Source organism: Achroia grisella, unplaced genomic scaffold (assembly GCF_030625045.1).
Source record: "Achroia grisella isolate CSIRO2021 unplaced genomic scaffold, CSIRO_AGI_Agris_v1 utg402, whole genome shotgun sequence".
Taxonomy (NCBI): domain Eukaryota; kingdom Metazoa; phylum Arthropoda; class Insecta; order Lepidoptera; family Pyralidae; genus Achroia; species Achroia grisella.
In genome coordinates this window covers 5,501,045-5,757,127 of record NW_026712841.1, presented here as the reverse complement: position 1 = coordinate 5,757,127, position 256,083 = coordinate 5,501,045, and the positions used below count along the sequence as shown (strand labels likewise).

Below are 256,083 nucleotides of genomic sequence, written 5' to 3'. Positions count from 1 at the left end.
GCCATTTCAGAGGTTAGCCGGAACAAATAGACAGACAGACAGACAAAAATTGTAAAAAATGTTATATTGGTGTATGTACCGTATTCGTTATTCATATGTATGTAGTAAAAAACGGTTATTTCAGTATTACAAACAGACACTCCAATTTTATTTATATGTATAGATTATATTTTAAAATTGTTAACGCGGGTTATCCCTGGTTTAATATAACCCGCACCCGCAGTATAGGCACTTACTGCATCACTTACAACATAATTACTTCGTTTTTGTTTACCATCTCTTGTGACCTTTTCTTTCTATATATATATGATATTAACACGTATCAAGTAAATACTATGTATATATTAATAACCCATCAAGTCTACCCCTCAAGCGATACACAATAAGATATAAAAAGAATTTTTCAAATCCTACATTTCGTTTCAAAGATTAACACGTTCAAACTAAACAAACTCTTCAATTTTATATAATACTATATATAGATTAGTTAAATATATAATCTAATATTAAATAATATGTTACTTCACTACACTTATATAAATTCAATTGGTCGTCGGTTCGTCCCGCTTAATTAATTAGGTATACCAATTTCCTACGGACATAGTTTCAGCGAGTGGCTGTCACTGGTGAGGCAAGAACGGTCAAGGCAATCGGCAACTTGACAACTCGCGGATTATTGGCAACCCAGAAATAAGATCTAACTGTGAAGATGGAAAATGCTTTCGCAATCGTCCTGCCCGGGTTACTCCAGTAAAATTTTTATTTAAACCATGATGTGACCAGTTTTGGCGCAATATATAAAAGTAAGCCCGCAAATACGTGAATAATAATATTCAGAAAGAAATTTTGATTTAAGTTGAAGGGATAAATTAAAATAATAAAAAAATAGTACAAAAACACTTTTTTCAAAAAAACTCGATAACTGTAAGAAATATGAAAAAAATGTTTTATTTTAACGATGTAGAAAAAAAGTATACAAACAGATCCTCTTCATTTTTTCATTATCTGTTGTTGTTTAGCCACATAAATTATAACCTAATTGAGCTCATTGTCTTATATTTTTTAATAAAATTATAGTATATATCCGAATCTCGTGATGGCGCCCCCTTCAACGAGGCGCCCGCATGCTTTGCATGCCCGTTTCCGCCGGCCCTGGCAACAATACATAGTGCCTAAACTATGGTAGATTTACTTTGACAATATTAATAATTTTGGTTGCGTCTTTAGTTAAAGGGTTATTTAAAATACTATTATAGAGGCCAATACCGTTTCGAATACAAGGGATCAATTCACGTCTTAAATGACCCACTCCGATTGATTTCCAGTCCAATTCAAACGGGAATCGAGATTACGACGGCCTGAGCCGAGGTTCGAACCCCTAGCGGTGTCCTCAGACTATAGTCGTATCCGTCATGCGGGAGTTGGTCTTCAGCCACTCCATAAGTCCTTCCGCAGGTTTGGAGTACCATTTGTACTCGCCCCTTTTCTTTTTAATATACATATAATTTTGTTAAGTGAAAACATATATTACTTATTACTTTATTTAATAGCCATAATGGTTACGCCTTACTTCCAATAGTCGTGACTTCGATTTCTCGCACGATGTAAATATTTGAATTCTTCAGTATGATTCTTTGTATTGGTCTAAGAAGTTTCGGACTATGTATTTACATAAAAATTATATTTTAGTATTGCCATTAGTTGTCTAGTGCGCTTAAATGGCACTGTGTGAAATGTCCACGGTTATTATTATCATTATTATTTCCTAAATAAATATAAGAGTCATTTTGAACAGAAATATCAAATAATTCTGGTACAAATGGTTTATTTATTTATTTATCTTAGGACTCGATGGCGCTGTGTAAATTGACCCGAGTTACTATTATTATTCTCCTTGCATATGTTTTGCCCCTATTCTGAATTTCGATGATTTCCTTTTTAAACTAATTAGAGTCCAGATTTATTCAGTGCGAATAATTCAATTGCATCGATTGACTTAACTAATTCATTGACGAAAACTTGCCCAAAGGAAAAAAAAATCTCATAATAAACAAATTTATTAGAACTAGAAAAAAAACAAAGAAAACAAACAGACCTTATTATTTGATATTTTTATACAATTGTTTACGGAATATGCATTTATTTAATGTTTAATGAGCATTGGTAGAAATAAAATATACTTATTGACGTAAAACCAATACCAACCGCATAAATAATTAGAAAAAAATTCATAGATTATAAAAATATAACATTTCATACACGCAGTATACATATATTATCGTGTTATATGTAATATAACTAACTAATACAGTGGTACTTTTTTATATAAATATAGCTTGGCATAATGCAGTAGAACTTATTCTGCTTGCTGCAAAAATACATACATATGGCAGATACAGAACAATTTATTATTCATTTTTGAAAAATAAAAACTTAGAAGCAAGTTATGAAAAAATTAAAAAGTAGTGATAAGATCCCTTTTTCTGAATAAAATACAACTGCTTTTATTGTCAAATATGAAAATATGTATTAAATTATGTATTAAAAACTATTACTCAATAATTGTTTTTAATACATAAGTCCTCTTACTGCTTCCGTAAATACAAAGTACATACAATATTATATAATTATACATCTTAAAAGTTTTTGTGAAAAATCAATCAAATATTCAGTATTTCTGATGATTTTATGAAACTTAACAATAATCACAGCTAAGCTCTATAATACACATATTTATCACACACCGAAATGAGCGATTTAAATGAAAATGTATGGATATTACTCAATTGTCTTTTATCTAAACTGTAGATAAAATCAAATTAAATTATTATCAAAATAAATCGAAATATTTCTGTAAATAATTCTATAAATGTATTCAAAAGAAATATAATTTAATCAAACCACGAATTTATTTCTGAAACTTCGGATGGTTCAATAAAATAGACGACGTAATTCTATATTCTTAATTAATTCTAGATCCTAATTATTATGTACTCTTTGCTATTTTGTATAGAAAACATTTTAAACTAATAATATGTCATACATAAATTGTCTATGGTTTAGGAAACAGATCATCGTAAGCGATACCGTCTACTATTTTGTTCGACATTTCTAGCACTAACTCTGTAACAGTCTTTTCCATGGTAGGCTTGATCACCTTTAAGAATTCGCCTCGGTTCTGGTTGAGAATAGTGTTAGCAACGTCTCCTGAAAAATTCATAAATAATATTTAATATCTTCACGGTTATAATTCCAAATGGAGTAAGCAGAGACATTGTCAATATTTGGCATTTTCGTCAACGCAACTTGACCACAATTCGATGAAAATTTTAAAATATTCTCCAATGACGATCCATATAAATACCTTATAGACAAACCCACATATGAAATATTAATTTAAATATAAATTATTATCTCTGTGGTCACGGCACATGATTTATTCAGAATGATAAATTATTATAAAACGAGAGGAAATTCATGAAATGTTATGACAACCGAAATCATATCGGATACCAATATGTGTATACCTATGTCAACATACCTAGAGCTTGGTTTCCATTAAAAAGTCCATCTATCTTGATAGTATAATCCTTAATATTAATATTGTTGTCCATTTTAGTAAATCTCATGTACTCGACGCCATTTTGATCGTAAAATTCGGTGTGTAACATAACATCGGCGTCACATTTCACTGAAATATTAGGATTATAGATAAATAATTATAATTAGGTCTACAAACTATGTATATGTTTGGGAGGAGGAGAGGGAGTTAATGAACTCAGATTCGTGTATACTTGTTTTTTATAATTCCAGTCCAGGATTCAGGACTAAATTAAAATTTGTTTTAAAGAAATAAACAGTATTAAATGTAGCCTAATCTAATCTTTTCCTATTTCAAAAATAGTAGATGGGGTAAGATGAAAATTAAAAACCAGTCGGCGTCTCCGAACAGCCATTGGGTCTCGTTAGCCTTCTACCGCGACTCTAACATTCGCGCGAAAATTTATTGTCTAAACTATAGTACATAATACACGGCCTCTGTGGTCTGGCGATTAAACATACCGCCTTATTTCCAATGGTCATGAATTCGATTCCGCGTACGATACGACAAATATTTATATTCATAAGTATGATTGTTCATACTGGTGATTTCTATGTATATTGTTGCAAACTCTTTACACATTTTTATATATTTATTTATCTACCAATTTTAAATGTATTTTATTTAGAATTGTCATATATTTTTATTGTTATTTTTTGTCTTAGAACCGTTTGTAATCGTATCTTCATTATAAGTATTTACCTTTTTTTATCCATTGTTTGATTTACATCACGCATACAGTCCATTCATTCTATCGCCCACATTAAGATCCATCTTCGCTAAAAAACCAACCTAACATTTTCATGTCAAATATTATGTTGCAAACAAAGAATATGTTTAGAAATAAAATGCATTTATCTTTCCATTTGTCTATTAGGTACGCAAAACACGAGCATCTAGACTAACTAGATGGTGCTGTGTAAATTGACCTAGGTTATTATTACTGTAATAACAATCTTACCTGCGTCAATCTTAAGGTTTCCGTCCCCATGGATCGGTAAACCCATCAATATATTAGTGTCCAACTTATAAGCGCCATCTAAATGCATCTTTGGTATGCGCAGACGCAGTTTTATATTCAATGTATCCAAATCGACGCTGAAATATATAATATACAAATATAAAATACATAACATGTAATTTACAAATTCATTTATATGATAAAATAAGTAAGTATAAGTTGCTATAATAATAGACCAATTTCAATTAATACCAGCCGCGTGCTTAATTTTTTAAAAGTCTCACATAGCTAGAGTAACAACAACAAAGTGAATATCGTTTGTTTATTTATAAATTAACTCTTTATTGTACCAAATGTGTATAATAAGAATTATAATTTAACAAGAAATAAGTTATATACATACAGCGATCTTTTATTCTACTTTTTAGTACAGTAGAAAAGACAAAAGTAACAGATAGCGCTTAAAAAATAACAGGAGAATAATATTTTAAAAGAACCATAATATATATTTAATTAAATTAAAGATATTTTCACGTTTTATTTGGTATCCGATCCCCTGTCCTATTAAAGGGATCAAGATCACGACAGCCTAACCCTGAGGTGTCCAAGATTCGAACCACTAACACTACCCTCAATTTGAATTTTGAATAGAAACTACTATATACCACAGATAACATAATATTACATATATATACTAAATTTATTACGTGACCATGCAATATATACAAACGTTTTTATTAGTTAGTAGTTTTTTCCAGGTATTCACTTTCTTATTTGGGTAATTTGGTCACTGCCGTTGATACTGACACTAGCTTTCAACTTGGCTGTACTCTTTACTTCTAAGTAACCCTCTACAAAAGTTGTTGGTAGTTGCAATGTAATACTCTTAATAATGTGCTGCTACCTATTAGCAGTTCATAGAATTAATAAGCTATTTGTTGCTTTTGACCGATAAATTACAACCAAGTCGATTATGTTCCGAATGCAATGCCGCTTTTTCTGGGGTCTTCAACAGATGGCGCTATTCGAATATAATTTTTAATTGATGTGAAGATAGATTGCATAACTGAGAAAAGCAGATGAAATCGCAGATCTCAAAAAGCAGATGAAATCGCGAGTAACATCTATTACAAAAGGCATATTTTGCCGTATCCAAAATATTTTTTCTACTAGCTTCATTCCATTATAATAGCTAAAGCACTTAACAATATATTAAGTTATCATTAGAAAGAAATAATAAATATTTACCTTAAACTTTTAATAGTGAAATTGCCAACACCAGTGACCTTTACATTTTTGCCCACTATGTTCAGAGGACTTTCAATTGCGGTTACTTTAATCTGAAAAAAATATAACAATTGTTTTTATAATAAATTTTAATATTTTTATTGTATTTACCATTACCATTACCATCATAGAGTGAGAGCAAAGAACACTACTACGTAAGAGTTCACAGTACCCTTCTGCAAACGAAACCAAAAATAAATCTATGCAACCATGAATAATGGTAGCAAAAAGTATGGCATCCAATACCAATGATAGTAAATTTTTTCACAACGGCACATTTGCTTGCTTGCATATATTCATTTTGATGGATTTGTCCGCATGCGCAAATCCACAATCACAATTTTTGTACAAAACTTATCATTCATCTATGCAAAAATCTCTAATGCTTCCAAAAAACAGAAGCAATAGAGATTTTCGGACAGAATCAATTTTTATAAGCTTTAGAAATTTTTGCATAAAATCAATTTTTATTGAGGATACAAAGAAGTAAATAAATAATAGATACCTCATGTATGTAGAAAGGATCAATACCCGGGACATCAAGCTCCGGCAAACCAGCAGCCAACCTCGGCCTCAGCGCCTCGACGGAGTGACGCACGCAATCGTCTATTGTATTCTGATCCCGTTTGCATAATTGGATGTAGCTGGCTGGAATTATAACACGAACATTAATGTAAATGTACAATGCACACTGCGCGACTCGACACCGCAAACTCCGTCATAGAGGGCTGTTAGTTTTTACTACACTGTTAAACGGTGTATACTAGGGCTGTGAGACGTACGTGAAACAGACGTATGAGAGTACTATTATTAGTCAATTGTTCTATATAATATGATACAGAATTAATTATCCTCTACTTACATATTACTGTTATTTACATTAACTGTAACTTGGAACATACAATTAACGATGTTGGTGTATTCAATATTGTTAGAACGAGGTTAGCAATCGATGACTAGACTGGCTGGTATGGCAGACGAAGTATGTTTGTATATTTGAAAAGAGAATATGTGACGTCATATTGATGTAACTTATCTATATTATTGTGTATTATATTATATATTTTTTGTTAATCAATATTTCTATGTTGTTTACTTGGGCACCACTATACTTACTCTGTTAATGTGAGGTAAGTTTAGAGGTAACTTCACTCACAAATTTGTCACGCTTGTCACTTGTCATAACAAAAAATTAATAATAACCATGAGTATTTTTTTTGCTATTTCAACTAACAAATAAATGGAAACAAACAATAAAATAAATAATGTTAAAGAAATAGTAAAATTTTCTCTAAATTATTCAATGATGCCATTTTTCTATAAAGTATATTTTTTGTATTGAAAAGGTGGCAACTCTAAACTATACACGACCCTAGAATTAGGGGCAATATATAGCAGTGATGGAGACAGGACAGAATCACTTCTTAGATCGTCCCGTGTATAAGCTAATCGTTAGCGACAATTATCGTCTAGGAAGCTTTATAACTACATGTGTAGCGAAATAAGAGCAGATCTTACACCACTGCTCCGATATAGCCCTTAATCATGTGTAGTTAGATTCTTAACGTAAAATAAATATAATGAAACACCTCGTTTTCTATAGACGTGCTACAACATAGCGAAATCTCCGTAGCAAACAATGGTAGTTTCCCGCGCAGTGTGCAAGACACCTAACTCAAGATGGTAGTCGACCAAATCGTAAACACAATACTTAAATCACATTAATGAAAATAGTCCCAATTTCAAATTAGTAGACTTTGACGTCAGTTATAGGGATAACTCACATATGTGCTAACTGTGGAGGACCGTCCTTCACAGTTAGTAACATGTGTGGTATGGGAGAGAACAATCAGAGAAATTATCGGATTGTCTAATTTATGAATGTCCCTTACAGTTAAATAGATACGTTATTCAAATGAAATGAAAATATCTTTATTCTCATGTAAATCTAAAATATAATTGTAATATGGACTCTATTCTTCGCATTTAGCGTCTTATCTGGGTCATTGTGCGTGTAGAGCCGTAACTACTATAGTATACCTTATTTTTTTTTCGGACTACTCTAATGATGTTGGCCGCAGCTGGCCTTTACAGCTTCACTGGACGATAGGGGGCGAGTGCAGATCTAAACCCGCGGAAGGACTTATGGAGCGGCTGAAGGCTAACTCTCGCCTGACGGATACGACTTTAGTCTGAGGGTACCACTAGGGGTTCGAACCTCGGCTCAGACCGTTGTAATATCGATCCCCGTTTGAATTGAACGGGGGATCTAACAGAGGGATGACGGGGGATCGATCGGAGGGACAGGGAGTAACCAGCCAAGCTCCTCCCAGAAGCGCAAAAGCTGGTATCTTCACAGGCTTCACGGAGCGACCTCACCGTTCCGAGGATTTGTGTTCGTTATATGGCTATTACACTCTTATGATATGTCAAATCTCTCATTCTTATTATTTAAACCAGTATACACTAGTAATACATTGAATATTCTATTATATAACGTTGTTCCTATATACTATTAGTTAAAAACCTTACTAATATTACATCTGACAATATTGAACAATTGAAACAACGCCATCTAGTTCATACCAAGCAAAACTTGTGTTATGGGAAATAGACAACTGGTATAAAAACTTGTTTTTGAATGATATATTTAGAAAACACCCAGACCACTACCAACTAATATACTCAGGAATACAAATGTTTGTATCGTGCGAGGAACGAACTCGCGACTATGAAGCAGTATGATAAACCGCTAAACCACCGAGGCCGTCTGTTTTGTACCTACTGTTTTGTATCTCTTCCTAGCATCTTAAAACCAATAAACTTGGTCTGACTTTTTATAATTATGAGCTTACCTTGAGCATTCTTTATAAATCTACTGTAGGTCAGCAATAATGGCAATAAAGAAGTTAGATATTATATTATTCGTCATAAAATGGAGATATAACAGTATTTTTAAATATATTAATAACTAGCAGTACCCGCGACTTCGTCCGCATAAAATAGTGAGCTTCACCAAATAATGAAAAAATATTTAGTTATGTAACCCAATAAAAATCAAATATAAAATTGCCGATTCTTTAAAAATGACGATTAAAAAGTAACCTGAGTCCTTTCTCGGGATCTAGACTATCACAGGTAGTCTTATCCCGGAACTACCAAATTTCATTTAAATCGGTTCACGAGTTTTAGCGTGAAAGCGAGACAGACAAACAGACAGAGTTACTTTCCCATTTATAATATTAGTTATTATTAGGACTATTATAATGTCTTTAACATTATAATAATCATAAATATAATATATGTAAATAACGTAATAATAATGTCCAACAACAAAACTTCATTAATATTCATTAAACATATTTTCTTTACTAAAAGCCTTATATGTGGACGTTAGAGATTATTATGCAAATAAACATAAACTAAATAAATAATAATAATCTTTATTAAATACAGGACATACAAGTATCGATATCCTTGTATCGAGTTTTATTATAGCATAGTTACAAGAACATACCGCCACGACTATTATCTTAGATGAGGTGGTTAGAGGTATTGTCAACTGTCGATGTTGTGGTGAACTCGACACTTGACTTGTATCGCTCAGTATATTTGTATTTAACATGGCAGGGGAAACTTATTTAGGTTGGGTAAATCCCGGACCCACCGTTGTCTGTCGGATTATTTTTGTTTTCTATTTCTAGCATAGGGGACAAACTAGCTGATTATGATATATATATTTGATATCAGAGTGAGACCTGTGAGCCAATCAGAAATATAAATTGATGAATCATTTGTTTTTGTTTTCGGCCAGATTTAAAGTTAAGTTTAAATCATAATAGAAATCCATTCATAAGTTCACATAGTAACGAATGGGTATATGTATATAGGCTACCTTATACTGGATAGGCTAACTGATAGCCTATCCAGACGATATATGCTACCTAACTTCATGCTCATCCTATCATCTTTCACTGGTGATCCGTATACCGTTAGTGCAGGCTGATGCACCATTTGATTATTACGAATTGAAAAAAAAAAATATTACCTACTTGCCTGATCACAGTTATAAAAACATAACTAATACTCGTACGTATAGTTATGTACTTTTTTGTTTGATATATAATCAAATTCGCGACCAACGGAAGGCGTGGCAATGATTAAAACCACTACCCCATCGAGGTCATCAATTCGCTTCCGTCTATAAAGACAATCGTGTTAAGAGTACCTAAGTATGTGTAACAACAAATAAGTTTAATGTCTTCCTAGTTTTAATATAATCAAACGCAAATAAATGACTCAGGTTCCAGTAAATTACAAGAAAATAAAGTAGCACAGTTGAAAAAATATTTAAAACTTTTATTTAAAAGAGCATCACGCAAGTTTATTGCTCATTCTTCTTCTGATGACTCTAGATTCCGAATGAGTGGTAGAATAAAAAAATATGACAATTTAAAGTGATTATATTAAGATTATTTGATTATTATTTTTATTTCTATTAATGATTCCAAATTTGAAAAATATAAGGTCTTTTTCAATTTCGAAATTTTACGATAGCTATCAATTTGGTAGAATTTATAGCTATTACAGTAATTTATTTGCATAAATAAACAGTAGCAAGTATTTAAAATGCAAAAGACAGTACAGTATAAAATACATTAGACTTTTAGTAGTTGGCTGGGCTTTTTATTTACGCTTACCACTGGGCTGCTACTGAAAATCAGTGTTTTGCTCGCTGAGCAAATTGTTCACTCTCTTCGCTCAACCCTTTCGTATCCCTGTGGCACCTAATATGTATTTTAATGTTTATTTTATGTTTTTATTTTATGTGGAAGTTAAAGTATTATGTGTTGTTTTTTTTTATAATTATTTACTATTCTTAAGTGTTATTTGAATTTTGTTTGTACTCTCTTTGTTATCGGGATACGAATAAAGATTTTTATCTATCTATCTATCTATAGATAGATAGATAGATAGATAAAAATTTGTGTTAGTTGTAGTTCTTACCTACGATAAACCGGTCAATCATTGTAAATAGTGAAGAAAATATTCCGTAGAAAATTATACTCCACAGCTTTACTAAACCAAAATGGGAACTGGTGCAGGGCCACTTTTGGTCGTCCAAACCCGCAGGACATATGGAGTGGCTAAAGACCAACTCCAGTTTGACGGACACTTACAGCTTCTCTAAACCAAAATGGGGAAGGACTTCGATCCCCATAAGATAGGAGAGATCGATCGGAGGGGTGACCGAGAAAGGCAGCGTGGTATCACTAGTTGTCGATCGCTGCTAGGCTCTTTCTGCTAGACTGTATGTCGTCGATTTTGCCAGCGAGAGTAGCCTCAAGAATGAGTGATTCCCAGTGACAGTGGCGATGATGTACGTAAAAAGACTTAGAATTTCCACTATGTAATATTATGTTATCTGTAGTTCCATCATTTACAGCCGACCCGTAATTATGGTGCTTGAACAGCGTTGAAATATCGGCAGTTTATAAATAACGTAATCACAAATATTCCATTGGTTTAAATGTACAAATAAAATGGGCAGCCCTGAAACTTGATAGTGTTATGATACGAATAAATGTTACTGTCTCAAACCTTTTGCATAATGAGAATAATAAACGATTATGCAACAGTGACGGCCATCAACTTGGTGATTGAACACGACAACTCTTAATATCTAATAATAAGGCATGAAACATGAATTGTTAAGAATTACACATCTATTATCACATACCTACGTGGATGTTACGACTACGACATTGTATGTAATTTCAACCGATTGTTATGTTTGTTGTAATTAGCTTCATAGATTTGGATATATTTCCATTTGCCATGTTTTCGTAACGAATTATTTAATTACATTAATATACATTCACAACAGTTATCCCAGATAGGATAACAGAGACTCTTTCCACTCCCAACATAATGGTAGAAGCAACACAAGACATGCTCATATTTCGCTGAATATATTTCAATACAATGTTACCATATATCGAGAATTAATTTAGTTTATTATCAACATTTCTATCACCGGAAAATCAATCCGAAATATATGAACGCTATATTTAGAGTCATCGTCTTTGCCGGCGAGGACGGTGTCGTGTATTAGAGTGATAATGAGGTAAGAATGGAGCGGCAGGAACTGTAAGGAGGTTTATTACAATTATGGGGTCGTCTGGGTCAACAAGACCATATCTCGGATAATGTTGTCGCGTTAGGGCGTGGCTCCTCCTCTACGTAGTCGACCGTACCGACCACGAGGAAGTTCGGATGTGACTAGGCGGAATTGAAGTAGCGTCGAGACGCTTCCTTCAAGATATGATAAGTAGTAGTTACTCGTAATGGATAGTCGTGATATGAACAAACCATTGCGAGCCAGTTCGTATCATTTGTAATGCTGCAATAAAACAGTGGCCTGGTCAAATAGGTAGGTACATCAGAATGGAGCGGTCACAAGTTGTGTATAGTGTCAAATTATTGTTAAATTGTTAACTTCCTCCTATCGACCCTCGTCCAAGTCAAATGGGGATCGAAAGTTGCGACATCCAGAGCTGAGGTTCGAACCCCAAGCGGTGCCCTCAGACTAGAGTCAGACGGTATCCGTCAGGCGGGAGTTGCCCTTTAGCCGCTCCATAAATCCTTCTGCAGGTTTTGGCGTGCCATCCGCATTCGCCTCTTGGTGGAGCGGTAGGCCAGCTGCGACCAACAGCATTAGACTAGTCAAAAAAATGTTAAATGACATTTTACTATGGCTAATTAAGTAGCCTTCTGAGTACTATTGCGTATATGCTATATCTTATACTGTATTGTACTTTTGAATTAAAATAGTACATGAATATTAAAAATAATATGAGCAAATATGGGAGCAAATATTTACCTTATTTCTGCTTAGGTCAAAGATACCTGTGTAGAAACCCGTGAAATGAGAGAAATATCCAAATAGATATATTAAGATGATAACTAATTACATTACAATACATATTAATCACTTTTTAATTATTTCATATCACTTAGTAATTCCCGTCATTCTCGAAAATGACATTTAAAGAGTTGATGAAATTTATTATTAGGGATAAACCAGACATTTACTAAATGAGATTTGTATAAATTATTATATTCTTGTATATTACTATATATCTATAATCAAATACATATAATTCTAAATATGTCGTATAGAATACTACTCACACATAGAAAACCTTTTTAAAAACACATATAGGTAATAAATTTGGTATCAAATAATTAGCAAACATAATCTCTACCTATTGTCTATTTTATTTTATTGCGTGTAAGTAAAATCTATACATATATTAATACTTTAAACGTTATATTAAAAAGTGGGTACTTCTTTTTTACGAAAATGCGCGAACGGAATAATATGAATCTTCGCACATTTATAGTTTATATAGAAAAAGAGTGAGAGTGATATTTTTTTTTTTAATTATGCATGAAAATATATTATAACAATAAAAATACTATAATGTATTTGACACACGCACGTATATATACTGTATTGTTTGTTGTTAAAGTCTAAAATAACAAAATATAATGAAGTGTAGTCAAGTATATATTATTTAAAAATATATTTAATATACCTATTTAAATAGAGAACATATCATAATTCAAGTTTACCTTTTTAAATGGGTTTCTGAAAAAATACTTCAAGAGATATGTTTATTTGCATTCCGTAGTGTAACAATAGATGTTTGTCGACGTAATATCATCATAAGAGCACTGTGGACCCTATTGGATATATCATTATCATAATTATCATCCTTTCAGTCATTATCTCATAATTTGTTGTATTGTGACGTTATAATGGAACATTGTATAGATTAGTATAGAATCATCTTATTATGCACTCGAAGTAGACTTTGAAAAGTCGGAAGTTTTCCTAATTTTAGATGATTTGAATTGTGTATCACTTTCCTGTCACCTAAAACATATGAAAAAAACCAATAAATTAAATAATGAGCGCTTTGCCAGATTTCCGAGACAATGTAGGTAGTAAAATAAGGTCACTGCTGCTTAAAGTTCCGCCTAACAGCCAATCAGACAGACGACAAGAAGATCTCCTCGACCGCAGAAGCGTTTGGGTCAGTCAACTTCTCACTTGTGTGGTATGTATTTACATAAAAATGATTTGGACTTCTTAAATATTGTTTATTGTTTTAATCAAAACATTATAGTATTTTTATTGTTATAATGTATTTTCATGCATAATTAAAAAAAAATTATCACTCTCACTCTTTTTCTATATAAACTATGAATGTGCGAAGATTCATATTCATTCGTTCGCGCATATTCGTAAAAAGAAGTACCCACTTTTTAATATAACGTTTAAAATAAAATAGAATAGACAATAGGTAGAGTTTATGTTTGCTAATTATTTGTATATGTACCTAGTGTAAATATACCATAATGCATAAACATGTCATTCAAAGACGCCGTTTTTGTGTTTTTTATAAAAATACATCAAAATTATCACTTTTCTGTGTATCACTTGTCTGGATTCATTTATACAGGAATGTGATACCCTTACGGGAAAGTGATAAACAATCACTTATATTCCTAATTTCCTCTTAATATTATTATACACATATATATAATAACTCCTCTTTTTTCCACAGAAACTAGAAGATCTTGTATCGTTCACTTGTTCTGACTGTGTATCGGATAAAGACTATGCAATAACAACTTAAACCAACCTATTTAGTGATTTTTTAACTGATTATTATAAAAGTTTTATTGTAATATTTGGTGCCATACTAATAATTAAGTACCTACATAAGATTTCTTAAAGTTACTACCTCGATCTCTTTAAGATAAATTTAGACTTTAATAGTCTTAAGTGCTACAAAAGCTGGTTTAAAATAGACTGTTATTATTTCTAGTCTATATTTTAGCCAAAACTAATGTTATATATTAAAATAATATTACATACCAAAACTAAGCATATTTAAACAATTGTTTTTGCGATAGAACAAATTTACTCCCCTATTGTATTGTTGTGATTACCATCCCCTTGTAATTTAGAAAAAATCTCGTAATTTCGCTAGTGTTCCATTTTCTAGTCAATACAATAGGTAATATTATTCACTCTATTTTCTTAATAAAAATATTAATATATTGTGCACTGTAATGTATTTTTTCGGGTAAACTATCGCCTTTTTAATAAAACACAGGCTTGGAGCGATCCATCCCCATTCCCCATCCAATTCAAACAGGGATCGAAATTACGATGGCCTCAGACTAAAGTCGTATACTTCAAGTGGGAGTAAGCCTTCAACAGCTCCATAAGCCCTTCCGCGGGTTTCGAGTGCATAAACGCCAACTGCGGCCATCATTAGAATAGTTTGAAAAAAAAAACATCAATCCAATAGTGTTGGATTAAAACAATTTTCCAGAGTAGATCAACCGTTCTGGTCTAGTCAATGTTCTAGTCTCACAGCCGAAGATTTAGGTATTTTTATAAAATGTAATATAGTAATACAGCATATAATTAACCAGCAGGTCCCGTGATTTCGTCCGCGTGGAATTTAATATTATTTTTCTAAAATAAAAAAAATCTGAAATAAAAGTAGCCTAAGTTACTTCTTATTACATCAGCTACCTGTCAATAAAAGTCCCATCAAAATCGGTCCAGCCATTTCAGAGATTAGCCAAAACAAACAGACAGACAGACAGCCAAAAAAAAAATATATTTTGTTGTATGTACCGTATTTATATTCATATGCATGTAGTAAAAAACAGTTATTTCAACATTACAAACAGACACTCCAATTTTATTTATATGTATAGATGTATAGATAATAATGGTACCCTTTCACGACTCTTACAACAGTTGTGGTAGTCAGAGGCGTTATCAATTGCTGATATGGTATAATAATTTCACGTATCGGGAGGAAAGCCTATCACCCTTGTTTTTCCCATCATCATCGATTATTATAAATTACTTTAACTCACGACCTTTCGCATTTAAATTGGGCTAAGAAATAACTAATAAAAATTTCTGCCTTAAAGGGATCGAAAAGAGGATTTGGGAAGTTGTATTCCGTTAATTTGAAACTCTGAATGTATTTCAGAGTTTCCAAATTATAAATTACGTCCAACTACAAAAACATATACTTTAGCATACAAACAAAGCGTTTTTATGGACTATTTGGTGCAAATTTATCCCTCAGGGCGTGACATTGGAGGTAATTTGTTTAACCTAATAAGTTATATTCTGTAAGTTTTAAATTTAACATTTCATTATGTGACATAACTTAAAAATTAATTTTAGGAAGGAAGTTATAATAATATTTTATTTAATACTAATTAGTTCTATCAGTGACTAGGACTTCATTCGGGTGAGTCACTATTTTAATATTAGTTATAAAAAAGTAATTAAACCATTTTTATAATTTAAATATGTTATCCATAGACACAATTTGACCGCTATGTTTTTTTTAGATTAAAACCGATTAAAAAAGAGTGCCAGTTAAGTTTCTTGCCAGTTCTGAACCGAAACAACCGAAGTAGCTAGCCGGGCTGAACGTTAGGGATACCGATAAAAACATGCATAATCTGCCAGAAGGTCCTATATAAATTATCAATTTAGAGATTCAATTTGACTCTTTATATAGTTGAATGAGCTACATGAAAATGTAATGTCAAATAAAACTTTCACCTGAACAGCATTACTGAACAAAGCTATGCGGTATTGGATTACAACCTTATAATCCATATATTTATATACTACTAGCTGAGCCGTGCAACTTCATCTTAACCTATTTTTTTTTAATTATAGCCTATATGTTATTATGATGTATGTAAAGTTTCATCAAAATCAGTACTTTCTGCGTGATAGAGTATCAAACATCCATACACACTAACAAACTTTCGCGTGTATAATATTTAGTAAGATAAATAAAAAAGAATACTATGTCTAAACTAAAACTAAATTAACTTAATAAATTAATTAAAAATATAGACCAAATCATCCCCGGATTTGCTACCCTTACATGGCAGACTGGCCGCTATATATTATAAAAATATACTCACGTATCTGTTTGAGATGGACCCCACAAAAGCAATATATAACTAATATAAAAACTGTCGATCGATACATTTTTACAAAACACAATACACCGAGTTCCGACACCGGCTACGACAATATTCTGCACGCCACTACCAGTGTTTCTACTAATGAATAGTATTTTATAGCTGAGTTACCTTAGAATCGAGTTATCAACGAAACGAAGATCAAGGTTAATCTTATAATAATAGTAACGCTGATACATCATTGTGTATTACCTCACATAAATAATAAATATCACAATTTCTTTTTAATATATCTGACGTCCTCGATGGTCTAGCGATTTAGCAGACTTTACTTCCGATGGTCGCGGGTTCGATTCGTCACACGGTACAAACATTAACACAATTAATATAACAGAAGTTCCATAGGAAGATAAGTTGCTGGATTTGTTTTCACAATTTTCGTTTTGTTATTACAATTGTATTAAAAGTCTTTTTGAATAACTCCATGCTGTTTTAAAGCTAGAGTCGGTAAAACATTTCAGAACCTGTGAATTACAAAGTTTCGCTTCACTTATAATATTGTATATATTATAATTATTACTAATAAATACAAATAATATTACCCAGGGATATTATTATTATTATTTGTATATTACTATTGTACAATTCACACAACGTCATCTAAGTCCCAAGGTAAGCAAAACGTGTGTTATGGGTACTAGACAACTGATATAAATTCTTAAATAAATAAATAATTATCTTGTAAATACATACATAATACATATAGAAAGCACCCAGATCGGCACACACAATCATAGTTATGAATACAAATGTTTGCACCGAGCGAGAAATGAATCCGAGAGCTTCGGAAGCAAGGCGGTGCACTAAACCTCTAGTCTACACAGGCTGTCAAAAATAAAACATTGATAAAAAAAATATCATAAACAAGTACTTTGTAGTAATTAAGTGGAGAGATTAAATATGTATTAATGAATAAATAATAAACTCAAACGGTTGCATAGAGTAGAATCTTATATATAAAATTCAAATTACCAAACTCCTCTGAAACTTTACCGATTTTTATGAAATTTTATATACATATTCAGTAGGTCTGAGAATCGGCTACTATCTATTTTTCATACCTCTAAGTGATAAGGATTGTCCACCCCTAATTTTTCTATTATTTTTCTATTACATATATCATTTCATATTATATATGAGTTTCTATATATATGTCATTAAAAAATACATACAACTCTAAATTTTCACCCTTCTATCACCAACCTCTATTTTTTTATGGCGTTATTAATTTATATGGCAAAACAACGTTTGCCGGGACAGCCAGTAGTTTTATATAGTTACTTCAGTTATTGTTCTCATGTAAACATAAACACGGTAATATCCGTTAATAATGGGTACAACCATTCCTTAACAAAACTGTACTTTAAATTTAATGTCGTGTCATCTAATGAATACATATTTATTGCATTTTGATTCCAACGGATGCAGATACGGCGGCTACTGACGGCCTCGGTGGTCTGGTAGTTTCGCTTATTTCGATAACCGTGGGTTCGATTCCTCGCACGGTGCAAACATTATTTTGTATTCATGAGTATGATTATTTGTAATGGTGTGGGTGTTTTCTATATATATGATGTAAGTATTTACAAAAAAATCTATGTATTTATTATATCCGTTGTCTAGTACCCATAACACAAGCTCTACTTACCGTGGGAATAGATGGCGCTATGTTAATTGTCCAAGGTTATTGTTGGCTAAATTTAAATGAAAATATCGATTTATCTCACGGCACACACACTTGTTTTTATTAATATGCTTTGTATCAGTCTGGGTGTTTTCTATGTATATTATGTATGTCCTCATGTCAAACTAAAATCTAGGCAACTGATATAAATACATATATGAAATATATTTTAAAGGTTTATACCGAAAGGTTGGCGAATTATCGGATGCATTACTATATTTAGACAACTGAGAATATCACGTTGCCAGGAATTTTATCGAGTTAGATTTTTACAAAGTCGGCTGTATGGATACATCTTTCTCGCCTGAAATCAGTTGTCAGACTCGCTTTATAACATACAAATATCGGTTGAAGGGTAAAATATGGAAGTGAAATTACCGGATACGAAGGCAAAACATCTTAATCCTCTAGAATTGTACGCATGAGTGATACTACTGATGTCACATAATAACTTCTTTTTTTTATTATATAGTATTACATATATAAATATTACTGTAAATGTTTTACTTCGTCCGTGGATAAGTTTGTCAAGTTTGGCAATTCACGACGAGCAGAATCTATACTCATGGTGTTGGCCGCAACTAGTTTATAGCTGTAGCGGAAAAGAAGTACCAGAGTTTGTACAAAGTCTTAGTAATTAAGTAATCGGAAGATTTGCTTTTATTTTGTTTATTATTTATATTGTTAACCAGGAATTAGGACATTTTCTCTACGTACGTCCATGTAAAGCCGGGGCAAGGGCCTAGTACTACATAAAAATACATCAAGTATTTAAAAAACTACGTGATTAACATACGTCCATTGCGGTTTTTATAATAAAAATAATCACAATCTATTTTTGGCGTGTTTTTCTCTGCGGTCCGTATTCGTCCGCTCTAAGGTTTTGCTTGGCAATTGCGTCAGTAGCCATGGAATCTTTTGACAATGGTAATATTAATACATCTCTGTTGAATAAAAAAAATGCTTGACGGAACCTACTTAAGTATGTATAATAAACAATATAGATATTAATTAAAATTCTAATGTTTCTTTATAGCGATGTGAATTTTTTTTATTTGTTTCTATCTACGTAGGTAAAAATAGATAGAAACAAACAAAAAATCGCAGATAGTAAGTTTAATTGTTTTTATTTTTTTATTAACTAAAGTGAATCTCCCATTACTATGTTATATATATATAATTTCATTTCACAAAAAAATAACTTCAATTATTAACAAACACAGCTATGTTTAATTTTTTATTACGGTTTTATAATCATTATTCATCATACCAAGTACATTGTTAGATTATGCTACTAAAAACTACATTCTTATATACTACATATTATACGTTGGGACTATACTGAAGACTTGTATTTAAAAATCAAACTAAATACTGAATTGATAAAACGAATACCGAAGAAAACATACGTACATCGTAATTTTATTGCGTAGACACATTTCAGCCAGCCGCAAATCCGTTTTTTTTATTTAATTGGTAAAAAGGATGTGATATGGCAGATTATAGAGTAGAAGTAGAAGTCATAATATCTTTGTCCTTCGAAATTGCATTGTATCTCATTCATTTATTATTTTTACAGTTCCAAGGGCGACACCCTTATGATATCCAAATTGTTGTTCTTGTTTTATATATAATATCTGTTGCGCCTGACCCTCAGATAAACTGTTATAATATATGTCCTTCAATTTACACGAAAAATATTACATTAAAGGTCTTGTCGATTCTGTCAATATTTATTTACTTTTTATGCGATTTTTCAAATGCGTACGTCCATGCAAAATTTGTCCTCACAATTAAAACACGACAAAAAAGAATTAACTAATACTATACTCAGATAAGTGCAATCGTTGTGAAGTGATGCGTTTACATAGATTCGTCAATAGATTTTTATTTACCTACATAGATTATTTAATTTTATGACTTAAGAATCTACGTGAGACGTGAATTTGAATTTATACAACTTATAATAATTACTTAACAACTATAACTTTAGATTTACACTACATACAAGTTACTTAAATTCAAAACAAGGAAACTTTTACGTGTAAAGTCTGCGTGGGTATCTTTAGCTCACCTCATTATTTCCCCAGTAGCTTGCTAGCAGCTAGCAACTGCTGTGGGAAAAAATAGGAGTCACAATATACATATAGCGTAATATACCTAGATACGAGTACGTGTATAATCACATATTAAACATTGTAACAAAGGTTCACTTGACACCAATGATCATAATGCAGGAAAAATATTACATTCCTAAAAAAATAACTGCTGATTTGGATTTAGATCAGATTTAGCTAATTCCGACCAAACTATGTTCTTTTACGGACCGTGTTAATTCTGTGACACATTGTAGAGTAGACAACAAAACTTTGTGCCAATTTCAATATTTGACTAGCTCTCCAGTGACCGTAAACAGAATTAGCAAATAAATTTTTAAGTACTAGTATGACGACGTTGTATTTTGAGAGATGGCAGACTCGCCCCATATTTCATTATATTTTAAGCTGAAGTGAATACAAAAGCATACGTCGCGTCCGAATAATAAAATAAATTAGAATTAGATTAATTAGAAAAATATATATAGTTTACTCTTGCAATATTGGGTTTACCTACTTCAGTGGATTCTAATCCGAAACCTGAGTATGCTATTAGAAAAATCCTATACTATAGTACAGGCTATAGTCTCTAGAGAAAACTCGAGATATGTTCAGTTTATTAGAAAAGAAACGGGGCATCCCACATGTAAGTGATTTCCTTATAACAGCTAAACAAAGTTACCTAAATGAAGAAACATATATGTGTATCACATTTATTTATTCAGTTTGTCCTGACAAAATATTTTTATTTGCAAACAGCAACAATCCAGAGTATTATAGAGTCGTAATTAATAGAAATGTTACGTCCATTAGAATGTAATCGTATATCTATTAGCTACACTAACAGGCTTTGGCTGGGCAGGCAACAGACTTTGGCTGAGCAGGGAGAAGAATACGTGCGGTGAAGGTAAGTGTTGGCGTACGTTGGGAAAGGGGGTTTTACTTCGTTTGCCGACATACGTTAACTATCTACACCCGAGATAGTTAACGTACAAGTACAACGTTACAAGTCCCCGAAACTGCTCAGATTTTCCCTCTCTGATAAAAATAGTCTCGGGTACTGCTCGGAGTTTCCATCTCTGACACACGATAGTCCCGGCTCCCGTACGGTGAATCAATGAAATGCTAAAAAGTAGAACTATTTTATATATCACATTTGATCTATTTTTAAAATTCCTTATAACATTTTCCGCTCATTTGTTAGGTATAACGATATACTTAAAAAAACTATTACTTCAATTACAATATCAAATTTGAATAGAACAATATACAATATATTATTTTCTTTTTAACAGTTTCTGTAGATGTGCGTCAAAATTTTAAAATAAAATGACCGGCTTAATATTGTTTAAGGAAAAGTGAAACCTGTTCTTCTTGTTACAAGTAAATAAACAAGTAAGTACCTAATCCACATTAAACCAGAAAGCATATATATAATATTATTCTGCGGAAAATATTATTCGATGACAACCGTGAGAACAGGTTTATTAATACAATTTGCGCTTGACGACCAGCTTTGGCGATCATTTTTAAATTAGGAAAACTCTAGCTAGAGTCGTTGAAAATACTTAAAGAGACAAAGAGATTAAAGAGAGTACTAATGAGAACTTATAACACTTATTCAAAGAAACATTCATCAGTTGACATATTTAGTAATAGTTATTGCAAATTTCGCAGATGTCTCCATAGTATTATAAGTTCTAGTTGAATCAGTACAGGTTTTTTATAGGTAGAATTTTAAGTTGTTTTTTATGTTTTGTTAATTGTTAATTGTAAGCACAAATTTGTCACATAAATGTCATAGTTGCCTATAATTAAGGTTGCGCTTAGTATAATAAATAGATTGTAATGGATTATATATAATGTAACAGTGTTGGTGTAAACCTGGATGGTGACCTAATAAAAAAAAAAAGACAGACAAAGCTTTGTCTCTATTTAATGTATTTTCACCAACAAACAAGAATTTCCTGCTATTTTGTTTTAAAGAATCTAGTCTAGTTCTACGGTAGCGAAATTGCAATAGGTTCAAAGACATTACCGCAGTTCTCCAAAATGGCTACACAGTAGGAATTCCCAATCATAATGGGGTCATGAGATACTTAGTGCTATCATGTTGGTGCTGTATATGATTTGACACGCATACTTACACAAAAAACAATAAATATTTTTTAAAGTAATTTAAACAATAAAACAGTCCAATTTGTTGTTATTTCACTAGCTTTCTATCTACATATAATAACAAGAATAAGCTTCTAAAATAATATCACTAGGTTAAACCCAATGCGTAGAAAAACACAGATTAATTAATTTATAGAGACAAGTACCAGAACTCGTAACACAATAATAATTGTGTTTAGAGATTTCAACTTCAATAGTAATCATTATAGTTTTTCTGTATCTACCTAATGTGTTTAAATATATTATGACTAATTCTGCTTGGCGCCATCTATATGATTTATTAAATATGTACAATAGATATTAAGAGTCGGAATGTAATCGATCAAAAAATAGCAAAGTGTAAAATTACTGCACAGTCCAATGACTTATCAATAGATGGCGCTACCTACAATTTAGTCGTTAGAGCTCTAATTAGGAACTTGTAATGAATAGCCACTCTTATTATTGTACATTTTGAGTACTTCCATGCCAATTCTATAGGATCGCAATATTCTAAAATACTCAGAGTCTCGAACAAACGGCTTAAAGACGATCCCGATGATAAATATAACTATTATCATAATAAAAAAAACGTTTACCATTTTCTAGCAGGTGGATCGCCTTGTCGTCCTGGTTGTCTAAAGTAACCTAATTAAATTTTAACAATTCCTAAAACTAAACCCTTAATTGTCTGCATATAGTAATCTCTCTATACTTCTAAGGGCAACAAATTGTTAGTAAGGAGGACTAGATCGACCTTTTTTTGGATACAATATAGATTAACTCGCCGCAGTGTGTTAAGTGACCTGACTCATTCCTCCTTTCTTCATTCATCCTTCTACTTCTCGCCAGTGTATATATATATATACATATGTGCAAGCGAGAGCACAATCCCTATGTATTCATTCAAGAAATGTAAATATGAATAGATATATACAAGCATGTTTGTGCCTATGTAAATAATATCTTAAATTCAATACGATTACTAATCTTTTCCCCAAATAGGTCAGCGGCGTTGTGTTTTTATTACGCCTACCTGTACACAATGAAAATGTTATACACAGAGCAATATTGTATTGAATGGGTCATTAACTAATAATGAATACAACAAAATAAACGAGATAAGTAAATACTATTGTGACGCTGACGTACCGTACCCTCTCCACGATACCCTTTGCTCCTCTTATCGCGTCGCATATATCCAACCGTATTTGCTACATCAATACATCCTTTACTCAATTATTAGGTACATTGCCTCTGTTGCGACCGCAGGACACAATAATCTGTGATAGCTTCACAGGATGCAATTCAATACTGTAGTGTTATGTGCTCTCATATTTGCGATACCCGGACAAAGTCAAGGTTAGTTGTAATATTATAATTCGATATCACTTAAAGAATAGTCTGAATGATCATTTTAATCAATAAGTAGACAGTATTTTTGGATCTTCACAGTTTATTCTTTGTCCACGTGTTTGTATTTTCATTATTTTGCTAAAGTGCATGTGTGTTAAAATATGAGTAGGTAATATGACCTATCTACCGTTGAGTTCTAGATTCCTGCTGTTTTATGTAACATAAAAATTCACATAAATTTAATTTATGGATCTTTATCTATTCGTAGTAATTGTAATTGGAACTTTAATGTCTCTGAAATATGTACATGTAATTTCACATCATCTTATATACAGGCATTATATATTAGAGCTCTATTAGGTATTGTAGGCTATATTATGTTGATGCTTCTTTTAAGAAATAAACAAATCGAAATGTAAATAGGAATTGATATCATTGCTTTTGTGGGATACCTATTCACCACAGGATATTAAATTGTGATATGATAAAAAATGAAATAACCATCCGCGGTCCTTCTATTATAATTAAATTCATTTAATTAAATATTAATATGAGATAAATTTATCGCATATTTTTGTCATTTATAGCAACCAAACTTTTACGTTAAAAATGGATTTTAAAACATATATAAATCAGAATTTACTTTTGTTAGTGTTTCACATGAACTTTTTAATATTCCTATTGCCTATTCAGTACTGGTATAAAATTGTGATTACAATATTGCACATCAAACAAGATGTTTGGCGTCTGAAGCGTGGCAGAGGTACACACGCAGACTACTTCGTAGTTAGGTTAATGTCTGTTGGTCAGTCTGATGGTAAACATAATCATCATTATCTGCTTCTTCCATATCCCATTTATTTGGAATCGATGTACAATTATTATAGTTTTTACTTATTTTACAGATGATTCCGAACAGACTACAATTGACCCAAGGCTGGAAGAGGGAGAGAAGAAGATGAGCGAGAGTATTCTGGAGATCTTGGAACACTTCAAGCAACCTGATCCCGTGGGACTCCCGGGTGCTAAAGTTCCCGATCCATATTCTGTTCCTGACATGAAACAGTCACTGGCATTTGGCACTGTCCTGTATTTTAAAAATACCGCAGTTCACGGCATTAGTAAATTTCGGATTGAGTATATAAATGCAGAAATATCAGCTATGGAGGTAAATTGCATATTATTTAATTACTGACACTCATACGTACTTACGAGCACAGATAATATAATATTACATACTTACGAGTATTTTTAATGGTTGATAGTGGAATGGAGCATCTGTCTGTACTATCGGTTTGCGCTGGCGGGCTACCAGTAAAAGATGACAAGATGCTCTGATGAGGTCAGTTAGCCCATCGTGACAAATTCACCAGGAATTAATCACGATGATTTCCCAGGGGAACTGAGTGGAAGTCAACCTGGTACATTGCCAGCAAAGGGAATATTTATTGCTTACTCATCTGTTATACGATAATGGCAATGTTTATATGTCGGATGATATATAGGTTTATAATTCGCATATTGTTTCAAGAGCAAATCCTGAGTCCAAAGGATTTACTAATACTTTAATTCTGCTTTTTAGTGTCTTTGTTATTTATGAACATCAATGTTAAATCTAAAGAATTAAAAAAAAATAGAACTATGATTGAAAATCTATGTTACCTACATACCTACGTAGATATATATAATACGGATAATAAAAAATGTATCCACAATACTATTAATAAAAAGAAATAATGAAAATGGCTAATATTCAATAGTTTTATTAAAGTTTTATATTTTATCAATGACTAATTTCATTTATAAGTATATTGAGTAGGTACTTTAGTTCGCAAAATAACCACTAAAAATCTGTTTTGCATTTCAGGTCCAAGCAATAATGACAATAGACAAGTTGCAAGCACGTGGTAATTACACGTTGTCAACTTGGGTAAACAGAGCCCAAGGACCGTTTACAGTAGACGTCTCTGGACTCAAAGTACTTGCAAAGGCAAATCTCGGTGTTGAGAGAGACGGCAAGCTGAGAGCTCAAAACATGCATATAGACATTGGATTTACCAACATTGCTGTCAACTTCGAAAATCTCGGTGTACTAGGTAGTATATTCCAGGGATTTATTAACTCTGTGGGACCTTTTGTATTTGACTCAATTAAACCATACATTCTTAAGGAAGCCTACACGAAAATGAGAGTTGAGATTAATACTAAATTAGATGAAGTCGCTGGAGATATGCAATTCCCAAATTCCATTTCACCATTAGATATGATAATCGCAGACGCCAGAAAGAAAGTACAAGAAATGGAAATGGATCCTTACAAGGTTAAAGACTACAACACAACTATGGGTATCTTCTCCGTTTCATTATCACGTACATGGGTTTTAGGAATATCATCCTTTGAACGTGTTGGTAATATCACTTTAAAAATTGAAAACAATACCGTTATCGCCGACTTTGAAATCGGTACTCAGAAGCTTGAGGGTATGACTCAGTGGGAAATCACGGCTGTCAGCGGTGTTATGTCAAGAGCAGGAACAGCTTCATTTTCAGTTGAATACGTCAGTGGGAGAATGATTGTAGGACAACCGCTTGATACAAGAAAACGGCCACAAATGAGGGATTTAGATCTTGAAGTTGGTAACATACAGGTTCGCTGTGAAGGAGCAGGTACTTTAGATTATATTATAGAAGCTGTAGTTAATATTCTTCCAAATTTACTGAGATATCAAATAATGGACGCTCTCGAAGGACCACTTAAAGAAAAAATACAACAAGAATTGGATAAAATAAACGTAGAGGATACAATAAAACAAGAATTACATAAAGTAGATGAAATCCAACAACAAGGATTTACGCTTTCGTATCTAAAAACTAATGATGTACAGGAAGAGCCACATGATGAAGATGATTTCTTCAATTTTTGATTGAGATTAATAAATTAGATTTAAGATGCACTCCAAATGTTAATGCACCAAATAACGCAATAAGCAAAAAATATATTTTGTAATCAGATCGTATTACATAAATTTATCTGGCAACGAAAAAACTGATTTTAATCTCATTATTGACGATATCTACTGATCAGATCTTGATCAAATTAATATATGAGAACTACCAACTTACAAATAAAAATAAATCTAGATCAAAGAGATTGGAGAAAGTTCTAAGGTTACTTAAAAAAACAATTGAATTTAGACCCTCTTCCTTTTTTCAAGAATGCAAAGTCGTACTCGTAGTAAAACCAAGGATCACAGAAAAAATGATTTTTAAAAAATCCTCACATAGATAGTTTTAGTATGTTTACAAAATTTAATATTTGATGAAATGACAAAGAATTGGTTCTTTGTCATTTCATCATTCCTATTGTTTATTTATGTTAGATATTTGTAAATAAATGTAATTAGGGCAATATTAATTATCATAGTCATAATTACTTATGTAACACTGACATACAAGTTAGTCCTTAATTCTTCACGTCTAGCGACATTTGTACGATAATCAAATAAATAATTAAGATTAAGAAATAAATTAATTAGATAGATATTGGTAGTTTTATTCCCTACCATTATTACTGCTGTGCGATTTTTTTTGTAAAAATAAGCTAACATTGCCATTGCCACTATTAACAGCAATACAACACGTTATTATGTGACACCCGTGATATCACTTATTCCAAAATACGAGTATCCCATACTTCTTCTGTAATTCCATGCTTCTTCTTCTGCCATCTTATTCTGTAAATTTCTCTTTCAAAGGTGAGACAAAGCAGCTGTATTTTGTTTGAAACGAGAAAACACAGCTTACAAAGTTAGCTGTAACTGAAATAGAGGAGACTGAAGTACCAGCTAAGTCGGAGTTTTTGTTATTTTTTATTGTTACGAAATCTACCTAGGTATTCTATAACCGATGATATTGGACATGAGATAGCAATTGAAACTTCATGCATCTAGTTAAACACAATGATGAAAGTACCGTATATGCATTTAACAAAAACTTAATTTTAAATTATATAGTAGTATACATGTAGAATTTATTATCTATTATGAACTTAAGATGGTAACTCCAAAAAAAGCAATAAAAATAATTTGCATAAAAAATGGTAACAGTGTCAAAATCATATTACCTACTTATTTATGTAATATAACATTAACATGGCTATAATTCTTGTATAATTTAAGTTAGCAATAGCAAAATATATTATTTTTTTTCTGTTGCACTGCACTGGTGCACTGGTTTATTAAATAAGTACCTACGCAAAAACACTAATGCAAAAACAAGATCTGAACCTAGTCCACAAGTTAACTATATGCCTCTATAAATAAAAACCTGTCTATAAATAATCTACAAATAAAAAACCTCTAAAAGTTTACGACAAATAAATAAATCGCACAATTTATAATAACAATAATAAAATTAATAATAAAAGAGCGATTATTTTTTTCTAAAAATAACTGACCCAAAATTACCATTTCATCAATCTATTTTGTAGGCGATTGATTTTTATCGGTCGGCTCTCTCGATCAACATAAAAAGTCGCCTGCATTCAAACCGGTAACTAACGGTATTTATATGACGTAGCACTTAATAAGTATCCCTCTTACTTATAACCGCTAAATAAATGTATTTGGTAGCTAAATGTTTAGTCGTTTTTAAAATAATGAATCATTAGATGCCAACAGTTTCATTATTCGCCGAAGTGCGTGATTTTTTAACTAGCGAAGTCGGTGTCAAAATTGTTAGAGTTATTGATTATATAGAAATTATTACTGACATCAAATAATAACAACCCTATTAACAGTAATGAATGTTCTCGACAGTCAAACGATTTAACATATTGCCATAATCCCCATACAATAGAAATTAATAATATTTGTGTCCATATGTACATATATGATTTTTTATTGATTTGTTGTTACAAAAAATGTATTTAAATATCATTTGTCAGTTGTCTAGTAACGGTAGGACAAGCTCACACAACATAGGTTTCGGACTATATGGCGCTTTGTAAATTATCCAGGGCAATTTATCCTAACTTGCTAAAGATATCAGTTCTTGTCTATACACGTAATATTTTTTTTAAAATTCGACCTGACATGGTATATTACTAGCAACAGGGTCACTAGACTCTCTTACTTACGATTCCTTCCCCACCTCCCCCACACAAAATTCTAGCTGAACGGACTTTTTCTGCCTTGATTTTTATAACGATTCTTTGAAATAATTACCCTACAGAACCCTCTGGAAACTAGGTAATAACAAAAACTTCTGATATTTATCTATATATAATATTTACGGTCAACGCATCGCGTAGAAAGGAGTGGGCACGGCAAAGAGGCTGCATTGAAACATTACTTGAGCTGTAGCACAACGCGCTGCACGCTAGCCGGTTTAAAGAAAAAAATAATTGTCTATGGTGTATAGAATAAAAAAGGCGCGAATCTTGATTTAATTATTTTTATTCGTTAGTACTAAGTACTTTTGTAAATTAGTTTTAAGATAAGAGTAACAATGAAGAATTTACAAGTGATATTGTCAATTTTTGCGGCTATGATCGCACGAAGCACGTCGGACACAAGTAAGTGACAGACATTGAGAAGAAAGTATTCTACTTTCTTCGTGCGGTGTGTTCTTTCCTTACGTACGTTTTTGTGTCATTTATTTTATATACATTATTCTATTTACTTCTACAATGTCATAATTTTTCACTCAATATTAACACGACATAAATAACAATAAGAAACTCATTAATTCGAAATTCGAATCGACAATCGAAAATCGAAAATATTGTTTTTTCTTTTTCTTTCAACAAACAAAGTAGCAAACTTTTAAAAATAGAAGATTTTAGACATATTTTATATAAATTGCGTATATGTGCTTGCACCAATATGAACAAATATCATTATGCTTTTTTTAAACAACTGTGGTAAAATTTTGGTATAAAGAAATTATCTACTTTCCTCATTATACATTCAAAGATAATTAATAAATTAATTTTAATTGGCTTCCACTTAACGAAAACATCTCATTCAACTATTTGTACGCATGTATGTATTATTGTGCTAAAAAAAATACGGTAATTATTATAAACTTAGTATGTCACATAAAAAAATCCTATCGATTGAAGAAGTCATCAACAAAAACAGTGCAGAATTAAGAAACGAAATATATCAATTTGGGAGTTTTATCCTCTGTGAAATCCAGTAATCATAAAACCGTTCTAAAAATAAAATAATCCATTACAAAATGAATCATATAATTATATCAGATCATAAGCAACGCATAATATAATCATCAATCACATTTTTTTATTCAGGTGGATTGAGATATAATTTTTCTTCTTTCTCTCGTAGCCCGGTAGTGAAACAAAAATTAAAAAATAGCATAATATCAATATCACACAGCAAGAATATCTTAAAATCAGCCAAAAATATTATATATGGTAGAAATAGATAGAAATAATCTTTATTCAAATAAACTCATTACAAGCACTTTTGAATAGTCATATTTTGATTCTACCACTCATTCGGAATGCAGATTCATCATAAGAAGAATGAGCAAGAAACTTGTATGTTGCTCTTTTTAATAGATGTTTTTTTTATATAAATAATTACAGTGTAACAAGTAAGAGGCATGCGATAATCAACATAGAAATCGCTACGCACTCATTATTAGTGTAATCAGATAATATTGTCAGTGCTATGTATTTAAAATTTTTCTACAAAAACATTATTATCGTTAACGAATTCTTCAATTTTATAGTAAGCTTTTTTTTTTGGTATATTACTAGTGCTAAAAATCTCACTGTAGGTATACCAGTACATATTACAAAAACAAATAAACATTATTGCATATTATACACTGTTATATAAGTTATTGTTATAAATAGTTAAGATATACTTAATAATTAAAATAATGTTTGTAATTTTAACTAACTAGGCTAATTTACACATAAAATAAACGTTTTCGTAATTGGTAACGAATATTATTCTTCTTTCATAGCATTACGTATTACTATTTTATTAGATGTGTATTTATAATGCCAAAATACTTAATGTAATGCCTAATTATAGAATGTTTAACTGATATAAGATTATTTTCCACTCTTACTTAATGCAGGGTTTCATGACGAAATTACCAGAAATTTTTAAAATAAACTCTATAATCCCTGAATAGCAGCTACTGACAAAATTGTTTATTTTTAATATAAACAATTATAATTATAATAATTTTATTTATTTCTCCTCACAAACATTAAAGGCAACAAATATATGTAGTATTTTGCATAACAAATGTAATAAGCACATACAATTACTTTTAATTAATTTAATTTATAATAATACCGGAAACTGTATTATTGAATTTATGTATAATTTTATTTGTAAGAGTAGAGTTTCTTGTCTCTATTTTCCGAACTGACGACAAATTTTACTTTACCTTTGACCTTAGTACCTACATAAATGAATACATCTTTATAAATTGAGAGTCAATGCAGGCTGAATATGCATGAAAATGTGCGACTGGAAATAAATTCTGACGAGTAAGTGCAAACGTTACGGTCTGATTCAGTTGATCAACCTCATCTTCATATTGCAAGTTCAACATCCTATAACGTCCTATGGAAATAGTTCTTAGAAGAACGTACATACTTATGTACCAACGTGATCTACAACGCATTTTTACATTAGACAACAACTCTTCGTTAGAATAACGGAGTTATAGAATTGTTTTAAAATATATAAAACTTAAAGAGAAATAAATAAATTATTTTAGTAATATAGCATTATAGAATAATATAGAAAGTATTATAGAATATCCTTTTCATTCACAGAATATCGTAAAGCCGATTACAAAACCTATATTTTACAATAACAGTAATTACGAATGAAGACACAGAGTAATAAAGAACTAATTATTGTTATTAATTGATTGAGTTTTGGATTGTATACTCGTATGTTTCGAAGCAAGGGAACTGAGAGTTCTCCTGCTGTGTTTAATCTCAATATCGATGTCTCTCCTATCTAAACTGAATTGGCTTGAAATTTATATAGAGACAAAGTAACCTGCTCATAGATTGTCACCAAATTCTAGGCGTATAGAAAAAGTCATTGTCATATTTTGTTACCTATTACATCATACATGCAGTTATTATTTTTAATAACTCGAGGACTGTCATCGTGAAAGTTCACTTTCACTTGTATTGTCCGGTTTTCCTTTACTTTCTTCCGAGACAGTCCTTGAAACTTGAAATCATTCAATATATTTCTTTTTATTGAATATTGCACCAGCCTGCGCTAACCGTTTACTCTGGCGAGACACCAGTGGAGGATGATAAGATGATCATGAGGTCAAGTCAGTCAGCTCAAGGATTTATCATGATGGTTTCCAGGGTGAACCGCGTGGAGGTCAACCTGACCAGGTACATTGCTAGCAATAAGATCATCAGTCCACATTTCAAATAATTCCCTTTCCGCTCTGGGTTTAATACACGTGATTCCTATTACGCATCTTGGAACAAGGATGTAAATATAAGGTAGAATTGGAAAAGTAAATATGGAAACAGGGTCAATGTATATATCAATATAACTAATTTATTTGCTAAATATTTAACGTACAGGTGGCATGTGATGATTGATGTTTAATGCCAAAGTGAAAATGAAAATCTATTTGAAGTTCTTATCTAAAAATGTTTAGAGATTTGATAAAAATCTCATTACAATTAAATGGTATTTAAACACTTTTACCAAAATTGTTTTTATAATTTCAATATAGCTTAATTTTATATATTTTGGCACTGATCTTTATTTATGTATATCTGTTCTGTAGTTAAGTTTTTGTTCTCTTACATTGTTATTAATTCAAGTAACATCGAAAATAATTAGAAAACGAATTACGAAATGGAAACTTCTGAATTATATTTATTTATTTATTTATTTATTTATTTTCGGAAAACCAAGGCTATTTACAAACATAGTTATAAACATAATTAAATGATAACGGCCACTTATAGGTTTCCACGGATAGAAACGTAATAAAAAAAAAAAAAAATTACAGTGCTAACACGAGAGGCGTGTTTGTGTTATAAATACTCATAAAATCATATATCAAACAATAACAATCCACTAAATTAAAACATATGCTGAAATTAACAAACAAACATTTTTGAATAATGGAAATGCATATAAGTAACATTAAATTCAATACCTATAACTCAAAGAATTGCCTGCTCATCACGGCCCTCGCTAAAGATATTCCATCGGAAAACAAATCAATATCTAACACCCTACTTAACCTATTGAAGTTATTACTTGCTCGCCACATATAACAGTTTTGCCTATAGTTAGATGATACAGAAGGTATAGAAATAGAAGGAGTAAATCTGGTACGTTTAGCTGGTACATTAAAATTAAATTTTGAAAGTAACTCAGGACAGTCTATGTCACCAGAGGCTACTTTGATCAAGTAAATGATATCAGCAATTTCACGGCGTTTCTCAAGGGTAAGTAAGTGGTGTTTTTTACACATACTAATATAATGTTTAGAGTCATATTGCTGTTTGATACGGTAGGCAAGAAAACGGACAAATTTTTTCTGCACATTTTCGATACGTGCAATGTACGTATCATATCTGGGGTTCCAAATCTGAGATGCATACTCCAACTTACTGCGCACCAGTGTACAGTAAAGTATTTTTAAAGTTTTAGCTTGTACGAAGCAGCTGGAGTTACGCATAACAAATCCCAGGGCGCGCATTGCATTATTAACAATATTGTTAATATGTGTGTCGAATATTAATTTAGAATCGAGTGTTATTCCTAAATCATTTATCTGCGATACTTTTTTTAGCTGTTGACCCTTAAGCAAATAATTATTATGAATAGAGTTAAGTTTGCGTGTAAATGTAACCGAAAAACACTTCGAAGGGTTCAAATCTAACTTGTTAGTGACGCAGTAGTTGTCTAGTCTATGTAAGTCAGACTGAATAGCTGCATTATCAGATAGATTTGATATTTTAGAAAAAATTTTCATGTCATCAGCAAAACACAGGAGTTTAGAGAAATGAAAGCATTTACTGATGTCATTGACGAAAATAATAAATAATAAAGGACCCAATAATGAACCCTGAGGAATGCCGCTGGGGATAGAAACCCAGCTTGAAACATAATTATTGACTACAACAGCTTGAGAACGATTATCAATGTATGACGAGAACCATCTAAGAAGATCGCCCCTAATTCCTACATACTGAAGCTTAGATAAAAGCAAACAATGATCAATGCGATCGAATGCTTTACTATAATCTGTATAAATAACGTCTACTTGGTGTCCATCATCCATGGCTTCTGTCAAATAGTCATTAAATAGAACAAGATTAGACACTGTAGACCGTCCACTGATAAACCCGTGTTGAAAGTGATGTAGGGAATTTTTTACCGCTGGATAGAGTTGATTATATATTAATCTTTCAAATATTTTAGCTATGTGACATAATTTAGAAATAGGCCTATAATTTTCAACTCTATTCTTTGGGCCTTTTTTGTGAACAGGGGTTATAAAGGCAGATTTCCAAATTTTAGGGACTATTCCATCGGCTAGAGAACGTTGGAATAATAAACAAATGGGAATGGATAAATTTTTAGAACAAGCTTTTAAAAAATATGCTGACATATAATCTGGGCCAGCCGATTTATATATATCGAGACCAGAGAGCAGTTTATCAATCATCGAGGGGACCACTACAATATTAGCAATGTCGGAAACAGAATCTATATTGTCAGTATAAGAAATTGGAACATGATTACTGGAAGAACCATTTTGTAAAAAAGTAGATTGAAAGTATGACGAGAAAGCGTTACAAATATCATTACCTGTATTATGGACCGCATCATTATAATTCATACAACTAGGAATTAAATTGGTTGAAGTGCGCGATTTCATATAGCTCCAGAAGTACCGTGGATTATTCTGTATTGAGTTTTCAACAGAGTTTAAATATTTTTGATGACAGTCTTTTAATAATAATTTAACACGTGTGCACAGCAACCGAAATGTATGTAAGTCAGAGAGATTTCCGTAGTTTTTGAACTTCCTATAATATTTTTGTTTTTCTTTAATGACTTTAATAAGTGAGGGTGAATACCATATTGGATTGGATCCCTTAGAAATACGTTTAGAAGGTATATATTGGTCACGCAATTCAATGTAAGTTGAATAAAAGAAGTCAACCGCATCCTCTAGTGAGCGTGAAGAGAATTCACTAGACCAGCTTATACCGGCGATATGCGCATTTATTTTATCATAGTCACCCTTATTGAAAAAATATTTAATTCTACTGCCTGATTTCAAAGGTGTTAACGTAATCGTGGGAACAGTCAACACGAGAGCATTATGATAGGGATCAATTGGAACAAGCGGGTCCGTGCAATCGGACACTTGAATTGTCATACTTGATAATACCAAATCTAAGATTTTTCCTGTTTTATTTAATACTCCATTAAATTGGCTAAAGTTATGTGTGTATAATTCATCAACCAATAATATTTCATCAGGACTACGATAATTAATGGGAATATATGAGCCGTGCTGAAAATCCCAAGTAATACCACTCAAGTTAAAATCGCCTACAATTAAATATTGATCGTGTGGTTTTTCTTTAATATTATCATTAAGCTTAGACAAGAAATTGGATAATTGTTGAGAAAAAGATAGGCCTAGACTTTGGTTACATAAGTACAGAACGCATATGTTCACAGCTAATGGAGACCTGGAGTGACTTTGTTTAAAGGACAACGATAACCACAAATCTTCAGCAGTCGAATTAAATGACGGTTGTGGCATTACAATTAAGTCCCTTCGCGTGGCAATCAATACGCCGCCGCCGCGGGACTGGCCTGTCATACTATAATCTCGATCGCGGCGCCAAACAACATATCGGTCATCAAACAGCTCACCGTCAGCAATACTACCCAGTAGCCATGTTTCCGTAAGAACTATTAAATCATAACAGTGAAGACTAGTATTAATAAGAAAAGTGACAGTTTTAGATCTTAGCCCACGGACATTTTGGTAATATACAGACAGACTGTCCGAGTTATTAAAGAATTGATGATTAGTAGTCACTTTTGAAGAACATAAATTTAAAAAGCACAATAAAAAACAGATTTAAATTGTAATGATACCAACTATTGCTGTATCGATTAATAATAATACAACAAACTAATAAATAGTTACTTAATAATGGGCATAAATAATGTAAAATAACCAGAAATAAATGAATGAGTGGGTAGAACTTAAAAAAATGTGGTATTATATTTACGTCCGAGTCAGTAGTATAGTGATAAAGACAGCAGTAATATGACCAGTAAACAAGTAAAATAAAGACAGGTATAATTGAATAAAAAGGCGCGTTAAATAGACAATAAATATAAAATAGTTTATATGCACAAAGTGGCAAGCATTTAACTATTCTAAGTAATAAGGCAATTAGGTTCATATTTGTAAGTATTCCAGTAGTAAAACGGGTTGAATAGCTACGGTAACATTCACCGATAAGAGAACAATAGCGAGATCCGTACCTGAGCGGCATAGCAGTGATCGCAAACATTTCATCGCTTGGTGATAGAAAGATTATTATTAACAAATAATATTGCATGATTGTGAAAAAATTTACAGTGCTATACTTATAAACATTGTAATTTAAATTTAAATGCGATATTAATGAACTTGTTATATTATGTGTGAAAAACATTGGACAACAGGTTAATTCATCTTGTTTAAATCACTTTCATTGCTAATAATGAATACATGTGATTTGTCATTTTTACGGATGTGAATTTTTCCGAACCTGACCCATACATAACTGAAACTCTTCTCTTTCGCACGTGCTTTGGCTGCATTAAGAAGTCCCTTTGACTCCGCACTAAGATGGTCGTTCAAATAAATACGTTCCGACGTTCCACAGAATCCGATGTCCAATGATGTCAAAGATTTAAGCGCTCGCGCGGCTGCTATAAACTCCTCCTTTATATACCTATTTACGAAACTTACTATTATGGATTTATTTTTAGAACCATAGGTCGGAATTCTAGATATATAGTTTATTTGGGTTTTAGGAAAACTATAGTTAACTTTGGTACTAATAGCATCAATTATGTGAAATAGGTTCTCATCAGCCTTTTGCGGGACACCTTTAATCTCAATATTATTCAGGCGAGATCGTTGTTCACTGTTGCAAAGTTCCTGTTTAATTTTTAACATATCTCTATTTAACAGGCCTAGACTCTCGTTCCTCGTTTCGAGGTCAGCTATTCTGTTATCGAGATCATTTATTTTTAGACAACAATCGTCCAGTTTCGATGAATTGAAATCACAGGATTCCCGGAGATCTTTTAATTCTTCTCTAATGCTTTGAACGTCCTGAACCAAAGTCGGTAATGTGGTTAATTGACGTTTAATATCTTTAATCTCCCTTAAAATTTCATCAAGAGTAACTGAGCCACCTGCTGCTGCCGCCAGTGCTGGCGACTGAGTAGGGACCGGCGATGGGCACCGACAAGTGGGACATTTCCACGCAGATCTTCTTTCAACACCTAATTTTCTCCAACCTGATTCTGATATACCGGCACAAGTAAAATCCAGATGCTTCCTACAGGTTCCACATTGAGCTCCATCGTTAAACTGATGATTGCACATAACACACTTCATTCTAAGTTAAATAAGATGACGAAATATATATATAATTGTTAATAAATTATAAAAATAAAATGTTGAGGATATATGAAATTATTAAACAATTTATGCGTCTTGCTAATACTGTTGACTGCAACGAACTGATTTATATTCATTTCACTGATGCATAGAATCCAGTGAAAGAAACTCAGACAACCAATAAATCCGAGATTTTCGCGATATTGCCAATCCGAAGCACACAAATCTTGAACTGATGAGGTTCAGCCCCTGCTGCATCATATTTAAATATACCCAGCCCCTACGATCAATCACCCGTCCAACACTGAAGCTGTAGCAACTCTATGAAACTACTCTATGCTATCTATCTATTAAATGGTTAATCGCAGTTTATATTTATTTCATTTACATATTTAAGCTCTCCGCATGATACCAATTTATCAATGATTTATTTTTGTAAACCTCGGTAGACAAAACTCCTCCGATCGAACCCTATCCTATTCAAATAGGGATCGAAACTATGATGGCCTGAACTGAGGTTCGAACCCTAATGGTGACCTAGGTCTAAAGTTGTATCCGTCAAGCGGGAGTTGGCCTTCAGCCGCTCCATAAGTTCTTCCGCGGGTTTGGATAGCCATCTACACTCGCTATATCGGCCGATAAAGGTAAAGGCCAGCTGCGGCTAACAGCATTAAGGTACTCTGAAAAAGAATCGCATCAAAATGTAGGCATATCAAGTGTTATGTTCACCATGACATCAGCTATTGACAATGACTCTTACTAATATAATGACATCTGAGAGAACAGTCGTGACGGTACGTGTATGCTTTTTTGTTCACGATCTTCAGTCCTTCTCTTCCAGTTTTTACCTGCACTTTTTTTTTAATGAATAATAAATGCTCTAGCGGGACAGAAGTGGAGGACAATATGATATGTTTGAAGTGAATTCAGTTAACCCATAGTAGCGAATTTATCAGGAATTTTCCGAGACAATCATATGAAGAACAGCTAATATTGTTAGCCATGTCTACTAATAATCCCTTACCCCATACTTACATTGCAAGCCTTTAGATAAAGCATCTCTTATCATACATTAGACCTAAGACTATAAGAGCGAAAGCATAAAGTAATAGAATAGAAAATCTAGACGGTGTTTAACACAACAAAAATTACATAAACAGCCACGGAAAGAGGAAAGTAGAAACGTAGTTGTATGTACACGTTGGGTAACTTGGGATAACAGCCAGTAACAGTACAACTGTCTGCGACAGAACTAAGTATTACCGCATTCATTGATTAATTATCTACAAATTAACTTCCTTTCTACCGTGGGAACACTCATACTTAATTATGGTAATAAATACAATTATATGCGAATAATATATGTAGGCAAAATTTAATAACGAATAACTTATTAAATACTTGTAGAAAATTATCGTTTTACAAGTACATTAATACTAGAATATTACGGTATACTAATAAATACCTAAAGCAAACACTTTGTAGCCCCTTTTTACGAAAATTGAGCGGACGAAGAAGTAAGAAATTTCGCACATATATATTTTCCATAGAGAATGAGTGCAGAATGCTAATATTGTTATAAAATTAGGCATAAAAGTACATTTAATAAAAAACATTACACACTCTACCAAGTACATATTTAACACACACACACACCCATATACTTACTCTTTTATTTAATTATTATTGCTAGTATTTCGACATCTATTCTGTTAGTATTTTATTAATTTTATTAAAATGTTTTTAAAAATGTCTAATCGCAACTGCCAGATACCATCCACCAATCATAGAATGTACTTTTAATCACCTTGTGAAAGTTTATATGCAGTAATGAGTGCTTGCCGCGACCAGTTATGACAAACAATAACATAACTGATTGTGTCATTGATCACTCTACGACAATAGTACCACCGTTTTTATGTAACTGGATTAGCAAACAAGTCGATGACCCACCTGATGGAAAGTGGCTATCATCCCCTATTTACTTTAACAGCACCATGACATTACATAATTATGTGGTACTTATGTCTCATGAGGGGTAGACTTCAGAGGTGTTTGATGGAGGAATATTGCTATGTTTATATTATTATAATAATGAAATAAATAATGAATAGTATTTATTTTACAGAGAAGTGTATAGTGATGCCGCAAAATGTGCGAGAAGTAAAAAGAAAAACAAAATAGTACCAACATTTCATGCGCGACGTTCCATTTTAAAATTTTATAATTATGTTTTTAAATGCATTATTTCCTATTTCCTATCGAGATGTATATATCTGATAAGATTTAGATATGAAATATATTGTTATACACAAAATTTTAATAATAATTAATATTACTGCATTGTGTTTAAAAAAAAATGTTAGCATTATGTTATATATAAAATATCAGCGTTCGAAATTTCATACTTCTCCTGTATGAAAAATATTTTATAGTCGCGCCATTTTCGTAAAAAGGGGTAAAAAGTTTTTGCATCACGTTTTAATATAATGATATTCGACATTATATCTGCAATATTGACATCTAAGTACTTATTAGCCCTAAACCAAATGCATTCCAAACACGCGACTGTGTCATTAGAATTGAGGGCATGGTCAGTAGTTCCTCTAATTATATCGACCATTGACAAACCATTAGACTAGATCGACTCCAAACTGAGAAAATACCATGAACTTTAATCCTTGCTCAAATTGTCTGACCATTTGAAGAGATCTAAAGAATATACATATTGAGTTCTAAAGAATATACATATTTTTAATTATTACTGCTTTTTTAATTACTGCCCCGGCAAAACGTACATAGGTAGATCAGTAATATTCATAAATGTATGTTGCCTTGAATATTGCAATTATTGTAGGATTATATATTTTTTATTTTTGGGAATAAGCACAACAAACTCAATCCATTAAGTAATTGTCCTTATTTACCATTTACAAATATTGTTATTGTAAATATTTTTGTATATATATATATATATATATATATATATATATATATATATATATATAATAATAAACATAATATATTATATATTAATAAATGATATAAAAGTAGAAACACTTCTATTTAAGGTTAAAACGTTTTTGTTTATGCGATTAGGAAAACCGGCCTTTTTTGTTCGGGTTATAATTTTATATATCATAAAAACGTAATCAAAATATGGCTATTAATGCTAACTCTTCTTAAATAAACTCTTATTTATGTCGACAATTACCAATATACAACCTCATATAAACACATGCCGTGTATGACCGAACAGATAGTAGACCAATCAATCAAATGGTAACAAATTAACTGTAGTAAAAAAGACGAACAGCAAACGGTTTCGCGAGATAGATCGTGTTTCGCAGACAAGGTCCCACCGGCGGGTCATCGGCCCCTCCACCTGCTGCACATATTGGTGTTTTAAACCGGTTTTACCCGTGCTTACTTGTCGCATCTCATACGTATATAGATCAGGATCAATTTTATGACCTGCCCTAACTTACACTTAATAGTGCAGTTTCTATTGGTTTTGAATATTGTTGTCAACCGTTCCTTATGTTGCATTAATATGTACGTCAGCCGTTTATTTATTTATGACAACCCAATTGGGGCTAGATAAGCTAAGGATAAATAATATATAAGTCATATATAATCCCTACGGTGCAAAGAGTCGCCTACGACACTATCCTCACTCACCACTCCGCTGCAACAAAAACAGGACACCGTCCTCAGCAGCAAAGACGACCCCAACCATACTGACGAATATCTCTTCTAACAATGCCTTCAGACTAATGCTCAAGCAAGAGTAAATATTCAGCCACTCAATAAGATCTTCCGCGGGTTTGGAGTGCACTCTACGTTCGCTCCCATTTCGGTGAAACCGTAAAGTTCAACTATGACCAACATTAGAATAGTTCGATGAATACTTTGAATTTGGTTCGCTGTGGAAAGTTCCCATAAAAGTAACAGCACGAATAAATTTCAAAAATATAAAGAGCTTTTGAGCTAATAAGTGTTGGTAAATATTTGAATCAGTAAATATTATAGAATACTACTCCGGAAATAAAGGTGAGCATCAATCGTTGTAAAACACTTTCAACTTGGTTCTCAGGAGTAAAGAAAAGTTGTATCTCACGATCTAATAAAAACACAAGGATCTTAGACACCATTGTTTCTATAATATAAGTGCCTATTGTCTTCACTATCCGAGGTGTCAATGTCGCTGTGACAGTGATGTCTACCGTTATGTGTACATAACTTGCATTCTAATGTTAGTTCCGTAGGCGTGCCGATGAAAGCTGTTATACTGATACTAAAATCTAATGTTGTGACCGTATATACCAAATACAGTCAACTAATAATTTAGAACAAATTGTGAAAATTTTGCCGCACTTAAAATATGTTTATATTTAAAAGTAGTAGTAAAAATAAATAAATGCGCAACCACCTGCTATAAACCAGTAAACATTATAGGTATATGGTATGCTCATATTTTGATGTTCATACTCGTATTTGAATCCACTCACAAGTAGTAGATGGATTAGACCGTCCGGGACGATGGCGATCATCTTCCCGATTAATTTGTTATCGGTGATTTTATTTATATATAATTTAATTTTAAACTTATTTTTTAATGTTAATCAAAACTTAAATAAATAAGGTAACACATAAATAGGTTACAGTAAGATTTACATATATGTAGAGTGAATATAGTATGCTAGAATTTTCATTTTTTAGTATTAGATTACTTAGTCTTTCCTTCCCTGTAACAGTATAACTACCATACTAATAAACTACTTACCTTTAGCATTTGATATATGAAACATAAACAAAGATTTTATAAATACACGTACCATGTAAAACCCGAATCATGTAAAAAACATTTATTAAATAATTATTTTTTAACTTTGTATAATAAAACCTTTGTTACAAAAAAATTGTGAAATTTATAATTTCTCAAATTTGTCTATATATTCTACGCTGATTTCTATAATTATTTTTGCGATACATAATGTTTACTGTATGTATTTCAGTAAATCGTTTGATGACTCCAAATTAATTTCAGTCTCCCGTTTATGTTACGCAGATATGTTCGGCGGGCGGTGTTCTCGTAGAGACCCTAATGTGGATGCCTGCCTTCTACGCAGCTTCAATAATCTCATGGAGTATTTGAAAGGAGGAGCCCCGGAGCTCGGTATTGAAGAGGTAATATTTAATCTCTATTCATATTAAATCTCCAATAATAACTAATAATCTTATACATTCTTTTATTTCAAAAATTCACATCACTTATCGAAATAGAAAGTAGAAAATTGGTAGGTATTTATTTTTTAACTTTTGGAAATTTGATGGTAGACATAGGTAAGACAGAGAGACGCAGACAACTTTGTGTAAAGGCTTGTGTATTTTGGACATGTGTCAAATGCAAACAACACACGAATATAGACTTTTACATATAAAGTTTGTTTTTTGTCATTGATAATTTAAGACTTTTTTGTTTTGTTTTTACAGTCAGAACCCATTGTAATAGATGAGCTGTCGATTGCGCTGGGCAGCGGTCCAGATGGTTACCGAGCCACTTTCAAAGATATCCATGCAACTGGTGCCTCCAATATGACCATCACCAACGTTAGGTAAGATTCTTTAGATGACCAGTTCTTTTCTACCATTCATAAAACACCCTATATTTTCAATCTGTTTAAAAAGAAGTTAGCAATGTGACTGTATTTTTGGGCGTATGGTATATGCTAATTGTTAGCAGTGATTTATCAAAGGGTCATGATAAGGCAGTGAAAATCGTATAGTATGACATCGTAGTCCTCCGTAACTAACAGTTATATTACAAACGTCACATAATCAAGTGATGTCTATGGTGCTATTCATTTATATAGGTTTTATATTTATATGATTACCACTTATTGTGAAGTCCGCCATTGGCTCGTTTGCCTAAAAAAATTATGTAAATTGGCATAGTTAACATTACTTTCTAATATACAGTGAATGTATCAGAATTACCTGATAACACTGACGAAATAAATTATTATTTGTCTATCTGCAAATGTCCTTATTTTTATTATATGCCGTTATGTCTAAATTACGATAGAGTTCCTACTACCGTAACTTATATAAAAAATACACTACTACATACTATAATACAAAAGCATAAACTAAAAAACACCATCCCTTTTAACATGTCATGAAGGTAAATATGTAACTTCTGAGAACAGACTATGATTTACTGAACCTGTATCGCTAATTGTATTTGCCTTGACTTAAGTATAATACTTAATACCTATTGCCCTTACCTCAGTTTACAGGTAAATATAAATATAGAGTGATCTTCATTTTCCGTACTTTACCTTGCATTACGAGCGTTGTCCTATAAATATTTAGTTGTTTCGTTTAGTAGTAAAGTAAAAATAAGTAGATATAAGGTTGTCGGTATATATCTATCTCGCCTTATAATCTATATCCAAAGTATGTAATATTATCTTATCTGTGATCCAGAGTAAACTTCAAAAGTACTCAATGAAATAATGTTCAAAAATTTTGCTCACTGTACCTGTATCATTTTGTCAGACTTAAATAGTAACTTTTTATCTCCATAATTATTGTCGCTTGTCAATATATTTTAAATTTCGAATAATAAGGACTGAGGAATTGACACAATGCTGGAAAAACTAATAATACAAGTGGCTATATAGGTTTAACATCAAGGTTGCCAACCTTATAACACTTAGTCTCGTATCAAGAATAAAATTTTGGCCGATTTTGAAACTTGTACGAGTGTCAAAATGTCCTCGTAGCAAAGTCCGAAACTCTGTTTGTTTGATCCGCGCTCAGTTGGCATCCCTGATTAATATCAGTCTTTAACACCACCAACTTACATAGATAACTAGATCAGAATATTTATTTATATCTTAGTACACACATATAGGCATTATTATAAATAGTATACAATGCAGGTTATTTAAACCTGCATATGTATGTACAGCAATACAAAATGGCACGTAGCTCAGTGTGGAGAATTACTCAAAGAGTATAACACTAGTTTTCAGCTATGTCCACGTGAATACCTGATGACAAAGATATTCTTAATATTTACACAAACCTTATTGTTATTCAGTGAACTTCTAATGTCATTGTCCTCTTGGAGTCATCAAAACAACATGCCCACACCTGTTGCAAATTGGACGTTTTTATTTTTTTTATTGTGCCGTTAGATTTTCCTACCAAACGTGATAAGATAAGCAATTCCTCGTGGTTATACTCGTAATATATTCAATGCACGTCGATGTGAAGATGACACACTCTTTTGTGTACACCGACTAACTGCTTTGTAATTTTACTACCAGGGTCAAAAGTACAAAAGTCGCTACAACTCATAATTTCTTATGAATATATTGTCTCATGCAGCCTTCTATTAACAATAAGCATTTTTGTAAGGATAATAAAACATAAGGAAAAGCACTTTATGACTGTGACCCATCCTGGCTCTGCCTTGGTGCACATAACTTTGTTAGCTTTGGTAATATGCTATGTATTATCATAATATGTAATCTATATGAATCAGGTAAAGTAGCTTTTAAACTATGAAAGGATTTCTGAAGTTCAGAGTTCAGAGTTTGCTTTCCTTATAAATATCTCTCTCTCTTTATAATATTTATATATCTATATAGTTGAATGTTCGCAATATATCTAGCTACATATATGCATGAGTTTATCACATAAGTTACATAAAGGTTGCTCTATATATTTACATAATGGTGTAGTGTAGGAATAGAATACTACTGGGACCAATCGTGTTTTCAAATAAACCGGTGGATCTATTTTACTTACTAAACGATATATAAGACTAGATAAGATAACGATATTGTAAGAATCACAGAATTATTCTTACACAATTTATTTCAAACAATCAACCCATTGAAATATACATGCAAAATTTTATCCAAATCGGTCCAGCCATTTAGGCAGAAAAGTTGACAAACACACGTACACAAAAAATATATTTTATGAATTACGAGTTGCAGATTTATCTTAACGATGTCTCGTTCAGAGGTAAAACATGGCGCAATTTACACACATTATCAGTCAGAATTTGATCACCAATAGAGAAAGTTATAATACTTCGAGTACCGTGGTCACAGAGATTTTCACACTGAATATTTGTGGTCTCACACATGCCAATAGTAACGAAATTACACAAAATATTACAAATGTATTAAGGAATAAATAATATAAAATGTATTAAGATAATAAATATTACTTCCCCTTGCATATCAGATCTGATTTGGAGACGCATCAGTTCCAAATGACTCTCTTCGGGCCCCATATCAGCGCTCGCGCCCGTTACCGTTCTTCTGGTGTGCTGCTGTTAGTTAGAGCGTCTGGTGGAGGCGACTACTGGGGTGAATACGGTAAGTCTTTGATGATGGCCTCGATTATTTCTATATTTTATTATATTTCTATATTATATATTATTAGATTTTTATACCACTTTAGGTTCGATTCATGCATGATAAATACATATGTATTAATGATTATGATAGTTTTTGTTGGTCAGTTTTTTTATTTATATTATGTACCTGGTACAAAATAATGTGTTTCAATATTTCTATCAGTACCCATAGTTACCCATAGTTACCCATAGTTACCCATAGTTACACTTAATTACAAATTTTAATATTACCTCTGACTGTAATTAAACCATATCTATAGCCATATAACATACATTTCCTTTAGTTCTGTTTCAATGTATAATATATGTATGTATGTGTATAATATATATTAATGTCTAAGTTTATATATTTAGGCATACTTACACTGTCTAATGTGTGCCTCCTACCTTCTCTCTACGTAAATACTCTCTACCAGGTTGTCTATTATATATATAAGTCCGACTTGCAATCAAATTTTATAAAATACAGTATTATTCTTGCATTAATGTAGTGTATTGTCAGCTATGAGCACAATAATTGTTTATTTAAAAAAGTAGTGATTCAATCATTACTACCGTGGAAAGGCAGAATTTTTCGTCTCTAGTCCAATCACTGTGCTACTTAATAACTTACAATTTATCCCTTAATAAACATATTATTATTTTTATAGTACATATTATTTTATTGTTCACATTTAAAATTTTATTTACCCCGTGTACAACAGATAAGTAAATAATAATTTTTAAACTTAAAGATAACATTAAAAAAAAATTTTTTCTTCGTTGTCCGCCAAATTTTGATATCGTTAAAAGTTTGCTCCTACAAAAAAAGGTTGGGAATATTCACAACCTTTTTTTAGAGAAGCGGCTCCAGTCACTAAAATTGGGTCTTTCAAGTCAAGAGTGAATAGGCACTTAACATCAGATGACACAGCGGTCAAACGCGCTCAAATTTGGAAATAAAAATTTTAAAAATATCATTACTATGCTCAGATGGCGTGAAAGCAAAGGTTTACTTCCGCGGTACTCCGTACACGCGCGAAGGCCGCACTTACCTGAAATTGCGGCAGCTGAAACTGGACTTCGCCGTGAGAGACATCCAGATGGGCGTGGAGAACCTACAGAATAGTAACTCTGTGCTACGTGAGTATATTTTTAATCTATTTCAGAATAGGCCTCTCAATAAATTGTATTTACTGAAGGGATATATTGTGAAATCAACTACAGCAATGGTATTTCAAAACGATATTAAAAACCTCAAAAAAGAGCATATTCGTCCGGTAACTCACATGTCATGAATTACAAATATAATAAATAGTCGCTATGTTTTTCTCCATCCTGTAGGTATAATTAACTACGTCAAATTTCATTCATATTGATTGAGTCAATAAAGTTGTCAAGACTTAGCAAATAAACTTTTACTTTCATATTAATATTGTTATAGCTAACCCGCGTAACTTCGTGTGCATCACACTTACTTGATATTTATGATTACATTTCACCCATTTTAAAGAATACCCTGTTAAATTATAATCTATGTGTTATTGTTATGTATAAGCTATATTACTTTAAAGTTTCATCAAAATCTGTTCAGTAATTTTATCTTAGCCTTGTTTCATTTGGTGGCGGGTTCTATTCACGCATTATACAAAACATTTGTATTCATGAGTATGATTGTCTCTGTTGTTGTTTATTTATTTTGTATTTATACAAATAAAAAAACCTTTATTATGTTAAAAAGTGTTTTTATTAATATAATAATATAGATATCAATTTTTAAATTGTTCTAAGTAATTTCGAATATAAGTAACATCATTTAAAATTGCATTGAATATTCTGGTAATGCATTATTCCTATATCACAGAGGCAGCTTTGAACCTGTTCATCAACACCAACGCACAAGAACTTCTAAAGGAAATGAAGCCGGAACTGAAGAAAGATCTAGCCGACAAGATGTTGCGATTCTTAGAAAGGATTCTAGAGAAAGTACCGTACGACGACTGGATCGTAGATTAGCTTGAGGAGTTCAGGCAACGAGCTCTAAATGTATTGGTGCTAGTGATATTTAAATACACTTGTATCAAATGTATTAAAATATAAATTCAATGGGTAGATTAGAGTTAAATCTATTGTTCATAACACTAAATACTTTTCAATAGATTAAGAGCAAATGATTAACTTTTCGAGGTGTTTAACTTTCATTAGTTGGGAGCTGGGACGTTATATTTATAGTGAGAGATGACAGGCTAATCACTGAATTATATTCCGTAAATTACCACGGAAAGTAGTTACTATTATTTCCTTTAATTCTTAGTTGTCAGGAGTTTAACCCATTATAAGTTCATTGACTCGTATATTAAATCTTTTCACAATACAAATAAAATAGTCTACTCGTATTTACTAACGTTCGTTGTATCTGTTTTTAACTCCATAAATATCAATTTCAATTCAATACAATAATACAATTTTTTTGAATTTGTATATTTATTTAACACACACCGCTATATTAAATATTTAATAAATACGATTAGAAATTTCATTCTAAGTTACATAACAAAGTTTTTATTAGAATCTTAATTTTTAAAAGGCCTAAAACTCTTTTACTATTTAAATAGTCCATTTTACTTGTTTGATTTCATATAATATATTCTAATCGGTTATTAACGTTCGCATTTTATTTACATAAAGGAAATTATATTTTTAAGTAGCATTTAAGTATTTGAGTACAAGCAACCATTAATGGAAGAAACCTTAGTTAATGGGTATTTTAATGAAACAGTCCTAATTTTTAATAACTTATAAATAACATATTTTTCAATACACTTTCTCGTAAAGTGTATCTAATTTCACAGATTTTCGTTATATAAAGAAGTTCATAAAGCACACATGCTTTATGAATGCAAATAATGAAGTTTTATTCCATAACTTCACCATTTTCTGTTTCTTTATCAAATTTCGACCGACCGCCGGAGAGAGTTGGCCAGTAGGCAGCGTGCTGATTTAAAAAGTAAAACGGCGGAAAAACGGTTTTATGCTTGTGTTTATTTAAAATCAAGTGTGCTAAAAACGTCGTACGATATGCCTAAGTGCGTATTTAACACGCTCGGCTCTATTACGCCGTATGTTATAACACTCATAACGCACTCATATCGTTATATACTATAATCTAACAATACTTATTCAATATTTAACATTCCAGTGATAATAAATGTAATGGATTAATCGTGTTCTCAATCTAACATTTTCTTTTCTTTAATTTAAACTATTTATTTTGACATTATATTTTAGTATGAAATGTATTATGTGGCTAATGGCATTTAGATTTAAGTTTTAGTTTAAAAACAAATTGTAAAATAAAAATAGACAATAGAAAAATATAGATTGTATTTATTTGAAAAAAATAACTGCTTCGATATTAGCTGATTATTGTTTGTGGACGAATAGCTAATAGTAATAATAATAACCCTGGACAATTCACACAGCTATCTAGCACCAAGCTAAGCAGAGCTTGTGTTACGGGTACTAGACAACGGTAGATATTTTTATTGAAATATATACATATTATACACACCCAGACCAAGACAACAACTCGTACTCATGAATACAAATATTTGAACCGAACGAGGAATCGAACCCACCAAAATTGATGATTGTCACAAAGTCGACTTGGAAAAGCGACTGATAGAATAGTATTCTCAGTCTCAGTTTACATCCACATATTTATTTTACGGTATTGCGAAGCCTGAATCCAACTGCTCTTTCAATATATACCTAAATTAAGTTTACCCAATTTCGCTCTGTAATCTTATTAAGTAATTAAATGAATTTCCGCAAAATAAAACCTAATTTGATGAAATTTAGTTTCATATACATTTAAGAACGTCTGACACTTAACTAATCGTGATTTTTTATCACTACGTGGCATTTGAAAAGGTGAAACATAAATAATATATTATTAATTGATCTAAACATTGTAAACTATACTTTTAGCATATACTATACTTTTTAATTTGTCCAGGCTTATTTAATATATATTAACTAATAGCAGCTACGGATATGTATTTACTTCAGTATGCACTTATATACCAGTTAATTCTTACTTCGAAAATGATAAATATCAAAGTAATCTTCATTTCTTGAAATTTTAAAACTCAACCTTTGCACTGTATTAGTGACCTATTCGCACATAGAGACATTACTCAGTTGCTCAACATGGCATGCTGATGGATCTACGATGTCATTATGTTATGTAACATGTTTTTAAATGATGGTGTCGCTCCTTATGATTGTATTTCAACATATCTTCCATACATGTACACAGCATGAATAAAGGTAAAGTACCTATAAAGGTGAAAGCTAAAGATACACATAAAAATGAACAAAACTGGAGACAGGAAAAATTTTAGAATATATACTTTTTAATACCTATACCTATACATACTTTATTTATATAAGCTGAGATCAATTTAGTATGATGTTAAAAATATATTTTCAGTACAGGTACTTTGTTTCTGATCAATATTGTCATAATAAGAATAGTATAATATAGAAAGAATAGAAAATCGTTTATTCAAATAAACTTACATTGAAGCACTTTTGAATAGTCATTACATTTTTTTAATCAACCGCTCATTCGGAAACCTGTCTCATCACAAGAAGAACGAGCAAGAAACTTGCGTGTTGCTCTTTTAAATAATTTTATTATTACTTTACATTTTTAAGTTTAAGTGTGTGAATACAAACCACCAATTAGCACTAAGTCAATTAAGTACTCAAATAGAAAAAAATTGTTTAATATAAGATTTGAATTGCCTCTCTGTCAGATTTAGTGCAGATTCTGGCAGTTTATTATAAAATCTTACGCAATTACCGTAGAATGAATACTTTTGATGCAGACGGCATTTACTTAGGTAAAATTAGCTTATTTTTATTGCGTAAATTTCTACTTGTACAGTCTTTAAGTTTTTTAAAACTCTCTAAGTTCTTCCGTATATACATGATATTTTCATAAAAATATTCAAACAACTAAATTAAAAAATACGGAAGACCTTTGGGTCATGTCTGTAAAAGTAGTTAGTTCATTCATAGGTATTGTTGCTCCATATCTAGCCACTATTTTTAATAAATGTATTGGTAATGGCGTTTTTCCACGATTAATGAAATTTAGCAAATTAATCCCACTATTTAAATCAGGAGATAAATTGTTCATATTCTTCTGATAAAATATTGATTAGCTTGGTGTAAAGATAATCAGGATTATTACTAGATTGTAACAGCAAATCCAATTTATTTTTAATCGCGCTTTTGTATTTATTAATATTGTAAACATTTATTTGTCTTTTTGTATTTTTATTATTGTTGACTTTATTGATTTGACTGCTAAACTTAACAACTTGACCAAAGTGATCTGAAGGAAGTTTATTTATTAGGAATTTTTCTGTATACTCGCAGTTACATTGACAAAAAACATTGTCAAGACAAGTAGCAGACGTGGCAGTTACACGAGTGGGTTCATGAAAGACATGACTTAAATCAAATGACTGAAATAAACTAATAATTTTTGTACACGTGGGTGTGCTACAAAGAATATCAACGTTAATATCTCCACATACAATATTTTTTTTATTACTATTAAATACTTTTTTTAATACATCCTCCATAAGTAAATAAATATGATAAATATACATTCACGAAAAAAAAAACAATTATTGTAATCCAACGCCGCACATCCAGGCAGCGTAACCAAGATACTGGCAGGATTACTTCTCTGAATGACCAAACCTAACCTCAGGGCAAAGTAGCTATCACCTCTTGAGTATCCTCGATGAAATAAAATACTTATCAAAACTTGCTAAAATACTTGTCAAAAACAATATCGCTTCCGGGACGAATGTCTCCACTTTGTTTCTTGGCAAAAAGGATGTTATGAGTACTCTATTATACCCACTACCTTTTTGTCTTATATAAACAAAGCTATGTAAATTTATTAAAAATTTTCAAATTTTTATCATTTCTACGACTACTAGTTTTTATTATACTGAGTTGCACCAGACGTGTTCACAAGCCTAGTGGAGTACAGCGACGTTAATTAAAACTTACAGTTTACACTGAAATTATTCGTGACAAAACCCGTTTAACTATATTAATAATATATACGATCTTGCCCCTAAAGAGTAAATATATATATATGGATATATGGATTAGCTGTAAAGACATAAACTTATACATACTTCTATATCCACTATTCTGTTAAATTATTTTTGGATTATATTGACACAAAATAAATCTATCTGGAACATTCCAAGTTCACTTTACTGGCTTTGTTCTTCAAAAATTAACTAGACTCATTTTTATAAGTGAACAATGTTTAAACTTTAAAATATACTTGTTTAGCAACTACACTTTCATTACACTCATGAGAAAAGGCAGAAGATTTGATAATGGCCATCTATCAAGTGTATTTAGTCAGATGGCCAAAGGTATGTCGTAAGTGTCTTGGTAGGGGTATACGCTTTCGCAGACCTTTGTGAATTGCCAGTTCGCGGAGACTTCAACGGCCACAGACCTTAATCTACTTGTCGCCATTCAAACTTAATATTAATATACAAATTTAATATTATTTTTTCACCATAATTAACAAAAACCTCTAGTTAATTTATGATCAATAACAAAAGAATTGGTTTAAAGGTTGTGTATTTGTTGTGACTTTGTGTTTGTTTGTGGCTATAAGCAAAAAGCGAATAATGCAAGCTTTTGTCAAATTTATACAAATATGTGCTATAGTATTTTGTTGTTTACATTTATCGGAAACGGAGAACGAGGTTTCGGAAATACGTAAGTAATTTAACTTGCTTATTTAAATATTTTACATTGTCATATAAATCTTTACATACTATAGTACAAAATCAAGTCCCTTCTCTGTTCTGTCGCTTAGATCTCTACAGTTTTCAGCAGTAGATAGAGTGAATTGATTCAAGAGGAAGTTTATATGTATAATACATGTACACACGCGAAGCCGGGGCGAACAGTTTGTTTAGTACTAATCATTACATAGTATAAAAAAATAAAGTCGCTGTCGCTCTCTGTCCGTTTGTATGCGTAAATGTTTAAAACTACGCAACGAATTTTGAAGCAGTTTTTTTAGTAGATAGAGTGATTCTAGAGCATTGTTTTTATATATAATACATATACACCCGTGCGAAGCCGGGGCGAGTAGCTAATAACTACTAAAACATAACATAGAAAAAAAATCTCAAATACATTTGCTCGATTAAAATAAAGGTTAAGTGCAAAAGAATGCAAAGACTAATGCAACTGCAGAAGACACTTCAAACTTGCAGAAGTACTTATTTACACATATGCTATGTCTAACTCTAGCATGACAAACATCACGTATATCTGAAGACACTTCACTATAAGGAGTTCTAACCTTGAATCAGGCCTTTTTGTAATAACGATATGTTTTCTAATTGAATAGAAAATCAATCGGCTTGTGTTTAACCCAATGTATGATAAGTCACCCATAAATATTAAATTGTTCCTGTGCTCGCTGTCTCTAGAACTAAGGTCTACCTTAGGTCAGGTGTACGTTGTTATTTATTTATTCTTTTGCACACAATATTGCACACATGGCGGACTTAATGCCTGATAGCATTCTCTACCAGTCGACCGTCGCGCTAATCAAAGAGAGTAAGACGGTGCAATTTTATAAGTAATATTAAATATAAAACAATAATACACTAAAACCTGGTTAAGTGGGACCTGGATAAGCAAGAAACCTCTATTATTAAGAGCAGCAATGAAGTCTTCGGTACTTTTTCATTGAATTACCTTTGTTAATGGGACTTTTCGAACCTGGTTAAATAAGATTTGAATTCTAAGATTTTTTGGATGTTTAACCTCTATAATTGGGACTCTGTAACAATTTAATTAGATTGTCCCAATCTGAGCTTTTCACACGTTTGTTTTCAAACATTTGAATATCTTTCGCATATGCTTTATTTGTCAGTATTATTTCAGGATTTTCCACATTTAAAAATGGAATAACGGTACTCTATAAGCGGGGTCTCTGTAAATGGGACAATTATAATTTTAAACCGGCTTAATTGGAAAATTGATTTAATGGAAATCCTTAATAATTGGTAATTGATATCGGGACGCAATCCACAACCACAGACTTGTATTTAAAAATTGTTTCTCGAATACGCAAAGCGACGTGCCATTGAGGTCGTAAATATTAACATTATGCCATACTATAATAATTATAATTAACAGTAGGCTAAATACAGACAATGTAGCGTCGCTCACCGGTGGCCTGGTTCGATTACCGACTACTTGGATATAATTTGTTATATAATAAAGTTTATATTTAATATGACATTATGAAATGATTCGTGCATAGGTAGGTATATAATATCTGTTAATAACGATGTTGACGACGTGACTGTGATGTAATGAATAAAAAGAGAATATCATATTTTAATTTTGATCAATTACTTAAACCTATTCACCTGAAAATTTAAAGTAAAATAATAATTATGATTAGTAAAAATTAATAGTTGCTTATATTTCTCAAGAAATATCATATAATAATAATATAAAAAATAACGACACTATACGATAAATAAAACGATATTATACCATAATTAAATAGAACCCCTATTCTCCGACATCCCATTAAACGAAAATTCTTTTATCATTTTATTGTTTTTATTTTTAGAACAAGCATATATTGCCAAATACAGAATTTTTGACGTCAGAATAACACATGCGCTACTAATTCCATGCGGGTGAATCCGCGTGCATAGCTAGTCAATATGTTTGCAAAAGATTCTTAATTTAAATAAAGTATCATTCTTTTCTAAATTTCGTAATTACTAATTACTCTATACAACCAGTGACTATTATAAATGTCTTCAGAAAGTAGGTATATATCAACTATCAAAAGAATTTTATAATAATAGAACCTCTCGTGCTTTTCGCAACATTTGTGCATTGTGCAAGTCATACGAGATGTTTCTTATAAAGTACGTACATTCTTGTTTACACGGCAAGTTTCAGCTGTCGAAAACGAAATGTATTGACACATCTGTAATACAACTTGACTGATGGACGGTAGAGTTTTGCGTAATTAGCCATGATAGATACTTAGTACCATTTTATCTGGTAATGGACGAAACATGTAAGGTGTGTTATTCCTATCATCACACAGTTGGCTTTGTATACACAGTATTTAGATTTAACGGGTAAATATGGCAATGACATTACAGTAGGTATACGTAGGTACTCGTGTATTAGCCCTCAGCAATCGCAATACACGAAAGTAGAGTTTAGGTAATTTCTATAAACTATTTGCCATGCTAGTTATTCATACAAATAATGCTTTGGACTGAAAAATAAAAGTAAATCAAGTTAATTCAATAGTTCAAGCTCAAACTGAAATAGTGAAGCTAACACAAAAATTCTTGTTCTTAACTTTATACTATAGATTAAAATAGTTTTCATTATTTAGTGTTAGTAATTGATTATATTTTTCAGAAAGAATATTTTCAGCGTGCAAAAAGAAGTCACCGGATTTTGACATTTGCATAAAGCGAGCTTTCAACAAATTACGCCCTTATTTCAAAGTAGGTAAGTCATGTTATCCCTATATCACTGTTTATACATGTTCATGTACAATATGTATTACTATTATAATTGTTAAAGTTATTATAGTAACTAACTTATATTGAGAATATATTTATGACGTTTGAATCTAATTACACATTTAAAGTTACAACTCTATAATTATAGATACTATCCCGTTTCTTTTTTTAATAACCGTATAACCTAATATTATAAACGCGAAAGGTATTATAAGTGAGTATGGATGGATGGATGTTTGTTACTCTTTCAGACAAAATCTACTGAACGGAATTTGATGAAGCTTTATAGTTTATACATCAGAATATCACATAGGCTACAAATTTTACATAGGTGAAACCGCGGGCATAGCTAGTCCGAGCGTTATATACGATATATGCATAAATATATAGACGCTCGGACGTGACAATATCATCACTCATAGTTTTCAATATTTTGTGGTCTACATTGTAGTACCTGGTGATGTCGTCCTGTACATTAAAATGCTGTCAGAATTAACATCATTCAACAAAACCCGTTAAATATTTTTTATGCTATACTAGGATACTACCTGTAAAGATTCATTAAAATCCATTGTGTGCAAGAAAAGCATCCATCCATCTATCCATCCATACTCACAAACTTTCAGTTTATAATATTAGTATGATGTTACCCTCAAAATCCGTACATATCTCACACTCATCCAAAAACCATTACCCTCCTTTGTCCTGCAGTCGGGTAAAGTGTCCTATTGTACTGCAGCATACAGGGGGGAAGGGTATTGTCAGTAATGTGGACTAATGATTCCATTGCTAGCAATGTACCATGTCAGATCGACCTCCACGCGGTTCCCCCTGGAAACCATCGTGATACATTCCCGGTGAATTTGTCACGTTGGGCTAACTGATCTGACTTCATGTTCATCCTATCATCCTCCACTGGTGCCCCGCCAGCGTAAACCGTTAGCGCAGGGGGGTGCACCATTCCATTATCATCATTTAAAAAAGAACTGCAGCATACATTCACGTCTACCTACAGGCATACCGGAGCTGGGCGTTGCGCCATTCGACCCACACTTCGCTAAGGAAGTGAGGCGATCGCGGAACATAGCGGGTATTGGGTTCACGATCACTCTCAGAGACGTTTACGAAGGAGGTTGGACGCAATCTCTAGTCACAAAATACAAGTAAGTGGATTGTAAAAGCACAGGTGATCCAAATATTATGCATGCGAAAATAAGATTGTTTTATAGCTGTATTCATTCTGTTTTAATTCCCTGACTGTCACTGATGTCTCTCATAAACTAATGATTATTATGTGTTTAATACATAGCATTTTTAAAAGTAATTGGAATAAACCATAATTTTCCTATATTGAACATGAAGAGATAACGTTACCATGTGACCCTGTGACGCTACTCATGCATTTCCAATCCAGGACTATGTCATGACCTCTTATCCTGACCACACAACCGAAACACAGGTTACAGAACAAATTACTTGTCGGCTGCAATAAGTAAAATTAAGCATGCGCAGACGACTTTACCTCGGTCTACTTTTGGTCCTAAAATTATAATAATTGTATTATTATTATATTAATATTTGAAGCATAAATTTTGTACTCTTTTTTACGAGAATCGCACGGACGGCGTATGAAATTTCGAAAACTTATTGTTTATATAGAGATAAAATGCATAATACTAATATTTTTTTAAATTATGTATAGGTATAAAAACCATTAAATCAATAAAAACATTACAATACCACTATCTATGTATTTGATACACACACATAGAAGTCGATATAGTCTTTGATAATAGAGTCTTAATATAAAATAATTCTAGTCTATTTTTATGATTAGACAACCTTTGATTAGTGAATTCCATGTGGTACAGTCACATGGAATTCAATAATCCTGAATATTCATACATTTATCAAAGTAACGCGGTCGAGGACCGGTTATAGAAGACCGTAGATGCTTATAAATTTTTCCATAGATGCAAAATCAAAAAGCTATTCGTTACTTTGCAGAACCGACTGGAATAACGGACGTATTATATATTCTCAATATTTTCCTGTAAAGTGGCTATATGGTGACTATGATTTTGAGGTAAGTAGAGCTTACTCTATGTGATAAAAGAAAATTCAATTTCCTTCTAATAATATATGATCAAACGAACTTCCAAGTGAAGTTCGATGATCATTATATTAGTGGCTATATTCGATAATCTGGTGTGTAACTTTATTGCATTTAGAATTAAACCATATAGATAGGTAGTTTTAAGGTTGTTTTTCATGATTACATGATTAAAATGGCAAACAAGTTCAAATCCACAGCCTGTCACAGATGTCATCAAATATATTATAGCGCTCGGAGTTCCCCGTGCACCGCATTTTAACAATGTATTTTATTTAAGGGATGATAATGGAATGTTGCGCTCGCCTGTGCTAACGGTATACGTTGGCGGGGCACAACTTGTGGATGATAAGATGAGTATGAGGTCAGATTAGTTAGCTCATCGTGGAATATTCATTAGAAATTTAACATGATGGTTTCTAGGATGAACCACGTGGAGGACAACCTGTCATGGTACATTAATAGCAATGGGATTATAAATCCACATTACTAACTCTTTTTTTTTTCGTTTGTTGTTTATATTGTATTTTTTAGATTGCACTGAATAAAATATTTTTCTTTCTTTCTTTCTTTCTAACAATACCCTTCCCCTCTCCCCTTTGTGAAGAGTCAGTTCTACATAAGCTCGAAAATGTTTGCTCAGAAGGCACAAAACAGATATAAATCAGTTAAAGTAAAGCTATATTTACGTATTTAGATGCTTGAAAATTTCAGTACGTACAGTTGAGAATAATCGAAGTACTAATACAGTTCTAATACCGTGTCACCCACGACGAGGCAATATACAACAAAAACAAAAAAAAGGCCTCGGACTTCTTTAACCGGGTTAACAGTAATACTTTTATTTATATCAATTGCAGGGTAATGTTTTAGGATTAGGCATGTTCCGTTCAGGACACTGGAACCTTACTCTCAAGGACTATTCTCAGACCACACGCATCAAACGCAACTTTAGCAATGTGGACGTCCACGTGGAGGTCGACCACATCGGCGGAATGGAGATACACATCGGGAATATATTAAAAGGGAATGGTATACTAGGTATGTATTACCAAAAATAAGGTTAGATTAATAATACGAGTACTAATAGCTGACAGCGCAAACGTAGTTATAAGAAAATAAAATAAATTGAAATAATATAAAAAATGTTAGGGGTGGACCATCCTATCTTGTCTCTTATACCTTATAACTTAGGGGTATAAATAATAGATTGTAACCGATTTTCAGACCTACTGAATACGCACATAAAATTTCATAAAAATCGGTTAAGCCGTTTGGTAACTAACATTGTAACACGAAAATTTTATATAAAAGATTATAGAGCCCCAATTTGCAAAATCCAACCTGAACAGCATATCAAAAACTCTACAAAAATCTGCGTCGATTAGATAAGTAAATAAAGTCGACGATGGCCGATTGTAAACAGCTAGGGTCTATCTATAAATTACAACAAACGTCAAGGGCGGTTATACATATCTACGTCACAAGCTTGAATAACATGTGACATTGTATTGTGATTGACAAGCGATTCAAAGTGTCACAAAGTTTGTGAAATATTCATGAAATCTAGGATCTCTCTCTCATCCTCTATACTAGGATCTCTCTCATCCTCTCTCTTCAGAAAAGTTTAATCTTAATTTACCACAATGGTTTCCAGAAGGAACCGCATGAAGGGCGACCCAAAATGGTCATTGCAATGGGTTTACTAGTCTCTCAAATAGACATTATAAACACATTAAAGTGACTGTGTGGTTTATTTAAAGATGATATTACGAATTTTAACACTTTCACTATAATAATTCAACAGGAATATTTTTATATTCTATTCTACTCTATTAACAAAAAGTTGAATTGAAAATAAGGTACAAAATTATACTTAGGTATAGTAACATTGAAATGAAATATTATATATACATATTTTAATATTTTTGTATATGTATTACAAACTAAACTCAAAACTGGGTAATTGAAATGTCCAGTTTAAGAATGATTTTACAATTGTAAAATTAAATATTGCAAATTGTTTGTAGGCGTTTGTTTTTTACTTGATTATGTAAATGCGTAGATTTTTGTTTATACTAGAGTTAGCACATTGTAACTATCTAGCCTCGTGACTTACAGGCCGAAGTCTATATAATTAAAAAAAGTATAGGTACGAAATTGCGGAACCGAGGTTTTTTATGAAGGGAACTGGGCTTGCGTCACTAGTAATAATTTTTATGAATCTGGGGAACATTTAGCGCTCAGCACGTTAGGTATATTTGCAAGTATTTGTTTGCATACTTTCAGTTTCAAGGTTTTATGGTCATATAAGCCCGTTTTAATCATAACATAAGATTTTTTTTCTAAACTTCCTTTTTATCCGATTTAATCGCCTAAAAATGCAGTGTTTTGCTCAGTGGGTGGAAAAAAATTTTGCATAGTTTAAAAAAGGCTAGGTGAGCTATTTTTTATAGATGTTAAATTTACTAAGAATTTATCACGATCGTTTTCCCGGGAACTGCGTGCAGGTCAACCTGACATGGTACATTCCTGGCAATAACATCATCTCCCCCCCCCCTCATTTTGCATAGTATAATGAATAATTTTCTTTTTCTTCCAGAGAATGTACTCGATCGTATTATCAACGCTGCTTGGAAGCCTGGATTTGCGGTGATAAGACCTCTAATCAACGACTTCGTGAGCACCGCCTTCACAGATATTTGGAGCAAATCTTTCAAAAATTTCACATTAAGTGACTTCATTAAAGACTGATTTTTTGCAAAAAATACGAATGTTATCGTACAAAAATGTAGATACAGTATTGCCATTTAAGTATATAGGTACAGTTAGCTTCCTAAATAGACCATATATAGTTCTTCTACTAGTTAATACAATATTTGTATTTTAGCATCTAATGTTATCAAAGTAAACATATAGCATGGGGGGAAGGGGATAGCTTTTTCATCCATAAATTCATTGGATGGGGGGGTTCATTGTCATGCATAAAAAACCAGCATTTTACTTACAACATTCAACATTTTTAAATTGAATATAACTTGCGAAAATGTTATCGAAATCTTTGGATTGCTATAATAATATTCAATTTAATGGTTATTGCGATAGTGTAAAATATAAAAAATATTGAATTTGTATCACCTGACTTAACTCTGATCAATATTTACTACGGTCTGTATGTAGCTGGCTGTACATTTTAATAGGATCTCCAGATTAGGATGATTGTAAGACTTGCATTGTTTACCGAACAGGAAGCTGTAATAGTTAATTGAAAATATTTATGATACTACTAAATGTCGACAGATAGATATGTAGAGAATCCATCTCAGGATTGTTCAAGGAAATTATGTACCGTGCCATCCATAATAGTTCCTTACACATATACATAACCACAAAAAAATTTTTGAAATGATGTTAAAATGGTGGAAGTACTATAGTAGCATCTAATAATTCGACTTTTGACGACACGCCATAGTTTTTTTTGTTCATGTTCATAGTGATCATAATAAATAGCCCTCAATTCGAGTATCGTATCGTGTCAACTTCAATAAGGGATATCCGGATACCGGCAGCGGAACTACTTTATCTAGATGTGTGTACATATAAATATATTTTAGTGTTTTTTATTTTATATTCTATGTTATATGAGTTTAGATTGTTCTAGTCAATAAAAAATAAAGTTTCCGTTTAATAAGCGCTTTCATATCCATAATAGAGGCCAGTTCATATTTTTTTGTTAAATTGAGGAATGGGACACTTCTGGATATTTAGCACGTAAGTATGAACTGACGGTTTAACGCCTACAACTATAAAGTAAAGGAGTTGTTGCAAACCTGTGATGAATAGGGAAATTTGTTACATCTCATATAAGATCTTCGTCTGCGCAGCTTAGCCTATGTTGAGACGGTGCTCCAAATGTTAAAAGTATGTAATTATAATATGAGGAAAATAAATCAAAGACATTGTTATATTACATATCTCAATATTATATTTAAAAAATATAACCTAACTATATATATGACTTTATATTTAAATTCAATCAACAAATAACTCGCTCGTTCATCGAAACTGGAATTATCAACCTCAGTCTTCCAACACAAATGAATACTAACCAAACAGGCTTCACACCAACAACAAAATGGCGCGAATATATCGCCACTTCAAACTTTCGCACGCTCCTTAAATATATTATAACATTGCACCTTCAATTTCCATTTTAAACCAGAAAGTTACACAAAAACATACTGTCAAAAAGTTTCGATTTCATAGCACTACTTGCCTGTTTTACGATCATAACATATAAAATGTATGGATACAACCCGTTTATTGACATGTTTGTATTAAATACCTACACGCAAGGACCACTCGCGCTTTATATAACAAAATATAAGTACATAAATTAGAAGATACGTCATAATAGGACAAAATTAACGAATCTGTGAGATATACCGCATGCCGCATTTTGAAATAATACAATACAAACTAGAGTTTGTGACACTTCGTAATTACAATAACCACTTGGTATGAGGCGGTCAATATGATTAAGTAATCAGTCACATCTGCCTTGGTAATGCATCGCACTTACCAAAATTAAAGATTTTATTTTTAGCTCTATGTATGACAGATCTACATAGCATACTAGCTACCCGCCCCGGCTTCGAACGGGTGTATTATACGTATAAACCTCTTGAATCCCTATATATTGCTAAACACTGTATTAAAATCTGCTGCGTAGTTTTAAAAGATCTAAGCGAACAGTCGGCGGGAGCAACTTCTGCTATACTATGTAAAGACATGATATCACAATTTAAAAAATTAGATAATATCTACAGCGAATATAAATAGATATCATTCTTTATTCACATGTTTTATTCTTTGTAAAAATATATAAATTCGTTGTCAGTTTATAATATACTGTAATTTTTATAAGCTTCTCAGTATTGTCTGATACTGTTATCCTCTTCTAGGCGTGACATTGGTGATTACATTGTCCCAAATATTATTATGAATAAATTTGGGAGATAACATCATCAATTACATATAAAATACGATTCCTACACTATGTATAAAATGTTATAATTTCTATGCGTCTTTATATATATATATATTTTTGTAGTGTAACAAAATTGTATATAAGTCCACTTTATCTATTTTGTCACTTGCTTTGAAACGAGTGTACCTCGAAAGAAAAAGAGAAAAAAGTTCAATAGATAAAATAACTTATTCTTATAACTGATATTGTCTATTGAAATTATTTGAAACAAATACAAAGATTATCTTTCGTAATTACGAAGTGTCACAAATCGATCATGAATATGTATGTACATGATACCTGCTCTTGGAGAAACAACGATATTGTCAGCACTACATTAGGACCCTGTGCAGCGTCGGACCGACGCGACTACATATGATTGGACTAACTCGTTGTAATTTCTTAGACATTACTTGCAACTAGAACATCTTAAGCATCTATCGCATGGTTGTCAAATACCTGAATTCGACTGGCTCTTGAATCCCCCGATTATTTTTATGCAATTAGAATCAAACATATGACACTCGTAAAACAACTTATGCATTGCCATTCAAGGGTACTAAAATGTCATGCCTCTTGTCCTGTAACTTCGAAGTCATAACAATGCTCATACAAATTTTCATTTACATGTAACAGTGCAAAATGTACCTCTAAAACTAAAATAGAAATATTCCGTAACAACAAATATAAATTAATTCTACACTACAAACTTTCCTTCAATTATATTATTACACATGTCTTATGTTATTACAAAATCAATAATTTAAATAAGAATCGACGTTTCAAGAGCCTCGTTTACAATTATAATATCCGACTTATGCGAGCCTTTCCAAAATTATTATTTACTACAATTATGTCCATTATGTCCAGCAAAATATTTAAGGACACTCCACATGCAATTATAATTTACAAAAATTATTGGTTATTTATTAAATTTATTGTTATGTATTAATTTAGGCAATCCACTGAATTTTTTAAACACGAAACTTTAGTCTTTATAAAAAAGATGACAAAAAGGTGCAATGGAAGCCGATATACATAAGCATCTGAGTGTAATTGTAACACCTAAACTTATAATTCAGATTCCCTAATATTAGACTAATGACATTTCACAATTTTAACAAAGAACAAAAAATCGATACCCCTTATGTATGTCATTTTAGTCGATATATAAAATCTGAGAGACAATTTCTAGAAAGACTAAAGTTTGCACGACGATCGATTAAAACTAATCGATCGTTTGATTGATCCAATAGACTAATTAGTTTACGCATCGTCACCATTCTATCAAACAAAGTACCGATCGATGTCAACAATAGAAGTAGCGTAAAAAACCCTTAAACTAAATTACGAGAAAACTCTTGTTAAATTTGTACTTGCTTTTCTCGTATGTTTGGCCCCAGATTTTATGTTATAAACAATTTAATTACAGATTATAAATAAAAAATAATCGCCCTCACAAAATAGGTTTTAAGTAATTTTGAGGCGATCAGTAATCTATGTTTGATTATCACGCACAATGCGGTTGAGTAAACTTAATTCTGTCAATCGCAGTTGTGTAAAAAGCGAATTTTGTTCAAATTTTAATATTATGATATTTACAATAAGAGTGACCAGTCTAAACAATTTTTATTTGCAGTCAATTAACAAAAGTATATATTTACTATAGTGCTTGCTATACTCACAAAGAACATAACTTCAATTATAGTCTTTTTTTATAATTATAAACACAGAGGTGACAGGTGTGTAAACTTTTTTTAACAATTCTTATTATTATACAAAACAAAATATTTACTACGTTTTTATAAACAATAATGTGTAATTCAAATAATAGGAAACAAAAACAGAATAATTAGGTTGTTGTTTAAGCGTGTTTAAATAATTTTAGTCTGGGAAATGACATATATAATTTTTATGTAGGGTCGACGTGACGGATTTCTATATTTAGTACAATATATTTTAGTAAACATAGACAGAAAAAAACGGTGAATGGTCTCTCTTTATTGTATATTGCTCTGAACAAATAAAACTGAAACGAAATTCGCTTTTATTTTAATATATATTACAGAAGAAGGACCAATAATAATAAATCGTTATCAAAAACAATAATTTATGACAGACGTTCAAACAATAACTTATTTATAAATTATATTCATATACATATTTCATAGCATGCTTTCAACTTAATCCAAATAAGTGATGAATAATAAACAATTGTTTAATTAAAAGACATTGATCTCACAGGACAAATCAGCGCGATAGATTGGTAAACGAAAAAAATACCTAATAATTCTGGGACGGCGGGTCATAGTCGCGACTCAATCAAGTGCTACAGGAACTAAGCGAGGATCCCACAAAATGTTTCACTCGGTGACAATTCTCACATAATATACAACAACGTATATATATTTTATGTCTATTGCTCATATCTAATTAAAATTTACACTATAAGATTTATGTACAAGAATAGATATAAAATATAATTCGTATGTTGCAATGTGGAATAAATTTCTTAATATAACAGAGATCGTAAAGCCACAGATCATGGAATCCGATTAAAAACATAGGAAGCATCCCAATAACGTGGCGTTACTGTAAATATAGACTATTATTGCATCCATGTGCCGCCCGCTACCGACACGCCGCGCCAGCCACGCATCACCACCCACATCCAAATATGTCTAACACTAAAATTATTTGATATGCACTTATTAATAAGTTTATACATGGATTTGTGCTGTACATTATACGATACGGACGGAACGGAGTCTGCGAACGGGCGAAATGGACGTGAGGTATTTTTTTATACGTCATCACAGTCACTCTATACGACAATATGCGTATACTGCTTCTCAATTGACACATTAATCCTGGAGCGTAACATATGAGTACCATCCGATATGTTGCTATAAATTTTTGATAGCGTCAATAAAATAATATTGATAAGCCATCTCGCTATATAAAATATATATGATACAAATTGAGTATTTATATTTACAATACGTTTAATAATAAACAACTTACATGCGTAACGTTGCACATACAGAGTCACTATGATACACGCTCCTGTTTTTGTACTTAATTATTTAAATCATACAAATATACAATGCGTTCGCGACGAGTCCGTTCGGTCCGCGCTATTATTTACAAGACAACTAAACGAAACCATATCGAAGACTAAATGTCAAAATTCAGATAACAACTAAATATTTGGCAAATTACATTATAGTTCTTGCAATTAATATGCGCGTGTGGATTTTACTTTTGGATAGATACATACAGGTTTTGTTAGTAGAAATTGTTGACGGAGTCAGCCACTCACTAACGCAACAGTCACTAAAGTCCAGACGCGCTCGTGAATTGAAACAACCATACAAAGAACAGGGACTGTTAAAACCCCTTTTTACACCGTATCATAACATCATTAATTTCGTATAAACTCGCCGATGAATCTACTAGTCCTAACAAATTGGATGTTATGATGTGTTTAAAGCGGGTTCTTAACACCCCAGAACAATGCAAACAATAGGCCAACGGCACAAATGACAATAGAACACTAGAACTAGCTTTACAATAAAATCGAAGGCCGCTAAGATATCACCATTCATTATATAGTAATATGTACAGGGCGGCCGCGGCCGCCGCGGCATTTGAGCGGGGGTATGTACAGGGCGGCTCCACCGCCGCGACCGCCGGAACTACCACCTCACATCTTGTACACTACCACTCGGAATATTCCCTGCTTTATACATATAAAACAATAATCGACTATGAAAAAATCTATTATTATATACTTTTTTCATCCAATAGGCTAAAAAGACCACAAGTGGTTAACATTAAGAAAAAACAAAATACCCACAAGCAAAGAGCAAAAGGTCCCATTTCAAAATTAACTTCGTGGAGATATAATTGATTATTATTTAATCTACTTTTATGTATCGTTGTCGATTATTGTGTTATCAAAAATAAAAAACCCTGCGTTTCCATCAAACATAATACATGTTGTAAAACGCGTTTGCAACACGTACTAAAATATGAAGATTGGTGGAAATGCTGCATTGTGTGATGGAAACGCGATTTTAGCAAAATAATAATATAAAAAATAATTTCCAGAATTCACTTTATTCACGTGGATTTGTCGATTCATTAAGTAAATATTTTTTAAATCAAGGAATCTTCCGAGTACTAGTCACACTTGTGCTGATTCGCCTCCCGTTGACGTAAGAGGAACATTTTAAGCGTTTTGTAATTAGGTCAACGCGATTACATTACATATAATCATCATTAACATGACATTGTTGCGATGATAGTCCATTTCATGTCGTCATGTTTCCGTTAAAAGTTTCATTCTATGTTCAATATTAAAAATAAGCACCTATTCTCACTGTACACAGTCAAGTGCTCTGATATAATAAAACTATTCTCCCAAGTCAGTTTATAAAACGAATCACTCGAGTTTCATTTATAGTAGACGCTAATCAATTGAGGTTATTACTGCCGCACAGCAGCGATTCTTTCGTTTGAAAGTGCATTGTATTTAACAATCTCGTGTCAAGTTTGAGGATTAAATAAATATATAAACGCTTATAATTTACAACAAAGGTAACATTTCAGTCTACGCCATTTTTCTGCATGTCTTATAACAATAAAATGTGTTTTCTAACACTACTGTAATTTATAAATATAAAAAAATATTCACTTTACATCACTTTGCAGCGTTATTGACAAAATATAATTTATTGCCAGCAATTCCTATATTCTATGGAAAGAGACTATTTTATATATTATATATCAATCACTGTACGATATCACAAAGGAGTTCAACATTTTAGCGATACATCGTATTGTTGATATATGACCAATGATTAGTGTAATGACTTTTACATAGATAACTATGAGCTGATACTAGATAAAGAGATGGAATTCGCAATGGAAACGAAATAATTCCTGGGGGACGAAATCGGAAATGTTTAAGTCAGAAAATAAATAGTATACAATATCCATCCCCGATGGATGGATTAATTTGATATAACTCACGAGTAAGTCCCTGGACTTACTCGTGACTTATATCAAATTAATCAAATAAAATCTTTCGTTGTCATTTTATTAAGGAAAGCTTTTAATCTTATACATATTTTTCTTATTAATATTCCATAGCTTTATAGGAATCTCTGGCTATTCTAAATCCATTATATTATGAATCGATTATTTACTATTACTTTAAATATACTCGACAAAAACCTTAGTTCCGTCATGAGCAGAAGTCACAAAATGTAACGAAATAATAAATTGAAGAAAAACATACTAGATTTGAATAATAAGTATTTTTCACAGCGATACGTAAAAGAAATTGAACTAAACCGGTTATTGCAGTTATTTTGCTCTAGATCAAGTCGAAAAGGTCCGTTAGGCCCTCGGTGTGATCTAGACAGAAGCCGTAGTCGGTGGCCGACATCGGCGGCTCCAGCGCCAGGAACGGCTCCAGCTCCAGTGGCTCTGAAATTATACCGAATCATATCTGTAACAGCTGAATTACAGTTAACCCTTTCCATGCCATCTACTAGATAATTCGTAAAATTGTATACCTTGTTAATTTATAGACTCCTAAGAAATTGTGAACTACACTATACTGGTTATAATATAAGGTATCTAGTTTGTAATGAAACCCTGTTAATTCAACAAATCGATTACACATCACATTTTGCAAGCTGATTGGTTGCCTCTTGCCGGTATGTATATATTACTGTCATTATATATACAAACATGTATTCTTGTGGTTTTTAAATTTACTTGTCGAAAATAAGCCAAAGAAAACAAGAGCTACATTTAGCAGTATAACTAAAATACGATGTATTCCAAATTTATAGTTCGAGTATTTCAATGATAATTATTGTTAATCGACAAACATCAGATGTAGAGACTGTAAAATGTCATCTATTTCGGCCTATATTATTTATACACCTCAGTGTCATCTATTTCGGCCGCCAAAGCTTGTTTGTAAGATGTGATTCGATCATAGAATGCGATTAGGCAGTGAAATTACAGGATAAGAGGCATAACTCATGACTCCTCTACAATAGAAATGCACGAGTATCAAAGGTTTGACATGATAATGTAGGTAGTGTTGTTCATAAACGATAGTTCGGCGATAGTTACAGATTCCCATCAGATGGATCGTCACCTTGCCTTTCTAATTACATAAAAAGTATAGTTATACTTTATGTATATCAATAAGTATTTATATTTAAACTTGATCAACCATGACGATGAATCGTAAATTCACAATTTCACGGTTTATATGGATACATTATAAAATACGTTACGTTACATTGTATGCAGTACAGTATAGTTTTTAATTTATCGACAGCATATAATCTAACAGTTTACAATCTTCCGTAACATATATATACTATCATAACACTCGTAACCACTATAATAACCAGTTTCTATTCCTATTAAGTATTAAATAGTAGGTTATCAAAATTTATGGCGGCATTTTAAAAGATAAGAAAATAATACGGGCATGGAAATAGTTCAAAAAGAGACCGTTATTGTTGACATATATAAGTCCGTAAAAGGCTTGTATTTTAGTTCATATGTTTACTATATGTTGACTATTTAAAAGATAAGACAAATATAATAAAAATAATTCGTTGAATAATAATATTTATAAAAAATATTCGTTGAATAATAATATTTATTTATTTTATATATTAGAACAACATTCCAATGACCGTGAACTTAAGTAAATGTGTTACTACCATATAGTTGGTATTGCAGGCAAAAAGAGATCGCCTCCAACTTGTTGTCTCACTCTAACGTTTAATGGTAGCAACACATGTACTCTGGCAATATTTCTATAAAGATCAGCGTGATCACTGTATTACGGAGCATATATGTACTCACACACATATACAGTAGATCTACTTTTGAATCCAATCTCTATATCTAGATCTACGAATACAAAAAGCTGCGAAATATCACATTCTAATGTAGATCTATCGGAATTGACTTCAAGAGTAGAACGTCTGCTTCTTTACTTGTATAAATAAATAAACCTATCCATCTATTTTCACTGCAGGTAAATAACAACTGTAAAAAAGCTATTGTAAAAAATGTACGTAGTTATAATTAAAAAAACAAAATACACAAAATAAGTTCCTGTTATAGAAATACGTTGAAGATAAATCTTTCATAGTTATAATGACATTATATGTGTGACATGTAGAAAATAATATGCGGTACAGGCATATAGTTCACATATAAAAATATAATACACACAGAAATATATTGAGTTTTATTTACAAAAATAATTACAAATCCACCTCCAAATTTGTAAGAACGTCAGCCGTCAAAAAAATTCATTTATATTTTTTAAAATGCTTCATCGATTGATAATTAGATTAATATAATATAATTGTGAAACCAAGACAACCCTTCAATTAAAAAAGGAATTTATCACAGCCAGTTTATGTTTCACATAGCTTTACACAAATAAGATTTAGACTTTATTTCCATAGGCGTACAGTAACACAGACAGTTTCACGTGCTTACAAACAAGGGGTGTCAACTTCCAACCTCCCAATAGGTGTTAAACACAACGGTATTTCGCAGTAGGTGCCAGTTAGTGCGGACGTAGTTAGACATGGCGTTACGGACGATGGTGGCGTTACGTGGATTAGTAGATGAGTTAGTGCGCCGCCGTGAGCTGAATCCCATGGTGCTACACGGAGACACTGGAGCCGCACGGGATGCAGCTCGCGGACGACGCGCCCCTACCCACCCCACACACACACTCTCCCAATTACATTTCAATCGTGTACAATTGTTAAAACATTAGTATATTTATTCACAAACTGTCAAGCAGTTTGGCGATAACTGTATATATGTAAAACCTGTATAACTTTAGTTAAATAAATTTAAAATAAACTAATATTTACATAATCCAACACCTACGTTGTCGTCTCACAAAGTAGTACTAGATGCAAACCATTTAGGAACGTAACTTTTTAAAAACAGTCCTATTCATAAAAACCAAAATGTCTACAAACCTATTTAAAGTACATAGCGTGTTTTGTCACTTTCTTTTAATATTCATATTTTGGCTTTATAGAAAATTCAAAACATTACATGTAACTAAAATAGGTTTATTAGACATTTAAACAATGGGATAATTGAATAAACGAGACAGTGAACAAATGTACTTTTAAACTCGGTTCATGCCAGTAAATAAAAAAATATCATTACAAAATCGTTATCTTCTAGTCAAGAGAACCAATAGTAAATCGACCAAGTTCGCAATCTGGCAGTACCTTGGAATAATCCAAGGAGCCAATGCCTCTAGAGTCTAATTGTATAACGATGTTATTAACAGTTCTCAATTTTAACTGATTAAATATGATGTGTTTGCAATTTTCTATGAACATTTTGAGAGTTGCAGATGTAGCTAGCATCGCAAGTCGTTAACTCGTCGCAACTGTTAAATAGTCAGTTTAAATGTCAGTTGTTAAAGCATAATTGTAAATTTTAATCTGTCACAATTGAGTATGATTAATAACATCGTCATATAATTAAGCAAACTGTAATAATTCAAACGGAATTCATACTTGATGATGATACTTAGAGAACAGTTAAGAATTCTCAATCAAGATTATTTCTACGCCGTTTCAAATATTAATTTGTCATCTAGTACAACTTTCTAATAAATTACACACAAATTAAATAATACACATTAGAGAAGTGATTAAATGTAATAGAAAAGAACAATAACGAGTATGAAATTATAGGACAGCAATATTTATTTTTCTAATTGAAGTAATTATTAATAGATATATGTAACTATAAACTGATACTGTCGCAAACTTCTGAACTACTTTTTGGTGGTATATTGAAACTCCATCTAATTGCCAAATGAGAATTAAAATTTGCAGGGTATCTATCTACGACTGTATATTTAATGTATTATATGCAGCAATATTTCAAACTAAACTTAAACACGTTAAGACGTATGTATCATTGACAAATGTCTTACTGCATTTATCATATAACGCCAAAGTTTGGTTTTGAGGCAGAAAATAAATGAACATTTTGGAGATTATCATTCCATCTCGTCAACAGAAGGTTGGTAGTATGGTATACAAATTGGCAGATCTAATCGTCAATACATCAGCAGTAGTCGGGCTTCAAGTATCGGCATTTCATCTTTCTTTATGACATAACTATACATTTGTTATTCTGTTAATTCATATATGAATCTGTACAAGGAGTTCTGTGTTATATACTTATACATTTTACAACCAGTTCACCAAAATTGCAATGAACGTTGAAAGCAAGTTTTGTTTATAAATTAAAGCACACGAAAGAATGACAGAGTTAGTTGATAAGCCGAAGATGGGATGACAATGAAAGCATGCAGATGCGGCGGCAAAAGGTGCGTTAAGGCTGATAATACACAGTCGGTGCATCGCTACGTTTCCCGACCGCTATCGTTCAAGACGTTAGTCCCATCGGGCAACCTGACGACTAAGCGACTGAATATTATTATCCTAACACTAAAAACAAGAACGGTAGCATTTTATTAAAACTGTACAAGATTTATAAACATATTCACAAACAATATAATGAAAAATAATATTTGATATGAATAATTAGTAACATTATACAAACAATTACTAACAAAATTAAAAGTCTCTTACGATCAATACACACGTAAAAATAATGTTATATATACATTATTTTGTAAAAAAAAATACATTTTTCATATAAACTCCATTTCACATAAGACAGCATCGACGCATGACAAATAAAAAGAATGTTTGTCCTTAAGAATTAATAATTTGAAACATTTAATAGCATTTTTATATCAAACTTACACTAGTATAAAAATAAAGATGAATAAAAAAAGATAAATTTTAAAATTATAGATATTTACATGCAAATTAAATTACAAATGACTTCCTACTTATGTATAGTAATTTGAGATATCTTAGGAACACCTTTGTAAATTTTATATCATTTGATTACTAAGATATTATATGAGTTACCCTTCAAATTAAAATTAGTCCTAAGGTAACTATTATACAAAAAATATTAAAACAATCGTATTTAAAATGGAGTATAGTCAGAGATGCACTAACAACTACCAAGTAAATAATACCTGTCTACAACAATAAGTGGCAACATTATGTTTATCATTATTACGTAGCGTGTGGAGTCCGTCGGGTCGCGAGACACGCCTTATAGCTAGAACTCTGACTGTGATGTGACTTCAACACACATGTCACAATCTGAGTGCTAGCCACAAAACGCGAATATCTTCCACAGCAAACATATCCTGCTAATATATCATTTATCCTGCCAAGACCCAATAACGTACACGAAAAAAAAACAATTATAACTAATATACCGTTTAAGCAATAGGAACAACATTAGTCTTTAATTAATTTATTCTATTTTCAAAAGTAATCTTATCATCAATTTTATTCCCAGTATTTATAAAATGATTACTCCAATTGAGAACAGCTCTATGATATAATAGTTTCAGTCTTACCTCTCAATTCATAAAAAAGACAAACCAATTAATACACGTATTTTAGCGAATTATTTCTTCCCATTCCTTCAAACAAAATGCGTAATTTGAAAGAAAGTGACAAAACACACCAAATAAGCATATTTCAAGTTTTAAGTTTTTATGAATAAGACTATTAAAATTGACTAGACCATTTCCAACTAATCTATACCAATTAGTAGACAAAATTTAACATAATCTAAAGTCAGAAGAGTTAACTTACACATAGAATGCTGAATAAAGTCCCTCATATTGCTTATATCAACTTCATACCAAAACCAAAATATAATTATAAGATATAATGAAATTAACAAATGAGTACCTGACTCCTGGTCTTCGGTCTGGAACTGAAAACGACCACCACCCATAATTGGCGCGAAATCATCGCTCTCCGCTATCAAGGCGTTACGAAGCCTACCTCGCACAGAACCTAATATAGAAAAAAAATACTTTTAGATTATAAACGTATAAAAGATTATGAGGATAATGTAGAGAATAATATTCTCTAATAGCTTCTACATTATAGAGAGAGTTAGAGCGAGAGAGAGTAGCGTGGGAGGACACGGCAGATTATGAAATACAAACTTTTTGTCTTCATTAATTATACATTTTGTATAAATTACTATATAATATTGTAGTGCGAGAAGGGTGCAGAGTGTTAACAGAAATATTACAGTGTAGGCAGAATATATACAGATAATAATAAGTAGGGTAAGGAGGTAACAATGGATGGCCTTTTTGCTAAATTACATTATCTTCTAGCAACTTTAAATTCAAATAGCATTATTTTTTTCAATTAATAATAACTAATGCCACTTGTGGCTCTTACAAAATATAATATGTACATATTACAAAGCACCAACCAACAGTAAGTGGTCGAGGTAAGAACTATCGGTCATTGAGATAATGTATTATATCGCCAAGGTAATAGGCAATCAAGTAAAGGTAGTAGTAGGCAAGGTAGGCGGTCTAAAAAATAAATAAATAACTCTGGACAATTAACACACTGTCATCTAATCCCACTGTTACTAGACAACTGATATGAGAATACTTAAACATTTTTTATGTAAATGCATACATACTGTATATAAAAAACAAGACCGTTACAAACAAATATACTCATGAATACAAATGTTAGCACCATGCGAGGAATCGAACTCGCGACCATCGAAAGTAAAGTGGTGTACTAAACCCATAAACCACCGAGGTTATCAGTCTAAAAAATAAATTGTACCACCATTCACTTATTAATTCATACATAACTGCTTATAAAATAAAAACACGTATACTGACTGTCGGGGGTGGAGAGCATGGAGAGCGCCGAGAGCGAGGAGAGATCCGTCGGCGGCGATTGTTCTAGAACGCGTGCCAGCGTCGGGTCCGCGCTCCGCCACACGGCCCGCGCCGGGCTCGGGCCCGCCGCTGGACTCGGGCCCGCCGCCGGGCTCGGGCCCGCCGCCGCCGGGCTCGGGCCCGCCGGGGCCGGACTCGGATCGTCCCCGGAGTCCGGCTCGCGTTTTACGGGCGTGCTGCACACAAACGATAAGAGCATATTTACACTACACACCTTGACATTGTATCAATTTTGTTTTTACTAGTTTAATTTTAATTTTGATATAACTTTTAGAATTAATGAATGAAAGTCTTCTAATTATGACATCTTCAGATTAACCTAAAACTAGGGTTAGAAAATACGCTGCAGGAGTCGTGCTAGAATGCTAACGCTACTCTGGATACACTGTGATTTTTTAAAGGAATCTCATACTCCCCAACAAGTTAGTTTTTAATGTATAGAAAAATATCTAAGTTTATACTATATATTAAAACACACACATGCACATGTTTAACAATAAATCCTAATAACTATTAACATACAAAAACGATGCAAATATATTTTATTATATTGTACGTGATGGGCTCACGACAATCCTCCCAAAGGCTATCGGAGTAGAACCCAACGCTTAACTCAACGTGGCAAGGTAGCGGGCCTACAGCCTTTACTCGGATTATTTTATTAAAAAAAAAATATCTTCTCTGTAGTTAGTCAGAAAAATAAATTTATACATAAAGTATTTTTTTTATTGTGACGGCCATGTTTGTAGTACCATTGGACGTATAGGAGTAGTAAACCACACTAGTACACGACGCTGCCTACCAGAATAGAGAATATACTTACGTATAATCTGCAGCAATAGTACTAGAACTGCAAGGTTGCAGCTGAGCTATCAGCGGAGCGAGTAGCGCCTTATTATCTTCTAAGAGTGGATAGGAAGGTAGCAATTCCGTTGCTGTAACGCACAAACAAAAATAATATTCATATCGTGTCTCTGGATAATACACTGAATCTATTACTATCTATTATTTTTCTTTGTAATAATTGGAATTCAAGAACATAACTATGATTTCAAAATATTAGTTTGTTGAATATTTAATAATTTTTAACAATAATAGGCACACATTAATCACATCATGAAAGTTTACACGGAAAGTGAATCTTTTGTCTAAATTATTTTTAAAACTTTAATCCGTCATATTTCAAAGTGGATATACTTGTTCATATTTTTCTTTCGGTTTCACGGCTAAATGCCTAAACGGATTTTAAGGAAATTTGACAGGATGACAGATTAATCCAAAAGAGTAGACATCGATTATGTTTTATCTAACAAAAAGTACTAGTAAAATAAGAAAGTAGCATAAAGGTATACTAACAGGGAGGTGGTGATGGAGGCCGTTCCTTGGGACAGAGGAAGACTTCAATTTCACCGGACATTGATTTTAGGTAGAACATATAACCATTCTCGTCTGGATGAGGTACCTGAAATGTTATCAAAACATGAGTAAATTTCAATTATATTATAAAAATGGAAGCACCATTACATTATTATCCATTACAAAACCCATTTAACTCTACTGCAACTAAAAATATGACTGAAGTCTCTTTTTTACTAATTATCATAGAGAATACTGTAACAAAGTAGTACTGCGTTAAGTTACTTTTTTACTAGTATTTTTTTACATAAAAGACAGTAACAAATAAATACTACCTAATGCGCGAGAATACGAACCCTTGATTATGATGTCTTTTCACCGAGAAAACAGCAACTTAAACTAGTAATGCGCGAGGGTACGAACCCTGAGTATGGTGTCGGGCGGGGCCTTGATGGGTATGACGGTCTGCGCGCGGAAGTCCGCTATAGAGCGCAGGTCGGCGTAGGTGATGTAGGCGAGGCCGGCGTGCGCGGCCGACAGCGCCCGCAGCGCCCGGTCGGCCACCAGCACCGCCCGCGCCAGCCGCGCGTCGCGCCCGCACAGCGCGCGAACGTCCGTGCGCAGTCTCCGCGCGCGAGACTCGTCCGCGCGCACGCCGCCCTCAGCATCGCCGCCGCCCACACCTGCGCAACGCACTCCCTCACTACTTCTGCTATACGCTCTCTTCCTCTGATCTATCCCCCGTCGATTCCTAGCGGGAATCGAAATTACGACGGCGGACGACGTTTCGGTGCCCTCAGACTAAAGTAGTATCCGTCAGGCGAAAGTTGGAATTCAACCGCTCCATGAGTCCTTCGCGGGTTTGGAGCGCCATCTACACTCGTCCCTATAGTCCGGTGAAGCTGTAAAGGCCAGCTGCGGTCAACAGCATCAGAATAGCTCATCCGGTCCCAACCGTGTGCGATATTATAACTAGTTGTAGCACATTTAATTTAATATAATAAAATTAATAAATATTGTATTTATCTTTAAAAAGTCAAAAGTTTTGTCAAATTGCACGATAAAATATAAACTTTATTCCTATATGGTAATTAATGGTATAATGGTAGAAGAGACTATTAAATTCGATATGGCACTCAAACTTATTTATATATAAATATATAGTATATAACAGAGCGTCGATTCAAATACGCAAATGTCCATAAATAGGCAATCTATTATTTTTCAAAGATTGAGTGGTCTCTTTATTTAATCCTTTTACTTATAACAACATTTATTTAAAAGAGCAACTCATTCTTCTAATGATTCTGCGTTCCGAATGAATGGTAGAATAAAAAAATGACTATTCAAAGTGCGTATATTAAATTAATTTAAAGAAATATTCTTTCCAATTCTTTAATTTTTAAGCCAAGTTGTATTCCAATATATCAAGCAAAACGTAGAATTTAAATGTTCAGTTGCGTTTGCCATGACGTAGATAACTGACAAAGCCTTTGGCAACCCGATCCGGGATAACAGTAATGGCGATATACTCTGCACCAGGGACATCACCAATGAATGAAAAAAGGTGAGAGGCCGACTACCTCCAACAAAGTCTACCTCAGAAGTGTAATACTGATATTTAAAGCTTCGACTTTGAATAAACATGAAATTCAATGAAAACATTTTGGTGCTCAAACAAGATACTGTATATAAACTAATATGTAGATAAGATAAATACATATAATTACAAGAAGCAAGGCAAAGAGGTATCAGTTGGGGAGCCTTATCACGAACTAGCGATCAGTTCCAGGTAACCTTAAGATTGAGAACAGTAACTATTGGAATAGTATTTCCGAACCAATATGATATTGAAAGCATATTCCTTCTTAAAAACCAGGTAACGCACGGCAATGCGGCAATCCCCTGGAACACCAGGGGTTCTCGCGAACATTTGCAACAGCGAGTGCTCATGGGCGGTGGTAATCACTTACCATCAGGTGAGCCGCAAGCTCGTTTGTACCTTATACTATAGAAAAAAAATCCTAGTTTGAGATATCCCCGTGAATTTTATATACCCTCCAGCCCTTAAGATATCTCATCTGATCAAGAGATCAGGCAATACGCAAGATGTATCGACAACGTTTAAAACCGTTTTTAGAAGGAACTAGCTATGCCGTAGCCTATCCAAGATAGATAGGACTTATATTTTTTTTTTAATTAATGGAGGTAAAAACTGTATTGTCGATATTATGTTGGAGCAGTAGTTTAGTACGGTCATGACTGATATAACCATTTATACCGCTTTTAAGCTCTGTTCCGCTCCCTAGTCAGAACAAAATGTCTTACTTTTGCAAACTACTTTTTCTAAGAGTAATTTAAAAAAATAAAACAAAAATAGGATGTTTTAAAATAAAAAATCAGTGTCCCAATATGACAAAAGTCACATTAGGCTCACCATAATGTAACAACCAATAACTCACCATATTTCCACTGTATATTATTTTTCGATCTCTTTTCTAATATTCCTATACCCTCTAATACATTAGTTATATCGTATATCCGACGCTTTTGGACCGATAGTTGTTCCGCCGCTATGTTCAAGTCGAGGACGCCATTGGGTGATGATTTTAGCAGAGCGACGAACTTTTTCGTGAGTAAACCTAATGATGTGTCAAATCTGTAACAAAACATACTATCAATTAGATATATACAAGTATTAATAATGTTCCATTGATTTTTATTCATATCAAAGGTCAAATGTTAGATATCTTACTATCGTGTCATACAGACAATGTCAAAAGACGGAAATACAAAAAATATTATCACGAAACTGTGACTTTCCGCTATGTAGTAGTATTTGTTAAGATTTTACAGTGATAAACATATTAGTCGCCGATATTCCGTAAGCTGAAAATAGAAGGTACTTGTTGTAGATAATATGGCTTTACAACCATGACATCCATCAATTTACCATAGCGTCTTCAAGCCTGTAGGGACTATAGCAGATTTGGGATTTTATAATACCATGAAGAAAGTATGGCGGTCTGATTTTAATGATATTATGACTTAATTCATAAAATCCTATCCTCCTATGAGACAGTTTAAGGCAACATACTTAACTAAAAAGAACTATTAAAATGAATGATTAAAATCGATTCACAATGCGACAAAATACCTGAAAACCTGACTCCTGACTATGATGTCATGCCTCTGTACTCAGTAATATCACTGGCATATTTCATCCTGCAAACTGAAACAGCTTACAAAGCAATCTACTTGGCGGACTTTGTATAAAGTCTACGTTGGCTAAAAGTTGAATTGACTGAATTAAGAAATTTACCTGGGACAAATCAATGTACCTGGAACGTTCGGTGTATTTTTTCATAGAACTGGACGGTCGACTGTACGGCGTGAGCACTTTGACGCGCTTCTGTTTGGGCGTCTTGAAATCAGCCTTCATGGGCACCACATGCCCTTGGCTGCCTGAACTACTCTCGCTCAGATTCAGTCTTCTTTTCACCGCCTGTGTACAATTACGTTACATATTAGTTTGTTTTTCTGCACATAATCACATTGTTGACAGGATTTTAAGCATAGACAAATTACGTTATAATATATAGGATTATATATTTCACTGTTTTGTTTTATTGTTTCAGAAAATATTTTAATAAATATCTCAAAAACCCTTTAATTTATTAAAAAGTGTTTTAGGCAGATATAGTGCGTACCAAATTGAAAAAATAAAGCGTGAAAATGGAAACTTTTAGATATTTGTATAATTTCTATAAGAAAGTAAATATAAAACATTTTATGATGTCATTTATGTGTCAAGAGAAACGCCCGCCAAAATAGTTTGTTAATGATGTTACTAATTCGAAACTTGAAAAAGTTTTATGTAGTAGTTTAAGATAACAAGAATATAGCTTCGCTTAAATAAGGTTAACATTCAAGTATTTATATTACAAATATTTTTTTTATTATTTGGCGATTTTAAATCGCAAGCTTAATATATTTACTCGTACCATACAAACTTACGACTTATTCTCTATTTTCGTACGTGCAATACATAATTCAATATTTTAAGACGTCGACTAAACAGCAAAGGAATCCAATTGAGCATCTTTTCAGCTGACGACCATTTGTAGCATTAAAAAACACCTACCTGCTCTAGAGCGGCGCAACTGGTCAGTAAGTATGAGATTCCTGGTATATATCCAATTTAAATTATGCGGACCGTCGACCAAGTGTCCTTCTCACTCTCACATTGAGAAAGCAATACAATTATAATGGTCAAAACTAAGGCAAAATGCTTTAGTAAAAAAAAATCATCTAACAATGAACCTCATAAAGGCAAATTGATTATATTGACACCAATGTGAAAACTACAGTTAATAAAAATCGCCGATATGATATTCCCCTGTGTCTAAGACTCACAGATAGTCGTAGACACAGATAAATAACATTTCTTAGTGTGGTAATATAAATATTTTCACTGACAGATAACTTGGTGACGATACAGAACATAATGTTATATACATCGATCATGGAATTGATACGAGTTTAAAACAATTACTTATCGAGAATCCTGTTTATCCTGAATAAATTATACACTGAATAGAACCTACACCGACAACCGTAAATAATAACTACATTTGCTTCTGTTACCTTAATCGATAGATTATTTTGTATCATTCCTTTTGATATCAATCTTATGCATATTATTGAAGACATTTAAAAAATCGTTTGCTTTATCAATACCTTATTATAGGTCCAAGAATATATCGTCGTATGGCTTAGTGAGTACCGATATTAATACCTCATTAGTGATATTGAATTATATGCATTTTATTATGCAATAACATCCACTTTTACGTCATAAAGGGCATAGTATGTTTTAATAAGCGTAATCTTGTGTTATAAATATAAACAAAAAATAAACAATAGATGCAACTTTTAAATAAACTATATCTATTTCTTAGGCGACTACAGACTGTTACAGTCTACTAAGAAATGTATACATAAACAATGAAAATTAAAATTAAAAATTTATTTGCATAATGCAGATTAGATTCACGTAGTATTCAATATAAATGAATAGATATTGCACTACTCGACAAAGAAGTTTGTACAACTATCTGATACAATTAATGTTTAAACACGTTCTTGTTCAAATATTATTTCCACAAACCCATGTGACTCCATAAATTTACGAAGATATTATAATTGTATCGGAACTATAAACAATATTTTCAACTAAAAAACTGAAAAATATAGATAAAAATACAGACCCCCATAACTTACGTATAGAATAGACACAAAAAAACTATATAGCAATTTTTAAGTCGACACAAGTTCCAATGAAAATGCCGAGAAACAAACTGACGGCAATATAAAAATTATCCCAACATTACCCACTGTTCTTTGACAAAACTTGACACTCATTCTTGACACAAACTAAGTCATAGTTAATCTCCTCTATCAATTGAGATATCACAGTGTAACACATTTTTACTGAGCACAGCTAAATTAGTTTTAATCGTAGTTCTAATTATAACGATACATTGACCTCGAAATAATTATCAAATAAACAGCTTTCTATCAAAACTGCGTGATCGCATTATTTTTTAACAAAACAATATTTTATTTCGCACATTTAAAATTACAACGCGGAGAGAAAGATGCACGAAGCATTTTCAATAAGCCGATGCAACAAATTCAATTTCGACATCTAGCGCGGGGCCAAAGCCCCCAAAAGGAAGTGTGTGGGGAGGGTACGGCACCAACAATACATGACATACATTAGAATCAACACAAAAGCCGTCGAGCTCTCAGAAGGGACCTCTGGTGAAAGAATGGCAATTTCTTATCTCAAAGTTTGTGCTATTATTAATAGTGAACTCGGCACTATTGTTAATCTGGCATGCCGTTGGTCCCGCGCTTTTTGTGCGCATGTGTAAACCCGTACGGCATCTAAATCAGAGCAGATGTGCCTTAAAGTTTGACACCTAAGTAGATAAAACATACCGTGTCCCTTACGTTAACTACATGCATTATTAACATAATCAATTTAGCCCTCCATGGGAGCAGAGAAATAATTTGCAACCGAAGCTGACGGCGAACGCGTAGGGAACATTATTCATAACTTTTCTTTCTATCTCTTTGCTCAATATGGATGTAATTAACCACTATCGTTATATTATTCGCAAATGTTACAATTTTAACTTAATGGGGTACTTATTATTAAGTGTTAATTAGATTAGTAATAGAAAATGTAGTGTGTCGCAAAAGACGTCATTCTTCAAAAGGGGTATTAAACGGGGGATTTTCTATGGATTAGCACAGTCAGGCAGTCAGTCATAAATGAAATTGACACTGTCGTTTTATGAAAAAAAAATGTCTTGCCAATGAGAAATGTTAATAGGATTGTGACAATGTTTCAATTATGCAATAAATAAAAATGTAGAGGCAGGAAGTATATACCTGGCCACATGACCAATGGTGGTCGTGTCACATGGCGCTGGTAGAACACTTCTCGACGTTTGACAAACTGCTAACATATGTGAATTGGGTACATACACTTGTCTTGCCGCCAGTTATTTTAAGAACATACAGCAAAACAACAAACATAAGGTTTTGCCTCCAGCTGTCTGATAAGATATTCAAGCCTAAAACACATTTTCAACCGACTTCAAAGATGAAGTTTTCTATTAGATTGAAATTACACTATTTTGTCAATTCTGCACAAATCAGCACTGATTTTCATCTTGTTTCGCGGTAGATACAGTATTTCCCACAGAAATTGTAACTCGTATTATTAAATAAAGTTTTAATTTGTTTTGAAACAAAGTGGAGAAAAGAAGAGCAAAATAAATGGTATTAACTTTGTTAGTAAACTACGTAATTAAGGTAGTCCTGTTTTATATTCGTTAACGTAGTGGATGGTACAGTAGAAGGTATGATGATAGAAGTTACAAATAAACTGGTAGCAGTGAATAGTTTCAATTACCTTATATAAGTTAATATTCATGTACTATTTAAATATTAGAATTCTGTTGGACATTAAACTACTAAGTACTGTCGTACATTAGATAGACAAGATCAATCATATTTCTATAGTTAAATAGAGTCTAGAGCTATTTGAATTAATTTTAACAAAATAAGTTACGCTCGTTGCAAAATATGAGTAATTAGGTACGTCATTCCTTCTGATAACTTATTATTGTTATGATATTGTCAATTCTCTAGAGATTAAAGTTATTTTTGAGGTTTTGTTTAAAATGTAGAGTAACAATATCTGTACTATACGGCAACGATTGTCCCCATTCAACACAAAAATAACTGACACCTATTAAATTTTGAAAAGTTTTAGCGACGTTGGAAATTATATATGTATGAAAGTCCAACTGACCTACAAGGGCTAAAATTTATACCATTTAAAAATGTAATGAACTCACAAACAACTCTGAATGCTTTTATCATAGACAGTAAATCCCTTTTAAAAACCGAAACTGGCAAAGTCCCTCGTATAATAAAATAGAAAACAATGGGAATAGAAAAGAGTGCGCTATGTTACACGCATTCCCCCTCGTATTTCCAAACGCGCGTGCGATAGAATCATTCATGATTACTGCAAGAGCGACAGAGACGGCAAAAACAGGAGTAACTCCCGCTAAACCACGAGAATCCGAAACAAAACGACACGTATGGGCAAACGAGCTTGAAAACTCTATAATAACGAATACGTACGCCATTTTAAAAGCGAATTTCAGAACTGTACCGATGGAATTCAACTGTGCAGAGGCTAACACCGGTTACGTACCCTTCATTCTAAATGCAGATTTTACAATGGATCGATTAGCTTTGAATTTTGCATGATACGGTAGGGCCCCGTTACTCCACCCTAATTTTGGCTCGAACCTACGCAACATAAAGTGTCTATGACAAGATATTGTAATATGACGATGAAAACTGGATAATATTGTGAGAGAAAATAACAATAATCAAACAACTCTTTCGGCAATTCCAGTCAGTGACTAAACAACAAAGATACAATCCGAGAAACGTAGGTACTTACTTAAATTAAAGAGAATTAGAAGAATTTCCCACAGCTTATGCTGTATGACTTTCATCCTTTGCCATACCCATCATCGATTTACAATTACTACATGCGATCTCATGGCTTGTTATCGTTAAAAAAAAGGACAAGTTTAAAACTAAAACTCAACTTCATAAAAAAGTCTGGAGACTAGACTTCACCAGATTGGAGAATGTAAAAAGTCGTCTACGTCAAAGATACATTTCAGTCTCTTCTATTTCTACTTCGCTAAGCAGCTTGCTTCGTAATCTGTGTTTCGGTTGTAGAGTGTAAAGAATAGGCAGTGAAATTACTGGATAAGACGCATAACATTTTAGTCCTCTAGAATTGTAACGCATGAGTGGTACGAACATCAGGATATCAAAAGCGACACGTGTTATCGTAATGTCTGTAGTGCTGTTGCTGCTATGTTATATACATAGCAGCAACAGCTACCGCTACTACGGCTACCGCTTACCATCGGGTGGGCTGTAAGCTAATTCTATTCTAATTTCCATTCCAATTATATAAAAAAGACCCTTCAACCGTAACCTATATACGAAGATACGAGCCCCCAATGTGTAACTAAATATCCTGGCATAAACCGATGTCCAGCAACGCAATTGATCTCGCTCCCAATTGGACTATTGCAACAATACATTTTAACTGTTTCCGTTCGCCACTGAAGAACGGTCCCTCTTACTAGTAGGCCCTTTCCGTAAATAATATACAAATCCATGCACATTGACGCGAAGACATAAAGGAGATAGCGTAGGTAAAATACAAAGATAGGGGAAAGGGGATTGATAGTAATGTGGACTCATGACTCCATTACTAGCAATGAACCATATCAAATTGACCTCCACGCGGTTACCCCTCGAAACCATCGTGATAAATTCTTGGTAAATTTGTCACGATGGGCTAACTGACCTGACCTCATGATTATCATGACCTCATGAAGGTGATTGTTAGTAATGGGTCCCCATTGCTAGCAATGTACCATGTTAGTTCGACCTCCACGCGGTTCCCCCTGGAAACCATCGTTGTTAATTCCTGTTAATTTAGTCATGATGGGCAAACTGACCTGACCTCATACTCAGCTTATCATCCTCCACTGGTGCCCCGCCAGCGTAAACCGTTAGCGCAGGCGGTAGCACCATTCTATTATCATCCATAAAAAAAGGACCTCATGTTCATCTTATCACCCTCAACTGGTGCCCCTCCAGCGTAAACCGGTAGTGCAGGCGGTAGCACCATTCTATTATCATCCATAAAAAAAAGGACCTCATGTTCACCTTATCACCCTCAACTGGTGCCCCGCCAGCGTAAACTGTTAGCGCAAGCGGGAGCACCATTCATATCATTATATACAAAGATAAAGGAGAGAGACTAATATAGAATTACGTTTTAAATACCCCAAATGTACTTGACCTCATTTGCCTCTACCGGTTTTCTTATTCCAAGACATAATCGATCCCTATCCCACGTTGCATCCAATGTTCGATCGACAGTAGGACTAAATCAATAAGCCTTCATAAGGGGGCAGAAGATTGCTATTAATGTGGACTAAAAGATCCCATTGCTAGCAATGTCCCATGTCAGATTGCCCTCCACGTTTTGCGTGCGTTTCCCCCTGGAAACCATAGTGATAAATCCCAGGTGAATTTCCTACAATGAGCTAACTGACCATTTTATCATCCTCCACTGGAGACCCGGCAGCGTAAACGCTTAGCATAGGCGGCACTATTCCTTTATCAGACATTAAAAAAAATAAAGCTTCATATATGATAACTATGTATACGCCTATATAGCTAATTTTATAAAAATGAAATTGTACAAGAAAAAATATAATTTGATGATTTAAATCAAATTCAATTATGCCTGCACTTGAAACAGAGAAATGGTTAATTATATGAAATCAATGATTACTTAATGCAGTAGAAGAAAATTATAACACATATTGTTTTGGCATTTGTCCTAAATCCTAAATCCTGATATATCTTTCATATATTCCACTTTAATATAGGTATAAACCTAGATATAATATTCAATAGTTTAAATAAGTCATAAAATATTATGTTAATAAAATAAGTCAAATCACTGTCAAAATTTATTAAATTAATCTAGATCACATCATACAGACACTGAGTCTTATAAAATGAAATAATATATATTGTTGAACACAATAATATATACTTAAATAACCTAAAATTTCACCTAAAATACAATAGTACATAAAATTCGTAGTCAAATATAGCAAAGAGCAAAAAAATGAGGATACTTTTTAAATGTTAAAAATTCCTATATAACAGCATGACACATGAGGTAATCATATGAAATATTTACATTCTAGTTCAGCTATCATTGGTGGGAAATCCAGGGAACACCAAAGATATAGATTGTTTTAATTTAGACAAATCTTGCTCATTTCACTGTGTACCAGTACATGCAATGACCAGCCTTACCTGAGGACTGGCCATATGGAGCCATAAATCAGCTATGTCTTACAAAAACATAAAATATACAGCTATCTCTTTAGCTGACAATAGTCAGCTTTAGGAAAATATATATAATTGCAAGCACTGATGTAATATAATACTATTACATCAGTGCTTGCAATCATATTATTGCAATGTAACTAATGTACTAGTCCAGTATGTTTCAAATTAACAAACATATTAACATGTTATGTACATTAAAGTCAAATTAAATAAAAATAATGCCTGTCCCCGCTCTACTGTGAAATCAAAAAGTCCGCACTGAACATATGAGTGACAATTTCGACAGATTTCATGTTTACTATATTATTTGGGTCATGTCAAGACATATTTAAAAACTATGACAGTTTATGTGAAGTAACCACAACCATAATAAATTTGTAAAAACAATGTCCATGGAAATTAGGAACTGTAGAATCTGAAGCAAGAAGAATTCAATCGAAACATAAACAATATATATGAAGATATGTCCCAAGTTATTTAGGGGGTATATTCTCAGGCAAATATATGTATATTACATTACATCATGTGATATTGTAATAAACTACTGAATTCTGACATCAATTTGTGTATATAGTCACAAATTAAAACAGCTCGCTATAGAGTTCTGTTTATAACCAATTCTTTCATAAATTTTAATATGTTGTCTTATTTATTGGATGAAAATTAGTAGATAACTAATATTAATAATAACTAAACAGAGTTGTAAGCCTACATTATCACATTGTATGTTGTAGCTCCCAAATGGTTCTTTTTATTCCCTTGAATCTAAAAATGCACTGTAATGTATCACTTACCTCTGATGTTTTAGGCGGTGACGAGAGCTCCTCTCGTCTGATCAGGTGTTGAGGCGTGGCCCCATAGCCGTGATCCAATAGGTGGTAGCTGATGGGTTGACTTGGGCTATCGTCTAAAAGCGTGGTCTTCGATGGAGACACCCCAGCACGTACCACCACCTCGGCCTCGCCCTCCGCCGACCCTCGCTTCACCCCCCTCGGCATCGCTATTAATCAATACGAATATAATACAGAAATATGTTTAATATCGCACATTTCCATAACTAGAAGTCATAATTATCGCAATTCAATTAGTGAAGAGGTTAGGGGCGCCGCGCGCGCGGATATCACAGGTGAGAAGCCTCCGAACCGAAGCGGGTCGATAATAAATTTATTGAACTCTATTTAATTTAAAAGGTCTGTAAAGAAACCTCAACCTGTCTACTTTAGCTTACGTCACTTTTTCAACGACATTTCCCCAAAAATATCGACAATCTAGCGGTAATTCGTAGGCATAACCGCATCATAAACTACAGAGTCAATACAAGAATTGTGCACCAATTATTCAATATGAAATCATAATACTTACGAAAGGTGTAAGCGAACGATATAAGAATTTATAACCATAAAACCACATTAATGTTTTCAACGCAAACGCTACATTATCGAGTACTCAAAATAAAATGTCCGCCGCTTTGTTGGTCCCGACTTCCCGAGTGAACTCGTGGACATCAAGACGCTCAATAATTTTCAGTCACAAACCACTGTCTATATTCTAGACATTTTCAATTAATCACTGACTATTTCACTATTATAGAAAACAATTTATAAGTCCTAGTGTACATTTTATATTAAATTATTGATAAAAATGCGGAGCAATGGAACGGCGACAGGAAGCTTTTCAGAACATCTGGCTTGCAAGCGACGTAGCAGTGGCGCGAACTACGTGCGCAAGCGCGAAGCGACCCAGCAAGCAACCCCTAGCGGACGCCGCTATCCAAATCCGCCCCTCGCTCAAGAGGCCATAAAAAATATAACGAATTTTTGAAATTTCGTTGAACGACCGGTTTGGGCTAAGAAAGTTGGCGTCAACGCCTCTGCGCAAGTGCGTGTAATATTTTAATATGCATTTAAAAACTAACAACAATTTATAATATATTATTTTAACAAATAGGTACTTAATTTTATTCTGTTGGATGGATTTAACCTAATATTAAAAATCTGTAATAATTTATTATATTACTCATCAAAAACCGTAAGTGTGAATGTACATTTTCCGATTTGCTGCAATATGTTTTCGGAGTCGGATATGTTTGATATGTTTCGGTTTCAACAATTCTTAATGAAACTCCAATGTAGGAGAGAGAGATAACTGAAGTAGTAAACAAAGTACGGAATCACAGATTTGAAATGAATTAATCGTATCAAGGAAGCCAGCGAGCATTGTTATAATAGAGGTAAATATGGTTGTTAAACATATCTACCTAACTTCTTACAGGTTTAGACCCTAGGCTGATAATATACTTATATAGTATGATGATTCTTATTTTAAGAAATTTAAAAGTTCTGGGTTAACATATATTCATACGTTAATTTCATTTATTTATGTTAATTTCAAACAATATTTCTATTTCTAAAAATCCATTAAGAGTTTTATGATTCTACTTAGTCTATTTAAGAGTCGCTTAAACGCCGAACCATTTTGCAGCTACAGCTATCAACTAGCCTGTATTTTATTTTCAATAAGGTACTCCTATTTTAACAGGCCTTTCGCAAATCAGCATCGATAGGTTACAGATAGGCCTTCTGCTTTATCATTGCAGTTGGTGCACAATCTAGTCCAATAGAGACTATTTATTCGCTGTAGATTTTACATGAGTTTTTCATGTAACAAAATCATTGTAGGCACAAAGTTATCTTAGAAAAGTTTGTTTGTAGAAGTTATTAAATCAGAACAGGACTCGAAAAGCTTGGACTGCAAATATTCGATAGATCAATTATATCAGAGGCAGTCTCAATTGTTAATATAAGCACCGTTTGAACGTTTCTGTATGATCCATTTGTTTGTTTGTAAGTAGGTTGAAAATATCGATTATGTACCTATTATCTTTAATTTATATACATGTAGTAACTGATATATTATTTTGTACAGAAAAGCTAAAACAATAACGAAATCTTGTAGTCGAAGATTAACAGGTAGGTACGCAAAGTACCTATTAGTTCTTAAAAAGGGAATGTTACGAATAATTACCACGAAGTATTAATTAAGCGTTCTATAATGATAAATCATGTTAATAATTAAAATCACAGGAAGAAGGCGAGTTCTATCGTTAGCAAGTAATTTCCGAAACCACTGCATTATTTTAGAGAGATGAGTGATGAGAGATATTGATCGAGTACATATAATTAAGTCCGAGAGAGAACTAGTTTTCTAGCAATCCGTATCGTCTTACATATAAACGATTTTTTTAAATTCTTCCTTGTTGATGATTATAGTAATATGTGCAGTTTCGCTCTCATTTGTCCATTACAGCTACCAATCAAACTAGACATAAAAGTGTACCACTTTTATGTCTAGTTTGATTGCCACTTCCACTACGAATTCCCAAACAGTATGAAATAAATTATGCTTGTATTTTATATCACAAAATATTTTTGAAATAAGTAACCGACTAGGTATATTTAGTGATATAGGATATAGGATGGGATAGGATACTTACATTAAAACTAATGTACGAATGAGTAACCAGCATTACTTTACCTAGTATCAAAAATATTATAAAAGATTTAATATTATTATTTAATAAAGAATTATTATATTATATTAACAGGTCCGATTGAACTTGGAAATAGCTGTAACTTTCTCAATAACCACTTTTATCAGTTTTTGTTACCTACATTTGGAAACTGAAGCACCTATATTAAATAATATTAATTAAATGATAATATTATTTTATTCTTAATTCATAATTAAATTATCGTTCCATCACCATCATAGAGCGAGTAGCGAGGATACGGAAATCAACATCCGAATATACCGGAAGTGGTAAGAGTTAGATTTACCATAGAGTGAGATGACATCCAAAGATGAATCTATGAATTCTTTACTTGTGCAAATATGTATAAGTTCTCTTAAGTAGTCTGTGCTTTTTCCTCATTACCCTAGTTCAGTTAATTATGTATTTCTTGTATTTAAATTGGTTTATTATAGTAACAAAAGTAAGTACATATTTTAGTTTGACACAAGTTCCTTTTTTAGAATAAATAAAATAAGGACCATAGGATGTCGTTAGAAAGAATCTATTTGCAATGTAACTTTTTCGGTACAACTTTTGCAAATAAAAGTATATTGTCACCACTGCTAGATACTGCCCGTGGCGTTGGCATAGAAATGAATGCGAAACCAATCTTCGTCCCATTCTTCCATTTAGTGGAAACAAATTGTCAAATCCTTTTAAATCTGAACTAGTATAAAATTACAGTATAATTTTATACTAGTTCAGATGGCACAATTACACTTGTATGTTAAAATTGTATTGACTCTTATGTACAATTTAATTATGTAACACAACCTATAACTGCAATAAATATTATTATTATTATTATTATAATCATAAAGCCCAGTTTTCACTGCCGTTAGAAAATGCCTCCATATAATGACAATGTTATCAGATGTCAAATGACTGTCATTCAATAACTGTCATAAATCCCGGCTAATTTTATTCTAGCAATTCCGGTTCCGGAGATTTAAATTGCCATTAGCTATTTCTACTTTTTTTTATATAACGGCTCGGTACAGAGTGTATTTGCCAGATATGAGTTTGGAAAACATAGCTAGACAGAATTTTCAAAGCTCATGGAAGGTGGCGGCAAAAAAGAAGCGGGAGTTTGATTGTGCATCTACTCTAATCCACCGCAGATGAGTCAGGCATAGTGACAGGGGCAACTCGGTCTTTCTCATTTAGACTGGGGTACTTCCCTTAAGGGAGACAGCATTCCAGAAAATTTTGAAGGGTGAGAAATTAACGGTAGTCAAGTTGTAATGTACGTATTCAAGAAATGCAACGCATGGGAGGTACTATTCACTACATTTTGTAACGTCCGTTATGTTATTAAACCGCACTGACCTGAGCTGATATGATAATTAGATACATTATTAGTTAGATTATGTATAGGTAAATAGGAGAAAATAATATGATTTCTTGTAAATTCTATACTTTGTCCAAGTTGTCTGCGTGTGTATATGATAATGGAATAGTACAGTTGCCTGTGACAGTCTTTCAGGCGAAAACTACTAAACGTATTTTGATGAAACTTTACAGTAATATACACTAGCTTATATACACTAGCTTTTCGGCCCGGTGTACATGTATACATATAAACCTTTCTCTTGAATCAGTCTATTTAAAAAAAAACAATTCAAAATCCGTTGCGTAGTTTTAAAGATTTAAGCATACATATGGACGGACAAACAGCGACAGCGACTTTGTTTTATATTATGTAATTATGATACATCAGAATAATAATAATCTCAGGACAATTTACACAGCGTCATCTAGACCCAAGTTAAGCCAACTAAAGCTTGTGTTATGGGTACTAGATAACTGATACAATTACATAATTTTCCGTAAATACAGTACATATATTGTACGTAGAAAACACCCAAAACAATACAAACAATCATGCTCATGAATTCAAATGTTGGTGCCGTGCGAGGAATCGAACCCGCGAACCTTGGAAGTAAGTCGGTGTTGTAAACCGGTAGACCACCGAGGAGAATAACACAAAGGCTGTAAATGTCAAGCGGCTGAAACCGTGGGCGCTTCTGCCAATCGGATGCTGCAGTTAGATAGAAATCATCTACCGACTACCGGTCGAACGATCTCTGCTTTACTGTGCGCTCGTTCATATTGAAAATAGTTACCCTTCAGGCAAAGGAAGGTAGCGGATCCGAGAGGGAAATGTTAGTATTGAGAACTATGTAATCTGTCAAATTGTCATGGCTAACAAACTGCCTTTAACCTCATTCTATCATTATTTACTGCTGATCCGCCAGCGTCTCTGATATTAGCGCACGGCAGCGAACTCTTTAGACCACATCCACATGCATACAATCGTAATATATGTCGCTGCTGAAAAGGATATGACGATACTATTCTCTCAGGTAAATATGCTGTGAGTAAATTATTCAATTATCAAATTTAGTAAGAAAAATATCAATATTATGTATTTGTGTCATTCAATTCACACAGACATAATATCAAATAAATCACTATTAAATATATATACTTAGTAACAATCAGAATACATGAATCTGCATATTATAAAAACAAAGAAATAACAATATAAGCCATGTATATTCAAAGATGTAACAAAACATAGTCCATTCCAATAATAATACAAAATTATTACTTATATATCTATAATTACATACACTTCATATTTATTGTCCTTAGCATCATCTATAATTTGCATAGCTGAATATGTAATAGCTTTCACTTCAGTCCCTTGTGGATGTTTTCCAATTCGGAATTCCTCACCATAACACTTACAAACTATTTTAAACTCTTCTACATTAAAATCTGTGATAACAATTTTCCTACATATTAAGTTTGGTTCAACGCAAAATAAATATAGTAATTCATCAAGGAAGTGATATAGCAAGCCCATCATATCATCAGCATTTGCTTCTATGGTTGAAACTTCTTTAATTTCCACATATTCTAATTCCGTCATGTAACCAAACATTGCCATGCCGCACTGCTCAAATGCTTCTTTGAGAGTGTCACCCCATGCATGCAACCTGTAAATGAGAAATAATAACTTTTATTAATTTCATTAAAAAATGCAGGCTATGAAAATAAAACAAACAATCAATAATTTAGTGCCTCTGGTGGTCAAATTTTACTTGGCTCTCTTGGTATAACAACTTGGCCATGTCTACATTATGACCGTTGAGATAAAAATTATATTAACAACTCGAAATACTGTATTAAACATTCATATGTTTAAACATTCATATAATCATATATCTGCTGATTTTTATCATTAAAAATCAGCAGATATATGATATTATGATTAATTTTAATCATAATATAATAATTATACACAGCCATAGAAAATTCAAAGAAAAAAAGTTGATCCGGCTTGAAGGACCAATCCTTTGGGACTAAGGCATAAGCAGCGTCATTCTAGAAAGAGTTAACAAAACTTAATATGTCTATCAAAATGCATCAATAGCTTTATAAATTTACAAATTCATGTAGATTTGGTACAATATATTTGATAAAGAGGCATTAAATGTACATAATCCATATTTATATACTAATAAAAAGAGAGGATGTATATTGTAGAAGATGGTCTCTCAATTCACTCAATTCTGTGATTGAATAATAATTTTCCTATTCGAAAGATGTCTATATTGTTCCAGGTACAAGTACCTTAAAAAGATAAATTTAAATTGACCTATAGCTACACATGAATAATAACTTTTAGGTATCAAATTGGATACCTAAGTAAATTAAGTTACTTATGTTGGTACATAATACTTACTGAACATCAGCAGTATGATCCAAGTCTGAAAAATAAAATAACATCACTCATAACTATAATACAGAAATCAATTTGCTGGAACCTAATATTATAATAATAAATTTTGACATTTGATTTAAAATTAATAAAGTGGATTAAGGATAAGCATTTCTAATAAATCTGATTAAATTTATATAAGAGAAAGTTTAAGTATGGATGGATGTACTCTTCCATTCAAATACTACAGAATGGATCCAATGAAATTTGATACATTTATAGAGAATACGTTGGATTAAAACAGCATACCTTTTATCCGAATGCATGAATTCGGATAAAAAGTAGTCCCGCGGGATTCGGCAATTGTTTTATTTATTTGTGTATAATACTCTAATAGAGTTCCATAGAGATGTTACAGTACAAACAGTTTATTAAATGTAAACTTACACTCATATTTAACAGGTGGTATATAATAGTCGTCTTCAGTAAAATTTGCCGATTCTTCATCCATTGTGATACCTCTGCACGGATGAGTCAGAAAGACTGTGTCTATACAATTAATTATGTACTATGTTTAACTTATATACAATATTAATAGTCTATCCACATACAATATTTTTTTTTAAATAATAATATGCTGAATTATTTATACTAATTGCAAAAACATAAATAATTGTCAAATAATCCAAATAATTTAAAGTGTCATAATAAATCAACAGAAGTCAGAAACATGACAGAACGTGACAATCACTGACAGTAGTAGTATATTTTATCCACAAGTGGATAGGCAAAGGTACGAGACCATACAGCCTGATCTTCAGTGACAATCACTGACATTAAGAGGCCTATTACAAAATGATGCCGCTCAACTTTAGGTTTAATCGCATGGATTTACGCACACACACAGTAATACACGCACACAGACGCAAATAACCGTGTAGCTCAATCGGTGTGGATTTAGTATGAACCATTTTGATCCTTGTAATATTTTAATTAATAATGTGTTATGTTTCTACTTAACTAAGTAACATAAACTACTTATTGTATTTTTTTAAATAACGTGATTTATCTTAATTATCAAAGTGCTAATAATGACCATATTTTTTTATTATATTATTCCTAGAGGGTTGATGTCAGGATGCTGGCCGATTGTACAACTAAAAGCCAAAACCTTAAGTAATATGAGTTACAAATAATTGGGACAGGAAGACGAAATTACTATAACATAAATTTACTAATTAATTCTTCTTACGTATTAATTCAGTTTATTTATTAATAGATACAATATAATTTATTATAAGAGTCGGATACATTATTGCCATATTCACTTGTTCTAAATATTATACTTAGCAAATAATTATTTTATTTATATATAATAGTTGTGTTTTCAAGGCTTTGTTTTGATTTAAAGGTCCCATCCTTATATGTATATTAGGTGTGTCCGCGACTTCGTCAGCGTGGTATAATGAAATTGACCAAATAAAGGAAATATATTTAGATTATAACCTAAAAAAGTTTCTTTGTTTCACTTAAACAATGACGATGCTTTTATACAACCTTTCATCTCCGCTTTTAATCCCTTACAATACTTTTTTCGCACTATAAAGTAGTCTATGACCTTTCTCAGGGTATACTATCTGTGTATATGTATATCTATCTATATAGACTACCTGTGTATATATATGGTAGTGAATTTACAAGGTACAGGGGAATAACACCCGAGTTTTCAGGAATGGCAACGCATGAGGGAAACAATGTGCTGATATGAACATGTCAGGTACTGCTCATGTATATAGGCGACGGTTACCCCTTTCCATCAGGAGAGCCGTCAGCTTGTTTGTCATTCTAAGTTGTAAAAAAAAAGATGATAGCAGTTGAACTGCTATCATTGCTGTTCCTGCATCATTGACGTCGCCGCATGATATTGGCTGATATTGCAGCTTCTCGTTCTTGGTTGGCCGGTTCTTGATTCTTGATAAATAATTAATTGTTAATGTCAAACCTTTTTATAAATTATTATAAGACGCCTCATTGATTATATGTAATGAAATCACCATGAGCTATAGAGATTTTGGACAGAACCTTAAAAGACCTTAGAAACACCTCTGCTCTCATTGGCGGGATTACTTTTATACTTTTGCTGGAGATTTCTGAAAGACTCTCTGTGTCATTAACATCGTCTCCCTTATGGACTTTAATTGAAAGTTTAAAACTACTGACAAATTTGAGAGCTCATTTTTATGGAAGCACAGATAGTGATTTCCCACACTAAATGCTCAAACTTGAGGAAGGAATTTCTCAAAAGCATGATCCAGTCATGAAATTTAAGCCCGCCGAACATGTGCAATGGCGTCCCATTGGATATATTGCTTACTAAAGAATTGAAAGACAATTTAATTGTAGACCATTATAACCGGTACGTTAGCTGGGCAACCAGCTTATATACCAAGAATACCGATGATTCCAACTGATCTGCCAATACCATTTTAACGGCTTCAATTTCCGGTTAAAATATCATCTACACATGTAATAGATCTATGTATCTTTTGATCTTAAAAAACTACGCAGATTTTGATTCGTTGTTATTTAATAGACAGAATAGATAGACTCAAGAGGAAGGTTTATATATAACGTCCCAATACTGTACACGGATCTTTAAACGCGCGATAACCTATATATCCCATATTCACGCGGGCGAAGCCGCGAGCTAAAAGCTAGTCTCTAAATAAAAACATTTATAATGTTGTTGACTTTTCACCCAAACACGCATAATTATTTGACATAACTGTACAGTAATGAAAGTCCAACGAGTATAATAACAGAATAGCTGCAATTTAGAAATATCTGTATTGTGTAAAATAAAATAAAATTGGATAAAATATCTCTAAACATTAAGGAATATAAGTTATATATAATTTGGTAATTTATTTACAATCCACATTGCATACTAGATGATATACACTATATAACACAAGACAAATGTACGTAAAAATAATAATGGTATTTTTATAAACAATAACCCTATTTTAATTTAGAAAAAAAACTACAAAATAAACATAGAGTAAAATTGGTTTACATTTTCTTACATTTTTCTCTCAGATAAGCGTTATTTTAAAAAATACTAAAATGTTCTCTTTTTTAATTTTAACAATTAATTGCCATTAGTGTGACGAAATACCATGCTCTTGTCTCTTCATAGTCCAGCAGGGTAGGTAGGTTTTATTTGTAGCATAACTGTACTTTTGTCTTGGCATGCTAAAATAAATGTTATATATATATATATATTTAACAACAACTTTAAATTAATATTCGTAGAAATAAGTATATATTAGCAAAATTAATTAAATATTACTTAAATTATCAAAATTGTTTAGTCGCTCTATACTAATGTTCACTGACCAATGTCTATCTTAGCGGTGTTGTAAAAAATGGCATAGGTCCTACCTCGACGAGCGCTAGCGCAGCACTGAGAATTTACTTTTGGCGCAACGGAATTTATACAACTTTAAATTATTATTATTGTTTATTTTTTTCTTAGAAACTTATATTTTTTTTTCATATTTCTAATTTATAAGTATATTAACTTTATTATTATGTTTTTTTTATACAAAAATTTCGTTGTATTTATGAGAAAATTAGAAATGATTATGGCAAAGTTTTGTTGAAATTTCGGGTTTAATTATGATCAATTTTTTAGATATTTAAGTTGAAAATGAAAAAAAGGACGATGCTGTCTCAATTTATAAAGTAATTATCAAGTTTTAGTAAAGATATCATATCAATTTATGTTTGTTTATTAATGAACGACGACCCCAATCTTCTGTCATTTAGCGTTTTTGAATAAACTATTTTAGAAATTAGGAAGACTAACAAAGAGAAAATTAACATTTCAAAGATGTTGTTTTTAAGATTAGATATCTATCTATATAATTCAGGAATCAAAATGTATATCCGACTCTTAATTTCTTAGAACCAGAACCCCAAAGACACTGCTTTTAGGCCAAAAAATGTGAAAGGCCTCTTAATTCCGATATTAGAAATTTAATAAATTCTCTATGAGGCAAGGGATTTGTACCATAAAGCTACATAATCATCATTATTTCCGTTAACAATTGGAGCAATGTAAATATAATAATAAACTGCCAATTACACTTCATAATTTATAATATGTTTATGTTATGTTTTATTAAAATTAATTATCAGGAAACATGATACTATGACAGCGTAATTATAAAAAGTTTACGGATAAGCATGCTTTATTTAATATGTCTATCGATATGTCACCATACTCCAACGCTTTTGCGATTATATGTATTACCAACTGACATCAACGTGAAAATGTCAAGTGTCAAAAAATCTTAAATTTAATATTGTTCCATTTCTTGACGTTCATTTTTTTGACAAAAGCTTGATTTATAATTATCAGAGTTTTAATTATAATAATTTAATATTATACTGACAGTGATTAATTGAAAATGGATCCAATAGCAGTTTTACAAAACAGAATAGAACAGTTAGAAGCGAAGTTAGGTTTGGCTCCAAATATGCCTTTGGAGAGCCAACAAGGAGATTCGGCTACAATAAATTTATTAAATGCAGCTCAAGCTATTAACAATGCAACTGCTGGTCATGAGAAACTATCAGAAGCTATGCAAATAGCTACGGAATTAAATAATTACACTGATCCAAATTTGATTGAAAACGTAAGCATGTTGTAAGAGTATTTTGCAAAGAAACATTTAGGTGCATTAAGAACTAGTAAATCCACCTTCATGCCTACCTTATGTATATATAGGGCATTCATACAGAGTTTGTTTACTACACTAATTCATGTAAGCCCAAATTAGTATTGTAAACAGAATTTGTCAAAACCTATTCTATAACACAGTAAAATCAAAATAAATAGAATTCATTGTCTCTCAAATTGTTGAATATTGACATAGTTTATAATATATTGTATACTTCTTGATTACAGATTCAACAGCAAAACATACAAATGCAAGAAGTGTCTGCAGCAGAACCCATCTTGAGACACCACTGTCATTGTATGCATCGGTGCAAGCAAGTAGGTTATATACATTATGCTATCATCTCTGTTCGAACATTACAGAGATAAAATGCTTCCTGTACCAAGTTTTATAAAATATACTAGAATAAAGTGTGTTGACTAAATTAATTAGTAAATCATCATCTGCTTCTTCCTTATCCCATTTATTAGTGGTCGGCGTAATATGTTTTTCTCTTCCATTCATCTCTGTTTGCAGTCATCCCGTTTCTCACCATATCGTCTTTCACACAGTCCATCCATCTCTTTTTCGGTATTCCTCTACCCTTATAATGTACATTCATATGTAACACCGTTCTTAGGATATGATCTGATATATGATTGTGAAAGTGTGCATTTAAATAATTAAATAATCGTAATAACTGGATGGACTCTAAATTAAAAGTACTTTCCAACATTGTCAAAATATGGTTGTGAAATTATAGCAATAAACCATAAGGATTAATAAGATTTTTTTAACTAATATTAACATTGTTAAAATCTTATATAAATATATTATTATTTTTATACAGGCCGCACCAGTTTTGGAGTCAGAAGCTATCCAGAAAGTCCCTCAAATGCAAGAAGTGGTTGATAACATGCATGCTGCTGCAGCAGAGGTTAAGACTGAAGCTGATGTGGTAATTCTCCTTGTTTAAATGATTATTTTACAATTGCTGTAAGTCATTTAGTTGACAGCAAGAAAACATTGTATACTTGTTATTTCTGTAGTATTGGCTTTGTTTAAGAGTGAGTATTATTATTATTTATTTATGTATTGAGAGTAGTAACCAAATGCATTCGCCTTTAATGTAATAGATGAAAAATAAGTCGAGTGTCAATCTTTGTGCTGTTACCTTGTCCATAGAGTACTTTATTAATAAATGCTAAACTAAAGGTAGTTTCGCATTTATGAATCAAGCACACACAACCTATTTATTAATTTATTATAGTGATTATTTTTGTCACTATCTATAGAATTTAGATAAGATATAAAAAGATATAACTGCTAAACTAACTGGATTTAGTTTGAAGTTCTCATTAAGCATGCTCTTAATCATAAGAACTTAAACATAACTAAATCGATTTCATATTTATCTACTTAAAATTTCATGTTTAGGTTTTAGCATATTTTGTGAAGTGTATAAAAATGTAGAAATAACTGTTAGAGAAGATAATTTTTTCTGCATGATGCTATACTGTATATGTTTCAATCTTTATTTTGTTCTAGGTATCTTTGGGAGTGCAACAGTTAGCAGAAACGTGTGGCGCAGCTGCATCCAATGCTTCAGAGCAACTTACAAATATAGCACAGAAAGTTGAACAAGTTGAGCAAAAGATGTTCCCCAAAAGAAGAAATGGACTTGACTGAGAGTTGACAAGTATTATTCTTTTTGGTGCTTCTTCAAATTTTGTTGTAACCTAATTTTATTATGATTTTTTAATTTTATTCTACTTTAGAGCTTTACTAAATTATTTTGTATTCATGAAAAATTAAATGTCCTTATCCAATCTGTATTTTATTTAAAATATAACATACTAGCTGACCCACGCAACCTCGTCTGCATCACACTTATTATTATATATCGCCCAATTTACAAAAAATCTTTTGAAATTATAGCCCTTGTGTTATTCTGATATTTAAGCTATGTTACTGCAAAATTTCATCAAAATCGTTCAGTAGTTTTTATATGAAAGAGTAACAAACATCCATACATACAAACTTTCGCATTTATAATATTTGTAAAATGAACAAAACTCAAAATTATCTGTAGACTGTAAATTAGAATTAGAATTAAAGAATTAAATTACATATAAGATGTAAAAAGTACATAGAGGTAACTTATCAATTTAATTAGTCGGCTAGTAATAAATAATTTCTCCCTCCCCTCCTTGAAAATTTTTTGGTCCTTTATCGATCAAAAGTATATCTAACTCGGGGTCCTGCCGCAAGCTAAAAAGACCCATTGCGAACAGATTTAATATTATATCATGTAACATTGGTACCCCGCATGCAGTTAGAGGAGGAGAGCATTTCGTCCTCAAGATCACTGAATAAAACGCCCTTTTTTTAATTAGGCTGTATATTAGTATTCTATCTTCTGTGCGTAATGACTGTATAAGCTATATATAACCAGCACCACTTAGCTAGTCATTGACTAAAAATAGGTACACAAAAAGACTTGCATCTAGAACCGTAAAAACTATATTAGAAAAACGAAAACAGTTGGCAAATTAAATAATAAAAAAATTGGTAACACTGAACGCAAATAAAAATGGCAGATACTGTTGTAGAATCGGCGCCAGGTGATGAAAATGATGATAGTTGGTTGTATGGGGACTCAAATCCAGATCAAGCTGAACAGAATGAATCTAAAAATGTTAATGAAAAACCACCACAACAGACTGAAGCAACGGTAATTTTTTATGCCTCTGAATTAAAACATAACCTCTATTTAGTATGTTGTGTATTTTAAATAATATATTAAATTGTAGGAAGGTGAAGAGAAAGATCAAGAAGATAACGAATTAAACGACGACTCACATTTTAATGATGAACACTTTGCCGATGTGGGTCGCGAGGAACAGGACCAGGCAAATGGGGACACCGAAAGTCAGGACAATGGAGACTCCGATTCAGACGACAGCGACGACGTTAAAGTCACAATTGGAGAGATCAAGTCGGGTCCGCAGGCTTATGCCAGCTTGAACATAAAGGTTAAAGCTCACTTTAAATTAAATTTTAGGCATTATATTTTTACCATTATAATGTTTAAATAGTCTTTAGAAGTTTGTCATTGTATAAGAAATTGTAGTTGTACTGCAGGTTTACTGGGTCACTTTTAGTTTTTTCCTTATTAATAATGGTTTGTTATAATGTCTTTCAATACATATCTAAATGTGTTATTAAACCTAAGCTCATAATAATACACACAACATTGTAATTAGAGTCTTGTATCAAGGAGAACTAATATTGTAATCCTGATTACTGACTCCATAACAACTATCTTTGATATAACTATGTTAGTATTTCAAAACTGGAGGCATCCTAGACCCATTACAATTAAATTGCAGTCTTGGAATTATGTTTTTGTTAATTATACATCTATAAATGTTATAAAATATAAATAGTAGTTCTGTACTCACTCCATTCCAATAGAACTTACATAAAAGGTAAATAAAAATTTTATTGCCCAAACTATCATGAACAGATATATCGCACTCTTGAAAGTTTTAGCCATATATACTACCACTTTTAGTAAGTGGTAGTAAGTAACAGTTTCACTGTTTCACTTTTTGTTTTTCAAAGATATCATTAGAAAATTGAGAGAAAAATGAATGAATACAGCTTTTTAAAACTTGTGTAGGGATATAGGATAAAAATTATTCATGTGTTCAATACAAGTCATAATAATCGAATAGATAAACATAATGTATTCAATATGAATAACAAAACTAAGTAACAATATCAAAACACTTCAGATATTTTTTCAATTGATAAATAATATGCTATTTATGCATTGAAAAATATCATGTTATTAATCAATGAGTAAAAATTAGTGAAACAACATTCAGTAGAGTAATTAAAATACAACATAATTTCAATACAATGATTAAGTTTTCTTTAGTAATAATTTTGGTCATTACTAGACAGTCTATGGTTGTTAGTGACCTGTTTGTTTAGTTTTTGTAAGTTCTAGTGGAATATATAATAATATTTTCTAATTTACATATTGTTTATATATTAGTATAGTGTATTTGTTATCTTTTTAATTCATGGGCAGTCATTTGGATTAAAGGTAACAAATTTTCCTATATTTTCTTGAATCAATTTGAAGTGCAGTTTTTAAAGAACTTAACATTCAACTTTCTAATTGAGTAGTTACATATACAATATGTTATTACCCAGAAGTGTATAATTGTTAAACATCCTAATAAATTTACTTAATAATTTTTTTTTGTAAAACATGATTCAGATATCATGTAAATCTATAACATGGTAACAAATAGAAAACACCCAGACTAATACGAACAATTATACTCATGAATACAAATTTTTGCACCATTCTATGAATTGAACCCATGACCATCGGAAGTAAAGCGAAACTAGACCACAGAGGCTGTTAGTTTTGTATCTTCACTTGTGGTATTTACTGGTCCATTTAACAATACTGGCAATTTGGATTGCAAGTAAACTAATTTTAAAAGTCTTTAAAGTGTTTTTGATATCAGCGTGGTGTAGGTCTTGTGGCCACTGGTGCGGCCGATAAGCCTCGTCCAGGTACCACTGCAGGTGGTAAAGTTACACTCGAAGATCTAGAAGGGCCGGGCAGTATAAATGGAGTGCCCGCATTGGAGTTTAACATAGACACTATTGAGGATAAGCCGTGGAACAAACCAGGTGCAGATATATCTGGTGAGTTATTTCTATAACTAAATATTAATGAAAAAAATACTTTATTAAGTTATATGTTTTAAGTTTCATGTGGTCTTGTAAATAATATCACTAAAAATATAAGTAAAGTTTTCTAAATATTTATTATATAATTAAAATGGCAAACAAGCTGAGGGCTTTCCTAATGGTAAGTGGTAATAGTAGCACTATTATCACTTGCCATTACTAATATAAATGGCACTATTGACATCACATTGTCATGTGATGACTGTGATATACCACATCCTGCATTATTATGATATAATGCCCCCTGTTTCACTGTCCTATCTCACTCTTCAGTTTAAACACTCCTATTAAAGCTTGATTGTGGCTAATAGGCCATGTGGCTAGTACTTATGGTATACAACTTTCTACGAAGGCCTAACTCGGTTAAAGTTATAAAAAAAACAACAATTGAAAAATGTATAACAATAATAATCAGAATTAATTTTTAGATTATTTCAACTATGGCTTTAACGAGGTGACCTGGAGTGCATACTGTGAGCGGCAACGGCGAATGCGGTGTAACGAAGCTGGCGTAGGGCTCCACGCGACACCATCTGGACCACGAATGTCTGCACCGGACCTTAGGCGTCCTCCTGGTCAGTTTCTTTCGTCAAATTATACTATATGTGTATTTTGTTTGATTTTGTGATAAAATAATGCTAATTATAATTTTCAGGCCCCATTAGAAATGACGAGGGAATGATGGGCTCGTCTGTTTCTAATAATTACCAAGCTCGGGAAAACACAATTCAGGTAATCTACATCATATTTATGCATTTTGTGACGGTCAGAGAGTGTAATGAACTATACCCAAAAATAATTCAGTCCTTCAGCAGTGAGGTAACAAAGTGCTTTACTAAGCCTAATTTATATTGCATTCATTAAATAATCGCATCATACAAAAAATCTGTTCATATCATGGAATTAAGTAAGTTAAGGATATTTAGAATAACATGAGTGACAGTTTATTTTATACTTGTCTATGACGTTATTTAATACGAGATGTCACGCGGATGCAATATTTTTAAATGAAATCCAGCTCCTGTTACTCGGCAATAATATAGCACTTTTTGTGTGTGTAATAATTTTTAAATGTATTAAATATCTTGATTTTGTTATTGTTGATATTATAGAAACAAAACAAAAAGAGAAACGAAGAGGAATCTCTTGGTAAATATATTTATTTACGTTTCTCTACGATACGACTGTTGCACTTGCCGTGGTCACGAGCTCTGATTGAAACGTTGAGAGAAGTAAATAATACCTACTATATTTACCGTAAAATTATTCATTTTAAAACCCGTTTAGCTTTATTAAATGTACAGTGCTTAGTGCTTAGGACACAATATTTAGATTGTCTTACTAGGGAGAATTAATTATTAGTATTTCCTAGAAGTATCTAGGTAACGGTCGACCATATGTACTAAAAACGAAAGTTTAAAAATAAGGATTACATAATTTGTTATTAAATTTTAATGGTTACGGTGACGTGTTCAGGTAATGACGGCGGAGCGTCGCGAGTACGGGCGCGGCGGCCCGTCGAGAGACCTGCCTCCGCCCGAGTACTTCGGGGCGCCGCCGCAGGACCACTACTACCCGCCGCCACACGCGCCCCACGCGCCCTACGAGGAGCCCTGGGGTATGTTCTTACTGCCATAACTAGACCTCGATTTTAGTGTTCTTTATCATAAGAACGTCATAATGGAATTTAATATATGTAGCATCGCAGGCATTTCTTTGCGATGCTACAGAATTGACTACTGGCAAAGAGCCGTTTGTTTACTACTACTACTGTAATATAAAAAAATGGTTGTCATTCTTTTATTATCTATATTGATTTTGTGGTTTTTGTTACCAAACAGTACAGTTTACCATATAAATGTATGACACGAGTTCCGCTTAGCTTGGGTTTTTTTTCACCGATGATAATGGAATGGTGTTTACGCCTTCACTAACGGTTTACGCTGTCAGGACATCAGTGAAGGATGATGAGCATGAAGTCAGGTCAGTTAGCCCATCATGGCAAATTCATTAAGAATCTCACGATAGTTTCCACGATAAACCGCATGGAGGACCTGACATGTAACTTGGCTAGCAATGTGGTTATTAGTAAACATTACTATCAATCTTCCCTCACCTAGCTTGGGTATTAGATGGTTCTATGTGATTTCCCTTGATATATCATTATCATTATTATATTATAGGTCATCCTGAGCAAAGCGGTTGGGTACCGTCGGAGATCAAAGAGTTGACGCCAGGCCCCATGGGGCCGCCCGCGATGGGCCCGCCCATGGGCATGACGCCGCCGATGGGCGCGCCGCACATGCCGCCCTCCCCACACGTCATGGGCGCGCCTCCCTTCGCGCCGCCGTACCGCCTGCCGCCGCATTCGCACGAGCGTGAACGCGACCGCGAACGAGAACGGGAACGGGACCGGGACCGAGATCGAGAACGCGATCGCGACCGGGAACGAATGCGGGAGCGTGAAGATCGCGACAGGAGAGATAGGGATAGACGGGTGGATGATGTAAGTTCTCATCTTACTGTTAATAATCTAATATTAATGTTACAATTATAAACGCGGAAGTTTGTGAATGTGGATAGATGTTTCTTACTCTTTCACGCAAAAACTACTGAATGGATTTTAATGAAACTTTACAATAATATAGCTTATATATTATATATGGTATTTAATAACATAAATTATAAATATCACGCGGATGACACCACTAAAATAAAAAAAATTATACTAAGTCTAGAAATTATTGAAATGTCTTAATACACTAAATGTACACTAAGTATTATTACGTTTATTTACATATAGCTATATAATAGCTAGCATTTTATAATAAAAATGTGCATTTTGTGGTGATAGGAGGATAGAGACCGTGAGCGAGACAGAGAACGTGATCGCTCCAGGTCTATTAAACCGGAGAGGATACGAGAAAAGTAAGTACGAATGTTTTAATAAATATGACTAATAACCATCGTCTAACAGCATCGACATCTCACACTGCTCACCTTACGCGTTCCTGAAGACTTACAATTAGATGTTATATGCCTTTACATCCACAGACAATACAAACCAACGTTGTATTATGTTTCTTGGTAGCAACTGGTGGTACAGAATGAAAGCGATTTTGTACTAAGTGTATTCTATTAATATACAAGTATTATCTTTGTCATATAATGACAATAGCCTCGTCCCTATATAGTGTTGATTTAGGATGATATCTATGAACTATTCTAATTGAAAAAATTGTTTTGTTTGTCTATTTATTGAGGAAGGCTATAGGATATGTATCACCACGCCACAACAAATAGGAGTGTAACCTCAATGTAAATGCAAAAACAGGGAAAAAATATTGCTTTTGCGACAGACAAAGTAGTCATGTCATGAGATTATAGATAGCGAAATAACGAAAAGACAAAATATGTTGAAATTTTATTTCATACATTCAAATCCATATTATAATCTCTGTGTTATTCAATTATTAAATAAATTTTAGGTATAACAAATTGATTCAAATCTCACGAGTATTTAAGATTGAATGAACAAAAAACTAACATTCTTAATTATATCTATCAAACTCCTATGAAGGTTTTAGTAGGATAAAATTGTCACCTTTTTATTATATTGTATTCTAGTATTAAAATATTATTAATTTTATTATAGGAAACGCAAGTAAGTGCCATTTACGCATAACAGATGTTTTTAATTCTTCAATTATATATATTTATGCATTTCTACCGATGAATGATAGGAAATATCTAACTAAACATCTTCAACTACTTAAACATTAATTGAATTTAAGGCACTCACATGAGCATGACAGAAGTCAAGTATAGTGCGATATTTAATTCTAGTTTTTAAAATTAGAACTTGATGTTGTTAACTAAATTATGACGTTATTACGTCTTCCATCTTCCAGATCATACCGTCGAGAGAGGTCGCGATCGAGGTCACGGCGTCATAAGTCCCGTTCGCGGTCACCACGTCAGAGGGAACGCTCCCGAGAACGAGAGCGGTCACGCGAACGAGAACCCGACCGCCCTCGTGAACGCGAACGTAGTGTTAAGCCTAAATCTAAGGAGAACAAGGAGAAAGAAGAAGAAAAGTAGCGGTCGAGCAAACTCACATTATGTCTGCATATTTTGATTCCCTGATGTAATACGTTAATTAAATTTGTTATCATGGAATAACTTGAAAATTTAAATTAAGTAATACAGTTCTTTAAATTTATTGATTAAACGTAATTATTGATGAAAATATTCCTCACTTAATTCTGTTTGTTTTCTTTGTCTCTATCTCACGTAAAATGTCAGCTGGATGGTTGTAGTATATTTATATTAGTTAAATTAGGTTTAATAAGGGTTAAATTACCATCAGGACATTGTTGGAACCCCACGTTCTACCTAGTAGTCACGTTAATCGTTTTAACTGTATCGCATTGATGATTTTTTTGTGTAAAACTGACCCAGGAGCTCCTGGTGTAGAACTGACAAAAATCTTGAAATATATGTAGTTATTTCTACTTGTAACTGCAAATGCTCCTCTTTCACGCTCTACGTCTGTATTATCTCTCAATATGTCCAAGATATTTAAAATGGTCCACTATACTCAGTATGTTCCTATAGAATGACATTGGAGTAAAGCAATAAAACTACGTCCTCCGCTCCAGACCTGCCTCGCTATCACACAAACACAATACCATCCTCGCCGGTTACTTTGCGGAGCCTGGGCGTGGCACACCGACACCTCTGGTAGCCCCTCCAATCGATCTCATTTCCCATTCCAAAAGGAATCAAAATTGCGACGCCCTGAGTTCAGGTTCGGTACTCAAGTGGAGCTCTCAAATTAAATAAGTTCTTTCGCTGTGTTGGAATAGATACTTTCTTGCTGTCTACACTCGCCTACCTGTCCAGTGACTTTGTAAATACCAGTTGCAGCCAACAGGATAAGGTCGAAAAAAAAACATTGCTATGTTGACGCTATAAAAATAACAGTAAATTTGTAATGTCTGTCTTCAGCCATAAACAAATCTTAGTTATTCCTACAACTTCTATGATTTCATTGTATAATTCGTCACGTATCATGTACCTACGGAAAGCGAGGATTTACTAGCAGTAATGCATTTTATGTAGGTTCAGCTAAAATGTTTTGTATGACTCTACAAAACACTTTATTTGCATTTACTTAAAAACCTTACCTCGTGTCTGCAATAACCAATAAACTGAATTTCCAGATAATTTATAGTAATTGCTAAGCGTCGTCGTAGTAAACATGAACATCATAACGGCCACGTGAAATCAGTGATACCACTTATGCGTTGCCATTTCGGAAGACTATGTCCCTGTATCCCGTAATTACACTGCCTTCTCTCAACTTTCAACCGAAAGATACAAAGTATTTTCCTTGGCGGCTGACATAGTTTAGAGGTTGGGTACCTCTAGGACTGCAGAGGACTGTTACCGATTCTAACGTGGGTTAAAATAAATTTATTATTTAGTAGTATCGTACACAATTGGTTGTGTACTGTGAACATTATGAAATACACGAGGGCATCGGTCGCTCGTTGAATATCACGTTGATTTTATTAATAACTAGCTGCACCAGCGACTTCGTCCGTTTGGAATAACTTTATTTTTCTAAAATAAAAGTAACCTAAGTTACTGCTTATTAGCTACCTACCAATAAAAGTTGCGTCAAAATCGGTCCATCCATTTCAGAGATTAGCCAGAACAAACAGACAGACAGACAAAAATTGTAAAACGTTATTTTGTTGTATGTATTTATATTCATATGCATGTAGTAAAAAACACTGTGTACTAAACCGCTATACCACCGAGATCGTCGAACGTCTCACTTATATCGCAATGTGTTTAATTGCCGCATATAATAATAGAGATAACCGGCGAAAATAATGATAATAATAATCTCAGGACAATTCACAGTTTTTTCAATATTACAAACCGACACTCCAATATTATTTATATGTATAAATGTGAATAGTGCCTTTATTTGTACACCATTAATTAGTTTCTCCAAGCACTGCTACTAGTTACATAACTAGGCAAACCTTCAATTAGAATCACAGTACATGAATCCTTCGGACACCGTTCCTCCATGCCTCCGACTTCGACCGGAGGTGACGAGATTCTTCATTCAATATATTGTAATTATAAATTATAGAAATGTAATTTTTAACGAATTATTTAAAATTAAAATGACTATTTAGTTGCTTATTTAAATAATTAAGCAACTAAAAAGTAATTGTAAATATAAATAGAATAACTTAAAAAGGGCATAAACCTTTTATTTGGATTGTAAATAATAAATTTTAATAAAACATCACATCAAATATAGTTTTTTTTATTGTAAGGCAGGTAAGTGGGTGTTCAGGGACTATATTAAGGATGTAGTGGACATTTGTAAGTACAATAAAACCACGGATACTTTGTAATATTATTACAGAAATGCTTTATTATAATTAATGTCTAAATATATGGATCATCATATAAATGTTATCTAGTACAACCTACAAGGCGAGACGGCCGGCATGGCGATCAGTCAAACCTCGCCGCGCCTGGCGCCTCGCCTTATTATTCCATCACATACAGGTTTTACAAATCATTTTGTTAACATTTTTGTACAGCCATATACAATAATTTTATTTTTAATTACATCTAGACGTAAAAAATCTGAGGTGACGTAGGAAACTACGCTTCCTATAAAAATTTTACACGGGGAATGAGGAGTAGCTACGCTTGTGACGTGCAACCGGCAAGGTAGACCTCGGAACTACAACTATCAGTACAGGACTTTACAATCATCACTATAACCTAAGGCGAGAGCGGCGACCACTCGCTCGCGTTGCTACGCACTAACATAAGCATCGTTCATTCGATAAGCGCTCGCTCCACTTCTCGGAGACTCATTAACTAAATAACTTAATTACATAAAAATATACAAAAATATCATTTTCACAAAATTATAATTGACAAACTATACATTCCGGCACTAAACAATATTCGATAAAATATGTACGATTTTAAAGCCGGTTTTTTTTAACTTAAACGAGAGCTGACTTGAAGAATAGTACAAAATAACATAATCACGACTATAGTGTCGATTGTCTAGAACTGCCTGCGGCATTTCTTCATCACTTTAGAAGATTCAAGGTCCCCTAGCCCAGCTAATAGTAAATCTACAACGAGCTAAATTACGGAAACGCAGGGGTTCGTCGACCGTATGCTTTCCTTCGATTCATAAATTACACAAGAATGAGAGACGTTCAAATATTTATACATAGATTCATACGAACAACGAATAATACTAGAACACTTAAGAACTACAAACGCAATAAACGCTACGCCGCGCGGTGACGCGACGGCCGAGCACCGGAGTCGGCGTCGACGCTGTACAACTATTGTTACAGTATACAGTATATCGTATCGTTCTGTACATCAGTCTGCCGCTACGTATGTACAGGGCGCCGCAGCCCGCGCTGCTCCGCGACGCCGCGCTGTCCGCCGGTACATCGGTACGTCGGTACATCGGTACACCTGTCCGTCGGTACTTAGGTACTTCGGTACATCAGTACGCTCGTACACCGCTACAGTCCCGTCACACTCGTGCGCGGACAGCGCGCCGCCACCGGTCGGCTCCACGAGCTCTATAGTTACAAATGTACAATCGCAAATATTCACAAAATTTATAATAGGCGTGGTCACCCGCGCCGTCGCATCAGCCTAAATCCGCGGACGTCATAATACTTTACACAGACTACAGGACTGGATTGGGCTGCGGCGGACCGATAGGTCCAAGTTCCGGAGCTTTCATAAAGAACTTCTCCAGCTTGGCGATGATGTGTTTCCCATACGTGTATTTGCGCAGCGAGCCGATATGCGGTCGGATCTTGTGCATAAGAACCTTCCGCTGCGTTGGCTCCGCTACGTCGATCATCTTTTGTACAACGTAATTCGCGTACTGATCCTTCATCATCACGTGCAGAGCACTGAAAAAAGAACGACTGCGCTCAATTAAGACGAACCATGTCCACATCAAAAAGTTAGACACGAGAATTCGCAGGTCGATTTCGGAATAGTAGAATTCCATAAAAATCGCACTGCGTATTCGCATGTATAATACCGGGATACCTCAGTGATTACAAAATGTTAAATAAATAGAAGGTAATGGTCATACATATATAATAGATAGTTAATATTCCAGTACATAGTTTAAAACATTTGTAATCAACTAGAAGCGTGCCGGCATCGTAGCGACATAGAAAAGCAACTGACTTGTCATTGAATCCGCAGAGTTCGTCGATGAGCAGCGCGCGCTCGTTGCGCGTGGCGTGCGTGACGCACTTCTCGACGACGTTGGAGGCGAACTTGTGCTGCGAGAGCTGCAGCACCTTGCCGCGCACGGCCGCCACCAGCCGCGACCGGTCCTCCGCCGCGCCGTGCTCCAGCACGTGCTGCACTACGTAGTTGCCGTACTGGTCCTGACAAACAGATACACATCGCCTTTAACATATCCTCGATATAAATTGATCGCCCGCCATAGTTTTAAACGTTTAAACATATTTATTAAGCCCTTTAGTACACACGAGTCGTAAAGAAAATGTATTGAATGTGCTTTGCAAAAATGTGCGCGCAAAGTTGAGTGTCGAATTGTTAGTGTACTATGCGACGCACTCATTTGACTTTTGACACGATGTTGTGCGGCTGTTTGTATGAATTTAATGTTGACGGAATCCCTTCTCTGGAAGAAGAAAATATGGCTTGTCTGTCCATACAAAACACAACACAACCCACATACAAATAGTAATTCCATGGGAACTTATCAAGCCAAGCGAGCCATTTGAAACTGTGTTAAATTTGTCAACTACACAATAATGTTAGAAGTATGAATTCTAAAGACTGATAGATAAACTTGACATCTTTGTGTTTATTTTTTCTATGTACGAGTATAATACATTAATATAACGGCTGTTGCCCATTGCGATAGTCCGATCGCCTGAATTCTAAGAACGGAATTATGACTTAGTAATATACGGCTCTATCTATGTATAGTGTGTATTATGTTATACCTGTATGAGTTGATCGGTGTGCGCATGAAGCTCATTGAGTACGGGCGCGGTCTGGTCCGGGGTGCAGTGCTCCAGTATGCGCTGTATGACGCGGCAGCCGTACGGATGCGTCGACAGCGCGTACACTTGTCCCGCGAACGCATTTATTATGAATTGCAGCGCACCCGGCTCTACACATTCGATGCACTTTTGTACCTGCAGATTAGGAGTAGAAATATATATATATATATTTAAAAGTAAAATCAAAACATCATGGCAGGGCAAATACTTGAGATCATTAAAACAATAAGGACACTAGTATATTTTCAATTGAATACTAAAAGAAAACGTGTATTTTTTGTTGTTAACATGGTGTTGTGTATCACAATTATGGTTAAAAAGAATAACTTAAAACTGGCTACCAAAATAAATAGTCGAAGATGAATAATAAAGAATGAAGAATATACTTCTATCCCTAAAAATAGAATTAATATACAGACATTTTTTTATGATTAATTAATATTATGTAAAGAATATTTGCTGTTTACATACTACACATATAAAGTAGTAAGTATGGATGTCGTTACTCTTTCACGACAAACCTACTTAACGAATTTTAATAAAATTTTCAAATAATATAAATCTGAATAACACATAAACTACAGTTTCACAGTTAATCACAACACTTACAACATGGTTTCCATTCTGATCCTTGACACATTTGAGCACATGACCGTCAAGTTCGCGAACAACCTCCTGTTGCTGCTCCGCCGGGATGGACTCCAGCGCTTTCTGTATCACTCGACACCCGTACATTTGAAGCGCGAGCGCCAACACGTGTCCGCGTACCTACGGCAATAAAATGTTAATTTCAATCGATGCCATGCGAAATGAGCATGATAATATGATGAGGATAAGCACTAGTGACAAACTTATTAAGAATGTTGTTCTGCTCAAAGTTATGCATATAGTGAAATTAGATATCACAATCAATGCAACATTCCTTCTGTGACGATAACATAAACAAATACCGGACTAACATAAATAAATTCATGTCGTTATGGTTTTAGACAAGTATTAATATAATTTTACGAGTTATAAAAATTAAGATAATTTCAGTTTTTTTTCTGCCTTCATGCACCTAGAAACCGTAATACTTAAATTGCATGTATTAGAAAGTATATTAAACTCTTATCTGTTTCTAACAGTAAATAGATCTTTTATATCAACAGCTCTGCAATGCAACCCGTACTCAATATTGTTTTCCTTCTCTTTTATTTTGTCATTATGAAAAGAAAACCGTTAACAGTGCTCTCAATTTCCGACCTCCTTTTACGTCTCTAGCACTTTTTTCTGTTTATTGCTCAGCTTTCACTGTTTAAGTACAATTTATAATCCCATTTATTGCTTAATTAATGTACATTATTACTAATATACCTGTCTTACTGTACCATGGGAAACAAATATACCAAAGACTATACGATAAAAACAAATAAATATTCCGAACTAACAAACGGATGAACTAAAAATGGCTATGTGATTAATTTATATGCTGTTAAATTGGAGTGAGAGGTATAACAGCGAAATGTCTCTAAAAGATTTGGCATGAACTGTAGGTACTAGGTTTTATATTAGACCGTATATTAGAATCAATAGAATGCTAAGAAGTTCGTCTCTAGATTAATATGTCTTTACTTACTTTTTGTGCCAATGTCGTTTTTTGTTCAGGTGTACCAAACTCAAAGAATTTCTGTATAACATAATTTCCAAAGACGTCTGTCATTAAATTGTATGCTGCTCCAATTATTTCATTAAATACCATTTGTTTTTCTTGAACTGTGGCCCGTTCTAATTTTTGTTGAATAAACCTGTAATATAAATGATCGTGATTATTACACATAGTACGTAAGAGCGTGACTTAGTGGCAGGCAATATAAATCAGATTTCAACATGGATTCACATTCATAATATGGAAAACTACATAACTATAAAATATTATAGATATATTGACCAACAAGAGTCATTAACGAATAACTAATAATAAACATTGAGAGTTTTTATAATTCTCCTTACACTACATCCCAAGATGTTATCTTAGTTTAATTAAATTACATATGAAGAAATATATTATATATTGAAAAGAAAATAAACAATGTTTATCAGATATATATGAAGTATGATTAAGTTTAACTTAGATTAATTAAAAAAAATACAAATTTGTAGTAAGCTACCAGAAGATATTATTTTGAATAAATGATAACTAAAGTGAATTTTCTATTCTGTAGCAACAGACGAGAGAGAGCAATCTATACACTACCGTCTTGTCATCGAGTGGTACTTGTATACACTTGTACTCACCTAGAGCCGTGCTGGTCCTGTGAGAATTCAACGATGTGGTTGGCCAGGTCCCTGAGTTGTAAATTGGGGAAACGATTGTTGCGAAAGTCTTCCAGGAGCCGCGAGCGACCCGCGGGCGGCTTGTCGGCCACCAGCGCGCCCACCGACACGCCGCCCACGCCGCCTACGCCCGCACCCACTAGCTCTGCAAACAAAAGTGCCATGCTAACACCCTCGTAATGGGGAAGGGAATTTTTACTAATGTGGTCTAATGACTTGACGTCCTCTCTACGCGATTGCCCCGGGAAACCATCGTGATAAATTGCTCGTGAAATTGTAACGATGGGCAACAAACTAACCTAACCTCACGTTAATTTTATCATCTTCCACTGGTGTACCATTCGATTATCATCCATAAAGAACATCCTGTTAATGGCAACTTGGATATTGTTAGTAATGAGGATATTAACATTGCTAGCAATATACCATGTCAAGTCGACTTCCACAAGCTCTGGGGTAAATTTGCCACTACGGCAAACCGACATGTGTTCATACAATTCAATTAAAAAAAAAACACCCTCTTACTGGGAAAAAGAGGGATTATTAGTAATGTGGACTGATAACCTCATTGCTAGCAATGCACCATTTCAGGTTTACCTCCAAACGGTTCTCTCTGGAAACCATCGGGTAAATTACTATTTACCAAGATGGGGTAACTGACCTGACTTCCTGCTCGTTTTATCATCCTCTACCTACTCTACTGATGCCACGCCAACATAAACCGATAATGCAGGCCGGTTGCATCATTCATCATCATACATGAAAATAAAACAACCTAATACAAATTGTTAAATATGTAAACATATATTGTCTTTACTATCAACCAAAGGCTACTCGAAAATGTTATAGTGTGTAAAGAGTAGAAATTTCTAACGATTTCCACGTAGATATAGTATCTTTTATTGGTGTCCCTAAAGATATTTGGGGTACCCAAACACGAAACCATTTCAACAACTGAGCCGCAGCGCTAAACACTCCAAACAGAGTAAGAAAGACTGTCGATTACGTAGATGTAGTCTTATGGTCCTAAGTCCTATGGTCAACTAAGTCATGGCACCGTCTCAAAAGTGGTATTGTTTTGGTTTAATATCAATATATGAACTTTTATAACTGAACTAGGCAAAGGGCTCCACTGTGAGTATGTCAATGTCAGTGGTTGGTCAATGGTTAATTGGCACAATCATCACTCCTGCCAAATATAGATGATTAGCAACTGTAATAACAAACGGTCAGTTATATTTAGAAATGAAATAAAAAACTATTTGGTGGAGCCAAAAATCGAAATAAAGATATATAGAATTGAAATCCTAATTTAAGTAACTAACAAAACATTTTATATAGATGGGTCGTGAAGAATTCATTATATATACGAAACTACATATATTAATATCTTGTTTGCCATACTAAATCTCCTTGTGGTGGAGGTGTCGAGTAAATAAGAAACAGACAAACTAGAAAACCTAATAATAAATGTTTAAGTTAGATATGACTATGATTATACCTTGAAACTTTATTTAAAAAAATACATATATACATATAGACCATTCCTAATAAAAAAACATATATAACTTATATATTAGACACAATAACTGTATACATCAAACCAAATCACTTATTAATTAAATTATGCTATAACATAATTTATACATAATATATATACATAGTTAGGTTTGTTATGGAGCAAACTATTTACAAAATGTACAACAACTCTGAAATAGATAACATCAGTGTTAAATACTGTTTTCGTATAATGTACTAACCTGAGATAGTTCCCACTCCGCTGAGTTTGCTGAGTAACGAAGATGAAGATCCAAACATTCCATTGGACGTGAGACCTTGGGCTAAGCTGCTGACAGCTCTGCAATGTACACATACATTGGTTTAATAACGGGCACTTGCAGCGTAATAAAAATAATAAAAGATAATAATTAAAAAAAATCATGCTAATAAAATTATTTGCGTATCTGTACAAGACTATTATTAATTATATAATATACATATATATGTTATGAGTATTATTTACAATGTACATAAGTATCCGATAATCGTTTGCCCTGAATATCACTTACCACAGTATAAATTTTACGGTATCCTAAATTGCAGTATACAATAACACATACTTAATTTACGGAACACAAAGGTACAAATGGATGTCTTCAGTTTATAAAGACCAATTCATAATCGATTGGCAATGTCGTCAATGTATAGAGGAGATAAATAATAATGACAAAGAAAGTCTTATTTAGTATAGATATCTAACGAGTCATTTCATTGTAGGTTTAATCAACGTTTGGTATAATAAAATACAGTGCTATTCTGTATGTGTATATTATGAGATATGCTGAGTGGGACTTGGTACGTGATTGTAGCCGCTAGCTACCTTTAAAACACAATTAATTTATAATTAACAGAATTGAGAAATAATGGCATCGATTTCAGTTCGAATTTAAATTTGAAGCTTATTGACAGCAAACATGTACAGTATTAATATTATTTTTATTACAAAACTGTATCCTCTGTTAAACAAAATAATTTATATAAAAAATTATGACCGTGGTCCGAGCCGAGGTTCGAATTCCTAGTGGTGTCCTCAGATTAAAGTCATATCCGTCAGACAGGAGTTATCCTTCAGCAGCTCCATAAGTACGCGGGTTTGGAATGCCATCTGCACTGGCCTCCTATTCTTTTTATTATTTAGGGTTTGGGTTATAGCCAGGTGCTTAGACCTGTAGCACTGCGACATGTACAAATCTATTGTGTTCGGCCTTTTTCAAAGTTCGGTACGTAGGCTTGTTAGGGACAAGAATTGAGGGATATCTTAGGAGCTATGGTCTTTATCTCCATATTTAATACCTGAATTTAAAAATGAATCTATAATGAAAATGTACTAGCTCCTTTGAAGCGTAAGTTCTTCTCAGCTCGAAAACACTCCGCACCTACGGTAGATTTGACATATTATAAGAGTCTGTAATAGACACCTACATGAACAAAGACATTTTTATTTTCATATTTGTATGTGTGTATGTATGTGTTATGTATATGGTTTGTATGTATATTGCATGTGTCAAAAACTAAAGAGATTGATGGAACATCGTGGAAAATGGCAAGAGCTCTACCGACAAGAACGCGTCTCTTAAATTATGAACTTATGAAGGTGTGTGTGTGAAGCACCTGTACTTGGCGGTCTCAGCGCCGGGCGCTGCGGACACGGGCCGCAGCCCGACGGGACCGAGCGCGGGCGCGAGCGTGGGCGACAGCGGCGAAGGTCCCCACTTGCGCGCGTACTCCTGCAGCGCGGCCGCGGGCCCTCCGCCACCGAACTCCACAGAGTCCCGCCGCGCTGCGCCACCGCCTGCAACCAACGCATACCTCTCCGCTCCATACACCGCACTGTGCCACGGCCCGCCGCTAGCGTACTGACAACGTACTGTACACGACTCCGTGTTCGTTACTCTATGTCTCTATGTACAACATATTAGACGTACGTTTACAATGTACACTATATTCACTACTAGGAAGGGCTACAAATGTCGAGAGATGTCTATAAGTTTGTTATATACTGAGTGAATTTTATATTATTAGTAAGTTAATGATTATTCATGTAATTAATTGAGTGTTACTCGTTATAATAATTTCGGAACTCAAGTACCATATTTAAAACATATAGACACCCTGAAATGTAATAAATATGCGCCAACATCACACAAAAACGATATTCACAATGTGTAAATTCCAATTATATACAGCGATAATAATAAAGGTGGTACTGAGTACACCCAAGTACCAATAAGACATAAATCTGACAAAAAGCCTTACTACGTACATTAATTAAGAAACAAATATGAACGCCTTCTTACTTTAACAATGCAATGGAACTACATAGTTACTGCAAAAAGAATGCTCCTTAAGATTAGTACAAAACTAGTATATAGGTTACTAAAAATGGCTATATACGAAGATATTAAAATCGAATCTGTATAAGAACAATTATTTTTATGTAATTTAATAATATGAAAAACATGCGACTGTTGTTACATGTCAATAATATTACAAATGGGGATATTTTTTATGAAATACAACAATATGTACATTGTTAGCAATCTATAGGGAAAGCGAGATTACTGTTAATCACGTTGAAACGTTAAATAAAATTACATTTTTTAAAACTTTCTAATTGGGTCGGCTTGTGAATCTTATTCGTAACAATATTACACAAGGTGAGTGTAATTTTATTAACGCCAAACATTCGTGAATACATGTAAATAGACTCACCAGGTAGGGGTTGTTGTGGTTGTGGTTGCGCGGGCGCAGGCGGAGCTGCGGTCGCTGCTGGATGTGTTGGCGCCGGCTGGTATTGTCGCTGCGCGAGTACCCCGCCCGGGGACACTAGCCGCAGGGGGGTGCCGTTCCGACCGCTCATTACTAGCGAACCGGCATCGTAATACGGAATCACATATTGTCCCTGTCCGTTCACCTGCTGCTCCCCCTGTTGGGGAGTCAGCGGCCGCCGTGGCTGCTGCGCCTGTTGTTGTGCCGGCTGCGCCACCAGACTCGGATACATGCCCCATGGTGCGGCTACACCGTAGTAAGCCTGTGGTGGCACACCCGCGATCAACGCGCTAACGTACGGCGCACCCTCCTGACCGGCATTGATCACATACGGCGCTTGTGTGAACGCTTGTTGGGCGGCTAGCTGTTGCTGTAGTTGAAACTGTTGCTGCTGCTGCTGCTGCAGGAGTTGTAGTTGCGCCGCCGCCGCCTGTCCCCCGGCCGCCGCTTGTTGTGAACGGAATAATTGCTGTAACAAATAAAAACAAGTTTAATACACAGTATCAATACCAATATGCACCATTTATGAAGAAATAAATGGTTGTACGCTTAGTATACGAAACAGAGTAGGATGTGAATCGTATAACGTTTTAATTAATGGCGGAACGTATCGTTATTGTTTTTTAGCGGACAGTACGGCGCTCGAGGGTGGTTCCTGGTGGCGTCCGCTAATTAATGCAATCGTTTAAAAAGTTAATAACAAGCCGCGTATGCTGTCCGATGCACATGCCGACGGCTGGTTACTGTTTCAGCATCGCAAACAAGAAAAGAAATAACAGACCTATATGTTTATTTTCTACGGTTGAGGATGAGAAGATTAACTTGTACATTTTTGACATAGTTTAATATAAATAAATCTGATTTAAACTGAGAAAATAAAAATAAGAAGAGACATCACACACACTTATCAAAACAACAGTCCAATTATGTAATGTGTGCCAACTAAAATGTACCGCGTTCCTGACTAGTCCGGAGAGTATTTTGAATGAGGTGAATCACAAGTATTGAGAGTATGGTGTGTGATGTCATTAGGAGCGCGCGAACTCAATCTACCTGTTGAAATTAGTTGGCTGTAGTCCAGAGATGTGAGCGAGCGCAAGAGATCAGTAAACATCGTGATACATGGAATATAGGAGCACGGAGCGTGCCGTAGCTTCTATTACTAACACCTGCCATTGCCGACCCAATAGTGATTCATCATAAACACTTATCTTATAAACCAGCTCGCTCGCAGTGGGTTTACAATATTGTCCGAAATACGAAAATTATCAGTCAAGTAAACGCAACAATATGAGCTAATGTCAACATGGTTAGTAAAATAAGTGTGGGAGCTGTTAAGAATTATAAATAATTCGTTACGAATAGTAAAAAAAAAAAAAAAGATTAACAAAAGTAATACATAATTTTCATTGTGCACAAAAATCTAGTTTCTTAGCAGTCTATCAAAAACACTATTTTAACTCACATCCCTACATGTAATTTCAATTTATCGTTTCCATACAAAATTGATATAAGTACGAAAAACTATGAATATCGAAAAATTTAGATTTGTTTATTAAATTATGATTTTATGGTCTGCTTAATACGAACACTTCACTTATGTATTACTACATATTTTGTCATACTTAAAGCCATACGCCTTTTTAGTCGAGTAAATGAAAGTACTAACGTTTTGTTCAGCGCTTTAGTTTTTAATTCCTTCCCATTTTTGTATAACATGAAATGCTTCCTTGTCAACAGCATCAACTATCATTACAGAAGCTTTTAGAACAAAACATTCAGTTACACATTATATTCTTCAACAAAATGTATATGGTATGATACTCCACGAAGCTGACTACAATAATTTAATTTGATATATTCAATTAACGTTTCCATCAAATTAAAATTGTAATTTTGAGTGTAAAATACTCAATAGAAGCCTAAAACAGATGGCAGCAAGCCATCATCATAATTTTAATTACGTTGCCTCCATATTCCGGGGGCTTATTTTATTTTTCATTAGCTAATTGATACGGAATGATTATCTTGCGTAGTAACTTGGCGGATGGCGGGTAAATCTAAAGTATCATTCGTCGAGGCGTTTGCGTTTGATCTCCTGACAGGTTTCTGGTGGCAGGTTCCCGCTTTCACGGCAATTTAATTCATCCAAGCGGTATAATTGAACATTGTGCGAACGCGGTCCGTGCACGTGCACGAAACAGAGCAACTTGACCGCAACAAAATTAAGTCGCCTCTGTTGCCTAGAAAGGTGGCAGCGACGGCGACCAACCGTCTCGCATTCAATTAGACGTTCAGTAATCCAGCTGCGGCGAGCTTCGATACCAATTACGGGGTTATTAGTGATGGAGCTCGTGCGCTCAGACCGACCCGGTTACAGATGACGTTTGCGCTTCTTGTTTGTCCTTTAATTCTCCGCTTTAAAGATAAAACCGTTGAAAGGTAATAATGTTTATAGCAACAATTTGTACAGAGACATTTTGACATTAGGACTTACTAGTTCGATTTTTCATTTCTCAGTAGGCGCCGTGAATTCCGAATTGATTTCTCATCATACATAACTGAACGTCATTGCGTGTAAAAAATATAAATAGTGCGTTAAGTTAAAGAAAAGTTAAAATCAACAATCAAAATAAAAACACTTTAAAAATTTGGCATTAACAACGTATAGAACATAAATAGAAAATTCGTTGAAAGAAGGGGCACGACACAGGGTTGTAAAAATTGCATATAATGAAAGAAAGATTTCATTATTTTTCATCATCAAAGTCGAAAACTACGTAGAATAAAGTTTGAGTGTTCCATTTAAAATAAAATTGAAATGTACAATTGTACCTTTACCTTTCACATAATAGTCCCACTCAAAAAAATAACAATAAATCATTTTGGACAGAATAAAAATGGGTTATTTTTTATATTTTTAGAAACTTATGTCTTTTATAAAATAGTTATTTGATTATTACAAAACAAAAACCGTACCCTAGTAATAATGGTAACATATTTTCAGATTCATTACTTTAATTATATGTTATCACACTCGCATATTATTCAAACAATTCATCAAGACAAAGATGCCAAGTCACGGAACAAAAAGCAAGGTAGACAGGCAGGCAAGATGCGCGTCGAAAACGGCGGAGGGTGCTTATTTATTTACGGAGACGATGACGAGAAGATGAGTGTCGCGGTGCTCCCGTGAGGATCTCGCGCTCCACCCGTTGTCGACAAACAAATTACACGACAAAGCAATCAATTACAAGGACAGTACGCTGTGCCTCTTGAATTGAACGCTACGTCAACAAGAAGCTTTTAGTGGCGACGGCGAGGTGCTACGTGCTTCTTGTGAACGCGTCGCCTTCGCATTTATTGTCAAACAGGTTAAGAGTTCAATAAATTGTTGGAAAAACATTTTAGATGAAGACGAATTAGATTGTCTATTGAGTACAAAAGGTAATTTGGGGAGAATCGGAATCGACGGGTCGGGAGCCGCAACGAGATTACCGGGATATCCAGGGTTGTCGCGTGCTCATCCGCCTCCGCCGGTGGCTGTCGTATCTTGCTCTAACGAGTTTATCTGCCCTGCGGGCTGCGACCCCGGTGACGTTCATCTCATTCCCTATCAAGAGCTAAATGTAATTTTCAAAATGACAATCTCGACGCTAAATTTCAAGACAGTAGTAATATATAAAATATGCATATATATACACACGGTATAAATTTGATACATTTATAAAGTATTACACTCAGTTTCAATATAAACAATACGATAATCGTCCAGTTAAGATTCATATTGAAATAAGTAAGAAGCAGAAAATTTGCAAGTATTAAAATTAAATTTTCGCCACAATTAAATTGTTGACTGAATACCTACGAACGAAAGAGGGTTTCGAGATTTTCATTGAAAAGGTAGCAAAGAGCGAGGGCGGGTTCAAGATGGGCGGAGCAGAGACACGCCCACCTCGCTTATTACGCCCTACAAGTATTTCGACTTATTTTTCTAATAATATATGCACACAGTTATAATTATTTTCAGGACAACAGAGTACTTTACAGTTACCACAATATTGCAGTTCTAAGTTCAGCTTTGAACTTACTTAAGTAAGTCTATTAATTTTGTATTTAATTATTTTATAAACAGTTTTAAATGAGCATGGTATTTTAAAAAATTTAAATACTAACGCTCCAATAACTGTTTTAAGCCGCTGGAATTAAATTTATCTTTCCTCATATGAATGAAATCACTGGCAATATGAAAACAGTTTAATGCTGATTGTAATCTAATACAAAATAAAGTTATTCATGATAAAGTAAGTTATTCGATGTCATCAAAGGCCAATACACTATACACTAGTTATGCATGGCCTTGTGAACGAGTGATGAAGGAATCTACATTATTGAAATGGCGATGATGTTCAAAGTAAAGGCAAAATAACATTTACATTTAGTCAATAGGCACGACAAATGTAGACATTCAAACATATCAAGGAACTGTTATGAAAAATGTTAAAGCTAATTCATTCCTTGTGTGCGAGCCTCATAAACGAAGCATCACAATTATTACTTTGCCATTGGATACAATTTACTAATATGTACCACCTGATCGGAAATGAAATTCTATTTCATAATCTGAATGTAGTATCTATTATAACGGTGACCAGGCAAACTTAGAATAATTTGTATTTCGAGCGCTCCTTCTTTAAGAGAGGTGGTGGTACCCAGTATATTTACTACATAACAATCATCAGATATTCTGCAAAGTTTTTGCATTGGAATGCAAAATCATAAACGAGCATATATACGCAAACTCAAATCCAATTAATAAATTATATCAATTTATGCCCGTGACATCAGTCTATGTCTATCCCTAATATGTCAAATTAAATTATAATTGGTTATGACGTAAAAATAAAAAAAACAAGCAGCGTTACTAATATTTATCATATTAGTTAACGCTAACCAAATTCGAAGACATATACGTGTAAGTGTATATAGGGTTCATTATGGAAGTATGCGTCTGCGATAAGTATTTATTTCTTAAAATAAATAATTTCCTATATTTAAGAATGATTAAGTGACGGTGGGTAACCATAGCTGTCTATAAGGCAGTCAGCATAAAAAATATACACATGAAACCAAAATATACACAAAAACCACGATATAATTATGAGGTATGTCGTTATACATCATTTTTTCATTTACGCTTATTTGAACATTGTACCAAATGTATCAGAACAAACATAATAAAATAATAAATAGAGTACTTTCATACTTTATTTCTTAACTGTAGATTTTTGAAGATAAGCATTTTCCAGAAACTTAATTCTATAAAAGCGTTGCTGCCAATAAAACCATTTTTCCGGTATTAGTGTATATGGGTTATAATTAATTAAAAAGTTAATCCAGAATGTCGTATACACAAACGGTAACTTAAATTAGCACAGAATATTGAGTAACGCCACTCTTCAAATATTACCCGTAATATTACATAATTATTTTATACAATAAAAATATAACTGATCGCTATCGGTATATGGATGATATACGAGAAAACCTTTATTGGGGGCTTCAGAAAATGTATATTTGCACGTGCATTTGTGGGTGATAATCTCAGAAACAGCTTATTCCTAAGATTTTGGTACGGTTTTGAGTAATATATATGTAAGCTCCAATCGGTTGGTAAGTTATGAGTATCTCGTACCCATATTAGTTAAAAGTTAAACTATTGTTAAACATGCTTACTATTGCTTACTTATGTCTTATACTGAACTAGTTTCTAAGAAAATTATCCTTATAACCTTTGGAATAAATAAATACCAAATTCGGATGTTTTGCATGTTTGAATCTTGTCCAAGCAAATATCAGATTTTTTTTAACTTATGCTTAAAAGTGTTCAGTCAGTCAGTCAGTCAGTTCAGTTCAGTCGTCAGTCTACAACGTCTACTCGGATTGGAATGTTATTATTAGGTAATAATAACATTCCAATGTAGACTGTATAAATATGTCTAGTAATACTTTTCTGGAAATCTATCCACATACATAAGGGATATGGATGAGTATTTATTGGTCGCAGTGGTGCCGGTGGCGGGCGGGTGCGGCCGGACGATGCTTTTATCAAAATTAGCAGCCGCGCCCGCGCCGCGGCCGCCGCACCCCACTCGTAAAAACACCACATCACCGCACCGACGACGGCTCCGATACCACACCTAGCTGTCGCTCCCTAATAGCTCACCCTTCGATTTACTTTTCTCTGTATTACAATTTAGTTTTTTTCTGGGTCACTTTGTAAAGAAATAAAACGATGCAGAAAATAATGATATACAACGCAACAAGTAAATCCATTGCCTTTTGTTTAAATCCAAAACTGCCATAAAAAGGATAAGAATGGACATTTCTGTTCAGAGCGCAGACAACAACGACGGCTATAGCGGAATAGTAAGGAGGCAAAATTCGGGACATAGATCAAGCATAAGAGTTTAACGGGATCAGTGTAGTAACCACAACATCAACATATCCGATTCCGTTGTGTTTAATCGGACACGTACCGCAGCTCTCCTCAGTAAACCGCACGAGAGAAAGTGCTTCTTGTATAATTTATCTATATTTTATGATAGACCATATAATATTATATCAAATCTTTATTATCAAACACTAAGAAAATTTTCCTTTGTATTCACATATACATTTCTACTAACGTGTAATATAGGTACATCATAAGCGGACAAGTGTACACAGTTTTTAAAGAATGTCTGTTACCGTAATATCATCTTAATATGTATTTATCCACTAAAGCACACATAGAAACCTTGTTTGAGTGATTCCCGTAACGCTGGCGTAAGGTGAAGAGAAGGAACATGGTGTTTTAGCTGATAAGAGTCCGGCAGTACCCGATTACCATTCCTGTGACGGAGGAGTCTTAATGCGAAATTTCTTCAAGTAAAAAAGGCTTTGTATTGGCTACGACTATGTGCGATATTCACTTTTCCCTGCTATGCAATAGCTGCTTTGCCAGAAATATTTAAGATTACACAAGTCACACTGGATATGGTAATTTGTTGAAACTTGAAGGAACTTGAAACCATTGAGGATGATGACTGATTATAAGAAGACACGATAATACGGTGTCTCTATTTTTCAAATTGTTATATGAATAATTGATACAACAACTCTCTATTTAAAGAACTAAGTGACAGTATTGCAAAATCCATTACGAGGTCTGTTCCTTTTATTTAACTGTAACAATTGTTTTCTCTGAATGCAAATGGCCCTAAATCAATGAGAGAAAATAAGTATGACTCAATAAGTTGGTCAACCGACCGCGGTAAGACCAAATACACAGTAAGGATTCATTACAGTACCATCTGTATGCGTTGAGCAAACGTGAACAAATTTATATATTATTATAAGGTATTTAGTCTATGTAAAAGAGCTGAATGTTATACAGAAATTAATGTAAACCTGATGGTTATTTTATAAATTTAAATTCATAATACCTATCATATAAAATTAAAAAGTTCGTGTGTTAGTAGACACAAGGGGTGCCCGTACTTTGGTTGATTTGGTACTTGTAAAAAAATTGTGTACATCGTCAAAATTTATTTATTTAAAACAAAATGCCATTTATACTATTCTGAATAAAAATATTCTATAAATTACTAATTAGTACTTATATATAGATATTTGACATTAAATTCAGTGATAACCATGACCTAAACTGAAGTATTGTTATTAGTGTATTTGTTGGCAAATGTCGAAATAGATTTGTTAGTGAATGACAAAATACATATAATGCTATTTTGGCACAGTTGAGCTAGAACTTTCTGTAGTCTACGGACCAAGTAGAGACGTTCTGCTCGATTGCGGAAAGCGGAAGAGCTCTTTTTATCTGCTGCAGCAATTTCGTTCAAGTATTTCGCAGCTAAATTGAATTCTAAACATTGCGCGTATTACAATCTGCGATACTACCTAGATTTCATGATATTTTAAATTTTCAGTAATTGTAACGTTTAGCAATGTTGTCAAAGAAAAAAATAAACAAACAAAGAATATGGATATAGTAAGAAAAAGGAAACGAATCATTAAGGATGCGAAGGTGGTGAAAATGTGAATATATTACAGCGCACTGCGAGCGATGTAATAACACGCACGCAAGAAAACGGCGGTTTATAACTGTAAGGAAATAATTCTCCTAAAACCAATAATTCACGTTTATACACTTTAATTTCGAGCAATTTCGAACAAGGTAAAATATGACACAGTAATACATACATATTAATTCAGAAATGCCATTGTTATGAGTTATATTAAGTTTGTTGTACTATTAGGACAACAATGGTGGTAGTAGTTTATCTAATATGTACTTTAATACCAAATGAGATTGTTATCACTTAGAAACCATCACAGTTGTTTACATAGTTTTAGATAGTGGAAAGTATCAAACATATTGCCAGCAAGCTCCACGCACTATAAACTGGCTAGTACAGATTGGGAGGGACATTTGTATCCACGGGTAACGAGGGTGCGTAATGAAGTGGCACGTTAGGACCTGGGCTGCCACCTTCGCTCCAATTTCTCACTAACTGGACCCGTAAAGTCGCGACCCCGAGCGTTTACAGCTATTTATATTACCTAGCTAACTTACGTACATACATAATTCCAAAGTAATTTCGTATGTAATAGCATTAATGACGGTAGCGTTAAATGATACACTTTCCGTTGCAGGAAAATGGGGCGTTACTACAATAAAAATAATTTTACAACAATATTAAAATCTCAAGTTCATTTTCGGAAAATAAACGAAAGGACAACAAGCAAAGTCAATCTAATTATGCTGCTTGACGTGGTAGAGGGATAGCGAAATAGCTTCCTTTATTCTCTTTAGACTATTCTGTAACTTTTATTACAAAACAAAGTAACCGAATTTTATTTTGGATTATATTTCTACTTTTAATCACGACCATGGACAGATTTTTGTTTCAGCTGTTAAATAGCTCAACCTGTGAAAATATATTAAGCTCCGGTCTTATGTGTAGATATTTTAAAACCAAAGTGACTAATGTTCAAAGTGTACTTAGGGTCACTCAACTGTTGAGATGTAAATAGTGTTTCACATATTTACTTATAACTATACTGCTATCGTCATGGATTATTGAATGAAAGAATATATGAAAGCCTCATTTTAAAGATGTTTTCATATTTATTTTAATGATTTATTCACTTCTGTGAATTCTACCTGATCAAAGAAATCGTTTCCATGTCTCAAAAGAGAGTTGAAACTATTTTCTAAAAACTGTTAGCTTTTATTTAACAATCGTGAACAGTGCGTTGACTTCTAACGGTATTTTGATCCGAATTTAATAAGTACGGTTTCTTAAGTTTTTAAGAGACAACGTTCATTAGCATAACAAACACAATAATCAGAGGAACATTTAACAAAAAAAAACTCTAGTGAACACTAGTAAATTTATGCAAAAAAAAATTCGGGCCATTATATAATATTATCTATTCATTTTTATTCCTTTTTTTGTCCATTTAAAGTTTATATTACTATACACTTATGGACAAATATAGGATGCAAAAAATACATTAAGAAATTACTATATTGTTATTACCACTAACTAATCGTTAAAGCAGTTTTTATCTTTTTAGTTTTATGTGTATTTTTTGTATGTATAAATCAAGTACAGGAAGAAAAGTTGGTGATTTTGCACTTTTGTAAGTGTTGAATATATTTTATGCTACTAAATTATTACTTTTGTAACGCTTAAATCGTAAGATTTAAATGATATCACCGAATATCAGCATAGCTAGCTGTATCGCTTAAATATGGCTTTAGAATGAAGGCAAAAAAAAAATATGGAAGTTTCATACTTAGAGACTTTTAAATCTTGAAAGTATACGAAATTATAAATATAAGTTCGTAAGAGACTAATGACAGGGAGTTTTATTTTTCAGGGACGTTTTATTGTAAACAGCAAGTTAAGTAATCACAAGAATATTTTCTGAACTTGGACTTAAGCTCAATCAATAATAATAATGGAAATAATCAATTGGGGTACTAAGGTTACCAAGACTCTTTACTGTTCCAATGTAAAATTTTGCTATATCTCATAGTAACTAGAATTTTTGGAAAAGTACCCACCCTCACAAACAGTTCATAATGAGTGTCGGTTATATTAAATTTAAAACCGGGTTGGATGTGGTATCTAAGGGCATCATAGAGCAGGCAGTACACCTTCTGTTTTTCTTTTTCTGTAATGTGTAGCTCTTGTTAAATAGGTACATTACACCGTCCTTTTGTATAGACAGCAGAACATCGAAAAAGCATTTTTTTTATTCTTTTTTTGATAGTAGTTCATATTTGGGATTCTCTCCTGTATTCATATTAATTGTAAACCTCTTTTTCAAAATTGAATATAAAATAATTTGTAAGAAGTAATCAAGATCCACTTGGACAGCGTCACAAGCTACAACAAGTTCCGAGTAAACAGGCAAAGTCGGTATCCACTCGCGAACCAAGTGCGGAGACAGTAAGATGGTCGAGGTGAATGTACGCACAAAGTGTGCCACGCGCCAAAGAAACATTTCTGAGTGGATACCGTTAGTAGAACGCGGTCAGGCCGGCAGCAGCGGTACCGGTGACCATGCCTACGACAACGCCACCTCATCACCTTTCTTAACATATACCCAGTTGTGATAACTCTAAACACCAAACCAAAGGACAATATATCATAGATAACCTAGAGTAGTTACTAATATATATTCGTAACTACTAGTAACTACAAGTATCTGTGTTACAAGATAGGCAATGATGTTTTAATTGTTAAATTATATTATTTTTATCAGAATTCACATTAAAATCAGTACTAAATTCAATAATTTTCTGACAGCAAAAATACAGCATAATTGTTATGTACTATTGAGTACGGTTGATGTCTTTTTACTAAAATCAATAATTGATTCAAAATGTATTTAAATCTCCTTTTACATATGTGCATACGTATACTATAACACAAGAACAAAAAAAGGAAATATATTCAAAGATGACTCACAATATGTAAAATCACATCATCACAGCGCCGCAGTAATGAAACACAAAAGTTGAAGATTCGTTTATAACGAATAAATAAATGCAATTAAAAATTCCCACGTAATTATATAAGTAGTAGTATTATTATTTTAGTACTATCAGCAGTATATATGTAAAAGTAGAGGTACTTGTCATAATTTTAATCATTTAAATCCATCTGTTATAAAGAAAGCCACTCTCATCCAATCCCTCACAGTTCTCCATCACCTCGTAGACTTCCGAATTTTTGTTAAAGTTAAGTTGTTTTTTATTAAGCTCGATAAGATTCGGATCACGCATCTAAACTTCGAGTATACAGCTCTTTGTTGCCTGGTGAGTAAAGTGCGGGTTTCTTCATATATCAGCAGCGATCACCATATTTTAGTTCCATAACTGGTCATTTATTACATATAACAGGTAAACAGTAGGTCTCATAACGCTCTGTGGGTAGCGGTACCTTTTGGGTGTAAAGAAGTGTAGTGTACAGACTTGATTATTGATTGAAGTTAAACTAAGTATTAGGAATACTAAATACTACATATATATATTTCCTATTCATTTAAGATTAGACAATAATTATTTGATCTTGTCCATGTTCCTCGTAAGACCTACGTGGTGGGAAACACTAGCGGACTAGTATCTTTTTAACTTATGTTCAATTAGAACCTTTTATTGAATTTATAATCTATGATATTAATTCTAGTGATTAGTATGAAAGAGAAAAGATTCCGTTAAAGCGATAAATTTGCAAATCTGAAAGAAGTGGTGAACTAACAATATAAAATGACGCCCCGTGGAACTACAACGGGTTGCGAGGGGGGTTTCTCGTCTCAGCGTGGTAATCGGAGCGTTTCTAATACCCACGCTTTGACTCGGTTTCACCGCACGCTTCTTGCCTTCGTTCTTATTTATTCGTTTTGCGAAATCGTTTGAAATATGATAACGTTCAGTCTAGTGCTGTATAACTCTAGATTCTCACGAAACTTCACACGGAGTTCTTGCAACTAGTTCAGTTAGCTATTGAATTCCCTCGATTAAAGTAACGGCACGACACTCCTATCGTTTTACATGAGAAATCGTTCAATACTAGCCGTGCAAATAAAAAGGAATAAAAACAAAACGAATGTTTTAGTTTGAGTGTTGAACAGAAACAGCTGCATTATGGTAATGGAGAAGTAGACGAGGAGAAATGAATATTTTTCAAAATAATTACGGTAGTTGTGGCAGGTAAGGCGCGAAACACGGACGCGGCGGGGCACTATGCGGCGGGTGCAACAATTTGCATCACAAATGCGGGTGGCAGCCGCGATGCGCCGCTCGCCCTTCGCCCAGTGCGGCTCCACCCGCGCCAGACAATGTGACAATCAACACCGCGTGGACGCTTTTTGGTTACCATGTGATTGCCGATTGTGTCACAACATAATCGCTAAGAATGATTCAAAATGTTTTCTAACGTAGCATGTCATGAAACTATAAATACCTACTCATGTAATTAAGTTTAAGCATTGGTTATTTCTTGTGTTAGCAAACCTTCTTGATAACTCATGATAGTATAATATCGAATTGATAATCAAGGTTTTACAACAACGACAAGAAATTATTTTAAGAAAATTAAATGATATCACAGAAAATTTGCACTGGTAAAGTAAGTAGAAAAATAACACATTACATAAATGTTCTTTCTTAACAACAGGCGGCTTTATCGCTGAAAGTGATCTCCCAAGAATGGTGGTAGCAGATATGCGATTTTCCATTATAAAACAACTAGGTATATGGTAGTAAAAAAGGATATGAAATGTTATAACATATGTATATAACAATTCATTTTCATTTTATATTTAGACTATATTAAAAAAATATTTCAACATACAAAACTACGTATAATGGATATTAAGGAGCTGTTCGTAATTTCAAATGGGCATATGGACTAAAGTCGGGATGTGCTGCTTTATAACTTGATATGCTTACATCTAAAATTGCCTCTTTGAACAAGATAATAATAATAAATTCATATTTATTCAGTTTTAGATATCGTCATCCCAGATGAAAGAAATCCTCACATGAGTGTATTTTTTAAAATTTATCCTCCAGTAAATGGTTTTGTTCTCGAACAGCGATGGTTCTATGCTCGGAAAAACAGGTGAGTGGTAGTCGAAAGACGCTGAATTAATAACGAACTTCTCCCGCGACGCGTGATGACGGCCGACACGAGTACCGCATTAGACTCCACTGAACATTTACAAAAATTTTACGCTAATTATCGCCTGATATTCTTTTCGTAGAAATTACTAAAATAAAAAACAGCGTATTCAACTTATAACTTTGGCGGCAAAGATTTCATGATTATGCATTCATTTTGATTTATTAACTAAACTTGAGTCACAGAATAAAATCTTAGCCCATATTCTGTGGCGTAAAATTTTAGTACAAGTACTAATTAAGACTTACTTTAAGAATAGATAGTGCGTTATATATATATACAATATTGTATAGGTATAGCATTCTAGAACACCAGAAGCATATTTCTCAGGCATATTATTTAATTTAAATTATCTGAGAAATGCATCTTGTAAGGGCTATAAAGACAACCTATTACAGATCTGAAAAATAGGAGACCATTTGTTACATTTCAAGACGGAGGTTGTACGCTGAAATATGACGACTATCTCGACTAAACGATGCAATCACTAGCGGATTTAAAAGGTTCTACCTTGCCCGAGTTATTTTAATCCTTTTCTTTTTTTTTATGTTTTAAAAGAGAAATCCAGAAATAACGTTGTTAGGAAAACCTCTATAAAAATCCAAATAATTTGATACATATTGTGGTATGTATATATAATTTAATATGAAATTAAAAGAAAATTCTCGGGTATAATATGTAGAATATTAGAGCAAGAACGTCAATTTAAAATCAATATAGTTACGAGACATGGGTATAAAACGTCTTCTTAACACCGAATGTACACGAGAATGTATGAGACGGGTTCAATATTGAAATAAATCTCTGGTGAAATGACTCCGTTCGAAATTAACCGGGGTGTACCGTACGAAGAGTTACCTCGGAGGAACGGGCGGTAAAGCGGCTCTTAATTAAATCAAGTGACACGTCGCGTCGTTGGTTACCTCAATCACACGACCCCAATAAACCTGTGCGCGAACGGAACTGTTCTTGTATATTATAATGTGTTTAGAAATCTTGTATCTATAAGCTTATTACAGCATTATATACTCATATTCGATTAAGTCAAGGCAAGAGAAAATAAATTGAATTTATTAGTAATAATGCTTAAACATGTTTACGATCACGATTGGGCAATATAAAATGTATTCTTGCTTTGAAACAAAAAAAATTTGTTCAATTTAATTTAGTTTTAGATATTTAACGTAAAATACAAAATCTCAAGTTTCCAACCTGCAATGAGATCTCCTATAAAAGGTTTATGCCCAATTTCAACATATAGGGACGATTTTCCAACCAGGTTTACACATGTCTTTTTTAGTGTCGTACCAGAAGCTTTAAATCAAATAATTAACATTAATTAATATACCGACTTCTATATTTTTTACCTATACTTAGTAAATTTTCAAAAATCATCTTCCCATGTACTCATTTCCAGACACTATGCAAAACCTGTAATGATTAAGTTAGCCTTAATCATTGCAGATTTTGTTTAGTACACAAAAAAAACTATAGTTTATTTTAGCCATTCGTGTGACTCATTAAGTCATTAACAATAAATTTATTATATATTAATATAAAAGGGAAAAAATGTGAGTACATAATGAATCACAATACACACAGGAGAAAATATAGTATAGCTACACTGGGGTGACGCATAGGCTATGAGAACGTAGACAAAGCTTACGTTATTAAGCTCTTGTCTATGCGAACCCACGCCTTACCTTAGTGCAGATTTCACATTTAATTTTCTAGTTATATATATATATTTGCATTTAAAATAATTATGAGTTCAGTAAGAAGTCTACATACCAGGAATTAAAAAACTCCCAAATAAAGAGCTTTCTATACTACAAACATCACACGTATCAAGACTCTGCATACGATATATACACTCCCGTCAAAAACGAATGTGATGTTTTATAGAAATAAACAGCATATACTCCCGTCAAAAACTAATGTGATGTTTTATAGAAATAAACAGCATGTAATCCATTTGATTATAGTGGGTTCAAAAGGAGCCTAAATTCGTCGAAAGGGCTGAACACACTTGAGGGACACCAGGATACATGCAGAGTATTTTATTAACATACTAGGTTCTAAAAACATCTACATAATCATAGAGTCTTAAGAAATCAAGTAACATACAAAATTAACAATAATATACATTTATTATTATGAAGTTAATGGAAGAATAATGGAACGAAAATAGAACCGAATAATACTGGCTGCTCTAGGATGACGAGTATAATAGTTACAGTAACCGATATAATTGAAATACCAATAAAAAATCAAAGTAGGCACAGGTAAGAAAAACTTGTACAGTACAACTTATTATTTCCATAACGAGCTAGCGACTATCGCCGCAGCGCCGAACATTCGCTCTCGTTGCCCGCCCGGCTCCCGGTCACGGCAATTAATTAACTGGCTAAACGATATTGTGTTTTACATTCTGATGTTTACGCAACTCTCCAACGATAATGTCACCGTCTATCGGAATGATAGCGCCACCCGTGTCCATATTAATTAATAATTACGTGACCCACCCCACTAAAAAATTAAAAGAGTTTCATTATTGAGCTCGTTATGGTTAGTAAAGTCCTGTGCATATAAATTGCTTATTAACATACATAAAGTAAAATAAGAGAATATTTGTCAGCATGGAATTGAAAGAGAATTATTTACTTGTAGCAAAAGTGTAGTGATGTATTTATTCTGTATGGAATACAAGTAGCACTAGCGAATTATCGATTAATATATAGGGACGGACTGATAATTTCAATTTCGTGACAATTCTATTTCTTAGATTTGTAATTATCATTAGCAGCAAGTGGTTACGAGGTAACTTAGTATTAATTATAAAAAAAATCGTTCTGTGTTTAAGGTAAAGTTTCTCAGTTTCATTACTTTAGCCGCATTTCATGTTTTCTCAAATTAACTTTTACATGACACGTTGTACAATGTTATAGGATTTTACTGAATTTCAGTATATACGTTTGAACCGTGAATTAAAGTGTACTAATAAAAATGAGAATGTAATAACATCAGGTAGTGGACGTAAGTTCTAAGTGTTAGTTCAAATTGTATTTTTTCAAGTACATACAAAGAAACTGTAGCAAGCAAGATGGTAAATACAAACTTAGGGATTGTGAGAGCGCCATAAAAAGAAAGAGACTCGAATTTACTGTTTGTGGGGCTCATGAATCAATCCGCTCGTAAGCTCTCAAGGTTGCAATGTGGTCCGAGTCGTATAACTGTTTGGAATTCTTGAGCAAATGCGCGACGCTACGCATAATATCATCAAACGGTAAAGTCTTTACCAGCGTATCAGTGAAATAGCAAAAACTTTAAGCACAATCACCACTTAGGCACTTTTTGACCATCTGTATAACGCTAGTAGCTATAAGCCATTATAACTATAATTTTATTGAAATCTATGTTAAAAGATTCAATTTTTAAAGAAGCTATTTAAATTTATAATTAAGTATAAACAAAATAACCTAACAATTTTCATTTAAACGATTCCAAATTATTAACGACCGTTGTTAATGTCACGAAAATTGGGTATGATTTCACAGGAATAGGAAGTCATGTCTTCATATCATATATTTTCATTTCATTCCAAGACAAAATATAAGAGGAAGAAAACCAAAAGAGGCAGGTACCCAGTATATACATAATTGAAGCTACATAATATAAATAAACTTTTATTTTACTCTTTTCTACAAAATGCAGTTAGTGAATGGTGTATATAATACCAAATACAGCAATAACAAGTATCTACTAACCATTATTAACCACCATTTCCTTAGAAATGAAGCAAACAGCAATCTTACACGATATATGTTTTTCAATATTTATTTAAATCTAGACCATAATTCTGATTCTTGTATGACACATTAAAAATAATTTAATATTTCTATCACGTTCCTTGGTGAAAGTTGCGAAGATGCATTCAGTTACATTTTGTAACGGTATTTAGTACCTTAGTGATAATGTGTTATCATTAATAATTAGTTCAATATAATTTGTATAGCTTTTTAGGCACAACATTGTATTATTTTTAGTTTCGATGTTTGGCAGTAACGATACTCTTCATTTCACAGATAAGTTTCCAGTAGACTTGTAGGTCCTTCGATCTGTATCGAGATTAATGAGGTGTATAGGTGTTCGCTTGCGAACCGGTGTTACACACGGTTGTGTCGTAACATCTGGCAGAGGTTGTTACTTAAATTAGTTAACAATGACACATTTTGCTGGCAAACAAACGAAGAAGACTCCTAAATAGACCGCACGCTATTCTTGAACTGCCACCGTCGTCACACCGGTGAGCGTACCCGTCTACTGATTCACGCGCACCTCAAGGTGATGGGAGGAGAAGTGTACCTACTCATCGCGAGAAATAGGCAGATTAACTTGTGAATACAATACATTACTTTATTGCTTCTAGTTTGTCTTTCTTAGTCAAGTGTCCTTGCTACCAAGACATCATCTTACATCGAGTAGGTGTTATTAAAGTTTTAATTTGTTAATGTATTTTGAAAGGTATATATTAAACGTTATTTTTATTTGGAATGAAGTAGGAACATTAAAATATATCGATTCTTTTATTTATTATCTATTTAAATTGTATATGTAATGTAGAAGTAACACGAGTAGTGTAAATCGAAGTGGCAGACTTACAGTCTCTGCTCAAACAGTTTGAACAAGTACATTATATGATAATTAAGTAGGGAGAATTTACATAAGACTACAACATAAATGTATGTGTATCTAGTACTATATACTTTACTAGTATTAATTTGTACCTTTAATAGAATATTTGCAATAAGAACAATTCATATTCTACTATGTCAAAGATATATACAATTAAATGTCTACTACGGTGTTTATTTCTCATCATATTGCATAGTATCTACATGTAATATAATCGTGTCAAATGATGTTATTGCGGCGGGCGATAAAAAAAACTGATGATGGTTAGTGGGTGCGAGTCTTGCATGCATACGCAGCCAGCATCCACTCTCGCATGACTTAGTTACGCAACTCCAGTAGAATACAAGTGACAGGACATTGATCTCGCACTTGAACTTGAATCTGCATATTAGTCATATCGTCAAAACTTCCTACGCAACAACTAACTTGCAGGTATTCGGTTATATTATGTGTAGTTTCTCTAGTGGTTTCTAGAAGATTATAAAAATAAACAGAATACTACTTAGTTATTGACTCTTTGGTTATTAGAATAGTACATATACTTTTTATGCTAATAATTTATATGCATAACACGAAATGACGAAAATAACACTTAACACGAATAAGGTTTGGAGTACGTGAAAATAATTTTCGTGTACATCAGTATACCAAAACGTTAGCCGGAAATTGTAGGAAATTGCAAGAGAAAATGAATCGGACGGTTTGAGAGGTCCGGCTAAAGTGAAGGCCTACGAAAGGCATTACGGTGTGCATATAGATTCGCAGATATAAAACAGACATGCGATGCAAATGTTGAAAAACTAACGTCGAGTTCAAAGCCCGGAGCATTGAGTCGTTGTGAATAAGAAAATTTGCTTAATTAATCACTTCTGGTGTCATTGTATCACGTACAATAAATGTATATGTGCAAACATTGCATAATCGGAAAAAGAACAGTAAAATAAAGAGCTCCTCATCAATCACTCGAACAGAGCCCTCGCTTCCGGAGGCGGCATGGTGGTGGTGGAGCGAAACATTTCTTTGAATAATGAATGTATAAGGTAGGTATGTATCGTGCCCCGTAACTGGACGTGATATACGCCGTCGTCGGCCGCATGCATAATTTCACTTATTTTATGTGGTTAATTGTCGAAAATGACCGCCAGTGAAATATATTACGGTGTACCGACGCCGACACCGCTAGTGGCGGCTAATGTATTCCGCAGCTCGTACGCTCCTCCCTCACCATCGCGCTACCTTCGTCTTGTAGGTGGATACTTATGTTATATGCGCAGTTCATGCCAACATCGCTAAACACGATCCATGCGACACATGCTGAACGTGTATGGTAAACAGTTACATAATGCCAAAGGTTAAACAAACGCGTCCACTAATAATTGTATTGTCAATTTGCTTATACTTGTTCAAATCATCATATAGGTATGTTACTGACTGATTATTTGAACATTTATCTGCATCTATAGTATTATGCAGTTCTAACATTTTAGCAGGTAATTGCAGTACCGCTGTTCTTTTCTGGCTGTCTGCCTGGTTTTAAAAAATAATTATAATGTTCTGCATGTAGCCGTGTAGAGTTCAGTGTTAATTTTAGTACAACTGGAACGATCGATATCATTATTTTATTATCTTCCGAACTGATGGCATTAGGTCTAAGTCATGATTACATATTAGTAAAAGAACTTCATATTTGGAATAAAAGGCTATGGGTAGAATGCATTCGAAATGTCTTCGAAATAAAGATATTCAAAATATTTAATAATACTTATGCGTCACAGGTTCTTCAAATACATTGTCTTAATACTTGTCAAAGTTTAAGCCCATCCATTACTAATTATACATTTTCTGTTCTACATTCATCTATTGTTGATGTGTACAATGTCTACACAGCAACAATATATTTCTCTAAACATGTATCTACCCTGGATAGATTTATTTAAGATAAATGTATTTTATTCATTCTGTTATTATTAGTCCGTATACTTTTTATTGTCATTAGTAAGAAAATGAAGAGAGCCCCACAATAAACAGGCTTTCTATAATATAAATTAAATGATACAGATATTACGTGAAAAATTTAGTTGTTATAGAATTTAATTATTGTGTTAGAACTAATTTAGGAATAACATAACATTGATATAGTTTATGGCCTTAATATAAATAAAAACTCTTCTCTGTCTCGTTCGGTTGTTCTGAGTAGTTTAAATTCACAGAGTAATTTTTTGCATTATATCCACAGGTTGTATTAAAATGTGCACAACCACTGCGTAACTTGTATCTACAATGCCGCTCGTATTACAATTTTTCAAAGCAGACACAGGCGACAGAGCATAACAAAAGAGCTAGGAAGTCGCAAATAAACGAGCATTGCGGTACCCCAGTCGGGTGCACACACGCACCCCCCTCATCTAAAACCTAAATATCTAGGCGCTATCGCCAGACCCCACCTTCGCTTAGTGTAAACTGCATTGTAGCAACACTTTAATTATTTTATGATAACAATACCATCACTTATTAGAAACATAGAAATTCAGGACGTGTTCATTTTAAGACCCCTAGTAGCTATGAATAAAATAGAAATACAAAAGGCGGAATCCAATTTGTGTAATGTAACTTTTAGCCAGTGGAGTGAAACTCAAAAGCTAGTTGAGGTGGCTGTAAGGAATATTTCTGCATTTAGCTTTTCCGGGCATAGCGATGAATACACGGACAGATCGAGCGGCAAGATATGGTGCGGCAGTGGTAGCGGCAACGAAGACTGGCGCTCGCCAACCCAACCGAAGCGGGGCGCGCAATGTGTAAAAGGCGAAGTTGTAATCGCGGCTACATCTAGGTACTGTACAGTTATCTCGGAGTAAAAACATCCCTCAAAACACAGGTTTGGGGCAAAGCTTTCACGTAATCATTCCAAGAGATGTGAGATTTCTATTCCGTTTTTTTTTTGTTTTCTTTAATACAGTAGTATTTTTATTATTAATCGAATTTAAATAGAAAAAAAAATGACATTTCGTTCCTAAAATAATAAAAATATTCAAACTTGACTTAATTTAAATGTTATCACATTTATTAATAGTGCAATAATAGACAATTGAAATACAAGTGAACTTTCCGATTATTTCCGAGATTAACCAGTTATTTTTTGTAAATAGTAGGAGAAGGATATGGCAATTAGGAAGACGTTTGTAATTTATACACCTAGTAGTGTTAGTCTGCAGTTCAGCACAATATAAGAATCATCTGATCTCTTTTATTTAATACGATGTAATTAACCAAGTAATATAGTAATGTTATATAATTCATTTAAAAAGTCCTGAAGCTTTCAGTTGCCAAATTAAAAGAAACAATTTTCGAACCAGCGAATATTTTATTCATGTACTTTTTAAGTCCACAAAATATTAGTAGGTAGATACAATCACGGTATTGTTTTTCACTCTTATTTTGATTGAATTGATATTGCTAATTGAAAATGGAATATACTGGTAAAATATTTGCAATCAACATTTCTAACTTATAAATAATAAAGGGGCCTCTCCTGACCGACTGACGTATCCATCAATGCAGTCTAAGCCACTCGGGGCTGGAAACATGAAATTTCGCATATATAGCTTAACTCTGTTACGTTGCATTGTATTCTATATACTCCCAAGGTAACGGCTAGTTGTATAATAAAATCTCTATGTAAAGATTACTCGCTTATAATATGTATCATTTTCAGTTTTATGATTAATTCTAAACTTTGTGATTAATATTTGCGTTCACATGATCATATTTACATTTAAATTATTGAAGGGTAAAAAGACGTTAAAATCTTTTAATTCCATGTCCATTCTACGTGAAAATTCAAGTTTCCTGTATCTCAGTATTAAATAGAATTAATTCAATTTGTTGTTGTAATTGTGTGTATTAAAAAACCTAAACCATTATTTTATTTTTACAGGTATAATAGGATTTGGTTGTAAACCGCCGATGAAAATATACTACCGTAGGTTAATATAAGCATTTAGTGCGGAAAGTATATTAAACTAGGGTGCTTACATAAACCAAAGCCTATTATTATGATTTATGAAAAGCGAAGTTGTAAGATCCATGTAAAACATTTATAGATTAGATTTGGAGTGTAAATATCAGGCCGTGTCCTACTATCCCCTGTGTTCCTGTCAAAAACATTGTTTGAGGGCAAAGGGATCGAAAGATGTGGCATCCTTCCACAAGAATTTCGCCGTCGGAGAGTACGCACCACTGGCTACACCAGATTAAGTTGTACCGATGTTAGTATAAAACCATATTTGTTTTATACACATACATACATAAACTATAAGATTTTCAATTTTTTATGTGTACGAATATAAATGATTGTAAGTGACTATAACAAAAGAAATTCTCTTACTATTTGTAATTTGAGATCTTTTCCTGCAGCCGCGCCGGCTGTGACCGAGCTGGTCACCGGAGACAACCACTGATGCAAGTTAATGTATCGTTTGGGTAAAAGTTTTAATGAAACATCAGCTTGGGCATAAGCACGCTCTAAGCAAGCAGCGGTCGCACCGTCCAGCGCTAGGGCCGGCTCGAGTAGGGCGCCGCCGCCCTCGAGCACCACCATATCTTTAAGGATATCGTCACTATCAATTGCGTACACAACACTCGAGTCACTTCACAGTCGTGCGCGAGTCGGCTACATGTCTGGCGCGCGGTGCGTGGAGACCGAGTGGCGATAGTCGCGGAACTGCCGCGGCGCGCACCTGCCGATGCCGAGGACCGCGCGCCGCCCGCACCCCGCTCGCGGCTCGCGCCGCCCACCGACTTGTCAACAAACACCGTTGCTGCAGCGGTCGCCCTGCATCCACAAAGCTGTGCAGACTACTTTCGTCCCACTTTCCGAACTATGAACCTGAGAACCGACCGGTTTCGGTATTCCAAGACTTCTTTTCTTCTATATTATGATATTTGTAATCAATGTTTGAATCGGATGTGTACACAATTCACACATTACTCAGTGTATATGAAAAGCTTATATAATGAATTGGCACCTTTTAAATTAACGTTAAACCAATAAATAAAATCAAATAATATATCCGAAGCGAAAGGCTTTTGAAGCAAGTAATAGATTGAAATATACCCACTAAATTAACGAAAACAATAGAAGGCACCGATGAATAAGCAGTCTACAAAATTGGTCCAGGAGTTCGAAATCAGTACGAAGCAGCCTAATGCCACGTGACCAAATTCGACAGCTCCGCCCCTTTAAATAATTCAAGACTACGTTTTAACGGCACAACTTCCTAACAATTAACTAACTTTATTCCATAAATAATAATACACGGCATCACTCAGAAGACGAAAATTTCAATTTCTTTAGTAGTAAAGAAATACAAAACGAAAAATTCATACGAAATTTAGCGAAAGCAAAACAAAAACAAACACCAGAAATGCGTGATTCAAACTTGAATCCAATTTATAAGAACGATCCCAAGTGGAATATGCCGAAACAATGAAAGTTCCGAAAAATTCGATTTCGTCAGAAGTAGTTAGTTACAACTGCAAGTGTTCGGATCAAATAAAATGTGTGATCATTGAAATAACAATAAAGTATTCTTTCAGAATAACATTTGAACAACAGTTTATTGCTTTTGTTAACCTTACAAATGTAGATAATTTCAGTGGAAAACTCATGGCATCACGCTTCACACGCAGTGAACTATCTAATAAGACAAGTCTATGCCGCAGAAATTAATTTACCATAAACACTGGTATTAATAGACGCGAGACAATAAGCCACCCCCCGTGAACTCCTATAGTCAGCGACCTAATGTTTCGCAGCACGCGACCACGTCGTCGCACCCCCGACCTCGAAACCGAAGTTTTCATTTGCATAAAACGCATATAACACAATATAGTTCAAGAAGACACATAACAACAAGTAACAATATATATTTTCAGTTGCAGTCTAAAATAGTGTTATTTGTTGAAAAAATATTATCGTATACACACTCTATGATGTTTGGAACTACATATTCCATATTTGAAATAATTATGAAATGTCGTTTAGTCTATTTAGCAGTAAACAAAGTCCTCCGTTTTTGCACGATGAATTCATCACATCAATTATTTCGCAATTCAAAAGATTTTCGGAAGTCCGCCTCGGCAGTCTGTCATTCTAGTGAACGTAATTAACTTTCTTTTCCACGACAATGTCAAGCGAAGCATTTTAAATGAACTTGGTAATTCGTTGATATCAAAATAAAACGTATAATAATATATTTAAATTAGTTAAAAGTTTTATATTTAGACTTTATTTACGCAACTAAAGGATTTTAGCTTTAAATTTATCTAATGTCCAGTGGACTTAGGTAACTAATGTAGATATGTTCAATACAATTCCAGTAAATAAACACAAACGATGTGGTGCATTACATATGCAAAAACAAACAAATATAGGAAACAGGTAAAAAATATATGGAATACTGAGAATGTCGACATCATATTTTCAATTATTCGAATGTCACGGAGGGTCGGTTCGAGACTAAGTGCAATTTATTTATGCTTGTTCTATGTAATTTGGCTGCGCGGCCACTGGTCGGCGCGAACGTACGGATTGACAGTCGAGTACCGCTGTATCGGTTCAATTATTCACATGACACGCCCCAACCAGTACATCATCCGCTTGCTGCCAAATTAAAAGTAAATAACGAAATGAAAACAAGCAGGCCCGCGCCGCGAGGGACTCGCAAACCTTTTACCGTTGTCGAGTAAACAGCTAAACACACTTTATCATTCTATCGGCTATCTATTTGCAGATGCAGATAAAATCGCTGAAATTGAACTATGCTATGTAAAGACATTAAACAAAGCAATACCTGTGCAATATAAAATTAATAATTAGGACATTATTTTTTCATTTAGTATATTAAGTGATTAGCAGTAGTTAACACAGTAGAACTTATTGAATATAATGTACTATAAAAATACAAACAACTATAGAAATATATGGTTAAAGTCAATGTTGGAATGCAACTGTATAAAAATAATAATACAAAATATATCATACACCTAAAATAGATAAACACTTATTGACAAGTCTTCAGTAAGTTTGTAGTTAAGCCACGTAGTAGTTTGTTATCCATTGCAATAGTCCTCTGACGTCTGATATTGGATAAAATAATCTCAACCACTACAATAATTTGCAATTGCATTATTATTCATAACTTTGCAATAAGCTATTTTTTTACTATCTACCCAGACATCATTATTTCCTTGATAATAATGTCAGGGTAAGGAACAAAAAATCGTTATTGAAAAATATTTTAGATTGGTAAGTTTAAGCTGTTAGCTAACAAAAAGATAGGAATATACAGTCAAACCCAAAAGCCGCACTCTCAGCGGAGAGCAATTTCGAAGAACAATACACTGTGATGAATAGTAGCGCCGAAGTAAAAAGTCTATTTACATCCTATGCATATTTCGTAAAACAATGTAAAAACTGCGGATATACAGATGTTGCGTGTACAGGCTCACGCAGCAAGTAATTAGTAAGCGCAAATAGTTTTCTACGGTACAACAATAGACACATATCTGCTATAACATCAAAAATAACGTGAGACAGTGCGGGATCATTAGTGACAACATCAGGTGGCGTTGCGTTAGGCAGGACGAACGAGACAGTAACGAGCGGTCGCCGAGTCATCGCGGGGCTACAAGAGTAGCCCCTAGTGGCGAAAATTGTCAGGTAAAGTATGTCACGAGTCGTGATCATTACACTAATGCCGTATCTAAGTTTTTTTGACGTTTCTATACCCAAACACACAAGTGATATGTTTTCATTATGGAGCACTGGTTTTATTGAAATATTCTAAACAATACAAGTGCTCCTTTTTTCAATAAGCTGTATTAATTTATTGACAATGAGCAAAATATTATATATGATTAGCACAAATTGTTACATAAAACAGATATAATATATTGTATTATTTACAAATAACTACATATCTTAATCAAAAGCAGAGATAACCTACTACGAAAGATGTTAATCTGTCTAGCTGAAGATCACCTTGAAATAGGTTCTACTAATCCAATTGGAATTGTAGTATACCATGTTCGTAGTTCATGCGTATTAATTGTAAATATATATATATATATATAATTTCCTTCATATTGTTGTTTTCCAGACTATCACAGTTGTATTGTATACTTCATATCAATTCTACTGATGCTCTGTCGATTTTAAATATAATGCCTTAACATTTGGTGAACTAAAATGTGGGTAATGTTTGACAAATATTTTTTGTCATAAAGAAAGAAATCATGGTTATAAAAAATTTTAATTAATGTGTTATCTATTCTCAATATTTCAAAATATAAGTATAGAATGTAGGAAGTAATGGATCTCAAGCACCAAACAGTAAGCCGAGCACGGCAGCGAGTTGAATGGCCGAGCACGCAACAGAGCGTAGCTCATACGACTTCGCACCTCCAGCATGTAACTAAGTAAGTCATTCACATTTCTTACTTTGTTAAATAATTTCATATAATAGCATGTCATGCTGATTGATCACATGATACCGTTAGATTAAAATTACATCATATTCTTAAAATGATCCGTCACAGAATTGCGAATCCAGGACAAGTTCTGTATACAAATATCCTGAGGATCTTCCCACGCCATAAAATAGAAATTGCAACGAATAGTTTCATGTTATTGAACGTTTTATCTATATATATATGATTTTTTTAAATGCCTAATAATGTATCGATATGCAGTGATAACAGTGAGAAAAAATAGTTTCTAAAAATTGTCTCTCACTGATAGATAATATTGATTATATATTGATATCCACAAAACATTTTAAATTATGGGTCATCCAAAACCGCTAGGCAAGTAATATATGTAAAAACAATCGTATCGCATATTTAATAATATATCACATCCAGTTGTAACAGCAAACAATAGGGTCCTAGTTGTTAACTTAATGTTATTAATCTTCAAAAACGTCTTTCATTTGCGTGATACACTTTAATGTCATGCTAATGAACATGGATTACGATCAACAATGAAGTTAGGATCTATAATGCTTTGGAGATGGGCGATTTAGTAGATTTGTGTGACAAAGCATTTTATACACAATAAAAGCGGTGGTTCGAAAGAACAATTACGCGAGTCAAAGCAGGTATCTCGGAAAAGCGCGGCGAGATATAACAAATCGCTAGCGTAACAAAGGGGGCTTTCTCGTGGCCATTACTACGGGATGCACAGAGAGCGAGGTGCGATTAGCGTATGCGGCGTAGTACCTACACGTTGTTTGTTGCGATACTCCAAGGAATAACCCAATTTACGATTGCCGCAAAGAATATCTTCGATATACGACATTTTTGCGACCCACCAGTGACCATGGCACTGACCGTAACCTAGCTACTGTATGTATATAGACACTTATTTTAGTAGGTGAACAAAACATAGAATTTATATACAACGATTGAATAAATAAAATTTCTTCGGAGAATACTTTGCGCGGTAGACGACAGGTCTGTGAGGGAACCGTAATAAGGGCCACCATAAAACGTTACATTAGGTAGCGGCTTCTGGGACGGCTATAAATATCTACGTTCGGAAGTACGGCCAGTGTCCCGCGGGAGGACGACACATAGCCGACACGGGCGACTGTGGACGTGTCGCGCGAATAAAAACATCTCCCTCACCTGATGCAAGTTACACGCGACCTCACCTCCACCAATCAATATTACTTAGCAATAACAGCGACCTCTCATATGTGAGCATTATCTCAACTTTATGTGTTGCGCCACTGAATTACGACTACTGCGGTTTCTTCAAAAATTTATCCTTTTCAGTGAGCACCTATAACAATTTATGACAAGATACAATTTAGAAAGGAGTATTGGTGAATGTGGTTTCATATCAGAGAATATAATTAATTAATTTGACATTGATACTATGCTGTGGTCGCTAGCAATATTCAGAAAGATGATTATAGGCATACACTTGAAGCTAAAAGCTTCAATTTATATATTTAATAAATATATATTAACAATGTAAAGAGACTATAATTCTAAAAATGTGGATATTTCAGTTAATGCCTAAACCATAAAATTCATAAAAAAAAAATCAAAATTAACACTTAATTTTCTCCTCATAGAAGTATTTAAAATTACATTTAGACTGTTTACGCCAGCATTTTTTTTTCGTCCAATCAATTAATTTAATAGAAAAGGACGTTAAAGTAGCAGAGTTACGACTGGTTTACGCGGCTTTCTCGAGAGAAACGTTCTTAGTTTCACTCTTTGGTCGTAAGTGAAAACTAACTTTAACATAGTACCACCGTGCTAGAAAATGATGTAAATCAGTATGTCGTTCCTACAATAAACCATGAAAATGGACTGAACTCCTAAAAAGTACGGCTATTGGAAAGTGAGACACTTTGATAGATATTTGGTGGATAGGTGGCTCTATATATATTAGTCCTAAATCTTCGTCCGTTATACTTTATATCCATACTATACGTCTAATTAGCTCTCATCAGGTAATTCTTAGACAATTACAAATTTGTTGTGGCCTATTCAAGATCAGTACAGCGTAGTAGCTGCTGATATTAATAATGTTTTCTTTATTGCACTCTGAAAACACAGTGACAAAATAATTTAGATTTCATGTCATTATAATTGATCGCTCATAATGGCTATTATGAGCAATCAATTGTAATGACATGATATATTGCAAAAAAAAAAACGTAATACTTTAATCAAATAAAAAAACGAGATAGTAAAATTTTTCTTCAAATATTAAAAAAAAAATCCAGTACCGAGTTTAACTTTTGAAATTTTAAGACAAATCAGACATTCTTCTGGTTTGGATTAATAATTCGCGAGGGCGGACATGAGTCTACTGTTCCGAGCGCGGACTAACACAATCCCAACAGGTTGAATAAGTCAAAATCATCAAATCACCTTAGCAAAGCAACAAAGTAAACAGAGGGAGTCCCTCAAATTGCTTGCCTTATTAGGCGAACCTTAAAAGTTTAGGGTGGGCTTAGTTTACAGAGGTATATGCTTGAGGTTAGCAAACCGAGTTTATTTTAGCAGCAATGTCAACAAAGTAAGAACAAGTAAGTAAGTACATAGTTATTACTAACATAGATATTATTAGAATTCGAAATATAAAATGAAAAATAACATATTTACTGTATTTTATTAATGTAAATTAACATGGAGTTTAAAACTACAAGCTCAATACAAGTACATTAAGTTATTAAAACATTATTTTACTATTTCCATAATTAAACTGGGTGTACTTTACTATGGATTAAGTGCAAACTCCATCATGATTCGTCTACGTCCAGACGATACATATACTTGAGTTTTGAGTCAATGGTTAATTTTTATGCTTTGGACTAAGCGCGTAGAATAATTAGAGGAAATTTAAGTATTCAGAGGTAAATTGTGGTACATCGCCATTTAATTAATTTTAGGTAATGAATAAACATAATTAGTGGTTAATGAATATACTCAACAATAATGTCAAATATATACTAGTAGGAGACCATGTTAATGCGAATGAACAGTCATCGGTAGTATTGTCTGTCGCTAGCAAGTATATTAATGTGGTCCCATGAGGTGCAATATACATCAGCTGTATGTCCATCAAATGTCACTATCAATTAACACAGAGCCCTGCACTCCTCCCCCTAGGTCGCTTGCCTCTATAACAATTAAACTGTCGATCTTAATTGAATGCTCAATGATCAGAATGCTTAATGAATTCACAAAAACGACAATGTTTAGGTATAATAGTAAAATACTTGTTTTAAATAGAACCGTTATGAAATTCGCTGTTTCCATAATAAAAGTTTGAATAACAATTTGCGAGCCAGGTAAGTTAATTTTATTTTAAATAAAAGATCGAGAAGTCGACAGTCGGCGGACGAGGCGGTTCTATGTTTTGTCATTGTTTCTATATTGCGCGGGGCAATTAGCGCAACTCGGACGTGGCGCGGAACAGCTCGGGACTTCGCTCAATCCACCCCGCTTTCGCCAATCAAATTACGAGCACACTGCCTTCACCCCCTTTCCCCAAACCATTAAATAAACCTTTTCAATTTGTGTCGCAACATCGATACTCCAACTAACGATGAAAAGAAAAACTTACTGGTTTTGTAAATACCCCAATTGTTTACGCTTATTTACCATGATTATAGGTTCGAGTAGTATTATTATCCCTATCAAACCCAAAAACACTAAAGGAACACTATTACAAATAATTAATTGTAATGTTCATTTTAGTTAAAATAATTAAATTATTATTTCACTTCTATTGCGAGAGTATAATTTATGACACTTCTCAATGAATTTGTTTTTTACAAAACTTATTTTGGTTATAATATACCGATATTAATACCAAAAAAATAATCCTAATATTCTTTTAAATTCAAATAATACATCAAATATATAAAGTTGTCGATACTTTAAATGATATTATAGAAATACTACATCATACATTTAAAAGTATCGACAACTACTACGACCATAACAACCTTTGTTATATAAATAGTTAAATAACAGTGAAACCCGTTTGATACTCCGTTACGTCTATAAGAAGACAAGAAACAGACACGTGGACTACAAAATTGTTTTATATCATTTAGAGATGCATTCCCAAACAAACATTTAAGCTACTGAACAACAATCAAAGCAAACTTGTTAAAGCCTTATACATATCATGTATGGGTGACGTTAGGGGTGTTGGGCTGTGTCCTCTCGTAATTATTACGGGTGGTGTGGGCAGGAGCCGGCGACGTCGCCGCTGCACACGAGCTGTGCGGTAATTACCGCTCGGTCGGCGGGGTGCGGGCGCGGCTATCTCCTGTCAAAAGCCTTGCGTGCTGAGCGCGGACGGCCCGTATTAAACGCTAGCGAACAACCCGCGCCCCATCAGATAACATGCAATCAATTTCGCGATCTACATGCTTCTATGTCGGCACCGCCCCTGGACTGACGTCACACCGATAAGCTTATAGTGCCATCTAACAGCTGGTACCATTTGATCTAGCACACTCAAAACAAGAGTGCAGTTTGAAATTTTATCATACCACGTTTACAACAATAGTTTATGTCAACGGTTCAATGTCAGCCCCATTTATTCCGCAAATTGACGGCGTCCCATATATGTTTTACCAATATACTGTCTACCAACGACACCAGGAATGCTAAATCGATAGTAATATATTTACAAGTCAAAATTATTTATCTTCAAAATAGCATTTATTCATATAAAACACATGGCGTACATGTACACATGTATATTACGAATATACATGTATAAAAACTGCAAAGAAACTCAATTTGAACATTTTTATTAACTAGAATTTATCTGTATAAAAATAAAATAATTTCCAACATGGCATGGCAATAAAACAAGAGGGTACCTACTTGTAATCTGGTAACTTACTGTTACAAGATAACCTTTTCAGTTGACTTTACAGTTGAGACCTTCATATTGATGCAGAAACAAACCATCTCAACTAATCAAGGCATTTGCCGACGCTACGGTGCAGGCTCGGTCACGCGATCGTTTTATCGTACACCTTATTTCTGTTTTATAGACAGATAAAGTTTGTTTAAAAAGCTCGCATGTCACTACTACATCGATGTCTTGTCGTGTGACGAGTGGTGTAACCCTCGACATCCTAACTCGAACAAAACAAGCTTTCCAAATTCGAAATATTATAAAGTAATACCGTCCCGACAATAACAAACAACTTTAGTAGAACCAAGTATAAATGTGTTTATCAATAGATGAGTCCTTTCTGATTTTATTGACGGCTGAATACCCACGTAATAGCAAAATAAAAGATGGGAAAACTAGCATCGAGGAGAAAAGCCTCGCGAGTCAATTTGGTATTATGAGGTAATGGAGAGTAACGGGCATGATTTACAAGGCCCAGCGGTAGAGTGGGCGCTCGCGGGTAGCCACAATTATCGGCCCGCGGGCGCTCTCAATTACGAAGAGGCAAACCCGCGGGACTATACCTCCGAACCGACTGGACCCGGCCACAAATCTTCTAGTCTTACACCAACAAGTTGGCTGCAACGAGGTAAAACCAACAAAAGTCTTAAGAAAATACAGTAAACAAAGAATTTACGGATTCTCTATATTATGACTAACAGTTATTATTTGGAAGTACAGATATATTAGTCAATTCTGTGACGACTTGTTTTTGGAAAAATATAAAGATAAAATACTTACAAAAGTAGTTCATATAAAAAATCAACATTTTTATAATAATTATTCGGCGGATTATTTTGGTAGAGCAAATAGGAGAAACATTTACACTTTAATAGACCTGATAGTTTTTTTTTTCTATAAAAAAACATATGATGCAGGTTATGTCATGTAAAAAGTTAAAAGAATCCAGTGGTAGCACAAATTGCAATTTGAGGACGCGATCAGGTCGAGTGTCGCGTTTTAATTTGCGCGGCGAAACACGAGTGCAGTCCAGGCTATGGCTTGCGGGCAGCGCACCGCCCGCGCCACGTCGAGTGCCCTGCTAATTGCGATACTACGCTATCAAACAACGACACCATCACTGCAGCTTTAAACGATCAAACATTTAACTACCAGTTTACACTACTCGCACATTTATTAAGAAACTTCATATTTACAGATTACATATATACATAATATAAAGCCCCGTAAACTAATACCGCATTGAAAACGATTCATTACATATTATCTGCTACATTGCGGTACATGTGTGTCCCAACGGACGCTTCTGATAAGCTTTGACCATCCGTAATCATATCGGTGTGAACATTAATTAAGAGATTTGACATTACAAGCGAATATGGCAACAATCTTAGCTAATTATACGTTAATGAGTTCACTCTGAATAAGTTGTTTCGCTCTCACTAAAGGGGAACGTTCCGAGGTGCTACGAGATCGTCCAAAGTAATTTCTGAAGAAACAAATGAAACTGCTCCCCTCGCGCTAGCGTACGCTTTGTAAACCGCGCGGCCCATGTAATCGGATAATAAAAAGGGCAAACGCGGTAAATATAAGATGAGGAAGACAGTTTTACGACCGGTACCTAATTAAGTGGTGAGCAAAACAAAACGAACGAAACGTTTACTGCGAAATAAGTAAAAGCGATAGAAAAGATGTATCTATTATCTGTACCACCTTGCAATGACTGGCATAATAAACTAACATCATACTTGCAAACATCTACCACTACTGATGTTACACATTATAGTTACAGTGTTTTATCTATGTGAAATATATGCCAATTGTTTTTTAGTTTATGATCATGTCTTTTGTGTATTATTAAATGTGTATGCAAAGATTTCAAATGTCTGTTCAAAATATTCAGTAGAAATGCGAGCGGGCGGCGGGCTGCGGGCGGGCGTTCGGTCGGTGCGCGCGAGACGAGTATTTCTGGCGCACAGGTAGGGCAGCATACGGAGGAATTCGACCTCACCTGAGCGGCTGATTCACTCGCGCTAAATTAGTTCGCTCCACATATTTATTTTATCTAAATCACCGTCTTAGATGCCACAATCGGTATTCACTACTATACTGTCATACAATCGACAAATGTAGGAGGCGGGTGAATCTTATTGTAATTCAAGATTTAGACCAGTATTAACTATACATATGTATGCAAAGACAAGAGCGGAAAATGTATCAGTCTAAGACTTCCAGCCTTAACGCAAACCAAAATCAAATCTTATTAACGATTTATTTGCAAGTGTAACAAATTAAGGCCGTAAACGTTTAATTCGGGGTCGCGGATATGGGTCCGAGCCCGAGGCGATTCATTAGCCAGACCGCGTCAGAACAAACAAATTAACACGGCGGGCGTGTTTTACTCGGTGATAAAAGGGCGAGAGGGCGATGGGCAGTACGCCAGCTGCGTGTGGGCCCGCGATAAATCTCTTGAGCGGTTTCGATCGGGCCACAACTGGCGCGCCATCGCCGACCGCGATGCCGTTCTGATCAGTATGCTTTCCTGGCACCCGTCACGACCCCTATATCACCCCCTAGACGAACTGCCCTAAATGCATCTCTAATCAGTTTACTCACTAAGAATCCATACCAACAAATTGTTTATATAAAATTATTCAACGATCGACTAGTAGAGTATAGTGATGTGTCACACTGGCGTTACTTTCCTTCTCGCTAGAAGGCTGTCGTGACATCCATGTGGCGCATAGGGGCCGAGAGACGCGCCCAGTTTACGCCGCGTGTAAATGGCTTCAGTTAATTAAGTTTAATCAAAGCCATGATGTACTTCACACACAGTGCGGCCGTCGACCATCTGCTTAGTCTGCTCACGCCCACATATACTGTTACAAGCGCAAATGAAATCATTTATCAATGAAACCCTATATGTATCAATCGACACATTGCCTGGCAATTCGTTTAATATTTATATATATTGAGACATGATATTTAAGACAAAGTTTATCATTTGAAAAAAAAACTAGTAACCATTTATGGAATATCGGTATATAATGAACATGTTAATTTTGTCCATTGTTGTGTAATATTGATGTTATAATTTGATAAAATGTTTATTATTACGGATCTGATAAAATTTATTGTTGAAAATGTAAGTTTTACGATTACAATAACAATACAAACACGATTGATATAGTAATAGTAGGTAATTTCACAAACTCACAAATTCAGTAGAGTTATTCTGACAACAACGTGAAAGTAGTTATATAGCAAATAAAAAGTAAGCAATTTGATCATCACTAACCACATAACGCTATTGTGTAACTTAGGGACGGTACTCATCAATGCTAAACGATTTTAAAGTAAAGATCTTGACATAAAGTTGGAAATTGTGTGATAGTTGACTATAATTTGTGATACACGCAGCTATAATTACGTCAATTAAGAACCGGTGAAGTGCGAGTCGAACTCTAATAACTACGGTTTGTACAAACATGTTTATTTGTTATATCACTAGAAATAGACATTTGGTCTTCAGACATTATGTCCATGGTTTACATTAAATATATAAAAAAAAAACCAAATAATTAAATTAATTTCATTTATGATAATTTCTTATAAACTATAATAAAAACACCGTTGATTACAAGTTGAAGTATAAAATTTGGAAATCCTACAATTTTAATGTTAATTGGTTTCCAGAATCACAATACAAGTAGTTACTACTACTACACGCTGCTTCAGGATACTCCGCGAAGTAAAGAAAAGACAAAAGTTTGGTGATGTTGGCATCGAATCGTGCATTATGATTCAGTTCAGAAGTGGCCTATCAAACTCGTAACGCGGTAAACTGTTATAATGCATGTTGAATATTCATTATTTTTCTCTGACTTGTCTTAGTTTTCCTTACATCTATTCAAATCCCATGGCATGCCCAGCTGTTTTCAAGAGAAAGTACTAACTTCCGCGCGTGTATATCGAATTCGATGGCCAAATGAGGATAGCGATTCTGATAGTCAAGTGTGGCGTGCTGCGCAACCATTAACGCAGCGTGACGAATCGTCCGACCGACTGCGATGCGGTGCTCAAGCGTGGGGCGGGCGGCGGCAGCGGAGCGTGCCGCGCGCCCGCCTCTCACGCGATCTTATCGCGCCTTCCGCGAACATCGCATCGCACTGCCCGCCCGTCTCTGTTCCGTGACTGCCTTCGACCTATCTCCACTATTTCTATTCTCATAAATTAAAATTTAGAACCTACTATGTTACTACTCACATCGGTTTTACTGCAACAAACTAGAACCGCACAATATTGTGTACGGAGTTGCCAACGCGCGTAATGAGCTAACGAATCCTTTGACCGGCTGCATGGAGCCAAAGCAAACGTTCAGCTAATTAGGCGGCGTACATCTGAAGCCACCAACGAATTAATGCGATTGTGCCTTTAACTCTATCCCAATTTTAAAAAGTTACCAATTAGTGCAGCCTTATCATGGATTTAGCGATTGTCTAAAACTTTGTTGGCGTGATATTTATTATATTAGTGAGACTAAAAAATAGCAATAAATATGAATGCAATTAAACTCCTTTCTGACTTTCATATGCCTGGAGGTTCGTAAGACACATTTAAACCGTAAGTAGTCATAGCTTTTGTATATGTTAAAACTAATAAACCAGGTTATTTTCAAGTCTTCCTGAAAATAATAAAATAAGGCCACCGTTACGGATCGGCTGGTCCTCACCATGCAAATATCAACATGAACTTTAAATGTCACGATCGTTGATTCGTGACAAATAGACCCAACGCCGACAACTAGAAGTCAGGTGAACTCGGGTGGTGACGACAATAGAATAGCTTGAACGCTATCATGACACAATCAATTCCCATTATCTCTAACGTTGACCTACATTTAAACAAAAGAAATAACAAAAAAAAGTCAGCAAAGGTTTCGATAGGAACAAGTGCACGATTTCATTTCAGTGAGACGACTGCTATCGTCAGTTCGAACGTTCTACAAAACAGTGTGTAGTATATATTACATACAAATCTATAAAATAAAACATTTCAAATGTCTGTCAATGCACAGAAGTACATTCCAATAAAAAAACCAGCTGCCAGTTGTCAACAATTTTTAGATCCGTAACAATATCACCGAACATCATTCACTTAAAAATAAACGATCTATTTTAGTACCTTATGGTTTTGAAATCGTTTGAAAATATAAGGTATTTTAACTATAATACACTACCATTCGCCACAAACTGAATATCTATTCTCATTTATATATTACGGAAATTCGCATCGTAAGTGTTATACTGTAATACACCCCCAGTTCGTGTCAATCCAACACGTGAACGAACCGGTATTATGTTTCTACGTGCCCTATTGTAAATTTCCGTCCCCAATTCTATTAACAATCAACAGTTTACCCAGTTCTAAGGGCTACATAGAAAAAGGGTTTCGTAACTTTCATGGTAACTTAATTCAGTTACGTGTTATGGCTTCACCTTATAAGGGATGTATATAATAAATTTCTTTAAACTATATTCTTGTTTACTAGTTACTAGTTAAGATAATATAAATCAAGTGAAATTACATCCTAAATTGTTTTGAGTAAATTATTTACAATTAATACAACACTACACTTGTATTGTACACCTAATTACAGGAAAATGATACAATTATTTTCAATAAATTGTCATCTATCTTACTTACACCCAAAAGTTTAAGAGTAAAAAAATTCTGGGCGGCAAAAAACACTTGTATTCTTATTTCTGACTGACTCTGGTGGTACAGATAACAAATCAAATTAATCCGAAAGACGATGGTAGAGTCGCCACAATTGATTATAATACCCCTGGACTATTCACACAAGGTCATCTAGTCCCAAGGTAAGCAGAGCTTGTGTATGGGTACTAGAAAACTAATATAAAAACTACATAGAAAACACCCAGACCGAGACAATCATACTTATGACTCAACATACGGTTGGAGGAATCGAACCTGCAACCATTGGAAGCAAAGTGTTGTACTAAATAGGTTTAACACACCAGGTCGTCATACTACGATTATAATATACTATCCGTAATGTGGGCATGTGCTTTGTTACGTTCACCACATCTAATGCTTTCGACTACTCCCATCCGGGATAACAGTAATTACTATACGTTTTATATTGATATTATCTATCATATATTGTCTATTACTCGTGGCTTATACACGTGACAGTAAACATTCATAGACATTTATTCATAAGGCAAATAGGTTAAACCAGGTCTAAGGTGGTGTCTACAAGGCTCATCTCATTAATCTGGGTTTCAGCATTAAGCCGGGATGTGCCGATGGTGACACAGGAAATCCCCACGTCGACCGCAGGTCGCAAACAAATCCTTTTGTGAATTTCGCGACAAATATAAAGAGATTTTGGATAACCAACGTTAGTCTTATTACCTACAAGGAGAAAACACGTCTCATGACAAATATTAATAAAGTAATAAAAAAAAATTTAAACTAGTCCACTTAGTTAGATATGCTATATTACTGTACTAGTAAGAAATATAAAATATTAGAAATGTTAACTTGCATGGTTACGAATGTGTATTTTATGTATATTAGGCATATATTTACAATAAAAAAAATATAAATATTTCTAACAGTTATTTAATGCTCACAGTACATGTAATTAGTTTGGCACTAGATAAAGGTTTGTGAATTTGAAATCCTAGTTTATTATTTTTGTATTTAAAAAGTTCTACATAATGGTCAGCATATTAAGCAATTGTACAAATATTTTTTGTATATTTCTGCAATTGCGATAAGTTTGAATAATTTTATACGTATTCTTATGAGTATTGTATAAGACTAGACTGAGTAAATATTAATCTGATGTTAAACTGAAAGACGAAAACTAAAAGTACGGTACTCTATATGTAAAATACTAGAACAAAAGCAATTTATGAATAAGGAAATACTTAGTCGGCATAATGCAACACGACAAAGGCTCGCATAGCACGCATGAAATAGTGATGCGGTTGGAAATTTAATCACGTCTCTGACCACGGGATCACATAGCAATAGCTCATAGCTGTTGTAGAATGTAGGCGACACAACAGTGCAATAGAGGCCAACGAGTGAACAAACAGACTGGCCATTGTACATGCCGGGGACCTTAGCGACATGGTCACTGTTTCACGAGAGGTTGCGACTCACCCTGTGTCAACAACCCTTACTATAAAACCGCTGTAAATATAGCGAACAATGGATGTTGGTTTACAACGACGTATGAAAAACTATATACATTTTTGTTAGTAAATTCGAGTGTTACACTCTAGAAGGGGCTGGAATAAAACAATAGATAATGTTCGCTACGAGGAGGGAGTTGGTTGGTCGCGTGACTGTCACGTGGACGTTTAAATGACTTCCTTTGTTTCTTGCATAACGTTACAGTACACATATACTTTTAATTTTCATTATTGGTAAGAAAGTGGACTCGGAAAATAGTAATAATAAAAATTCTAATAGTAGTTCCTCTGCTTATAATGATAACATTCATTCTTAAGTTAGTTGCCGGTGTTGTTATTAGTTGTATAATAAATAAAAATATAGCACGTAATAATGTACCATAATTATTGTAAATGCACAAGTTAAAAGAAAGCGCTATAACATTCACATTAATAAAATAACTAAGTATTCCAATTACATAAAATTACATTTTATGGCATTGCATTTAAAAAAAATGCACTCTTAGACCAAACTTTAATTAAACGAATTGACAACAACACTGTCACCAAAATAATAAAAAACTAAATGAATTCCAACTCGTGTTATACAATTTATTTTTTATAGATACTTGACTAAGAACGAAGTCTGGTTTTTAGTAAAATAAATGACTATAAATACGAGAGACGGCGACCGATTAATCTAAGTTTAAAGAGTAAACAAGAAGGTGAAGTGATCAACGGGAGCGTTGTTGAAGTTTAATAAGCGTTAGTTAGCGGAGGCGCAGCGGCGGCGGCAATAAGGCGTTCCTTATCTCCGGTACAACCGCCACCGACAAATTGCTCTCTAACGTCTCCCGAGATACACACATCTTGACAAAGTTACTATTAATAAATTTCCCCGTGATATAATTCATAATTTAAATCTCATTCTGTATTTGTTGATCATATCTTATAATAAATATACTGTATTTGGGTTCTAAATCGAAACGAAATTTATATCTTTGATAGTATAGGAATATTCTTACATTATTGTTTATTCAATACTAATATTCCTTTTTATTATTAATTAAAAACTCTAAAATCTAGAAATTATATATGTTACTTCATATGAAGAAACGTCCTTATACCCTAGATTTAATAATATAATTAAACTTAAACATAACAAACACACGTACTTGGATATACACGAGTTGGATATACTGTAATGGTGTTGTAATATTGAAATGAAGAAATAAATAACGAACAAATATCAAAAAATAAGTAATATAACAATCATAGTAATGGGTTAATACACTAATAACATTTGTTTAAAAACCCTAGAGCGGCAGATAAAGTCATCATAATAACCAATTAGGATTTTAAATTTAAGCGAGCAAAGCCGCTTCAAAAGCGCAACGAGGTGCGTTGCATACGGACGGGGTAGGTCGTCAAAGCGAGAATAATCTCATAACCGCAGCCCGGACGACACGGGCAGCTTAAGTTGAGCACCCTCAGGCTTAGAGATTGTTCTTTGAGCATGCATCGTTTCCCGGCAACTAACAAAGCAGATTTCTCCTTCAACTTTTAGGTTTATATAATTACAATGGCGCAGATGGCCCATTATGAGTTCATGCGCGTCGAAGTTATCGTTGCGATAAATTTCCGCAATTTTAAGTTAGTGAGCGGGGGGGACAATTAAACAGTACTAAGTTTCGCAAGCGTTCGCCGGCCGAAGCGGGTTCTAGCGGTTTAAACACTTCAATTTCTCCGCGGTCGTTGATGCGTGGCGGGGCAATAGAGCGCGGCTGAACGATTCCGATCCGATTCGCGGCAGCCCAGCCATTGAGTGCATTGCAACATTTACTGCCTGTACCCACCCTTCCGCCAAAGCGAAAGAAAGCGCATTAATAATGATTATCCAACGGAATGTAACTATAATACGGTAATCAGTTGCCAACATTTGCCTTTCTAGATTTTGGTATACTCAATAATAGCAAATTACTATTAATTGTTCATACATAAAAAAAATTACACTGTATTCAGATTTCAACAGTAGTTTTTATCTTTTAGTGATCATTCAAGGAAGACATCCGACAGTTATTATGAAGGAATTACGTAACTTGCAAACAAAAAATAAGACCGAATTGTAAGTTACTTCTTATAATCCACTATGTTGAGAGGATTTATCAATCGATGAACAACTACAATTGTTATTACTACAAATTATATGCAAGTTATTATGACTAGACTTCGAATCCCTAACAGCTCAAATTTAAGTGCGTACGTGTACACCAAAGTAGAATAATAAGCGTACTATTCTGTGGTGCGAGACGAGACCGCGGGACTGCGAACACCACACTGATTACGGTTCCATATTTAATGAGCCACTCACGTGGATTCGCATGAAGCTTGCAAACTAATTTCAATAGACACTTCATTATTTAACTAATTAGTCGACACGTGTACAACTAACAAATAAGAATAAATACATTATAACATCGTACTGAAGTCATGTTTACTTATTTGGCAATAAAATGAAGAAAAATATAACATGCTCGTGCAAGTCATTCAATGCACACAATGTAGTTTAGCAAACAAGGTCTAGAAAAATCTTGGAAATCTGTTAGAGAAAGTGTTCATATGTGAAGTGTAGGAGGGGCATAAGGCCGGGCGTGAGGCGGCGGCGGGCGGCAGAAGACGGCCCGCGCACAGTTTAATTTCCCACGAGGTCGATCTCTGCGCCGCGGAGCGCAACCCGCGGGAATTAATTTCCAGTAATGAATAGTCAAGTGAATGTCCGTTAATTATGTATATCTCAACCAGTATTTAGGAGATAACATCGATGTTTGGCAACAATAGAAGCTAAAAATACTACAGAACACGAACAAATCGGAAATCGAAATGTTCAAACTTTATGTGACCGACAAATTTTAGCGTGTCTAAGAAAGAAACTACAATAGTGAATTGCCATGCAGGCGCTCATTGTAACCCAGATTGCCTTTTTCACACGAATTGCAGGTGTCGAACAATGGCGGTAACAACAGAAGTGTCGTAGTAAAGTTCGACGACCCTGCAATCTTGACAGTTGTGCTTCAGACTCTCTAACAATCGAGAAATTTGCAACATCACCCCAAATTTTGGATGCTTTATAAACATTACAAATTTTTAATAATTATAATTTTTTAATTTTTTACTTTTTAAATAAGAAATTAAACACCGAGATGGAGACGTTAAACAATAAAAACGTGAAGACTTTTAGAAATTTCAATAAGTCCCATTTCACGAGCCCGGATTGACTTATATGTACTTACGTTACCTTGATAAGAAAAGGTTAGATAGACAAAGCGAGGATGTACTTCGTATCACTACAGTTAGCACTCATAAAGTACTTAAAACCGTTAATAGTGTCCGAGATGCACTGTTGTTGAAAGTCATTTCAGTTTCTACTCCACGATAATGCGTTGGATATTTCTTTGTAGCACTTAATTACAAAAGCTCGATACTCGTAAGGATTCTAAAAATACATATTTCTTATCTGGTTAATATTTATACCCTGTTAAAGAAATAACCTTAACTGTGTCAACAAAGAATACATATGACAACACGTTTGGTAGAGGCTATGAAAGTAGGTCTATGTAGTACAACGGCAGCGACATGCCAATTCGATAAGACTTTATTGACACATCGTCGGTAGATGGTTTCGCGAAAATCGACGACGATTCTATCATATGTACATGTACGCCGTTACAATCGGTAATGGTATGCGCAGTTAAGGTATAGGTTTATTGCTTCCTCGCAGACGCGCGCCGTGAGAACAGGGCCGGAGATAGTCGCTCGTTAGCGGGGCACGCGTCACGCGTCCCATAGCCCCCTATCATACACGAAAGCTAACGGTAACACCATGACATTCATCTATGTACTTGATACGACAATATTGCGCTACATAAACGATGAGAGGTACAATCTTTTATGTGTACAATTTAATAAAAATATTTAACATTTTCAACAAAATATAAGCACTTAAAATAACAATTACACTATAAATCTTCGTGCAATAAACATTCCTAATGTACATATTAAACCTACGCAAACAAAAACTTTGTACACCTTTTTACTAAATTACGCGGATGGAAGAGTAAGTTTGGCACAGTAAGTTTATATAGCTATTTTTACTAAAATAATGCTTATAAATAAAAAAATATTACCCTCACTACAATGCTTTGGACATACACACAAAATTTATTTATTTGCATATAAATATATAAACACCAAAACAATTTGGAAAATACTTTGAGTATTTTACAATACGATGAATTTGAATAGTTTATGATATACGTAGAACCTTAAAAACGAATTATGGTTAAATTTGAACAACGAGCGTAATTTTTTTTCTTTTAAAATTACGTTAGATTTAATAAATAATGCACGTCCTAAACATACAACATATCCTTTATATTTATTTAGTATACACCTGCTAAAGAGCATTGAACTAACTTTGCATAAACTATTCCCAAATATGATATTCTTTTAGTAATAATCGTTTATTGGCATGCCTTTCCTGTAATTATAACGAAATACACATGATTTCTAAAAAAAATTACACCTATTCATTTCTACAACTGCAGCAAGCGTTAACTAGAACAAGCCAGAGAAATCGAGAACAATTCGATATATAAAGTGAGGTAAGACATGGCATGCACGCGTATCAAATAAGTGAGCATGCACATTTAATACAATCGTCACATAGGTTTCTTCCTGTGTATGCAGTCTATACAACTAATAAAATTGAAGTGCCTGTTTGTAATTTCAATTTAACAAATGATTTTATTTAAAAAATTGTCTGTCTGACTGTACTTGCTGTTCTCTGAAAAGGCTAGACCTATTTTGACGAGACTTTCACTTGCAGATAATGTTATACTGAATAAATTAGACTACTATTATAGAAAAAAGAAATTATAATAATATTAAAAAAAGTAAAAATCCACGCAGACGAAGTGCGATTAACAGCTAGTATAATATATATGTATATGTAATGAGTTTTCATAATAATGATTGTAATATGATGTCTGATTTATATACAATCATAATTATTTAGGTTCTCCATAATAAGAAAAAAGTTCATTCATTCATACACAATTTAAGAACTACGCTCTTGTCGGTGGAGCTCTTGCCACTTTTCGCGATCTTCCATCATGCTCTTTAAACGCTGATACGATACTCTCATTCTGTCTTTAATTTGCTTGATGTAGCTGTGCCGTAGTCTTCCTCTCCCCCTCTTTCCTTCTATTCTTCCCGCAATAATAATTTTCATAAAATCATAGGGTAATCGTAGCCTAAAAAAAAGAATGTTTTGTATAAACTAATGCCTAACAGAGGATTTTTGAAAGAGCTTTTATCTTCCAATCCATTTGTGAATGTAGGTCAAAACAGAACTTGTAAGTTATTATGAACGTGCCTCCTTACCTACAACGACTAAAGTCATATTGTACCGTCGGAAAACTCTGTAAAGCAAACTGAACCAGGTAAAAAAGAAGATATAAATATAATAGACATTGTCTATTTCGCATTATTCCAACTGCACAAAATATGGAGATGGACAACAAACAGATTTCTTGCAAAATAAATAAAAAAAACTAGTGTATTCATCATTAGTATTCTCAATAGCCTACTAAGATGTTATTCCTATAAACTTGTATATTTTAACAGCGTTACTTAAATTTCGTTTACCTACACCTTTTTTCTAGGTCTGTCTTACCTGTGATACTACCTAACTCTACAAAAAAATTACATATACAATACTACTATTCCTGTTTAACATACCCTTTACGACCTCTGTAGATTTATAAATCGATTTTCATATTTCTATAAGAAGAAACCATTCATAGATATTACTGCTGTTATTTTTATTGTACTATCATTTTTTGTATTTCATACAGTGACACATTACATTATTAATCAATATTATTATTGTGAATGAAATGAATTAGTAGTGAACCGACGAAAGCACATCAATCATTCATTTGTTAATAAATCTATGCATATCTAATGGTACGTGCATAACCCACATTTCCGACGTCAGTGATTTAATAAAAAAATATATATATTCAGGGCTGAAAGATATAACTTTTAAATAATTAGTTATCGAGGGTGAAATCGTAACCTCGATTTTGGTAAGATATTTTTAATGTTATTATTGTTTTTATATTCATTATTCACATCATGCTATTACATATTTAGATATTTTTAAATAATAAAATAAAATCAGATATATCAAAATATAAGAAACTCTAACAATTTTACTCTATTTTATGCAATAGGTTACTTCTCAGGTGAAGAGTACTAAAATTAGGTAATTGTATAGAAAAAAATCTTTACAAAATTGAATTGACAAGTTACCATTAACGTAATTTGAACCATTCCGTTACCTAATATTTATGAAGCCGATTTTACAATGCGAAACGTGAATAAACCCAATGGTGAAATCAATTTCGAGAGTTAAAAATCCAAAACGCAAGAAGCAATGTCCGATAAATGATCGGTTACCGTAAAAATTGATTAAATTCAATTTCGTGCCGCTATTTTTCCAGTTACCTCTATAATACAGCTAGAACATATCAAATGGACCCAGTGAAGAGAGAGTGGGTACTCGCAAACTTAATTATTCCGAACAAATAATAATAATCCATGACAATTCACACAGCGCCATCTAGTGCAAATATAACCACAACGTGTACTATGGATACTAACCAACTCATAAAAGTACATACATACATAATATCACTTACATATATATTAATACGTAAAGCAAAAATTTTTTAGCCCTTTCTATGAAAATTAGTCGCGGATCAAGAGTTATGCATAATTTATGATACACACTACCATACATTTGACCCACGCACACATAGAAGTATAATAGAACCATAATAATGTTCAAACTTATAATTTTAATGAATTATGGTCGAATTTCGATTATTGAGCTACCACTAGTATACTGAATACGACCAAACCAATACCAAGTCATATTCATGAATGCAAATGTTTGTATCGTGCGACGAATCAAACCCGTGACCATCAAACTTAAGGTGATGTGCTAAACCTAGGCTCCGGTAGGTAGTAGTAGGACTTCGGGTATCAATAGTATAAACAGCCTTTCATTTCTTTTACATAATAAATATAAGAAATAAGTATATAAGTATAAATATACTATAACTAGCAACCAGTTCCGGCTAGGCACAAATGAATTACAAATCTTTCATTTCTCGGCTTGTTCTATACTATAACACACATGTTTTATACATATAAACTTTCTTCTAAAAATAACTCTTTTTTACTACTATAAACCGCAGTAATATCCGTTGTGTAATTTAAAATACATAAAGCGAACAGACAGCGGTGGCGACTTTGGTTTTATACTATATAAAGCTTATTTATCTAAATTTAAAATAGAACATAATAAACCAAAATATGGTAGTAGAATTAGACCGCCGAACTAAGTTTGCAAAAATGTTTTTACACAATACCATAATCATCACAAATAAAATGTTGTAGGGTTCCGACCACTCGAAAATATGTCAAGTGCGAGTAGAACTACGGACGCAATCACTATTGATTCATTTCTAAAAAGGAGACTTATACGAAACAAGCATTCCGTCGTCAAGACCTTAATAGTATGTTTCTTAATGAACAAAATTCAATTTAAAATATGTTTATTCATGCTGGTCTATTACAGACATTTATGAAATACCCAATCTACGGTCTACATATGTTATAGTGCAATATAACTAACTAACCCCTAACTTTATATTATTATAGCCAGAAAAACAAATCTAAATGCTAATCTTACATGACAAAGACAATACATAAAATTGTTGGCAGCCCATACCTCATCATGATGAAAATGATGATGAAAAGGAAATGTGTTTATGTGGCAATCACATCTCTCAACACACTCTTACGTTTTGATGAAAATATTCATATCAAATGATGGACTTAATTAAAAGTACTTATATATTTTACCTTTAACAGCAACATTGCAAATTGGATTGGTAATTTCCACTGCAGACGTTATTCTACAGCACATAACTTACTGATAAGATTAGTACTTCAAGGCTGTCTTAAGTCTCAAGTCTTAATAATATTGACTTACAGAGAATACAGATAGAAAGTAAGCTGAACCTATGCAGTAATGCATAAGAGAGCATTCTTGAATAAATATATAATAAAAGGAATTGCGGCCGAAAACTTGTAAAAATCGCCTTATGTAATTCAGTGAATCAGAATGTAAAACATTTATTACAGTACTGAGACCTTAAAGTAATATAGAATATTTCTAAATAAAGTTTAATTAGGTCAGGTCACACTACATTTAAATTTAGGTCTTTTTAAATATCTAATTCAAGCTTACTTTTATTTTTCGTTAAAACTAATTTTTGTTTCGTTAAATTATGTCAGGCCACTCTACATTTAAATTTAGGTGATTTTAAATAACTAATTCGAGCTTAATTCTCATTTTTCGTTAAAACGTTATACAAATTATTAACATCCTGGATCATTGTATATATATTACATATTGTGTACAATTAAGGGATTCCAAACATAATTCTACTTTGTATTAACAAATTATATCTACGTACTGATTTTATTTCATATTTTTTAATGTAATTGGAATAGCTATAGCTGTTGGTAAACAGTAAAATTCACCTATACCTATATACGTGAACAGTACTAATGAACATCGCGTCATCGTGTGACGCCCATAATGCTGCTTATGTGTTGCCATTCAGGAGAAATTAATTGTCACGCCATCCTCTCGTAGCTTTACTGCTATTTTTCACGCTATAACCGAAACAGCTTACAAAACAAGCTGCTTGGCGGCAGAAATAGAATAAGTAAAGCACCGACACCGACGACTTTATACAGTCTACCTGTGTACTAAGTAATGTCAACATAAACCCATTTTATGAGAAAAGCTTTGTTTACAATAAAAATATTTTTAAAAAATATTGTCCATATATTGTTGGAAGTTGAGTGAAAGTAGCCTTAATCAAAATGTTCTAGTTTTTCTAATATTATTTAATTTCTAATATATCAAGTAAATAAAAATCAAGTAAATACCTTGCATTATATACACAACATCATTTTTTATAAGAAAACTATAATACTATTGAAATACATCACTTATAAAGGCTTTAACGATATATATTGCATTCACCGCCAATAGATGATGTATTGATAATATAAATATACTAAATGATCAAGATAACATTTACGGCTTGTTTCTATAGGAAGCTAGTAAGCGAACAAGTGTCGCCACATGGCGTCCATGTGCAAAGTACGTAAAGATTATAGCACAAATATTTCAATCTTTCATATTCTTTGGTTTCACATAGTACTATAATTTCATTTGTAAGATGATGGATGATTACTATCTGTAGAATTACTTATGTAGTAAGTTATCATTGTATACAGGTCACGCCATAAAAATGTACGCTTTTTAATATATTAAAGCCTTGTATTGACTATGCGTACAAATTGAGGTTTCGTGACGGAAAATTAAAACCTGAGAGTGTTGTTATTTTGATGATCCTTTAGTTTTTGAATGGTGCATTTGGAACATTAGAGTATACATTTATACTTATTCTATATAAATATTCCATAGTCTAGTTTAAGAAAATCCATCAGTACATATATGATTGTAGGCTAACATACACTCAATTTAACCGCGCAAGATGATTTTTGACCTTTAATGTAATATTTTTCATGTAAATCGAAGGACAGATATTCTGAATTTTAGATGTACCGTGTAAACTTAATAAGATATATTTGTTATATATATAAATTAACTGTAAATGAACAATAATTTGCCTGTAGATTTAAATGATATTAGAAGTATTTCAGTATTCAAAAATTATTATAGATTAGAGCAATATTATTTATGTATTGTATTTCTTTATATTCATACACAATTGTATTATGAATAAATTACGATGACTGTGACTATATCGTAGAGCCCCAGTGTGCAACTGAGGCGGACCGCGATAGGTCATCACACTCACTTTTTTTTTTCAAAAACAAATATCGTACGATATTGACTTATTATTGATATATCTTCTAGGTGGGCGCCCACCTAGAAGACACACTTCATATTTGCTGTTCCTCTCGAGTACTAAACTATAAAAAAAATGGCTCAACAGCGTCGGTGTAGTTTCTCACATAAATCTTAGGTCTTGTTTTATACTTCAGAACTTGATGATTAAACAACATAATAAATAGGTAATTCATTAAATTTTTTCTACACCATCTGGACTCCACCTAAAAATTCTTGCTGACCACTGCCGTAGAGCACCATAACAATATGATAGCTTGGATGTATATATGAGAAGCAGGCGCTAATAAATGTGAACATACCTGTACATCGAAGGGTTGGTGGTGCTGCGCGGAGTCTGGCGCGGGCTGCACGACGGAGGCGCCGTTGACGAGGCTGGCGGCGGCCGCGCCCACGCCGCCCACCGCGCCCACGCCGCCCACGCCGCCGCTCGCCGCGCCCACGCCGCCGCCCACGCCCACGCCGCCGCCGTACTGCGCACATCACCAAAAACTCTACTCACCACTAACACTGCTTAACACTCCTTATTGAATCTTTTTACCACGCACGAACACCTTCCAGCAATGGTAATTCCGAACCGATAGGATAATCAAGAAAAATTCAAGAAAAAAGCTCATTTTTCTTAAAAGGCTGGCAACGCACTTGCAATTCGTCCGGTGTTGCCGATACTATGCACAACTACATTGTCTTACAGCAATGGTGATTCCGAATCGATACGACATTGAAATGTTTAAGAAAAGAGCTTATTCCTTTTTAAAATGCAGGCAATGTACTTGCAATTCCCCTGGTGTTACTGCACCACCATATACCATACTACAGGTTTTTATTTATAGGATATCGGTGATCAAACTACGACTATTATTGTACTGTATTTATTTAAATGAAAAAAAAAAACCTAGGAATAATTTCATCCCGCGCTACGCGGTATGTGTCTTCCAACAAAGATGTTAATAATAATGCACGCCGTTTTATTCCACTTTTCTTCATTATCTTCATTAATATCATTTGCGGTGCAGTACTGAATAAAACGACTTTTGAAAATGCTCCATTCCTGAGAGCGATGGTCAAAGATGAGGCTACTGCCGAACATTATGTTTCCGTAACCAGCCATTACATACATTAACAATACAATTTTATTAATGCAAACTTAATTACACACGTGAATTATTACTCGTCGCCAATTTGTACTGTATTTAAATAAATAAAATGCTAAATTGCGCTTCACATTTAATTAGGCCGTTCTCGCCATTTTTACATTCAGGCTCTGTCAACTGCACAGAGTACGTTATGAACAATATTAATTATGCCAAAGACTATATACACTACAATCATATTAATAAGGAAATCCGTAAGGCGTCAACAATTGTTTGGCTAATGGATTAATTGAAAAATTTACAAAATAAGTTATTGCATCCCATCTTTACTTTCCAACTTTCTTTCGCCAATATTTCGATCGGTTTTTTACAAAATATTATATCTGAATACTAGCCCCAGCTTCGCACGAGTGCTCATGTATTATACATATAAAACTTCCTCTTGAATCAGCAAGAAATTCATTTATTAATAAAACGGTTCAAAATCTATATGTTCTAAAGCATAATAGGGACAGACAGCGACAGCGACTTTGTTGTATACTGTGAAATCATTACAGGTATTGTTTTGTAAAGTTCTTTTCATTCATTATCGGATTTATATCATTTTGTTTAATTCCGCAAATGTTGAGACCACAAATTACACGAACATATTTTTAAATTATCTTTCTCCTCATCCTCCTTGTCACACCTCACATACATTTTAACATTTGCATTTTATCTATTTTCATTCATTATCTTTATAAAACAACACTAATTCACACAAGACATAACAAAAGGGCCCTGGTGGTCTAATAGGTTAGCGCAGTCTTGCTTTTGATGGTCGAGGATTCTATTTCTCGCATGGTACAAACATTTGTATTAATGAGTATGATTGCTTATATAGTTCTGAGTGTTTTCTATTTATATTATGCATTAATTTAAAAAATCTATCTATTTATTTATATCAGTTGTCTAGTACCCATTACACAAGCTCTGCTTAACTCGGGACTAAATGGCGCTGTGTGAATTAAGAGATATTATAATATATTATTAAATAAGTAACGATTTTTGGTTATGTACCTGTTGTGTACTTGCAAAACTGTTGTTGTCAAACTGTGGATGCTGCTCCATTTGTAAAACGAGTTCAATGTGCTGATTCATAGAGTCGTTTAAAGTCATGCCTGAAACATACAAAAATTGTTTTAGTATTTACCAATTGAAAGTCAGTTTTAAATAAATGATTAAGTCATTTTAAGTATATATAACTTACCAGGGTGAATTTGTGGGTGTTGAGGGTGCGGTAAACCCTGCAGCGGAGCTACACCTAACATCCCAGGATGATGCTAGAAGAGGAACAACAAAATCAGGTGAGATATTAATTATATAATTTCTTACTAATATTATAGATGTGTAAACCTGAAAACCACGTTATAAAAAAGTCTTTTCATGGCTACAATAAAAAGAAGACGGAGGCAGACTATCAAATACCTGGTCGACTAATGTCCATAAGAAATTAAGGTGTTGGGCCTGTCAAATAACGATGCTTACCAGCGACATGCATGCAAGATTAGAAAATCCGAACACGCGTAACGGGAAGAGGAGAGAATGAAGATGAAGATTACAGATGCGAAAGTTTGTCACTATATATAGGAAAAATGGATGTTTGTTACTTCTTCACGCAAAACTACTAAAAGGAAGGAAGAGGTTTTTTTGAACGATGATGGAATTGAGCAGACTGTATCAATGCGATCAAATCCTCAGAACAGATTCTAATAAGCATACATTCATCAACATTCATTCATTCGTATCATAATAATTTACTTAGTGATGAGGAAGGTACTTTAATATAGGGTTGTGTGATGATGGAATTCAACAGATGGCATTTGGATAATAACCGATGTAAGGGTAGTATACATTGGTATTTTAGTAATTCAGTCACCTAATCATCGAAACCGCACTGTCCGAGACCACTTAGGTTCTAGTGTGTGGGAATGAATATCCCAATTCATTTCATAATGGTTTATTTTGTGTGATGTTGTATGTTTATCCTTAGTAATATTATAAATGCGAAAGTAACTGTCTGTCTGTCTCGCTTTCATGCCAAAACTACTGAACCAATTTAAACGTAATTTGGTACACAGTTAACAGTTAGTCTAAACTTGTCTACTTTAGTTATTTCCATAGCATTATGTCGTATGGCATTTTGTTATGGGGCAAAGCAGCTGATATAAATACAATATTTATTTTACAAAAGAGAGCCATTCGCTCCATTATAAGTACGGGTTCCAGGGAGTCTTTACGAGAGTGCTTTAAGGAATCAAATATCCTCACCTCACTAATAAAATCTTACGTAACAATACAAACTGATTTTACCTAAATATGGTTTGGGTACAGTTAGTAATTCGTTTTATGGCAATTGCGTAAGGGTTTACAACAAAATACCAGAGTCTGTTATAAATCTACCAGAAAAAAGATTTAAATGGCATATAAAACACTTCCTTTGCAAAAAAAGCTTACTATAAAATTGAAGAATTCATTAACGATAATTATGTTTTTATAGACAACCTTAAAAGCACTGACAATATTATCTGATTACACTAATAATGAGTGCGTAGCGATTTCTATTTTGATTATTATCGCATGCCTCTTACTTGTTATACTGCAATTATTTATATATAAAAAAACATCTTTTAAAAGAGCAACACACAAGTTTATTGCTCATTCTTCTTGTGATAAATCTGCATTTCGAATGAGTAGTAGAATCAAAATTTGACTATTCAAAAGTGCTTGTAATGAGTTTATTTGAATAAAGATTATTTCTATTTCTAGACCGCGTAAAAGTACATAGGCTACCAAAAAGGGAAAAATCATCATTTTTTAAGCTAGAACGATGAAACATTTTTATTTGAATTTTATCGGGTTAGATCAAGGTAACTGTTTTACGCGTTCGAAGTCGCGTGTACAGCTAGTTTATGTATATGTGTGACCGACCTGTGGATGCGAGATGTGTTGCAGGTGGTGCAGCGGCTGCGGCTGCGGCTGCGGCAGCGCGTGCGGCGGCAGCAGGGGGAAGGCGGCCGCGTCTCCGTTGCGGACCGCGGCCGTGCTCCCCGCCGCGCCCCCCACACCCCCCACGCCGCCCACGCCGCCCTCCTCCTCCGCCGGCGACGGCTGCCGCGACCCGGGGGTGCGGCTGAAGATCAAACCATTGTTTTGTCGTCATTTTTTCTATTTCTAAATTACGAATTATCTTAGCCTTACGTGCGCTTCGATTCCTCGCACGGTAACAAAATTTATGTTCATGAGTATGATTGCATAGGTCTGGATATTTTTTTGTATTTTATGGTACATCTACATATTTGTATCAGTTGTCGGGTACCCATAAAACAAGCTCTGCTTAGCGTGAGACTGCGTTGTGTGAATTATCGTGAGTTATTATTATTACTTCATCTTAACAAACAGTAAGAGACTTATTATATACACAAGACTTATAGCTTGTGGACGCTGCTCATGCGCATAAATACAAGCCCGGTACAAAAAACTGAAATAGTTTATTCTGTTTCTCAGACTTATACATTACTGTTGGACTAACATGTGCAATGGCACTCATCGGTTAAGTATCTATAATATATCATGTGCATTGTATTTAACCGGAATTTTTTGTCAGCTACTTTCTATGGTATCAGTCCTAAAGAAAAATGAAATTAAAAAAAAATATTCGGATCTATCGGTATATATTTTTAAAATATTAATCTTTATGACCAGAAATCAACATGTGTATATATATAAACTAGTAATACACTTAACTCGTATATTCTGAATTGCACAGGTACAGTTAAAACACCTATTAAAATTATAAGTGTGTATAATATATATGTATAATATATATCAGAATATGAAACCTATCATTTATGTACAAATGTAATACATGGCGTTTTCTTCTTTAGGATATGTTTTTTTATTGTTACCTTTTGGCCATTTCTGTTATTATTATTGTAATAATTAAAAAAAGTCTAAATGTATTACATTTCTTTATGCTGGGGATTACAGCAAAACGTAATTATACTAATATTGACATAACCTGACGGATTAAATTACTTTCAACAAACTAAAAAAAATACAAACCCATTAGATAACGTAAGAATCATAACGAATTGGTCTTATCTAATGCATTATTTAATACAGAAAGAATATAAAATTGATAACTCATCAATTATCATAGTAAGATAAACAACGGCGAAAATATAAGAAGTCATCGAATAAATAGAATAATGTCATAACAACGATAAGATGATAAAAGATTGCGTGTGTGGTGCGTTGGAGCGGCGGCGGGCGGGCGAGTGGTGTGGCATTGACAGAGGCCATGATCTGCGCCGTGCGGTTATTGCCCGCACGACCCGCAAACTGCTTTAGCATCACGGCATCACGCTCGCCGGCCGACCTTCGAGGCGCTTTTTTAATATCTATATCATTCTATATGACGGGCTCGGTGGTCTAGCGATTTAGCTTACCGCTTTACTTCCGATGGTCGCGGGTTCGACTCGCGCGGTACGAACATTTGTATTCGTGAGTGATTGCATCGATTTGGGTGTTTTTTTTGTGTATTATTATATACGTATTTTTATTTATTTATAAACAAGTTTAAGAAGTTTATCCATATAGACATAATTGTAAGTATTTAATAGTTATACTTTAAACATCTTCCACAATATTTTAATAAGTGGTTGAATAAATAATAATTTGACTATTCCATAGAAGTTCTAAGTATTATTTAATAAAGATTAATTATTTTATGTTTTTAAATCAAATTTTAATGATTATGACATACTGACTATAAAGTAGTAGAATATTGTAATTTTACACAAACATTATATCTGTATCTTTGTAAAATATCTAATATAACATAATACATTAATACTTTATTATTTTGCTTATATTCACTAAAATTATAATCAACATATTGTTTTTCGAGATATTATGCTAAAATTAAATTAATACTTACTTAAAAGCTTTGTCATCTTCTTGTCCATTGTGAAGCCCATTGGGCAAAGAGCCATGCTCATGTAGTTCATGTAGATCTTTCTCAAATGGTGAGGCGGATTTGTCTTCAGGGCGTTCCTCTAAAACCATACCGCGCAACCCAGCGACAACGCCGGCCACTTTTTCACCACCACCGCCAGTTGCGACACCGCCGGCCTCTGTGTATGCATAAAAAAGAACATAATATCAAAGATACGAAAAACAATTTAATTTTTATTTTAATTATTATATTGGAAATATCCTTTCATATAACGAAATTAATCTCCCGTTTGGATATGCAATATAAATAATATAGAAAAAAAATTAATAATTTTTTTTGTGTGTAATTAAACACAATGATTGAAATTGTATTTCTATTTTAGTATTTAAATGAATTCCCAAATCAATCACATGGTCCAACACATTAAAAAGAATATTTTAGTAATAAAATGTCCTGTAATAATAACTTACCTGTTGGAGATCCACCAAGTACATATTCAACCATCTTCACCCCCAAACCAGCGGCGTCGCGAGGAGACAAAATGCAGCCAGCATCACCCCCTGGGAACGTCACACCACGACGTGTGTTCATCATAGGTACTCCAACATTGTGTTCCACAGCTAAAAGGAAGTGTATGGATTGTTATTAATGTTTACTGTTCTTTAAGTAGAACCACTGTTTTTATTTAAAATACAACAAATTAAATAAATTCACACTTAAAATATGAAAACTAAAAACCTTTTTACATTTCTATAATATATATTTACAAAGTAGTCACTGAATAAAAGCAGATTGCCAATCACCAGTATTAAAAAACAAAATAAAATCAATATAAATGATATATAAGTTCTATATATAGATACTATATTTCATACCTTGAGCAGACCAGGTTGGATCACGCCACATTTGTTCAGGATTTAGTTGCAGTGGAGGAAGGTGCGGTGGACCCTTACTGTCCCCACCTGCTCCAGGGCCTTTATCCCATAATTTCTTTGCAGCAGGTGCAATCTGGAGGACAAAATATAGGTCATCACAGATACCATAAAAAATACTCAAAAAATTCAAATGCAATTAATTTTATAAAGTAGAAGTTTAAAACTTCTTAATGTACTAAGTATCAACAATGTAAAAAAATACAATATAACTCCTTTGGGGAGTATATATAATGCAGAAAGACAGCATGTGTCATAATAAAAATAATATAGATATGATTCATATCATAAAATTCTCATTCAAAATTTATAGTGCAAAACAATTTTAGACAAACATAACACAACAAATTTAAGAAAACAGAGACAACCAGATCAAAATACAACTTTTACAAAAAAAAAACATAATAAAGTTTAATTTAAAATCAATATTTAAAGTGACAGTGGCTTGTATGAGAACTTGTTTTTTTTATTTAAATGTTAGTCGAACTTTATTGTTCCATAATAGAATATTAAGTTTAATTGATACTGATAGAGATTTTTGAAAAATATCCTATCCTATTAATAATTTTCAGTTTTAAATGAACTTAGTACCTTTTGATAACCTTAGTGGTAAAGCTATCTAACCACTACCTCACATTCCAATATCTACTGGTTTGATCTCTACATATTAGAAATATTTGTAGGACTGATTATACTGGTTCAGTATTTTCTGTATAAATTATACATGCAGGGTGCTTGATAACAACAACTTTAGTATAAAAAGTATCAGAAATTAATACTTGTAGTGCTGCTTTGCTTTGTATGCAACTGGATCTTTATGCCAGATTCCTTATGAGCAGAGAGAATCAATATTATATACAAATATTTGATCCAGTTAGAATTTATAATTATTCAATAATAATTATTTAAGTCCTACCTATAAATATTAAATTTAAAACAGGCCTCAAGGATTTACATTACACTCCATACTGTAGTACATTATCCTGTATGTACAACAGTTAACAGGTACCTTGCTTTTACTTTAGATAAACTCAGTTATTTTATTGTATCATCTGTGGTAATGTGACATTGACATCATTTATAAATTAAATGTGCTTATTTTTTATTATGAATTCTTTATGTCTCATTCTAGTTCTGTGTTACAGTTAAACTACCTTAGACATAAATAAGAACTGTTGATAAATATTTATTTAAGAAAATGTGGATTATAAATAAGACTGACAGACTGTTAAGATCTTTAATGTATATTAAAATAATGATTCACTTTACATGAAGGAAGCATCAACAAAAAAAAAAACTAAGAAATATCATCAACAGTTCATTGATGCTTGTTCAGTGGGACGATTAATCGACAGTATGACCACAACTATAGTTTTAACAACACAAACACTAACATTAACACAAAATAATGTGATGTTAAATATATTTAAGATTGTTATATATAAGAATCCGCCTAATATATCAAGTTTGAGAGTTCTCTATTGGTTTTTGTTTAATCGAATACATACACCTACAACCGGTGAACAAATTCCGAACCAGAAATGGCGGACGCCGGTGACAAGTAAACAAAACAAAAACGGACCTGTTGCTTAGAAAAAGCGAGAATTTCATCACTTTATGACTTAAATTAGTATTTCGGTTGCTTGTTTTTTAAGATATTACTATTTAACTCACCATGTCGGGGCCCATATCCTTAACATCAGTTTCGAAAAAAAATTCACTCAAGGGTTTCATGCGTACAATCCCACCTAAAGCTCGGTCATGTACATACAGAAGTTTATTGTGATAAAACTAAACTTTTCACATCGAACACTTCAATGTTTTGATATATCACTAAACACAGCAATAATAAATCACATTTCTTACAACAAAATATTGTAAAGCGGCGAATTAAACAAGAAAGATCGAAACTCAAACGATACAATGTTGACTTGTTACGAACAAAGGACGTACGCCGACCACAGCGCCTGCGCTAACCCTCATTCGGATACATACATACATACGGGACGGGAGCGTCGCTCAGGTACCGGTGTGGCCATCTTGAAAAAAGAGATCCTGCTCTAATTTGGCCCAAAATATACCAAGTCCTAGCAATTGCTAGAATAGTTAGAATACATATGTTGTAAATTTATGTTTACATTATAATTTATAACAAAATGTGGCTGGTTCATTTAAAAGCTTTATTAGATATATGATAGTAAGTTCTAATAACTCATTATTACAGAACTTGCTTGAACTTTTTAAATTTCTAATTAACTGTACAAGTTTTAATGTTTGATGTTGAATAATAAAAAAAATCTACTGTTATTTATTTTTGAACTGGTTACCTCCTGTGGTATTTTCAGATATTTATATTTTATGGTAGCCACAGTAACAATTTATTTTCGCATGTACCTGTTCAATAATACAATACATGTGTAGCAAAATAATTGCTAAAATTTTTAGGCCGTGTTAGCGTCTTTTAAATTTTTGTTTAATCAGGTCTAGATTTTATATATACGTATTATGTTACAGCACTTTAAAACTTTTTATTTACACTTGTACATATTATTTTAATTTGATAGTTCACGTGGTTATGCTACTTGAGTCTCGATATTACGCCGCTTTTACAAGCAGAGACTTATACCGCGGCTTTGGGTGGGATTTCTTGTAAGTGCTATATAATTGGACACTGTTTATCAGACTAATACATTTTAAGATGCGGTATATATAATTTTTGCTGTGTGGAAAAAATTCAAATACTGTAAACTTAGACTATTTATATATCTTTAGATGCGTAGATATCATACAAACAAAATTAATATAATAACAATATCAAGTACGATTGTATAATAGTTGTTAGACTTAATCTTGAGTATCCGTAATAGTTATATTATTTATTTTGGCCACAAAATTATATTTTATTACTATTTTAATATTGCCAGTTTAAAAAATAAAAGTGGTTCAAATGACCGGATAATTCGGCCAAAATAGCGAAAAATTTCAATATATGGTCACACTGAGATATGGCCAATATTTGTTTCATGGAGGATTTGGACAGATGGCGTGAAATATTAATTTACAGAACATCCTGAAAATGTAAGACAGGACCAACGTTAATTGTTTAAATTAAGGGTGAAAACCTCGTAACATTGGTCAGTTACGGGAGAACCTATGAAAAAGGAAACAGACTGAATAAATGTCTAAAAATACGACGGCCTCGGTTGTCTAGCGGTATAGGCACACCGCTTTCCTTCCGATGGTCATGGATTAAATTCCTCGCACGGTCCAAACATTTGTGTTCAATCATAAACATTAGTATAATTGTTTGTATCTATCTAGATGGTTTCTATGTATATTATGAATGTACATATTTATATCAGTTGTCTAGTACCCATAACGCAAGCTCTACTTACTGAACTCAATGGCACTATTGTCAAATTTAATAGATTTCTTCAGAATGATTGATTCAAGGAAACAGGTTTTGATAAATAGTTAGATTACATTAGAATAGATTTTTACTGATAAACATTTATTCATAAATATCTTTAGTAACCAGCATTTTGTAACTAGAGTTTAAGACAGATGGAACTTAAGCACAAATATGCAGTACTATCACAGCTCTTTTGACTCGGTTCAGAGACATGCTGGGAATTGTCTATGATCTTGATCTCGCAGGTAGGCGGTATCGAATAACTTAGTAACTTAGCACCGCTTCGTATATTCTATCAAATATATAACGACCTACAGCCACCTTTTACACATCATACCCGTGGAACGTAAGTGGTCTTAGATAGTGCGTTTTCAAAAGCGTTTCCTCCTGTGTGGCATAACTACCTGCCAATATTTCCTCTAGAAATTTTGGGTGGCTTGGGTTTATAAAATTTTCTTGAAGGTTGGCACACGTACGTTAGACCTGATATTTCAAGCATGCATAGGCTACGGTGTTACTGTAGCCATTTCATCTCTCCCAAATCTCTCTCCTACCAATTTGTTGTATAGCTTTATAAAATCACAAAGCAAGTTACAATTACAAAGTAAGTTAAGGCTTGTACTCAAAGATATCTGATTCCGTCAACACACGCCTTGAGTTTGCTGCAGGAATTGTTGTTTATGTATTTTATCTCTATAATAATAATATATATTTATATATGACATCTAATTGGCATCCATATTACATAACAATTTAAGTCCGTACGTGTAATCATGTTTCTCACTGTATGATACTTCACAGTGACGCTTCACGTAAGAAATAAGAAACAAATAATGGAATGTAATCATGATTTGGAAAACCCCTTCAGCACAGTACTAAGAATAGAGTATCAAGCCTTCAAGGGATCGCTTCAGCCGCGAACCGTGAATTTACCTTTCCTTAGCAAATTAGCCATTGTGACATAGTCACTTAGCTTCTATTAAGTCGAAGGCATTAGCTATTGGTTAGCATACTAGATATTGCATAATCATCACTAAGCTACACTCTTTATCTTTAGTTGAGTTCCAAGTTATTAAGCTACAAGACGTTCAAAATAGGTCCGACTAGATATCATGTAATTAACAAAGCCAACTGAGTTTGTAAGGTACGGTCTCAAGAGTAAACTTTTGAATAGATGATGAAGCATCCTTGAAAAGTAAAACTAAACAAAGAGAAAGCAGAACGAACTGTCGCTGTTTTAAAACCTCGTAGCTTTGCATGATTTTCAATGATTTGTATTCCAACCTTTCATCCCTTCTAGAAAACTCCACACTCTTTCTTTTTGACAAAATCGAATAAGTAAACTGCCCATTCTGGAGTGCTTTGGAGTCAGTGTTACTAATCTGATAAACAGTGATAATGGGTGAATACAAATTTCTGAATTGAAGTCAATGACTTGACTTTACATTAAGAAATTACGCATTTTTATTATTCCAAATATCACAGTTTAAATACAAAAAGTGTTTTTGTTTTGTCAACTTTATCAAATTAGACATGGTTTACTTATATCAGAACGTTCAAAGTCGTTTCGTCACTTATGAAAAAGACTATTATAAGAGTTTCAATACGTATTAGTGTACCAAATTACGATAACAGTAACAAAAACTGCAGTAGACAATATCACAGGACATCTATATCAGGCTAAGAACCAGTATTCCAATTTTCCGCCATAGTATCGGGCATCAGGACCATGGGAACGCTTTCGTCCATGTGAACTTTTCTGTAGTATTTTTGGTATAAATGTGAAATTGTGATGTGACATCATCTGACGGGTGCGTAGATATTGGCTAATGGATAGACTGCTTTTCACAGAATGACAGAATAATATTATGTAACCTTTGAATATGTGTGAGATACATAACTTCTTTTAAGTATTTAACAATTGTGGAAGCTGTTTCTAGTTGAAAAGATGGGTGACGTTGTCAGGTCTAGTGGGATGCCGTTTCTTAGACCAAGTTCGATGTTATCGCGTACCCAACTATCGATCAACAGGCCCCGTAGTCTCATATTTATATCTTGTATCATTATTATATCTTGATTCGAGGTTTATTAACCTATATTTGAGGTTTAGGGTGGTGTGAATAGATTACATGATTTCTTTGTAAAATTTATATAAGTTTTATATTAAACTAGCTGTACCCGCGATTTTGTCCGCGTGGAATTTTATTTTATTTTTCTAAAATAAAATATTTATTTAAATAAAAGTAGCCTAAGTTAATTCTTATTACATCAGCTACCTGCCAATAAGTCCCGTCAAAACAGCCCTGCCATTTCAGAGATTAGCCGGAACAAACAGACAAAAATTTAAAAAAATGTTATTTTGGTGTATGTACCGTATTTATATTCATATGCATGTAGTAAAAACGGTTATTTTATTACAAACAGACACTCCAATTTTATATATAAGATATAGATAAGTCATGGAGGAATTCGACAACTTGCGGAGCCTGAGTATGGAACTTGGATACACCTTTTTGGAGTGTAATGTGAAGTAATTAGTGAATAAAGAAAATATGTAGGGGTAAATATATACATAAATTGGTATATATACTTACAAGGTACCCAAACAGTACTCATCTATACGATGTAATACAGATCGTACAGAATCTTTTGATTATACACATACAAAGATAGTTCTTATATATGATACTTATTTCGTTCTCTACAATCTTTAAATTTACCTAATCAGCTAAAGCTTTCAGTTTCGATTTCAGAACCGTTTCAGTTTCGATTTTACTAGATGCAATAAAAAAGAATAAAACAGCGCACCCTGCCACCTGCTGAAAGATCAGCTGTCTTATAATTAATATGAGTTAAAAAAAATAACTACGTAAACCTTATGAGCATATATCTTTACAAACTAACATTTATTTATAAATTATAATATAAATACTGTGTACTGTATAAAATTTGGAATGTGTACACATACTGCATCTTTACCGTCAGAAGCAAAAATTGGTCAATAACATGATCATCATTAATTTCATGCATAACTTGTATATATATATCATAGGTAAAACAAAATCCTGAGTATAAATAGATTAATTATATATTAATTGACAGTCTTAGCAATCTTGCCTTTTAGTACACTATTTTACTTCCAATGATCGCAGATTCGTTTCCTCACTTAATATGTATGTTAAAAAAAAGCATTTTGGTATGTGTTACAATTGGTTAGTGCCCACAACACAAGCTCTGCTTAGCTTGGGCCTAGATGGTACTGTATGAATTGTCCAATTTATTATTAATTATTATTGCTATAACTGATGATTATACTGTTATCAACTACTATTAGACTTCTGAATATATTGAGCGCTATCATGATTAAATTTTATGATTCATAATATGGTACATACAAATACAGGAGAAATGTTAATATAAAACAGCAAGTTTCAGTTGTAATTTATACTGGATGACATTCCTTACCACATGTAAAAAGATTTTTTATTGATTTTTCATTTAGCCGAAGACTATGTCATAATAAATATAATTCCAAAAATTAGTTTTGTCAACTATCCATAGAACTTTTACTTATCTAATTATACCGACTGTAATTTAGTTTGGAGGTAATTCTTAATTTCATGTATATATTTTATGAATAATTTTTTCATTGTTTGTTGGAACTTTTTACTGATCTAACTGTACTGATTGTAATTTTTTTATGTAGAGAATTCTAAATATTTACGTACTCACTGCTTTCAAATAATGTATATAAAGCAGTGGGTGAATGAAGCAATGAAGAAAATTAGAGGATATTCCCTAATTTTCTTCATGACACAAATAAGTCATTTCTATAAAAAAAAAATTATTATTAAGCATCATAACAACAATATGGAAAAGACCATCTAAAAGGAATATGCCTTATATTTAAATTCTTTAACCATTATTGGAAGAAATTTTATTTCTGAAACACAAACCCCTTCTTCCTCTTAATTCCTTTAAAAAACACGGTAGCAAATACATAATGTAATAAAAAAATCTGCATATTAAATTTGTTTATGTAAATATTATTTATTTAATGACAAAGATATAACATTGTTGATGTTATTATTACTTTGTAAATACTAGATATTAAAAGTAATTTTAATGTGAGTAGGAGTGACGGTGTAAGTTCAATGTGAATATGATTAAATGACATTTGACTTGCCAAGAATATTAAAAGAAAAAAAAAATATGTACCTGATTTGTAATGGCAGCAACAGGAGTGAGTCCAAGTTGGTTCTGTCCTTGTTGCAGAAACTGATTAGTTCCAGGTGCAATCATCCCTGCTTGACTCAAATACATGAGATGTTCACCACTCTTGCCAATACCATTCATTGTCGGTATTGGAGTGCCATGGTGCTGGTGTATATCATATAAACCTTGCTGACCACATTGGGGAGCATTCTGTATACCTTGTAAAGGTGGTAACATCATGGCATTGCTTCTCATTGTGTGATTCTGCATCGGAGCAATCTGTGTATGTACCATGTTAGTAGTTAAATGAGCAGGATGGCTACCAATTACTGAAGGGTTGATAGCCAATGTGCCAACAGATGAGGCGATAGCTTGGTTGATGAATTGTGGTTGGTTTGTTTGATTATTTTTAACTTGCACTGCTTGACCTTGCTGATGCATATTATTCATTGTAATAGGTGTAGTATTCTTCCATTTATCTTGGTTCTGAAAACATTAGAAAACAAAACATTAGAGTAGGTCAATAGTATCCTAAATACACAATAGGCTATGGTGTACCTATTATCAGATGGCTCAAAGGTGGACTTTGGGAGCCGCAGTCAGTTACGCACATTCTCTTACAGTCCAATGATAGAGCATTATATATTTATGACTAATACCAGTATGCAGACAGGCTACATTGGTCTGGATGCTTCTTGTGAGTACTGTGTATAAATGTTTAATGAAATTTGAATAATAATTGAAAATAAAACTAAATTGTTGAGAGAAAAATAAGACTGGGCTGTTAAACTTTCAATTAATATTATTGTTAAAATAAATAATCCATTTCCATTAATGATCTACTAATTTATCTATACAATAATAATAGTAATATAACTATTTTCAACACTTAACATTAAAATATAGTTGTGAAACTAGTGAGTATGCTTTTCCAATAATTATCATCTTAGGTTAAGACCTAAGATGATATTTATTTTGAAAAATCAATCAAAGATTTATTATAGATAATTAGTATTAATTAGTTTGTTTTCCATTATGTCAAATATTATATAATAATATTAATAAAAGTCCTTGGTTCCATATTTTAATAATAAATATTTGTTTGTACATAAATACCTGTCAAATTAGATTATGAAAACAACACTTTGTTTACACACATTAACAAAATATCTATTAAAAAAATAACCTAACCTAAGATGAAATTTTATTGTTTTGGTTATATTAAATGTACTAAAGAATTCTTCACAGGAATAATACTTCTTTTACAAATGTTAGGTTATATGAGTCAACTAGTTAGTACTACTACAACTCAGGTATAATAAATACAGATAACCAATAGTTATATTAAGCAAACAGTAAACAAACCTCCGTAATAGTATCGTCACCAACTGCCCAGCGTTGTTTGGGAGTTAAAGACGGCAATTCCTCTTGGGAATCTCGTTGGAAAACATAATGCACGGCGACATCGTCTTGACTACGAGCCTGAGAGGCACGAGCGCTTTGTAACCCTGCTTCACCCGCCTCTTCTTCACCTCCCGAACCCGGCCACTTCATTGGACTACCGTGAGGTTCGAGCATTCAGCTCCAATACACTTCGATCCTTCGCAATGGTAAATAATGACTTGTTCTCTTTGTAGTTGTTTAACACTAGGTACTTCTAATATAATTTCCGGCCAAATGTAATGTAAAATCGATTCACATGATCATATGGGCTATTTAAAATGAATAGATCTCAATAGCAAAGCCATTTAGGGACTGTAGCAGGCTTTTTGTCTTTGTATAATGACAGTTACTAGTTTTATCGAAACACGATGACAGCCGCTATTGAAAACCAAAATAATGCAAGAACAGCATCGGTCTCCTTGACGGTTGGAAACACAAAGGTCTAAATAGTGATTGATGTTCTATACCCAGTAAAATTTACAAGTTTATTTTATTTTGAGGTAAATATGTATATCTTCTAACGTACTAACTTCGAAATTTAGATTTGTCGGCGTCGAAAAATAAACTGAATAAACACTCAAATAATACACTATTCACACAAATTTCTAAACAAAACGAGCACAAATATAATTACTATATGTACATAGAACTATTTACAATGTACAATTTTTACAAAAAACCCGGTTTATGCCATTGGCTAGTGTCGATATTCTCCGATTTAGAAAAGACGGCAAACATTATTCACTGTCTGTCCGCCATAATCGGTCGGTTGGGCAGATGCTATGCGCGCGCAACGCGCAAAGCTATACTATACTATACACATAAATACATGACAGTGTGACCATTTAGAAATTTCGTCTCTGGCCCTATTTTGGCAACAGAGTATGAGTGGACTCTTGCTAAAGTTTATTACCAAAATAACTACCCATTTAATTTAATTAATATATCATAGGTTTTTTTAATACTATTTGTACATTGCAATTTTAATTGTAAAGAGAAATTTACTTGCATTGTAAGTAGTATGTTGTAGTGGGTGTTTTTTTACCTGAGGTTATTAGGATATTAGTGTTCTGTATTATAAACTATCCCATCAAAAACATAAATGTGAAATGATAGCCGAGTTCAATATTATGATATATGCCTTGATTGTTGACTTCTACGACAAAAGAGATGAAATCTAAATGGGTGCCAAGTTCAATGGTCTGTCCTGAAATGTATTTATAACAATATAAAATATCATTTCTTCTGAAACTATTCTATAAAATATCGTTTTTTCCTTTATATTCACCTAATTGCCTATCTGCATGCCAAATTTGAACTTCCTAGGTCATCTAGAAGTGTGTTATAATTTTGATCTATAGTTGATCAGTGATAAAAATGACGATTTTTGGACATTAATATCTAAATAACCGTTTCAGATATGTTTATGAAATTTGGAACACATATTTATCTCGCAAGTCTTATATATGATATGTATGATTGATATATATGAACCAAATTTGACAGGTTTGTGTGAAAGAGTTTTTGAGTTATGAGGGGGTCAAAAGTGGCTCCAAATGGTTCGTGTAAATATACACACGGTGCTGCTTGCCAGTTTACTTGAAACTCGGCTTGTCACGCTACCGCGTGTCTAAATCGAGGTACATAAATTATTTGTTTCATTGAGTAAAAAACCAATACCGTCTTTGTATTATATTTTCATGATAATTAATTTATATTTTTATTTACATAGAACTTTCTCTCATCACGGCGGACTTAATAACTAAAATAAAGATAAATTATTTGTTTCATTGAGTAAAAAACCAATACGTCTCTTTGTATTATTTCAGTAATGTTTAAATGAATTAACGGGCTACTTATCCTAAAAAGCTAAATTGTATAACTGTCTTATAGTCACATTAAAAATAAATTAAATATATACAAGTACCTATAGAAAAATCCCTCCGATCGATCCCCCGTCCAATTCAAACGGGGATCGATATTACGACGACCTGAGCCAAGTCGAATTCCTAGTGGTGCCCTCAGACTAAAGTCGTATCCGTCAGGCGGGAGTTGCCTTCAGGCGCTACATAAGTCCTTCCGCGGGTTTGGAGTGCCATCTGCACTCGCCCCCTATCGTCCTGTGAAGCTGTAAAGGCCAGCTGCGGCCAACAGCATTAGAGTAATAAAAAAATTGCAGAGAATGTAAATTTATGTTATGCTCAGCATTGCCCACGACTTCGAGTGGTAGTAACGTTTTATTCTTGAAATAGAAGTAACCCAAGGCACTTATAACATGAGCTAGACTGAAAGTACCATCAAAATTAGTCCAGACTTGTCAGAGATTAAACAGAGACAATAAAAACTCGTATTTTTTTGTGTAAGTACCATATCCCTACATATACTTTCATATGCATTTAGTGAAAAGCTGTTAATTTGAATTCAAAACAGGCCCTTAAATTTTATTTGCCTTAGCCCTAGCGATTTATGATAAATAAAAGAAAATAGAGAGATCTATTATGAAATGATTTAATTTTTCATTTCTATTAACAATGTAAAACAATCTCAATAATATAGGACACTATTTTTATAATAGAATACTACACCTGCCTGCATTAATGGTTCATACTGGCGGGGCTTTAGTGGATGCTGTTGGGCCAGTGAGCCTATTGTGGTAAATTTGCATACTGTATAATCATTTTGTATGGTCATTATGAAAATCTATGGGAGTCTGTCAGTCATTTCTCTCTGCCCCATTATGAACTTGAATGGTAGGAGAAAAAGATGAAGTAGGAGATATCAAACTTTATTATTTACTTAGTACATTATATAGGCTTAATCTTAAAGTGAAGACCAATTAAAGAGAACACAAGACATTTAAGATCCTGAACTAAATAGTAAAAACAGCGGAGTCCCTCAGGATCACGGGACTGGTTTACATCCACCAATGATCCAGTCTTTGAAGTTGTGAAGGAAATATGTTCTTCACCAATTACTATTTCCAATTCCTGGAAAAAAAAAGTTATTTCAATAAAGTTGTTATTTTATATAAAAAAATGTTCAATTATTACTAGGAGACAGCCAAAATAATTTAGCATACTGTTCATAAGCTACTCAGTTCCACAAGCTATGTGAATCTGATTTATAAATATTATTAATATGATTAATAAATATTATTAATCTGATTAATATATATATTAATTACAAATTCTTACAATTGCACATATTTGGGGATAGACATCCATTTAATTAAATCATGATATTACACACCCTGAAACTGCTGTTATTGTAATTTTAGACTTATAATATTAAATATTACATTTTTCTTCTGTATAGCTTGGTTTTAAGAAAAATATACATTTTATTTTTTCTTTTTACTACTATCAAATATCACATTTACATTTTGGGAGTAACAAATACAAAAATCTGTTTATTATGTTTCACAACTAAACTGCATAATGGATTTTACTAAAATTTGATAAATCTACATTTAATTTGTTATTAATACATATACAATCACAAAAAACAGTCATTGTAATCCAACACAGCACATTGAGGCAGTATACCCAAGATACTGGCAGTCTTGCTTCTTTGAATAGCCATATTTAGCCTAAGGGCAAAGTAGATACCAGCTTTCAGATCATAAGCAAAATCAAATAGCCACACTGAAATACATGATAAATTATATCATGAGAATGGACGTTTATTTTAAAAAACCAAACAATGTCCTTCGTAACTATTACAATATAAATAGACCGAGTTTGTGTCTATCCTATATATGTCTTCACACAACAGACTGACAGATCTGGTATACGTCTAAGGTTTGTATGCAGATTTTGTAAGGGCCATGTTTTTGTATAACATCATATATGTATGTACCCAAAATCAACAAATTTATTAATTATTTATAACTTATACACTATAACACAGATAACTTATATTTTTAACGTTTCTGTAACTATAACTAAGAGTAATAAATCGCATTACTTGTCTCCCAACACGGTCCGGCTGTGGCCACAGACGGTCATCTTCATGCATAATTTCTGAATCCATTATAATTCTTTTTAACTCTTCCATGACACAGGGATGTGCATAAGCTTCTTTTCGAATCATTGTGTCATTTTTATAGTTAGAATTATTAGCATACCGCAACTTTCCATCGGGACGGAACTCAAATTCAAGAAATTCATGACCAAATTTCCCTTTATGTCCCACGTAGTATCTTATATAAAAATCAGTAGACATTTGTAGCTAGGCTAAAAATTACAAATTTTGATGAGGTATTCAATTATAGTTCGAATAAACTAGAGAATAACTGTATAATTTTTAAAAAGCTTTATGAAAGTTTATTGAAAAAATACTAATTCACAAACTAAAATGAGATGCTAGCCGCTATTTGTCTGATCTGTGCTAACTGCGATGGATAACACAGATCACAGAGACCAGTATAGCTTGATGTCTTGCACAGACTACCAATCAAAATTATTTTTTATGAGACAGTAATCACTAAGTTCATTGAATAACATTATTGTTTTAGCATCTTTAAAAAATATATTATTTGTTTCTAAACAAATAAATTAGAAAAAAAAATTCTTGGAAATCACTAGTTTTCTGAAAAACTAAGCATAGTTTTTGTAGTTCATAAAAGGAAGTAAATTAATTGTTTCTAATATTACATTACACGTATTAATATATTATTGTGCATTACAATGAAATAAACCGTAGTCGTGTAATAAGAAAATTATTTGTGGGAAGTCATATACAAATATTCAAGAAACTTACATATAAGGAATAAATATGTACCTACTTTAATAAATATATACCTATATAATAAATAAATGCCGTGAGAAGCCAGTATATATATACGTTAGTTATACAGATACAAACGTAGTTCAAACGTTTCCAAACAATATTTTCTTTTTGTACTTCTTATTTCAAATTTTGACAATAGTTTTATGTACTTATTAAATATTCCTTTGTTTTTGTCGACTTCTTGTATCTCTGTGTTTTTCTTGAAAACTGTATTTCGAAATATTACATTTGCTAGCTGTAAGCAAAATTGCTATTTTTCTAAGTCGAGTAATTATGATTAACTTTTAAGTGGAGTGCTTTTTCAGTGGTCAATTTAAATAAAAGGGCTCTCTTTCCACGCGGTCCTTTACATTTCGTTTGATAACATAAAATTAATGTCTTCGAAGGATTACTTACCGGTAACAATATATTATAAGAACTTTCGAAGAAAATATAATTTCTTTCGATATTGGTACATGATATTGGAATTTACTAAAAAGCCAGTTTGAAAATCGTTCGTATCCAAGTCCTAAACGGACTATTATTCATAGGCTATATACCGTCAGTCTATCTTGGTTGCGTTAACTGTCAATCCGTCTTTCAAAACAATCTTTCTTTTTCCACTGATCCAAGATGGGTGAGTATCTTTTATGTTTCTTACAAAAATCTATATAAATCCTATATTACTTCTCAATTTTTTACTATATTTTGTAATGTATTTAATTCAGTATACCTTTTTAGCTTTATATATGTATTTATTTCATTACTTTTTACTTTAACAGTTAGTACACCAAATTTATAGTACACGGTGTTATTGTGGAATGGTTTATAATGTCTGGTGATGATTCTTTATAGGTATTAGTCGTGACCATTGGCATAAGCGAAGGGCCACTGGTGGCAAACGTGCGCCCATTCGCAAGAAGAGGAAGTATGAATTAGGACGTCCGGCTGCCAATACTAAGGTTATTAAAAATTAACCTCTTAAAAATAATACATAATGCATAAATAATAATTCGTTCTTTTACTGTAGCCACTATTATAATTAATAAAATGGTGAACGGCTACTAGTATTGTCTTTTGACGAAAAGTTTGTTGTGATTAATTTAGTTTGAAAAATTCACATGTTCAATGTAAAAGTACAACGTTTTCATTTGGTTCCTATTTACTTTTAGCTTGGCGCACAACGCATCCATTTAGTACGATCCCGTGGTGGCAATGTCAAATACCGCGCTCTTCGTCTGGATGCTGGCAATTTTTCATGGGGCTCAGAGTGTAAGTATGAATACAATTATTTTCAATAAACGAAACCATCCATGAAAATAGAAGTTTTTGGTAAATAAAGACTGAAACGTGTTGGTTAATTTCTGGGAACAAATGTTATTCATTGTTGTTTGTCATTATTAATAAAATATGGTAGAAAGGAACTTAATCCTATAGCATTCACTACCAGTAATTGTTCAGAATGTCATTATGACAATATATGATTCTTAAGGCATCTACTTTTTAACAGAGTGATAGAATTGTAGACAATTCTTATAAATAAAATTTTTCTAAATTCTTATCTCACTCGTACTCAATTCTCAATGTAGTAAGCAATGAAAGCTACTTCTAATGTCTTAAACCATGAAAATGATCATTTATTTTTGCAGATTGTATCCCTTGAATGAATGAGAACATTATTATTTTACAATAAATTATTTCAATTTAATGGGTTTAAATTATACAATCACCACTACACATACATTAAAACATCAGAGATTATCTTAGTGAAAGTTCTGAGTTATTATGTTTAAATGTAGAAAAACTGAGAAAACATGTATTCCTGTAAAACCATAAAATATGAGTTAGGTTTACTGGTTCTGGATATGACCTCCCTTGAGAAAAGAAAATATAAAAGTCACTACTCTTTTAAATATTATTGTGATCATCTTTCAGGTTCCACCCGTAAGACCCGTATCATTGATGTGGTGTACAATGCTTCTAACAACGAGTTGGTGCGAACTAAAACCCTTGTGAAGAATGCTATTGTTGTAGTGGATGCAACACCTTTTAGGCAGTGGTATGAGTCTCATTACCTTCTGCCACTTGGAAGAAAGAAGGGTGCCAAGTTGGTGAGTTTTTTTAATGTCTTTTTTTCTTAATTGTATAATACATTTATACTATAATCCATAACCATAAAATATATTAATATTGTTTATTATTCAATTTTTTTTTAATTTGTATTACATCCATTATTATTATATCAAGTAATTCAAAACACATAGGAACAATATGAAATATAACACTGGTCAGGGTGATACCATGAAATGTTAGAAATATTGCAGGTTCAATTTTTCATACTGCTGTTGGGTAAAATAGCTGCTATGTTAAATGTAGTTTTGTGTTGTGAGCCTTGCCTTAGAACAGTGTGAGTGTATTTTTCAGCTATTTTTGATGATACCCTGTTTATTGTGATTTATTATTTTACTTCAGTGATGATATACTCTTTTGCGTGTCATATGATTCCAAGAAACAGTGATTTCGAAACTTGTACTGAATAAGTATTAATTTTACCAATTTTAGATCTGATTGTAATTCTAGTTAGTTGTGTCTTAATTATTTTTAACTTTAATTTTAGACTGAGGCAGAAGACGCCATTATCAACAAAAAGCGAAGCAAGAAGACCGCAAAGAAATATGTATCAAGGCAGCGCCTCTCTAAAGTGGAAGCTGCCCTCGAGGAGCAATTCCACACTGGACGTTTGTTAGGTATGTAATTTAGTTTGAGATTTAAAAATAAAAAATATATTATGAATGTCCTATATAAAATGTTGGAGCCTAATTGCTTTTGTACTGTTTGCTGACACCTTTAGGGCTATCTTACATTCCTGGCCTCAGGTTTTCTTCTTGGCACTATGCAAACCTTTGAACAACTAACAGTAGAATCAGGTTAAGATGTTTTCGGCTAATTAGTACAACAGTATCTTCCATGTGATGAAATCGAGAAGTTTTGAGACTGCATAAATGGAATGTGACCGTTTTGGAAGCAATCCAGCAGTTGTATGATCTACTTGTCATAGTTACTCTGATTATTTTCTCATTTTCATTAGGATAGGTGTATTGAGAATGTATAACTAATGTGTTACTTTATTACAGCGTGTGTGGCCAGTCGGCCGGGTCAGTGTGGACGCGCTGATGGCTACGTGCTTGAAGGAAAAGAGTTGGAATTCTACTTAAGAAAGATTAAATCCAAGAGGGCTAAGTAAAAAGTGTAATGTATAAATAAATGTAAAAACAAATTATTTCTTTTATTTTAGATACATATATACAAACTTGCTAGTACCCGCGACAGTTTGCTATTTTTTGAGATAACAAATGTATGTTCGTCGCCCTGATATTTTTTTTATGCTCTTTATTAATTTTGTCTAAATTAATAAAGAATATAAAAAAATATCTTTAGTCCAGTTTTGGTACGTCACTCCCGCCATACCTTAATCACAAATATGGTATATCATTATATTGCATTACGATTCGTTAAATGAAAATACAAAGCAAACATAAATTTCACAATACATAAAATTAGGGTAGATTCTTTTAAATTTTTAGTATTTAAAAGGATCTGTAACAGACAAACAAACAAAGCTAAAAGACAAAGCTGTCCCGGCAAACGTTTTGCCATATAAATTAATAACGCTATAAAAAAATAGGGGTTGGTTAAAGAAGGGTGAAAATTTAGGGTTGTATGTATTTTTAAATACGCAATAAATAAATATTTGCCCAAAAAATAAAGTTAGGGGTGGACAACCCTTATTACTTAGGTGTATGAAAAATAGATAGCTGATACTCAGACCTACTCAATATGCATATAAAATTTCATAAAAGTCGGTCAAGCCGTTTCAGAGGAGTATAGTAATTAAATTTGTGACACGAGAATTTTATATATAATATTATACTAGCCTTATTATAGACCATCTTTTAATAAATCCCATTACAAATGTAGAATTTAAAATCCTGAGTACGATAAAATGACAGCATCATAATGAATACCTTAGTCCTGAAAGAAATGGGGTTCTCAAATAAAACTAATTTCAATATAAACTATAATATCCTTGTATTCAGTGGATCGACCATCTTGCCGGCCATGAGCGCGACGTGTATGCTGGCATCCATCACAAAGTAGAGGAAGGGATATGTAGCCGAGAATCGCACCGGCTGGTGGTTACTTACGTATCCTGTGAAGAAAATTCAATAATGTAAATACGAATGCCTCTGAAAATCGAAAGGATTTAGTAGTATATATTACGGTTTTTAAATTAACCAACGAGTATAAGCATATTGCAATCAATATGTCCAGTTATCACCTGAGAAAGAGAACAAGAGAATCTTTATTCTCTAATTCTATTCTTCAAAATCATTATGCTTTTGAAAATCTAAAGTCTTTTGTAGTTATATACAGGGTCTTTTAAATTAACCAACGAGCTACATAATTACATCTCTATCTTTAATTCTGTTGTTCAGACTCATGGTCATGGGACCATGGGTCTGTTTTTAACTACGAAATACAAACTGAAATTTCCTATAGTCCAACGAATAAAAATCGCCATTAATAAACGAATTATGCACATGATGTCCATATAAGTTGTCAATCAGTAAGTTAATTGCGTACCCTCCACTCGTAACTCGTTACTACATTGGTTAATTACTGAACACTTGATTATTCGAAGTTACGACTAATTACGGTTATATGACAAAAGCAAACAAATCTTTCTACTAATTTGAAAATGTAGGGAGTGTTCATATAAAAATTTTGGGTATTTTTTAAATTAATTTTTAACTAGATTCTGTTATTTTACTCATTAGTTAACGTACTTTCAATATCGGTTTAAAGTGTTTTGATCAGTAATAGTTGGGCATAACTTCACGATTACAGCTTGTACCTACATAAAATTATGGAGTATAATATAGTCTCGTTCGTAGTTGTGTTCACTCAAAGCTATAATTCGGCGACATGCGAGTATGAACGTTTCATAATAATCGTCCTTGAGGGTTGAATGCATCCGATGCTTATCATAATCGTTGAAACAAAATAGTCGTACTGTACTGTACCAACAGGAAATAATTATTCGGTAATTCTTCCAGTTATACTCATTTATGTAATTGAAACTGTATCTATCTGCAAATCATAATTTTCATCTCGCGATTAGGCATTCAGGTCGCAGTAATGTCAATTACGGTCAATAGCTACATGTACCGAACGATTTCCCTAATTGTTGGTGTATGCCGAATGCCGAGAGAGCAGTGCGGCGGCGCGGCGCATCAATGGACGCAAATGCGCGTGTCGCCGTGTTGCGCCACCGCATGCACAGAAACAATGGCCGCTGCGGGCTCGCGCACACCACTTAACACCTGTTTTGCACTTTTGATAGTAATTATCTTAGTTCCTGCACTGGAAAACGAGAGCAAGACATTTTTTTCGCGGACACCAGACTCATGCATTGTTATTTCACAACTATAATACATTCAATGCACCGCAGAAACTTAGTGTTTTGCTATGAATTTTTGCGATGATACATATGTGTTCAATCTAATTATATCCACCTGGCCAGTCTGTCCTTCATGGTGGTCAATTGAATTAATTGTGGAAAATCAATTTTGTAAATTTTCGGAGCGCGTCAATGTCACTCAAGGATTTTCCGGCGATGCGTGCGTCGGCCCATGACGGCGAGAAGCGTTACCCAGCGCCTGGGCCTGCCGCCTGGTCTTGTGGCTGACCCCGCGCCGCGCTACACATTCGCGCCCGTGGTGGCTGACCGCGGCCGTTACCTATGTAATTAAATGGATCGCACCGGAACAACAGGGCTTCAACGCCTGAGAGGCCGCTAACAAAGAATATGATCGTTATTCATATCTTATACTGTTAAATATTCTGTTGCTTTAGCAAATAATATTTGATGTTTATCTATATTTACATTGGCATATTCACTAAATAGAATATATTAAGAAGTAATTGTATATGACTTCTTAATACTTTGTGTCATGCTACCGTATAACAACTGCAAAGAAGGAGGAGTAGTGGTGATAGCGAATACTAGGGAGTTTTATTACTGTGGAAGTGATCGAAAACCAACACAATCCTAATCTCATTGGATTGGGATTATGTTGGAGAATAATGGCTCCATTGTTAAAAATAAGGGATGGAGGTCGATCTGATGTGGTACATCTGAGTCAAGTCGACCTCCACGCTGGCGCTCTAGAAGACATGGTTAAAATCGCCTTGATGGGCTAACTAACCAGCCTTCATGGACATCCTACAAGCAGAGGCATAATATTATTCTCAAACATTAAAACTCGTTATAAACCAAAAACTATCAGGTTGAAAAGTGTATCTGAGTATTTTCACACCCTGAAGCAGGCGCAGAATTTGTTTATTAGAGCAGGCTACTTAAATTGGTCCTTTTCCTTCATACGTTATACATAAAATATGCCATTATCCGTATACGTCATTATGGGTTTCGATACAATTTTTACGACAAGTCTGAACTAAGTCGCCTTAGTTACTGCATCTACAGGGATGCAGTAACTAATCCCTGTATTCCTATGTGCATTAGTAAAGTATTTAATATATATACTTACTGTTCTTTTTCTGGTCGTCAGGCTGGTATTTTCGAATAGCAACAGAGACTGCCTGTTCTATACTTCGCACATATACCCCTGCTTGGTTAGTCATGGGGTTAAAATCGCGCTGCCTAGGCTCGAACACGTCACGGATACCCAACTGAAATTAAACATAAGTGTTTAAAGTTTAAACCAGTACAAATAATTAGACTGAGATTTTTACACATTACCGTAATCATGAAATCAAATTTTGTTAAGACACCAACATGAGTGTAAATCCTTTGGAATGAAATGACATATCAATATCTGCCAATACCTAATTTTGTCGAAATGAGAAGCTTCACTGTGAAGTCATCGCTTCTTCCGTCTCTATTCATTGTAAAATAATAGCGCCCATGTTACCTGTTATTGTGACTAGTTTTGCTTCATAATGTTGTAAATAATACATTATGTAACAAAACAAATTAATCCCACTGCCTAAATCTGTTTGATTAAGTTATTTATTTGTTACTAGCTGGTACACGCACATCGTTTGCACAAACTTTCATCCTTTATTTCGGCCCTTTTATTTTTTTTTTATGATAAAAGATTGCCTAATAATACAGTCTATCTTCATGGCAAGTTTTAGTAAAAATTATGCAGCCGTTTAGTTCTAAAAAAGTGACAAACACACAGCTGGATTTATAATATTTGTATGGATGTAATCTGTTACCGTTTTGGTATAAATCTTCTATTTTTTAAGGTAATTGGAATAGCAAATAGGCCAACCGCCAACCGCTCATCTGAGTGATAGCTATGTCCGTCGCCTATATACCTACATACATGATCAGCACTATATTGACCTTGTGACACCCGTAAAATCTTTCACGCGTTGCCATTCCAATGAACTAAAATGTCATGTCTAAAAGATACCTTCTGTTCTTTGCCTGTTGTGTATCTAGATATAAAATATGTATGGTGTTGAGATAATTGTGGTATCATATATGTAGTTAGAGTACATAGCTACGACATCAGAATAGAAATAATGTGTGGGTACGCTAACCTATATGCATATATAATTAGTATGTTAATTTTGATGGTGGTCTCATGGATCAGTTATTATTAGTATATTTTTTATATTATACATACATAACTGAACACTTGCTCTACAAGTCCACTTAAATCTATACATCGGTAATGTATTCATAGTAAGTTAAAGTAGGTCTACAATGATTTAAGATTTTGTTCCACAAATACAAACCGGCTTGAAAACTCTCAATTAAATTAGAATAGATTCTAATGAAATAATGCCTGTGTATCGACACAGGTTCGTATTCATACATTTCAACTTAAAAATGTAAAGTTATAACAATTGTTTAAAAGAGATATCACTATTAACATTAACATGCAAGTATCTTGTTCCTTCTTGTGATGAAACAGCTTTCCTAATGAGCAGGAGATAAAAAAATAAGTAGGACTATTAAAAAATGCTTAAATTTAAGTTTATTTAAATAAATAAATTCGGTATTGGACATACATGTGCCAATTTGTGAGTCGAACATATTAACTCATTTTTTTATTAATAATTTTTAGTGCCTTAAGAGTAAGATTTAAGGCAATCCCACTAGAATTAATATCTAATATACAAAAGCTCTATTCAGTGATTATTTTATTTTAATCAATAACATTTGCAAATCTAAACAATATTAGTACCTTTTGCAAATCTGTAGTTAGTGCGACATGACCTTTGACCGTAAAGCTGGGAACGATGGCGCGAACTCGCCGCGGGCGTAGTGCCGAGTAGACATCGGAGAGGTCAGATTCCCGCGCCATCCTCGCAAGCAGCCTTCCCAGCTCCGGCACGCCACCACGCGTTGGTAACACAACCAGTAAATAATATCTGTCGCTGTCTAGAGGCAGCCTCAATGCCGAAGCTTCTAAATGCGGCAGGTACGCGTGCTCTAGTATAGTGTCGTAATGCATGTATGTCACCTGTTTCAGTTATAGAAGTATAATTAATGTTTTGGCACGATGGGTTAACTGTCCTAACCTCATCATCCTTATCATCCAGTAGTGGTGCATCGCAAGCATAAACGCAGGCTGGTGTATCAGTCCATTATCATCCATTAAAAATAAATATAAAACAGTACGGGTCAACATTAAGTTGACCTGAATTGTTTCTATGAATTTGACATAAAAATAATGATAATATTAATAATAATAACTTTGGACAATTTACACAGCGCCATCTAGTTTAATTATTAATTTGACTTCTAATACTAGCAAGCGTACACCGATAGCGCAACCGCTGTATTGAAAGGAGATCCAATATACAACCACATAACAAAAAAAAAAGTCGCAAGCTAAGCAGTGTTTGTGTCATGGGTACTAGACAACTGATAGAAACACCTAGGTACATTTCTTTGTAAATACATACATACATAGAAATTAATGAAACACTAAGGCCAATATAAAAAATCATAGTCATAAATACAAATAATAATATAATAATAATAATAATCTTAGGATAATTCACACAGAGCCATCTAGACCCAAGTTAAGCTAGCTAGAGCTTGTGTTATGGGTACTAGATAACTGATACATATACATAGATATTTTTTTTGTAAATACATACATATTATACATAGACATAGACGTGGAATCGAACCCACAAACATCGGAAGTAAAGCTGTGTGGTAAACCTCTAGACCACCGATTCCGTATATAATGCCTGAATGTGAAAAAAGGAACACAAAGTTTAAAAAATGTACCAACCTGAACACTCTTTAATCCATTCGCTAAGAAATTTGTACTATCATCAAAATTTGTAGACGGCAATTCGGAATTGGGACCTATATCGTAAGATTTATATACCAAGTAATCATCAACGTATGGTGGGTTTGTGAATACGAAGTCTACAATCGACTTCTTACGGCGTTCTAGAGTTTCCAATGTTGAATCATTGATTGTTGTTGACTCAGTAGTTGTACTCATATCAGACGAAGTAGACATTTGCTCAGCTTGTTGAGTTTCTGTTTCTGTATTACTATTTGTCGTCATCGTAGATGTCGCTGCTGTTGTCTCTGGCGAATTTTCTGTTGTACTCGTTGTTACCTCTCTTGTCGTCATTGCATCTACTTCATTGTTCATAGTAGACGCATCATTTAGTGCTACTGTTGTACCTGTTGATGAGGGCTGAAAAACTGTTGACTCAGAATTAATTAACGTCGTAGATGAAGTATCAGGAACTATCAGTGTCGAGGATGCTTCAACTGTTGTAGAACTTGTCATTAACTCATTGGATGTGGTTGTGGCCACAGTCGTGGTTGTTTGTATAGTTGTATCTGTAGCACCGGTTTGTGCTATTAATGTAGGTGAAGCTATTTCTTCCACTGTATTACTAAGTGTAGTCGATTCGTCTAAAGAATTAGTTGTACTCTCAGCATTAGATGCAGAACCCGGGCTCGTAGTCGTTGGCGTTGGTCCCCGGATGTCGATATCGTTTATAGTTTCTGCATTAGGATTAGTAGTTGTTTCTTCTCTAGTTGGTGCCGTAGATGCTTCTGCACCTGCTGCTGCACTTTCCGTCGTAGCAGCAGCTGTTGTGCCTGCAGTGGTGGCAGGTGCTTCAGAACTCGATGGTGAAGCAGTTGTAGTTGTTTCATTTGTACTATTATTGGTCCCAGGAGCAAAGGTAGGTAATTGATCATTATCAAGATCAAAACCATAGAATCGTAGTATCTTTTTATAGCTGTCATTGAAAGTGACATTTTCATTGTTAAGAGCTAAACCTGCGAGGAAACCCTCTTCAGGGATGAAGTAAGTCTGGAAAAAATTACATGAATATAAACCTTTATACATGAAGCCACAACACAATTAAAGAAATAAACTCACTGTCTATTAACATTATTACCTATAGTATAAGGACTTACTGGTAATTTCACAGTGCTTAAAGATAATTTCAAAATTATGTCAAGCAATAATCTCAAATAAGTATGGTCGGTTGTATTCATTGTAAGTTTTTTCTTGAGCCGGTTCTTTTATTACGTTACTTTATGGCGAATAAATACAAAGCACTACCACTTAAAATTTAAATGGTTAAGCAAATCATGTTGTACCTAATATTGCATACACCGACTTTTGTAATGGGGGATTAGGGTAACCGTTAATTCCAATAATGTAATATTATCATATCTGTGATTCCAACTAAAGAAAATATCTCAGCTACGTGTATGAACTCGCGGGCAAAAGCTAATGTTATGAAGGTACATTATGTTTCTTTTCTGTGACCTCTTGATGCCTCAATGGCTTATATAATCGTCGAGTGCAGTTATACGACGAAATTGCGAGTAAACGGTAAAAGCAAGTATATTCATAAACCAAAGTTACTAAACACTGTAGTTCCTGTCCATAGTTAGCACTCTTTCAACTACTTTAGTTACAGATCACCTAAAAACAACAATCGGTTTTATTGCATTGCCCCCAGAAACTCATTCGACACACCTAGCTGGTAATGTTATATCAATCCATTTTGTATCTAGTTTTGTTATTATCACTTCTAAACAAAATTGATATCTACTCATAACATTTTTTTAACAATCGAATAATTAGCCGGTAAGGTGAGAAATATACCAATCTATTTATTATAAAATGACTACAGATAAGCTACATGTACTTCAATAATCGTCAAAATATTTGAATGTTTACTTAAATTACTTAATTTTTATGTTTACCACGCATAAACGGTTAAGGATAATCAAAAGGATCATCGATTCGCTACGAAAATCCTTACAAACTAACTTTCTGATAAAAGTCACACAAGTAGGTTTCCTTAAGATTTCCTTATAATAAATATAAAATATGTATGTCCTATATGTTAAGATAGTTCGGTAGTTGCTTGTACGATACTCGTATTGAAAAAATCTATTTTTCAAAATATAGCTACGTAAATAAATACGACTCACTTTTAATGTTCGGTGTATATCTCTAAATCCAATCCGCATAACATTCCTGTTCCAGGGTAACTGCATCCCTCGTTGGATTTGATAAGAGGACTCCCCATCCACCCCTTCGTACAGTGCAACCAGGATACCCATTAATCCATAGGGCGAGAAAGCAATGTTGTTGTCATTTAAAAAGTTATGTTCCGCGAGCACTTTTAAACCAAATCCGTTGGTAACATCCACCATATGAGCTAGGGGCGATCGGCCAGAGTCCCAACTTTTTATTTCAAAAGGAATTCCATAGTCGGTGCCAGTTGTTTGTGTCACAAACAAATGAAGGCAGAACAAGCATGAGAGTGCCGTCCTAGTGATGGACGCGCGTCCGTTTGCACGCATTGTGTTCGCGGCTCTGAGTGCGCTCCACTGACTGACCACAACTCTGGGAATGCTTTAAGCTAATCTTCGTGCTTAATTAACATTTAAGAAGAGGGTTTTCGGTGAATGCCCTCTGTGTTTGGTGCGAAAGATTTGCAAATGTACTATTGTGATTCATAGCTTTATACTTACCGACACCAGTTGAAGATACTAGCAGTAATTTTTTAGTTGAGAATTTATGTAGAATCTTGTCTTGGATAAAAATCATGCCGACTAGAATTTTTCGTAAATAATTATGGCATAGAGAAATATTGCGCTAGCGCAATACCCTGGCTGAGCATCAATATACACTACAGGACAAGAATAGGATTATATCAGCTAAATTATTATTATTATTATCTACGATTTATGGCAAATTAATTACGAATTAACCACGATGATTTCCAGAGGAAGCCCATTTAGTTTGTCTTGACAGTTGATAGGCTATATTATTTATTAGCAATATGGTCTACTTTAACTTTTTCAGGATAGACAAGAACTCACTGCTCTATTTATAAAAAAATGATTTATGCTTTCCATAGTAGCAGGGTACAATTGACTATAATTAAAAAAAAACACAATTTTTCTTTACTAACATTGGGGAAAGTTTATCAATATGGTATATACTTAGTATCCCTGACTTTAGGTTCCCTTAATGAGCCTAGTCATACCTATATTTGTTCTGCATAATAGAATAGAATTACTGCCGTCAAACCCAACCAGATTTCTTAGGAGAAATCGTTACGTTACTCTCCTCGTTAAAAAATATTGTTTGTGGTGTAAGGACAGGACAGGAGGACATTGTAAAAATACTGAGAAATTCGATTGTATAATTTCCTTTTGAGATTTTTTTCATTGGTAAAGATAGCAAAATATTTCCTTTTCAATAGAATAGGCTTTTACCTAATAGCTGTAATAAATACAAACGATTACTAAATAGGACAATCATATAGTAATGCATTATTTACTACTAGGTATCTAATTATTACAATGATAGGATAGGCATGAAGTTAGTTTGTCAGCCTAATTATTTATTAAAAAAATATGGGTATATATGAAAATGGTATTTTTTATACAAACTACGAGTATTGTCGACGGAATACACAATTTTTGAACACTACCAAAGTAGGGAAAGTGAGTCCCGTGCTATTAAAAACTGTGTTACGGCAGAGTAATGATTCCCGCTCGTTGTTCAAGGCTATTGAATTCAAGTAATTAACTACGATGGTTTTCGGGGAACTGCGTGGAAGTGAACCAGGTATTATTGTGACCTCATTAGGGTCATATTGCGACCAAAAATTGGGAGAGGATTGACATTAATGAGAACTACTCGTAACGAATGGCCTCAATGCTAGTAATGTCATGTCAGGTTGATCTCCATGCGGTCCCCCCTGTAAACCGTCCTTGGTAATTCCTGGTGACTGACTTAATTTTATTGTCATCCTATCATTTTCCACTGGTGTACCAGCAGCGTACTTATACCGTTAGTGCAGGCGAGTACACCACACCTTATAAATTTAAAAAAAAATTGGGCCTAAAAGTTCTGATTAGTGGCAATTTTTTCTCTCTCTTCCGCTTTCGTGCCTCCGGCCAAATAATTAATAAACTGCGATCCATACGTAATCCAAGACTTGTTAATACAAGTGCATTATATAATTCCCAGCTGTCCCATACAACTTTTTAAAGAGATTATTTAATTAGGGAATATATGTCGTAATAAAAATTGGCAACCCTTCCTACCTACCTACTTGGCACTTGCCACCCTATTTACTGACAGAGCTGATGAACTGACAGCGAATACAAATTAAGAGAAATTTTGTTTCATTCAATCTGTCATTTACTCATCCAAATCAAAATGGATTCATGCATTGAGTATCAAGTAGTAAATCACGAATTTAACAAGTATATTCCTGTTTAAACGTCACCACAGTGTTTATAAACACGTGTTTAATTTGTTGAACTCATATAATGGTCCAATCCAAACAGTGTTAAATCTAATTACAATTCAAAATGCGTTTGCATCTCTAGAAAAAACGTCGCGTCAGCTTCAAAAAGGTCAGTAGCTTCTATATAGTATTTGTAAATGTAATAATAATGTACTTAATTCTAGCCACATCTTCCTTTTCGGTCTATAAAGAACTACAAGTTTAAATCATAAAGCGTATTTTTTAACAATTACTTTCAACCGGCTGATATTCGTCCAAGTTGCTTAAATATGTATTGATTTTATATTTATGCATAAAAATAGTGTGTATTTATCGCGGTAAATAGTGATTTCATTATAAGATAATGTGGTACGAAAGTGCGTTATTTACTGGGTTTTGGTAAGGCGGTGAGTATGTAATATTTAAGATATTGTTTTCGTCAGTATCCACACCATATTGTTTATGTGTTGTGTATAAGAATAGAATCCATAGTTATTTTAAGCTCCACAATATAATTACTATTAAGTTGCTAAAAGTGCTTGAAAAATGTTACAACTTGGTCTATGACGTTATTTGTGTAATAGTTGAAAGTCAACAATAATCAAATTTTTGGACAAATTTTTGGCTCCAAATATGCAAGTACCTGGAAAGCACCATGCAACACAATGTACAGTACTAAGTACTTGCCATTTATTGACTATACATTCAGCAGAGTAGTAAAAAGGTTTCGTTTGTTTACTTAATACTGTCATCAGTATGGATACTTGTTAGGGAAAATATCAAATTTATCCAATGGTTAAAAGTTTTTTTTATAAATAATAATATAAATATTGTTCCCGCTTGTACTAGTGGTATATGCTATCAGGGCCGCAGTAGAGGATAATAAATCAATTATTCCAAAATATTATGCCAAAATTAATGAGGGATTAATAACTATTGTTTCCAGAGTCAGGCCAACTACCATGTGGTACCACCACATGGTAGTTGGCCTGACATTGTATGTTGTTGGTAGTGAAGCCACTACTTCCCATTGCTGGAGAAAATGGCTTGTTAAAAATGTGGACTAGTAACTTGATTGTTTCCAATGTACCATGTCACTTTGACCTCCATTCTCCCTGGAAACTATTGTTATAAATTGATCAATTTAGCATCATGGGCTAACTGACCTCATCTGATACTTATCTTTTCATCCTCTCAGATGCCAGTGTTAATAATGACACAGCAGGTGCACCATTAAAAAATCTCTGTCTGGTTAATAGCCTAATAATTTCACTATTTAGGTTTAACCATGATAATTTTGACAATGATGGGTACTTTAAATATTGCCATGGTGTTGTTCATGTCTATAGGCAATATAGTTAGATATATCTCAAATAAAAAAAAACTCAAGTATACAAACTGAAAGTATGATTATTGTTGAAAATTTAAGTTTAGAATTTAGAATGATTGAGAAATTAAATTTAAAATAAGAGATTTTTATATTATTTCTCAACAAATGCTATGCCTATTTATTACTAGAAGTATATCTGCCCTAAAATTTAACTAAGTAAAGCATATTGTTTATAAATAATTAAAACCTTATGATTGTTATTGTGCTACAAGATATAAACATTTTGCTAATCATTATTAGCTACTTTCTGATGGATCCACACAACAGCACAACAACAACACAAACTTTGCTTGGGGTGCACAAAATGCATAAGGATTATGCTTATAATCCTTATGCACTGCTTAGTTTAGTTTTGTTCATAAGTGACACAGTATTCCAGATAGGACATAACGGACAGGAAAGAAAAAAATAGAAAAGATGAACCACCAAACCATTAGAAATATAACTAATACACAGGATATAAATGTCAAAACCAGACATCAGAAATGGCCCTGGGTTGGCCACACATTATGTGAAAAGGATAAATGGGGAAAGGTTAATAACTACTAGGTACCCAAGAGAAGGACAAAGAAAAAAGGATGATCAAATAGAAGATGGGAAGATGAATTAGAAAAGCAGGGAAACTATGGACCACAAACCCTCAAGACAGAACAGAATGGCAAAGATTACTTTGGTTGGAAGCAAGCAGACAACCAAGAACATACAAGTATAGTGTGAAAGGTAAAAAAAAAATATGTAAGAATAAAGGGCTATAATAAACTTGGATGTCTGCAGTCAACAACGACCTCAAGCAATGAAATCATAGAATTGGTATCCAGATTGAAGATGAGACAACTCGAATTAAATAACTATATAAACTAATAACTACAATGCACCATCTCTGCATGAAGAGTTAAGCACAGCGGATCGCACATTTTTTGAACAATCTAGTTTTCGCATTGTTCTTATTGTAAATGTGAATGTTTGTAAAGTTTTTTGGATGTTTCTTACTCGATCATGCTAAAATAACATTTTTTATATAATAACAGTTTCATGCACAGATGGAATGTATTCTAAATCTTAATTCACCTAGCTAAACTGGGATTCAGCAAGTTTTAAATATTAGGACAAATAAAAGTGATTGCTACTACTTGTACTTGATACTGTCTCGCTTAGACCAAGAAACAGATTATTGGCAAAATAATTTATTTGTATACTCGTAGTATATACATTTTCAAGTCCTAAGGTGTAGGTAATCTATACCACTATAATTTACTTTATTATTCTGATTGTTTTTTTAGCATAATTTTGGTACCGTGACAGAGACCATCATACAACTAGTTTAATATATCAATAGATAGATCGTCGTAGTATCAATATTCATATATTTATAATGTTGTCCAATGTAGTCCAATTGTTGTCCAATTGTTGGACATTAACACCGGTGTTCGGGAGGTTGATTTTTGTATGCAATTCTGTGTTATTTTACATCAATTTTGTCAATCCTTTGGTAGGCGTACAACAATGGATTGATAGAAGGATGTACACTACACAATAGTGTCCGTATCCATCTTTCTAATATGGACTTAAAGCGCGAATACTTTGTATCTGAAAACAAAAGTCTTATCCGAGTCTCGAAATGGGGAAGCATAAACCGTACTGTACACCTTGACTGGGACAAGAGGTGCCGTTCCTACTTTATACCGTTAGCATCCTCGCGATTCGGACTAATCGTATATCCTCGTTACTTAAGCGAATAGCTGAGGTGTAAAATTTTCTCCTACCGTAATTATCCTGCGATGTTACAACTTAATACCGCAGTAAAAGCATCTAATATTGAAAAACAGAACACTTTTGTTGAGGCAAATGGTTCGAATATAATATATATTGAAGCTTGCTTCGCAAAGGCGCTTCATGGATGAGAAATAGCAGGCAGAGAGATATTACCGAGTAAGGACTCATGGCAAAAGAGTCCTCAGGAATGGCATGCATAAGATTCATGCAAGAAGATCATTTATGTTGCTGATAGTGTACAGTACACTGTCAGAATTGAATCTGAAGTCTGATGAGGCATCAGTTTCTTTATAATTTCAGTTACGTAAAAGCCTATCATCCGAACTGCAGACCGCGTAAATACATGGTCGATTTAATCTGGAAAGTTTTAATTATTTCCATATTCTGAAGTGGTGAAATTTGTCATCTATCCATGAGATCTAGATAAATTATCGGGTTTTTATTCTATCTGAGCGTTACCTACACCTTGTATATGTATAGGTAAATAAATGCAATCCAGAGCTAAGACTTTTTCTTTCCTTGATACACACAAGTGTTTTTTAATAATATACAAAAGATTAAAAGTTCATGAGAACAGTGTTGTCCATATGTAAGCTTTAATTAATTAATTGCTAGTTTATTATTAATTGTAAACATATGTCCCTAATTTCTGTTAAATAATCGCACAATCTCTTTAATAATATTGCTAGAGTGATAGCGAATTCCAAATTTGTCATAGCATATTGCATCGATAAAGATGTTCCTAGCATGTAACCGAGCATTGAGTAAGTATCTATTTGTTTGTAATACAATGTATAAGCTATATTTAATTAATATTGGGATGCTTTATTGATAGTCAATGATTTAATTTCCAGTTGGGCAAGATTCAAGATTGAAAACTGAAGAATTTCTTATTAGTGAAAAATAGTTTATGACAGTTTAATGATCATAAACTATCAAGTGTAGTGTTACAAGATGGAACTTCCAGACTGTCCGCCAGGTGCAGAAGGATACCAGGACTCTGTTGTTGAAGTAGCCAAGAAACCTGAAATAGATGATAAATGCACCAAGGTAAATACAGTTTAAAATATCATATATTAATACACAATGGAGTTAAATAAGTAATAAATAAATACTGTGAAGAAAATGTTTTTTATAGAATTTAACGACAAGATCATAATTGGAAATAAGGTTATGTTAAATAATAATTATGCCGAAAACAACTTAAAAAAAAACGGAAAAATGCTTGATTGGAGAACGTATTGTTTAAAGACTCCAAAGTCTTCGAGTATTATTACTATACTCTCTTAGGTATTTACGTAATAACTTTTTTAAGACTTGGTAGAAAAAAAGTAGGTTCCGTTCTATGGGAATTTGCGCAGGGGCACTACTGTTGAGGTTGATTAAGAGCGGGTTTTAATAAAATTGCGGGTAAAAATAAAGAAGATGCTCTCTCCCCTAGAATCCTATGCTCATATACCCCTCCAAGAAAATATATCATTTTCTATAGCGGACACCGGATACGGATCAGGTTCGCTGTGCTTGCGGTTACAATGCTAATTTAGCATTCCCGAGTTTTATGTGTAGTTTTCTAATATCTATTCTTGTCTTATAGGTATACCTCTTGTAATTTATCCTAGTATTACTAATTTTCCTATAAGATCAATCATACATTCTTTTTTTTTACTTATTTTACCAAATGAAACTTAAATTAGAATATGTGAATATTTCATTTAGATAAATAATATTTCCTCAAAATAGTTGTGTACTAAGTTATTTATTGCATGTATTTTATAGCAGAAGAATTTTTAGCTTCATTTAATTTATTAATTATTCTTATTAAGAATATAAATGTAACTCTGTCTGTTTGTCGTATTCACGCCTGACCGAGTGTACCGATTTAAATGAAATTTGGTACACAGAAATTCTAGAACCTGAGAAAGGACATTGGCTACTTTTTAATGCAAAGTAGGGGTTGAAAAGGGAGATGAATGTATCGCCGTTTTTAAAGCGAGAATCTAGAAGTTTATTTTTAGGTTATTGATTAAATGTAAATCAATATACCATAAAAGAAAAACCTCTTACAGAAGTATAATAAAATAGGGGACGAAAGTTTGTGTGTAATTTCGTCATTTTTGAAGCTAAAACGATGAAAGTTTTTGTTTGATATTTTTGAATTACATTAATAAATATTTTTTCTTTATTTGAGTCATTGTTTTGTTTATTATAGTATGGTTAAAAGTAGATTACGTACGAATTTAGTTAGACGTTTTTACATCATTATTATTATTTGTTGTACCCAAATAATAATGATGTAAAAAAAACTATTGTTAGATAGATAGACCTAAGAACGGTAATTCCTTTTAGATATTTTGTAATTACGTACAATCACAGTACAATTTTTCTTTTTTTTAACCCAATTTAAATAAAGTAACTAGATTTTTGTTTATTGTTTAATCATACATAAAATACCATTGTTGTCAGTGCGTGTGTATTTTCGTAATACGTAGTTGTCATAATCTTTTGAGTTGTGTATCATCATTATTATTACATAGTATAACATAAAGTCGCTGACGCTGTCTGTTCCTATGTTTGCTTAAATCTTTGAAATTACGCAACGGACTTTGAGGACGTTTTTTTAAATAGATAGAGTGATTCAATAGGAAGGTTTATATATATAATACATGTACACACGTGCGAAGCCGGGGCGGGGTAGCTAGTATTTAATAAACTCATTGCAGTGGAAGACTGCAAATAATATTTTAAGGTATTTATACTTAAGTTCCTTGTCTATACATCTATACATATAATTAAGGAGTGTCTGTTTGTAATATTGAAATAACCGTTTTTTACTACATGCATATGAATATAAATACGGTATATATACCAAAAAAACATTTTTTTACAATTTTTGTCTGTCTGTTTGTTCCGGCTAATCTCTGAAATTAACGGGACTTTCTTTAGTTGGTAGCTGATGTAATAACGAGTAACATAAGCTACTTTTATTTTAGAAAAATAGAAGGTAATTTCCGCGCGGACGAAGTCGCGGGAACAGCTAGTTTGTAAAATAATTAAAACCACTATCTAAGGTCTCTATTCCACGCGGACGAAGTTATGGGCACAATTTGTATTCAGTACTAAGCGTAATAGATAGGAAATGTAGCATTATATTCCCTCTACCCTACGTTATTCAAAGCACTTCACTGACTGACAAAGATTGCTGTCGACTATAATTTAACTCATGTAAGGTCATAATAATAATAATATCCATATACAATTCACACAGAGCTATCTAGTCCAAAGCTAACCAGAGCCTGTAATATGGATATTATATCTATAAGATACATTACACGAGTGCGAGGAATCGAACCCGCCACACACGGAAGTAAAGAGGCTTGTTAACGAATACTCCCGAGGCCGTTAAATGCAATATAACTAAAATAAGTTTGACCGGTTAGCTCAACGTAACGAAATCAACAAGAATTTTCGAATGATAGGGTAGATTGCTAACTATAGTGTCCTCGTTACTAAAAATATCCTCACTGTAATAAATATTCTAAAATACTCTTACAGAAAAAGCACTATATTGATTTATTCATTAATTCTATATCAAAGTTCATCGAAGTAATATTTTATGCGACAGGGATGTGAATCAAGCATAATTGCCTGATGTTATATGTAGCATTACATTATCTCACAGTTCTAACTAATCTTATCTAAGTTAGTTGCTTTAACAGAACTATAATATGACGAATCACGTCGTCGTCTAGAATAATTGTGATACTCATATCTCTACCGGCTTTGGAACACCTAGGTGTATGTAAAATAGTTGGCAGCTGCGGCAATTCGTACATAGGTCGAATTAAACGAGCTGTGTCGTATGGTATTAGATTACTCATCAAAGCAGTAAAAGACAGTTAAAAACTAGACTGTCATAGCTGAATACTTAATAGAATCCCTGGATGGAATTTCATAAGATTAAAATATTGTATACAGAACCATTGAATTTATCATTATTAAATTTCAATAGTGATAAGACGGTTTGAAATTGTTATACATATTATGTACACGACATGGAATTAGAGTTAAGTTGGTGTACTTAAAACACGATGAGTCTAAAACTAGACAAAGCTTCAAAAAGTCAAAGTGCTACAGTGAATGTGTTTGGTCCTACCGACTCCTACCTATAAATTGTTTTTCGGTAGTAGTGCGTGCCGTCTACGTAGAAAACGGCCAAGAAAGCAGGTAAACAGATTTATCTGCTCGTAATAATTGTTTGTAACATCTTTGAAAATATGTTTAAATGATTAATCTATATATTAGAAACCCGATCACAACTCTCCCGTTCCGTTCCCGGGCTGCTCGTATAATGCCCTTTTTGTCATAGTCACCATTCATATGCCGCCATCTCGTGCACCACTACTCTCGAAAAACCGGAAGTGATAACAAATATCGTCTTGTTAATAATGTTCAAATACAATGATATATGTATATTTAAATTATGTTATTAATATTCCCTTTATACTAATAATAAAGAACGGACCTGATTTTGTTATGAGGAAAGTAAACTCTTGAACTACTGCACCGTTTGAAGAAATTATTCTATTCTTTAGAATAATATACTAATGACGATATTTATATCAATATAGCATACATAACTTACAAATTATTAAACGGTTTCATATTGTTTCATTTATATTCCGCTACTGTCATAATTACAAAGTTATAGAATAAGGCAGGCCACTAGTAATAAATAAACTTTTATTATAATATGTATATAATAAGAGTTTTAAGGCGAGTTTCATACAGTTCTTTAATCTCCAAAATTACGGTAATAAACGCGTGATGTAGTAGTATGTTATATGAAAACGATTGCAAGCAAAACAATGCAACCAGAATATAATTGCTTATGATTTCTTAAGTAAGTTTAGGAATAACTATCGGAGTATTCTAAACAATTTAACAAGACAATTGCGTGTATACTATTTAGTATACCGACTATGTACTCGTCTGTGAAAATTAATAATATAATAAGTGAATAATCAGTCATGACCGTCTGATTGTTTAAGTTATAATATCTTCTTGGTATCGCAGTTTGGTAAGTATATTTCAAAACACAACCTATTTTAAAATATATTATATATAAATAAATCAATAAAAAGAATACTTGATCTGTTTTATTTGTATGGAATTATCCCACTTTATTTTTGTGGACGGAATAAGACAGGAATTTAACCATTTCAACTGTACCCACGGCTTTGTTTTTGTATATTTTTATGTGTATAATTTTCTTAAATAATAACAATAAAAACTATTGCCTAATATTACACTTTTTTCTACAGGCTGAGCAAGAGTTTCAAGATCATCTCAACAGTTTGAAGATCGAAGTAGAAAATGGAACTAAGCAGTGCATGGTCCAACGACGTGGTCGCGATATCTCCGGCAAGTGGATATATTTGTGTTTTCCTTGCGCCGTCATCTGCAGCGGCGAGCCCGTGTTGCAGGTACTGTCTATGTTATAAATTAATTAAAATTTGTTACCGATAGAAGTTAATTATCTTAGAGTTTAAATAGGTTGAAGACAGAAAAATATAATAAGGATTGGGCAGACTTTTCTTTCTTCAAAACTGTAGGCATTGGTATTTTTGAAAGAGTGATTTCTTTTTACAATAACTACACGTTAGTTATACTCCTGTGACAAATCAAATTACTAATTAATCGATAGAAATTTATTTTTCTTGAGCTAGTACAACACTTTACTGTTATATTGAACGACAGAGAGAGAGGAAAACTGACAGTGTCAGTCTTTATTCGTAGTCTACAATAGGAACAACCTTTAAAATATGATCAGCATTGATATTTACCTCTATCTAACCTATTACATTTATTTAAATTACTGCCCCATTTCACAGTTTATGTTAATACTATTCCCAAACTATCATATTGTATTGCATTATTTGTCAAAAATAATGCAATACAATGTGATATATTGTACTATAACTCCCTATTGAAGAGTTTAATACAACACCTATTTCGATATGATTTAATTATACATTTTCAAAGTTGTCAGGTTTTTTAATGTTATATTAATATTTTATATAAAAATTTCAGACTCATTTATCGGGAAAGAAACACAAAAATAAGTTGATCAATCAAACTAGGCCATGGCCTTTAAGCATATTTACCGAGCATCCTTATGTTCGAAACGAGAATGGCACTGGCAAGCAACATGCAGGTACAGTTTCATGATGGGTTATTTATTGAAAAGCTTTTTTTTTCGGACTACTCTAAATCTGTTGGCCGCAGCTGGCCTTTACAGCTTCACCGGACTATAGGGGGGAGTGCGGATGGCACTCCAAACCTGCGGAAGGACTTATGGAGCGGCTGAAGACCAACTCCTGCCTGACGGATACGACTCTAGTCTGAGGGCAGGGGACCGGGACAGGAGGACCCTATCCCTAGCAGGGCTAGGGGTTCAAACCTCGGCTCAGGCCGTCGTAATATTGATCCCCGTTTGAATTGGACGAGTGATCGATCGGAGGGGGATTGAAAAGCTATTAATAAATAAACAGTATGAGTTATCTAAACACTATCTGAATCTGGAAATCTTATGTTATCGTTGTATTGACTCAGGCAGGTGATTATTAACAAACACTACCAGTTTGTTAAGTCACATGCACGGGTACCTCAGTTGCAGAGCAGAGCAGTAAGCTTTGTTTCGGTTGAATTGTGAGGGTGATAATTGTGAGGGCAGTGAAATTACACTATAACGAGCATGACATCTCAGTCTTCTGGATTGGTGTCGCGGGTGTCACATCATTATGCAATGTTTATGTATATAGATGAAGCTTACCACTTATCATAGGTGGTAGCTTGGTGCCATTACAATTACATAAAAAAAAGTTATCATCTGTTTTTATAAGAGCATCAACATAATCATCACTGCAGGTCCTTTCAATCTAAGAAGATTTTGTTTATCATTACTATACTGAATAATGGCTTCTTTTGGAGTTTTTTAGTGCTTTGTTTGCTAAGTTGTCTCTTACTTTCTAACAACATCATATTACCTTAGGGCTGTCACCTACATTACTCATTTACTATAGGAGTTAGGGTATTAAATTAATTATATGTATGTATTTAGTGGAAGACCAACAAAAACTAGATTATCAAAAAAAAAAAACAACCAATAGAACCCATAAATAGATGCCAGTGTAGTAATAACTAATTTTCATATTAAACAGGCAGACTTTTTAAATGCATGATGTTTAGAACTTATAAATAATATGTTACTTATAAATAACTAATAATGGGTAAGTTAACTACTAGGCAACAACGCATACTAAATAAGCACTGTAATATTAAAGTATATGTATACTTGTTGTAGTGAGCGAAGAAGTGATTCAGAAATTATCGGATGAAGTAGACTACCACAACAGGAAATTGTCCGACTTAGACATTAAATACGAGAAGTACCGCAACGTGCAATGTCATATACAGGATAATCTTGATTCCATAAAGTAAGTATACATATATTCAAAATTAATAAAGTGCCAGCGACTTCGTCTCGCAGGATTAGTACTCCAAGGTCACATCTATCTTTATAACAAAAATCAAAATTGTTTCTGCGGTTTATTCGTGAAGGCATAACAGACGCACGCCAGAATAGGGCAATCGCACTATCTAGTCACAAGCCGAGATTCTGTTATAGGTACTAGACCAGTCGTCTAGTACCCATAACGCAATAGACTAATATACGTATAAAACACCCAGACCAATACTAACAATCATACTCATGAATACAAATTGCACTGTGCTAGGAATCGAACCATTATTACATTACATTGGACCACCGAGGCCGTCAAATAGTAATAATCATTCACATAAATCGTTTGTATAAGTGATAGTGAAAAGTGACATAGCAATAGGCAAGGAGCAACAATCCCCGATTATTATTATTAAAAAGTTATGTTATATTTTTGCGTATTACCATTGAGTTTCATGGGAAAAGTTGGTCAATTATAGTATCTATATTATGTTTGGGTGTTTAGTTTGTCTTGTTTACCATACGACTATACCGTTTAAATAAGATGGCCTTTCTAGTTACATTAGAATTACATTATTTTTATATTTTATATCACACGCCAGTCCGCCAGACTATTAACATTTGATTTATTGACTGTGTAAAATCTCTTGAGAGGTGATTCTCCATTGATCCAGCCTCCGATAATTCAACTCGGCTATTCCAGCTAGATTATTGAAGTCTGGTAATTAGAAATTTAAAAACTAGCTGTGCCCGCGACATCGGCCGCGTGTTATAGTGATCCTGATCAAATAAAGAAAAAATATTTAATAATCAAACTAAAAAAAGCCTAAGTAAAAAGTTTCATCATTTTAACTTCAAAAATAACAAACAATCCATCCATACATCAATCAAATCCAATTCATACAAACTTTCATCCGCTGTTTCATTTTACCAGTTTTGTTTAGGGTAACAATTTTACATACTTTGAATGTCATATTTATTTATATTTAATCAAAAGTAAAAAAAATGGGTTCCAAGCTTCGAGCTTTAAAAACTGATGATAATTTTTAGCAACCGTCCATCTCCCCTTTCAACCCTGTTAAGAATTGAACCTGCGTTCAGTCTTTCATATAGTTTCTTTGCTATTGTGAAATATGTCAAATTATAAAAAGTAATAAATTTATATAAAAAATGTAGTATCGGCTACAAACCCTTTTTTCGCATTAAAAAGTAACGTAAGTCCTTTCTTAGGGTGCACGTGCGAGTCTAGCGTGCTTTCGCAATTATAATATTAGTAAGGATAAATAACTTTAGGTCTTACGACTAAATTGATAGTGACTTTTGGTCAGGGTGCCGTTGTTGGGCGTGGAGTACCTCGTGGAGCACCCCCCTGAGGAAGTACACCATGAGCCGTCCTACATATGCACACTGTGCTCCAAGCAGGGCCACCCGCGAACTATCGTCAACCATCTTACCTGCTACAGTCACCGGTTCAACTACATCGTAAGTTGGTCATTTAGAAAGAAAGAAATATATATTTATTTTGGCTCATACTAAAAGAATCATATAAAGCAAACATAATATTCAAAATATAATAAACTTAGTTTTATAATTAATTATTTAAGAAATACAGCGGCGACCAAATTGGTAGCTTTGTGTCTGGGTTGTAATGCCCAAACGCTGATTTTCAGTGGAGCCAGAGGGTGAACGTCGTGGTTACTGTATCTTTTTTCATTTGTTTTTTGAGATGTATCAATATACATATATGTATACCGATACATCTTTGATGGAATGATTGTTTTGTGCAGTCGCTGCATTTCCCCAAAGCGCATTTGCTACTGGTGCGATTCCGCGGACAGACGGACTACCGCGAGGCTGTCTCTGTCATACTCCACCGGCTGTCGCTCTGTATCCAAGACAAATACGGTAGATTGAAGCCTGTCCACATCGATAAGCAGGAGTACGAGAAAGAAAAGTAAGTTGTTGTCTCTTTACTCACTCTTTGTTGATTTAAAAAGTACCTGTTTTTCAATTTAACCGTATTCACACAACGTTATGACCTAAGTGATTTACTACGTCATCTTACGCCGTAAAGACATGATTTCGAATGTAACAATCACAAAAAAGTGTGTCAGCTTATATTTCTGACTTACTTTCCGATTATGGGAATATCGCTACATATAAAGCTACATACGCTCTAATGCTCTAACTTGCATTTCTGTCACGTTGAATTTAAATATACTCAGTGAAATATGGCCATGGTAAGCGTCGTTTCTCGACCGTGTTTCGACAGTTGACAATGTCTCTGAATGTTTCTTTTGTCAAGTTAAATGCTTCTAAAAAAATTTTTGTTTGCCAGAAGAACATATTTCTTTTAAGTTGTTTTGTAACACTCTCACTTTGCACTCTCCTTATAAGAATGTTGGGATGTATTCTGTTATTACCTGTTCTTAGTTTTCTTGTATAATGTAAATAAAAAAAATATGTCAAAGACTATACTTCTATGTGTGTGTGTGTCAAATACACCATGTTGTGTGTGTAATTGTCTTTTTCTTGATTTAATGTATTTTTATGCATAATTTAATAAGAAATATTAGCATTCTGTACAAGGAGTCCTCTATATCAATTATAAGTGAAAGAAACATCATACTCCTCCGTTAATAAAAAGAGGAACAAAGTTTTTGCTTCACACATTAATGTAATGTTAAATGATTAACCACTAATTAATTGTAATATATACATTTTTAGAGACCTTATACATCAATGGATATTTAAAGGAGAACACATCACTGAGAAACCTGGATGCACATTTGAGGAGGTGGTAGACACTGATCTGATACATTCAATTGCTCAAGGACGTAAGTTTGTATTTTATCTTTTTTTATACTACTACTATGGTATCAAACAATCATACAACCCATCTGATGGCAAATGGTTACCATAGCCTATCTACGCCTCAAACATCAGAGATGTTACGTGCACATTGCCGACCTTAAGAAACCTTAATATAACCATAATATAGAAAAAACCCCATGTTGTGATCTCGTGAGAAAACCTCGGCAGGTAGTTCATTCCACAATTTAAGTATACGCGGGAGGAAGCTCCTCTGAAACCGCACTGTCCGAGGCCACTTAGGTTCTAGAGTGTGGGGATGAGTTCCTTGTCGATGGCGAGCGGTGTGCTGGTAAAAGATAGCCGTACTCATCATGTCGAACAATGCCCAGAATACAGTCCTTAGTATAATTGTTAGAACGCACAAAGCGGAATGAAGTCTCGCATCAAGCTAAGTGGTTCAATACCGCATTGCTTATTACTATGTTTTAATGTTCATTAATTAGTCATTTATAAGACTGTTTTTTGTTTCAGAATCAACTAGAAATGACAGGTAACCTATTTTTTTCATCGTTAATTTCAAAATTAGTTTCTGTGATGCTACCGTTACGTTTATATAATTAGTTAATAAGTGAAGTCAGGTATTAAGTATTTTATAGTAGGCACTGGGCTACTGGACTACCTGGACTTGGTACAGAAAGTGACTTTAAACTTATTTGTAAAATAGATTAAAAATGGTCTAAACGAGAATTATATAATATTTACTTGGTAATTTATTCATACGCAGCAATGTGTCTCATTATATCAAAGTTAACATAAATTAGTTTATATATAAAATAAATGGGAATGTTAGATGTAAGCTACAGAATAAACGTACTCGAAATTGTTTTCTCTATTGTAGTCTTTGTTTTTTGGACCCGATTTTACTTGATTTTATACTTTCGTGTTTAGAACACATTATTGATATAGTGAATCGGTTTTTAACACGAATACTTTTATGATAAATAACGGATGTTTTTATTTTTTGATATTTGTCAGGGTTTTTGACAAGAGGGATCCTTCACCGCCCGTGGTTGCAGCTCCGACAAAACCCAATTATGTGAGTAGATATATAAAATATCTAGTAAGCTAAATATAGACTTGATCGTATGGAGAATATAGATTGGAATAGTTGAAAAAATAAAATATGCCTAAAGAAAATGAACTAATATGATTTAAGTATACATCTATGACATATTTCTATAATATATAATCTTCAATATAATTGAGGTAAAAGATTTCACAGGATTCATGATTAAAAAATTAGGAAGAGTAGGAATGTGAGAAGTATATGTGCTGTAATATTACAAAGATAGGATGAGTAATGTTGTAGTGACAAATATTGATATTTCTGTAGTGGCAAGTAATCTAACATGCTACCTGATTGACATAGATGAGACAATGAGAAAGTCTGCGTCTGGCAGCAGCATTGTGCTTCGTTATTTTGACCCTTTGAAATATTCGTACTTTGCTTCAATTACTAAATAAACAACCAACCATTCAAAGATATTATTTCGGCCATCTGGACATGGCACCATCCTTAGCAATAAATTTATTAGTGTGTTATTATATTTGTGCAGCGCGGAAGAAAGGTGGCAACACAGCAAGGTAACAGCGATCTCTCGCTATCGGACATCAGTCCACCGAACGAAGAACGGACTTTTCGCAGGTACATGTGATTTTTTTTATATGTTAATAACGATGGGTCACCTGATATGACACGATGAAGGTATAAGGGAGGAACGGGAAGACCAAGACACAGCTATATCAAGCAGATCAAGGAAAATGCAGTCGTGTCGTATCAACAACTAAAAAGATTGACGGAAAATTGTGGAAAATGGCAAGAACTCCACCGACAAGAGCACGACTCTTAAATTATGAATGAAAGAATTAACCTCAATACATGTTATATACCATTTTCATAATACAGATCTTTTACTACAAATCCTTAGTATTAAAATGTAGCATCATTTTAATAGAAACCCCGGAGGAAACAAGACAGAAATATGTATATCAAGGGCTATAAAAAAATATCAGTCATCTTTACATATAAATAAAATTGGAGTGTCTATTTGTAATATTGTAATAACGGTTTTTTACTACATGAATATAAATACGGTACATACACCAAAATAACATTTTTTACAATTTTTGTCAGTCTGTTTGTTCCGGCTGCTGATGAAATTAGGAGTAACTTAGGCTACTTTTATTTCAAAAAAAACCTTTCATTTTAGAAGAGTAAAGTTAAATTCCACCTGGACGAAGTTGCGAGAACAGCTAGTATTTCATAATAATGTAATTCTAGTGTTAAATCAATGCATTATCATAACAGAATAGACTAAAAGTCTTATTGAATTGAATGACAGAAAAGTAATAGTAATAGTATAGTAGTGCTTTACTTTCCTTAATGTGAAGATGATCATTAATCCATTTTTATCGGATAATAATTGTAAATAATTACGATGATAAAATAATTGGGATGAGTCTAATATAACTTACGATGTTGTTAAGAATAGAATAGTTGTTGACAGTTACGACGGTCGCGGGTTGGATTTCTCGCAGGGTACAACCATTTATATTCATGAGTATAATTGTTTGTATCGTTTTGTACGCATATATATATATATATATTTATATCAGTAGGCGAATACCAATAACACAAGCTCTGCTTAACTTGGGACTAGATGACGCCGTTTGAATTCAACTGAGATATTATTATTAAAATAATGTTTATATATACAGAGACAATAACGATGTCTACGAAAAGAAACGTTACGAACCGTATCCAGATAGACGCCGCGACAGGCCGTCCCACTCGCGAGGGTTTTCACCCACGTGTGGGGAGAAAAAGGTAAGTGTATAATTATACTATCACCCATGCACTGCTATAAAAGGCATCACAAGATCCACTAAATAAGTGACATTCATGAATGACGCTTATGAAAGTGTAAAAAAGGCTAACATATTACTTCAAACAAATTATTAGCATATATGGTATAATATATAGATATATTCGTTATTTCATTCAGATAAAAAATAGTCTGTTATTTGGTATTACATTATTAATATTAGAGAGAGATAGACACATTTTTAATTTATAATATTATTACGGATGTAAGTAGTATTAGCTGAAGTTAATTTGCCTAAAACTTTGTATTTTTCAGCCAAGACCATCTAATTATGAACATAAAGTAAAAATAACGGTGCAAATGTGTGAGAAAGTTGAAGAATCCGCAAAGAAAATACTTGTGTACCACGAGAAAAACCCAGAGAAACATCCACTCTATCCTGAGGAATGGAAGAAATTCTGGAACAAGCGCTACAAGGAGATACAGGCAGGTTAGTTGTCCAAAACCATTCACAAGCAAACAATATTTACAAAGTATCTACCTTGTACAAGTTTTCTATATTAAATATAACGATCTACCGACATAATAATTAAGCCTCCATTTTTTGTAAAAAAAAATAGTAAAAAAGAAATTGTATTTAGGTGTGTCTAACAATAGTCTTAATAACCATAGTATAAGCTTTATTTTGTTTGGAATTGTTCGAATTTGCACAACTCGAGTCGGGTCTTAATAATTAATTTTTAATTTGCGTTAAATAGTGTGATATATTTTGTCAAATTACGTGTTATTTTAGGGAAAGTATATTTCATTACTTTGTGTATTTATATTATTTTGTTTAATTCCGAAAATTAAATTGTGTGTTATAAAAATATATTTCAGAGGGCAAAGACCCGTCCAAACATGATTTTAAACCGGAATGGATATTGTACTGGACGAATCGTATGAAGGAGTTGCATGATGAAGAGGTTAAATTGCAAGTAAACGAGTTATATCGTAGAATGTGTTTGACACCGCCGGGCTTTTCACGCAAGTCCCCTGAGTCTCAAAAGCTGCAAGACAATAGGAGGTCTCCAGACTTCAGAGGGAAATCACCCGATCTAAGAAGGAAGTTGCCTGATCTTAGAAGAAAGTCACCTGATCCTAGAAGGAAGTCACCTGAATTTAGAAGAAAGTCACCGATTCCTAGAAGGAGGACACCAGACCGTAGAAGGAGATCGCCGGACCCAAGGCCTTATGATCCTCGGCGTAGGTCGCCTGAGACGAGAAGACGTACGCCGGATTATCGTCGAGAACTTAGGTGAGTACAGCTTTCTTCTAATATATAAAATTATCTTTACACATTATATTTTCACAGTGTTAATTGCCATATTTCATAGAAACGGCGTAACCGATTTTTATGAAATTTTATATGTGTTCTCAAAATCCAATAATTCCAAGTTCTAAAAATACATACAACCCTAAATTTTCAGCCTTCTACCGTCAACCCTTATTTTCTAATAAATTCATACTGTTTGCTAGTTTGTATTCACATATATTTTAACTTCAAAATGTACAGTTACATTTGTTTAAAAGAGAAACAGGCAAAATTTATGCTCGTTTGTGTGCCGTTGGGACAGCTTTCCAAATGAATGGCAGAATAAAAAAAGTATCACTATTCCATACTATCATTCCACAACTGACTTTAGAATACACTATCTTAGTTGGCTGAACATTGATCAATGGAAATGAATTGTTTTAGATCCCCGGATGGACGTCGACCGCCGCCGAGGCGGACTCCGGAGCGGCGACGCTCGCCGCACGCCCGCAGTCCCGTCCACAGGTCAGTACTCACTACGACATGAAACTAGTATATACATACAGAACTATTTGTTCAACTTTGTACAATATTACAATATCTGAAAGAGACGATGGCGAAATAACCATATACCGACTTATTCAGATCAAGACCTAGTTTGGTTCACAGACGGATCCAAAATAAGAGAGCAAAATTAGGGGCAAAAATGGCCCAACCGGGCCATGAACCCTTCTGTGGCGTGCGTCGTTGCTTAAACTGCGACATCTTAAAATAATAACTAAACAGGCAGCACTGAATCACTGGCAGAATATACTATCATTAGTATATCGAAATGCCTAATAACGGGCTACTCGAATCAGTACTCCAAGAGACTATTCCTATTGAGTAAAAACAATACATGTATCATAATTGGGGTCGTCACTGGACATTGCAAATTGAATAAACACATGCCAAACTTAGGCCTGTGCTCCACATCCTATGTGGTCGTAGCCCATTCAAGCATAAACGAAGTATGTCCTATAAATAATATAAAATATATCCGATAAAAACCATCGCTCCTAAGAATATCTTTCAATTTTTGTCCCTGATGGGTCTAGGTAGTGAACTTTGAAAAGGGGTGATCTATGTAGGTCGCAGTGTTACAGGTTTAAGCACCTGACAAAAGCGTAAAACTTTTAGTAGTGTACAGTAGTAGTACAGTATAAAAATACTTTACATCCCGAAAGATAAAGTTAACAATTCTCAACACTGGTATGCAAGAAACGAACAGTATATAATCTTCTTTTTTTATTATGTGACAAGGAATTTCTGTCGAAAATTAGAAATCATGTACTAGGAAACAGTGTCTATTGGATAAATAATTGCCAAGTTGTATGTACCTATAATGTGTAAACATAATGTATGCATAATAGACGAAATAAATGAATAATTATCGTTTTGAGTAGTGTCTGTAAGCAGCATGTAATATTTTAGAGGGCGGAGCCCCGCGCGGATGCACATGCGGCCGGAGCCGCGCCGCAGCCGCAGCCCGCTGTCACGGCGCGACGCGGTGGTGCCGCTCCGCAATCGCAGCCCCGTCTCCCGACAGCCGCAGTCCGAACATGAACGCAAACAGTATGTCCACTTTTGAATTAGACGGTCTAGTGGTTTAGCGCACCGCTTTATTTGCGATGATCACGAGTTCGATTTCTCGCACGGTGCAAACATTTGTATTCATGAGCATGATTGTTGGTATCGGCTGGATGTTTTCTAAGTATATTATGTAGGTATGTATTTATAATAAGAAAATCTAAGTATTTATATCAGTTGTCTAGTACCTATAAAACAAGCTCTGCTTAACGTGGGATTAGATGACGTCGTGTTTATTTTCCAGGGTTATTTATTTACTTATTTTAAATTGACTTATGGGTCGTAATTTCGTTCGAGACACTTTTGTGCGGAGTGTAAGTGTGATAATATGTTTACCGGGGCGAAGGGAAGACTTTAGTCGCATAATTGGGAGTGCAAGTGAAGCATGCTACATGCTTCACTTGCGTAACTAATAGTAGGTAAGCAAGTGTTGGCATGTTGTGTCTATGATTACAAAAAATGTTAGTTCCAGAGGGCGCAGCCCCGCGCGAACGCACATCCGACTGGAGTCGACGCGCCGCAGCCGCAGCCCGCTGTCGCGGCGAGACGACGTGCAGCCGCTCAGGAACCGCAGCCCCGCCGCGCGGCCACACCTCGCGCCCTCCATGCAGACCGTGCTCGTGTCCGACGACGAGCTCAGGCCGTATGTACATATTCGTTTGTAACCGTTCTATGGGTGTAGCTACGATGGTGGCCATAAGATGGCAGGGTGGAGCATAGGACATATAGAATTCATCAATGTGCTATTGACAGCGGCTATTATTAGTATTAAATCGTTAGTAACGAATGAGTGACCTCTTCTTGTAAGTTTCTTAACAGCCTGATCTTTACTGAAAGTTGCATAACCTTACAATCTGTATATTAAGCCATCGTCCAAAACATTTTAATAAAACAAGTAAATTTTCGCACTATATTGTTGGTAGGTATTAGGATAAGAAGTAGGTAATAAATATTTTTTAATCTCCACACAGAGATGACGGTATATCGCCGTGGAATTCAGACAACGATATAGAATCGCTGGGGTCGGTCTCTGAAGTACGGTCGGTGCGACGTCGTTCTCGCGACGGCAGCGAAATATCGCGGGGGTCGCGCTCGCGGCACTCGGCGCACTCGGTCGCCACCGGCGGCGCGCGGCACGACCTCGGGCCCGTCGAGAACGTGGTCGCCACGCTGCGGCTACTTGTCGCCCTCGAAGACTACCTCGGCAGTCTCGGGCCCAAGATACTCGACTTACTTACCGATGCACTCAAAATGGAAAAGGTGCGTATAATTTGCGTACTTATTTACAATCTATTGGTAGAAAAATCTAGTAGGTGTGGTAAACAATTAATCGTAAGTTATATACTAAATGGACAAATTTGAAGAGCATTATTAAAAATACCTTTAATAGACTTATTTTAGTCTACAAGCTGTTTTTTAAATATTTCGAATGATTTTCTTAATTCGATACAATTAAAATTAATCTATTGCACGTTTTAGTTTTTATGAAACAGGGAAAAATATGGAAACATTTGTATTCATGATTTTTATGCATCGGTCTGAGTATTTTACATCTATATAATGTAATTTACAATCTTATATATAATATAAAATTCTCGTGTCACAGTTTTCGTTCCCATACTCCTCCGAAACGGCCTGACCGATTCTCATAAAATTTTATGAGCGTACTGAATAGGTCTGAGAATCTGCCAACATTAATTTTTTTTTTATTTTAAGACAAAACAACGTTCGCCTGGACAGCTAGTATACATATATATGTATTTATATCAGTTGTCTATTACTTATCACAAGCACAGCTTGTGATAAGTAATAGACAATGTGCAATTTAACACTAAATGACATTATGTAAATTGTCCAGCGGTATTATTATTGTTACAAGATAACGACCAAGAAATATTAGATATAGTGTAAAATAATAATGCTACATCTGAATAAAAGGCTATGCATTATTATCATTCAGGAGAAGGCGAACTCGTCGGAGGATCTGCTGGACCGCGAATCGGCCGTGGTGCTAATAGAGACGGCGAAGGAGAAGCTGAAGGGCGCGTCGCAGGCCGGCCTGGTGGCGGCGGCTGCGGCCGGCGCGGTCCGCGCGGCCATCGTGCGCGCCGCCGCCACGCTGCACGTCGCGGACAAGCGCGCGCGGCGCCGGGACCAGGTGCCCGCAACCCTCCTTTTTTATTTTCTTATGGCCTTGGCACGCTGGTGAATTTGCCAAGGACAGAAATGTATTTATTCGTGTAGATTAAGGAAAATAATATAATAGAAATTGTTGATGCATTTGCCAAAGAGAATTAGAAATAATATTTATTCCTGTAGTTTCGAAATAATATTTCCTTGGGTTACGAATTTAATTTCGTCAAAAATAATCCTTGTAAATTAACTTAAGAAACCGTGTCTTAATTGTTTTACTCATCCATCACTTCACTCTTATATCCATTCTCTCGCCATTCGTGTTCGATTTCAATAAATAATTCAGTTAATACATTACTTTACATACCAATCCCATATTTAAATAAACTTAATATAAGCACTTTTGAATAGTCATATCTTATCTTTTTGATTCTACCACTCATTCCAAACGCAGACTCATCTCAAGAAATCAGTAAAAAACTGGCGGGTTGCTCTTTTAATTAAATGTTGTTCAAAATTACATTTCTAAAAGTTTTGTGTGAATACAGACTGCCTAAATGAAAAGTTTAAGAAACTTGAACCCGATAAATTATGTAATTAATAATCTTATAAAATATAAATCAAAATTGTTGCTTTCCAGAAAAAACCTGAGGTCAAAGCCCCTGAAGCAGTTCCAGTAGCCGGTATTGGCGAAGTGAACCGTGAAGAAATAGCTCAGCAGATGGCCGCCGCGCTCATTGCCCAGGGCAAAACCGATGTCTCCTCAGAAGAGCTGGCTCAACTGGTAGATGCTGTAGTAGGCATGGCTGAAGCGAAGAAGAGAGAATCCAATAAGAACTTTGAACAAACAAATATATCTGCAAAACCTAAATATTCCTCGTCCTTGCAGAGTGGAACTGCTTCCGCTTTACAAATGTTACAGTCGGCATACGACGAGAATGATAAAAAGTAAGTTAAATGGACATTGAACTTAAGTATATATATATTAGTTATATTATAACTAATAAATTAATATATATTATACAGTAGAATAAATTATATTTAACTTTGCATGGTATAAACAAAGACGTTGCCGCTGTTTTTAAATTCTTTAAATTACCAACGGATTTTCTTGTAGTGTTCTGCCATAGAATGCATATTATAGTACAGAAAAGCCGAGAAAATAATTGATTAAATTTCTTAATTTTTAGGTGCATTAAATGAAAATTATTTACTGTAATTAATCAAATCGTTTCATATATAGGACCGAGAAAGAGGACGTACCAGACGCTATGGATGGTCTATCCGATTCTGATCTCGAAACACTGCTCAAAAACTTTAACGATCTCTCGGCGGAAGAACAACACAGCCTCATAGCTTACTTGAAGAAGTTGGAAGCTCGGGAGCCACAACGCGTGGAGAGACTGCGGCAGTACGTCAGCGCGGCCGCGGCCGTCGATACTGTGGAGGGCGTTACACACAAACAGAACGACGACAAGCTCGTCACTATAGAGAGTGATGACGATGATTATACAGTTGAAGAGGTAGTTTGAACTGTAATATTTGTAAATTCTTAAACTAATATTAATACACAATAACGTGGTTGTGAACATAGATCCTTATTATTATTTCAAATTAGGGGTTAGTATTAATATATACATTAATATATTAATAATTTCATACACTTTAAATGCTAAAAGAAACTAAAACTTTGTTAATCATTGTCCACTATCACTTAATATTTATTTGAACCATATTTAACTATTTATTTTATTGCTTTATATGGCAGACTAATATTTTATCTCACCTACAAATTATACGTGTATGTATCACAGGTATTTCAGTCGGCGACTCAAAAAGTAAAGGAAGATCAAATACGTCAAGAGATGGAAATAGTGAAAAAATCTATTGAGGAATCAAAAGAACCAATTCAGGAGAAACCTTCAACCACCCCAGTCGCAGTTGTGGATCTTACGAAGAACATATCTTCTGCCACGGATCTCTTAGCATTAGTCCAGGCGAGTATACAATCAACCACTACACAGGTACCGGCGGTTACATCCCAAGTTGCTGATGTAGTGGCTAGTAGTCAGCAACCTAGGTCATTTGGCGACTTGCCTGAACCACCTTTAGTATCTTTAGAATCTATTGCAAGCAATCCAGAGACACCTTCGCAAAACAGTGTTGCGAAACCGCTGCCAAGCTTATTACTTAATTTTATGAATGCTTCTACCACAAATGTACCCCAGAATGATTCATGGAATAATGCGTCCATGCAAGTTGGCAGAGATTCTACGATTCAAGATAGGGGTCCTATGGGTCAAATTAATAGAGGACCCTTGTTCCAAGATAATCGAGGACCAATGACACAGGAGAGTAGAGGTCCTATGGTGCAGGAGAGTAGAGGTCTTATGGCGCAGGAGAGTAGAGGTCCTATGGTGATGGATAACAGAGGTCCTATGATGCAAGATAATAGAGGTCCTATGATGCAAGATAATAGAGATTCTATGATGCAGGACAATCGAGGACCTACAATGCAAGATAAAAGAGGTCCTATAATGCAAGATAACAGAGGACCTATGATGCAAGATAATAGAGGACCGTCAATGCAAAGTAATAGGGGTCCTATGATACAAGATAATAGAGGTCCAATGATGCAAGATAATCGAGGACCTATGATGCAAGATAATAGAGGATCTATGATGCAAGATAGTAGAGGACCAACGATGCAAAGTAATAGGGGTCCTATGATGCAAGATAATAGAGGTCCTATGTTCCAAAGCAATAGAGATCCTATGATGCAAGATAATAGAGGGCCCCAAATGAGAGGCACTGGATATGGTAACTTTGATTCAGAGTCTGATTTCAATCAAGGGCTCCCTAGAGGTAATTTTAATAACATGCAAAATAATTACGACAAACAGTTTGGTGAACAGAAAAACTTTAGAGGCAGAGGAGGCGGTCGAGGCCCTAGGAGAGGCCGCGGCAGGGGATACTATTAATTTGGTATATGTAACATAATAAAGTGAAATATGTTTATGTAGTGTTTTAAGAAACTCAATAATCTAGTTATTGTAACAACATTTTAGATTTATTATGAAATAAAATAAATGTCATAGTTTATATATAAATATATTTTTTTATTTATATATAGTATAGTTAATTTTACAAAGAAACATGATAATGTAAACTACACATATCTTAATAGGATCCCATTTCTAATAGTGCATCTATACGTTCAGTCTCAGGTAATACGTCGATTTCAAGTTCTTCTGTTTTTACTTTGTCATTAGCTTTAGGGTCTAGTGTAAAGAATCTGAACAATTTCGAGAGGTTTATTACAGAATAGGCTGACTGCGCCAACCAATCTTCCACCATTTCCTTTAACTCTTGGAACGCAGATGTTATCTGTGGCGACAGTCGCGTTTCTGTAAAAGAAATGTTACGTTACTAATAAAACGAATTGTGACGATTACAAAATACTTTTATTTTTAAATATTTTTCAAAATACTTTTTAATTGTGGTGAATTCGCTATATCATGCGGAGTTGTCTGTGTTAATTAAAGTAAAAATGTAAATAGTACAGTCATTTAGATCATGTTATAGTTTGGTCAGTACGGGCCAAACTATAACATGATCTAATTGTGTATCATATTCCATTTCAAGCCGTCCAGTAGTTATTGCATAAAGCAGCGACAAACATTCATCTTTAGAAATTGGTGTTTAATGTCGAAAATAATTTATTCAGATAATTATGACTCTCATTTACGTCCAAAGTTTATCACTGTTCCTACATTTCAGGTAGGTACTACTGTGTAGTGTTTAAAAAAAGTAGTTAAAAGGAATATGAGCAAAATGTGTCACTACTCTTATGTCTCTATTGTAGAACGGGCTGGATAGCAGAACACTCTGATGCAAAATAAGATAAATATAATAGAAGATGTTGTAATAGACCAACTATTAAAAATGTCCCCTAAAGATTACTGTGATTAAAATAATGATTCAATATCAAATGTGTACTTGTACTTACTTGCATTGACTTTACTTAGATCAAATAGAAACATGAAGAAGTTAATCTGTAAGTATAGATCTTTCTCTGTGTACTCCCGGAACATTAAACCCTTCTCACAGGCGCGGCATAGCGGGTGTCCGGCTATGAATGTCTGCGGCAAGCGAGTACTGCGATGACCGCAGGCGGGATCTTCGCAGGAAAGCCAGCCATTATAATATTGTGCGTGGTACTCACGCATTTGCAAACTAAGCTGGTTTTCTATACTTGCTAAATAGTTCAATGGTCTCACTGAACAAGCATCGTTCTGGCAATGTTCTAAGAATGTGACACTCTCTTTGTCTAATTTCACAAGTGTCTCTCGAATTCTGTTCTCTGTCTTGCAACTTTCATTAGCACACATAAAGACGAAATCCTTGCAATACCTATATTTTTCTTGTTCATTTTGCACTTCATATGATTCTGTCTCCGCATCATCTCTTTTCAATAGTTGTTTATAGCCGGAAGGGTCCAATCCTAGGCAGTCGGCGACTCGCGCCGGATCCATGCCGTCGATGGGTTCGCATATTCTCGATATCACAGGATGTAGCTGATGTGCAAGGTAATAATTATAGTCGATTTTTAGGTTCTCAGAGTTCTTTAATTCTTCAATATGGTAAGCTCTCTGTGTTGCAGCTTTACCTGTGCCATCATCACAAATGACGTAGGGGACAATATCTCCTTTTTTAAACCTTCTACTGTTTTTACTGTTAAGTCTGAGAGCAACTTGTACATGAGGCTGTGGAATTTTGTCTGCATATTCATTAGGATTTTTTGTGAGTTGTTTTGTTATTGTTAAAACGGATAGTGGCATCTTTTTATTGATAAGGTCTTCTTTTAGCTTATTTAAATGTATGTGTATATTTTCAAGCCTCTCGTCTGCAGATTGCTCTGAAAGTATTTGACTCAAAATGAATTTTCCTGCTTCTGCGGCCAATTGTGACCAATCTCGACGTACAATATCTAAACCCTTATGTTCTTGTGTTAATATAAATTCCCCATTCTTATTCTTTGTAATAACTACTGCAGCATATTTCTTTTTCTTCAGAAGCAGTAAATATCTAAATACTCCATCTATATCAAGCTCAATTTGTTTATATTTCTTATTGATTTCTCTCTTTAAATCATTACCAATCTTAAAAACGTAATCAAAGTCTGAGCAGTTAGTATTAATCATTAAACTGTCTGTGTCACCATACACAACATCGTAATTTAGTTTTTGTACTATTTCTTTGGTATCCAATAGGATTTCTCTGCCTTTCATTGTTACCAAAGCTGCTAATGGTTTAGCGTAAAATCTCGAATGTGTAAAACCTAGACATCCATACATAGAATTTGCGGTCAACTTGAGGGCCATTTGTCTTATGTTATACTGCATGTATTGTTCCATGGGCAGGTCAGGTGACTTCATTAACTTCTTTACCTCTCTTCTGCTTTCAACTAGTCTCCGAATTTGCGTGGGGAGCACTCCAAATTCTTTGTTTGAATTAGGCAAAACAAGGTTGGCTATATCTTCATCAGAAGTTGCAGTACTCTTCCTTTTTATTGTAGTGAAGCAAATATTATATTCTTGAATAATACTCGGGTACAAAGAATTAAAGTCCATGAGTAGTATGAGTTGATCATAGAAACCTTTTTTTGGATCTAATACTAAACCACCTGAATATGCAGCCTTCTTTTTACCTTGCTTTTTACTCACAGTCTGTTCTTTGTCATTTATATCTTCATTATTACTACTCCCTTTCTTTCCATATAATTTATCAGGTACAATGTAGTTTTTCTCTGTAAATGCATGCAGTAGTAGAAATTCATTCCTTTCAGATCTACCACCCATTAAAGTCCGAGACATAACATTGCCTGCAATTTGTGTAATTTGTAATGCCAATGGTATGACATTTAGTTCACACATAATTTTGAGAATATAGGAAGCATCTTGCATGGTCAAAGAAACTAGCTGAAACAGCTCTCTGCTATTTTCGTAATATTGCGGTAGGTCTTCGAGAGCTACGTCAAGCCTATCGGCTTCCTTCATTTTCAATACATTGACACATAGCGTGTCTAAATCAAAACTTCTTGCCCTTATAAGTTCCATAGCGGAAATTTTGATATCACATACTAGGCGCCCTAGAAATGCATCTTTTGCTGCAAATTTTCTTAATGGTGGAACTGATCTTTTTAATCTGCCCAAACGGGACCAGTTAGGTATATTAAGATCCAAGATATTTCCAATGAGCAAATCTTGTTGAAACCCTTGTAAATCGTGACCTACAACCAAATCGGGATCTAACTTCCAAAACTGTACCATGAAGTAATTAAGGAGTTCTCTCTCTGTATCGCATTTTGTAAGTTTAGTGGCTTTATATTGTAAGAACGCCTGTTTCATATCCAGTGGCCAAATTTCATTACATTTAGTTACAACTGAAAAAAAAAATGTAAATGAATAATAGAATTGTAATCCGATGATACAACAAAATTTTATCTTCTAAAAAAATATATATGATGATATGTTGTATTCTAAATCCATTACTGATGGCATCGGTGATCTTGTGGGGCTTAGCACACCACTTTGCTTCCGAAGGTCTGGGGCTCAATTCTTAACAAGAAGCATAGCTGATTTTTATGATAGTCATAAATATAAACATGGGTCAGTCGTCTTGAGGGAAACCAGTACTGTGCTAAAAATAGCTAAATTTTTAGCACAGTACTGGTTTCCCTCAAGACGACTGACCCATGTTTATATTTATGACTATCACTACTTCTATGTTTATTTATAAAAATAAGTTTTGAAGTATTCTTACCAGTTTTCTTCAGTGTTATAGGTACATAACACAGGCTCTGCTTACCATCAGACTGTATGGTGTTTTGTGAAGAATCCAGGGTAATTATTAATATTACTACTTGTCATAGATAATAGATATATGTACAATTATCATATTAACAAATATCATCATAAACAATTTGAAATTGACTTTGGTTGCAGTTATACTACAATTATAATAAAATGGAGAATTTACACAAGTCAGTAAATGTCTTACCACAGAAATGTTGTTGGAAAGGAGGATTTGGTGGCGATTTATTTATTGGAAAATTGTTGTGTATCAGGCAGCTTAACATTAAGATTTTGGTCTTCCTTGTTTTTGGATCTATAGTTGTTCTCACATTTATCTAAAAACAGAATAGCAAACTTATTCAGTTAACAGTATAAAAATATATGTTTATATAATTTGTATTTCGAAACCACAGCATATATTTGTTACCAGATTAGTATTAATTTATTTCATTTTGCTATCAAATTAACATTAATACCTTAAATTCTTATAAAATGGTGTATTCTGAGTACTTTATCACATAATTCAGTGTCCATTCTCTATCTGTGTAGGGAACATATAAACTATTTGACTAATACCATAGAAGCTAGTAATTTAGTTATTAAGAAACCGTCAAATATATTTAGAATTCATTGAGAATCAAAGAAACTTGGGAATCATCCTTTCCCAGCTTATAATCAAGGACTGCTTTTATTTTAGATTACTGTAGTATCTTCAATTTTTATTGCAAAAATATATTTATTTTTTTCTATTAACGAAATAATATTATTACCTGTTGAGTATGTATACTTACAGTAGCAACAACAATGGGTGGTGGTTCCAATTTAGTTTCGTTCTTGATAACATTGACATGTTCTATGTTACATGTTGCTTCCAGTTTGCACCATGACACCTTGGCCTGAACATTTTCTGGCTGTTTAATTTCTAACCAACAAGGCCCTTTAATTTTTCTCTCTAACAAGAATGTTTCTAATGATGATGTGTTTGTCCCAAATATGTGAGAAAAAGTTAAGTAATTCTTGCCAGTTGGTGGTGGAGGGATGCTTGCCTGTAAATTTTGTATTATTTCATTAAAAAGCTAAATAATTTATTTTTGTAATACTCAATTATGTCTAGATATAAAAAAAAGCTATGGTTTAGAGATGTATAATATTATACATGTACTATATTAAAATACTGTGTAATATTCAAATATTCAAACTAACTAAAAAACTATTAGCTCTGTTCTGCTCAACTGAAGTATCAAGCCTAACCGGACGGTAGTAAAAGTGATATAAAACATTATGTGAACAATAGACCAGAGTCCTAAAAGAGTCAATAATTTTCAGTTTAATTTTAAAGACTGTAAACTAGTCTTTAAAATTAATTAAACAAAACCCAATATTAGAATTTATTTAGATTTTCTTATGAAAATATATAAATAAATACAGTGAGGATATGAAATTCCATCATTATCTTAATGTAATCACACATATAATACCTGCACATGTAGATGCAGATAATATGATAACATCCAACATCAATCAAGACCAATACATACCAATAATAAAATTACATAACAAAATACTTACAGAATACTTCACTTCTAAGTAATCAGACTGTGCAGGTATGTCAGGCAAATTAAAACAATAATTTTTAGTAACTTTTCTAGACTTGAACTCCTTAAGGCCAAGTTCACTAGCAACTGAGGCATTGAACTCTTGGTATACATCCATCATGGTGACTTGTTCATCTGTACTTTCAAGTGTTACAGGATCTAATTTCTATAAAATTTAATATTAATAATAACTATGTCCTATCCTCATTGTCAATGTAGGAAATAAAACATATCTGTAGCCAATGATATATTTTAATGCATCCTTCAAACACATCTATCTTTGCACAATCTTATTAAAGGGTAATCATAATTATTCGCATTACATTATGTAATCACACATTTCGCGATTTAAAAAAATTTGGTAAAAATAATAAACAAACAGCATTAATAATGTTTGAAATATTGTGCAGTTTAAAGTTGGACGAAAAAAGTTGTACCCTAAATATTCAGTTCATGACCTTATTTTATACTATTGATAAATGAATGATACAATGTATACTTACATATTCTCTTGGCAACAAAAACATCTGTCTGGTAACATTTTTCACTACCACACAGCAAGATAAGCAACCTGCTTTTTTATCCGATGGATTAACATACACCTTACCAAACATATATACAATTCCTGGCTTCAGAAACCTGTCTTCCCATGCATCTAGCCAGTAGAATCTTAGGACTTTCTCCCCATCCTCATTTGTGTGAAGAGGCAACTGTCCATCTGTCTGAATAGAAGCTTGAACTTGGTTATCACCCATCTGGTCATTCCAAGTACTTGATAGTGGTTTCAGTTCTTTTTTTGGAGAAAATATATCAAAGTCATCATTTAAGAACTCTTCAGCCACATCTGTTATAGTGTCTTTTGTATTAGGTTCATTTTTTATTTCTACAGATTTTGTTACAACATCATCAGTGAAATCAACATCATTAAAATCTACATCTTGTGTGTCAAACTCCTCTATGTTTTGTGTTGCAGAATCTTCTGTTTCTTGCTTAATTTCTTTGTCTATTTTCCATTCTGCTTTTTTTGTGACCACTTTATCATTGGTTTTATCCTCCTCTCCTATTTTTACACCATTTGTATTGATAATTTGTTCCTATAATACAATAAAGAAATCAATATAGGCAAATTTATTCATTCTGTAGATTAATCGCAATAAAAACTTGTAGTAGGAAGAGACAACGTAAAATCTTAATACTTACAATTTCTGGTGTTACTGTTGGAACTTCTTTTTTAATTGAAGTGAGTACAGTAGATTTTTTTATTGCAGTAGACAAGTTCTTGAAGTAGTTTTGTGCTTCTCTCTTACTAGACTCCACAGGGTTTGGCTTGTGTGCCACTAATACTTTGGGTTTTACTGTAGATGGTTTGCTACCATCTAAATCTGACATTATATCTGATAAAATATTGTCATCAGATATTTTTGTATCCTAAAATGTTTTAATTATAATAGATAATAATTCTAGGGCTATGTGTACAAGATATATGTAATTTATTAAATTAAAAAGAGAAAAAAAAATGTATATCTATCTATGTAAGGACCATATATATGCATTTAGCGTAAAACTGTTAATTTAAAATTATAAACAGACACTTAAATTGTTCTCTTGATTTCTTTGCTTCCTAGGAAGCAAAGAATCTAGATTCTATTAAACAGATGTAGTTCTTACAAACTGAATAAGTCTATTATAGTGGCTAATATAATTATAACAAAACATACAAAATAATTTCCCACATTAAATAACATTCACAAAATTACAAAGCTAAAATTTGTGATTTTTTTTTTGTTTTTGATCATATTATTAATTTAATCTAAATAGATAAAGATAATAACTTCTTTTTTCTTGGAAGGCATTGAACCAAGCAGATTCCTTATGTTGCCTTTGGACGATGGTGCAGCAACTTTAGCCTTCCTCTTCTGTCCCCTGCCCGTTTCCTTGGTATTGGCAGAAACATAAGTGTCTTCAATTTCATCATCGTCAAATATTTCTCTTCCATCCTCCACATAACCTGTACCATCTGTAAATGAAACAATATTTATTATATTTTTTGTTATTAATTGTTAATTTAATATACTATTGCCATAGTAAAAATCCTGATCATATAATTTGTACAATTGTAAATATATATTTCAACATTTAGTTATTCCTATGTACTGTTCAGATGTATACATATAAAAAATGATTTTGATCACAACTCATTGATGGATCGCTTATTATAACAGAATCCTGACTGACTCAATATAACAATTATATAAATTGCTTATAATATACAACTATCCAAATTTTGTGGTCATCTTAATATCAATTTTATTCCATTTCTATTTACCAATAGAAATAAATTATTTTCAACATGAACCATCATAAATGCATTTACTTTTAAAATTCTGCTAGTTTATTTCATGATATTGCTTGAGCAGTTTCTAAACAAAGGCATAGTTTTGCACTTAACATCAGACAAGCCATAAGCGTGTCATTGCAGATATAAAATAAATCTACAGTGGTGTGTGTTCAAATACAGTTTGGAAACAACTACTGTATGCTATTAATAAACAGTATAGTGAGACATAAATAAGTAAGTTAATATAGAAAAATGTACCGTCTTCTATCCAGTCGTCCTCTTGTCTCTGCAATACACGTTCACTGTATTCTCTTTCGTCCACTGTATCATAAACATTTTCTAAATTATCCACGTCGTATTTATGTTTCGAACCTTTTCCTTTCAGTTGTTTAAGTTTCTCAAATGCAGATAGGCGCCCATGTTTATCAACTTTTTGCCGCTTGGCTCGTTGACCAGCTGTAATTAACAGTTAACTTCAGTAATTATTACTTATAAAACATTATGGGAAACATCTTGAAAGATACATGCCTAAAGATTCTGCCATCTGTATATTGGGAATTATACATAAGCAGACTAATTAAATGTATTATATAAATTAATCTCACTATTTCACTTGAGTAAAAATAAACATTAATATGTAATTACAATTTTAGCGCGAAAATTATACATGACAATTGACATCTAAAACAGATTAAATAATATGTCTATGGCAAACGTAGACTAGGCTGTACGGTCTAAGGATCTTTGCCTGTTCCATCACTGAAAAGGAGAAAAAAAATGTCTATGGCAGTTTTTTTTTGTTCTGGTATGTCCTGTGTATATATAATCCTTAAAAAAACAACAACTTTACGGGAAAGGCAATAGGAACTGCGCCCATACAGCCAAGTCTGGTCTGCAAGTTTTTGTATGGTTGTGATTGAGATAATATGATTTGACTTAAGTCATTAACTTCCTTCCAAGCAATGATATTCTCCAGATCTTAAGTCACATTCTCTATTCTTTGTTGTAGGTATAACATTTTTCATCTTCATAATATTGCTCCACCGATAAGAGCGTAGCTCTTAAATTATGAATGAAATATTGTATCTGTTATTGTCCCTAGTTTTTGCGTTAGTATAGTTTTTGTGCCTATTTATAACGTGTCATTTTTGCACGCAAGCAGTTTGCGCCGAGGACTCAAACTTCCCCCTCTCACTACTCGTGTGTATGATGATAACCTCATTATACTCAGCAAAATACGACGACGTACGAGGTCAAAATTTGACAAAATATGAAATTTATACTTCTTCGATCGAAGCAAAATGTTTTAAGCCTGGCAACCCCTGTTTGAAATTGGCCGTGCTATGGTGTTGTTGTCAAACAAACAAGTATTTTTTCTGGGATAAACAGTACTATTGGCAAAAAACCCTGGTTTATTCAGGGAAAAATATTTTTAGAGAGAAGATTTTATACTCAAATTTGTCGACTGCGATTTGGACATTGTAAATTCAATGCACATTTACACCGAATGAAGATCATTAATTCTCCGATTTGTCTTTTATGCTCTAGTAACGAAAATTAAACATTAGAACATATATTTTTTGATTGCCCAGCCTTTAATTTAAACAGAATTTTGCTCATTACTAAGCTTCAAGAACTATATAAGATTATTCCGCCATCGCTTCAAGAACTATTCAAATGCACTGCAACTTTTAAACCAATTTACGACTTCATCATAGCAACTATTGGAGAATTATAAACATTTCAATTATGGACACATACATGGACTTAACACAAACTTATAATTAATGAAAAGATTTGGCGATATCGCCTTGAAGAAATTTTTGAATTTCATGGAAATACTACTGAGGATTAGGCTGTATGGTCTCGTACCTTTGCCTATCCACTTGTGGATAAAATATACCACTACTACTACAGTATTTTTTCTGTCGCTCTCTCAGCTATTTGTGATCCGTCAATCAAACGGCTGAGCTGTTTACGCGCCAATTTTATCACATTATTATTACTTTACTTGTTTACGATTATTTTTCATTCCTTTATATTCAGTTATATTATATTATATTAGTAATTTATCCTAGAAGATTTAATTTATCCTTCAAGTTATAATATAAGAATTTACAATGGCTATGCGTGATTATAGTGCAGATAAAGGTGAGCAAAAATGAGTGTGACTGCCGTCGGCTTTTACTTTCATTTTTCAATTTAATTCATGTTTGTTTTTCAGAATCGTTAAAAAATTTTTTCATCGATTTTTGTCAAACTGATGACGAAGGACATAAGAACTTTAAGTATGCAGAGCAGCTTACAAGAGTTGCCCACAGGGAACAGGTAGGTTATAATCAACGTACACAACAATAAGTATATAACATTGGCTTTGTTGTTACAAATTTAAAAAAAAATTGTAATGATACATTAAATGAATAATAATCTATGGGTGCTTTGTCTCTCTTATTTCTTTCGCCAAGTATCTATTTCACTTAAATAGACTTAAAAAAGTAAATCAATTATTGGGTACAGAGGCCTAATATACTAATATCTTTATCCTTCCTCATGAGTTTTTATGAGTGTAATGAAATAAAATGAAGGCAATTATAGTAGTATTTTATGCAATATTTCTGGTGCTCCATGATCGCTAATAATTATTGGCAACTTACTACCAAGTTGTATCAAAGTTGTTCTTCAACATGTTTGAAAAAGAATACAATCTAAGATTATTACAAATTTTAATCATACCATCAGCAAATCGTGTAATATAAGACTTTTGTAAAACTTAGCTACACAAATTTAATAGTCTGCCTACAGGCATTAAGATGTATTTTTTTAAATTTTTCATTGATATTTATTTAGACTGCCTTTGTTGTGGACTTGGATGACCTCCATGAGTCCAATGAAGAATTGGCTGAAGCAGTGAAATTGAATACTCGTCGCTACACCACCATGGTCTCTGATGTTGTGTATGAAATGTTGCCAGAATACAAACACAGAGAGGTAATTCTTAAGATTTCCTATTCAGTATTTTTAATTTGTATTTTTTTTTATTATCTACCACTCTATTGTGGCTATTATGCACAAATATACTAACATAATATATAAACTATGTCCAACTGAATAAACAGAACAAATGTTTTAAACATGTGTAGTTTGTGAAGTAAACATAAACAAACAGGCCTTATAATTTTGTTCATAATAGTTAAAACTGGTGAATCAAGGGAGAAAAGAAATCTCTTATTGAAATTGTCAGGACTCAAATATTTGGGTAGAAATGTTACTACTGGGCTATATCCAACAAAGATAGTAGAAAATATTATAACATCATTTTAACAGCCCATGTCCTAATAATTTTTAACTGTTTTGACAGGTAGCTGCTAAAGATTCTTTAGATGTGTACATTGAACATAGAATTATGTTAGAAGCACGAAATCATAGAATACCAGGAGAGATGAGAGACCCAAGGAATAGATATCCTGCAGAGCTTATCAGGCGATTGTAAGTTATTGTGCAAAAAATATTTAAATAACTTCCTCACATTTTGTATTAACCCTTCGCACTCATAATTATGTTTTAAAAAGTTAGCAAATAATGTGGAATTACTGTAATGGTTTAGATGCGATGACAAAGGTCATCATTATCATTGTATTTGTATGACCAAAATTGGTCATGCAAATGCAACAATAAAACAAGTGATGTCCTCCATGTGGGACATCAGTTGTTTTACCATTGTGCTTGTATGTCACAAGCACAATGGTAAAACAACTGATGTCCCTTGTATGGGAACATAGAAATGCGACGGTTATATGACTGATGTTCCCCATTTGGGGACATATGAGTACAAAGGGTTAAATTAGTAAACAATTTTGTTGTGTAAATTGGTATGGTAATAATAATATGGTAATAAACTTTATGGTATTATTGTAGCGAGGTGTATTTCAAGGATATGGGAACCTCCAAGTCAATTCCAATAAGAGAAGTGAAAGCTGAACATATTGGCAAACTTGTAACAGTAAAAGGTAATAAATTTTGATACACCACAGTTATTTCATACACTGATTTACATCATCTCATATACCTAATCTTTTTAGTTTAGTTTACATTTTTTATTACATTGTTTACATACATAATTTACTATTTTTTTTATTTCACATTACATTACATAGTTTAATTTTTATGACTGTAAACAGAGAGCTTGCAAAGTTGCTTTGTGGCTAGATGAAAGGGGTCAGATAGGAATGAAGGGGATACTTAGTAAGGTGGACTAATGTGGTTAATTATGTATCATATCTGATTTAAATTCCCATTTGCTAAGATGGGATTCCTCATATCATGCACATTTTATCATCCTCCACTAGTGTCCAGCCAGTGTAGGATGATAAAATATTCATGCAAGCTAGTATATTCCACATCCACAAAAAAAGGTCAGATAGATTCACCCATGTAGACGACTTTGTATAAAGTCTAGCTCTGGTATACTGCAGGTATCGTGACGCGTTGCACGGACGTGAAGCCGCTGCTAGTTGTAGCGACGTACTCGTGCAGTGCTTGCGGCGCGGAGACGTACCAGCCAGTGAGAGCGCTGCAGTTCACGCCGCCGCCAGCGTGCTCGGCCGACGAGTGTCGCCTGAACAAGACCGCCGGGCAGCTACATTTGCAGACCAGGGGCTCCAGATTTCAGAAGTTTCAGGAGTTGAAAATACAGGAACATGTTAGTATTTTAAAGTACATTTACTTTATATTATTACAGGCAGAGGAACTTCTTAGCATTCCAAGGATTTACCGCGCGGGTGTCGGGTCCATCGTGTGGCGGAGAGGAAAACTTCTTTTTCTAAAGCCAGTGCAAAATGTATAAAATTCTATTGATTTATTTGTCAATATGGCTTAATGTGGTGTCGTTATGTATGAATATGTTAATAAATTAATTTAAGAATTTGTTGTTCAATTATTATCGTTAATAAACAGTCCGATCAAGTGCCAGTGGGGCACATCCCACGGCAGCTGTCGGTGTACTGTCGCGGAGAGACGACGCGGCGCGCGCAGCCCGGCGACCACGTGGCCATCACCGGCATCTTCCTACCGCTTTTCAGCGCCGGCTTCAAGCAGATCGTTCAAGGACTGCTCTCTGATACATACCTTGAAGCTCATGTGAGTCTCTTATAAGTACTTCTTCTTTAATCTTTGTTAAATCTACTTTCGAAATACAAATTGTGTTAAATATATAAGAGTAGACACAGTACTATGCAGGAGATATATAAAATTTGGTTCGGCATATTCAGTCTTTGAGTTCTTGGCAAGAACTTAAGAATTGTTGTTCCTGAGCAGTTGATGTTTAAACTGCTTGATAAAAACAATTCTGAAGTGACCATCATATACCTATAAAGTTGTAAGTCAAGCACCAAAAATAATTGTGTTGTACTTCAGGCTTAGGATTATAGATTATGGTAGTTTATAGGAATGCCCTGTGTTCAACTGTGGACTGAAATAGGTGAAATGATAAGATAATAATGTAGCAATAAGATTTCAGCCAAACTTAAAACAATTTAGAATTGAAACCTGGATATTACATAGGGCACTGTGCTTACCACTACATAAGGAGTTGGTCCCTTGTGTGATAGATAATTATCTTGGTTATTAGCACCTTGTTTCTAGTCCAATTGTCTTTGATATTTTTGGAATGAAATAAGACAGCACAATAATTTATAAAATTTTTTGTAATTTTTTGTCAGAGTGTATCCTGTTTAAATCAAAGTGATGAGAATGAGGTTGCCGAAGCCCTTACAGAGGAAGAGTTGGCAGAGTTGGCGGAGGAAGATCTGTACTCGAGAATGGCGCAGAGTTTGGCGCCGGAGATATACGGACATGAGGATGTGAAGAAAGCTTTATTGTTGCTGCTTGTTGGCGGTGTGGACAAGTATGTATTTTTTTTATACTACGATGGTGCAAAAAAGCCATATGGCCCATCTGATAGTAAATGGCTACCATAGCCTAAGGATGCCTCGCTTTGCCGACTATTTAAAATGTATATGTTATAAACCTTGTTACATATTATTTATTAATTATTTTAGTGTATTTATGTAATATTACAAATTATCTGGAATTTACTCATTACATGATATCAGTTAAAAGAATTGATTTTAATATTGTGAACTACAATGACGAAAACAATTTAAAAATAATTGTCAAAATCAATTTATACTTGCACTTTATACTATAACTTCGTCTATTTCTATCAAATAATAATAATGCAAGGTTATGCCATAACCCATGTATATGATTTCTGATCCCCAAGCGTGTTATGGTGCATTAAGTATTCTTAATTCATTATTAAGACTACTTTTTATCATATTAATCATAATTCGTCCCTAGTTTAGGGACGAATTTGATAATTAATGAATTAAATTAAAATGCACCCTATTGTTTCGTAGGCGGCCTAACGGCATGAAAATCCGTGGTAACATCAACATCTGCTTGATGGGCGACCCCGGCGTTGCTAAGTCTCAGCTACTGAACTACATCGACCGTCTCGCGCCGCGCTCGCAGTACACCACAGGCCGCGGCTCTTCAGGCGTGGGGCTCACCGCCGCAGTCATGAAGGTATCTATGTTTTCTGACTCTCTTTGCTTTTGCGTTATTTTTAATGACATTTCTTGGTGAAACAGGAGAACAATCTTATAACTGGGTAGAATGTGAACCTCTAGGAATCTAAACAGCGTTCTTTACCCCTCTCTCTGATTTCGTGTAGGTTCTCACAAGCACAGATGGAAATAACTGAAGTCTTGTTTCAACAACAAATCAATAACTATAAATAACAAAGCAACATCTAATTTGAAACTAAGCTGAATTTTAAGATGTAGATTTGTTATACATTATATTTCCATTTGTATATATTCTGACTCTATTTCAGTATTTGAAATTGCGAAAATGTCTACTTCCTTCTTCCCTAGCCAGTCAACTAATATTTTAAATTTTTTCTTTAAAAATCCTTGTGTTTTATAGATAATGTACATTATACTAATCACTAACTAAATTTGTGTTGTCCGGTCCAGTCTCTACAACAGTAAGAGCTTCTTTTAAGGCGACGCCGTGATAAACTATTACTTCAAAATCGGGCCCCGCGCTCTGCGCACCTCATGCACCCCGATAGTTTTACGTGTCGCCGATCGACCGCCAGCGCTCGCTCGCTCTCCCCGTACCACGATATCACGAACACGCGTCCGTGTCGCAATGTAACGCGTGAATCAAGTAGACGAAGCTTCGGTCCCCAATTGAACAAAACTATTACGGAGTCTTCCTGTTTGTTTATATAATTTATATTTATGAAGGCACATTGATATTTTAGAATTTACAATACAGTGGAACTAACTACGATACGAATTAATTAAAAAGATTCTTAAAGTAAAGAATTAAATAGAAATATTGAGGTAGAGTTACATATTCCCGTGATTATAATTAACGTAAACTAGTGCTTTTATTACTATCTTTGAAAGAAATACCAAAATATAATCTTTGTGTTTTCCATATATATTGTAATTGGTAATTACGACGTTTATTTATTTGCCAACGACATTTTTTTGAAACAGCTAGATATTTTAATGTATACTACATTAACGTACTTACGTTAAATGAAATGTGAAAATATACGAAGGTTAGTTACTTTATAAAAGAGACAATAAGTCTGCGTTTCTGTGAATGATAGGTATATCAATTAAAAAATCTATATATATTATATATTTGATACAATAAACCTAAATTTAGTAATAATGTATGTGACTTTAATTTTATTTATTTGATACGCGTAGTGGACATTATTTCTTTATGTTTTAGAAAGTATATTTTTAAAAATGCGTAAGTAATTTAACATTATTACATATAATGTTAAATTACTTACGCATTTTTAAAAATATACTTTCTAAAACATAAACATAACATAACAGTAAAGTACGTAAAGATATACACTTTATGACAAAATAGTAAAACTTTTACAGTAATTTATAAATTATTATAATAAATATTAAGTTTTAATTACATGTAAAAAGGACGTAAACAATTACAACCTAATCATAAAAGATCTATTAACTTCATACAAATGAAATTATTGAATAATTATAGGTTTGAACATGATTATTTATATTTTTATGCATAATTTAATGACTATTCTGCAAACCTTCTCTATATAAACTATAAGTACGCGAAATTTCATATTCATCCGTCCGCGCTGTTTTTCGTAAAAAAGATAAAAAGTTATTACGATAAAAAGAAAAGGATAAAAAGTTGTCACGTATTAATACATACGTTTTAATAAATTTATATAATACTTTTCATTATTTCACTTTTTTATTTATTTATTTCCTTGGACCTACCAAGGAATCTTAATTTTACGGCAAAATAATAAGGGAGATGGATAGTGGACATGTTTGCCATGAGTGAGCGAGACAGATATGACGCCACTTTTACCAAAGGCAACAAAAGTAAGTAAAATAATTAAAATAAAGAAAAATCTTAACCTAGTTTAGGTTTATTTAAATAAGGATAATATTGAGGAATAAAAGTTTGAACTCGTTGTACGTGAAACGGATGCATTTCGGGTATTTGTAAAATACGATGTGCTGTGCTATTACAATAAGAAAGAACGGGAAAAAGAAAAAAAAAACGAAAAAAGAAGAAAAGTATTTTCGTTTGTGTACATACGAAAATATTTTGGTCATCTGCGACCTTTTGCAACACTTCTTCCTCGTAAGGAAAGCGAGTTCTACCTCCAGCCCGTATTTGATTCGGGAAATGGCCGCCCTCCGTGAGTGCGGCCGGTACATATAAGCAGTGATCTGGATAGCGCTCTAAATTTGGATATCTTTCACGATAAAGCCTAGCGGCAGCAATTGCATTGCATCTGCATTCCTCATAAATGAGGTGCTTGTTCGCAATTTTTTGTGAAGTAAATAACAAGGATACCAACACAAAAGTCCAATTCCAAAAGAGACAACCCAAAGTTGTCGGTATGGAATCAACAAGTTCAATTCACAAAAATCCAAGTCCAAAAAGAGAAGCCAACAACAGCGAATACGGAAAGACGCGCAGTAGGCTGAGCTGAAGCTGAAACAGAATGAGCAAAATGTACTAACTGGTGTCAGACTGGTAGCGTAGCCATTTGCTTGGTATGGCGACTGTATCTGTTTCATTCGCGCGCGTTTAAATGACGCATCTCCGTCTCACTGGGTGGCACATCTGTCTCGCTCGCTCACGACAACATGTCCACTACCCATTTCTCTTATCATTTTGACGTAAAATTAAGAACCTACTACTATAAGCTTGTGTGAATAAGAAACATTTGAACGGAGTAAAATGGGTTAGCAAAAATCGGGTTACTTGAGGTTTTTTTCTCGTTTTTTTTTAGTATGAAACTAACAAGTGTACTACAACAAGTGTACTATTGTACATTTACAATCCTGATTAAATGTCCGAACTTTTAATGGCACTTGCCAAGGCACTTTAGTACATTTTTTTAAAGGAGGGCCTTTAAAACTCGACAATTTATGAAAAAATATAGTTTAGCTAATAGTCTTAATTCTAGAAAACTTGGGGCAATTGTATCATTATTTTTTACTGTGATTCTAGAAATGTTATTTGGCTTTATGGTTCCAAAGTTTAAATGAACAAAAATAATAAAAATTAAGCACAATGACCGAATAATGGTTATAGTTTGACCAAATTTCTAAGTTTTTCTTTAATGCCCCTAATTTTCAAACTGCATGGGATAGATTTTTTTCTGATTTTTCTCATGATGGTTACAATCAATTCTCTCACTGCTTGAAATTGAGTTCTGGGACAGCCTGTATAGTATAATCGAAGCCAAATATTTCACTATTACTTTGTTTTGCTTTCCATAGCTACAAAGACAAGTGCTTACCTAGACTTACTACAGATAAAAAGTACTTATCGGGGAAAATAAAGTTGAAAATATGTCACAATTTTTTATGTGATACTCCAACATATAGTCGGACAGACAACAATGATTAATTAAATAATATTTTTGTGAAATTATTGACAATCAATAAGTTTTTTGATTACACTAAATATGTAGTAACATTGAGAAAAAAATACTTTATTTTGGATTCAATATTATATATTATTAGTATTAGTACGTATAACATTTATTCGTATAAGTAAATAAAATAGCGTAAAAAATGTAAAAAGGGTAACTAAATGATTACATTACTTTAAATAGTAAAAGAATTAAGTTACAGCAATATTTAATTTTTGTATAAATTCATAGACGACTCCACGATTTTACTTTGTTATAATGAGTCAGTCGATTTTTTCTTTGGGTGTAGGGTTGTCACTTCGCCAATCCTAATAGCCGGACAGACCATCCAGTTTGGCGGGACATATTGGTAAAACGGCCGGATACCCTACATTATTGAGGGTTTTGTGTCTCAATATCATGTAAATATTTATTACAAATAAATTACATTACATTACAAATAATTTTGTTAATTATTATTAATAAGTGTTACTTTAGGTGCGACCCGTCAAAATATTTAAAATTTAAATTGGCCCGTTGATAAAAAAGGTTGATCACCCCTGTTCTAGATAAACAGTTATCAACATTTTAAAATTCTTCTTAACGTCTAATGAAAGGTAATTGCATAAATAAGTATTATTTACCTGTACCTGTTACTTCAGCAACTAACGAAATAAAAAAACATCTAAGCAAAACAAAACTTCTTGAGTTAAGAAATAAAAAATAAAATTAGTTTTACAATAAAATAATGTAAAAGCCTACCAAACGGCGTACAAGACTATTTATTTTAGCCAGATGCCAAAAAAAGTCCCGGCAAAATCAGTGCAACCATTTCAGAGATTAGCCGGAACAAACAGACAGACAGACAGACAAAATTGGTAAAAAATGTTATTTTGGTGTATTTAACGTATTTATATTTATATGCATGTAGTAAAAAACTGTTATTTCAATATTACCAACAAACACTCCAATTTTATTTATATGTATAGATAATGGGAGTGCCCCATTTTTATTTATAAATAACTACGAAATCAAAATAATGTAAAATTTGTTTATATTTTCTTAACCATTTCTTTACATTAATACTAAAAGTTTTTTATCATTTTTAACAATTAATTGTCACTACTTTACAAATTATTACTTAGTATTACATTCGTAATATGTACAATAAATCATTACTAACTGTATTAACTTAAATACAGTAATTGTTAAATGTCAAATTAGTAACTGTCACCCGCACCATATTATAGCGTACGCTATAATATGGTGCGGGTGTATGACGAAATAATTTACGATTTGATAGCGCGCGTTCTCAGGCGAGCTCTCCGCGCTAAGCACAGGTCCGACGTTGGCAGGGGCCGGGGACTGACTGACTTGCTCTAACTCTCATACAAAACAACTTGTGAACAAGAGATTTTTTTGCGGAAAAACAGTTTATCTTGTTTAAAATAAAAACTATTGGTTATTATATACATCTGAATGGTACTATCTATGTGGGTATTTAGTATAGTGTATATTGGAAAATTCGAGTCTTAAATCAGTCTCGTTTTCTTATACGAATCAAAAATATATTTTATAAGACCAATCTTTGAGATTTTTTTCTCTGCTACAAAAGTTAATCAATCATGTAACGAGAACTGTCAATATGATGTCAAAGATCTGAAAAATGAAATACCTAAATATCAGCCCCGAATGATTTGTAATTGCTGAGAAAAGTTAAGGTATCTGAGGTCAATATTTGCAATGCGTCGCCTTAATGCCATGATCTAAATACCCTTTTTGTTTGTTAGGATCCATTCACTGGAGAGATGATGTTAGAAGGGGGAGCCCTCGTTTTAGCTGATCAGGGCGTATGCTGCATTGACGAGTTCGATAAGATGGCGGAAACTGACCGCACAGCCATACACGAGGTCATGGAGCAACAGACCATTAGTATTGCCAAGGTATCTGTCGAGATATAAGGACTAGACTGTTTTATCTATAGATTTTTTTTTATTTAATTGGAATAGCAATCAAACTGACATTCCATTTGATGGCAAGCGATAACCGTAGCTTATCTACATGACAGCACAATGGACATCACGTTATTATGTGATATCCGTGATACCAGTCTGTGTGCTTTGGTATTTCAGAACTCTAAGTGAAATGCCGTGCCTCTTATTTTGTAATTTGTCTGCTTAATCTGTATCTTGCTACCGAAACACAGCTTACAAAGCAACCTGTTTGACAACTGAAATAGGTACTGATGTATCCACAGTCTGCCTATGGTATACGAAAAAATAATTATGACGGTCCTCTTCGATTATTTGGTCTAGATCGCTGGAAAGCGTTGGATGCGAGCACCATTTGTTCATTCGATGTATTCCGGGATGAAACGACGAGTAGTTGGTGAAATAATTTTCATCCGTGGCGTGTATAACATACCTTGAAAAAGCCTTTTCATGTTAATAATTAACTCAGTTGTAGCTCATAGATATTAATTAAAAAATGAAACAAAAATATTTTAGTAAGGTATTCTATTAGTTAACTTTTACAGGCGGGAATAATGACATGTCTCAACGCTCGCGTGTCAATATTAGCTGCGGCGAATCCCGCGTATGGTAGATACAATCCGAAGCGCACCATCGAACAGAATATACAGCTACCGGCCGCTTTACTGTCGCGTTTTGATCTGCTGTGGCTCATACAGGATAAACCCAACAGGTAAAGGATTAAGCCGAATGTTAATTTATTTGCATTCGCAAGAAAATATATAAATTTAACATGTCCCTCAGTGTATATATAACACTATTTTATATTTAGCAACGTTGTAATTTTTTTTAATTAAATAATTTTGAAATGTTTTAAGTTTTATGAAACACATATGATGTATATTGAAAGTATATGAATTGATTTATTTATTTACATGGTCCATAATGAAGGTCATATAATATTCGTAGGTTCTTACATGTCCCGCCAAAATTGTAATTGGCATGTAAAACGTTAAAATGCTATAAAGTGTAAAACAGAAATAATGGTGTAATTTATTATTATTAACAAAGATATTTTTATTTTCCACTAATTTATGAATAAAGGGAACATAGCCTTGATATCTTATTAATATTAAAAACACGAAAGTTTGTGAATATGGATGGATGTTTGTTACTCTTTCACGCAAAAAATACTGAACGGATTTTGATGAAACTTTACAGTAATATAGCTCATACATCAGAATAACATATAGGCTATAAATTCCAGGCGGGTCAAATCCGCGGGCACCGCTAGTATTATCTATTATATTTTTAATTTATACGTTGATATTAAGGAAATGAATGCAGTATCATGCATCACTTTGGTTTCATGTGAATCTGAATGATACTAATTTAGATACAGTGGCCTCAATTATAACAATTGAATATTATCAAATGCCGTGTATCTGGTATTTCCCAGAAACTAACAATGTATCAACTTGTCATTCCATCTGCTATGTTTAATTGACAGTGCAACCAACGTTATCTGATTTTGTTGTCCAATTTAATTACTTTTTTTTAAAAAGTGTCATGTGTGTGGAAGTTAAATCGAGGGATCACGAACAGTACAGTTAAATATTTTGTTATTTCTTTTAACACTAAATTATTTTAATGGATGACTTGATATTGGCAATATTTTGAAATATCTAATGATTTGACATGACTGCAATGATTTAAGATTGTTGTCTTCGTTCAGAAGATTCAGAACTGTTCAGAAGATTACTCTCAAGATTCAAAATTTGAAACAAACTTTTAATTAGTTGCCTTTACATGACAAGTTCTTTTACACGCTACCAGGACAATGGGCTATTTAGCGCGGGAAAGCCAGCGTGCGCAATTGTGATTGCTTGCATTTATGTTCACTCTTTCCTGCGTTTTTGTTTCATGTCATATCACTATCTTGAAAAACTTTATTTTTTATCCGTTTAAGATTTATAAATAATATCAATAACTTTATAATTATGTCTTTACTCTAATCAGATGTTCTACACATAAAGTAATGATAATTAATTAATATAAAAAGCTAAAACAAGCACGATTGAAGACCGCAGAATGCGCAAACTGGCGGCGCGCGGGCTTTCTCGTTCTCTTTATCTACATTGTATGTAACATGTGTGTGTAACACATAATCTGCACTTTACAACCCTAACACAGCTTACAAAGCAAGCTGCTTGGTAGCTGAAATAGGCGCGACATCGACGCAGACGACTTCTTACAATCCACTTCTGGTAAATGAAAAAGTATGTTAAGAGATATAATTTTTATCATAGTATCATAGTGGCGAATATAATTTTCGTTAATCATTAAGTTTTAAATCAAGAAGACTTTCATGTTATAGTCATCATGTCTACATTTACATACACATTATTTTCTGCGTGAAAGCATCGTGAAGAGCGTAGTAAGTTACCTACATGTAAAGGCAGTTGTCTGTCGTGTCAGGGAGAAGGATCTGGAGCTGGCGAAGCACATAGCGTACGTGCATCAGCACTCTCAGCAGCCGCCGAGCTCGCGTCGCGCGCTGCCCATGCGGCTCGTACGACGCTACGTAGCGCTCACCAGACGCAAGCAGCCCGCCGTGCCCCCGCACCTCGCCGACTACATCGTTTGTGAGTATTAAAATAAATTCAAATAAAAAACATTTATTCATGTAGGACATTTTAGCCGTTTATGAAAGTAAAATTTTCTGAATCAATATTTTTTCCCTATATTAAATATTATTATACGGACTTTCATTTAATGTTAGAAATAGACACCTACTGTCTATGTCTAACATTAAATGAAAATCCCTTGCATGAACAACTGTTGCCATGCACGTTTGTCATTCAAGTAATCGTTTAATGATTAATAGGCATTGCTCAACAAATATGATTTAACAGATGTTCTAAATTTATTTTTTTTGTTTATTTATTCATCCGATACATTATGAATTGTGTAGTATAATATAATTTATAAAATAAAAATACAGAATTTCTTTATTTATTTTTATTAAATTAAGGGCAATTTTCCCTTGTTGAAATAAGGCGATGCTTGTTAAGTAACTACAAATCAGACTATGTAGGAGCATACTATTCCTGTGATATGGTTAATTTAACTGACTGATTGCAGCATCGTACGTAGAGATGCGGCGTGAAGCGCGTAACGCTCGTGACGTCACGTTTACATCGGCCAGGAATCTACTCGCGGTACTGCGACTGTCGACGGCACTAGCGCGTCTCAGGTATGTTAACTTATATTTTATTTGTTTATTAGCATGCTTATCTCGAAAGTATATACTCTATACTGACTTTCAATTCTTGCCCCTTACGTGTAGGTAGCGAACTCTGAAAAAGGGCGAGCACAATAGATCTATGTATTCATCAGAACAACAGTGTTGCAGGAGTACACAGGAGTGAGAACAGTCAGGGAAAAAGTAGAATACAGAGTAAGAGCATGTAGAGATCCTATAGGGACGCATACTCTATATATAAAATATTTATCTATATATACCTTGCAACAGTACTATGTAAGCCAATAAATTACAGAAGACTTAAAAGACATCAAATATGGTATATTATTCAGTAATTCTCCATTACTGAATAATATACCATCCTTGATGCCTTTAAAATAAATAATACACAGACAGTTTCCTCTAGAGGTTTCCACTGGAGGTACAATTCTCTCCCGTTAACAATTCCCTTATTTCACAAATTTAGTAATTTCTGACATGCACCAGAAAACTATCAATTCCAAATATTATTATTGTAGAATAGAATAGAATAGAAAATCATTTATTAAAATAAACTTAATTTAAGCACTTTTGAATAGTCATAACAAATTTTTTTATCTACCGCTCGTTCGGAAAGCCTTATCATCACACGAAGAACGAGCAAGAAACTTTAGTGTTGCTTATAAGTTGATAGCTAAAAGTTATTATAACTGTATGTATATTTCTTAATTCACTGGTAATCATAACTTATATTTTTAGGTTGTCTGATGTGGTGGAGAAGGAGGACGTGGCAGAAGCGATCCGGCTAGTGGACATGTCAAAACAATCCTTACAGCATGTCGAAGATAATGTGCAGAGGTATGGATATTTTATTGTATTTATTAGAAGGAAGGGCATTAGGAAAATGATGAAAGTATGACGCAGACGCAGTCAGCCCGTAATGTAATATTGCACCGATATATTATTTATTCAAATTAACCATAATATTATTGAATATGAATTATAGAATAAAATTATTTATTATTGCCGTAGGGGCATAAGTTCTACGGATCGAATATTCGCGATTGTACGCGATCTGGCCGGTTCGAATCAAACTGTCAAAATTGCGGACGTAATAGAGAGATGTGTCGACAAAGGATTTAAACCTGATCAAGTAAGTTATTTAAAACACTCGCATTTAAGTTTTATCTAACAATTATTATTCAACCGAAACCCGTATAAAATACCTAAAAGTTAAAAGTATTTCATAAGATTCTATATATTAAGCTTTAGAGATTACATTAGAATTTCGGTGTTTTATCTTTTAGTGGAAAGTTTAGGCAAGCAGAAAGGTCTCAGTTAAATAAAATTAACTTAATTTTTTTTTGCAAAATTGAACAGTTTTACTCTGAATACTAACTACGCTTTCTAATGTTCGTGTAAAATATGAATAAGTATAACGTTCTGTACTTATTTAATTTATTGTATTAAAGTATCAATTTGTAGATTTTTATATTTATTGTTCTTAAAATAGAACGTTATAATGGCTGTTGCATTATGTGGAATGTATGATATTTGTGCAATACAAAGCTAAAATTCTACTCATTGTTTTAAAGGTGGACGCTTGCATCGAACAGTACGAAAACTTGAATGTATGGCAAGTAAATCAAGTTCGGACGAAGATTACATTTATGTAAAATCATATTTAAGATTCTATGTGTAAGAAATAAGTACCATCAGTACCAAGTGAAGTTTTTTTCTATGAACACTTTTTTAACAGATACCATATAGTTAAGTTTCTCATTGATTAATTTGTGTTGACCTAGTAGTGTAGTAGTACATTATAAAAAACTCACTTGTGGTACAGTGTCTGTTTTAAAAGTTGAAGGTTAGTAATCTCCTTTTAGAAAACAAAAGTAATACAATTGTGCCTGATATTTACTTAAACAATTGAATTATGTGTAATGATAATTTTAATTAATAAAAATGTTTTTTTTCTAATTATATATTATTTTAATTCCACAGTAGCCATTAAACAATATATATAGGTATCTAATCTATAGTCGGTGTTTGTTCGAAAATGTGGTCCTAAATAGTGAATTTATTAAATAGACTCGTGGAGAGGCTCAGATTTTTGTAAGTAAATTGTCTAATTTACTTATTGTTTTATTATTTTATGTACAGAAATGTTAATTTTTAACATTACTGTATATAAAATAATATATTGTATATACTGCCGTCTTATGTATAAATAGGTATACAGTTGATACCTAAGGCTTAAGGATATTCACAAATATGCAGTATGATGAGAATAAAATGCATAATGCGGTATTTATAGTAAAAAAATAAATTATAATTATAAAAATTATAATAAATATATATGATTTTAATACCCTATATTGCAAACATTTCTAACACGTTTATGAATTATATTAGGATTAGTTTATAAATTAGACATATCTTCAAAGTGACGTCTTAAGAAATTGGTGAGAGATTTAGATACATAGGTTATTAGACAGCAAGCAAGCTTCACTACCCACGCAGTGTTAGTCGAAAAGGGCAACCTAGTTGATGGTTGAGTGAAATACTCGTGAAATAGTTACTCTCACTAAGAAACAAAGTGTAAATCCAAAAATGAGTTACTATCGATCATGTCGCCGTTGAAGATTGAAAAAAATATGTTAGGTCAGTTTGCCCATCATGGCCAATATCTGGTAAATTCGCCACGATCTGACTTCATGCTTATTCTATCATCTTTTACTAATGCCTCGCCAGCGTACCTATACCGTTACCTCAAGCAGGATCAACATTCCATTATCTTCCCTTAAAAAATACTATCACCTTTATTACCTAGCGTCTAAAATATAATTTCTTTATTTATTAATTTAAAACAATACAAATTGTGTCGGAGAACATAATAGTATCGTTACAGTAAATTTTCGTCTACAACAGCCTTTTATGTATAAAAATTAACAGCGTATTTTATGAAGCATTTGATCGAAAGGGGACGTTATAATTGATTAGGTTGATACGGTGGACTTGTTATTATTAGTAAGCGGTACAGCGATAAAATGGAACGTAACTGTATTACCTGCCCTCTGAAAGTCGTTTGTCGGACTATGTGTAGGCAGGCAGGAGCTAAAGATTGCCTATATAAAATATAGGCAATAATTTATATTATAACGGTCGTTTGACATCAATACATATAGATTCTAAGCTGGTAGAATATTTGTAAGTAAATTACAAATATTAGATATATATTTTATTTTTAACTATAAGTAAATGAGAAGCAGACGAAGTAGCGCGGTTTATTCATATAAATCGTTTAAAGCAACATAAAGGTGTACAAAGTTGTGTTTCATCTTACCTACATGCCGCTATACATGTCCTGAACAATATATATTTATAGGTGACATATATATTGCGTTATGTATATGTATATGTTGCGTTATAACAGTTTCTATAAACTGGAAATGGATGTAAGAGTGGATTGTGATAGGTTGTCCTTGTTGCACCTTAAAAAGTACATAAGAAAACAGAATATTTAGGGTATGTTGGTACAAAAGGCGGTCTAATCGTTTAAGTGATGTCTTTCAGACAACTTTTGGATAGAGGAGAAAAGACAAGGTGGTGCATGACTGATATTAATTTGTTATAGTTTTTTAATATGTTTTTCTTAGAAATTGTGTCTCGGTTGAAGGGTAGATAAGGCAGTGGAATTACAGAATAAGGACGAATAGTACTTAGTCGTCCGGAATGGCTACGTATGAGCTGTATAACATAATAACGTGATAACCTTGGTGATGTATTACTAACAGGCTGTTCGTCATTCCAATCACATAAAAAAAGTTCATGCAAATTTATGTTTCAACTAAATAAAATTTCCTTATATTTGATTTGGTTTTAGGACCCTCTACGCCTGCTCATCATTTTTTAATATCGCACAAAACGTTCACAAAGCCTTAGACGACGGCCGTCTGTGTAGAAAATCTACTTTCGTGTTTCGTTCGGCGTATCTCTTTAGGACTTTGAGCGTCTATATTAAAATCTTTGCTCCCTCTTATACTTATTAAGAGGGAGAGTAGGTACGTAATTGGAATACGATTATTGTGTATTACTGTAATATATTACAGGTAAATATGCCAGTTCTCTCACTTGTAATTTTGCATTACTGTAATTCCTGATGGAGTAGTCAGATGCATTATGAACTATCGCTTACTCCCTGAACATATATACATATATATAGCATATTAGCACAGTTAAGATAATATTACATAATATTAGGAAAAAAAATCCAACATGGCAGAAGGTGAGTCGTTTTTACTCAGGTTTGTTGGTTTGATATCTGTGTTTGCATAACTAGAAAATTGGAAAATCAATTTGATATATATATTTGACACAGAAATGTTAGTGTCGACCAGATTTGCACTAACGCCCTTGGGTTTAAGTCGGGGTAGTATTGAAATTTTTATATAGAATTAAATAAAGTCGCCACCGCTGTGTATACGTTTTGATCTTTTAAATTACGAAACATGATTCAAAAGGAAAGTTTATATATAAAAATATATAATAATAATATTTACAGAAACACCGACTAATTAAAAAGAATGCAATGCATCTGCTTGAAGTATAGGCGGGTCGTAAGTACTTTATATTTCCAGATCAACAATAGTTACAATATAAGGTGATACCTACATAAAATAAGGTCATGTGCCTCTAAAGGAAAGGATTACACACTTGTCTGCTTCACGTGTAAAGTTAGTCTAACGAGACCCTTTTGGGTATGGAGAGATGCGACTCGGAAGGGTCGGCTGGAGATTGCAAAAGTTCAAAGGTGAATAAGTTCGCCTGAATACGGAATGGTGCGCCGCTGTTGCCTCAGTCCGCCCTTCATAAAATGGTCTCATACCTACTCAATAAAATGATTATCCATCTTTAATTTAAAATATTGATACCTACATTTAGATACATTATAAACGACTAACATAGAAACACTATGTATAGATAAACAGCTATGTTTACTGAAAAATGTATTATATTGTAAATGTAATTAAAAGTTACCTTTATGTGATGGTCTCCAAAGATCGCCGGTTAGCTTTCTTCACGGTACAAACATTTGTATTCATGAGTAGGATTTTTTATCGATCTGGGTGTTCTATATATATTAGGAATATTCTTACGTCTTGCCAATAGAATTGAAAAAAATAAAAAAAAGAAGATTTCAACTCGACCATAGACGGTCTAGTGTTGTAAAAAGCAGTAGGTACGAATAAAAAATCTGTAATTGTACATATTGTTTCGATTAATCTAACTATTGAATGTTTAGTTTTGTTTCACTAGACTAATTATACATCATTACAAATACGATAGTACAGCTGACAAATCATAATACAAGTTTAACAGAAGATGTAAAAAATAATTTTAACATAATAGAATAAAAACACGTAATTTGTATTAATTTTGAAATAATATATACAATATTATTCTAGAATATATGTATTATTTGACATTGTTAATTATTATTGTTATTTATATTGAACATATTGAGATTATCTATTTAATTACAACAGTATTGTATTGAATACATTAATTATTTTTAATAACTAGGTTCTATGTGTATGTGTA

General features: G+C 33.5%; 15 protein-coding genes across 17 annotated transcripts; 8 read left to right on the top strand and 7 right to left on the bottom strand.

Moving 5' to 3' along the window:
* Nucleotides 1–2,115: 2,115 nt before the first annotated feature.
* LOC131844452 (putative beta-carotene-binding protein) lies at nucleotides 2,116–16,972 on the bottom strand. Its single transcript, XM_059193347.1, has 6 exons — nucleotides 16,902–16,972; nucleotides 6,355–6,497; nucleotides 5,811–5,902; nucleotides 4,563–4,699; nucleotides 3,542–3,691; nucleotides 2,116–3,207 (listed from the first exon to the last, which is right to left on the bottom strand). The coding sequence occupies exons 1-6, from the start codon at nucleotides 16,966–16,968 to the stop codon at nucleotides 3,053–3,055; spliced, it is 744 nt and encodes a 247-aa protein (XP_059049330.1). The 5' UTR covers nucleotides 16,969–16,972; the 3' UTR covers nucleotides 2,116–3,052.
* A 7,149-nt stretch (nucleotides 16,973–24,121) lies between these two features.
* Nucleotides 24,122–28,255, top strand: LOC131844609 (uncharacterized). The gene is made up of 3 exons (XM_059193543.1): nucleotides 24,122–24,260; nucleotides 25,160–25,422; nucleotides 26,122–28,255. The coding sequence occupies exons 1-3, from the start codon at nucleotides 24,200–24,202 to the stop codon at nucleotides 27,175–27,177; spliced, it is 1,380 nt and encodes a 459-aa protein (XP_059049526.1). The 5' UTR covers nucleotides 24,122–24,199; the 3' UTR covers nucleotides 27,178–28,255.
* An 895-nt stretch (nucleotides 28,256–29,150) lies between these two features.
* LOC131844610 (protein takeout) lies at nucleotides 29,151–49,464 on the top strand. The gene is made up of 6 exons (XM_059193544.1): nucleotides 29,151–29,828; nucleotides 43,029–43,147; nucleotides 43,454–43,575; nucleotides 46,229–46,362; nucleotides 47,376–47,525; nucleotides 48,247–49,464. Exons 1-6 carry the CDS (start codon nucleotides 29,762–29,764, stop codon nucleotides 48,396–48,398), a joined length of 744 nt encoding a protein of 247 aa, XP_059049527.1. The 5' UTR covers nucleotides 29,151–29,761; the 3' UTR covers nucleotides 48,399–49,464.
* A 3,562-nt stretch (nucleotides 49,465–53,026) lies between these two features.
* LOC131844484 (uncharacterized) lies at nucleotides 53,027–60,979 on the top strand. The gene is made up of 6 exons (XM_059193388.1): nucleotides 53,027–53,216; nucleotides 55,920–56,012; nucleotides 57,042–57,189; nucleotides 58,034–58,112; nucleotides 59,000–59,180; nucleotides 60,742–60,979. Exons 1-6 carry the CDS (start codon nucleotides 53,126–53,128, stop codon nucleotides 60,891–60,893), a joined length of 744 nt encoding a protein of 247 aa, XP_059049371.1. The 5' UTR covers nucleotides 53,027–53,125; the 3' UTR covers nucleotides 60,894–60,979.
* A 7,244-nt stretch (nucleotides 60,980–68,223) lies between these two features.
* Nucleotides 68,224–88,878, bottom strand: LOC131844409 (transcription factor E2F2). The gene is made up of 10 exons (XM_059193294.1): nucleotides 88,364–88,878; nucleotides 87,796–88,001; nucleotides 79,786–79,949; nucleotides 78,907–79,103; nucleotides 76,868–77,127; nucleotides 76,445–76,550; nucleotides 75,912–76,023; nucleotides 75,029–75,264; nucleotides 74,058–74,165; nucleotides 68,224–68,664 (listed from the first exon to the last, which is right to left on the bottom strand). Exons 2-10 carry the CDS (start codon nucleotides 87,997–87,999, stop codon nucleotides 68,552–68,554), a joined length of 1,500 nt encoding a protein of 499 aa, XP_059049277.1. The 5' UTR covers nucleotides 88,000–88,001; nucleotides 88,364–88,878; the 3' UTR covers nucleotides 68,224–68,551.
* A 4,234-nt stretch (nucleotides 88,879–93,112) lies between these two features.
* LOC131844434 (protein archease-like) lies at nucleotides 93,113–95,038 on the bottom strand. The gene is made up of 3 exons (XM_059193324.1): nucleotides 94,750–95,038; nucleotides 94,327–94,351; nucleotides 93,113–93,577 (listed from the first exon to the last, which is right to left on the bottom strand). Exons 1-3 carry the CDS (start codon nucleotides 94,811–94,813, stop codon nucleotides 93,187–93,189), a joined length of 480 nt encoding a protein of 159 aa, XP_059049307.1. The 5' UTR covers nucleotides 94,814–95,038; the 3' UTR covers nucleotides 93,113–93,186.
* A 3,610-nt stretch (nucleotides 95,039–98,648) lies between these two features.
* Nucleotides 98,649–100,852, top strand: LOC131844485 (uncharacterized). Its single transcript, XM_059193389.1, has 4 exons — nucleotides 98,649–99,005; nucleotides 99,278–99,367; nucleotides 99,880–99,987; nucleotides 100,578–100,852. Exons 1-4 carry the CDS (start codon nucleotides 98,778–98,780, stop codon nucleotides 100,716–100,718), a joined length of 567 nt encoding a protein of 188 aa, XP_059049372.1. The 5' UTR covers nucleotides 98,649–98,777; the 3' UTR covers nucleotides 100,719–100,852.
* A 754-nt stretch (nucleotides 100,853–101,606) lies between these two features.
* LOC131844327 (pre-mRNA 3'-end-processing factor FIP1) lies at nucleotides 101,607–108,061 on the top strand. The gene is made up of 9 exons (XM_059193185.1): nucleotides 101,607–101,763; nucleotides 101,843–102,064; nucleotides 103,580–103,763; nucleotides 104,237–104,383; nucleotides 104,464–104,540; nucleotides 105,285–105,426; nucleotides 105,992–106,314; nucleotides 106,663–106,736; nucleotides 107,720–108,061. Exons 1-9 carry the CDS (start codon nucleotides 101,623–101,625, stop codon nucleotides 107,907–107,909), a joined length of 1,500 nt encoding a protein of 499 aa, XP_059049168.1. The 5' UTR covers nucleotides 101,607–101,622; the 3' UTR covers nucleotides 107,910–108,061.
* Nucleotides 108,062–111,336: 3,275 nt separating this feature from the next.
* Nucleotides 111,337–185,206, bottom strand: LOC131844248 (maternal protein pumilio). 2 transcript variants are annotated; one of them, XM_059193081.1, is made up of 18 exons: nucleotides 184,325–185,206; nucleotides 182,963–183,445; nucleotides 175,276–175,408; nucleotides 174,871–175,020; nucleotides 174,383–174,578; nucleotides 172,372–172,573; nucleotides 170,651–170,723; nucleotides 170,461–170,561; nucleotides 168,610–168,780; nucleotides 119,534–120,059; nucleotides 118,433–118,613; nucleotides 117,022–117,119; nucleotides 115,223–115,406; nucleotides 114,564–114,732; nucleotides 113,555–113,713; nucleotides 112,886–113,080; nucleotides 112,092–112,297; nucleotides 111,337–111,805 (listed from the first exon to the last, which is right to left on the bottom strand). In XM_059193081.1, the coding sequence occupies exons 1-18, from the start codon at nucleotides 184,535–184,537 to the stop codon at nucleotides 111,574–111,576; spliced, it is 3,672 nt and encodes a 1,223-aa protein (XP_059049064.1). In that variant the 5' UTR covers nucleotides 184,538–185,206; the 3' UTR covers nucleotides 111,337–111,573. The 2 variants fall into 2 exon arrangements, with proteins under 2 accessions (XP_059049064.1, XP_059049063.1); XM_059193080.1 differs by lacking the exons at nucleotides 182,963–183,445; nucleotides 184,325–185,206 and adding an exon at nucleotides 177,007–177,311.
* Nucleotides 185,207–187,178: 1,972 nt separating this feature from the next.
* On the bottom strand, nucleotides 187,179–188,818 carry LOC131844429 (protein mago nashi). Its single transcript, XM_059193314.1, has 2 exons — nucleotides 188,369–188,818; nucleotides 187,179–187,389 (listed from the first exon to the last, which is right to left on the bottom strand). The coding sequence occupies exons 1-2, from the start codon at nucleotides 188,624–188,626 to the stop codon at nucleotides 187,207–187,209; spliced, it is 441 nt and encodes a 146-aa protein (XP_059049297.1). The 5' UTR covers nucleotides 188,627–188,818; the 3' UTR covers nucleotides 187,179–187,206.
* An 886-nt stretch (nucleotides 188,819–189,704) lies between these two features.
* LOC131844223 (small ribosomal subunit protein eS8) lies at nucleotides 189,705–192,444 on the top strand. The gene is made up of 6 exons (XM_059193044.1): nucleotides 189,705–189,809; nucleotides 190,028–190,134; nucleotides 190,345–190,444; nucleotides 191,108–191,283; nucleotides 191,790–191,919; nucleotides 192,307–192,444. Exons 1-6 carry the CDS (start codon nucleotides 189,806–189,808, stop codon nucleotides 192,414–192,416), a joined length of 627 nt encoding a protein of 208 aa, XP_059049027.1. The 5' UTR covers nucleotides 189,705–189,805; the 3' UTR covers nucleotides 192,417–192,444.
* Nucleotides 192,445–193,248: 804 nt separating this feature from the next.
* LOC131844339 (mucin-2) lies at nucleotides 193,249–201,346 on the bottom strand. Of its 2 annotated transcripts, none has more exons than XM_059193198.1 (5): nucleotides 200,709–201,346; nucleotides 198,520–199,569; nucleotides 197,458–197,736; nucleotides 195,784–195,925; nucleotides 193,249–193,382 (listed from the first exon to the last, which is right to left on the bottom strand). In XM_059193198.1, exons 1-5 carry the CDS (start codon nucleotides 201,081–201,083, stop codon nucleotides 193,249–193,251), a joined length of 1,980 nt encoding a protein of 659 aa, XP_059049181.1. In that variant the 5' UTR covers nucleotides 201,084–201,346. The 2 variants fall into 2 exon arrangements, with proteins under 2 accessions (XP_059049181.1, XP_059049182.1); XM_059193199.1 differs by lacking the exon at nucleotides 200,709–201,346 and adding an exon at nucleotides 199,677–199,800.
* Nucleotides 201,347–203,083: 1,737 nt separating this feature from the next.
* On the top strand, nucleotides 203,084–227,549 carry LOC131844365 (uncharacterized protein CG7065-like). The gene is made up of 22 exons (XM_059193229.1): nucleotides 203,084–203,156; nucleotides 207,044–207,239; nucleotides 211,511–211,672; nucleotides 212,280–212,403; nucleotides 213,553–213,685; nucleotides 215,040–215,193; nucleotides 215,499–215,665; nucleotides 216,439–216,548; nucleotides 217,057–217,075; nucleotides 217,561–217,621; nucleotides 218,142–218,230; nucleotides 219,304–219,412; nucleotides 219,726–219,900; nucleotides 220,290–220,707; nucleotides 221,149–221,229; nucleotides 222,178–222,318; nucleotides 222,800–222,976; nucleotides 223,305–223,593; nucleotides 224,294–224,491; nucleotides 225,107–225,414; nucleotides 225,710–225,989; nucleotides 226,281–227,549. Exons 2-22 carry the CDS (start codon nucleotides 207,144–207,146, stop codon nucleotides 227,445–227,447), a joined length of 4,458 nt encoding a protein of 1,485 aa, XP_059049212.1. The 5' UTR covers nucleotides 203,084–203,156; nucleotides 207,044–207,143; the 3' UTR covers nucleotides 227,448–227,549.
* A 55-nt stretch (nucleotides 227,550–227,604) lies between these two features.
* LOC131844189 (DNA polymerase alpha catalytic subunit) lies at nucleotides 227,605–235,903 on the bottom strand. Its single transcript, XM_059192997.1, has 10 exons — nucleotides 235,785–235,903; nucleotides 235,515–235,712; nucleotides 234,751–234,935; nucleotides 234,119–234,346; nucleotides 233,422–234,012; nucleotides 232,893–233,084; nucleotides 232,115–232,369; nucleotides 231,529–231,658; nucleotides 228,476–230,911; nucleotides 227,605–227,873 (listed from the first exon to the last, which is right to left on the bottom strand). The coding sequence occupies exons 1-10, from the start codon at nucleotides 235,798–235,800 to the stop codon at nucleotides 227,647–227,649; spliced, it is 4,458 nt and encodes a 1,485-aa protein (XP_059048980.1). The 5' UTR covers nucleotides 235,801–235,903; the 3' UTR covers nucleotides 227,605–227,646.
* A 1,310-nt stretch (nucleotides 235,904–237,213) lies between these two features.
* On the top strand, nucleotides 237,214–252,245 carry LOC131844210 (DNA replication licensing factor Mcm7). Its single transcript, XM_059193031.1, has 16 exons — nucleotides 237,214–237,407; nucleotides 237,481–237,584; nucleotides 238,104–238,244; nucleotides 238,615–238,742; nucleotides 239,172–239,263; nucleotides 239,729–239,955; nucleotides 240,210–240,392; nucleotides 240,974–241,158; nucleotides 241,673–241,841; nucleotides 247,056–247,208; nucleotides 247,802–247,968; nucleotides 249,714–249,880; nucleotides 250,380–250,491; nucleotides 251,239–251,337; nucleotides 251,512–251,632; nucleotides 252,075–252,245. Exons 1-16 carry the CDS (start codon nucleotides 237,377–237,379, stop codon nucleotides 252,153–252,155), a joined length of 2,160 nt encoding a protein of 719 aa, XP_059049014.1. The 5' UTR covers nucleotides 237,214–237,376; the 3' UTR covers nucleotides 252,156–252,245.
* The last annotated feature ends 3,838 nt before the right edge of the window (nucleotides 252,246–256,083 follow it).

Excerpts from the sequence above, each read along its gene's own strand:
- LOC131844339 (XM_059193198.1), bottom strand. The coding sequence starts at position 201,083 with ATGCGTGCAAACGGACGCGCGTCCATCACTAGGACGGCACTCTCATGC. Across the intron at positions 197,737-198,519 it reads ATGGATTAAAGAGTGTTCAG|GTGACATACATGCATTACGA; the intron begins GTTGGTACATTT and ends TAACTGAAACAG. Across the intron at positions 195,926-197,457 it reads TAACTACAGATTTGCAAAAG|TTGGGTATCCGTGACGTGTT; the intron begins GTACTAATATTG and ends GTTTAATTTCAG.
- LOC131844189 (XM_059192997.1), bottom strand. Across the intron at positions 234,347-234,750 it reads TGCCTTCCAAGAAAAAAGAA|GATACAAAAATATCTGATGA; the intron begins GTTATTATCTTT and ends AAAACATTTTAG. Across the intron at positions 233,085-233,421 it reads TTTTGTTGCCAAGAGAATAT|AAATTAGATCCTGTAACACT; the intron begins GTAAGTATACAT and ends TAAATTTTATAG.
- LOC131844484 (XM_059193388.1), top strand. The coding sequence starts at position 53,126 with ATGCAAGCTTTTGTCAAATTTATACAAATATGTGCTATAGTATTTTGT. Across the intron at positions 53,217-55,919 it reads GAACGAGGTTTCGGAAATAC|AAAGAATATTTTCAGCGTGC; the intron begins GTAAGTAATTTA and ends TATATTTTTCAG. Across the intron at positions 59,181-60,741 it reads AAAAGGGAATGGTATACTAG|AGAATGTACTCGATCGTATT; the intron begins GTATGTATTACC and ends TTTTTCTTCCAG.
- LOC131844452 (XM_059193347.1), bottom strand. The coding sequence starts at position 16,968 with ATGTATCGATCGACAGTTTTTATATTAGTTATATATTGCTTTTGTGGG. Across the intron at positions 4,700-5,810 it reads TTCACTATTAAAAGTTTAAG|CGTCGATTTGGATACATTGA; the intron begins GTAAATATTTAT and ends TATATATTTCAG. Across the intron at positions 3,692-4,562 it reads AAACCTTAAGATTGACGCAG|TGAAATGTGACGCCGATGTT; the intron begins GTAAGATTGTTA and ends CTAATATTTCAG.
- LOC131844210 (XM_059193031.1), top strand. The coding sequence starts at position 237,377 with ATGGCTATGCGTGATTATAGTGCAGATAAAG. Across the intron at positions 238,743-239,171 it reads GCAGAGCTTATCAGGCGATT|CGAGGTGTATTTCAAGGATA; the intron begins GTAAGTTATTGT and ends GTATTATTGTAG. Across the intron at positions 240,393-240,973 it reads ATACATACCTTGAAGCTCAT|AGTGTATCCTGTTTAAATCA; the intron begins GTGAGTCTCTTA and ends ATTTTTTGTCAG.
- LOC131844609 (XM_059193543.1), top strand. The coding sequence starts at position 24,200 with ATGCAATTCAATACTGTAGTGTTATGTGCTCTCATATTTGCGATACCC. Across the intron at positions 24,261-25,159 it reads GATACCCGGACAAAGTCAAG|ATGATTCCGAACAGACTACA; the intron begins GTTAGTTGTAAT and ends CTTATTTTACAG. Across the intron at positions 25,423-26,121 it reads CAGAAATATCAGCTATGGAG|GTCCAAGCAATAATGACAAT; the intron begins GTAAATTGCATA and ends TTTGCATTTCAG.
- LOC131844327 (XM_059193185.1), top strand. The coding sequence starts at position 101,623 with ATGGCAGATACTGTTGTAGAATCGGCGCCAGGTGATGAAAATGATGAT. Across the intron at positions 104,541-105,284 it reads CTCGGGAAAACACAATTCAG|GTAATGACGGCGGAGCGTCG; the intron begins GTAATCTACATC and ends TGACGTGTTCAG. Across the intron at positions 106,315-106,662 it reads GGGATAGACGGGTGGATGAT|GAGGATAGAGACCGTGAGCG; the intron begins GTAAGTTCTCAT and ends TTGTGGTGATAG.
- LOC131844434 (XM_059193324.1), bottom strand. The coding sequence starts at position 94,813 with ATGGATGAAGAATCGGCAAATTTTACTGAAGACGACTATTATATACCA. Across the intron at positions 94,352-94,749 it reads ACCACCTGTTAAATATGAGT|ACTTGGATCATACTGCTGAT; the intron begins GTAAGTTTACAT and ends TTTATTTTTCAG. Across the intron at positions 93,578-94,326 it reads GATCATACTGCTGATGTTCA|GTTGCATGCATGGGGTGACA; the intron begins GTAAGTATTATG and ends TCTCATTTACAG.
- LOC131844485 (XM_059193389.1), top strand. The coding sequence starts at position 98,778 with ATGGATCCAATAGCAGTTTTACAAAACAGAATAGAACAGTTAGAAGCG. Across the intron at positions 99,006-99,277 it reads ATCCAAATTTGATTGAAAAC|ATTCAACAGCAAAACATACA; the intron begins GTAAGCATGTTG and ends TCTTGATTACAG. Across the intron at positions 99,368-99,879 it reads GTATGCATCGGTGCAAGCAA|GCCGCACCAGTTTTGGAGTC; the intron begins GTAGGTTATATA and ends ATTTTTATACAG.
- LOC131844610 (XM_059193544.1), top strand. The coding sequence starts at position 29,762 with ATGAAGAATTTACAAGTGATATTGTCAATTTTTGCGGCTATGATCGCA. Across the intron at positions 29,829-43,028 it reads ACGAAGCACGTCGGACACAA|ATATGTTCGGCGGGCGGTGT; the intron begins GTAAGTGACAGA and ends TATGTTACGCAG. Across the intron at positions 47,526-48,246 it reads GAATAGTAACTCTGTGCTAC|AGGCAGCTTTGAACCTGTTC; the intron begins GTGAGTATATTT and ends CCTATATCACAG.
- LOC131844429 (XM_059193314.1), bottom strand. The coding sequence starts at position 188,626 with ATGTCTACTGATTTTTATATAAGATACTACGTGGGACATAAAGGGAAA. Across the intron at positions 187,390-188,368 it reads CGGACCGTGTTGGGAGACAA|GAATTGGAAATAGTAATTGG; the intron begins GTAATGCGATTT and ends TTTTTTTTCCAG.
- LOC131844223 (XM_059193044.1), top strand. Across the intron at positions 190,135-190,344 it reads GTCCGGCTGCCAATACTAAG|CTTGGCGCACAACGCATCCA; the intron begins GTTATTAAAAAT and ends ATTTACTTTTAG. Across the intron at positions 191,284-191,789 it reads GAAAGAAGGGTGCCAAGTTG|ACTGAGGCAGAAGACGCCAT; the intron begins GTGAGTTTTTTT and ends CTTTAATTTTAG.
- LOC131844248 (XM_059193081.1), bottom strand. The coding sequence starts at position 184,537 with ATGCTCGAACCTCACGGTAGTCCAATGAAGTGGCCGGGTTCGGGAGGT. Across the intron at positions 174,579-174,870 it reads ACTTGGTGGATCTCCAACAG|AGGCCGGCGGTGTCGCAACT; the intron begins GTAAGTTATTAT and ends ATGCATACACAG. Across the intron at positions 170,562-170,650 it reads ACACCCACAAATTCACCCTG|GCATGACTTTAAACGACTCT; the intron begins GTAAGTTATATA and ends TGTATGTTTCAG.
- LOC131844365 (XM_059193229.1), top strand. The coding sequence starts at position 207,144 with ATGGAACTTCCAGACTGTCCGCCAGGTGCAGAAGGATACCAGGACTCT. Across the intron at positions 211,673-212,279 it reads GCGGCGAGCCCGTGTTGCAG|ACTCATTTATCGGGAAAGAA; the intron begins GTACTGTCTATG and ends TAAAAATTTCAG. Across the intron at positions 222,977-223,304 it reads TCCGACGACGAGCTCAGGCC|AGATGACGGTATATCGCCGT; the intron begins GTATGTACATAT and ends ATCTCCACACAG.
- LOC131844409 (XM_059193294.1), bottom strand. The coding sequence starts at position 87,999 with ATGCCGAGGGGGGTGAAGCGAGGGTCGGCGGAGGGCGAGGCCGAGGTG. Across the intron at positions 79,104-79,785 it reads AAATACACCGAACGTTCCAG|ATTTGACACATCATTAGGTT; the intron begins GTACATTGATTT and ends GTTTTGTTACAG. Across the intron at positions 77,128-78,906 it reads TAATATACAGTGGAAATATG|GTGTGGGCGGCGGCGATGCT; the intron begins GTGAGTTATTGG and ends TGCGTTGCGCAG.